Source organism: Argopecten irradians, chromosome 1 (genome assembly GCF_041381155.1).
Source record: "Argopecten irradians isolate NY chromosome 1, Ai_NY, whole genome shotgun sequence".
Taxonomy (NCBI): Eukaryota; Metazoa; Mollusca; class Bivalvia; order Pectinida; family Pectinidae; genus Argopecten; species Argopecten irradians.
Genome location: NC_091134.1, coordinates 48,421,552 through 48,654,010, shown reverse-complemented (window position 1 = coordinate 48,654,010; position 232,459 = coordinate 48,421,552). Strand labels below are relative to the sequence as shown.

Genomic DNA, 232,459 nt, shown 5'->3' with positions numbered 1-232,459 from the left:
AACAGTCTCCAGTCTTAAGAAACTGTTTAGTTCATTTGGTAATCCGGTCAGTGTCACATCAGATAACGGACCCCAGTTCCGTAGTGAGGTATTTCAGTCATTCCTATAAAAGAATGGAATCGAACATCGACGTGTCACACCTCTATGGCCTCAAGCTAACGGGGAAGTGGAAAGACAGAACAGGTCAATTTTGAAACGGATAAGAATCGCACATGCTCAAAAGCAAGACTGGAAGGAGGATCTACAAACTTATCTAATGATGTATCGTGCTACACCACATTCGACTACAGGAATAAGCCCAGCAGAGCTTATGTACGGGAGGAGACTTCGTACGAAACTATCTGACCTCGATTACAGATCAATGGATATCGACATTGCCATTCGGGATCGAGACAGCGAAAGGAAGGAAAAAGGAAAGATGTACGGAGACGAGAAACGCAAGGCAAAGGAAAGTGAAATCTGTGTTGGTGATAAAGTGTTATTAAAGAAAGATCGTGAAAATAAGTTAGATTCAGTGTTTGATCCAAATCCTGTGAAAGTTGTGGCCAAATATGGCAATTGTGTGAAAATCCAGACCCAGAAGGGTCAGGAATATAAGAGAAATATCACTAGTGTCAAAAAGTTCTTTGAGAAGGGAAAAAAGTGTGCTGAATTCGAAAACGGATAAGCAACATGTGGAAGAGCCACGTGAAAAGGAGTTTGACCTTCCTCAAGGTCATGATTCGGAACAAGAAGTTCATCGCTACAACTCGGGCAACTTACCAAAGGAAATTTCAATTCAGGAACAGGAAGAAACGACGTTAGATACCGACGCCGACCGAGGTATTGGTGACGACAACTCCAGGGGCGTCGTACAACTTCGACGATCAGCGCGCACCACACAAGGAGAGTTGCCAACGAGATTTAAAGACTATGTAAAATAATCCTGTGAATATGATCTACATATGATAACTGATTTAATTTCTGGTATTCATATCAAGCAGATATGTGGAAAATAGTGTTATATAGAACTGTGATAAATGACGGACAGTAAAATGGAAAAAGTCGTGGAATAGGTGAAAAGTTATATTAGGATATGTTTATTTGAAGCAGATAGTTCAAATATTAAAAATTATGTTATTGACTTTTAAATGGTTTATGTGATTAATCAAAACAGTTTAATCAATAATGTTATGACATTAATTTCAAAGTTTACATGGTAATATTTTGAGTGCTAAAATGTGATATGAAGGTTCTTTCATTTAAAAGAAAAAAGAAAGGGATTGTGATGTCTTACTAAGTTTATGATAATGGTAAACATACACATTCGTGTGACTATCCTGTATTTAGTATATACCTATCCGAACTAACCGGATACGGAAGTATGTTTGTATTATGTACACATGCGCAGTTGAATAAACGTGGGAGCCATGATGCTGTGAACCTTCGATGGTGTTGATTTCTATGTTTTGGTTCAATCCGTCCTTAAATGGGTATTTAACTCACGTAACAAACACTACAAACAGAATACACACACTGACATGTAAGTTAAGCAATGTTTTATACATCCTCTCTTGCAAGAAATTGCTAAATGCAGTACGTCGAGGACACCAGTAACCCACTGGCCTTCTGTTGAAAGCTCGCCTCTGGGAGGATCTGTCCCCTTACCGAGACGCACCAAAATCTATAGCAGCGATAATTTCTGTTCCTGATTAGCGCTCTTCATACAGGAAGTATGACGACTAAGTTCGCCCGTTGTCAGTATAATATGACCGGATTAGGTGTGTTGCTTGGTGTCTTTGGCTGCATACTTCAGTGATATGGCACCATAAAAATGGCAGGAATTCCACGATACAAAAAGAATATACTGCAGTCTCTGTGCACTACATACACGCACCTCGCACAACATACACGCAACACATCGCATACATGGGAGGCCATCCTTACATGACCATATCTGTTAATAGGACGTTAATTTATCAAACAAACAAACACGGGAGGCCGTCCTTACATGACCATATCTGTTAATAGGGCGTTAATTAATCAAACAAACAAACAAACACGGGAGGCCGTCCTTGCATGACCCTGGCTGTTACTATGACGTTTATTGATCAAACAAACAAGCAATCATCAGGATCTACAGTCAACGTTGGTCTATCAAACGGAACAAATACTGCCCAGTGACCAAGCATTTCAATTTACCTAGTCATACGGTGAAAACATGCTAGTGACTGCGATTGAAAAGGGGACAGAATCGAAGCATCGCTCGAGGGAATGATTAAAAATAACGTGTCTAGAGGCTAGTAATCTCTTTACTTATCCAACCATCTGAATTTGTTGTAATTCACGTACTCTAATGTATGGTTTTTGGCATAGTCAACTATACATGTATATATATGCTGCGCTGGCCCTCGGCTCCAAATTTAGTGGTGTAAATTCTTCACCAGATGGTATACCTTTTCGCCCCCACCACGTTTTCTGCTATGACATTTCGGTCACTGTTTATAAATATTCTCTGTTCTAAACTAATGTTCAGAGTGGTTTTGATGATCAGTGTTATCGTGTTTAATCACTTTACATATTGCGACAGTCCTTCAGCCATCATAAATTAATGAATACATTGCGGACGAATCCGCAACACGACAACCATCTTGTCACTAATCGATCTTAGCATTTTCACAATATTCACTTCAATACCAACATCAATGTTGTAGTATTGTATCAGAATCTTGACCACAATTGTTCTCTTCCATTGCTGATCCCATCCTCATGGATTGATCTTGTGTTTATGAATTACTTATTACACTGAAACTGGACCACTTTGGGGCAAATCGACTTTCTATTACTTCATGTGCGGACTATTTTTCCAATGTTGTACCATTCAACCGAATATCATGGCTAAACGTCACTATATTTTGCTATCAGTCTCCTCTCGCCTAAAGGTTTATTATTTTCAACAAATATAAAATATATTTCCTTTTTTTATTTCCATATCAAGTAACCATGTTTGTTTTATGTGTGTACGTTTTGATTAATTCATCGCCCCATATGATCAATATTCAAATAATGAACACTTGTATAAGATAAACACAACAATTGATAAAAATATCAAAATCACTATTTTAACAAGAGCTACAAAAATAGAAATGAAAATAGAATTTTTCCCCAAAAGGCATAACAATGCCCTTCTCATTCGAAAACATGCTTAATGTTTTTGCTAAGAATACATGAAATAGTAGGCTAATTATTACATGGAAACAGTTACATCTATCTTCAAATTAATTTCATCGGATAATAAGTTTTGTAACTTTATTATATGTGTATACTCTTAACAGCCTGAATATCAATAAATTAATTGTTTATTACATGTTAATAACATGCTTATCCTGAAACTGTCGGAATCCCTAACTGATAACTTCTCCGAGAAACTATACCCGTCAAAGCGCGTACGATTCACGTGTATACACTTCAATGTGTTGAGGAACTCTTAATTAAACCCTTAACTGAATTACAAAAATGTGAAAAACAATACATTTTTATAAAAGATGTATCTGATTTGTTTTCTTATGAAAAATCCATGGCGTAAGTAAATAATGAAAGCCTAAATATTTCGTATCTTCCTAGGTATGATTAGCCATTATGTGATGAGAATATTTATGGTCGTAAACTGATCAATACGACGATTTACAGAATGATGTTTTATCTGTTATTTTGGATCTTTTTTATCTTGATATCAATACGAAATTCCGGTAATTATTGCGTCAACAACAAAAAAACGTGACGTCTCATCTACAGAAACTACGTCATTTTTACTATCTCGAAACCCCTGTATTGCGGTATCGTCATTTGTTTACGCTTGGCAAAGGTATGTATTGTAAATGAATCGCTGTCGGATATTAATTATGTTTTGACAATATTGTTATGTATGTCTTGGCAATATGGCGCTCTGAAATTAAGTAGAAATAGGAACTTTTTGTAGTGACGCCTTTTAATTTTCCACGGTTGTAATTAGGCTCTCATTGAAGGTCAGTGAAAGTTGAATGGATTTTTTTCTGCGCAACAAAACGGTATCTCATGATCACTGCCAGTGAAACAATGAAACCAACAGGCAATATCTGCTTTTATTTCGATTGTTGTCCATAAAAGCAAAATGGCTGCAGGATAAACAGAATGTTCATCTATTGAATGTAACAATATGAATGTACAATGTGTGCCGAGAAAGCCAAGCTGGCTCTGTATACCCTCCTCATCTCGGTTTTTCTAAGTCTCACACCGAAATAAGCCTTGTATTTTAACCACGTATTATCTATTTACTATGGCACATGCGTCCAATATCATGGGTCCTAACCAACGTCAGGAACACGTACAAAAAATCCTGTACCGACTCATTCCATATAATAACCACAGCTTGTTGTTAACTTGATTGATACCAATTATATATGTTAAGTTTGCTCTCATATTTAGATATAAAACTGAAGTTTTGATTCTTTGCTTTGTCATAATGCAAAAGGTTTAACATATTTAAATATTTAAATATTGTATTTCATAGATAAATTAAGGAATGTATGTGTGTTTATATCTCCTTTGAGATTCGAACTATATTTTAATGACAGCTGTAAATGGAGATGTTTAAATTCTTTGTGTACATCTATTTTCATTTTCAACGTGTACATGCATTGATGAATCACCAAGCATTCAGACTGTCTTAACTGTCACTTCTCGTGAGTAAGAAGGGGATGAGAAATCCTTAATACGAATCTGCTCGTTTAATCTCTAAGCGATAGAGATGTCAGCATTGTTATACAGAGCTCAAGGCACATGCGCAATCGATCTGATCAATATTCCTGGAATGCTGCAGATAACGGGTGAAAACACAATGGTTCTATGGAGAGTTTTGCTTGCCTTAACTGTGTAAATCTATCGACACCTATAATACATAGCAACAGACAAATATAAGGTAAGACTTTACCTCTTTCTCGAGAATGAAAATCTTCAGTTAATGCGTTGCACAATGACATCTAAATGCACTACCTCGGTACCTTCGCTGCTTGAAATAAGTCACATAGGATATTAAAAGTGAGGAGGATGAGTTTTCATGAACACAACCAGATAATCCAATGCAATTTTCTTTTTCCGATTAAGAGACAGTATTAAAGCACATTAGATTGCATAGCTAAAATGTTGTATCAGCTATATATTACACAGACACACTATGTCAACAAACAAACGCGGCTATCATGTGATACCGATTCTATTAACCAAATAAAAGTTGTCCTGCAGGTAGAGCGTTAGAATTGTGCTCGCTATCCCTAGTGTATGACCATGAAAGGCGACAAAATTTTGGATTTAATGTTTCATCTTCATCCTCACTGACTATCCTCTTTATAAAGTCCCCCTTGACATCGCCTCGCATTTTTCTTGGAGGTGCGCGCTTGTCCCTGTGAGGAAGGTTCTGGGTTCTGCCCCTTGTCCGAGACACACCATAGTCTATCTAAGTTCTATTTCCTACTCTTTGTTGACCGGGATGGGGTGTGCTGTCTGGTGTCTCTGACGATATGTTTCAGTGGATAATAGTATGGTTAAAAGTATCCACTATTGCAAAGATACACAACAGCCTCCCAAACTATAATGATATTCACACAAACATACAAATACATGTGAGGCCGTCCTTAAATGACCCTAGCTGGTGATATGACGTAAATAAAATAACCAACCAACCAATAAATTAAGAACAAAAAATTTGATTGGAGGATTAGGATAGCATATGAATTTCCGCAGTATCTGCATATTTCATTGTGTTCTACCATAATGAGATATTAAAAATCAGATAATTGCGAAAAGGATACTTTTTATACTTTCTTTGTATAAATCACAATTTATAAAATACGTTGCAAAAACAAACTAAATATGAAACGTGTTAACATTTTTAATGTGCAAAATAAAATTAAAATAAAATTTTATTCTGATAAAATCACTTATATGATTTATCAAAAACTCAATTTTAGTATTTAAAAAGACTGACCTGACGTTGAATAACCAGAGGGGGTGATATTTTCGCTACTTCGTGGTACAATGACATTGCAAAAAATGATCCACAAAACATTGAGACATGGTTACATCATATAATTTTACCCTGAACGGCTGGTCGATAACATTACATAGACGTAAATTTCAATTTCTAAAGTTTTAGCTAAATTGCGTTTTTTCTGCGTAAATAGCCGGCTATACCCAAGACCTTATGAATTAGTAGCATAAGAAATAATATTACGCGCTTCATAACTGGTTCAAAATCTAGAACAGGACATAGGACATATAATTTCGTTTAGACAGAATGACAATCACGTTTAGGTGTCCATTAGTCCATGTAGGTGGGAGTCAATCAGACACACAATTAATTATGTGTAAACATCGGTTTAACAGAGAAAATGTTGGTGACCTACACGGACAATGAACATCACGACAAGGATGTGGCCTATTGTACATACATTCTGACCCTCGATAAAGCCGATGTGTATTACTGTGCTATTTTACTGCCATACTGACAAGGTCATTTATATATTCTTTCGCTTGAGGTTTCACACAGGTTGATTTTTATGAAATAAATGAATGCAATTTAGTGATAGAAAAAAGAAATCATTGTTTTATGACGCCATACCCAGATTTACAAAAAAAAAAGATTATGTATCTATTCACTACTAATATACCGAAACGTTTGTAATACAATTGTAACCTGGACTGAGAACGTACCTTTGCTCAAGACGATTTATAATGACCAGTAATTTGAAATTTATTAAATGTTATTACCGATTTGCAAAGCCAATTCTAAACGCAAATGCTGAAATAATCAATGAAAATAAAAATAATATTGGACTTATCGTTAAAATTGAAAATAGTTAAGCTATGACAAATATATTAAGGTTACCCTTATATTCAAGTTATACTAGTCACGGTATTCGTACGATTTCATTTGCTAAACAAGAATTTTAAGGGACACCGAATACCATGGTTTTAGTTTGGAAGGGGTGTGGTAATCCAAAATGGCTGTTATCACATAAAAAGGGTTTTTTTTATACAAAAAAGAGAATAGTCCGATTTCACTAACAAACAAATGGTACACATTGGTTATGGGGAACACTTGATATCATGGTCATAGTTTTGAAGAGGTTAGAAATCTACAAAGACATCCTAAAGAGACCAATATTTATATATTGTCTTGACTCAATGCGAATTGTTCTTAGAGGTGCTTTGGGTCTCTGGTCATTCTGACTGATGTCGGTTTTCTCGCTTATTTAATTATTCTAAAAGTTATTCTGATTCAACTATAGCATAAATAAGCCGCACAATATCAATCACTATTTATCAACAGTTAAATGTAAAATACCGAAGTATTGATTTATTTCCCATGGACAGTTTAATGCGGAAAATATTCCGTCAACTTTGTATGGTTGCATCGAACACACCTTTGCATTCTCGACACGCATATCATCCAGATATGTACGTTACGTTTTAATGTGAGTCATATCCGAATCAATCTCACCTGCACAAGGATCAATAACACTGAACAATACACCGAAATGTGGACATGGACCATCAAAAGACCTTGACTGTGTTATAGTGCATTTTCAATGATCTGTATTACGTTAAATGTGAATTATTAACTATCGCGATTTTCTGTTTTATCACTTTACATTGTCACCATTTCTGACCCGTGTCATGTTTCTGTACTATTAAATCACTATTTATTTTGTCAAATGATCAATTTTGTTACGTCAGATATGGTATTATCTGTAAAATGTTCCAAAATTACATCTAGGTATTTAACAAACATTTTATTAGTAAAAGTTAACAAACTGTAATTAAAGCAATATGTTTATACGAAATTACTACTACCATTAATAACATACCATTAACAGAAATTGCATAACTTGTTCAAAACTATTTCGACATGTGACTTATATTAGATGTATGTCAGCATAGCCTTAACGGTATTTACATATCTACTAAATATATAAAATGTTATTTAAGTTAAATATGAATAAATACCAAAACTCTTATTCAATCTAACGGATATAATCTACAAAATATGATATAGTGTAATAAATTGATTATCCAATTGTTTCTTTATATTTACACGGCAAACATAAGTTAACAAATGATGGCTGGGATAATATTGCAGTAGATTGAATAAATGATTTATAGGAATGACACGTACAAATTATTTAGATAGCACCAGACATAGTGATATTTGTTGTAACAATGCATTATACACCATTAAGGTACAATTGCAATTTCAAATAACTCTCTTTTCATTGTATAGTCGGTGTCCCAAAAAAGACAATGGTTATGAAACATTTTAATATATTCAACGGCTAATAATATCTTTATAATGAATATAAGTCGTCCAATCACTTTTTAAATTTTGCATTTTGAATATTGATTTTTTTTCTAAGATGCGTTTGTGATATGTAGTCATGCGACGAAATAAAGGGTGATTACGTTCTAGAGAGAATCCTAATCTGACGTCATTTACAACCAAGCGAGGGGGATCTAAGTGTAGTTTCCGGAATTTCCCAGGCTCTCACTAATGTTATTCCCAGGCAGTAGCTATACCATAAATAAGTAATGTAAACATTGACTCACCGCTCTTACATTGTGATTTCAGTGTAGAGTATGGAAACTCGTCAGGGATCAAACATAGCAGGGGACACTTGATGTGTAGATTTTGTTATGGTGCTTGTTTCATTATTTTCTAAATTGCACTAAAATAACTGGGTTAAGCGTATGTAGCTTATGCTTATAATGGCTAAATTCATTGAATAGCGGTAGATGTCTGCTGTACCTTTATGGTAAACATTATATCTTATATTTATTTTCAGATAATTCCTCTTGATTTAGAAATAATGTATCAGCAATTGATCTGATAACATCTTTGGTACTCTTTTGCACGAACACATAATTATAATCCGAAGATCAATAGCTGCTGTACCCCTGACAAATGAACTCTCTCCTGTAACGTTATATCTATATCCTACATAGTATGCTTAATATGATAAGGTAATATTTCTACTTATTAATGATCAATCTAATACCGAGTAATGTCACAATTGATCGACGCTCAATACCTTGCTAAATTATTGTGACAGCACTAGTAGAAATAACTCTTAATATCTGAAATAAAGATTATACTTTATTAACATTGTTTGGAAATGGCGTGTGCTATGATAAGAGTTTCGATCAACTGAAACAAAAATCTCAAACATTCTCTTCCACAACCGTTCTCAAAACACTTTAACATATAGACGGTGTATCTATCAAGTAATTATTGTTGAAAAAATCGTTCCAATACATTTTGACAATAGTGATGTACCAGCTGGAGTTAAGGAAACTAATAGTTATTTGTTAACAATAATAGTGATATGGAAACTTGTGTTAAAATAGTTTTACTAAATTGGTCATTATTGTTTGTTAATACGATACGTGTACTGTCGCCATAGTCAGAGTACAACTGTAAATGATAACCGTACTATAGTCTGTAGGGGCTCCCATACATTTTTACGAGTAAACCTTACTTTTTGCTCTTTGTTGTTTGTTGCTCAACTTTACAATCAGTGCCATAAAATTAAGTTTGTTTCCTGTTCAACTTGACATATAGGCCGATCTTAATCTCATGACAAACACCCACGGTGATACTACATATATAAGCACCTGTAATTCTTAGCCATCAGTATCTTTATGTCCATTAGCAAGACTGGATCTGCAGGTATGGGGTGTTTATTTGTTTATGCATGTTTGACTTAGAAGGTGTCAGTGTTAGATGTACAGATGCTGCAAACCATTCACAAGTATATTAACACTTTCAGATAGGACTTCTTTAATTTGGCACAAAATAAGTTCGTTTATACTTTGAATACTGATACCGTAACCTCTTGCGTATTACTCGCACCGGAGTATAGCCCGCAGGAAGCAAAATCGGGCATTTTCTATGATTTTATAAATTAGAAAACAGATAACCCGCACTGGCAGATTGCACGCGGTTTATACTTTGATGTGATCCTTGAAAGTACAGTATATACGTAATATGTTATAATAGTATTACGTGAATCTACATGACATAGAGATTTCATTTCGAAGGGGTTATAGATTTATTAAGACATGTCAAGTTATCAGTAGCATATCTTTTTGTAAATATGTTTTTAATGAATTAAATGTGATTCATGTGAAAATGCTTTAGCATAGGAAGAGGATTACTAGCTATTTGATATGCTTACAGCGCAGATTTTTCAAATTTGATAATATTTTCCACATATAGCCTGCATCGGTAGATAGCCCGCTATAGGCACTGTCTGGTGTAAAAAAAATCGTATATCCCGCGGGCAATTATGGTTTGTACTTACTTCATAGTCAATGACTAAGCGAAGATAAGTTTTGGCAATCCGATATCATTATATCAATATCTACAGAGACATATTGTGTGATATGACATTTGCGAATCCTTTTAGATTGTTGAATTTAAGAAACAGCATATGGATTTTCTGAATTAGTAAACATTTCTTATTGTTAAATTATCTATGTCGAAATATTGTTATCGGGGTTGGAGGACATTTGCTTTCGACCTCCAGCAAAACCAAAGAGATAAGTGTATGCTTGGCACAATTTAATGTTCTTTCTTTAACCTTATTTAACCTTGTTAGTTATGTATAAGTTCACAGAAATGCTGAGATTTTTTTAACGTCTCCTTCTTGTTTTGTCAATAAAACCTGGGTTTAGAAGTTCTAATTAATATCATGTTAAGTATAAAAAACGAAACGCATCATCACTATTGCTATTTCAATATCTAGATATTTTGGAGATGAATTTGGAGCATACAGGGAGTGGGACGACTGGTTCGCCCGTTGTCAGTATAATGTGACCGGGTGGGGTGTGTTGCTTGGTGTCTTCGGCGGCATGCTTCAGTGATATAGCACTATAAAAAGGGCAACAGTTCCACTATACAAGAAGACACAACACTAACATACCGCAGTCTCCCAAAACACGCACCTCGCACAACATACACGCAACACACCGCATACATGGGAGGCCGTCCTTAAATGACCATAGCTGTTAATAGGACGTTAATAAATCAAACAAACAAACAAAACAAACTGGAGATGAAACAAAGATAATGGTGGACGAATTTCTAAGATGAGTAATTATTATACAAATGAATGTTAAACGCTATTCCATTAGCTTTCGGTCTTGTCTATAACATTAAACTAAAACCGACCTGGTCACGACGTCGCGAAGACACATACTTAGTCAAAAACGGACTTACGTCAATTGTTTTGACATATGATTACATATGAATATAACTTAAGCTGGTGCTTTTGTTTCGGGAAGACAGGACCTGGTTCCTATCATGGGTTTTTCACGAAAATACATCTCTGAAACCCCTAGGTCTCCGTGACGTCACTTAAAATACCATGAGCTATAATAGCGTAGATTCGTGAGTCGATGACGCTGGTACGAAGTACGTCCGTCAAAATGATTGGTCGGTTCAAAGTCACACCTTATCAAAACAAGACTCGTGTCGTTATTGACATTTTCCAAAATATGTAATGAGTTAATCATCGATTAGTCGATGTTTTAAACACCACACGTCGTATGGGGGTTATCACCTTACACAGCTGTTACGCATTATATCATTCATAACACGTTTATAGATTTAATTGTGTAGGCTGATATATTTAAAAATAAAATTGTATTTTCAGTATTCGATATTGATTTAGGCAATGCCTCATTGTTTATTCGAAAATCATATGACCTGGACAAGTTCTTTAGATTCTCAATTATTCCTTCAACTAAAGTATCTGCCCCTTATGTAAGTGATATTGAGATCAATTAATCTCGGATAACACTTGTTTATTATTCTATAAGCAGCTAATAGACGTGAAGAGAGTCCGTTATCTTGGTGATAATTAATGACGTTTCGGCATGTTTATGTATGACTCATGCCAAATTGACTATGCGTACATGCAGGAGTGAGCAGTCACGTGGCCTTTGATAAGCCAATAGCATATGGCTTTACCTATTTGTATTCCGGAATATAGTTATGGTATAAACATCAACACGTTACCTTTTTTCTCAGACATTTCTGGATAACTGAGGATAAAGTACAAAATGAAGAGTTTGCTGCTGTTACGAATGTTAATGTTGGTAGCTACATGCTGTCTTGTACAGAGAGCGGATGCCAGACGTAAGTATTTTATACGTATTGTCCTATTAAAGTCTTCACACGAGACGGAAACACGTGAATGTGGTGAGTAGCAAAGCATTGTATGTATCAGAATCCTTTCTACTTTAGTTCTACAACTTTCCATACGTTATGATACTCTCGTTATAGTTTACTCCTAAGTTAAATTAATAGACCGTACGAACATTTAATAACTTATGTTGAATTATGATTTAACTTAGTGTATCTATTTATGTATAATTATACCTATTTATGGAAACAAAAAAGAAGACAAAATACATATGAACGTAACCTTGGTTTCAATCGACAGTGGTATGAAAGAAAATATAGGGGGATGAGTGGTCTGATATAGAAGTTATTTTCATACATCACACACGAATGCCTCAGGTATCCTGAAATACGAATACCATGAGAGACACATTAGAAGGATATAGGTGTATACATGTAGCTATGTACACTTGACCATAAATCATGCATCCTTGACAGTTATAGTGATGGTCTAGTATATACTTGTTCTATTTTAAGATTTACATCAAAATACCAATATTGTTACATTACAATATATTATATAATATTACAGCGTACATCTGTTCCAGTGTAAATCAATAGAAAATAGCAGTTGTTCTTTAAGAACGAGAAAAAACACCATTTGGTTAGTTTTACATAAAAGAATTCTTATAACTAAATACACCAATATAATCTAACTATGTCAGTGATAACAAAATATCAGAAAAACAAATACCTATCAGCTCCTTATTTAATATTTTGTCATACAAAAATATAAAAAAAAATACTCTTACAACACTTATATTATTATTTTTACTTTTCTATTATCTTATTTAAGTTATTGCAGGTAAACGTCTTAATTCTTTTCGCAAATTTGATTTACATCAAAGCAAATTTAGTGCAACCCATAATTACAATCGCATTAATAAGCTTTTGTTATCTGTTTTAACTCATATCATCTGAAAGGAACATAAGAAAACGTTTAATTATTTTGAGTATACGATGTATTGAATTTTGTTTTACGAGTTAGGTTTAATATAGAACTCGATATTCAGCTGAAGTTAATACCAATCGATAAGGTATATCAATGTATGTATTGCCCTTTACAGATAGGAGGATAAGGTGTAGTTTACGGAGAGATGCCGTGTGTGGGGTGAACGGCCGGACATACCGCAGTGCATGTGTCGCTAAACGCAGGTAGGATTATCCAATCACATTCAAAATAGCTTTGTTGTCGGAGAACGACATGGCGAAACAAATTAATTAGTTTACTTTAGCATTTATTCCAGTTTAGGTGACAAGCACATAAAACTGCTTACGATTCAACCTTATGCTGCTATGGCAACAATATACTGGTTTAATACCAATAAGCGCCACATTTTGTTTGGCAATGGTAGCGCACTTAGATAACTTACAGGCTAGATATGACTAAAATCATAAAGGTCTGTTTCTTACAAAGATGTTGGTAAGAAAAGTATAGTGGTTCAGTTCTGATACTGGCGTCTGTTCAATATTCAGAACAAGACAGCAAATAAAGATGTAGTAATAATCTTCCAAATTGTTATTAAGATTAAGAGTAAGTGACCTTATTTGTGTAACCTTACATTATTTGTCCTTATTTTTTAGTATAGATTATTGCCGAAAAGACTACCAATTGTTTGTATTCATATTATTTTAGGAAAGTTGAAGTTGAATGCAAGGGCAGATGTCCCTGTGGCCTAGACAGGAAGTGTTTATGTACAAAGGAATACAACCCAGTCTGTGGACTGGACGGTAAAACCTATGGAAACCCATGTACAGCTAAATGCGCGTGAGTATACCTAGATTCAGAATAACGTTAACTGATTGTTTATTTCGAAGTCTGCATATTATTAGACCTTAGGTGCACGTAATGAACCTTATAGTTGATAGGACATAAATCTAATAAACCAACCCAAACCAACGTTACGTCACTCACTCTATCAAAATAGATTTTTGGCAACAACACACTAAAATCGTAACACGAAATAGGAGGACAGCTAGAAACATGATATATTCATAATACAAGGTTTTCAAAATACTTCTTTCATTATCAGAAGATCCAAACTCATTGCGTGTTGTAATTGTTGTTATACTAGATTTTAATATTGTGTCCATGGATTGGGGCGAAATGGGGTTGTGGCGAGGAAATACTTCGGAAATATATTCCATGACAATTTTTAGAGAAGCTTAATTCTGTTAAAATGCTTCTAAATGATTGGTCTTTTAGAACTATTACATACATTCGAAAGTCACTGTTATAAAGTTAAGCTTTGCCCATTTTTTTCCATTTCTTTTTTATTTATTTGGGATAACAAGATAGATAATGTTAAACGTAAAGTCATGTATGGAGATTTCAATGATGGGAGCATACGTGTACATCATATGTCAACCTTTTGTTATGCTTTGAAAATGTTCTGGATTAAAAAATCGTAGACCCATTGAACTGTTCTGCGTGGAAGACATTAAGTGTAGACAGTATTAAACCATTTTGGGGAGCCAAGGTTTTGAGACTAAGAAAACAAGAGATTTAAGAAGTAAGTTAATATGTAAATCAGTTTTGGAAAGAAATATTTATGATGGGCAGAGTTAATGATGATCTCCCACTACTCCAGCCATGGTTTCATCAGAACCATTTTGGTTAAACAAACGTGTGAAAAAGGAATTGTTCATTAAGGATTTAGCAGAAATGATGTTTTCTTAACTTTTAAAAAATTATGTGAAAAACTTAATTTGACAACTAATCTTATCGAGTTATATTGAGTAATCAATTCAATACCACTTCAATGGAAGAATATAATGCTTAAACAGAATCCTAAAAATGAGTCGAAACAAAACATATTTATTAAATATTTACTACCTTTCCGGAGCAAAATTTAAAGGTTTCTTAAAAACATTAATAACAAAAGAAAATATATATCGATGGCTTAAGATGAGGTTACAACACCAAACATATGCAAGATTTCCTGTCTTATGTACGATAACAGTGGAGATTCATTTCGCTGTTTTGCCGTCTGGCGCAGTGATAGTCAACTACCGCGCGGCATTTAGGACGACGGCGGGAAACATAAAACGACCCGCGTTATGAAAATTAACATTTTATTTATTCTAATTAAACAGTTCTGAAGGTGATGATAAGAGTGCTAGTAAACGCATAGTTCATAACTTCTGCGACTCTACAAAATTATTGATCTCGTTTTACATTCATATTTTAAAAATTAAAAGCCGTTTCGGAAAGGTAGTGGCCCTTTAAATATCTGAAATGTATGATAAAGTCAAAAAGTATTTCTTATTATCATGTTAAAATTTATACTCGAACCTCCGTATAAAATTAAAAAATTCACGGCAAGGAACTTTGAATCTCAACATTCCAAAAGAAATTTGGCAGAAATTTTTTTCTCATACCTCAGAATGTCACAAATGATGCAAAACTCCAGAACTTTCATTTCAAATTTCTCCACAAAATAATATATACCAACACTAAAGTAATTTAAACTGAGAAACTCTCATGCACTTATTTTGGGAATGTTGACATTCACAGTCAATATAGTCATCTTTTATGTTTTTATTTAAGAAAAAGTATGATATAGAGACCCGACTATAATTAATGGTCTTTGGCATCGTAGGCATGTGTTTTGAGGACCAATTGATTTTTTTATGTTTACCATTGAAATATTATTTATACCATTGTAAATTGAAATAAAAAAAAATCCCTTCAGTTGAAGATTGGAAGTCTTCCCCTTTTTCTACAAAGAAATTGAAGATTTTGACTTGAATTCATATCTAATAAAGAAAAGAGAAAAAACAAGCTTTAAAGGGAAATTTGTAACCATATTTTTTATTTTATTTGATTATATTGCCATATGTAAAAGACCTCTTTAAAAGTTGTTATTAAGAAAAGATATATTTACAAACTTTGTAAATAGAAATTAAATTTAGGATGTATAATCATATGACCATATGCTGATGAATGTGACAACAAAAAGCTGAATAAAAATATTTGTTATATATTCGTTTCGGTTCGAATATGGCTTAAATCAAACTTTGTTTACTCTATATTGTTTCAGGAGAATAGACGTTGCATGTGAAGGGAAATGTCCTTGTAACCGCGACAGAAGATGCTTCTGTACGAAAGAGTACAACCCCGTATGTGGTGTCGATGGTAAAACTTACGGAAACCCGTGCACTGCCAGATGTGCGTAAGTACGCATAGACATAAAGCTAATTACTTTCACACTTAACTTAACAATCTATGGAGTGAAGTCAGGTGGAATAACCATACTACTTCATCGTACACTACTACGTATATTAGGTGGCGCATTGTAGGATAGCAAGAAACTACGTATATTAGGTGGCGCATTGTAGGATAGCAAGAAACTGTATTGAAAGACAAAACATTTACTGTTAATTGTGCTTGAAAGCTCGCAATAGATGTCTTCTGGCGAGACGCTTGGTTTTTACTATCTACAAACTTGCGATAGCCATTCATATACAATATCTTGTTCCATGAAGTAGTTTCTACCATTAAGGACATCAATTCACAGAAATCAACCTTGAAATAAACAGATATATGCTACGTAAGTTGGTAAATGCATTGCGAAGGCAGAACTCGAGTTCTTTTACTCAGCGTTCAGCATTAAGGAAGTGTGACGACTGGTTCGTTGTCAGTATAATTTGACCGGATGGGGTGTGTATAGCGCTATTAAAACGTCAATGGTTCCACTATACAAGAAGAGGGAACACCGTAGTCTACCAAAACACACAATACACACTTTACACACGCAACACACCGCATACGTAGGAGGCCGTCCTCAGGCAAACTTCTTTATTACCTATTTTAGGAAAGCAGACATTGGATGTAAAGGTAGATGTCCTTGTGGACTCGACAGAAAATGTCTCTGTACCAAAGAATACAACCCCATATGTGGAATAGATGGCAAAACTTATGGAAACCCATGTACTGCTAAATGCGCGTAAGTATCATCTAAATTTAAGTTATCCTTGTTTCACTCCAGCCTGCAACGATTGTTCTAATACAGTAGTATTAACGTTATTAATTATATTTATGTTTATATTGACTTGAACAATCAGAGTTACTTCCCTTTAGGGACATGGCTGAGGCGTGTAAGGGGGAGTGTCCATGCAACCAAACCACGCCCTGTATATGCACAATGGACTACACCCCCGTATGTGGCGTTGACGGGAAAACGTACGGAAACAAATGTGGAGCTAATTGCGCGTAAGTTTCTTTCTTTCGGATTGATATTTTCGAACAAAATTCTTTAAAGAAATCATTTTCATAATTAAGCTTCCATGGTAAAGACATCGTTACAGTTTCAAAGCCAAACTATATAAATAGTGTAATCTTTTTACAGACAAGTGAAAGTAGCATGTAATGGTGAATGCCCTTGTTCTCCACCTAAGCCTTGCATTTGTCCTTTGAACTTTGAACCTGTTTGTGGAGTTAACGCTCAAACCTACGGAAACGCATGTGGGGCGAAATGCGCGTAAGTGTGTGTGTGGTCAAGGTAAATAACGCATAATCGATGCAAAGGCTTATCCTTTCAAATCCATAAATATAATCATAATTATTCAATTTTAGAAAATAATGACAATTCATTTTTATATAACTCGAAAATACGTTAATAATCAGTTATAAATAACATAATGTTTGTAAAGTAACGATATCTTTTATTTGACATTTTTTTTATTGATGTCTCTATTGTATTTTGATACCTTTAGGGGCGTGACTGAGGCGTGTAAAGGGGAGTGCCCATGCAACCAAACCACGCCCTGTATATGTACCATGGACTACACCCCCGTATGTGGCGTTGACGGGAAAACGTACGGAAACAAATGCGGAGCTAATTGCGCGTAAGTGTAGATTTTAATTTACAGAGGACATACATAACCAAAGAGTAAAAAGACGTACCGTGCTTTCCATTTGCGGATTCGTTCCAGTTGTACTAAATAGATACAGCACCACCAAAGGGAATGCGTTTGAATTTTTCAATGATGGCGGCATCCATATGAAAGATACGCTTCGATCAGTGTTCGAAAATGAATATATAAGTAATACCTAAATAGTTTAGGCATACGTTGAAATAAATACTTCGTGTATTTCCATCGGATATTAATACTCTCTGTCTTGTTTTCAATACAGAAAAAAAAACGATGAAAAATGAAAAATCTCGAGTTCGCCATTTTGGATCCAAGTGGTACGCTTCTGAAATCGAACTACTTGTACTGGCTCAGATTTTCTTTGCTGGTCCAGCGCGTTCCATTACAACCGGTGTGAATATATAGATATAACACAAGGTTCATCAGTGATTTTGAGTGTTATGTACGCCCCTGGCACTTTATTCAACATCAACAGTGTCCATCGTTTTCGGCAATAATACCCGAATGTGACCTTACCAGTAAACAGTGTATTTATTGTTATAAGGGGCGTGGCTGAGGCGTGTAAGGGGGAGTGTCCATGTAAACAAGCCAATCGCTGTATATGTACCTCGGACTACACTCCAGTATGTGGTGTAGACGGGAAAACATATGGAAACAAGTGTGGAGCAGATTGCGCGTAAGTGTAGATTTTAATTTAGATCAGATGTTAAAAATTGCACAGGGATCAGAATTCATCCGTGAATTTCAGTACTAAAGTGTACTAACCCAAAAAGGCATTGAAAATAAGATTATGTAATTAATGTAATGTTGCAGTGTTATACAACCTGTGAAAGGTTTCATCATTTTATAATGCATACACCATATTTTTCCAACCTGAAATGAGATGTTTAGAAACATTAATTTAAATAATTAGTTAATCATTTTAGGGGCGTAGCGGAAGCGTGTAAAGGGAAGTGTCCATGTCCACAACCCAAGGCTTGTGTCTGTACATTTGACTACACTCCTGTATGTGGTGTTGATGGGAAAACCTATGGAAACAAGTGCGGAGCAGATTGTGCGTAAGTACATTTTTGGTTTCTTGAACAGACCTGGGTTTGAAGGATCTTATTTTCATTTGATTTTACAATTCGTAACTACTATATCATATGTGTATTCAAACTATAATGAATTTACTATACGGCTTCCTTACAGTTCCAAAGTTTTGTCGGGGTAGAAAATCACTTTTTATCCGTAGTTTAATTTCACATTTCCAGAAATATTAAAATTGCATGTAAAGGCGAATGTCCATGCGCTCCTGCAAAGATTTGCGCATGTCCAAGGGATTCTAAGCCAGTTTGTGGCGCCGATGAGAAGACCTACGGAAATGCATGTGCAGCGAAGTGCGCGTGAGTACCCTAATCATGTAATCCGCATGAAGTATTTTGAAACCTAGTAACTGCATAATTTCTATTTTGTTTCAATACTTGGAATTATTGAAATGCACATTTCATGTGGGTTTTTTTTTTACATCATGTTACTTCTAACATTCCGATTTTTTAATTGCTTATTACTACTTTTTTAAATAATAGCGGTAGTGTATTTTTAAACAAAAATATTTAAAGGATGTACAAGTATTTTACAATTTTAGTTTTATACTTTCTACCAATATTTTAGAAAGCAACCATATTTACATGTTGATATGAATGTATATGTATTTTAAATTAAGGTATTTTCTGTATTAAACTGTTGTCTTTGATAACTGTAAATATTGATGCAGGACCATATTGTAAATTAGACTTGTCTAAATATGTAACCCTGGTTAAATAAAAGATTTTATTATTTATTTATTATTATTTATTAGTGTACTACAGTAATTGTTTAGATATTCTTTGGTATTTTATTTTGTGTTTATTGATCAACCATATACTGTACATGTATATATTCAAGTATATCTGTCGTTTGTCCAAAAACAGGAATACTCAAGTGGCCTGTAAAGGAGAATGTCCTTGCAGCGAACCAACTAGGTGCGCATGTCCAAGAATATTGAGACCCGTATGTGGAAAGGATGGACAAACATACGCTAATAAATGTTTAGCGTCATGCAGGTTGGTGATAAATTATTTATATTTACTGATTCGGTAAAATGAATATGTGACTTTGAAGATTAGCTTTCTACTCCATTAAGTGTAAGCGTTTTAATATATTAATATATGGAAATATGCCTGTATAGAGAATGAAAATGAAGAGGAAGATATGCTCTTGAAACTATTGACTGTTCTCAATCAATGTGGGTAATGACATTAGCACTCACAGAGGTATAGAAACGAAAAAATATTCAATTTCACAAATCCGTTGATTTACAGTATATATGCAAATCTAAAATCATAAAAAATAGCTTGTATTCGTATAAAAAAAATCGCTGTTGAGAGTCTATTGTAAAGTGTTTGTAATGTGACATACAAAAACTACTTTTTCTACAAAGGAACGTAAAAACAGCTTGTCAAGGCAGATGTCCCTGTAACGAGACCGATAGATGCGTATGTTCAAAGAAACTAAAACCAGTATGTGGCCGCGACGGACAAACATATACAAATAGATGTGAGGCTTTGTGCAGGTGAGTTAAAAAAAAAGTTTTTTCGTCTTGGTGTTTAGTTGAATTTACAAAATATGGAATGTAGAGTACTAGAAATAACAATCCACGGTCAATAGATGACAATTGTCGGGTTTTGAGCTTTTGTAAGTCTAAGGATGTCTTCCCTTTTAACTACTCACCTACTACGTTTGATAATTTAAGAATTAAAAATTGTTGGAACGATTTAAAATATGTATAATTTGTATTAGAATAATCATTGTTTTTACGCAAGCGAAGCCAACCAGCGCCATAGGAAAAGAATCGCTATAATTTTCGCACTGATCCTCTCTGAGCAACTGTGGGATTTTCCATTTGATGTGCCCTTTTTAATAATAAGCTTTTCTTTGATCTTTTATGACAGCCAAACGAAAGTCAAATGTAAGGGGAAATGTCCTTGTGAACAACAAACGAAGCCTAAATGTGCTTGCCCAAGAATATATCGCCCAGTTTGCGGAGACAATGGAAACACGTATTCAAACTCATGTTTGGCGACATGCAGGTGAGTACTTTAATAGTCAGACTCCTAAAGCACGATGTTTTTTCACCAGCATTTTACAGCAGTAAATTGACATGATATTGGTCATGACAGGAAACTTGTCGACTTATCCGTGGTCTAGCGCTTAGACCAGTATTGATGATATATTATTACTTTGGCTTTATTATGTTAAAAAAATAAATATGTACAGATAAACTCTGATTTCTGACATTAGGACTACATGTATTTTGTTTAAATCATAATACCAATGCTGTATAATTACTATAAAACTATATCTTGAAGTTTTAATCAAACATTGCAGCCATGATTCTGGAAGTAGTTTTGCAAGTGGTAAATGTTTTTTGTTTAATTTCTTTCAAATATTTCAGAAATACAAGTGTCAAATGCAACGGACGTTGCCCCTGCAAAGAAAGAATGATATAAAGGAATAAGCAGAAACCTAAGTGGATCATAGATTTCCTGCTACATCTTGTATTGTACGCGACACAAATCATTTTCAAACATTTACCTGAAATGATAAAGCATTACCTACCCAGGACGTTTGGGTTAGACCCAGGGTCACTACCAACAACCACCAGTCTACACCACCCTTATCACGTGCTAAAACATTTTTTATTTGTTGAAATGTTTAAACAGCGTGCATTTAGCTTTCCAGGAATATATTCAAGAGATTACATTGGATAAAAATAACAAAATTACACGGATTTTGATCAAATATTGTATTTACACATAAAACATAACAAGAATCAGTACACGTGCATCAAACATTATATATATATATGTACACATAAACAGTATATGTGGGTAAATGTCTCTGTAGTGAATCAAGTTTATTTCTAAGAACGTGCATTATGAATCTTCCAGCCATTATTTCTATTTTTTTTTAATCTCATATAAAAACTCGTTGTTATCTATTAAATATTGTAAACATTTTAATTGTGCTATGATTTTTTCCCGAACAGCACTTTTAATTTGTTATTAATTTCTTATTTATATGTTGTGTTCTTTGGTGTTTAAAAAGAAAACATGTGTGTAGTCGAAATGATAAAACCCATATTGCTTTTGATTGATATTCATGATGTAATAAAAAATCGTAACAAAAAATGAAAACAAATGATTGACCGAATCATCTTATTACATTTAGATTACATTTTCTATATCATCGCTTTCTTTTCTTACTACATGAATGTAATACAAATAAGAAATAAAATATCAATAATGTAAAAGCATTTCATTTAGCAGCAATGGTTTTATTTACAACTAAAAAATTACACCGCATCCTCAGAAAGGACACTTATGCTCGTGTGAGAGGAAAGGTCGTACAAATGCACTTTGGAGTCATGAATATCTATACAAATTATTTGTTTTTGTTATCATCAATACTAGCATGACTTCCCTCTCTAAGCGTGACTGATTTAACCATGAAGGAAAAGCTTATGAATTATTATTTCTGCGTGTATTATTACGTATTGAAATACGAAAATGATATAAACAAGTATTAGTACATTGTGTATAACATATACGTGTCTATGCCTAGTTTTAATGATGTATTGTTTCAAATAATTTATAATTTAAGCTATTTCCTATTATATGTTTAATACTACTGTGTATTCTAAATCAGATTACACGAACATCGTTTTGGAGTTTAGAATATTCTTATTCGCTGTGTATCACATCATTCTCTATTTCGTGAACATTCATTTTCTTGTATCCATTCTATTACGAAGATAGTGCATGTTTATTAAATTACGAAGATAGTGCATGTTTATTAAATTACGATATCGTATTTGTTATTCATTGTATTTATATGTATAATTTGCAAACATACAAGACACAACTTTTTCATTTTGCGTCCTTAATATCAATTTATGTCGTACATAACATTTAAAGAACAAATACAATAAATTTCGTTTGTATTCTTATTTGTATTTTCATTTTGAAGGATTTAAGTTTAATTTTTGCCGACAAAAATAAGCTAACAGCTATATCTACAATGTACGTGTGAGTAAAAGCTTTCTTTAAATCCGTATTTTCACATTCGTGAATTCAAACAGTAATGCTACATAGTTTAACAAGATTAGACATAAGAGGAATTATACCCTTTCTCCCTTTAGTATATGATCTGTGTTTAGTGTCAGGATATGCAGACATAATCCTTGAATGATGCTTAAAATAAACCCTTTAAGATCCAATTTTTTATCACATAATTTTCTGATCATCATCCGAAAAATACTGAATGCAAATTGATGTAATCACTGATTCGATTCTCTCATTGCCATTATTTTCACTTCACTTCTGTCATATTTATTACCATTCGTTTGCAAATATTAGAATATAAGAAAACATAATAAACGTTTACATCTTCGTACATTTACGAGATACATACATTTAAATGTTAATGTCAAATAATTAGCAACTTCTGTATATATTTTGTGCAGCAACAACAACACAATAAATGCTACATTATATTATAACTCTCGAATGCAAATAAACAATTGGGGTTTGTTTTTATAGTTTGTAGATAAACGTCAAATACCATTGGACATTTATTGATAAAATCATAGATAAAATTTAGCAGAATCAATATGTATTACTTTCAAAAGTGCAGCAACAAATCTATATATCATCAGGTACTAAGAATATAATAATAATTATCAACTGGTATCAGTAATGTTACCATATAAAGTACACATTTATAAATAGATCAATTAAAATATGTGGTTAATACAAGTCCCCATATCAAAATACTCACTCTTCCCAACTCATAACCGAAACCAAACAATAAATGAGAACAAAACATTTGTGAATTTAAACTAGAAATATACATTACAAAAATATATTTTAAAGATGACGGTACCTATATTATTCTAAGCAAACAACCATGTTTGAGGGTACTTATCGTTATATAAGAAGTAATATGTTGACACATAAGTGGGGAGTGACTGTTAATAATATCAGAGACTTAAATACACATAAAAACAACAACAAACCCCTTTATAATTATGCAATTGAAACTTTAAGCACATCGTCGTTTAATGATGAAATTGATTATTAATCCAGAAAACGTAAGCAGGCTCTTTACTTTCCTTTTTTTACACATACAAAAAATATCCATATTTCCAAATTTGTATCCTGAAGGAAAGAATATGTATCCATGACCATGTCATCCCGACAATGTAATGTTAACTTGTGATGACGCCAAAATCTTGTTGGATATAGAGGAAATGTTGAACCTTCAGCTTTCAGAATTCAAAGTGTAAAATAATTTCTGGTCATATTTATATTAAAAATCCTTAACTTTCAAAAATCAATAATATCTGCCATGCTTTGAAAGAAATTAACTAACAACTAAGGTTTCTATGAATACGAGATCATATGTGGGGCAATGCAGTAGTTCTAACAATTTGGAGCAAAGGTACTATCGCATTCTCGATGCGATCTGCCACTCTTTCCAGACACAAAAGTACAATACTAGAAATTACATAATAAGGGTGGTCACATAGACATTACCAAAACGCACGTAGAATATAGATATACTAGGGACAATATCAAAATATCACTGGGTATTGCCTGGATGATATCTACGGTCGGTCGTTATTAAACGCGATCCCGACTGCTTGCGTAGTTAATGTAATAAAACATACTCGGATGATGTGTAATAGATTAGTGTTACATTACTTACATACGTAGACGCTCCGTGTAACAAATGTGTATTACACTGCGTTCCAAGCGAAAATGAATTTTCAGTCTTAGTTTTTACACAAAACTGGTCTCCATATTTACTATTTCAAGTAACTCGTATCACACAGTCCTACTTTTGTTACGATCCAGTGTCATCTGGAATGCAACCGTAAGACCCATATGAGATCATATAGATGTTATTCAATGACCAGTCAATATATAGTTCAGAAACACGCACTTGGTCCTTCCCTGGACTATAAAACAACATATAGATCTAAAGAAATATTTGGACAAACATTGTGTTTTAAAAATGTCATGAAAACATATAATATATACCTATATATATCATCACTATAGGTCATGCAACACTGTCATTCCGGGGTAATTATGTCCTTCAAATAACTCCTTAAAATCAATTTTATGTTTGATTTATCTTACTAGTTATACACGCCCTTTGTGTTATCAGAAACATCTGAATATATATCATGCATGCAATAAAAGAGTGGTCGTTGAATGTGTGCACTAGTCACTGTACCTCAGGGAGACAATAAAATGATATGGTTTACACGTATATACATTGACCCTTATGTCCTTGTCCTGAATAGAGAATAGGTCTCTATGTCGTTACAATTCTGTTGTCATGTTTGGATTATCGTATCCATTGAGGTTGCTATCTTTTTCGCCATTGTAGTTGTCTTCTTCTATCATCAGCTTGTCTTCCGGATCTAAAAATAGGATTGAAGACATCTTAATACTCTTTCAAACACATTCATGTCTTGTTTAAAATCAGAGTAGTTGTCTATCCTAGTGTGAGGAAGAACAAAGAGGATTACTTGAAAGTTTTGACACATTATTGCAAGCACTATAAATTCCGTTTTCTGGTAATATAAAGTCCTTATTTACTCTTGCATGAAAATTATATTCATAATAATACTCTATATAGTAGAGTCGACAATAAAATCCTCATAATTATAAAGCAAGTCATTTAAAGAATAAGATGTTAACACGGCTTATTAAACATCAACGCTCCTATAAACACAATTAAGTACCAATATACAATCCAACAGTAATAAAAAAGATAATTATAACAAAGAAAACTCTTTCAAACACACAAATATTTATCAAGCATTTAGTAAAATCTTTATATAATATATCAGGCTCTCTAAGCATGCAACATTTAAATACTCAACAATCAAGGTATGGTCAAAGCCAATTCGTCATCAAAAGTGAAGAGAAAATATCCAGTGACTTCGGCCATGTAGTATGTTTGCATATGTCAGTAGTGTATCTCGGTAATATTCACACATGCTATTTTATCACTTATTACTTTGAAGCCAATAGCTCGTCACACATTCTAGTTTATCAATTATTACTTTAGAAGCCCTTTTGCTAGTTAGACATGCTAGTTTATCACTTATTACTTTGAAGCCAATAGCTCGTCACACATTCTAGTTTATCAATTATTACTTTAGAAGCCCTTTTGCTAGTTAGACATGCTAGTTTATCACTTATTACTTTGAAGCCTATAGCTCGTCACACATGCTAGCTATCACTTATTACTTTTGAAGCCATATAGCTAGTCACAAATGCTAGCATATCACGGATAAAAGACTTACGACACGAATCTATCGAGCCGTTAGACGCACCAAAGAGATGTTCACTATACTCTTCCTCACTTGGCATTGCCAGCCCATTATAACTGCCGTGGTCGTCCGTCTTCTTCCGTTTGACCAACTCATTCAAACACTCGTGAATGAACAAATATTGCTCCTGAAACAGAACATTTTTGGCAATGGTACACGGTTATAGCATTGAAGTGCTTGGCAGGACAAAGAAATAGCAAAACCACATTAACAAATGCGTCGTGTAAGTTAAAACAAAGAATCAGGGTTGTTGTTTTTTTGGAGTTTTTTTATTTCTTTTTTTGGGGGGTTTACCTTATTTTAGGTTTTCAATTCTTGTAAGATACTGCTGTTTTGTTTGTCGAACTAATTCTGAAAATATGTTTATTCAGTTATCGATATTGAACCGTCTGGTGTTTGTATTATTTGAAATGCATGCAGGACATTTGACTGCGGGGAGTATACAATGTAAATGCAATCTAGGATGCGAAACATGTAACTAAAGGTCCCATTCATTCTCTATGAATTATCATAACACCTTGTGCTGTATTACAAATAAAGGCCCTGCTACCTCATTTTCTCGTGTTGTTTGCGTTGTCAGATATTTGGGACATAAAGCTCTGACAATAGTTTATCGCTATCTCCTAAAGTTCTGACTGGGAATCTAAAATGTCCTCAAATTGTGATTAGGAAATACTTTAGAAAAAATTGTAATGGTTTTAAGTGAAGAATGAAAAACTTGAAGAGAAAAGTCTACATACCCTTGCTTGCACTAGAGTAGTTCGATGTTGTCTAATTTTGAGTACATGTTGGAAAATATCGAACTCTTCTGACAGGTTGTGCGTCCTAATATATTCTGATAGGAAATCTACTGTAAGGTACGTCCCTGTCCTGCCAACTCCAGCACTGTAATAGAAAATGGGTTGATTCATTGAATGTTTACTTCATTGATTGCTTACTAGCAATATTGGATGTCCGAACGATAAATTAGTAATTTATTGCAAAAACTGATTACATATTGATTGCTTTCTGGATGGATGGATAGATGGATTGATTGATCGATCGATTGAATGATTGATTGATTTATTGATTGATTTCATTATTCTTCTATTTACTAATTCATTCATTATTATATCCATCTATTTTAACCATTCACTCATTATATATTGTTTGTTTGATTGATTTCAAAGGTAACACTATCACACTATCAACTTGAAAATTATGTCTTCTTTTTAAATAAGAAATCAGAAAAGCGGAAGTTGTTCTGCTTCATATCAGATCTTTATCAACAAAATATGCGTATCAGTAAATTAATGTTTACCTGCAGTGTACGATGATTGGTCCGACCAGGTCGTCGTGAATTTCATTTTTCACTTTGAACAAAAAACTAAGAAATGCGTTGCATTCCAGCTCAGCACTAAAGTCAGGCCATTCTAAAAAGTGGAAATGTTTTACAGATTTCTCCTGATCTCCCTGCAAGAAAATCGATTTCATGCTTACATAAACCAATCAAACGGTTATCATTTCATATTCATCAAAACAAAACTAAGGTAACTAAACCAATTTCAAAATGCTATAACTTGTATGTCTTCATACATTTTTGTTTATGGACAATCTACCTCACATCTTTTTTAACAACATCGTGACAAGATAGTGTTAATATGTCATCCTATTTGAAGTTTATATAAAAATGAAAACCAATAAACCTATTAAAGTTACACAATAGTAATAAAATAAATACTTTCTAACACATTATAGACATATCAAATGGTTTTGGTTGGCACACTCACTGATGATATGCTAAATTCTGAGTAGATATAGTCATCATTATTTTCGGAGGCTGTCCGTGTAACCTCAATCATTCCATAAACTTCGGGTTCGTCGATATTCTCCGGCCAGTATTGTTCACATTTCTGTAATTTATGAAGTTACAAGTTGATTAGTAACATGGTTTTGAAAACCTGACATTCGTACGCTTGTTTCAAATTATTTTATTAATAATGAAATAAAATCATGTGATTATCTTGTAGCCAAATATTAAAGCTAGTATGTCTTTCATCATGCAAACCCATCGCACATGTTATTTTACTTTATAATATCCTTTGACTATTTATAATTTACAGCAAGTCTGATACATTTTTAAAAAAAACCTGCATTGTATATATTTGTCATTACAATCCTCTTTGAGAACCCGTTTATTTGCTAGTCTGTTTATATGTCTATGTTTGATTTCTATGATATAAATAATTTCACAACGTAATCAAGTAACCCAGGAATATCCCTCATTCGTAATGCACATACCACAGTCTCGCCCTCTTTGCATCTGGTAAGCATGACGATTATCGGTACATCCTGCTCCCAGACCATCTGCCAAAAGTCTACGATGGTACCCGGAAGAGGTCCCTGACAAGCTATATATTCTCTTTCAAACTTGTAACCCTGTAAGGAATATATAGGCAGGTCTAAGTACACACATGAAACTTCTACACATCACTATCAGCGAATTGAACCCCAATGGAATGATAAAAAATTGAATCATAAATCAATATTAACGTAAGAGTAGAATTAGCTTACCTATTGCATACTTAACGGGCAGTCTATTATCACGTGACAATGGCATCATAATGCACCAGACATGTAAAATCTGTATCAGCACATTTAATACTAACTGACCAATAAGGGATAGTTTTTCCTTCTTAATCTGATAACTAATTATATAAGTTTGTTAATTATCTGCATTTCTTCTTCCGTCCACCTTGGCAACATCAAGCACCAACACACATACATACTTACCGGGATATAGTTTGCATTGATATAATCATTTCCACCACCATATAGCTTCACCCTGGACCGATCAACTGTAACATATTAAACATTTACCACATGCTGTTGTCAGGACGTAGGACTATTTAAAGTTGGTATGTTTTCCGTTCCAAACCGTATTTTAAGTATATTGAAATGTAAAACGTAAAACGACCGTGATGATTTTATAGAATCCCAAAAGTTATTAGCTTACCGTTAATTATACAATTGCATGACATCCAGGACAATTATAAACAGATGAATTAAATGTTAATTTCAATAACGTGGGTCGTCTTATGTTTCCCGGCGTCGTCCTAATTACCGCGCAATAGTTGACTATCACTACGCGGAAGGCAATTAAACATCGAACTTAACCTCCACTGATAATGTAGATTTACACTGGAAATCATACATTTGACAATTGTTATAACCTCATCTAATACCATCTAAATTCTAGCTATAATTATTATTAATTTACTGTATTTGTTTTCTTTCGGAAATGTTTGTGGCCCTTTAATAGATTAAAAATAAAATGTTTGTATTCTTATGCACAAACTTCTCAACGTCTTTAATTTACCCACAATATTACGATGCCACAGATAACTTTTGATTAGTGCGAAACAGACATAGCCAACGAAGATAAGTGGTATCATCGGTATGATAGTGAAGCCACAAAGTAAAATTTATTTCAGAAAACTTTTCCAACAGCTTAACAAGATTGTCTACAGTATAACCAATAGTTACTTACAAGGAAGAATATTGTTATACCGATTCTTGGGGACGTTGACTGCCAGTTTGGCTACTTCTTTCGGAAACTCAGGGCTCAGTGCATTCAAGTCCTATTTTAACAAAACAATTGGAATGTATTGGAATTTAACGATGTTTCTGGTGTAACTAGGGACAAAACGATGAAAGAATCTACAGCATATTGTGTCTACATGTTTTAAGTTTTGAAATATCATAAATATTTGGCAGGATAATGAACAAAACCATCCATGCATCAAAACAGCGATCACCTTCATTGGGGTGTACCAGAAATACGTATTTGAAGAACGTAGATAACAATAAACTTTTTGCATATTTCATTGAAATGTATCCATTTTCATGCAGAAAGAAATAAACCTACTTTCCACTCCAAAAGAGACAGCCGCCCACTGTCCTTTTTCAATCTATCAAGCACTTGTTTTATGTTTCCCAGCACAAATGGCCTATGAAAAAAATATATGTTTACATATGCACTGAATAAAATGCATTAAAACTTTCTTTCAAAATGTATTGCAATATTCCGATGGATAGCAATGTAAATAAAATAATGGATTGGTCAGCTATTACTCTATGAAGGGTTTAAACCGCTCTGATTGTTGTTGGTTTTTTATTTGAAATAAGCTGCTGTCATTTAGTAGTAATTGTTTGATGAATGTAATCTGAACCAGCCAATTTGTTATTTATCAGCTCAATACTACCAACAACTTGAATTCAATGATGACGCAAACCGCGTAAATATATAAGCAATAAACTGTTACCAGATTTGACATACAGTTGATATGAAACCCATTTTTGCGCCATGAATATACATTTTTCTGACGAATGGACTTAATATCAACTGATCATCAAAATTCAAAACTATACGCGTATATCTTTTAAATTTCCCGCTTGCGCTTGTTCAATAAACGGAACAGCTATTACAACAGCTTCTGAATACAGTACCCCCCCCCCCCCCAAAAAAAAAAAAAATAAACGTTTTTAAACACGCGAACAAATGAAATCTATGCGATGATATTTTACATGATATTTCGTCAACACGATAACACTATTGGAATTTAAAGATCTCATAATTTTAAAACCACTCTCTAAATTATTTCACCGGTATGTATAGGCGTAGCATTGTATACATTATCAGTGACACGACGGAAACGTTAATATTCATACGCTTTACTAAATGGGAGTTCATAGTCTGATATATTCCCATCTGGTTTATCATAGATTAAACGGGAAATTCAAAGTAGAATGGAAATATAGTAAAATGAATCCAAAGAAAGTCAATATCAAATCTAACAGCTGTCTAACTTTGTATATTAATGAAGCTACTAACCGTTCCCGGGTAATGTGGCGACTTGGTGTTGAGGATATCCCCCTGAGCATAACAGGACGATCATTTTTCAGACACGGACTGCAAGAGAAATGTTTTAAAACTTATGAATGTAGTGTTTTCGTATTCGAATGGTATAATCATAGCACCAGAAGTGCCAAAACGAAGACAATTCACTCATCTTCTTTCATAGATTTAAAACTAAGATACAAATCAATGCGATAATAGAAAGGAAACATATCCTTGTTTGAGAATAGCTTCAATGTAAAAGATTATATGTCTTTATGGAAATGATCGCATTTAGTGGTTACCTAGGTAATAAGGATTTCAGGGCAGGGACGAGGGATATATGTTAGAGCAATATAATTTTTCATCCCCTTGTGGGCGAGACAGAAAGGAGAATCTCAACCCGAGGGGTTAGATTTTTAAGGGGTAAGGGAAAATAATTTCTGCATCTACAAAACCAAGCATGTCTCAATGACATGCACTGAGGCTGACCAGGGTCCACTTACATCATATCCGACCTGTAGAGTACCACAAAGAGAGCTGTTACCGCTACTAGGCAAACAATCACTAAAATAACCACAAGGGCAATCATACCGCCGGACGGGCCAGCTGTAATATTAAAAAAACAGTTTTAACTCACCACAACATAAGCATTTCTAAACTGACTAGAATCCCTCATTTATAAACAAATATTTAAAAAAAACTTAATAAAACATTGTTTAAATAAAATATCGTTTAGAATTAAAGAATGTGTTCTATTTCCTGCTCCGTTTGCTACCTTGGGTTTAATCGGCCTCATAACATAATGGACCAACAATCGCTCACCTAAAAAAAATAAGAAATATCACAAAATTCCGCCGTTCCATTTAATATCAGGGGTGTTTTATTAGTTAGTTTAACGTCCTGTTAACAGCCAGGGTCATAACATAACATAATAACATACGGATGCTACCATTCAAATATGAGTGATATTCATTGCTTACCACAATTTAAACAAACGGACCACTTTGATCTCTGCTCTTCAAACACCAGCTGGTTTGAAAAAACGATCTAAATAATTTTGAATTTCAGCTTGCTTCCAGCCATATATGATTATCATGAATGTTTATTTTCACATAGGGCATCTATATGAATATTGTCAAATTGATCCCTTTTGGTCCTGCCCTTGAGGCCCGAACCATTTGACGATTTTAAATCAACGCCCATAGATATTGACACCTCGACCCTCAGGCCCCATAGATCCAGCCCAGTTATTTGTACGGTCTACATCATTACCACATACAGATACTTCTTATGCAATTTGAGTGATATATCTTGCTCAGTTTATAAGGAAACAGCCAAATTGACCCCTTTTGGCACTGATCCTAAGGTCATCGACGGGTCAGTCGGATCATTTGTGCAATTCTTGAGTCCCTACCCATGAGTTAACGTCCGACTAGCGTAAAGTCGATTGTTGACGGGACGGACAACAGACGCTGGACGCCACAGTATGGCATAAATCCTTTGGACCAGATGAGAAAATAAAACCATATTATCCATGGAACTGAATTATAGCATTCTTTAACGAATAACGATAGATAAAAGTTACAGTTAAATTTTCGCATTCATAACAAGTTCAATAAAAAAATTCTCTAAGTTATCCAATCAGGTGACTATATGTGTCAATTATTGATTTGACATCATTTCCTTTTTTTGGTAAGGGAATGTGTCAACCTGTTTATCTTTTTGAAGAGTAACCTTTTAAATAATGTCACCGTCTTGATAAAAATATTAATCTGTTTCAACTTATTGTTTTATCTTTGTACATTTCAATGATCCATATACTTACGGGAACATGCCGGTATATACATCGTAATAATAGATGTAGTCGATGTTTTATATCCGCTATTGATAGTTGTTACCTATAATTAAAACAAAATAGAAACACTCGTAGGATACAGAGAGGATTTTAGATGGATGTGATATGAAAATCATTAAACGAAATTTAAGTATTTATAAAAAGATTTACTTCATCTTTTGTTTCTATAGAAGAGTAGCCAACTCAGTGTCAGATTTTATATTTCCATCTACCAAAATAATCGCGCGACGTCATATTTTGATTACGAAGTCTATTATCTGTGGTGTCACAAAAGTCTTATGACGAGTGTGTCTTACATACGATATGTATGAAATGGCCATGTGATATGGCCATCATGCATGTGATATTCATTGTATTTACATACAGTAAGTTTGCAATAGAAAGTCCTTTTATGCTGCCTTGTCTACCGTTTGAGGACACATTGATTACCAACACAATTCCATTACCATTCCTAAAATAATGATAGCCTTGTTATCCCTTTTCTCGTAGAGACGATTATCATATCGTAGAGAAAACTGAATAACAATTGACTGAGTAGTGTCAGAGATATCATTTAATTATTGGTTTGTTATAAATACATTATCTTTCTTCGTGATACAAAAGATCCATCACGGTATAAATATATCCCTATAATCTCTTCGTTTTTATGTACGATGTCAGCCATTACTGAAGCCTACTAATAAATTTGTATAAATATCAAATTTGTAATTAATGTTTGTTGCAAAATAAGTAACCAACCATTAATTGGAAATAATTCGAAGACAGATATAAGAAGTTTTAATGACATATTACATGGTTCTTGATAGGTATCAACGTATAGGAAAAATAGCTTATACGAACCACACACAAATCATAAACAAATGTTGAAAAGTAATTCTCTCAAAAGAAATTTGAGTCAAATACGTTGAAACCCATTGATAAGAGAAGACAAAGCATGTACATGTATATTACATTTAGTTGCCATATAGGATCACCCAATAGGTTGTGGACGGTAAACAAAGCATTAAAGATAATTAACCATGACTGGCGGATATGATACTTACCCGTACGTCGAAACGTTTTTGTATGCTTGATGCTTTCTCAAACAAAACCTTGTATTCGTTACTAGTATCTTTATATCCTGTGTATATGTTCGGTGTGGTCCTCTGTAAACAGAAATATGTTTATATAATTTAATCTGGCATGTAACGATTAGATTGATTATAATAAGGGTAAACTTAAATAGATTGTTTACCATTTATGAAACTAAATTTATGTAAATCCTTAGACAATTCAATAAATTACTTAAAATGATAATTTGCCAATAAGCAAAAACGTATCTTTACTCGGCATTTTCAAATTACTGTATAAGATTACTGACAAAGCCATCTTGGCAAAATCTTTTCTTTCTGTCTATTTTGGCTCTAAAGCTATCGCTTATTAAATGTAAGTCATACATTGTAAATAAAGACATATAATAAATTTTATGAAAACGTACAAGGCATACAAGGCAAGGTATTGATTAGAACTTCAAAGAATTACCCCTGGAAACTTACTGCAGAAGACGACCATGTTGAATAGATTCTATATTTGGTTATATTTCCGTTCCTATTGTCTAGAGCTGGCTCTGTCCACTTAACACCATAGATATCCTCTGTGCAATCATCTCCAATAGTTTTATATACAGCCAGATTCCGAACTGGGCCAGGAACTGGTTGGAATATAACGAAACGGGGATAATTTCAGCAAGAACGTGCATAGTTTGGTTATGGATATCTCCCCAGCTTGAACGGGAGATAGATATTTATCCTATCTCATACAAGAATGTTGTATTCCTATTGCTTAAAATGACGTCACATGATACCCAATATATGGTCGTATTAGGTTAGAAGATATCTTATTGGGGTTGGATGGATAATGGAGTTATCTTTCTTTCTTGTTTTGGGGACCCTGGGGTCGAATCACCGAACCATATTGTCTTCACACAGGAGGGCTTTCGCTAAGCATACATAACTATGCAATGGATATATTGTGATTTGATGTCTAACCGGGAACACGACAGATTGGTTTCTACTTGTAATCGATTACAATAAACTTAGTCTGCTATTAGTTTAACGTCCTAATAGAGATCTCCCATTTTTGCCCGACACGGAGTACGGACACCGCTACCGACACGGAAATTCGAGGGTTGTCGCAAAAAAACAAATTCAACAAATTAAACTCACCTTACTGTTTTATGTTCATCCGATGTTTATCCGAACATATATGTATATAGAATAGAATAATGATTACAATTTAATTCAGATAACTCAATCAGGTACTACTCAGGCAAAAATTTCCGTGATTTTACTTATTTTTACAATTAAAAAATCGAGTTGCGGCGCATTGATATCTTATCCTATAATTCAGTTTGGCCAAGAACTGTGCCGCTTTGAAAATTCTTCGCGAAAATGTTCTACGACCCACATTATGAAAATTAATATTTTGTTTATTTTGATTAGATTTTTCAATAGACGATGATGTGGGGGGCTATTTTTTTATTGATATGAAATGAAGGCGGAAGCGAAGAACGCGACGTTGTGGAACAACTTTGTCATCCAGCTGTTCCATTAATCTCGTTTCAGTTTCAATCTAGCTCGTGTATGTATATCTTCCGTGGAGCGCGTTAGCCTAACGCGCTCCACAGGATATGTAAATAGCTTCTGCTATTCATAGCCGCTATGAAAATTAGAAAAATGCATTCAATCTCTATATAAATATCATATGTGAATACATACGTCCTTGTTTCGTCGTAATTATCGAAGACGACATTGACCTGGCAGATTCAGTATTTATTTTAGCAATGACAACAAAGCTGTATCTCCAAAATGCCTTCAGGCCATTAACCCGACAGCCTGAAAATAACATTTGAAACTAATTATTTTTTTTATAAAAAACACTAATATAACTTTCAATGGACTCTCACACTTGAAACGTCCTGATCATCAAATTAAATTGAAAGATGCAAAGGTGTAATATAGAGTGAAAGTATATGTAACCTTATAAGCACATGAAAATTCGTTAAAAGAATGGAAAATGACTAAAAACAGATAAAACATAATTATAAATAAATTATGAAATGTAAATCGTGATTTTATTTCATCAAAAGCAGATAAGCTTCAAACACAACTATAAGCCAATCGCTAACTAATACCCCCACTACATTTGTGACCATATTTTTGAAAGCAGGGTAACCAATTGTCTAGGCATGGCAGCCATTATTAAAGCATGTAATGTGTAAAATTATAGAATTCAATATCTGACCAAGATTGAATGAAATTAATGGAAAAGCCCATGAGATATTAATCATTTTACAAAACCCTTGTAGAGTGACCTGGTTATCACAACAACTAGAATTGTTGTAATATATAGGCTTCTTGCACATTTTCTCATGGTCCCCATGAATGAATCGATGAACAAATACGTACTCCTTTTATCTTTATCAGTCGTCATGACATTGTTACAGAACACATTAGTTTTTTGTGACCCTTGCCGCACGTGGTCCGTTATCTCCACTTTGAAGTATGTAGGGCCTGTTAACACCTTGTATATCCAACTAACAGTCACTCTGTCATTCTGAATATCTCCAACGGATACGTTGAGAGGAACATGGGGTGCTGCAATGAATGTATCTCTTAACGCAAACATCTTGGATTTACCTTTAGGGTGGTTTGTTATGACAGTGGTTATAGTCTTTTTCCTAAAAGGAGTCCCAATGCCAGCAGGTAAATTTACTTGTGAAAGTTACCTGTGTTGATACTTATCTAAATGTATATTGATTAATCATTATTTCAATAAGTGTTCAGTTTTAACTTCAGATACATAATATATGTTTCTTAGTTAAAATCTATGAAAATATAACAATAGAATCTATGAATGAAATTAAATTAAATTCACTTTCCCATTCAGTAATATCAAAGAAAAAAAATCCAAAAATAAATTATCTTATTTCAACTTAGTGTTACACCAATTCGATTAAATTTTTAAATAATATAAGACTTTTGCCTGTTAATGTAAATGTCTGTCATTATAGTAAAGGAACACCCAATAGTTAATCTGTTGTCCGTTACACCGCAGTAAAATGATATATTTTTGTGCATGTTAGAAATAACATATAAATTTCTCTCCTATGGTTGATTTTCGGTCAAACATTGTTGCTAGATACAAATTGGTATATGTACTATAATCTTTAAACAGAAAAAATTAGAAAACTGTTAATTTGGTATTCTTAGCACTAAAAGTTTGCAACATTTTGAGAATTACAAAACCACCAACAAATGGACTTGAAATAATTTTGCCAGTATTGCAACATTATATTAACATCTATAATGTGTATTAAAATGAATATGCATGGTTAAGACCCAAAGTAACAGTCCTCAATCTCATTTCATTTAGTATTTTTACATTATTAAGTGACTTCTACAAATATTTTGTATCTAAAATATATATAGAGCATTAAAAAACAATGATATATTATTACCAATGTTTATAAAACATCATATATGTGTGTTTGTGTCGGCTTCAATAGATTACCAACTTAAACTATAATCAACAGGTCAAAATTTCCGACAAAATTAATTTAAACTTTTATGATATAGTTTTTTACCACTCATTTTCTAACCAAATACTGAACGGTGTACGTCTATGCGTTAACAGAAATCAAATATGCACGGTCACAAGAAATGAAAGTTGGCTAAGAATGTAGCCCTGGAAAACTCCTGTCTATACATTGATCGAGAAACCTGTTTTTCTGATAAAATTGAGATATGATTTGTAAAAAAAAATATTAAAAATGAACACTTATTGAAATAAAAATCAATCAATATACATTTAGATAAGTATCAACACAGGTAACTTTTACAGGTAAATTTACCTGTTGGCATTGGGTCTGCTTTTAGGAAAAAGACTATAACCACTGTCACAACAAACTACAAATATAAAGACAGCTTATATGAAACAGTATATAATTGCCTTCCTATTGTTTCCTAAACAACACCAACCTATTGTTGATAAATATGTTGGCGTTCAGAGAACACCCCGCTGCAATTGAGTGAAATACATTTAAAGTTTAAATAAAAAACAAACATAGTATACGATCGACGAATTGTCATGTGTATCTATGAAATACGAGATCAGACGAATTAGTATTTTTCTTCAGTAATAAAAGTTACTTACTTTACACTATTACAATTATTGAAAAGTTTGAGCTTCTAATTTTACTTCTGATTAAAAGTATTTAAACTAGTTAATTGTATCAAAAAAAACCACGGCATGATGTCCGATATGAAATGAGGAGTTCATTGGGAAGACAACAAAAGCAAATCGAATTATCTATCCGTATTTTGTTGTTATGACATATATATATAAATAAAAGAATAGATATAATTTTTGTCCAAATGATGTATATAATATATATTGCGTTTGCTCTGTCAGCCATGGGGCATCTCAAATGATCGATTCAAAAGATCTTGGTGGCAGTTTTCTATAATTCCTAATACATATCTTCACATCATTAAAGAGCGAAATAAAAATGAGAATGCTCTGATGTAGTTTATGAGTTAAATATTTTGACATCCTTCTTGGGGCGTTACATTATTTCAAAAGAACATCGCCATTTTATTACCTTAAAAAATTGAATTTGAAAAAAATTGACATTGAATTGAATATTGTATTGTGAAAGGCATGATTATTTAGTTAAATTTTATGTTATCGTTATAATAACAATATACCTCCTGATTGTGTCATTAAGTCTTTGTTAACAGGTTCGCCAGACCCAACGGAGTTATATGCCTTCAGCACCAGTCTGTAGTCAGTATATGGTTGTAAATCAGCAATGTTGAAAGCAAGAGAACCATTACCGATCCTAGTGGTGCAAGTACAGTTCATAAGCGTCCCTTGTGGGTTCTATCAGTAAGTAAAACAGAAAACTCAAAAACACCATCATTATGTTTGTCGCCTTATATTTTATAGGCATAGCTTTTATATGTAAAAACAACAAAATCTGTTAGATATTACTTTGTGATAAAAACTACAGATCAATAATACTTCTTCCGTAGTATTTTTATTAGCGTAAAAAGCTTATACAATAACATCAAACAGTGAAATATGAAATCGCTGTCAATCGGTATGGGTAGTTTTATTTTTTTAACCGAAGACATTTATAAAAATGGAGTTCTCGTAAAATCTATTTTTCAAATCAAACTCCCTGTTTTCATTTTACCATTATAAGCATAAGACCGGAATCAAAAGATTTTCGCAAAAATATTCGCTTTCATTAAAGATAACTTCAGCATAGCTCCATGTCGTTTCAATGCTTAAAATCAATTTTAAACTTTTATTGACAAAAGAGAAGTTAATGGAATCAGATACCTAACATTGCCTATATGGATATTCGCCCTACAGAACAATACAATTTTATTCGTGAACAGTAACACGCAAAACCAAAACAGTTATCGACATCTAATTTCAGGAGATAACTCCGATATGATTATTATTTTAATAAAACATGTATCATTATATTATAACAACTAAATTTGTTTAATAGTAAATCTTCTTTGTTAGTATGTAGTGTATTTAGGACTCCTTACACGCACAGAGTGTGTTTAATTCCTTATATCGATAATGTATTATTACTATTGATCGTCCTGATATATATTTAATATAACACTACTTTATTTACACTACATATAAAGTTACTTGGTTAAATTTATTAGCTCCCTACTTTTTTCCAAAAGCCTCGCTTAGCTGTATGTAAGTCTTTCGAAATAACACACCCCTGGAAGCTAGCACACAACCGCACTCGGGTATTTCATCGAACCAATCAGATTTGAGGTAGGCGGGACTTGTTTTCAATCATGCTATCAGTTGCCAGGAGGCGTACAAATTGGTTTGAGCTAGATTCCGATCACGCCATCTCCGTTGACGTAATCAAACGACGTTAGTATCGGTGGGAAACTGTTACCGAACACGGCGTCAGGATCATCTTGTAAGTTAGAGGTTTGTGAAAAATGTAATGGGGTCGGAGAACAGTACATTTCATATGTACATGTACGTACAGTTGTAATGAAGGCTTCCTGTAACTGGTTAACGTCTCGGAATTTCAACAATACATGTTTACAATTTCAGTATTATGCTTATTGGTAGTAAACGTTGAAATAATGATAAATCATAGCGGAATCAAATTTAACCTGCGGGTTTAATAGAAGCAAAACAAAACGGACTTGAAATCACAATGGTCATCTCGGAATAATTTGAAATGTTTGAAGCTAAAAGTATGCATATGTAGATCTATTAGAATGTAAAATGCTGCCTTTTCAATTCCTATTGAATTAGGAGGGCGTACGCGACCTTGACATAGCGTATGAGACAAATACATCTTTTAGTCTAATCATAGCTTTTGTAGGTATCGGTATAATAAAACATTTAAAGTAGGTGATTGAAGGAAATAAAAAATGCTGCCTTGGGAAATAGACAAGTCTCGGGAAACCAAAAACTTGCTATATCCCTCAACTCAATACTTTAAACTGTATAAGATCTATACATGTATACCTCATTTTTTCCTTTAGTGATTCTAAGATTAAATATGTAAACATATTCTATTTACAATACCTAAGCCATTGCAGTGAACTCCTGCATATTTTAGGAAACACAGACAAAAATCTAGGTGATTCCGAAAACTATCTCGATCTTTCTTGAATCAATTATCAATATGATTTCTCTGCGCTTCGTGAGTCTTACCTGAGGAAAGAATGGCGTTACACTAGCGCATGTGAAATTGGTTGTCAAGCTCAGAACCTGAACGTGACATGATGCGGTGCGATTGGATGATATGCTGATGACGTAGCCAGTGAGTTCGCCATTTGGTTTCAGCGGACGATCAAACTGTACAGAGACGGATGTGTTTCTGGCATTCATTACAACGTTCTGTACCTTCCCGGGAGCTTGAAAAATTAATACAAATTACAAATTGAACAAAACATGACCAGTGTTTGATAATAGAAAGCATTGTTAATATTTCAAGACAAAAATAAACTTACTGGTGGGAAAATGAAATAAAACATAAATACGAAATAAAAATAAAATAAGAGTAACATTTATGTCCTAATTTTCCTACAACAAACTAAAAGGTAAATCATATATGTTACCTAATACTTTTGTTATACCAGTTATCTTAGCCGTTCTTAAAAAAATTAGGAAATGAAGATTATTATTTTTATTATTATTATTACAAGCTTACCGATACTTACATTATATATATAATTGGCTTCTTAGGTAAAATATGTGTTTTCGTTTAAATATCACATACAGTGTATATAACAATAATGACAATAAAAAAGCTAATCGAATTTTATAACATATATATAATATATATAATTCATTTTTCACAAAAAATAATACGGGCATCCACTTGAAACATCATGATATACACGTGCATATCAAAAGGTCTCCAATACTTTCAAATGACATACGTATCAAATTACTTGTAAACGTTTCTGTCATAATTTGCGTGCCCCTGTGTTTTGGCTGAGGTGATCAAGATTGAATTTTACGGTCTCGGAATAGCAGTTGAGACTGCTTGTTTTACACATGTTCAAAGAAATTTATAGTAACAAGGCCCTGTGGGTAGGCCTAACGTTATACAATGCACAGTCGATGTCGGGAACAGATCCGATTTGATGCATTCAACTCAAATACATATATAAAAAATGAATGCTATTGCCGAGACCTTTTGGACTAGAGATAGTCTGAAGTCAAGTCTTCAAAGATCCCTTTTTTAATGAATAGCAAAAAAAAACCAAAAAATCACGATAGCTGCTTGCAACCAAGTGGTACCGCGGTTTCATCGGTTTTCGACGGCGAAAGACCAAAATAGATTTTTTACACACAATGTCAAACATATTCAATTCAAATCATTAATTATATGTTTCAGAAGCATGTTAATGATGTTTTTGTGCAATATTTCTTGAATTTCATCTACTAAACGAAACATTGTATCCACAAACGCTGTAAGATTTACATTGTAGCCTACGTAGGCCTACTGTTTCTTTTTGTCAAAGTGACGTTTAAATAATGAAATGTTTCAAGATAAAGTAACACTATTATTTTAAACTATGTTAAGCTGTATATGAGTGCACATTGTCACCATAATACCACAAATGAATGCTTATTCAATCCTTCAAAACCTCAGCTTGCAAGGTCGAATCACCCGGGCTCATAAAGGGCTAAAAAGTGACGTCATTGGAATGTTCGGGATCAAATCGTCAAATTTAGAAATGGCAATCAGAATAAAGAAATTAATAATTTATTTACTCACATCGCAATATTTTCATATCGCTACTGTTACAGGAAATTTTAATTACCTGGTATCGAGTTCTATGCCTGATTAATCTCGATATTAGTACTGAAAATATCTGGTTTATTGATATTGTTCCGCTACTTTTGTTGAGTTTGAATTCGCAAATTCGAAGGGCGTCAGAACGCTTGTTTTCAACCGGAATCAACACCGTAGAGATAAAGACCTTCCAAGTGAATTTTTGCATCGGGGGAACAGGGTCATAAAAAGTTGATTTTCTCAAAAAGTGAGAAAAATAAAATACATTAATTTTGCTGTAACACTATAAAAATCATTCTGATTTCGGAACAGTTGGAATCATGAAGATACCTCTAACAGTATTTTTATTATTATTAGTATATATTATGTAAGTTAATTATTTTTGTAGAACTGAACTTCTAAGGACTTCCCTTCATTATTATTTATATTGTTAATCTATAAGGTCATTTGAATATTGTGTTATATCGATGAACTTACCAGATTCCGCTGTTGTAAACATCAGAGCGAAGTGGGTTTCGCTAACAAAGTTATGATTTCTGGAAAATATCCACACTTTGTACATGGTACCTGCAAAGAAGACCATTCGGGCAATTAGGTATCGCGATAATTAACAGCCGCGACAATGATTAGGCTTAGATAAATCAGAGTCATTTAACTCTTAATTAACTTTAAGTGCCGTGAACAATCCTTACACATTAAAACGCGAAATTAGTCACCGCGACAATAAGTTGGTAGTATAATGTATCTACTTCAAACCCAAAAGCAGTATCATACACATCCTTGTCTTTGTTTTTATACTAGGTGTCCTGTAATATAATTTTTGTCATGTTGCCAGGCTGCTTGATAGTAACGCACATGTCTCTTACCAAGACAACCGATTAGGTATTTCTCTAATAGACATAAATCTATATTTGACACACTTCCGAATCACTTGGGCTTTCCTGGATACTCAAGTTTTCTCTCAGACATCCAGCAAACACGATTTACGGATTTAATTAGTTTATATAATTTGTATAATTTGTAAGTGTCGGTTAAATTACAATTTGATGTAAAACAAAGGAAGTTTATTCGCATAATATTATATTATACCATCACTATATTAAAACAACAAAGTCAAGCAAGTATTTCTATGTTATGTATTGTCTGACCTACCCGGAATGAGGTTATCGATCAGGTTTCCATTTATAGTGTCTGTGGCATATGGTTTGAACTCATCATCAGGATACGTTCTGAACGATGAGTTATATCTATATTCCAAGGTCTGGCATTCAATAACTGGGGCAATGGAAAGACGAACACTTGTGGTTTGAATTGGCTGTATGATAGTAACATTTTCAGGAGCGTCTGGTACTGTAAATAGAACCATATTCAGTCATGATTTGTGAGGGGAATATATTGTATTAAAGGAGTAAAAAATGTTAAACATATATTGCTGAATCTAAAAGCATACACATCTCACCAAACACAATGATAAAAAATAGAAAGTCAAAATAGCATGAGAATATGAACGAAAAAGTGGCTTAGCAATAATATCTTTAATTTTTTTTTAAACATTACTGCATGTGCATAATTTATTTTTGCACTATTGCAACAACAAGTGTGAAAAGCCAGTAAAGGCATCGACCTCCTGGACTGAATAATCACATGCAGTTTGTGCGATTAAACTATTTTTCATCAATTCTGTTAATGTTTTATCTAAAAACAAGTTAATCGTTAAACATATTGAATTATCTACGGAAATGAAAAAATCCTTGGCCAGTATTTCACCTGTGTCTACAGTAGTAAAATTTCCAAATGTTCGAGGATAGCTGCTAATGTTTCCGCTAATTGCTGTTATTTCCACACGATATTTGCGTCCATGCAGCAGACCGGTCACAAAAACGCTGGTTGTGTTGGACACGTATTCCACACCCAACGCTCCGACTGGACAAAGCGGTGTCATGGATATCCGGTACTTATCCACAAATCCTCGAGATCTAATCCACTGGATTGTTGTATTCGGAGCATTGTATCCTCTCACGGGAATATATAGGGCACCTGGCATCGCTGGTTCTAATGGGGGGAAAAACATCATTCCTATCTCAATAGAAGGGCTGTAGTTCGAGATATATATTTTTTTTATTTTATAAAATTGCAAATATTATTAGTTTACCGTTAATACTACACTTATCATACCCTTCTGAACAATTTCATTGTAATCAATTAAACATTAATTTTCATAACGCCTCGTCTTATGTTTCCCGCCGCTTTAATTGGCTATCATTTCGCCATACGACAAAACAACGAAATGCACAGTATCTTCATTGCTACCATACATTAAACATTGATTTTTTTATTTGGTTTTATAACATTATCTAAGGCCATCAATATAGATTTCTTATATTATTGTGTGTGTTTTTTTTGTTTTGTTTTTTTAACAAGTTTAATTTTGGTAAAAAGCCAATACAATATCCGCAAATAATGCACAGATTACCTAGTTAATTTGAAAAACATTGACAGATGTCAGTTTTGATTTCTCCTCAAAAAAATCATCACAAAAAGGAAATTATCCCCTTATTTGAGCCCCTAACAACTTTATAGCCCGTTATTTTTCCGTTGGTTACCTGCTTAAACAGAATTGATCAATCAGCTCAAATAGCTCAAAAAGTAGTTCGAGAACTATTATTTTTTCTTTGTATCTTTGAAATCTACATGAAAAATGCAAGAAAATAAGACCTATTAGCAAAATATGAAATGTCTTTTTCCAAAAGGATGGAGCTATCAGTATTTTAGGAGAAGTTATCCAGACATATTTTTTCCTACCAATAGACAGATAGACACGGCATACACTGCATTATACAACATTGTAAATCAACGCATAAAAAGAAATACGGTGCCGAAAACCGATAACTGACCGGTATATGGCAATGTGGGCTTCGATATGATGGATTGGTGGCTATGTTTAAACTATTAAAGATACTTACGAACTATTAAAGTTACTTACGAACTATTAAAGTTACTTACGAACTATTAAAGGTACTTACGAAACGATGTAAGTATGTCCGCAGTAGACATATCAATTAATTCACCATTCACAACAGGAGTTATTTGAATCCTTATCATTTGTCCCGGAAGTGATGACCAGACAATGTGATTTGTCCGGGTGGTGTTCCGCATGGACATGTTTCCCGACTTATCAATTGTTATCTTGGAGGAAATATTCCATGAAGATAACATCCTGTATGTCCAGGACACTTTAATAGCGGATTCATTCCTTTCCAGCTTCAAATTCATCGGTACTAAATCGGTCTCTGAAAGCCAAAATATTCACTGTTTGTATTCATAATATCACGTGTTGTTTTTAATATACGATTTAAGTTAACAATTCATTGTGTTTTGAATGATCTCACGACGACTAAGAACAGCATATTTAAACAAATAGCAACTTTTAGATGGAATAAGATTAATACGTAATTAATTTCTATAAATCAAATTCGAAGTGTTACTTCACTATTAAAACTTTCTTTAGTATTCTACCCTGAATGAAGACTAAAAAGCGATATATTACGTGCATATCAAACGGCTGGTGATAACTAGTCTATCAAAATTAGAACCCACATGACATCAATTCTTACTCTGTGCACATGTTTGATTTGCTATTGGAATAAATTCGTCAGGACAGACACAGACAGCTGGGAAGGTCTGATTATCTGCTGTAGACTGGTTCCCATAGTTACACTGAACTACAGTGACTGGTGGCGCGGTAGGCGGACGAACTGTCGTAGATACCGTGGTTGGTACTACTGTTGCAGGTATCGTGGTTGGTACTATCGTGATTGTGGGTAGTGTGGTTGGTTGCAATAATGTTGTCAGTTCAACCGTTGGCAGCTGGGATGGTGCTGTAGCGGGTGCCATTGTTGGTGGCGGTGTTATTAATGATGGTGAAAATGATGTTTGTGATGGCGGTGGTGGTGGTGATGGTGGTGTTGTTTGTTGTTCTGTTGTTTGTGGTGCTGCTGTAGGTGTGGATGATGGAAGTGTTACTGGTGGTGTTGTAGACTGCACAGGCATTGCTGTTGTGGATAGAAGGGTAGACTCAAACGGAATCGTCACATCATCGGACGTTGTTTCCTGACAGGACGTGAAGATTGTCTGGAAAATAATATGGTATATCAAAAACTGTCTTCTAATATTAAAAGTTTGCATTGTGTACATGGTTCAATTTAATCATTTAGGATTCCTTTCGTACAAGTACTTGACAAATATAGGAACGGGAAAACACGTGTATAAGTTTAGGAGAAAATCGGAAAGGATAATGATGATGATGATGTCATTTTTATCCTTTCACACTACCTAACTATACTGTACAAGCTTATACCACCGTCAAACGAGCAGTTGGGTTATTCAAAACACAATAAAAGTCAAGTTAATATATCCTTCGTTGTTTTTCCCGTAAAACATCACAGCGTTGATTAATCAATTTCTCTATCTCCTATGATAATCACGTTTACTTCATAGAAGGATGAAATAGCTGTTCAAATGTCCTTTTTGACCTGCGGCTGAAAGTGGTCCTAAATCAGCTATCTTACAATATACATTTGTATTTTAAATAAAAGTGTGATATACAGTGAATGTTGTATCAGACATTGACACAATATTTCCGAGAATAGAATGAAAATAAAAATGATCATTTCAAATGATCAAGTGACGTCATTGATTGATTGTTATGGATAGCATTATTATATATAGAACATAACCCTGTACACATCAGTAGTATGACAGTATGTTACAAGGAAGCAAGGAATTATATTAGAGTTATCTCAGTGCCATCATAGGTCAATTTATAGGTCAGTGTTAGAAATATAATTTATTAGACAATGAGGAAGCGAATGAGAGGGATAGGATCAATTCTGAATTAAACAGGAAGCTGAGAGTCTAATTTTGGTGAATTATATTCTACTTTTACCTAGATATCGCTTGGATCTCGCCGAAGCTTGGTGCATCAGTGTTACAATTTAATTGACATACATTGTATCTGTTGGGAATATCATATAAAACAGAATGCTTATAACGTTATTACTAAAAGATCATATAAGTATACCAATATCTAATCAAAAGCATGGCTTCGTTTATCAAGTACTACCCTGAACATCTGAAGGTACCCAAATCTGGGTCGCGTTCGGGCAATGAAGGTAACAAACAAGCAGTCATAGACAGTTTAATGATATTGGCCAGTACCTATTCACGCTCTGCACATGCAATCAACGATTCCAAATACAAATGTACGTATGTAAATCACTATCGTTGAACACGTATCTTACATATACTGTAGTAGATGTGATTATGACACTCTAATAAATATTGTTGTTGCTGTTGTTGCTTTATGATGATGATGATGGTGGAGGTGGTGATGATGATAGCGTTGTTGTTGTTTTTATTCCATCGTTGCATATTACAGAGTTGTTTTCCTTGTGGACAGGTATCCATTGTGATGTCATTATTTTGTGAGTTAATTCACGCCGTTTTCTCTGAAAAGTATGATGTAACGCTCGCAAACACATGACGTCACAATTAATATCTGCACTTGTAAATACAAAAAGATGGACCAACTATAGAAATAAGGAAAATACTGAGAATGACAGGTAAAATCCAATTGTTTAACGGTTCAGTCTTATCAAATGATCAGGAAATTGATGTAACCTCGATCAACATTTTCTCACCAGTAATAACGAGTTAAGAGACACAGGTAAAAACTGTACATAAATAATAGACTAAGACATAAAGACTATATTTTTCTAGCAAAATTCTAGGCCTACATGTATGTGTTTGTATTCTCAAACTTACAAACTGGGAGAGAAAGTCCACTCAAAACATTTTTGTTTAATTTCTGCACAAATGATAGCACATACACTTTTGTGATGATGGAAGTTCTATATAATGTTCATGTATGTAGCATAAGGCTATGTATGCCCATAGTATACGTGATAAATACAAAATGAAAAATAAGGTGATTATAACATTTCATCGTGTGCAAATTTACTTCTTATATGTATATATAGATCCATAGTCAAGCATAAATAACGAAAAGTGGAAATGTCTCTTTGTATCAATTAAAACCAGATGCCATGAAGAAAAAAGTAAGTCCATCAATATTTTCTTTTATGTTTTTTTCTTTTTCATTATTAAGTGTGATATCAAATATTTGAAATTTAACCTATCGCTAGTCAAAATTTATTCATGGAATTCCATTTATAGGAAATTCAGGCTTTTTGCATTCAATACACTACAATAGGTATTTCTGGTGGTAAAGAACGTTTAAAGAAATCTTATTTGATTGGTAATGTTCTATCTGTAGTGACAGAGTTATCAATAAAAATATTATTTCAAAATATGTCATATCATATTTATGCTATACTTTATATACATTACTAATTTTCTAATGGTTCACAAGTACAGTTAAACATTCTTGGTAGTATACTACAGTATAGATAATAAATATCTATATTTTAAGGATCACTATATTCGTAGGATCACTATATACGAAATTGAAAAGCCATAGACATTTGACACTTACGTAGAGATTTTAAATGTACATTATAAACAGCATTTTATTAAAGTGAGTTTGCTATATAACCAGGAAATAAGTATATGATTAATAAAAGTGGATATAAAATGCGATTCTGGTAAAAAAATTAAATGTCGGAATTCAAGGTCATCTAACAATAAAATTAAGCAACGCCCGTGAATATTTAGTACTACAGGGATAAGGGGTAATACTTACTTGTGAATACCGGAAGTAAAATAGAAATAAAAGGTTGCATATAAGTAACAGTGTATTCACAACTATACATATGTGTATATTTGATTATTTGGGATAAATAACGATTAAATGCATTATGAGATAAATGTACGGAAAATGAGATTCGTGTAGATCATATCTACCAGGTACGAGGAGAGGAGCAGACACGGAAATGTGATACACTAAAGTAAAGATCGTCCACTGTAGTAGAGAATAGACAGGATAAAGTTTAACTACTAATAACAATGGCATTGAATTAAACTCTACATGTATATTTTGAGCCTATGTAAGATAACACGCTATTTCAGACAGAGGTATAGCTTATTTACCTTCAGACAGAGGTATAGCTTATTTACCTTCAAGCTGAAGCATATCAGCACGATGACCCTCGTCTCCGGCGTCATTCTCGAATTCGAGTAGATTTTCTGTTTTGATGTAAGTGTGTATATAATACTAAATTTGTGTGTGCAGACACAGCCTCGTGCCTCCGGGAGGATATCCGTTTGTAACTTTTGTTGATTCATATTTTCGTATAGCGGAGTTTAATCCCCATTACGCGGAAACAGATCATACGTCAAATCAGCAGAAAGTATTGTCATCTTACAAGTACAGCTCAATTCGCAGAGAAAAAAAAATCGCATGATCATTGGTTAGAAGCATTTGGTAAAATAACTCTCCGTGAAGCACAATTGTTAGTTTTGGAATAAGAATTTAATTTTAAACGCGCAACTGGAATTCAGTTGTTTGAAGTAACATGGATCTAAATCATTATAGCTATATATATTTTTTCGAACACGCTGACACACTTGTAGACCATGTAGGCTTATGACAGGGAAGTTATCTTTGTCGTCGCTGATTCACTGTAAATGTTCAAGTGCATGCTTAAACGTGAAGCTCTTCCATACCCAATTTACAAACAAAATATATATACAGTGCAATTATACATAGATACTAAAATATTTCCATGCGCTAGTTTTTTTCATCTTTTGTTTGATATATATATATATATATAAATAAAGGTACTGTATTTCTCAATACATCCATATATCACCCTACATTTGCAGAATAACGAGCATTTTACCCGATCTAAAACTGAAGTTAATATGTTTGACATAGTCTGTTGCTTCTGCTGCCGCTGCTGCAGTAGCTCCCCTATCCTCCTCATTCTCATCCTCTCTTACTCCTTCTACCCTATACTCTCTCCTCCTAATGTTTTCCCTATACACCCTTCTCATATTCACATGTTTCTGCTCATTCGCCTTTTCCTATTCATCTCCACCTCTGCCTCCTCCTCCTTCTTCTCCTCCTCCTCGTCATCATCATCATCATCATCATCATCATCATCATATCATCATCATCATCATCATCATCATCCTCACCATTAATCAGCTTCGCCTGTCGTCATTATCCTTTCCCATCGCCTCCTCTCATCTATTCACATGTTTCTGCTCATTCGCCTTTTCCTATTCTTTTGTCCTATAATCAAAAGTAAGATTTACAAATAAAGTACAAATGAATATATCCGACATCCAATAATGCTCCAATGTATCCTACCAATTTGCAACATAAGACATTGATGGTTGCTCCAAACATACATGTATAAATTTCCTGGTACTTGCTCCTGATTGATAAGTTAACGTATTTCATTAGAACAAAATCTATTAGGCACTTTTAGTAGATTATAAAACAATTACCCATTATAATTTAAAAGCAATTCAAAATAGTTTGTCATCTATTTGACGACAAATTGACCGTACAAGTAAAAACTTGTTTCGTGTTTTTATTGACAAATGTAGGATATGTGCCTACTTGAAACAGCTCTCCTTTTGATTGCGTCTTGTTTCCAATTCTTATTACCCTCAGATTTAGCGCCAAAACTCATCTATATATATTTATCTGTTTGACCTGAGGTCAGCGTAATTTTCTATCATTGATGATATGGCAGCATCAAAAAGGTACAAATGTAGTCATGGTACAGAAAATTGTTTCCCGCATAAACATCCATGATCCCCATGGGTTACGATCACCGAACATTGCGCAGGCGTCACCATTGCATGATAGCGTGAAACGCAACTGATTTTAAAGAAATTATCTTTTACAATATCTCAGTATCCATAACCTCTCCCGTGACACTACCCCATCTGATTGGAGTGGAGCGTATATAGATCCATAGGCAAAGCCGATCATGACATAGTCCACACGGAAGCTGATGTCAGACTTAAGACATCAAGAAAAGAACCCAGAAACATATACATTTGCAACAAAGACAACTGGGAACAAATAAGACAATACTTAAAGGCCCACTACCTTTCCGAAACGGCATTTAATTTTTAAAATGGAATGTAAAACGATATTGATAATTTTGTAGAGTCGCAAAAGTTATTAACTTACCGTTAATACTACACATATCATCACCTTCTGAACAAATTGATTAAAATTATATAAAATGTTAATTTTCATAACGCGAGTCGTCTTATGTTTCCCGCCGTCATCCTAAATACCGCGCGGTAGTTGATTAGCACTGCGCCAGACGGCAAAACAGCGAGATGACTCTCTACTGTTATCATATATTACGGAGGAAATTTTGCATAAGTTTGGTGTTGTTAAGCTTATCTTAGGCCATCGGTATATATTTTCTAATGTTATTAAGAAACCATGATGTTTTGCTCCGGAAAGGTAGTGGACCTTTCAATGAACTGCATGAATCACTAGAGCAACAAATAAATGAAACTGCGGACTCATTATGGAACAAATTCAAATCTACACTACACAATTCAGTGGAAAAGAACATACCCCAAAAACACTTGACATACAAACATAAACTTCCCTGGATAACAAACTCACTACGTAGACTCATCAACAAATCTAAACGACTTCACGCCAAATGTCGCTCAAATCATCAACTAACACAAACATACAAAACACTAAAAGCAGAGATACAAAAACAGATACGCAATACATACCGTTCTTACTTAAAAATGATTAAAGATCTTCCTATAGACGAGCAAACAACACCAACAACACAGAAACGATATAACATTAGGAAATTATTTAGCTAAATCAAAACAACTGGAAAAGAAAACATTGATATCACAGCCCTACGTAAAGATGGTCAACTCGTAACAGACACCACTGCAAAAGCAAATGTTCTCAAACAACAATTTCAAAAAGCGTTCACAACAGAACAAAACCATAACATACCAATCAAAAGCCAATCACCACACCCCATTATGCCTCAAATACACATAACATGCTTGGAAGTTACAAAACTTTTAGAAAACATAAACCCACATAAAGCTTCAGGGCCAGACCAAACACATGAGAAAAAAACTCAAAGAACTAAAAGACGTAACAGCACCCATTATCACAAAAATACTCACAATATCTCTCACCACAGAAAAACTACCACATGACTTGAAGCATGTTCATGTTCACCCTATATATAAAAAAGGAGACAAACACAACCCTACAAATTATAGGCCAGTCTCACTCACCTCAATTTCATGCAAACCTATGGAACATATGATAGCAAGCTCTACAATGAAACACCTCGAAAACAGTAATATTCTCTATTATTTACAACATGGATTTAGAGCGTCCCGATCATGCGAAACACAACTACATTTTTTAGTCACTTTTATACATGAATTAACACAAAACAATAACAACAACAAGCAAACAGACATCATCATCATGGACTTTGCCAAAGCATTTGACAAAGTCCCACACCAACGCCGTCAATACAAACTCAAATATTACAGTATTACAGGACAAACATTTACATGGATTACAGACTTCTTATCACACCGCACCCAAACAGTTGTACTTGAAGGGAAACAATCAGAAAAAAATACCAGTTACGTCAAGAGTACCCCCAAGAACCTGTTTGGGCCCATTACTCTTCCTTATATACATAAACGACTTCCCAGAATACACTCAACACAGCACCCTCAGACTCTTTGCAAAAGATGACAGCATAATATACAAAACCATTCATAACAAACAAGATGCACTTAAATTACAAGAAGATCTAGACGCAGCAGGTAGGCGGGATGAAGATTGGTTAATGTCCTTCCACCCGGACAAGTGTAACGTCCTCAGCAAATTACTACAAGTAACATATTGCAAATATCTAGGAATCACAATACAAAATAACTTACGGTTTGGCACACGCATCAACAAATAGCTGCAAATGCTAACAAGACACTAGGATTCCTGAAACGAAATCTCCAGATAAACTCACAACATATAAAAGAACATGCTTACAAATCCATAGTCAAACCAAACTGGAGTACTGCTTTTCCGTATGGGACCCTAACCAGACAAACCAAATCATGCAAATCTGGAAAAAAACACGCAGAGCAGCACGCTACACAACAAACAGATACCACAACACAAGTTCTATACAAGTCATGGTGGAAAACCTCAACTGGACCTCACTACAAACACACAGAACAAGAACACGTTTAATTTTATTTTATAAAATCATACACCATGATGTGGCAATAGACTATAGTCAAATTCTCCATCTGACAGACTACAGGACCAGACAATCACACCCATTCACACATAGACATATAGCTGCCACCAAGGACATATTCAAACATTCATTTTTCCCACACACAATTAAACAATAGAACATTCTTTCGGTGGCTACAGTACAAAGCACTACACTAATGGTCTTCAAGTCTCATATCCTAAAAACAGAACTTGAAGACCTAAACCCCACTCCCTAAAACTCTATCATATTTTCATCTTATAACTATACATTAAAAACCCCTGCACCTTCACAATCACTGTAAATATTTTTTTTCACAATCACACCCTGCCAATCCACACAATATAATCATCATCATCGATGGATTTGTGGTACCAATAAGAAAAGGAAGAAGATCTGTTAGCTGCGGTTCCCAGCGTGTGTCATCATCATATTGTTTAGCTCTCATTGTGATCACTGTTTAGTCCTAGAGGTGTAAAATAGATGAATGTTGTCGCTTGTATTGGACGATTCCTAAAAAGACCCCATCGTTACGTTATACATGTAACATTGTATGATGTCTCTAGTATAGGGAGAAACATATCGCTGACGAGGTATATATGGATGAAAGAGCAACATTGTGTTCCCAGTATCATTGACAAGTCCTACTCTATAGAAGTACGAAGCAACTGTATTGTCTATTACTATTGGCGAATCATAAAAAGAGACCATGTCAACAAAATATCAAAATCCTTAACTCCAATGCAAAAAAGAATTGGAATGTCCCATACAACTAATGCTGATATGAACTACATGTAGGGCAGCTAAACGTGAAATCGATTATAATTCTTATATTCAGGTAAGCAATTATGAAAAGTTTATATTTGGCACCGTTTTGTTTTCCTTCAGAAAAACTTCTTTTCGAAATTCTTTGGCATAAATGTACTGTACATTTAGTTTTGGGTTGACCTAAAACTTTTGTCACAAAGACAAATACAGGTACACGTAAGTGCGATATGTATTGGTTTAGAAAAATATGTATTTCACTCCCGCTTGGGAAAGGGGGTGACATCGATCTTTGACATTCATTCGGCTACACTAATATAAATATAGTCACTGTTCTAAAGAAAACGTGGTCTGTGGCAGGGCCGAAACTGCGTAAAATTACAAACCAATCAAAAAGCGAGAAATATGCGATTCGATTTATTGAGAACGTGATATACATTAAATTTGTATAAGACACATGTCAGTATGTTAAAATTTAGTATAATACCGTTCTGTGTGGATTTTTGACTGGTTAATGAGACTACGTGCACTCACTCTAACGTGACGCTACCCAAATTGGATCACTTCATGAAAACAATTGCACAAAAATTTAAGATGTGCTTGAATCCAGATTTTTCTCTTAACAATCCACAAATAGCTCCACCGTATAGATGTACATATATATATATATGTAGATGCGTTCAGTCCCGTGTTTCAGCAGATTCGACTGCCCAAAATGGAACACCTCCTAAATATGGCTTGATTAATGAATGTCTATACACGTATAAAATGTTTGAATTTATTTAAGGATTTAAAAAAAAATGGTTTATTTATACATGGTTTATTTATACATGCAAGTCATATATTTGTCAAAAATATGCCTACTGTATCCCTGTTCATGCAGCGATTGTTTTTCTTGTTTTTAATAAATGTTGTTTATTATATGTAGCTATAGGGTTGTAGCACGACGCCGTTTCCCGGATTTCTTTTCGAAATTCCATTATTTTCATCTATATTAATTTTGTGTCACAAATGAGTTCCATTTTGGGTAGCGTCACGTTAATGTTTTAGTAGCGTGACACCTTAAAAGATGTTTTCAGGTTATCGTTCTTGAAATGCTTGTAGTACTTGTTCTTGAAATGCTTGTAGTACTTCCGGGTGATGTCGCTGTAAACAGGAAGTGGGCATGTAAGAAGTTTCATATCTTTCAACAAGTCCAAAATTTACCTAACTTCGAGCGACAATGGACAAATTAAAGAAAGTTCTTAGTGGAAATGATGAAGATGAAGAAGAGGGTATTGTAACACAGGTATGATGCAAGCCTTGTCAATTTTGATTCTGAAAATTAATAGGAAATCATAGTGCGGATGACAGCACCTGTTGATTATAGTTTCATTTCACTACCATATTGCATTACAAAGCCTGTCATTGACATTATTTTGAAAACTGTACAGTACGTTTCCGTGGACGTTAGTTTGTGTAAATAACATGCGTATGGCAAATAACTCTAAAAAGCATCACTAGATAAAGCACATATTTGTAATTAATGGGTTTCATTTACAATTCATGGATTGGTAGATAGGTCTAATACACTTATGTAGTTAGTGACTCATTTCCATGTGTCTATGCGGTACTGTGTACGGAAGATCAATATCGAATATAAAAAAGCAATTCCAGAAATTTGAGTGATTCAAAATCAACAATAACAATTAATGCATTTTTTCTAGGGCTTGGTATTGGAAGGTCTAAAACGATACGATACGTATTGATAATACACCGAAACAATACACAATATGTATTGACGATACAGTGGACTTCTTTTTCAAATTCAGTTGACCATTGTGTTTTGAATATTATGACAATAAAAGACAATTTTGATAAAACATTCTATAATCTTGAAAAAATCTACCGAACATTTGATTCGCTTTATATCATCAGTGTTAATTAATTTCTGTCAATTTGTATTCTTACTTATGAAAAGACATTTCTAATCCATCTAGGTGACACAGATGCATTAAACACTTCCTTTTGATTGACATGCTCTTACTTGAATGATGTTTTAGAATGAAGTTTTACAGCGATATACAGCAAGTTTGCGTATCGATATTCGATATGCTGCTGAAAACCGATACGCATCGGTATATCGATATATTGATCCAGCCCTAATTATTTTTTATTCTGAAAGATGCTCCACTGCTGACAAATAGTATATTTTCTCAATAAAAACAGGAGCAGACGAATAAGTGTTTTTCTTCAGTTGCAAAAGTCACTTACTTTGCACCATTACCACCATTAATTGAAAAGATTAAATTTTAGCTTCTTGTCTTACTTCAAATCAAAAATATAAAAAGATTCTGTGGCACTATGTTTTATGGTATATGGAAAGAGGTACAAAATAAATTATTTTATATTACCGTATTTTTGTGTTAATTAGACATATAGGCCTGTATATATACATGATTAAACACCAATTATTGTTAAGATGATGAGTATATCGTTTATTCTCTGTCGGCGGTGGAGCATCTTTTACAAAATTACATGAAAGCACTAATATGAATTTAAGGCAATGCCTCAGAAGGGCGCAGCTACTTATAAAAATGTAACGTAAATATAGTTAGGATTATAACCTCAGAATGAGATTAAAACTGTTTTAACTTGTAGTCCAATCATTGATTTTTAGTAAATGCTATTCTTCAATATTTGTGTCTAGCAGTCGTCATATACAGGTCAGAAAGAAATATTCAACTGGACTATTTCAAATTTTTTTTTATCTTGTTTCTCTCCAATGCGGAAAACTTGGCAACATGCCATGTATCAAAAATGTGCGGGAATATGCGGCGTCATCTTTAGCACCAAACTTCCTGACGTCACGGCTGACGGTGCTGTGCACTTTACAACACACAGACAGTATATCATTTTGACCAGTACATTTATTGTGTCGTTCTTATCCTTGTGTAGTTATCTAAAACTACTTACAGTAATTTCAAAGTGTATCCTGGTGATACGTTTTGCCTACAGAGAAAATTTAAAATCTCGTCGTGCTGATAACGAGAATTAAAACATGGCTGCCTGCATGGAGGCGCGAGACTTTTCCTGCGGGACACGATTTCAAAGTCCAAGGGGTACTGGAATGTATTGGATTCTGTATGCTTACACACGTGTTATGGTTAGTAGAGCTTGGCTCTACGCGGTCTTTGGCCGCGTAGAGAGCTGCGCTCTTATAATAGATATAGATTAACCCAATGTCATGTATGAATTTATGTTTCAGATCAGCAACAGTACAACTCTGAGCTGGTCTACGAGGATCAAAGGCTTTATTGTTTGTTTTGTTCTTGGAGTATGTTTATCAGTTCTGGTGAGTTTTGAAATAGTTTCATTTTGTGACTGACAGTTATCTGGTCAAAAGGCCCAAATATCTACATTAAATTAGATCGGTATCTGTCAAAAATAGCTAAGTCTCTGTTTGAAATAAATGACTTGTATATTATGGATATCTAGTGAAGAATGCTCTCTACTGTTGAGCATGATTTATTATAATAATATTGGAAAAAATTTCCGTTAACTAGCATATTAAATGGTTTTATAATAGTGTGTGTCTATTTATATACAAATTGTATATTACAGTACAGTGTACATGTATTTATAATAAAATATTTCTGATGCTATTTTGGTGTGGTACCTAATAAAAAAGACTGTCATGATTGTACTACATGTAGCCGTCAAATGTGTATAGGCAGTCAGATTTGTTGGCTGTCTACTTCTGTAGAAAACAATGCAATATCAGGGATTGTGTGTTTATTTCATTATTTTGCCCAATTATCAGCATTGATCATGTAAGGACATGTCAGGTTTATATAAAGATGGAGGAATAATGAAGTTCATAGGGGAAAAAAGTCATGGACCTATATATTATATATTGATTGATTGGTACCTTCCAATTAACTGGGCATGTCCCACTTGAGTATATCCAATTATCTATTTGGTATGGGTATAGAAGAGTATTGATGCTGTAAGATTTAGTGAAAGTCCATTGTTTTATCATTTCAAAACATGTTATTTGGATGTTTCAGGGAAGCTGTCTATTATTCCTTAAAGATGGTCTGGTAATATTTGCAGTATTATACACCTTTGGAAATGTATTGTCATTAGCAAGGTAAATATATGTGAAAACTTTTTAAATTTTGTCGAGAAAAAAATTGGTGAAGTTGTAGATTTGAAAAAATATACCTATCAGCAAATTAATGTAGGATTTTTTAAGGCCAGTCCAGAAGACTAATTTTCAAATTTTGATGAGTCCTAATACAAAGAAATATAGAGGGTTCACAAAATTTTGGTGAGTCCCACAGGAAAATCATGAGTCAAGTACTCCTCTAGGCATGTCCCATAAATCACTGACCAATGATCAGTGCCAATTGACTTAAGTGGAAATGAAATGTGTAAGGATGTAAATATATATATATATATATATATATAATGCACTGTTCATCACCCTATTGAAGAATTATTAATATAAAATGGTTTGCTGATAAAATTTGTGGAGACAATTTACCTTCAATTTTTACAAGATATTCAAAATTACAAAATGTTGTCTTTTGTAGTACATGTTTCCTTATGGGACCAGTAAATCAACTTAAAAAGATGTTTGCTAAGACCAGAATAATAGCAACACTTCTTGTAATTGTAAGTATGACCAAAATATATGACGTTGGTGCTTGTTTGGAGATGTTTTGTCAACACTTTCTGTACTTTGTATACTTTCTGTATTCCATCCTGAAAGTAGTTATTTGTCATGCCCCTAAAGTTTTCAAGACAATGTTGAACTAAATGTGTAGTTATTGTTTGTTATTTTATTTAATCTTACCATGTTAAAGTTAGTGCAATCATTTAAATTCATTAAAATTACTACTTTTATCTGAAGTTTTTAATTATGATATAGCAAAGCATAAGTGCCACAACCCACATGCTGTTTTATGAGGATGACATTTAGTTTTAAAGCTCCCATAAACAATTAATTCATTTTGATAAAAGCCTGTCATGACACTCTTATACAAAGCTTTGTTATAGACTTCACCTGTGATCATCACTGCTTGATACATACAAAAATACATAGTGGTAGTAATCACTTTATAGTTGTATGTGGGTTCATTATAACATGTGACAGCTTGTGTGCATACAGTGTAAAAAATTCAGGTCATCGTTACTAGTGTTATTGGTTGAGGTCAAACAACTTTAATTGTACCTATAATCATAAAAAGGGAGAAGATCGTTATTCAAATGATAACAAATGTTATAAGGAAAAATGAAAAAAAAAATCACATACATATCACTCCAAGCGATAGTATACGTGTCTATCCTCATAGATACAAATACATAGTACGAGGAACAATCCCGTCCTTCTGTACTCACAACGTTGTCCTCCTAAACTACTCGACAGATTTTGATAAAATTTGGTACTCAGAACCCAAACATAAAGGAGAGTTGAATTGAGTAAACTATATTGGCCTGGTTCTGTAATGTCCCCAATTAATGGATTTGTTAGTATATATGTGGAGCAGGGGTATTAGTTGTCCATTCTGGCGACAGTTCTAGTCTGATGGCCTCTTCAATGTTTAGGATTACAGAACCACTGTCAAAATTAACTTGTCATGTTCGATTCTCTTTCAAGAAAATAATGCTAAAACTAAAATTTTCATTCTCCTTGGTTCTCTCAATTATAACTGTAAAATATCGTTCATTGTATTTTCAGGTTATGTTTATCTTGACACTGGTGTGTGCATTTGCTGTAAGTAATGTTTTGATTTTTGAATTCCCTGTTAACAATATTACATTGATGCTATTACATTAATGCTATTAAGTGTACATGTGTAAAGTCACTCTATTTACCCTTATAAATGTATTAATATCTCAAGTACCATAGTTGTAGTAGTTAGCTAGTAAAAAGGCATTGTGAAATGGTTTTCTAGCTGGGAGAGATTGTTAGAGCTACCAGGAAATGGATATTATTTAATGTGATAGAGAATGTATTTTAATGATAACGATGCAGTGGTGGTAATAATTTGGACATCACAATAGAAGATATGTGGCATTTGCTGGGCATTTGTGATTGTCAAGACAATAGAAGATATGTGGCATTTGCTGGGCATTTGTGATTGTCAAGACACAGTAACCTAAGTCAATTACATCATAAAAAATGATATATATTTCTTAAGCATTCATATCACAATCAAACATAAGATATGGAAATATTTTCATTGTTTTATAATTTCATTGTTATTCTTTTCCAGTTGAAAAATACAGCTTTAGCCATTGTGTGCTGTGTGTTACAGTTCCTTGCGTTAACCTGGTACTCGCTATCATATATCCCCTTTGCTAGGTAAGTTTTTGTAAACTTGGAAAACTATCATTTTATTAGAGCTGATATATTTTCCCATACTTGACAGGTTTATCCAGCGGTTGCTAGGGAAAAGATAACTCTGTCTTTTGCCTGGGTAGGGAAAAGACAGCTCACACGCGCTAGACAATGATGTCATCAATACATGCGGTGACCATTTTTACGCACATTGACGTTTATATCAACTGAATTTTCACAATTTCTCGTTAAAGTATGGGAGAGAAAGAATCTTAAATGGGCCTGTCAGGTGGACATGGATATCTCAACCCTCGTGAAAGATTTTGACCGTCAACCCTCGACAAGCCTCAGGTTGACCAGCCAAAATCTTTTACTCTGGTTGAGATATCCCTGTCCACTTGACAGGCCAATGTAAAATTCTATTAGTCTCGCATTACCCAGACTTTCACTGCTGAACAAGAGTTTGTGTTTGAACTTTGGGACCGGTAGTGGGCTTACTAAAACGGTAAACAAACATGGACTTCTGCACACAAAAAGTACAATACATCTTCTTTGTACATAACTGTATCCTGAAGAAAGATGATTTGTAATTTTCTTCAACTGAAAATCAATTTTTGGTTGTTTAAGTGTGGCTGACTTTTTTTTTTTCAAAATTTGTATCTGTCATATTTGTTGTTGTTTATCGATCAGCCAATGAAAAGCTTTACCAATTTTTCAGTCAGCTTTGATTTGAAATCACAAAACGGGAACACGAACCAGACCAAAATCTTGTTCAGGGGCAGGAGTCTGGGGAATACACTACTAATAATAGTCATAGAGGTTCAAAGGGAAGTAATCATTCATTAGGCTCTAAATTCATCCAATAATTACTCATTCACTATTTAAAAATCTCTCTGACTGCTTTAAAGCACGCATTGATTGATACTGTTGTAATGACTGGAAACAACTGTGAAACAGCTGCTGGATCCTGGAGGATGAATTGAGAGAATTGCGGTATTGGGGGAGTGAGTGTCCAGACTCTCTTGAGTCTCCCACAATTTGTGTATCTGGTAGGTCACACTGACCTTGACTTTACCTTTGACCTTCCTTAGAGTGCTATAGTTTGTGTTGACATTTATGCTTTTATTCAATTTAATTTTTACCACTGTTTAAGTGACAATTTAATTATTCAATTTAATTTGATGACTGTTAATTGTGTAATTTTTTTTCTATTTGTTAATTAATTGTTCTCTTGTTTCCGTTGTTTAGAGATGCAGTAAAGAAGTGTTTTGGTGCATGCCTGGAATAGGGATTAAATGTCGGCTAACAAAGACATGGAGAGAGTTACATATACCGCTAATTTCCCATCAAGTCATCAACCATCCGCATCTTATATATCTATATTTATTCAGTATGTGTCTGTGAGAACTGGGAAAGTGTCAAACTATATATATTCTTGTGTCTTGAGATTGACTGTTTTGGTATAATGAACAACTTTTATGTGTTTTTGTAATGTTTGTTATTGTATTTCACAAGTGGGCCAATAAGAAAGATAAATAACTGCATGTATACTTGTGAGTTATTGAGAAGACATTAGTTTATATTTTCATGGTAGTTTAACTATTACAATTCATGATTGAATGTTAACATTTCATGGAAACGTTTAAAATATGTAAATCCAAGTGTAAACTCGTGTCAACATCTGTTTCACATGTAACTTTGATGTGGTAATGTTATTTTAATGTTAAATGCTATTAAAGACATTTAATTTGTTGGTAATTAGAAAAAAAAATGATATATATTAGATATATATTATGTTGTTGCTGTTTTAATATCTTTTAGTAAATCCGATCTGTACACATATGCGCAGTTGATAAACATGAACTATTTTATGATATTACCTTTGATTTGCCTTAAAAAACAGTTAATATATTTTGTTACAAAAAAGAATTCAGACTATATTTTGATGATTTTCCATAGTGATTATGTGTATATGATAGTAATTTCCTAGCATGCCACTTGTTAAGTGTTGTTGGTGCTGGCTGGTTAATGGTGGTATGTTTATTACATATGTATAGATTTATTTCTAAGAAGCCTTCTATATATTGTATCGAAGCTATAAACCTTTGTGACTTAGCCATCTGACTGTGTATAATAATTATATGTGAACTATATGGTGCAGATTTTTAGGTAATGACTGTTCTAATACTGGGTACCAGTTCTTTTTGTTTCTTTCTCACACTTTTATTAAATACGGTAATCTACTTTATATATAATGGCTAACTATAAACAAACTTCAGTTGGAGTAAACACACTTTTAATTACCACCCTGATAAATTCACACGGCACTTTTAATTACCACCCTGATAAATTCACACGGCACTTTTAATTACCACCCTGATAAATTCACAAGTTTGCAACAATTACTATATTAACAATGTACATAAAGTGCCATTACAAGATGTATAGGCAGTCAATTTTTCTGTCTCGTAAAAGTGCTAAAATAATAGTGTTTGTTTCACTGGCAGAAAGATAAGATACAATTACTAATGTATAATCAGATTTGGATAAAAAATGCTCGGAAATGGAACGTTGGTTCCGTGTTGTTTATCGTACAATGTAGCAACCCTTAAAGTTGATATGTAAAACAATTTATCTCGCCTAGGAACACCAAAGCATGAAAAAAGTCATTAATGTTTGTTCTCTACTATATTTACAACTTACTTTAAAATGTCTTTTGCCAAGGTTGGAGTGCCTTAATCAAAGAAATATTTTCTGATTGTATTTATTTTGCATGTGCTTCAGGGTTGCAAAAAACTTGCCATCAGTAGTTTGAATCTATTTTTCTAAATTAATAATTTGACAAATATTTGTAAGGAAAGTAATTAGTGGACAGCACAACAGTTGTTCTGATCTTAATACTTCATGTTTTACCTCATCAAAAGGGTTCTTCTGTCCATCTGAAACCCCCCAGTATTTGGGGTTGTCTGTCCATCTCAAATCCCCAAATATTTAATGCCGATGACAAATATTGAAATAGTAAATATTGAAAATATCTTTCATCATTATTGTCAATTCTAAACAATAAGGAAATACTAAATATAAACATCTGATTATGCTTTAGAAATACTTTAAAAGTTAATACATGTACGAGTACATATATTGTTATATTAAACGCCATTGTTGATTCAACTTTGTGGTACATAAGCATCTTGCTGCTAGAGAAAGCATACAAAACATCATACAAAAGTGGAAATTGTATATGATGGGCAAAACTAAACGTTTTTGGAATGCTAATGAATTTAAATACATGTAATCAAATTAGAAAAAGTAAGAAAAAACAGTTAAACACATTTTGTACAAATCATCATTTATCATCAGCATTAAATGTTCAAATTTTATTTATGAAAATGACAGTTTGCTACTGTTATATATATATATTTGGATGTTTGATGCTAATTATCTTTATTAAGCAAAACGCTTAAAAGGGCTTATTTTTAACATTATATGTAAATGTTCTTCGAGGTTGCTACACATTGGTGATTAGTGCTGACTATTTTGAAATGGGTGCTGTGATTTGAAACCAAGAAACAGTTTGATATATATTTCTAAGCATGCACTTTGTGTAGTTACAGTAAAATACATCTATAACAAACACAACAAATTCATAGTTAAAACGTAGTCATTTTCATTCCCTGACAATGTTCATATACATGTAAGAGTGCTTGTAATATTGTAGAACAAACTAGTTATACTAAATACAGTATTTTTTGCCCCAGAGGTTCGTTATAAATGGGTTTTACTGTAAATGATATTACAAGTATACCCTGTACATGTGTACTTATATGTGTACTTGTTTTCATTCTTTAATGAAAAGAGTCTCAGTAAATGCAATGAGTTTTCTGTTCCGAAAAAGGTATTATGATAACATCACATTTTTGTGATAATGTCTAAATTTTAACAAGTTATCCTCCAGAAATCTTATCTTAATAAGCACAATTACATTCCTGTTTCACTCTACGATTAATTACCTGAAATTATATTAAATGGACTTTTTGTGAACAAAATGTATACCATTGCTTCCTTTTTGTAACTATACCTTTGGGGGTTTAAAGCCTGTTGTATACTGGTTGCGTGTTTAGGGGATTCACATTTAAATACTTAAAATAATGTTTACCATTTAACTGAGACTTATTTTCTTTCCGGAAATACACATCATATTCACTAAGTATGGATGTTGCTTCATGATCAGTTGTATGTAAAATCAAAACTTGAAAAGTTGATCCATAATTTTGTTATGTTCACATCGTCAGTTATATAAGAACTTTTCATTATCATAATAAAAAAATAGGTCTCTTTCAAAACCAAGTTACTGTCTTTTTGGTGGGATGGGTGTTGTTTATGTTTTCTGTTTGCAACACTTAATGTCTGAAATCATGTTAAAAGGCTTTCAGACACTAGTGTATAAAAAATGACCCAAAACAACAACAAAATTATAAACAACTCCAGTTGAATACTATAACAAAAATGAGGTACAATGTACCTGATATAGTCGATGATCGGTTTTGAGAAATGCAAGAAGGGGTAGATAGAAAAAAAATCCTTAGAACCCCTGCTGTGACCAAAGAACTACAACTTTGATAATAAAACGCCATCATTTGATCGTTTCCAGGATTCATCATTGACCAAAGACGTTGTGTATCATTACAATAACACTGAACATATTTTATCTTTTACATTTTTTCAATAAATTAAATGGTTTTTCTTGTAATTTGACATCCTGATTCCATTCTAGCAAAAAGTTGCAAGTTAATAAGTTGGTGTTCCTGGATGTAGTCACAAATCTCTCATCTAACACTGAAATCCCTTCAGGAATAAATTTCAAATGTTTTCTTAGATTGTCTTTATCCTGTGACACCTGTAGGATATTTCATTTCGTGATTTCCAATATCAACGAATATCAAAGTTGTCTTCCATACCAATATTGATTCTCGTCCGATGCTAAAGTAAAACGTTTCCCATCCGTGAGAACGTCTATCTGTCCCACAAGTAATGTATCGCCGTCACTTTGTCTTGGTTAGGGTCATTGAGACTTAAGAAAGCATGTCCAATATTTTAATACTGATATACGATATACAAACATTACGATTTAATTGAGTTCGGTTTGGAAGCTTTGCTACAATATCCTATTATAAAAGCATAGTTGCGCTTATAAACAAGGATTTGTGCAGAAATGTGTAATGCGATGGCAATCTGCGGAAATGTATGAGTCTAAACCTTTGATGAGACAGGTGTCTAAACCTTTGATGAGACAGGTGAAAGAATCATTTTGCAACTAGCTTGAATATTTTCACAAAGTTCTGTTGGTCACTTAGTTCAAATGTTATCACAACTTTGTCATTTAATATGGAAATTGCCCTCGAATTTCCTATTCCGTCTGACGATGTTAAAAGCTCCCTTGCATTGTATCCTCTGCCGGACATCTGAATGATTTTTCTTGATGCACATCCACAAATTTAAACGTTGCCATCCCTGTCAACGTCGATTCCTGAGGAGCCTTTTACAGTTCCAACCGTCAGTACATCTGTGGGAGTGCCATCAGACAGTCGTGTCACAGCCACTTTGTCTGGGGTAGTTACATTGAGGCTAGCGAAGACTTGTCCACTCTCCTGATCACTAGCGAGATGCAGACATCTTGATTCAATTTTGTGAAGTTATACAGCTTTTTCCCCATCTTTTACACTAGGCCTATAAAGTGAAGTTTTTGTACCTACAACAAATGAGTTGTTTAAATAGGCAATACCATAACATTCTTCTGAAATGTTTGGAATTGCAACTTTCGACGAGATGGCTACAATTTTTTCTCCAACTTTGATAATGCAGATTGTTTTCACGTTAGCCAACATCACAGCTACAGTGTTTCTATCGATACGACATGTGTCGCAAGAGATATCGACATGTGTCGCAAGAGATATCCGTCAGCGTCGTCTCGCATTGAAGGTCGCCGTTTTAGAGGGTAAATCCTTTAAATCGCTACTAGTCATAGAGTTCTACATGAATTGTAACCAAATTTTGGCCACAAACATCCTTGGGGGAAGGGGAACAGAACTTGTATAAATTTTGACTCTGGTCCCCCTGGGGCAGGAGGGGCGGGGCCCAATAGGGGAAATAGAGGTAAATCCTTTAAATCGCTACTAGTCATAGAGTTCTGAATGGAATGTAACCAAATTTGGCCACAAACATCCTTGGGGAAGGGGAACAGAACTTGTATAAATTTTGGCTCTGGTCCCCCGGGGGCAGGAGGGCGGGGCCCAATAGGGGAAATAGAGGTAAATCCTTTAAATCGCTACTTGTCATAGAGTTCTGCATGAATTGTAACCAAATTCTGGCCACAAACATCCTTGGGGGAAGGGGAGCAGAACTTGTGTCTAAATTTTTCTTGACTTCACGCGCGTCCCCAGGGGGAAGAGAGGGGTGGACCGACGACCGAAAATAGGGGCGAAATAGCGAGGTAAAAAACCTTTAAATCCTCTACTAGTCATAAGTAGTTTCTCCATGGAATTAAACCAAAATTTGAACCATAAAGCCCAACAACCAGGAGGGGGACAAGGGGAACATCGAACTTGTATAGAAATGTTTGGTGCTTCTGGTCCCCTGGGGAGGCAGGTTGGGCGGGGTCCAAATGCAGATGGAGAATAGAGAGTAAATCTTTTTAAATTCGCTGCTTGTCCGTCAGAGCTCTCTGAATGGAAATGTAACCAAAATTTAGGTCCTACTAACCAATCCTTTGTGGGACGGGGAAACACAGTAACTTGTATATAGAATTTTATTGGACTTCTGGGTCCCACTGTGCGGAGGACGGGCGGGGCGGGTGCCCAATAGGGTGAAATAGAGGTAAATCTTTAAATCGCTACTAGTCATAGAGCTCTACATGGAATGTAACCAAATTTGGCCACAAACATCCTTTGGGGAAGGGGAACAGAACTTGTATAAATTTTGACTCTGGTCCCCTGGGGGGCAGGAGGGGCGGGGCCCCAATAGGGGAAATAGAGGTAAATCCTTTAAATCGCTACTAGTCATAGAGTTCTGACATGAATTGTAACCAAATTTGGCCACAACATCCTTGGGGGAAGGGAGAACAGAACTTGTATAATTTTTTTGACTCTGGTCCCCCGGGGGCAGGAGGGGCGGGGCCCAATAGGGGAAATAGAGGTAAATCCTTTAAATCGCTACTTGTCATAGAGTTCTGCATGAATTGTAACCAAATTCTGCCACAAACATCCTTGGGGGAAGGGGAGCAGAACTTGTGTAAATTTTGACTCTGGTCCCCAGGGGGAAGGAGGGGTGGGGCCGAATAGGGGAAATAGAGGTAAATCCTTTAAATCGCTACTAGTCATAGAGTTTCTACATGGAATGTAACCAAATTTGGCCACAAACATCCTTGGGGGAAGGGGAACAGAACTTGTATAAATTTTGGCTCTGGTCCCCTGGGGGCAGGAGGGGCGGGGCCCAATAGGGGAAATAGAGGTAAATCTTTTAAATCGCTGCTTGTCGTAGAGCTCTGAATGGAATGTAACCAAATTTGGCCACAAACATCCTTTGGGGAAGGGGAACAGAACTTGTATAAATTTTGGCTCTGGTCCCCCGGGGCAGGAGGGGCGGGGCCCAATAGGGGAAATAGAGGTAAATCCTTTAAATCGCTACTTGTCATAGAGTTCTGCATGAATTGTAACCAAATTCTGCCACAAACATCCTTGGGGGAAGGGGAGCAGAACTTGTGTAAATTTTGACTCTGGTCCCCAGGGGGCAGGAGGGGTGGGGCCGAATAGGGGAAATAGAGGTAAATCCTTTAAATCGCTACTAGTCGTAAAGTTCTGAATGGAATGTAACTAAATTTGGCCACAAACATCCTTGAGGGAAGGGGAACAGAACTTGTATAAATAATGGCTCTGGTCCCCCGGGGGCAGGAGGGGCGGGGCCCAATAGGGGTAATAGAGGTAAATCCTTTAAATCACTACTTGTCATAGAGTTCTGAAATTTTTGGCTCTGATCCCCCGGGGGCAGGAGGGGCGGGGCCCAATAGGGGAAATAGATTTAAATCCTTTAAATCGCTACTAGTCATAGAGTTCTGCATGGATTGTAACCAAATTTGGCCACAAACATCCTTGAGGGAAGGGGAACAGAACTTGTATAAATTTTGACTCTGGCCACCCGAGGGCAGGACGGGTGGGGCCCAATAGGGGAAATAGAGGTAAATCCTATAAATCACTTCTTGTCCTAGAGTTTTGTTTGGATTGTGACCAAATTTGGCCATAAACATCCTTGGAAGAAGGGGAACAGAACTTGTATAAATTTTGGCTCTGACCCCCTGGGGGCGGGAGGTTTGGGGCCCAATAGGGGATTTAGAGGTTAATATTAAAATTCCTTCAGAAAAGAAACAATGAACCTGTATTCAGAACATTACTTGGCATTACAAACCAGGTGAGCGATACAGGCCCTCTGGGCCTCTTGTCTGTAAATAACTTTTTTATTTGCACTGTCTGCTACAACAACTCGTCCACCAGATAAAAGAGCAACACCGTATGCGGAACAGTCGTTCTTGTCTGAAGGAACTTTGATATTGAATTTCCCGTCACCTTCAAATGGCATTCGGACAAAGGAGTAGTATATGTAGTAGGTGGCAGTCTCCTTTTTTCTTGAACTGTTATCTTACCCATTGTAAGACCATTCTCTCTGTCGTCTGAGGCGAAAATTGTTTGATCATACTCGTGCCTTAGAATTGTAGATACTGAAGATTTCTGTAATTCCTGTACTAGGCCTCCACATGACTCGACTTCCGCCTGACCTCTCTGGAATATACGGATTGTTCCCACTGCGTCTTTCTTCAAGGCGGCATCTTTTGATGACGTCAGCGTAGTTTGCATAGCAAACATCAAGCGTTCACATTTCTGTTTCGTCATATCCAGGTTTTCTTTTTCTTTCTTGAATGTAAAGATCAGATTGTCAGTAAGCTCCTTTTGGAGTAAACCAAACCTCTAGTTATTTTTTCTACGTAAGTCGGTTAAACTTTCCAGTGCGGTTTCTTGATCTTGAGTCATGGATTGTAGTTTTTCATCTGCATCTCTGATAAGAATGTCCATGTCTTTTATGTAATTACGAAGTTCCTCCATAAGGCCATCAAATTTTGAGCTTTTGCTCAGATTTTCTCGGAAATCTTCTGTCGATGTCACTACTTCACATTTTCGGTGATAGACAATGATACATTTGCTGCATCCAAGAAGTTGATGATCTTCACAGTAATATTCCAGTTTCTCGCTATGCTTTTCACATCCAATGCCTGGCGCTTGCCGTCGGATCAAAACTGACTTGTTCATCTCGGTAATGTTCTCAGCTTCACAGTTTCCATGAAACAAATCGTGGACATTGCTTTTACAAGTTTCTCAAAAATAAGTATTGCCCTTCTTACACCAGAACTCCGCAGGAATATTCATGGTACATTTTCTCTCGCAAGGTTCACATGAAATTGGCTCATTCGACCTATGTAATTGTTTAATGATTTCGACCGCCATATTATTAGTAGGGAGTTGTTTAGCCCAACACTCCTTGCCTTCTGATGGATTCATAGGTTCTGTTACATTACGACTTACATGACAAGAGAAGGAAGTCACCGACGTCATCATTCCAGACAACTCCTTTGAAATGTAGCTATCCAGACATTCTTCACAAAAGGAATGTAGACAAGGAAGAGATTTTGGATGTCGAAACTGCTCTAGACAGATAGGACAATCCAGTGCCAAAGAAGAAACAGGGAGATTTGTGTCTCTTTCCAGCGACTTCTGGCGGACCACCCCGCCTTCTGCCATCTTGATCTTTGGAGTTTTTGTTACCTAAAACAAATTAAATTGCAAATTGGATAAAACAGAAGTTCAAAGTCCGATAAGCATCACTATAAATTTACTGGTGCATGAAAAATTACATACATTTGTTAAATGTTCGTCAATTTTTTGCATGATTTCATCCCTATTTTGATATAACTGATCTGCGTAAAATCCAGGTTTGCCTCGTAACATTTTATTGCTGAATTATCGAATGTCAGGCCGTGTATTGTGATGACGATATCAAATGAAACAAAAAATTATTTCTTTCAATGTAGAAAAACAGTGCAAAAACTACATGCGGTTACGATGACTAACGTTATAGGCCTACTATTTGGTTAAACTACTATTTCATTGCGAAGAAAAATAAAGTCAAAAACGTAAACGGTATGTTGTTTCATCAACTTATAAGGAATGCAGTACTTGCATCCGGACACCTTATATCGAGTGTGCGAGCATCTGGGCGTGATTCTGGGCAAATACATTTTGTTATTTCCTGGGATAATTTACTGGAGACGAGAATTGAACGAGAGTTGAATGGCTAAACGAGAAAAAACAATCAGCGACTACACATTTACCGATTGTTTTATGTAGATAATACAGCAATATAATGGCACAGTTACGGACTTGTGAGTGTATTTGTTTTTGATCAACTAATGAATGTCTTAAAAGTCATCATTCTTCCACGGTAGCAATCTGATTACCATTGTGTCATGAAAATCGATGTACTAAATAAATAAACAAAATTATTTACATCTCATTCACCAAACTTATAGGAGGAGCTCGTGTATTGCTATGATTTATCAAAGGAACAGCCCACTAGTACTACTGTAAAATGGTGGACATCCCATGTCCAGGGTAGGTGCAAACAGCATCCGTCCGTGAAGGCTTTATAGAAAGAACCGTCACTGAACAACTACTTCTAAACCATTGATGCCATTGAATAATTGTTTCAAAAGACCACCAAAGCAGCAAATTCGAAAATGTCGCCCGACCCCGACGAATTACATAAACATCCATGATTCCTTGCAGAAACTTGTGATATATTAGCACATAGTCAACTTTGGAGTAGTCTTCGACTTGATGTCTTCGTTCTTTGTAAAACATCTTATTTGAGCTTACTTCTCAGCTGTGTAGTCAAAGGCAAAACCGCCATCGAGAGTGATCAACTTAAAGCCTACAGAGCCTATCAGAACGACTGGAAATCGCATAGAGTGATAATATGCTGTAAGCCATGGATAAAAAATTTCTACCAGTGTCTTCATGGAAGTAGGTGTAACATACTGTTACAATGTGTCAATTACAGAACGCATGTAACGTAAATCTATTAGAATAGAGAGAAGTTACCACCTCCAATAAATGCACACTGAATTAATACTGCTATTATATTTTAAGAACATGCAGGACGATCACGAATCTCGACGTGTAAATATAACATTTAATTTTATAACTTACTAATAGTCATGTGCAACCAGACTAAGGTTCTAATCCAAATGAATAAGGGAGAAACAATATCAGTCTGAACTGCTTTTTGAACCTTGTACAGAATGTTATCATGATCAGACGATGACTCTATTGTCATTACATATGTATACTATTATAAAAGTACACGAATCTGATTAAAACCAGCTCTTCAATACGCTTACGTACGCGTATTGAAGAGCTGGTTTTAATCAGATTGAAAAGTACATTATATAAAACGAAAAATAAATGTGACAAATTAGCCTCATGTATGCCCGTTTTGCTTTCCCTCGTGGTTAAAATGATATTTCTCTCACGAGTTCTGAAAAAATTGAGACCTGCATTTTGCTTTGCTAGTGTTCCTCTTTTCATGAAAACAATATTTTTCACAGTTACACAATATAACTAAATATTTACTATTCACAAAACAACGTAGTCACGGTATACAGTAGACTGGCTATCAAGTAAGGCAATACAAGTAGGTTAGTTAAAACTGTAAGTTTTTTGAACTACATGTATCTGATGACTTTTACCTTAAAAGTAGGTAAACGTCATTCACTTGAACAAAAGTGGTAGTCCTCCATCCCAGCATGCTACTGGTCTAATATCATGTCACTATGCCTCTAAATTATCACAAGGAGTCGTTTAAAGATTTAAACCTTTTTGATCCATGTGACCTTGAATGAAGTTCGATGTCATTTATATGAACAAAATTGGTAGCCGGGAGGCTCCATTCCAGCATGCTATATAGTCCCAATATCAGGTCTCCAAACCTCTTATATTAGTCATTCACGAGAAGTTGTTTAAATGTTTAAAGTGAACAGTCGGGCAAGGATGGCTCAAGTCGGTAAAAATGGTGTGTAATTTCTTATGAAATGGAAAAATAAAATCTCTCGTCAAAATCTGTCTGCGTACGAAGAAATTAATTTAAAGTATGGAAATTCTAAAACGTCCTCCCGGCTCACTATGTCCGTGGTTACATTTCCACGCAGCTTCGCTTTCAGTGCTTTCAACTTTTCTTTACTTTAATGGTCAGAACTGGGAAACTAAGCAGAACTTGACCGTCGTATTAATATGTGAGAACTTTTGGAAGGCCAATGAACGCATTTATACTGGTTTTCTTTGCCCGACTATTCACTTTAAGTCTAGTACTCTACTTGACTCGTGTGATTTTAAATGAAGGTCAATGTCATACATTTGAATAAACTTGGTAAGCTCTCCATCTCAGCATGCAGTATGTCCAATATAAAGTCTCTATGCCTCTTAGTTATTCACAAGAAGTCGTTTAAAGATTTTAACCTATTTGACACCTTGCTGTGACCTTGAATGGTGATCAAGGTCTTTCATTTGAACAAACTTAATCCCAGCATGCTACATTACCAATAGCAGGTCTTTAGGCCTCTTTGTTATTTACAAGAAGATGTTTAAATATTTTAGCCTTTTTGACCCCTGTGACAATGAAGGAAAATCAATGTCATTCATTTGAACAAACTTGGTAGAAATCTAGTCCTTCATTTCAGCATGCTATAGGCGCAATATTCAGTATCCTAGGCATTTCGGTTATTGAAAGTAGTTGTGTAAATAGGGGTATTATACATATGTATGTAGCATAAATATTTTTTTAAATAATTTTCAAATTACGTAGTTTCTAAAAAACATGACTGTTATGTATGTTGACGGTTTCATCCACTAAATGCGAAGTATGTATTATATGAGTTAGTGCCCATGCTTTCTCCTGCTACACATGTAGAGCTTTAGTCTGTTAAACCTGCCGGCGCGTATATATTATAAGGGATGTTTTCCCTATTATAGGCAGGTCTATAGCTAGCGGACTACACCTGTAGCACTACATGTAGACGGCGCTGCTAGTTCTGTATATGTAACTGCCATATCAGGTTTATCATAATTATAACTTATATAGCATTAAAACGAAAGTAAAACTATCAAGTAGCTGTCCCCTTTTTATTTGCATAAGTGCTAACGGTAACATGAAGGTAACAATGAACCTTTAAAATCTTCATGCTGTTGATGAATTTACGAAGATGAAACACATCATTTTTACATACAAAAAATGTCAACTTTCGTTTCACATATATGTATAACGTACACTGTAGATAAATCAATGAATTATCAAAAAGAAGCATTCCCATCATGTGAGTCAATAGGTTGTTATGAAAATATATTGATTTTTTAAAATATAAATAAATGATTTTTCGTAATTATTTACCTGATAAGATAGCTGTAAACTGCAGCAAACATCGATACCTCTCGATCATTTGTCATAGGCACAGGGACCTGGCACGAAAATTTTTAACTAACAGTATACATATATATATATTAATATATATATATGTATATTATTGGTTAATTTTTTTCGTGCCAGGTCCCTGTGGTCATAGGCCTACATATATACCTGTACGACATTATCACAAGAACAAGTCTAATTTCCGACTCGGACGGTATAGTAGTGTGTGTGCTGATTTATCCGGATATAAAAACTAAACGTGCTTCCTATCATTATATTATCATCCATCAGAGTTACTTCGCTTCCTTTCACTCGCTTGACAGCCGATGGGGGCACAGGGGCCAACTCAATGAATGGATGATGTCATACAGTTTTTGTATTTGGTGTACATGACAGTCATGTGATTTTTTTTTCATAAAATACGAGATTTAATTTTTTTTAATCGGGATATTTACTATAGAACAGAAAACAGAGACTGTTTTATAGTAAATATACCGGTTTTTTAAATAATTTTTCAAATCTCGTATGCTCTGAAAAATCACATGACTGTCATGTATACTCATCAGTCCTTCCACCAAATACAAAAAATGTATGACAACATCCATTTTCATTGAGTTGGCCCCCTGTGGATGGGGGCCGAGAATATGTATCGTACTTCATTGGGACCCAACCAGTAGTCGTGACCGGAACAATAGTCGTGATTGTGTGCATATTGTCTGGAGCTGTTTACGAATACCGTTACTTCATGAAGGTACTGTTCCTTGGTAGGGTCCCAGTAGTGATAATACAAATAAGTGTATACTTATTGTAGAGTATTGATTTTTAGAACAATTTACTTTTAATGCTGTATTTCTATTTTATAGCTGAAACGTATCGAAAACTCTTTCTTTGTCTTTATTGACGGCAGATGGACCTCCGATTTATAGGTATTTTCCCTTGGCTAACTACTTTCAAGTGTAATTGTCTGCAAATGATATTTTTGTATCAATATAAAGTTTATATAATTAAACATTATATTAAATCATGGTTTCAGTGGCGTAGGAAGATGAAACGTCATAGGGGGGCAAAGATCCTCAATATTTTGTTGATTTATATACATTTTTCATATATCACTAAATTTAATCCTTGTACACATTTATAGACAATGGAGTCGCTAAAAGGAATTAACGAATACGCAAATTGGCCAAATTAGCGTGTCAGCGTCGAAGGTGCGAGATTTTGGTGTTTTATTAGGGGTCTGAGGGTGACCCCCGGGATGAGTTTTATGTATTTTGATAATTTTGCGATCGCCCGAAAGCGCGAGATTTTGGTGTTTTTGGGGGTCCGGGGTCTCCCCTGGGGAAAAAATTACGATTTAGATGAGTTTTACGATGCATTTTGATGTATTTGCGAGCGCCCAAAGGCGCGAGAATTTGGTGTTAGAGGGGGTCCGGGGGTCTCCCCCGGGAAAAAAATTACGATTTAGAATGGCTGAGATGAGTTTTACGATAAATTTTAATGATTATAAAGCGTTCTTAACATGGTAATTTTTCGATTTAAAGCTACCTGCATTTAGAAATGATAATTGTGTCGTCATAACATTATGCAACCCTACTCGATCTGAATATACCGGCTTCACACCATCGGCACATTGTTGTGTAACATAAAAAATGAATTAATTGTCTCGCTAAGACATATAAACAAATTGATCTTTTAAGAGACATTTTTTTAAATAGTACACTGAATCCCTTGATGGACATTTTTAGTCTAGTTTGTGTGTATTGAATTTTTACTATTTAAGGTTTGACATTATGTGCTTGAACGTTTTAAGAAATGCGCCGCGCAGCGGAAAATTTTCTAGAATGAAGTTCGAAATATATGCAGGAGGACCGTTTTTTCTTTCAAATAAGCATTTTTTTAGAAAATTTTAGTCGGCGAAAATGGGGGGGGGGGGGGGGGGGGGACAAAAAAGACATGTTTGCCCCCCGTCCACGACTGTCTCAAAATTGAGTAATCGACCAAGACGATCCCACATACACATATACATGATATTTGGAATTTCATATCTGTTATCTTCTAAGCTAAATATGATAAGGACTACTTATGGACTTATGACACGTACAACAGACCAGGGTCATAGGGTGATATTGAAAACATACACAAATGTTATTCTTATTTTACCGCCTTTCGCAGCTTCGTTATCTACAATTTTCTATATTTGAACACTTTAATTTGTTTCTGATGTTAGCTATCGATATATATGTGTTAACATGCAAACAAATCAAATATGGTGAGATACATCAATTAAATGAACAATATGTTATCATTATTTGATAAAGAGTTCAACATTTGACCCATTTGTAGACCAATTCTCTCCGCTAATCAAGAATTGCATCGTATCGAAACCCTTGGCAAGTGAAGATGAACGCCAATATGCAATTGTTTGAACAACCTTTTCCATTTTTAAGAAACTAAATCTACATATAATTTATATGTCCATCCATGTAGATCGCAATTACACAGGATCGGGACCAAGCTTAGAGCTGCCTTGTATTTAATTTTTTTAACGCAGTTGTATGTTATTACCAGTTGATATACATTGACAATTATTTAATTTATACTATTGAATTTGTTATTAGGTCAAAATGATACGGATCATACTATTACTATGGCTAGTGGTGGCCATCCTTGCCGTGGCGCCTTCGAAGGAACACTTCGAACATCGCATAAAAGAAATGGAACAGAAATTTGCGTCAGAGCTAAAAGCCATGCGCGAAGAGTTTGAATTAAAATTAAATGCGTGTGGTCAAAGTGAAAATCTATCGCGTGATATCAGAGGTAAGTTTTACTTCAAGTTTCAAAAGACAATACACATTGTTTCGAAAATTGCTTTTCATTGAGTCCCTATCCTAGCTGTTTGTAGTGTTATCTCACTGGAATATACAGCCTGACGGAAACAGCTCACCAGAAGACCTCTATACATGTACATATACGGTGACTGATTTCGGTTATGGACATGAAGTATTGTTGTATTGGCGAAGCCGCCATGCGAAGGGCGACAAATGAAAATAATTGCAATGCCACAATCCAAGAGCGACAATATAATGCGCATGGCACTGTCGCTCGCGGGAGTTGCAAACGTTGCCAGCATGGCCAAAATCATGTGTAGAATATAAATTTGGCGCATCTTTTATCAAGTAATTAGTATCCTACAGAAAAGTTTGTTAGACCTGGAGCTGCATGTTATACAACCGTTAATATAACTAATCTTACTGAAAATAAATAAATTCAGTATAACATACGTTTGAACCTATCTATAACCTATTCACATTTATTTTATAACACATATATACTTCACTTCAGATCGACGGGTTGTAAACGATGCCGAACCGGTTATATCTTTCTCCTCACAACTAGGTCCCCCGAAAAATCATCTTGGAGTACACCAGACTCTGATATTTGAAAGAAATGTTATGAACGAAGGGTCTGGGTACAGTAACCTTACTGGAGTATTTACCTGTCCGAAAGCCGGGATGTATTATTTCTCGGTCACCATCATGGTAGACTCTGGTGATCAGTTCGAAACGGAACTGGTCCATAATGGCAGAAACATAATGGTGAACTACGCCGCGGGGGAGACGTATGACAACCAGGCTACCAACTCGGTGGTGATGCGTTTAGACGTCGGAGATAAAGTGTGGGTCCGTATTCTGGAAAATGCTGGAGTTAACCATGGAAACATACGTATTTACGGAGGCGGCTGGACGACATTTACAGGATTCAGAATTCAGTAATGTATGTCACATGTGGAAATATACTTGTACTTAATTATGGAACCGTGAGAGCAGTAGTACTTGTACTTAATTAAAGAGGAAATATATTATGATGTTTTAGTACCCTTCATAATCATATATTCTGACACTGCATGTGCTTGTATATAAAATTACTTTAGTACAACTAAATGGTTTAGTTCGGTTGTTGTGTGCTTGTATGTTTCGCCAAATTTCTTGTCCTAAGAGAAATGTCTAATAATCACAACATGAACATTTTGGCCAAGTCACTGAGTGACAATCTTTATGTTCTATATAAGGCTTTTACCTTTGACAAAAATGTGGAGATAATTAGGATTTTACAAAACCTTACTTTGTTATTCATTAGGGACAGTCCGTCAACCTGAAAACGGGTATCTGTATTTTGGCAGATCTGTTTTGGTGGAAACTCCATGTATCACAAAGGAATGAGGACATAAGACAAAATCTTTTGTATAGTGTTTATTCAACAGACAGTAACGTTTCCTGCAATCACAATTTGGGGAAAGCTGTAAACAAATAAAAACTTGTAACCAAAAACAATTAATATTAATCAATCAATAGGAAAGTCTCTTCTTTTGCACATTTCCGGTTTCTTGGTCATCTTCAAAACTTGTAACCAAAAACAATTAATATTAATCAATCAATAGGAAAGTCTCTTCTTTTGCACATTTCCGGTTTCTTGGTTATCTTCACATGGAATTGGCCATTTTCAGGCCATATGCCTGAGGACAACCAAGAGGAATTTACAAAGGAAGAGACATTCTTAATGATTTATTTATGTATTTTCTCCTGGATGACACTTGTTTGAAAATGAATATATAGAGTATTTTACATTTAATGTTAACATGGTTTGCGTAGATTGAATTATTTCTCAGAAAAAAAGTACTTTAAGGTTCAGCTGACCTGACGGGAGTTGACTTTACTCAGTATACTCAGTTAAGAAAACAGATTAAAACAATGAAAAAAGCAAATAAAGGTCTTCCAGCATTATTAGAATAGCTCATAGCTCATAAGCTCATTGTAAGAGTGAATGTAATGTAGAAAACAAAATGGACCATGCCCTTTGGAAACTCTGAACACATTTTGACTATGTTTTTGATAAACAATTAGATATTAATAAAGATGCGTTAAATCCCATTCCAAAGTATCAACTTGCGTTAAATCCCATTCCAAAGTATCAACTGTAATATTCAAACTATTCAAACAAATAAAACGATATATGCACAAAATGGAGAAATTTAAATCACAAGTCAAAATGGACTTGACAAGAATATAATACAAACTTTGCATGCTTACATCAAACAAAATGTAACATTGACTTAATGGTATTACTTAAAATGGAAACAAAAGTATTAAGAGAATAAAATAGTGTGCTTCTGATAATATAATCTCATCATTTAAAACTAAACAATGCATAAATATAAGTATGTTCAGTGGATATACAGAGACGTACACGGCATTTAACTAAAAATTCTGGTACCAGTATTCTGTTAGGGTAACTATAACAACAGGTAGCTATTTCGCTATATTTTTCTCAGGTGGTATATGTACAAAGTAACTCTCTCTGGTGGTATAGTATCATCAGAAACCCTCGGTGACCATTTATACCTGGTGCACTCACCACTGATGAATGGTGTAAGCCAGATCACATGTGGGGTTCTGATGATTATGGTATATGTATGAAATAGACGTGAATACTCAATACTACACTACATATTAATGTATATTTTATAATAGTTTAAAGGATACTACTACGTAATAATAACACTGTCCTCGGTAACCCAGGCGATACACCCAGTTTTATATCACTACATGATATACTACTAGCCAGTTAGCTTACCAACGATATACTACTACGTAATACTAACACCATCCTCGGTAACCCAGGCGATACACCCAGTTTTATATCACTACATGATATACTACTAGCCAATTAGCTTACCAACGATATACTGCTACTGTGTAACATATTCAATCTCGTATTTTATAGGATATAATGTAAATGTGATATAAACATGATAGTACAGTGAAACCTGCCTTAGCGACCACCTCTGTATAAAGACCACCTGTTTATTAAGACCATTTTCTTAGGGTCCCAAATGACCATTTATACCACAGTGACACTTGACCTATTAGTATAAAGACCACTTTACTATAGAGACGACATTTTCCATGTCCCTTGAGTGGTCTTTATAGACAGATTTGGTCTTCTTAGACCGATTTGAATGTAAGTATATTTATATTTTCTATATATCTATATACATGTACTGTAAATCAACATATTTCCGCTTGCGATAAATTTTCACGTATTTTGTGGGCTATTGGAAATCACAAAATAAATCGCTGCAAGTTTTTTTCCAACACATAAAGTAATGTAAAAATAACAAGTCTAGATTGGAAAATTGTCGTGAATAAGTCGTTCCGCAGAAAAACGTAAAAATAAGTCGCTGCGGAAATAAGTTGGTTAACAGTAAGCATAACCACTAGTGACACTGTCTGTTTATATAACATACCAGTACAACATGGCGCTAATTTTTGATCTAATTACACATTCTGTTTATCACATACCAGTATATAGTGAGACTAACATTTGATCGATATAGCCCCTGTGGCACAAAAATATAACAACCATATATTTATGTCTAGCACTTAAACATCAGTTCTACAAAATAAAATTAAAATCTCAATAACAGCAGTTTTGAGGTTAACATCACAGGCAGTCCAAACAACTACAGTTTTAATATGGACAAACACAGGACCTGCCCAAACCTTTGCACAAGTATATTAAAAGTTTGACTTAATATATATTTACAAATTTGATATTGTCTGATGTACTCAATTTGTGCTATAGTTTCTCTTCAATTTAAATTCTCCTTAACTCAGGTTATTTAAAAAATTATTAAAATATAAAATAAGATATATGACCAGTTCAAATCTCAAATATGGACAATTACAGAGATATTTCAAAGATTTTCTACTATCCTTTTATATTTTTTCATATATCTATTACCAATGTAAAAATGTATTGTTATATTTAAGTTTTTAACATCATAGTTTCTTTAATAGATCATCAAAGTTTTAAAAATTATTTCATTTCTAACAACAGTAAAGCATGTTATTACATGGAGGTACACATGTCTGCATAGTATGTGTATCACAACTGACAACAAAATCTATGGATCTGTCCACTGTTTACTGTTGTAGTTTATAATGTATAAGTAGCACAGTTACCTAAAACAATACCACCACCTTTTATGCCGATTTTGGCAGGCAAACAGGTCTAAAAGTGGGTAGCACAAGACTCTCAACGATCGATGATAACTAACAACACAAAAACAAAACTTCGGCATGAACAAAGTTTAAGATGAAAGACACAATGGAAGAAGCACTATATCCAGCAATGGTACCTGGGAGCAGAAGTCGCACAAGACACTGCTATATTAACAACACAACAAGTCAAAGCCAGTCTTTTATCACTCAGCATGGATAATATAGGAATCAAGATTTCTTTATACACATGAAAAGCACGTACTAATCTTCATCACACCAATCACAGGGGCTTGACAGGATGCAAGCATTCAGAAAAACTTCAAACCCCTGTGCACCAATCTTGATCCTTGTACATGTAATGCATCTGACATTACATTACTCCAAGATGCATATTATATATGGATCTTGTTTTTTGCTCTCCCTTTTTAAGCCTATTTTCTATAAGCCTCTAGGTATCATGATACAATGACAGTACCATAACAGCTTGGTTGAAATTTTCAAGAAGAATGTCATACACTGTACATTGTATAAGACCGTGATATGTAACGATTAAATGATTTACAATGTAGTCCACTACATGTATTCCCCCGTCAGTTCTCGGGTTGGAATACAATTCCGCCTGGTCCTGCCAGGGAGGTCTTGCCCATAAGGTCAAGGTCAACCTGTCTTGCAGCCTGTCTGCCCTCTGAGATGGCCCATACAACCAGAGACTGGCCACGTCGACAGTCTGTCAAGGAAAAACATCTTTGTTAATTAAAAGGAACAAAGTACACAGCTGTTAATGTTTATAGTCAAAATACATACTTAAATGTTGAATCCGTTAATATAATTGCAGTTCAATCTTGCCATCTGACACTTTACCTGTGAACTCTTTGATAAAGATTTATTCAAAATTGTACACTTTTATATCAAACAAACTTAAAGTTGAAACATCTCTATTGATCTTCAGATAACAATGGAGAAAGATAAAAACAATGTTTCTGAAAAATCTTAAAACATTAAATATGATCAAATTCCACATTTAACTGAACAACAAACAACGCAAAAAAATAATTTTGTACAAAATTCCAAATTTATTTACCCAATAAACTTTTACCAACTGGTGGTAGAATATATAATAACTATGAATGTAATGCAGACAGATAGACAGTATGATATCTCTGACCACTCTCTGTTGCAATAATACATACCCCCAGCAGCGTAGACCTTTGGTACACTTGTACTGTATTTATTTCTGGGAGTCTGGAAGTTCCCTCGAGGGTCAAGTTTGGTTGATATTTCCTCCACAATCTTCTTCTCTGGCCCCAAAAATCCCATAGCCAACATAACAAGGTCACACTTAATCAACTTCTCAGATCCTGAATGATACAAAAAATACAAGTTATGATCAAATACAATGTTCTTCCTGGCAGGATTGCATGAAAATATTATCAATATTTGTGAAAAAGACCAACCATGAAAGTCCTATGAGACCAATTCTGAAAGTATGTCATGCAATTCTGTTTTTTTCAGGGCTTTTTTAATGTTTTTCATGGCCATAGAGATTGGCAGTATTGAGTGCTGGCAATAGCAGTAGAACAATTATCAGAACCAAGTAGTCAGTGTTCAGTTTTATTATGCAATGTTCCTATGATAAGTGAATTGTTTATGTACAGAGTCTTGCGAAGAGATAAGATATGGAGCAGAAAAGGTATCAAGTATGTAAAAATGCCTTCTATCCAATGGATGCGTATTCGCTAGATCCGATTAAGTCCTAACCTAGCACCACCTAGTACATAGTAACAAATTAAGTTATGAAATTAACCCTATCACGGCCAGTGTTAATTATTCCACCTACTCTTCGTCGAAAAACTGGAGGGAATTTTTTTTTTTTAAATTAACATGACACAGATCATTCATACCTGGAACATCAGTCATGGTCCAGCGACCAGACTCATCCTTAGTCCATTCCACTAACATTGTGTTGATACCACACACATTACCGTTCCCGTCATCCACAAAGTTCTGTTAAAACAAAAAGTATAGTTCTCATCACACTCATCAACCTTCTTTATACCAAGGGGTATCCGTAATATAATATAGATAAGTTATCTTCAATAATTTGACATGCACCATTATAGATATATGTGATTTTCTAACTTGCTTAAGATAAATGATAGACAAATATTAAACATCTATTATTACTATGAAACATTTGCTGTGATATCCCTTTATGACATGGCTAAAAATAAGATAAGCCGGTTATCTTATGAAATATATTGTCAGACAAAATAGTCGACTGGACTGTGATAACACTTTCGAGGATCCAAGAACCAACAAAACCATTCAATCTAAACAAGGTACTCATGTTTTAACAAGTTTTGACTGTATTTCAAACCATAGTTTGTATATACCAACCGTGCTTTTGATATTGAATATCCTGGGGTCACGTCCAAACTTGAGTTCCACCTCTTCATGACCATAGTCCATCTTAAACACACGTGGCCAAGTAGGCCAGGGGTTGTCAGCTGCCCGGGATGGTGGAGGAGGGGGCAAGATCTCAAAAGAGGTGATGCTCTTGGCACCCTGTGGTAAATAAGACAATCTGTCATTAGTCACTGTATCATGATTTTATACTTTCTATATTGTGTTGTCAATAACCCTACTTTGTATACCACTTATGCTAACATAATAGGGTTTCTAACAGTATAATTTGCAAATTGTCTTACTGCCCACCCTATTCCCCATGAATTCATTCGACTTCATCCTGTTAAAGTCCATCCTCCTTTCCAGGAGTTCACAATATCTTTCTGTCCATTCTCCTTCCCATGAGTTTACCCTATCTTCCTGTCCATCCTCTTTCCCATGAGTTCACTCCTACCTTCCTGTCCATCCTCTTTCCCATGAGTTCCCCTCTATCTCCCTGTCCATCCTCCTTCCCATGAGTTCACCCCTATCTTATTGTCCATCCTCTTTCCCATGAGTTCCCTTCTATCTCCCTGTCCATCCTCCTTCCCATGAGTTCACCCCTATCTTATTGTCCATCCTCTTTCCCATGAGTTCCCCTCTATCTCCCTGCCTATCCTCCTGAGTCGGTATTACCGTTACCTATTATGACTTACTTGTCGTAGTGAAGTAGCTATACAATCACACCCAGTGTCTCCACCTCCTATGATGACCACATCTTTATCCTTAGCATGGACCTTCAGGTAGTCAAGGTCATTTCCTTCCTGTTTCTTCTGCCACGTTTCCAGGAAACTCATTGCAAAGTGAATACCATTCAGTTGACGACCTAAAACACATGCATTAAGTCATCATTTCATCATACAATGTATTAACAATATCTGCATTCCATTTTCAGACTACTGGTTAGCCCCTTACTTCTACCCCCTGAAGAACTGCATCCCCTAGCTGTGCCCTTTAAGTACAACAATGGCCAGCTCCTAGCTGCACACTCTGAACAGCCATAGACCTCTATTATACCTTCTGCATAGACCCAACTTCTATCTAACAAACAAGGATAGACCCAAACTAAATCTACATCTCCTTGACAGCCATTGCTCCTATTAGCATCTTCTGGATAGTTATAGCCCTGCATCTTCAAACCCAAAGTTACCTACCCTGGACAGCCCAAGACTCTGGGATCTCTACATCTCCTAGCTACACAAACCTGACAGCCCCAGCCTCTGGACAACCCTATCACCGACGTTCTCCATCTGGACTGGCACACCACAAAGTAGTTGCTTTGGTTCACCCTGGACAGCTCTAGCCCCTTTATTCTCCCTTTGGACAGCATCGGCCTGAGCCCAACTGAACGAACTAAAACCCCTTGATGAGCAGAGCCAGGCCCTAATTATGTCCACTGGACACATGACTTACCAGGTATGGGTAGTTTCCTTGGGTGTGTGGTTCCCAGACCCAGCCCCTAATTATGTCCCCTGGACACATGACCAGGTATGGGTAGATCCCTTGGGTGTGTGGTTCGCAGACCCAGTCCCTAATTATGTCCCCTGGACACATGACCAGGTATGGGTAGATCCCTTGGGTGTGTTGCTCCCAGACCCAGCCCCTAATTATGTCCCCTGATTATATGACTTACCAGGTATGGGTAGATCCCTTAGGTGTGTGGTTCCCAGACCCAGCCCCTAATTATGTCCTCTGGACACATGACCAGGTATGGGTAGATCCCTTGGGTGTGTTGCTCCCAGACCCAGCCCCTAATTATGTCCCCTGATTACATGACTTTGTCACTTACCAGGTATGGGTAGATCCCTTGGGTGTGATTCCCAGGCCCAGCCCCTAATTATGTCCCCTGATTACATGACTTACCAGGTATGGGTAGATCCCTTGGGTGTGTGGCTCCCAAGGCCAGGACCACTGCATCATAATCCTCTACTAGTTGTGTCGAAGGAAGGTCCTTTCCTACCTCAACTCCTGTTTTGAACTCAATCCCTTCTTCAGCCATGAGGTTGACACGTCGCTGGACAACCTGACATAAAATGAACATTAAACATTAACATTCAAATACCATAGACACAAATAGGAGTGGACAGCTTTCCAATATGTATAGATGGTCAAAGAAAGTCATACATACAAAGTCTCAAACTTTATGACCATGTTTAATTCAAAGTGATACTACTCCAATAGTCTCTCTAACTTTGCTAAAACATTTTCAAGAATATTTTAATCTTAACACAGAATTTATTGATTTCAGTGGAAAATTTTGTTTATGAACACGAGATCAATTATCATCATCAGTTTAGTACTTACCTCCTTGCTGAGTTTCATTGTGGGAATTCCGTACCTCATCAATCCTCCGATACGGTCATTTCTCTCGTACACGGTCACTAAGTGACCAGCCTGGTATGACAATCAACCAATAATCATTACAGGTTTGAATTATGACAACAGCATTATGTACATGTATGTAATACTATATGTAGCAAAATCTTACAAATTCTTGTGAAACAACTTAATTGTTCATTGTACATGCATTAAAATTCAATATTTTCTCTTTACATATAAAAGAGTACATCAACAATAATAGATTTTGCTGAAATCAATATTTCTGTGGATCTCACATAAACACTCTTGATTCAGGTGAGAGATTTTTAGGATGATAAAAACACCTGTATATTATAAACTTGGTGCTTACCTTATTGAGTTGGGCTGCGGCTGCCATCCCTGCTGGTCCACTACCAACAACAACCACTTTCTTCCCTGTGCGATGTAATGGTGGCTCCGGCTTTATCCAGCCCTGCTCAAAGCCATGGTCAATGATGCTACACTCTATGTTTTTGATAGTGACGGCTGGTGAGTGGATCCCCAGTACACAGGCTCCCTGAGGATTGGTACAAATATTTGTTAGGGCAGATTATACATCAAAAGTAGTACAGTGAACTTGGATGATACACACTTGATAATATGTGACCACAACATACCTTAATATGAAGTACTTTGTACAGTCAAAACTATTAATATGTGATCCTTCAAAGGACCTCAATATACTGGTTCTATATGTGACAGGTGGTCCCTTAAAACAAGTTAAATAGACTGAAGGAGTGGTTCAATGCAGAATGTTACATTTCACCAACTTTCCTAAACTTTGGAATACTTAACTTGTAAATAAGTTCTCCATAGAAAAGCATTTCAGAGTTAAGGAAAGTTCCTAAACTTCTGTGATGTTTCTATGGAGAATTTTAGTTAAGGAATTCCATAAGTTTAGGAATGTTCATGTAACTGCTTGCTTAAGGCTGTGATCACTAGCTGAGTTATATAAATTGTTCAGAATTATTATGAATCTTAAGACTTTCAATGAAGATACTTTGTATTCAAGAAGTTTGATAAGTAAAATGTGTGCCAGTGGGAAAAGGTGAATGAACGATGTTATAAATGTGTATTGTTGATAGAAGTGTCACATACAGTAGTGACTTAATTAGTAACACGACAGATAGGGCACATATACTGTACCTCACAGGGAGCAGGACAGACACGGCCAGTGAATTCTGGGAAGTTATTGGTCTGTAACAACTGATCCAAGGCCTCCTTCCATTGGTTCTGATGACAAGGAGATAGGTACAAGGATTAATACTTCTATAAATCAACAAAACTTGCCTACCATATGAAACCCAATCAGTGCCAAGGGCACATAAAAACTGTGAAAATAGTGGGAGATCAAATATAGAGCTTTCATTAAAAACAATTTGCAGAAGAAATTGAAATATGAAAGAAACTGTATGTTATTCATAGTTTTAGTCTATATTTGACAAATCTAAATTCAAAGCCCCTAAAAGAGGCCAAATACCATAATTTTTGTTAAGATAAACTCAAGTTTTACATGCCAATTTTACCAAGAAATTGAACATATTTTTGTTCATATTGTCCTATAAGAAGGTGCATAATTTATACAGGATCATTATATAGAGGCTGACCTTGAAGACAAGGTCGTTCCACTTGGGTATGATGTTACTGAGAGGACAGCCATTGTCAGACTGGCAGAAGGGAACACCACAGTCCATACACCGGGCCGCCTGCTGCTGTAGTCCGTCCTTCACCACACCATGATTGTAGATCTCCTTCCAGTCCTTCTGACGTGACTTCACGTCGCGGTACTGGTACGTGGCACGGTTATACTTAACAAACCCTCTGAAAAATACAAAGATTAGACATTGTACTAGGACGTAACACAATTATACTTAAAGAAAATTCTGTTAAATATATAGATTAGACAATCACTGTATAGATAATTAATGCTACTATTGATATGCTTAGAATATCATGTTTGATCAATAGACAGTAAAACAAGTTTAAAAGGAACATGATTACAACCAATTGATAGTTATAATGTAATGGTACTCAATTCATCTCAAGGTTCCTATCAATCTAATTAAAATTAGACTTGTAATTCCGCTCCATTACGAAGCTCTATGTTACGCTCAAATACAAGATCTAACAATGTCCCATTCAGGGTCACCTCAGCATGACCCCTGTGGTTAACCAACGGAATCTTCGTTGTGGATGATTCATTCGGAAATATAAACGGCTAACACTACATCCCGAGATGTTCCCATTCTAGGCCATGGATCATGCTGAGGTGACCCCGAACGGGGCATTGTTAGATCTTGTAATGGAGCCTAACGTAGAGCATTGTAGTGGAGCTGAATTACAAGTCTAATTTTAATTAGATTGGGTTCCTATAAGATATTTGTAATATGCGTATAATGACTAGTCCTAAAACCAAGCCATCTTATTAGTCCCCAGAGTTTGTTATAACCATATTTTATTGTATGAATGTGTAGAAGATAGATGAAATTATTACCTTAGTTTATCAAGCTTTTCCAGGTTTTTCTGGTTACGAACAGCATCTGGTATTGTCTCCTCTATATCTACCACTTTGCTGACCTTGGCTTTTGTCTGAAGGTTACGATAATATCACAAAGTAAAAATAAGGTTATATGATCACATGTCTATTAAAATATTCTTATTGTACTGTTTCTGAATATGATGATAACAAATGAATAGCCCTTGGTGAATGCTGATACTGTGAACTCCATATATATTGGATTGAGTGGACTATCGCCTTTTTCTTTATTATAGCCCATTTTCATTATAGACAAATAAATCAACATATCTAAGACAACGAAGGAAATTTGCCAGGGTTATCATCTTCTCGTGAAACTACATAGAACCTTAAACTTTAACTTGCACTCATTGACAGTGTATATTTATGCTATTAAAAATATAGACTTCAATACTACAACTTGCTTATTAACTTAATAAAGAAAGAATTCCCTCATCTAGCCACAGTACTTATATAACCTTGTGTTTATAAGCTCTAATAATAGACTATCAGAATAGCCTCCCCTTCCTCAGTTCAGATTTTATAAGAATGACCTCCCTTACCTTTTCATCTCCATTGATGATGAGATCCTCTCCGTAGTTGTTGCTATGACCATTCACTCCGTTCACAACGCCGTTGTTGACACTGGCATCGTTTAGCGCAGCAGTTTTCTCCTTCTCTGCCTCCAACAAGGCGCGTTTATACTCATGAGGGAATACCTATTACATAGATTACAAGTAAATTAGATTGAGCAACTTCTTGAAATCATTTGATCTTTTTTTTTATTTGGTGCTCAGACACAAAAAGAATTCATAAAGAGTTTAATTTATCTAGATAAACTGTCTAAACGAGTCAGTGTTATTGACAGTAAAAATCTTTAATTTGTTTTCTCTTCTTTCTTGTTATAGCTTTCTGAATGACAAACAAAAAAAATAAAATGGAAGAAAATCCTAATCATTGAATTTTATGCAAACAATCTAGAAAACCACTGTTATTGAAAGTCTAACAAAATAATGTTGCAGTATAAGTCAATCAAAAGCTTAATTCTCCATTACAGGTTAATAAACAATCAAAATACTACAGATTAACAGAATTATACAGGTATGTGTACCTTAACAAAGTGGAGTTTCTCTTCCTGCCAGTTGTCAAGGATACTGCGTGCCAGTCGGGACCCAGTCTTGTGTTGGAACTCCTCCAATAGCTCCTGGACAAAGGTCAGGTCCTCAGGGAGCTCCAAGGATTCCAGAGCAACCGACTCCTGGTTACAACGCTGGTGGAACATCTTCATCCTGATATAGGAAGAAAGTTATTTATATCTAGCTGCGTCTGTATGAAAGCTTTTAAAGTCTATGACCATTGTACTTAGATTAAAGGGACAATTCAGTCTAAGGGTACATTAAAATTTGCACATATTTCAGAAACAAACCAGTTCTAATAGAAATTAGATAAGTCGATTTTACTGTAATATGCCAGAAAAGTCCATGATGGTGAAATGTGTGTGAAATGTTCAAATTCACTCGCTGTCCCCCATTTCACAAAGCGTTCGGTTGTCTTGTATGTCAAATCCTGACCCATGCTAATGAAGTAAACAAATTTTTGTCTAGAACTCCTGGCTCGGGTATGGGTACAGCGTACATGTTGTACCTTCTTAATAGTATTGATCAATGATTTGTAATTTCAACGGTATCAATCAAAATTTTTAACATTGTCGTGAATTTTGTTCAATATTTCTTGTTATATGTTTTGTAAGGAATGTCGAACAATACATTTATGTTATATTTTGCTTCATCCTGGTTATGTTATAGAATTAGCCTCACTGAATTGTCCCTTTAACCACTGAGACACACAGACATCAGCTAACTCAATACCATATGATGTATATCAAACATGTACAGCATTAGAGCCAGAACATTTGATTCCCAAATCAAATGTAAAAAGATTGGAGATCCCACGCTCTAACTACTAATATGGATCTCCTCCTACTCAATTCATACATTGATTAGTGGGCTTCCATTTGAGCAACCTTCAGCATCCTTTGAAATTTTGAGTTAACTGTTTAGCTCCATCATTTAATTGGAAATGTATGTAGGACTTAAACAAGACAGACAAGGGTAACATGCCATATTAGATGCCCCATTCACCTTTTTCATGGAGAGGGCAACAAAAGTTATACGCATTAGAATAGCTTTAATGTGACAACTTACTTGTCATATACATAGGCTATTCCACCAGACATTCCAGCGGCAAAGTTCCGGCCTGTTAATCCAAGAACGACAACTCTTCCTCCAGTCATGTACTCACAACCATGGTCACCACAGCCCTGTAACACACAAGTACTAATAATAATATCACAATAGTTTAGAAAAAATCTACGTAATTTCTAGACGTTGACACAACTGGTATATCAAAATTTAAGGTACTGAATTTAGATCACCTCGTCAATGACAACAAGTCGTTGGTTTTGTTTCCTAATGCTTGTGTACAAGCAAAGTTCTTGTAATTTGGAATTTGACAAGATGAAACAGAATTGATATAGGCACCTTACATGTCCCCCCTCCAACCCATTTCATGGCTATAAGACCCTTCTATAATGACCAGAAGCATACCCTTATAAGTCACAGAACAAAAGATTATAAGAAAATACCTCGCACACAGCGGTCACTCCAGAGTTTCGGACACAGAATCTCTCAGCTGTTTGTCCACACAGGAAAGCTTTCCCAGACGTCGCTCCATACAGGACCACGTTCCCAACGATAATGTTATCCTCAGTCCTGAATTCTGGGGACATGTCCTTTGGAGGGTAGATCACAATTTCACCTCCAGACAACCCCTAGGGTTACAAAACAGAAATTACAACTTCATGTTACTAGTAACAGGAACTACCAGAATGAAAACTGCATGTGCCCTTGATTTCATATCAGAAACTTTACTTAAGTTTTATAACTAATTCTTACTTTTCAATCAAACATACTGTATCGATATCATAATAATTCCACATCAGTTTGATTAAACTTACATTGCATTTTAATAAATAACTTCCATAAGCTATGTACGTTAATGTCAAACTCAGCAGATGAATATCTACCTTGCCCACATAATCATTAGCATCCCCCTCTAGGGTCACGTGGATGCCCTTGGCGAGGAATGCACAGAAGCTCTGGCCCCCGGAGCCCTTAAGGTTGATGAGGATACTTTTTTCAGGGAGACCCTCCTCCACCGTTTTCCTGTAATACCATCAAAAGTAGTGTGGAACATAGACTACTATTTCATAATAATGCATTTGCTATGAATAAACCCGAATGAGTACCAGCATTCCCAAGTTGGATGTTCAGTTATATGTTTAGCCAGGTTTTTACGTTGTATGGTTCCAAATAATTGGCTCAACAGTAGATCTCCAGATCCCCTTTTAAGATGGATACTAGAAGTGATTGAAAGTTTAAAAAATCCTTTTTCTGATATCAGTATAGGTACATATTTTCCTCATCCTCCAGAGAATAACTCATCTACACTTACAACTTCATGATGAACAGGTCCTTTCATTGACATAGAAGAGTACAAATTTATATTCAGGTGTGAACGAGTTATCACAATTAGTTATTACAGGTAAGTGAAAGTAAATATAGGTTGTCTTACTTAGACACAAAGTAGCTGAGTGTAGCTCCAAATGTCCTGTCCTCATTGTTTATGTCCATATTGATAACCACCTGTTTCTGTTGACCATCAATAACCTTTCTAGCCTGCTCCAGTACCTTGTAGTCCTTCAGAACAAAGTAAAAATATTTATAAAGAAAAAAAATCCTCTACATGAAGACCATTTAAGATGTGCCAATATATATTTCATCTAATATAACACGAAGAATCATTCTAAACTTAGATCTGCATTGTCACATTCACCTTGAAATCAATATTTTGATTTATCTTCTTCAAATTCTTCATTTTTCTTAGTATACCATCTGAGGTCTTCTCGATTAGCTTTCCCTTTATGTGACATTCTCCCTTTATGTGACATTCTTGAATTTTGTGGCAATGTATATGGTGATACAATACATAAGGTATAATAGTTTTGGTCTGCCTGTGATCGTATCAAACTATATCTCGTACAAAAGGAAACAACTAAGGTCACATTCCAATGAGCAATGACGAAGCTACAATTGTTGTGATGTTTGCAAGACTTTGTATATTGAAAGTACAGTTGAAATCTAAGGAACGTTTAACGTACCAGTCTTTTCTCTAGGTTGAACTCCTGTGGCATACTTCCTCCGACAATGTTAGCATCTGGACGCATGTCCAGTGCACTCTTCAGCATGGCCTGATAGTCCAGGAGGCCAGCTTTGGGATTTTCCGGGTCAGGATTAAACGATAATCTGTCAGTACGTCCGACCAGTTCCTGGAACTTCCTCAGACCCATCTTAGCCATAATCAGTCGGATCTGTCCAACAAAGATGGCACTGTCTAATAACACTTAAAGTGGCTTTTAAGAATATTTCAGCATTACATGATCATTAGACATATTTTTGGTGTTTACTTTCATCTTATTTTAATGGACTTAAGGAGGCCAATTCTAAGAATTTTAAGAATAGCTGTGAAAAAATAATTTTCATCACAAAATCTATTCAAATTCAAGATGCTTATAGTCAAGTGAAGAATAAATGGCTTACCTCCTCAGCAATGAAGAATAGGTAATTGACAACATATTCAGGTTTGCCAGCAAATTTCTTTCTCAGTATAGGATCCTACAGGTACAAATAATTAAATATTTCAATGATACATTCAAATTTGGACATTCCATAATTTAATTATAAATGTAAAGATATCTATCCAAGAAACAACTTCCTTCAGTTACAAATTCACAACATTAGATTTTTCAAACTTAATTCTTAGCTATCTACACCCCAAAAAATGTTAAACAATTTCACATAAAATTAAATTCTACACCCTTATATTTTTAGTCTTTCGCCCTTTCCATGTTTGATCCAGCATTACAATCAGATTCCCATAATTTCCATAAGAAATTGTTTACCTGTGTTGCTATGCCAACAGGACAGGTGTTAAGGTGGCATTTCCTCATCATGGTGCAGCCCATGGCAATAAGGGGTGCTGTACTGAACCCAAACTCGTCAGCTCCCATCATGGCCGCAATCACAACATCACGACCTGCAGGACACACAACAAAATTACAATTCTTCTACAGCTACAGCTTTCACAGCTAATTTTCAGTTTATAGTAACATTGACTTTGGTATTGATCTTTGAACCTATAAACACTCTAACCAAGCAATTTGCATGAAATATATATTTACCGGGTAGCTTAAATGACCAAATGGAGCTTGAGTTATCCCAAAGAAGTTAGATAATGAATATGAAACTTATACCAGTCAATAAAATATTAAAAGAAAGCAATGTACTCAGGAATAATTGTAATAACTGACATACATACCTGTCCTAATTTGACCATCAGCTTGTAGCACAACTCTTGACCTAAGGTCATTCATGACAAGTACTTGGTGTGTCTCGGAGATACCCAGTTCCCATGGTAACCCAGCATTCTTTATTCCGGTCCAGCTGCTGGCTCCCGTTCCACCGTCGTGCCCAGATATGGTAATGTGTTCAGCATGGCCCTGTAAATCATACCAGATTGTACTTGATACTGTCTATACAACTGACATCTACGACAATATTGCTTCCTGTTTGCTATCTAAATCAAATCCAAATATACAATCACAATATGAATGGTTTTACAAGTATTTCTGGATGAAGCTTATTTCACCTAATAATATTACTATAAAAATGGATACAGGTATATTTATACTTTAGACATTTATGATTGTATTTGTACCATTTAAATGTAATGGTATGAAAGGTCAGGTTACCTTGGCAACACCCGCTGCGATGATTCCTACGCCGACCTCTGACACCAGTTTAACACTAATCCTTGCCTCTGGATTGGCACATTTCAAGTCATAGATTAACTGCAAAAGAAGAGGAAAGCAAAATTAGTGATTCTAGAAAATGAATAACCTAGCTAGTGCAAGTGGAATTAAGAGGACATGTTAATGGTGCACATATATAACATATACCAGGTAATATATCATGGTCTGACATAGCTACAGAGGAGAGCAGGGCCCTTGATGAACTTTCAAAGGCTGTAGTTAATTGAACTATTCGTATGAAGATATTGCTACAGTCAGTGGCCATGATTACAGTATGAAAGTGAAAATTTTGCTATATATTATTAGTAATTTTACATATTTTTAATTGTCATTTTGCCTTAAATCGTAACAAGATTTTATGTATTGACTAAGAACTATTCTAGCATTCTTTATAAATCATATCAAATATTTTCTGAGCCATATTTATCGAGAAATGACCCTTCTGACCAGCTAAGGTGAGCTAAAATCCAAAGAAATGAAATTGATAATTTTTCTAGAATGTACCTAATCATACATGAGCCTGACAGGGGCATTGTTATATCACAACCTCATGTAGGAGTTTAACTTATCACCACTCACAATAGGATATCATGTAAGATTCTATTTGTTGTTGTGTAGTGCTTCAGATCATTATCATACAAGTTTCACTGATATGAGTTCCAATAGCTCTTTATATATAGTTACAACATACCGGTACCTAAAATAGTATAGTCAATACCACTTCAGTGTATACTATGGTTTATTTACCTCAGCAAGATCCTCAATGGAGTAGATGTCATGATGAGGGGGAGGGCTGATGAGCCCCACCCCGGGGACAGAGTGACGTGTCTTAGCAATGTCCTTTGATACCTGGAGTGAATGAAGAGCAAGTTTGAATCATTATGCAATAGGTTCATATTGCATGTCACTCAAAGTTCCAATTCAATTAGTGGGTAACTATGCATAATTCTTCAGAATTAAGAATTAAAGTGATGAAAGGGTGGCCAAAGTCTAGCCTATATGCAGCCTTGTATGTTTTTGTATACTGTTCCACTCTCTTTTAAAATACAGTTATCATGTGTTCACATAAGTTATATAACTGATATCAATTTCTGAAGGTGAAAAAAAAAAAATCATAGCTCAGATGTACTAACGTACTGATTAGGCAAAAAAAAATTGTCTGTTAAGAGTTACCTGGTCGACCCTAATTTTTTACCCTTGACCCTATTTTTTTTTTCAACTTTTCTACGAAAAAAATTATTAAAAGTCAGGATTTCAATCTCAGACTCCGGTTCCGGCCATTACTTTAGAGTGAAAGACACTAAAAAAAAAATTAAAAAAAAAAAAATCTCACCAAAAACCAACAGACGCCATTTTTGTTGCTAATGTAACCCTAAACAGACTAATTTATTGGCCTTATACTATAATCAGTTGGAAGATTAAGTTGTGAAACTGGCATCCTGCCTTTATCAGTAAATGTGAGACACCTTTGAGATGTATACTGTTACATACCTTGTGGCCTGGTAACTCTCCTCCCTCTCCTGGTTTGGCTCCCTGAGCCATTTTAATCTGTAACTCATCAGCATGTGACAGATACGAGCTGGTCACTCCAAACCGACCAGACGCCACCTGTTTAATACTGGACCTCTTGTTAAACATGGGGTCCTCATTGTGTGTGTACCTATCAGAGTTCTCTCCCCCTTCCCCAGTGTTGGACTTGCCTCCTACACGGTTCATCGCTACAGCCAAGGTAGAGTGGGCTTCAATAGACAGGCTACCAAAACTCATAGCACCTAGAAGGGGGCAGACAATCACATTAATGAATATTTACTAATAATAAGCAGCTTTTAAATAAAATGAACATATACACAATTGAATACATTGATTGTGTGTTTTGCTTTTTATATATTAACATCTGATATTTCATGATTTGTAGATGTCCTTTGGTGATTACATGTGCAGAAGCATTTCACATTTGATGATAGCATTGTTCTGTATTTAAACTTTTACCTGTACAGAACCGTTTCACATTTGATGATGTGTTTTAGGGTTTTTTTGTGTTTGAACTTTTACCTGTAGAAGTGTTCAATGTTTGATATGTGTGTTTTGGATTTTTCTGAGTATAAACTTTTACCTGTACAGAAGCGTCTAACAATGTTGGCTGCTTCCTCCACCTCGGACACATCCAGGGGTTCCTTGGCGTAGACGAAGTCTAACTGACCACGAAGAGTACATTTTCTAACACTTCCCCGCGCGGACTCCGTGAACTTATCATAGGCATTCTTGTTGTTATTTTTGGCAGCAGCCTATTAAAGATATCACAATATTTCACGAAACCCAGAACTAAATATATATTTTAACCTTTTATTACATTGATTATTGATATTACACCTACAGTAGCAAAGCATGGCATTTTAACAAAGGGTCATGTTTTATCGTTTGAACAGAATTCTTTGCTTGTTTTGAGGATCCATCTTGATCCTCTCTTCATTAATAACAGTATAAATATCTGTTTATACACAATGACAGTCTGTTTTGAGGTATTGATTGATATACTGTACTACCTGAACATCATTTCTCTACTCTTTATAATACCACTGAGGTATCTGTACCTGAAGATTGGCTATAGACTGGGGATCATTGATATGTTTCTCTCCTCCGTCTCTCCAGTGGTAGAATCCTGGGTTCATCACTATCGAATCATCACATTCCCTCTCAGAGTAAGCCTGATTGTGTCTATGTATAGTCTGGAGAAAAATTACCTCAAGTCAGTTTCTACATTTATCCCCAATTCCTCATTTTTTTCTTCTTCCAATTTAGAGCAACACTTATAGTATTACTGGGTCTTGGACTCCATAATAAACAGGAAATTATATTACATCCATTGGAGTCAAGATTGTCTCCCTTTGCATATTAGGTATAACTGTACAAGGATGTAATATCTTGACAATTTTTACCCATGGAGTTCACAGTAAGTTTATTCATCACTAAGGAAACATACATATTAAGTTTCAACCATACTTTTGAAGAAATAGTACTATAATCATACAATTTATCAATGAACTGACCTCTGCAGCAAGCTCCTTGAAGGTCACACCTCCAATGCGTGAGGCTGTGCCTTTGAAGCAGAGATCCACGACTTCTTTATGCAGACCCACTGCTTCAAAGATTTGTGCCCCCTAAAACATCAACAAAACACTGTCAATCATATATAACATATCTAACACCGACAAAATAAAATTTTCATAAATATATGTGATTTCAATTGATTACGGTAAATAGTTTGCTTACACCTCTTGTTTCATATATCTGGCATTCTTGGCAAAAACACTTTCTAAGCTAGACATACCCCATTCTATATTTGACAGATCTATATTCTATTGTCTATCACCACTTATAAATGATAGAACCTCTGAGTCATACCTTGTAGCTGTGTAGGGTAGAAATACCCATCTTAGCCATGACCTTGGAGATACCCCTGGCCACAGCATCACGGTAGTTAGCGTACACCACGTCATCTGTCATGGGCGGCGTCAGCAACCCTTCATTTCTTAGGCGTGAGATCGTCTCAAACACAAGGTACGGACATATAGCGTCTACCCCATACCCCAGTAATGTACAGATGTGGTGCACCTCCCTGCAGTAGTAAAAAACTTCCAGAATTTAGTTGTTGATATGTTATAAGAAAGACAGCCTTACCTAAGAGGATTTTGACCCTAAATATTGATAAAACAAATACTGTACTAATGATAGACCACACTTTGGTGAAAGGGACCACACAACCTGATCTTACTGTCACTGGACTGAAGATATATATTCAGTATATGAGCAAGCATATTAAAAAAAAAACATTTTCTTTCTACAGAATAATGCCTTCCTAGTTTTGTATTTTTGTGACCAACAATTTCTTTTACAATTACGTTTAACAAATTATTATTATTACACTACTTCAATTGGTACAAGTTTTTTAAGCCTTTGTGCCCGAAATACCAAAATTGATATTTGCATAATTTGGCCAAATTATATCATGATCTGTATAAAATTGCTAGAATTCCCCCATCAGTTGGTTTATTATTTGAAAATCTACATACACATCCAAGATATTTTTTAGCAATTAAAGGAAAATTCAATGGTAATTTTTGGATATTCATTATATTCTGACCTGGCTTCTCCTGTCTCCAGTACCAGTCCAACCTTCAGGCGAAGCTTCTTGTCAATCAGATGGTGATGGACAGCCCCAACAGCCAACAGGGACCTGACAACAAAATACAAATTACAGCCAACAGGGACCTGACAACAAAATACAATTTACAGCCAACAGGGACCTGACAACAAAATACAAATTACAGCCAACAGGGACCTGACAACAAAATACAAATTACAGCCAACAGGGACCTGACAACAAAATACAAATTACAGCCAACAGGGACCTGACAACAAAATACAAATTACAGCCAACAGGGACCTGACAACAAAATACAAATTACAGCCAACAGGGACCTGACAACAAAATACAAATTACAGCCAACAGGGACCTGACAACAAAATACAAATTACAGCCAACAGGGACCTGCAACAAAATACAAATTACAGCCAACAGGGACCTGACAACAAAATACAATTTACAGCCAACAGGGACCTGACAACAAAATACAAATTACAGCCAACAAGGAACTGACAACAAAATACAAATTACAGCCAACAGGGACCTGACAACAAAATACAAATTACAGCCAACAGGGACCTGACAACAAAATACAAATTAGAGCCAACAGGGACCTAACAACAAAATACAAATTACAGCCAACAGGGATCTGACAACAAAATACAAATTACAGCCAACAGGGACCTGACAACAAAATACAAATTACAGCCAACAGGGACCTGACAACAAAATACAAATTACAGCCAACAGGGACCTGACAACAAAATACAAATTACAGCCAACAGGGACCTGACAACAAAATACAAATTACAGCCAACAGGGACCTGACAACAAAATACAAATTACAGCCAACAGGGACCTGACAACAAAATACAAATTACAGCCAACAGGGACCTGACAACAAAATACAAATTACAGCCAACAGGGACCTGACAACAAAATACAAATAACAGCCAACAGGGACCTGACAACAAAATACAAATTACAGCCAACAGGGACCTGACAACAAAATACAAATTACAGCCAACAGGGACCTGACAACAAAATACAAATTACAGCCAACAGGGACCTGACAACAAAATACAAATTACAGCCAACAGGGACCTGACAACAAAATACAAATTACAGCCAACAGGGACCTGACAACAAAATACAAATTACAGCCAACAGGGACCTGACAGCAAAATACAAATTACAGCCAACAGGGACCTGACAACAAAATACAAATTACAGCCAACAGGGACCTGACAACAAAATACAAATTACAGCCAACAGGGACCTGACAACAAAATACAAATTACAGCCAACAGGGACCTGACAACAAAATACAAATTACAGCCAACAGGGACCTGACAACAAAATACAAATTAATACTTTATTATACTGTAAATGTGGATATTTTAGTGAGTGCTTAATTTCGCAATTTGCACACAAAAAACTTTCACGGTATTGTTAATTTTCGCGATAGATACACTTTCATACTTTTAACAACAAAGTTTGTACATGTACAAAATATTATGTGCGGGGGAAATGTTCGCAAACAAGCGACTTTTCATGTAATTAGTGAAAACGTTTCCCTCGCGTAAATTCCCATGTTTACAGTAGTCAAGGGCATTAATCCAATGCTAGTAAACGACCTCAAAGTACCTCATACAGTTAAGTTGAACAACGAAATAAAATTAAGTACATTATTACACTTCAATAACAGAACCGTGATTTCATCAAATAAAAACTCAAGCAAGAGTTGATTTTAACCTTTAATAAGATACTACAACTAATACACCATAAAATGCTCATTCTGGTAAATTCATGGTAGATTTGACTGGGGCTGCTAAAGAATGAAAGGGTTAAAGTTCCAAAACCAATAAAGAGGGTTTTTTTTTTGTTAAAATAAAAAGCAACTTAAAGGAAATGTTCGGTGAAAGAAAACGCCATGGGAGCTTTGGGTGCTGAAAGTATAAAACGCCATGGGAGCTTTAGGTGTAGAGAGTATAAGACTTACGGTATAGGTATGTGGTCCTTACTAATCTGTCGATCAGTCAGACAGATTAACTGGTACCCCTCGGCAGCCTCAGCAGCCTCAACACATACTCTCTGTAGGGCTGGGCTCACCCCCTCTGGACCCTCACTCACAGGAAAGGTGATGTCAATCTGCTTTGTCTATGACAGAAGAACAAAACAACAACAAACAGTGAGTAGTCTTTGATTAGGATGAACATCTACACTGGTTCAGCCCATAATGACCTTTTATATATTTGAATTTATAATACTATTTGTATTTTGGCATATAAACTTATAACTTAACTCCTACGACCTTAAGTCCTTAATTGACTCTATAAGAAGGATGCACTAAGAATTAATGCTATATCAGTACTTTTAATATTTCACATGAGAAATGGACCAGTTTTTGCTGACAAGATTATGAACTAGAACAAGATTTAAAGGAAGCTTCTCTGAATGGCATGAACTAGGCCAGTGTTGCCAAGTGGGACATTACAATATTCATATCACTACAAGACCCTAACTAAGTAACACAAATTAGCCTATATCAAGGTTAAGCCTTTAACTACCTTCCAGCCTTTGTAGGTTGTTTGCTTGAGAACCTCCATGTCTTGTAGTGACAGAATTGGCTGTTCGAGCCACAGTCTCTTACACTGCTCAGAAGATGGGTCCAGGATGTTGGCTTCAGGGCCAATAGGGCAGGCCTGTAAAAACAATACAGGAATGGGTATGTTTTGAGTTAGTACATCAATCAGCTAGTAGATGGATATTGTACAGACGGTAATATTCTCTAGGATACTATTTTTGTGATTTTAAAGGATTGGCATTTAATGTGAAAAAAGAAATGGATAAATGATACATATAAAAATGTATACTTTATAAGAGAACAAAAAATCCTAAAGAATCCTGTATCGCTCACCTGGTTTGTAATGCCAAGTAATGTTCTGAATATAAGTTCATTGTTTCTTTTCTGAAGAAATTTGGATATTTACCTCTTATTCCCCTATTGGGCCCCACTCTTTCTCCTCCAGGGGGGTCAAAGCCAAAATTTATACGAATTCTGTTAACCCCAAGGATGTTTCTGGCCAAATTTGGTTACAATCCATGCAGAACTCTAAGACAAGTAGAATTTTTTAGGATTTACCTCTATTTCCCCTATTGGGCCCCGCCCTTCCTGCCCCCAGGGGGTCAGAGCCAAAATTTATACAAGTTCTGTTCCCCTTCCCCCAAGGATGTTTCTGGCCAAATTTGGTTACAATCCATGCAGAACTCTAGGACAAGTAGCGATTTATAGGATTTACCTCTATTACCCCTATTGGGCCCCGCTCCTCCTGCCCCAAAGGGGTCAGAGCCAAAATTTATACAAGTTCTGTTCCCCTTCCCCCAAGGATGTTTCTGGCCAAATTTGGTTACAATCCATGCAGAACTCTAGGACAAGTAGCGATTTATAGGATTTACCTCTATTACCCCTATTGGGCCCCGCTCCTCCTGCCCCAAAGGGGTCAGAGCCAAAATTTATACAAGTTCTGTTCCCCTTCCCCCAAGGATATTTCTGGCCAAATTTGGTTACAATCCATGCAGAACTCTAGGACAAGTAGCGATTTATAGGATTTACCTCTATTACCCCTATTGGGCCCCGCTCCTCCTGCCCCAAAGGGGTCAGAGCCAAAATTTATACAAGTTCTGTTCCCCTTCCCCCAAGGATATTTCTGGCCAAATTTGGTTACAATCCATCCAGAACTCTATGACTAGTAGCGATTTAAAGGAAATGTTGACGGACGGACGACGGACGGACGGACGGACGACGGACGGACGGACGGACGGACGGACGGACGGACGACGGACGCCGCGCCATGACATAAGCTCACCGGCCCTTCGGGCCAGGTGAGCTAAAAATCCTAAAGAATCCATGGAAACTACTCATAACCAGTTAAACTCTAACAAATGGTTTTAATCTATAGAATTTATAGTTCAAAAGGGTTTATTAAGTAAGTGTTTATTGATGTTCAAAAAGCAAAGCCAAAACTGATGTTCTAAAAACTATGGCTTTAGAACTAAGGATTCAGTTATTACAGTTTTAACTGTTCTGTCTATTAATGCATCAACAAACATTGTTCCAACTCACCAGAGACATGACGATTTTTTCCCTGAAGGGATCTATAGGTGGGTTGGTGACCTGGGCAAACAGCTGTTTAAAGTAGTCAAAGATGAGCGGACTGTACTGGGACAGGCAGGCCAAAGGAGCATCATTCCCCATGGAGCCGAGCGCCTCCTTCCTGTAACATCAAAAGGACTCATTGTCTTCATATGAATATATATCCCTCTATTTCAAAGCTTTCTGGTCTTACATAAACAATTTCTCTTTTCCGGGACAAGGATATCAGCAATTTTACTAGTGAATGATTTTTCTACCTCACCCTAGGGTAAAAACAGGCTACAAAAGATCTTTGTATGTGCTCACATAGAGTAGGAGAAAAAGAATCATTTACCCTCTTTGGGGTGAGACAGATGATCTCAACCATGTAAATTGTAAAGATGGCTTGTTGTTATCTATAACACTTCCCTTGGAAGATAGAATAAAGAATATTTTCCATGTATTTTTAAAACAAGTTTAAGGGTACAACAATCCTGCTTATTTATCTTTGACCATTGCAATTGATCAGCCTTACTTCTTTGTCCTCAGCTATTGAGCTGATAAGTTTTACTTGTCCTTGACTATTGGTCAGTCTTACTTGCCTTGACAATTGGTCAGTCTTACTTACTTGTCCTTGACCATTGGTAACACCAGTAGATTGATAGCTTCCACGGTATAGCCATACAAGGCCAAACGTCTGTCCTTCTCCAAGAATCCTCCATGACTGTACCCCTCCATCTGTAACTGAGACCCGTTCTCCACCCCGCTCGGGACATGTGCCTGGCGAAGGTCACTAAGAGACAATGTCTACAAAACAAAACATCTTTCAATATACAGTTTTAAATCATAACATTTAGAGAGGAGTGCTATGATACACAAATGTTGAAAAAATTATGGTCATTGAGGGAACTCACTCAATCATCTCTTACAACTTACAGAATTAGAGAATAAGGAGAAGTTATGGAAAAATTTGTTCTAGAATGTGGCAAGTCATAAAATATTACAAAGAGTTATACCTCTTCAGTGAGCCATTTCTGGTTGGGTCGGAGGGTTGAGATTTGTGCTTTGAGAATTTCGTCCTTCAAGAAGACTTTCTGTTGAGTGTCTACTAGCAACATTCGCCCTGGCTTCAGACGACCCTACAACACATGAGTGGTAAAAGTTTCATATTCTAGTATATTAGCAGCCGATTTTCAGAAGGATAGATCTATTTTTACCATACATGCATGACAGAATATATATCATGACCTACAGCCACCAATTATCAATGACAACGTGGTACTAAAGCAATGTTGTAACAACAATTCTATTGCATCTCGCCTGCACTATGTCATCAATACTAGTTATATACAAAGGAAAAAGTGAAGAAGGAAAATAACATGTGAATCTCATTCCTGTGAATCTCACTTCTGTTATCAAGCTGTCAAGACATGTGTTTGCCAACTTCAGAATCTTATCCCTTGGATTGAGGTTCCTATATAAAGAAAAGGGTGAAAACTTCAATAAATCCCTAATAACCAGAGGAACACCCTGTGAAGTATGTAAGGCCCATACCTTCTGTATGACTTCTCCGTGAGGGATGTCTACCACGCCCACCTCACTAGCCATGTACATGTGGTTAGATTTGGTCACATAGAATCGTGAAGGTCGTAACCCATTCCTATCCAAGATGGCTCCAATGAATCGTCCATCAGAGAATGTCAGCAGAGCTGAAGACAGAGAACAATTTAATAGGGACCTTTGTGAAGACTGAGATTATCTCCAATTATATAGTAATCTAATGATGGAATTGCATCCAACTAACAAAAGATGTATATCAGCTCTACCCATCATCTGATGTTTCTAATCAGGGTTCTATCCTTGAAACTGACTTTTCCTTTATTTATTACATACATAATGTCCTTAATTCCATATGAAATCAGAATAGAAAAGAATGGAACAGAACAAGATTAATTCTGTGTGTTTTCTGGAATCAACTTATCAATTAATTTCTTGCAGATTGTGCCATTTCTTCAATAGTTCAAGGACAAATATCGCTTTTTCAAACATTAAAGGACAAATATTGTACACTACCGTGGTTTTTGAAAACTCATATCATTACCTTCAGCTGAAGCTGTATTTGTGTATGAGATAAGGATCACCTACCTGGCCCGTCCCAGGGTTCCATGGCATACGCGCTCCACCTGTAGAATGCCTTTTTATCAGCTGTCATTGTTTTATCATTCTGCCAGGCCTCCGGGACCATGGTCATCACTGCCTGTAACAGACCATACAAAAACGCTGGTAATGTTAGATATAAATATGAGATACAGATGTATGTAGTACTGATGAAGTCCTAGTATTGTATGGTGTTTGACATTCTACCAACAGCCCTCCACCTTGATTACTGTCACAAGTTTAAGACTCGTGTTAGACAGTAGCCAGGTGCGAACATAAGTCCGTGGTTTACCTAAAAGTACTCTGGCTTTAATTGCTTGTACCATCAAAACATGGCTGATCCTTAAATGATCCTGACTCTTACAGAAATAAAAATTTAATCACACCAATATAAGGCCAAAAAAAAATGTTTGTTTAGGGTTACATTGGCAAAAAAAGTGGGGTCAGTCGGTCGGCGGGAGGATTTTTTTTTAGTGTGTTTCACTCTAAAATGATGGCAGGAACTGGAGTCTGAGGTCGAAATCCGGACTTTTTATTATTTTTTCGTAGTAAAGTGGAAAAAAAATTAGGATCGGGGGTAAAAAATTAGGGTCGGTCAGGTAACCCTAAACAGACATATTTTTATTTTTGGCCTAAGTAGGTTTACAGTAGATATGTTGATGCCTCCTCACCTCTGGAAGTTGGCGTCCGCCTGCCATACACAGGAACTCTAACACATTATCCACACAACCTGAGTCAGACATACCCTGCTCCACTACAGGGTAGAGGTCGCGTAGTTTTTCTCCGTAAACTGTGCTGCTCATCACTCCCTCTCGGGCACGCATCAGGTTATTGTTCCCTCGTAAGGTGTTAATCTCACCATTGTGGGCAAGATATCTGAAGTCAGAAAAAAAATCAAAATCATTAATTTTGAAGTCTTTGCTATAGTACAATATCTAAACTTACCTACTAGCATGCCTTATTATAGAAGAGATATCTTCATATTTATGTAACGGATAGAAATGTCTGTAAGACATTAAAAGTGTCTAACTCAAAATCAAATTTGAACTGGGTGCAGGGAAGGATGCCACACAGTACTTACAATAGGACATAAAGGGTTAACATTATATGCCCCAATTGGATGGTGGGAGACATACATGTATTTACTTCTCAGTGATTTTGAGTCAGCACTTCATTAAAATTCATCCTTTTTACAACATCACTTTTTAGTTTTAAAGCTTTATATGTTTTTCTTATATGATGCAACTGCTTCAAAAAAATTTCCAATCTCAGAAAGATATTATGGTCCTAACCATTGGAAAATGTATAAATGTATTTAATACTGAAACTAAAGATTTCTCTGCTATTTCCTGCTTTTCTTCTCCAATTTATCAAAAGATTTAGTGTAAAACTACATTTGAAATTGAAAAAATGATTAATTTAAATATCAATTTGAAACTATTTATAGTTTCAATTGTTTAAATTCGAAATGCATAACTGTTTATGGAAATTAAAGGCAACTAAAAAGATTGTCATCTCCAATAGAAAGCTTATGTCAAAAATAAGTATTCGGTCAGTAGGGATTGTCTCCCCTACCTCTGTGGATGAGCCCTCTCCCAGCTGGGAAATGTGTTGGTAGAGAATCGGCTGTGGATAAGAGCAATATGTGTTTCAAAGTCTGGGTCTCCTAAATCCTTGAAGTAGGTCCATAGCTGGGAAGTTGTGAACTGACCCTGAAAAACACAATTATTTCATCTGAATTAATATTCTAATTACGCAGTAATAATGCTGAATGGCACCAAGGTATGGTCTAGGAATAGCCTGGGTTTAACAGGTACAGAATTTAATTAGCATCGTCTGATATGCATACAATTAATTAAATGTAACAAATAAACTTAAATATTTATCATTATTTGATATATTTTCCATGTAGGTGTATACACTAAATTAATGGGTATCCTTGTTAGCTTATTAAAAATAAATATTTAAAAAAGAAAATGGGTCATATATAATGTAGATTAATCAAATACATGTAACTAAAAATTATTACTTAAAGATGCTCCGTCTCTGACAAATGGTATTTTTTCATTATCAAATACAGGGGCAGATAATTTAGTATTTTCCTTCAGTTACAAAAGTTACTTACTTTACACCATTACCATCATTGAAAAGTTTGAGCTTCTAATTTTTCTTTAGATTAAAAATATGAAAAATAATTAATTGCATCCCAAAAAAATTCCGTGGCACAATATCCTATTTGGAATTAAGCACTGATTGCCCATACACCAATGGCAAAATCAATGATTTTACACCATTTTTTGTGTTAATTAGACATAAATATACACGATTAAACACCAATTATTGTTCAAATGATGAATATCGTTTATGCTCTGTCGGCGGTGGAGCATCTTTAAGTTCTGAAGTACATGACCTAAATTCATACATAAATTAGTGTTCTGCAGACTGCAGTCCTGAACTTAATACATATATTCATGTAAATGGTTATGTAATTTCGCCCTACAATCCACATTATTCTTATGGAGAGTGGCACTACTTATTTTCTATGTTATTTATACTGTTTTTATATCCATTATTTTTACCACAAACATTGAAAACAAAAAGTATATACATCTAAATGATGCTACATTTTATCTCTGAATCTGTATGTGATTCATGATCAGCCTTATAAGATTTCTGCATATTACCGAGCTCGGGTTGTTTAAATAATATGACAAAAAGGGATTTTCTCTACTGGTTGGTAATGTTTAAAGGTCTCTCACGTTTGTGTTTATTTTATTACCGACTAAGCTTAGGCCAAGCATAAAATCATCTAGCTTAGACTTGAGTCAGTAAAATCCCAATATCTCTTGAGAAATGAACACATTTCATCAACGTTCAATTACACAATTATATAATTATCAGTAAAATAAATTTCAGTCCTGTAACTGCTTGCCTTTCAACGTTTGTTAAATTTTGTAGAATTTTTTTAACATTTTCTGCTTTTAGCTCTGACCTTATTAAGTAACGAACCTGTCGACACATCAATTTTAAAGTCATATTAGTTCAAAAGAATTTTAAGTAGTATGATGATAATATCTGTCTACCCACTATTATAACACATATGAATAGTTCTATTTATAAATCAAACTGGTAACATTTTCTGAGCTCCAAGATCACAGATAAAGATTATTGGGATAAATTGCTTTTATAAGCATATTGCTACATCACTAAAGTTAACCAGGTTTAAAAGTAATATGTGTGACCTATACAGACCTAGAAACATTGAATGCTTCACCTAGATGTTAGACTTTTTTAATAGCAAACCATAATTATAAGATTTCAATATATTGGTATGTAGTAAAATAAATTGATAAGAAATAATACTGAAGAGTTTTCTTGGAGTCTATAAGTATATACCAGTGGTAACGTACAATTTTCTGATATAAATGTATACTCTCTTAAATCAAAGAATGTTATAATGACCCTGAACTATCCTAACATATTGTTATCTACATCATGTTAATTGTGACCATTTATAACCAATAAGTCCAAAAGATCCGACCAACAAAATACACTGTATTGTATTTGGACACCTACCAAGATTTGTTATATTTTATTTAACAAAAGAAAAATAGTAGCAAGACAATTCATCAAATTAGTTTCTCCCTGGATGTTAATTAACACTAAATGTGAAAATAGATTGCTAGCCCTGTCACAGTGTTTATATAGCCTATATATAGATATCAGCTATAAAATATAGGTTACAATTACCTACTTTTTATGCACTAGCCTGCAAAGTTGACCATATGCATGTAATGACTCAAGTACAGTGACAAGTAATATGAAGGAAACAGAATATGGACAGATAATGTAAGGAGGAATAGCAGACTGCCAAACACAGACCCCAAGAAAAGGACATACATAACTATAGAAGTGGGCGTTGCTACCTGAACAGGAGCATTATTCTACAACTGTCTGCTTAATCTCCTGGCGTCAAAATATTGATCCTTGTACTGAACATATATGTGGTGCTGATTAATTAAACACTTCTACAGGTCCTCTATCAGCTTCATTAATGGACAGTGATTTAGATCAGAGGAAAGGATGATCAACTTTCCATCTAAATATAATTAGTTTTTGAGTTAATGTTTTATTGATATATTGGTCCTGATTTGATTTTCCCCAGATGCCACTGAATATTTAATGAAATTACTATCAGTAAATAGCATGTGTTTGTTGGCTGTAGTGGTGTGTACAGTACTATCAACCCAACCTGTGCAAGCATATACAACTTCAATTTTTATATGGAATTTACTAGATATGTTTATATATACATACACTGCTATGATACATGATTTTGTGTTAGCTGTGTAGAGTGAAGTGCCAAACCTGTCTATGTCATAAAAACAATGAGGCTTATATTACACACACATGTGTAATAAATATTTTAGCTTAAAGCTGACCTTTTACAAACTTTCTATGTAAGTGTACAGTCTTAGTCTATATGTACTAGTCCTGTTTTCCCCACACTACCTATTCACGTGAACACTGTTAAAAGTCTTCTTTCACTCAAGGTCGTGTCACAGGGTTACTAGCCATAAAACATTTTTACAGTTTTAGTGGTTTGCAACTTTTCCAAACTTGGTGCACTGAACAAATTACATAATGCTAAAATTCATTTTTAGGAAAACACGGATGTCTACCAAATATCAATACTTTTCTGACTCATCAAATATGTATGTTTACCTAGAAAACTTAAAAAAAAACAAGAGGCCCAGAGGGCCTGTATCGCTCACCTGGTTTGTAATGTCAAGTTATGTTTTGAATACAGGTTCATTGTTTCTTTTCAAAAGGAATTTAAATATTAACCTCTATTTCCGCTATCAGTCCCCGCCCCTCCTGCCCACGGGGGGTCAGAGTGAAAATTTATACAATCTCTATTCCCCTTCCCCGAAGGATATTTATTTCCCTATTGGGCCCACCCCTCCTGCCCCCGGGGGTCATAGCCAAAATTTATACAAGTTCTGTTTCCCTTCCCCCAAAGATGCTTGTGGTCAAATTTGATTACAATCGTTGCAGAACTCTAGGACAAGTAGCGATTTATAGAATTTACCTCTATTTCCCCTATTTGGCTCCGCCCCTCCTGCCCCAGGGGGTCAGAGCCAAAATTTATAAAAGTTCTGTTTCCCTACCCCTAACGATGTTTGTGTCCAAATTTGGTTACATTCCATGCAGAACTCTAAGACAAGTAGCGATTTATAGGATTTACCTCTATTTTCCCAATTTGGAACCGCCCCTGCTGCCCCAGGGGGGTCAGAGAAAAAAAATATACAAGTTTTGTTTCCCTTCCCCCAACGATGTTTGTGGCCAAATTTGGTTACAATCAATGCAGAACTCTAGCACAAGTAGCGATTTATAGGATTTACCTCTATTTCCCCTATTGGGCCCCGCCCCTGCTGCACCAGGGGGGTCAGAGCCAAAATTTATACAAATTCTGTTTCCCTAACCCCAACGATGTTTGTGGCCAAATTTGGTTACATTCCATGCAGAACTCTATGACAAGTAGCGATTTATAGGATTTACCTCTATTTCCCCTATTGGGCCCCGCCCCTCCTGCACCAGGGGGGTCAGAGCCAAAATTTATATAAGTTCTGTTCCCCTTCCCCCAACGATGTTTGTGGCCAAATTTGGTTACAATCCATGCAGAACTCTATGACAAGTAGCAATTTATAGGATTTACCTCTATTTCCCCTATTGGGCCCCGCCCCTCCTGCCCCAGGGGGGTCAGAGCCAAAATTTATACAAGTTCTGTTCCCCTTCACCCAAGGATATTTGTGGCCAAATTTGGTTACAATCCATGCAGAATTCAATTACTAGTAGCGATTTAAAGGAAATGTTGACGGACGGACGATGGACGGATGGACGACGGACGCCGCACCATGACATAAGCTCACCGGCCCTTTGGTCCAGGTGAGCTAAAAATGAAATTGGATGAATGATAAAGATCTGAGATTAAATAGTTTCAATCCTACATCCAGTAAACTATCATGATAGCCTGGAGCATTTTAGTTCATCTATAGAACTATCATGGGGAGTAGTTTGAGGTTCCATATATACGACATAATATTATAATTGTTTGAGACTCAAAATAGGAAAATAATTGTAGTTTGGGGCTCCAAAGAGGAAACTGTTGTTTGAGGTTCCAAAGAGGAAAATTCATAAATAAAAGATCTTACATGAGTGGCATTTAGGCTCGTGGCATATCAAATTATTTAACAAGTTTGATAAATTTCATTTCACATAGTCACAAGAGTAAGATTCTATTTATCACAACTTTAATTAATAGAAATATCAGAAAAACTTAAAAGTTTGTCTCCATATAAAAAGAAATACAACTCAGATGTGACATTTCTGTCGACTGAAACAACTATGGTGTCATACTAGTGTTTTGACACATATGCATGTGTCTTACAATATTTATGACATGGCCATATGCATGGCTGGACGGGCCAGTTATGTGATAAATAGACTTTAGGCCAAGAATGAGATGATAGCTATATCATAAGGATCCAAAAAGATCATTCTTAGAGTATGGGCATCTCAAAAATTGTTTTATTTGTGTTAATTACCATGCTCTTGGGTTTACTGACCTTGTAAACGATAGTATCAGTTGATAGAGTACAGATGAAATATCTCAAGTCCTGCTCAGGGATGTGGTGAGAGCTGTACTTCCTTAGTAAATACACCTGCATACAAATAAATAAACAGATTAATTATTGCTCCTGTAAATACCTAGATAATTAGCTCTTAATTTAGAATGTCTTTTCAATTACAATAACTATCAAATATCAATATACATATTGCTGTTTACCACAGGGATTTGACAAAAAAATACCCCATGACTCAAAACTTAGATATCATTACTCATGGTCAAGGGTGCATTTTTATTCTGGATCATGGAATATGTCAGGTCCCTGTGTATATAACGGACATGTATATAATATGTGTACCTGTCCTTATGGTATCATACAAGTTTTCTCCTTTACACTTTTTCCAAAATAAAATCCTATTTGATAAGCTCATTGATAGAAACTTCATGTACTGTGTTGCTTGCATCTCATTAAGTGTCATACAGGCCAAGACATTTGCCAAGAGTTTGGAGGAGTTCTAACAAACTTTTTACATTTAACATAAATGACCATGAGGTGAAAGTTATATGAGAATAGCCAGGCTTATTTGACCACTCTGAAATAAGTTATAGACTCTCAAAACATGGTCAGGCAGTAATAACTAGATTACTTGTTGAAGTACCTGAACTTGAAAACGTGTAAATTGTGTAAACAACTACTAATATGAAGCAGTTTTCCAGGTACTGGCCATAGGACAGTGATTTTTCTCCGGATACTTTGACTTAATTTCCTCATAACCAAATTGTTACATGTACATCACATGTACATCACATGTACACATCCTAAATATTTGACCCTGGCCAGACTGTAAAACAGGACACACATGTAAAACAGACTGAATGTTACTGAACATTATTTTTTCAGTAGTAAACATGGTAAACATGTACTGTGTATAGTATCTGTGTTTGAGTATCATTTTTGACCTATGACTCACCTGACGTTTAAACTCTCCAGCATCATCACTTCCTGTTACGAACACCTAAGGAAGAAGAAAGTTTACCGTAAATGCCATACCTAGAGCGGTCATAATATATATCTTAATTCATCTTATAAAACAACTCTTATTCTTAAATATTAAGTAACATTTTATGGTATCTTTTAAAGCTTTAGATTGTTTGTTTGAAATTTTTTTTTTTTATACAAATTACAATTTGATGATAAATGAATGACAGGCATATATATATATACATACATAAACAAATGATTTTTAAATAAACACGCACAGACTGGTTTCTGTTGTGAAGTTCAAAGCAAAACTCAGTATATTGGTAATAAATTCTTCATTTCATTTTACACATGTTTTAACTGTTCCTGATACACAAATTTACATAAATGTTTTTTATGTGGTGCATTTCATAACATCTCGATACAAAGATGTTCCCATCTTGGGGAAAAAAATTGATGTTTTTTATCATTCTGAACTTGTTGTACGTTTATGGGCATCACCCTCCATTTAGAAATTGTAAAGTAACAATACTTTTGTCCCAGCTTGTGATGCAGAAATGAATTTATTTATCATTATCTTTTTATGTTGAATTTTTAGTTAAGAGGTTTGCAAGCTTAAAGGCCCACTACCTTTCCATAACAAAATTATAAATTTTCTTAAAAACAACATTAACATAAGAAAATATGCATTGAAGGCCTAAGATGGGGTTACAAGAACAAATAAATGCAAGATTCCCCTTGTAAAATATGCTAAAAGTGAAGATATATTTCACTGACTTGCCGTCTGGCAAAGTAATATTCAACTACCTCTTGCACCCAGTATTTAGGATGACGACGCGAAACATAAGACGACCCGCGTTATGAAAATTAACAGCTTATTTATTTTGATTAAATTTTTCAGAAGATGGTGATGTGTGTAGTGTTAACGGACAAGTTTATAACTTTTGCGACTCTACAAAATTATCAATCTCGTTTTACATTCCCGTGTTAAAACTAAAAGCAAGGCCGTTTCCGAAAGATAGTGGGCCTTTAAAGCCAATGTATTGAATAACAACATTTGTGCAATTGTTAATGAGAGTGATGATGATGTACATGTATAACTGGCAGGTTACTGAGAGTGATGATGATGTACATGTATAACTGGCAGGTTACTGAGAGTGATGATGATGTACATGTATAACTGGCAGGTTTCTGTAGTTAATGAGAGAGATGATGATGTACATGTATAACTGGCAGGTTTCTGTAGTTAATGAGAGAGATGATGATGTACATGTATAACTGGCAGGTTTCTGTAGTTACTGGGAGTGATGATGATGTACATGTATAACTGGCAGGTTTCTGTAGTTACTGAGAGTGATGATGATGTACATGTATAACTGGCAGGTTTCTGTAGTTACTGAGAGTGATGATGATGTACATGTATAACTGGCAGGTTACTGAGAGTGATGATGATGTACATGTATAACTGGCAGGTTTCTGTAGTTACTGAGAGTGATGATGATGATGTGTACATGTATAACTGGCAGGTTTCTGTAGTTACTGGGAGTGATGATGATGTATATGTATAACTGGCAGGTTTCTGTAGTTATGAGAGTTTGATGTACATGTAGTTACTGAGCAGGCTATGAGAGTGATGATGATGTACATGTATAACTGGCAGGTTTCTGTAGTTACTGAGAGTGATGATGATGTACATGTATAACTGGCAGGTTTCTGTAGTTACTGAGAGTGATGATGATGTACATGTATAACTGGCAGGTTTCTGTAGTTACTGAGAGTGATGAGTACATGATGGCAGGTTTCTGTAGTTACTGAGAGTGATGATGATGTACATATATAACTGGCAGGTTTCTGTAGTTACTGAGAGTGATGATGATGTACATGTATAACTGGCAGGTTTCTGTAGTTACTGAGAGTGATGATGATGTACATGTATAACTGGCAGGTTTCTGTAGTTACTGAGAGTGATGATGATGTACATGTATAACTGGCAGGTTTCTGTAGTTACTGAGAGTGATGATGATGTACATGTATAACTGGCAGGTTTCTGTAGTTACTGAGAGTGATGATGATGTACATGTATAACTGGCAGGTTTCTGTAGTTACTGAGAGTGATGATGATGTACATGTATAACTGGCAGGTTTCTGAGAGTGATTGATGATGTACATGTATAACTGGCAGGTTCTGTATTACTGAGAGTGATGATGATGTACATGTATAACTGGCAGGTTTCTGTAGTTACTGAGAGTGATGATGATGTACATGTATAACTGGCAGGTTTCTGTAGTTACTGAGAGTGATGATGATGTACATGTATAACTGGCAGGTTTCTGTAGTTACTGAGAGTGATGATGATGTACATGTATAACTGGCAGGTTTCTGTAGTTACTGAGAGTGATGATGATGTACATGTATAACTGGCAGGTTTCTGTAGTTACTGAGAGTGATGATGATGTACATGTATAACTGGCAGGTTTCTGTAGTTACTGAGAGTGATGATGATGTACATGTATAACTGGCAGGTTTCTGTAGTTACTGAAGAGTGATGATGATGTACATGTATAACTGGCAGGTTCTGTAGTTACTGAGAGTGATGATGATGTACATGTATAACTGGCAGGTTTCTGTAGTTACTGAGAGTGATGATGATGTACATGTATAACTGGCAGGTTTCTGTGAGTTACATGTATAACAGAGAGTACTGAGAGTGATGATGATGTACATGTATAACTGGCAGGTTTCTGTAGTTACTGAGAGTGATGATGATGTACATGTATAACTGGCAGGTTTCTGTAGTTACTGAGAGTGATGATGATGTACATGTATAACTGGCAGGTTTCTGTAGTTAGAGAGTGATGATGATGTACATGTATAACTGGCAGGTTTCTGTAGTTACTGAGAGTGATGATGATGTGTGTACATGTATAACTGGCAGGTTTCTGTAGTTACTGAGAGTGATGATGATGTACATGTATAACTGGCAGGTTTCTGTAGTTACTGAGAGTGATGATGATGTACATGTATAACTGGCAGGTTTCTGTAGTTACTGAGAGAGATGATGATGTACATGTATAACTGGCAGGTTTCTGTAGTTACTGAGAGAGATGATGATGTACATGTATAACTGGCAGGTTTCTGTAGTTACTGAGAGTGATGATGATGTACATGTATAACTGGCAGGTTTCTGTAGTTACTGAGAGTGATGATGTACATGTACATGTATTATAAAGTGAGGTGTATCTGGCAGGTTTCTGTAGTTACTGAGAGAGATGATGATGTACATGTATAACTGGCAGGTTTCTGTAGTTACTGAGAGTGATGATGATGTACATGTATAACTGGCAGGTTTCTGTAGTTACTGAGAGAGATGATGATGTTGTACATGTATAACTGGCAGGTTTCTGTAGTTACTGAGAGAGATGATGATGTACATGTATAACTGGCAGGTTTCTGTAGTTACTGAGAGTGATGATGATGTACATGTATAACTGGCAGGTTTCTGTAGTTACTGAGAGTGATGATGATGTACATGTATATAACTGGCAGGTTTCTGTAGTTACTGAGAGTGATGATGATGTACATGTATAACTGGCAGGTTTCTGTAGTTACTGAGAGTGATGATGATGTACATGTATAACTGGCAGGTTTCTGTAGTTACTGAGAGTGATGATGATGTACATGTATAACTGGCAGGTTTCTGTAGTTACTGAGAGTGATGATGATGTACATGTATAACTGGCAGGTTTCTGTAGTTACTGAGAGAGATGATGATGTACATGTATAACTGGCAGGTTTCTGTAGTTACTGAGAGAGATGATGATGTACATGTATAACTGGCAGGTTTCTGTAGTTACTGAGAGAGATGATGATGTACATGTATAACTGCAGGTTTCACTGAATGATGATGATGTACATGTATAACTGGCAGGTTTCTGTAGTTACTGAGAGAGATGATGATGTACATGTATAACTGGCAGGTTTCTGTAGTTACTGAGAGTGATGATGATGTACATGTATAACTGGCAGGTTTCTGTAGTTACTGAGAGTGATGATGATGTACATGTATAACTGGCAGGTTTCTGTAGTTACTGAGAGTGATGATGATGTACATGTATAACTGGCAGGTTTCTGTAGTTACTGAGAGTGATGATGATGTACATGTATAACTGGCAGGTTTCTGTAGTTACTGAGAGTGATGATGATGTACATGTATAACTGGCAGGTTTCTGTAGTGATGATGATGTACATGTATAACTGGCAGGTTTTGAAGTGTATGATGTACTGTATAACTGAGAGATGATGATGATGTACATGTATAACTGGCAGGTTCTGTAGTTACTGAGAGTGATGATGATGTACATGTATAACTGGCAGGTTTCTGTAGTTACTGAGAGTGATGATGATGTACATGTATAACTGGCAGGTACTGGTGATGTACATGTATAACTGGCGTTTTAGTTCTGAGAGTGATGATGATGTACATGTATAACTGGCAGGTTTCTGTAGTTACTGAGAGTGATGATGATGTACATGTATAACTGGCAGGTTTCTGTAGTTACTGAGAGTGATGATGATGTACATGTATAACTGGCAGGTTTCTGTAGTTACTGAGAGTGATGATGATGTACATGTATAACTGGCAGGTTTCTGTAGTTACTGAGAGTGATGATGATGTACATGTATAACTGGCAGGTTTCTGTAGTTACTGAGAGTGATGATGATGTACATGTATAACTGGCAGGTTTCTGTAATTACTAAGAGTGATGATGATGTACATGTATAACTGGCAGGTTTCTGTAGTTACTGAGAGTGATGATGATGTACATGTATAACTGGCAGGTTTCTGTAGTTTACTGAGAGTGATGATGATGTACATGTATAACTGGCAGGTTTCTGTAGTTACTGAGAGTGATGATGATGTACATGTATAACTGGCAGGTTTCTGTAGTTACTGTGAGAGTGATGATGATGTACATGTATAACTGGCAGGTTTCTGTAGTTACTGAGAGTGATGATGATGTACATGTATAACTGGCAGGTTTCTGTAGTTACTGAGAGTGATGATGATGTACATGTATAACTGGCAGGTTTCTGTAGTTACTGAGAGTGATGATGATGTACATGTATAACTGGCAGGTTTCTGTAGTTACTGAGAGTGATGATGATGTACATGTATAACTGGCAGGTTTCTGTAGTTACTGAGAGTGATGATGATGTACATGTATAACTGGCAGGTTTCTGTAGTTACTGAGAGTGATGATGATGTACATGTATAACTGGCAGGTTTCTGTAGTTACTGAGAGTGATGATGATGTACATGCATGTATAACTGGCAGGTTTCTGTAGTTACTGAGAGTGATGATGATGTACATGTATAACTGGCAGGTTTCTGTAGTTACTGAGAGTGATGATGATGTACATGTATAACTGGCAGGTTTCTGTAGTTACTGAGAGTGATGATGATGTACATGTATAACTGGCAGGTTTCTGTAGTTACTGAGAGTGATGATGATGTACATGTATAACTGGCAGGTTTCTGTAGTTACTGAGAGTGATGATGATGTACATGTATAACTGGCAGGTTTCTGTAGTTACTGAGAGTGATGATGATGTACATGTATAACTGGCAGGTTTCTGTAGTTACTGAGAGTGATGATGATGTACATGTAAACTGGCAGGTTTCTGTAGTTACGAGAGTGATGATGATGTACATGTATAACTGGCAGGTTTCTGTAGTTACTGAGAGTGATGATGATGTACATGTATAACTGGCAGGTTTCTGTAGTTACTGAGAGTGATGATGATGATGTACATGTATAACTGGCAGGTTTCTGTAGTTACTGAGAGTGATGATGATGTACATGTATAACTGGCAGGTTTCTGTAGTTACTGAGAGTGATGATGATGTACATGTATAACTGGCAGGTTTCTGTAGTTACTGAGAGTGATGATGATGTACATGTATAACTGGCAGGTTTCTAGAGAGTGATGATGATGTACATGTATAACTGGCAGGTTTCTGTAGACTGATGATGATGATGTACATGTATAACTGGCAGGTTTCTGTAGTTACTGAGAGTGATGATGATGTACATGTATAACTGGCAGGTTTCTGTAGTTAGAGAGAGATGATGTGTACATGTATAACTGGCAGGTTTGTACATGTAAACTGAGAGTGATGATGATGTACATGTATAACTGGCAGGTTTCTGAGAGTGATGATGATGTACATGTATAACTGGCAGGTTTCTGTAGTTACTGAGAGTGATGATGATGTACATGTATAACTGGCAGGTTTCTGTAGTTACTGAGAGTGATGATGATGTACATGTATAACTGGCAGGTTTCTGTAGTTACTGAGAGTGATGATGATGTACATGTATAACTGGCAGGTTTCTGTAGTTACTGAGAGTGATGATGATGTACATGTATAACTGGCAGGTTTCTGTAGTTACTGAGAGTGATGATGATGTACATGTATAACTGGCAGGTTTCTGAGAGAGATGATGATGTACATGTATAACTGGCAGGTTTCTGTAGTTACTGAGAGTGATGATGATGTACATGTATAACTGGCAGGTTTCTGTAGTTACTGAGTGATGATGATGTACATGTATAAACTGGCAGGTTTCTGTAGTTATATGAGAGTGATGATGATGTACATGTATAACTGGCAGGTTTCTGTAGTTACTGTAGAGTGATGATGATTGTACATGTATAAGTGGATGATGTACATGTATAACTGGCAGGTTTCTGTAGTTACTGAGAGTGATGATGATGTACATGTATAACTGGCAGGTTTCTGTAGTTACTGAGAGTGATGATGATGTACATGTATAACTGGCAGGTTTCTGTAGTTACTGAGAGTGATGATGATGTACATGTATAACTGGCAGGTTTCTGTAGTTTACTGAAGAGTGATGATGATGTACATGTATAACTGGCAGGTTTTCTGTAGTTACTGAGAGTGATGATGATGTACATGTATAACTGGCAGGTTTCTGTAGTTACTGAGAGTGATGATGATGTACATGTATAACTGGCAGGTTTCTGTAGTTACTGAGAGTGATGATGATGTACATGTATAACTGGCAGGTTTCTGTAGTTACTGAGAGTGATGATGATGTACATGTATAACTGGCAGGTTTCTGTAGTTACTGAGAGTGATGATGATGTACATGTATAACTGGCAGGTTTCTGTAGTTACTGAGAGTGATGATGATGTACATGTATAACTGGCAGGTTTCTGTAGTTACTGAGAGAGATGATGATGTTTCTGTAGTTATGAGTGAGATGATGATGTTGCATGTATAATTGGCAGGTTTCTGTAGTTACTGAGAGTGATGATGATGTACATGTATAACTGGCAGGTTTCTGTAGTTACTGAGAGTGATGATGATGTACATGTATAACTGGCAGGTTTCTGTAGTTACTGAGAGTGATGATGATGTACATGTATAACTGGCAGGTTTCTGTAGTTACTGAGAGTGATGATGATGTACATGTATAAACTGGCAGGTTTCTGTAGTTACTGAGAGAGTGAGATGATGATGTACATGTATAACTGGCAGGTTTCTGTAGTTACTGAGAGTGATGATGATGTACATGTATATAACTGGCAGGTTTCTGTAGTTACTGAGAGTGATGATGATGTACATGTATAAACTGGCAGGTTTCTGTAGTTACTGAGAGTGATGATGATGTACATGTATAACTGGCAGGTTTCCCTGTAGTTACTGAGAGTGATGATGGTGATGTACATGTATAACTGGCAGGTTTCTGTAGTTAATGAGAGTGATGATGATGTACATGTATAACTGGCAGGTTTCTGTAGTTACTGAGAGTGATGATGATGTATATGTATAACTGGCAGGTTTCTGTAGTTACTGAGAGTGATGATGATGTACATGTATAACTGGCAGGAGAGAGTTTCTGTAGTTAACTGAGAGTGATGATGATGTACATGTGTATAACTGGCAGGTTTCTGTAGTTACTGAGAGTGATGATGATGTACATGTATAACTGGCAGGTTTAGTTACTGAGAGTGATGATGATGTACATGTATAACTGGCAGGTTTCTGTAGTTAGTGATGATGATGTACATGTATAACTGGCAGGTTTCTGTAGTTACTGAGAGTGATGATGATGTACATGTATAACTGGCAGGTTTCTGTAGTTACTAACTGGCTGGTGATGATGTACATGTTTATGTAACTGGGCAGGTACCTTTCTGTAGTTACTGAGAGTGTGATGATGATGTACATGTATAACTGGCAGGTTTTCTGTAGTTACTGAGAGTGATGATGATGTACATGTATAAACTGGCAGGTTTCTGTAGTTACTGAGAGTGATTAGTCAGCCAGAAAATATTGAGCATTAAAATATTAACTGCAGATGCTAAATTAAGGGCTAAAAAAAGAAACATGTTTTTGTTGTCAGTCTCATGAAATATTTTGTAGGAATTGTAAAGTATATTTCGATCCATAATAAAAGCTTATACTTGAAATACTTTTAATAAAATATACAAGAAAATAATGAAATAAATAAATTGCCTTGCTTAATTGAATCACAAAACACATTTGTAAACAATAATGAATTTTACGATGGATTCAGATTGAGGATAATAGCTGTTGTAGTTTCAGCATGTTTTAACCTGTTTTTTAATAAATGTTGATGCACAATACATTTTATATACAGAAATAATTTGAAAAGTCATTTAGAAAAGTTACTATACGCATGTCATGATCGACTTTCATTCATACACTTGTGATTTAATCAGTTACACACAGTAAGAATTTACTTAATTTTATGGTCACAACCAAATATATAGCCTGAATACTGAGATACCAATCAACACATAGATCTTGTGCATATAGATGATGTCATAAATTACGAAATCTGTTTTTATCACCTTTAATGTAAAATTGACATGCGATTCTTAATAAGAAATGGTGTCTATTGTCTTGTATTGCATTGTGTTGTATTCAATTAATACATATTCTTTAATTTTAAAGATGCACAATTTGAAAAATATGAAGATCGCTCCTGAAGTTTGAAATTTTCTTTTTTGAATTTATTTTTTCTGAATTTAATTATGTGATATGTTTTAATTAGCTCTTGCTGTGAACTTCACAGAAACAGAAAATTTGTCTGAAATATTCAACGAGTCTCTCCAACATAAGAGTGTGAAGTCAATACTTGCTGTATAGACAAACCTATTTATAGAACATTTCAGTCACGTGACTTTCAAGGGCAGGTAGAGGTGATCTAATCACATGATTGAGAATTATGGGCCGCCTCGGGGGTCGGAAATTTCATCTCTCCCCGACTGCAGACCTTTCAATCATAAAAGGTTCGAAGCATTTCTGGAAAATATGTGAAATCCTCCAGGAAAAGTGCTGGCGTAGTCGCCATAGCAACAAAAACACACACACAGGTACAAATACATTTGGAGAAAACAAATGCTATCATTCCGGATAGGTGATTAAAAAGCAGATTTGGGATATTTTCTCAAATTTATGGTGATACCTTGGCAGTGTTATCTTGATAGTTCAACATTAAGGTGATGAATTTACACACTATATCATACTAACATATTTCATCTAAATAAACACAAAACCTAAAATTAAAGTAAGTTTTACTTGTAAAAACAACTAAAGATTTCATTGGTCAAAATCCTTCTTGTCAAGAAACAGGCTTAAGGTGGAAATGATAAGTCTTCAATCAAATCAAAACAATTTTCTATCACTCATTAGATATGTAATGTCTAGGATCCTAACCTTTGACCTTCAAGTATAATATTCACCTTTGACTTTCAGGTGAGGTAAACTTTACTGATAACCTAAAAACTTTAAACTAAACTAAGGAATCTTAATCATACCAATAAGCCACTCTTAACCAACATTTGTATCAAGAAACACTTTGCTAACTTTTTAATTTTTCTGTAATCCAATGAATGTATATATATGTAAACCTGTTTTCTATCAATACCTTAAACCAATGACCTTGACCTTTGACCTTGGAATGTGAACATAAACACTATTTCTGATAATTAGTCATAAAGGCCTAAGGAAAGCTATTTTATAAATACGATAAAGCCTAAAAGCTTGACAAAATACATCAAGGAAAGGTCAAAACCATGCACCCAGAACACAAGGTATAAATAATCAGCACTTCAAAGAAATCATAAAATTAGCCCACAGTGTACTATCAAATTGAAACTTGAAGAATTTTACACCACGAAATAAACCTTTGCTGTCATTAAGGCCGTATATATATATATGGCTTTCTGTACTACATAATCAATTAATCAAAATAATTCAAAACTGAAAACATATATCTATAACTAAGAAATTTATACTATACGCATATAAATATGCACACAAATGCACACACACTCATACAAACATTCTTGGTTGCAAACTCTTAGCTGTTTCAGATCAGGATGAAAACAACATATCTCCCAGGTAAAACTATATCACATACTAATCGTAGTAGGTTTATTGAAAACTTAAATTCAATTTTACCCACTAAGATAACTACAATATTTAGAATACCGATTAATGTATCTATTAAAAGTATACTATACCCAATTATAGTTGGTAAATTATATTTCTGTTAATTTTCAGTGTGGTATAAGTATGTGTGTTACCTATCTTTATCCCCATCATAATATGTATCTGGGACAACTACTGAATATATACATGTATATATATAATATATATTAGCAGATTATTGCATAACATATCCTATTGCATTGCTTAGAAGATTATAGAAATGAGAACTTCATTTTGAAAAATCTACATTGCTAAAATGAACTATGATATCAGATGTTACATCTGAAATAACCAATGGTATCACATGATACATCTGAACCAACCAATGGGTTCACATGTTACAAATGTTTTAACAACATCCAATGGTATCACATGTTACATTTGAAAAAACCAACAGTATCACACGATACTACTAGAATATGTCATAGTATCCCATGGTGCTGTATATGTTAGATCTGATATATCTATCAATTATATAGGATACTGAGTTATCATATAAAAATAGGAAATTACAAAGTAGTGCATTGGCTACCATTTTTTTTTATTTAAATAGAATAAACATACTAATTCAAAAGATATTAATATATATGCAAATTGAAACTAGGTTATTTGGCAATTTAAACAGAGCAAGCAAAAACCCTTGATCTTACCTGCAGAATGAAGGGTTCTGTTGTCTTGGCAACTCGTCCGATCATCGAGTTATCGACTGGTACATCTCTCCAGGCCAGAATCTAACAAACATGAAATTTCCAAGTTCAATGACAAAAGTTGAATCTACTGAGCCTAATATATGTTATTTTGGATTTCTGTGTAACAATACTTAGCCCTTGCGATGACATATTAATACTTAAATAAACTTACTATATCTTGTCTGAAATTGAAATTATATAAGTATTGTTGTGTTATTGTGAAATGTTGCTATAAGGTCAAATTGTATGTTACCTGAAGGTTATAGATCGTTGCTATGGCTGAGAATGCATCTTTTGTCTGCTGTAATTGGTCTTTATCAGCAAAAATCATTCCAGTGGCATATTGACCTTCTTCTGGCAGCTCAATGTTCTGCTCCTCTCTGTTAATCAGAAATTAAAAAAGTTTGTCAATAATCCTATATTAGTTAAAATAAAATAATTTATCTTGTTATAGATTTTAGGATATATGACTACAGTTGTGACCTTGAATGGATCAAGGTCAAGGTCTCTCTTAAGTTGGAACTCTCAAGTTGGAACAAACTTGCCATCAGTATAGTTTTTCCACTTACTGTATATGCCTTCCATCTACTGGCCAAAACATGGATAACTTGTATTTTGGTGACTTATATATGTATATATGAAGATCAAGGTCATGTCTTTGAATAAACGGGATGCTTCTTATTAATTCACTTCGCAATTAAGGAATTGGTTATATGGTAGGTTGCCAGGTACCGACCAGCAGTGTCAGTACCTGGCAACTGTCTCTCATGGGATTCGAGCCCACGGCCCAGAGGTGGAGGACTTGTAATATGTCGGGACATCTTAACCACTGCGATGACAATGCAGCCCCATGAGATCAGTAGGGATTTTACCAACAGGACATTAATAAATGTACACAATGAGTGTTACTTGTACACATGCAGTAACAGAAACACAGCTCCATGTGTACAGCATTCCTTTTAGTCTGCTAACACAAAGCTACGAACACTAGGACTATTTAGTATGCACATACATACACACAAATTCTCCATCACTTAAGTACGAATCCTCCACGGCCCAGTTTAAAGAACATTCCTTAATCCAATTCCTAATTTAACATTTTCCATAGGAAAGCATTATAGAAGAGAAAGGGCCCAAACTTAAAGATTTTTTCCTTCTGTAATCTCAGTCATGATTTAATTCTTAAAGAAATTTTAGTCAAGTTCATAAAACTGGGTCTAGGACAGTCTAGTACTAAAATAACCCCTCTCTACATCTCCACATCCCCTACCCCAGCACTCTCCCTCTGTCATCACCACCCACCCTATGTGGCCACCACTGGGAGACTGTGTAGCACTCTCCCTCTGTCATCACCCCCCTCCCTGTGTGGCCACCACTAGGAGACTGTAGCACTCTCCCTCTGTCATCACCCCCTCCCTGTGTGGCCACCACTAGGAGACTGTGTAGCACTCTCCCTCTGTCATCACCCCCCTCCCTGTGTGGCCACCACTAGGAGACTGTGTAGCACTCTCCCTCTGTCATCACCCCCCTCCCTGTGTGGCCACCACTAGGAGACTGTGTAGCACTCTCCCTCTGTCATCACCCCCCTCCCTGTGTGGCCACCACTAGGAGACTGTGTAGCACTCTCCCTCTGTCATCACCCCCTCCCTGTGTGGCCACCACTAGGAGACTGTAGCACTCTCCCTCTGTCATCACACCCCTCCCACCTGGCCACCACTAGGAGACTGTGTAGCACTCTCCCTCTGTCATCACCCCCCTCCCCATCTGGCCATGGCCACCACTAGGAAACTTTGTAGCACTCTCCCTCTGTCATCACCACCCTCCCTGTGTGGCCACCACTAGGAGACTGTGTAGCACTCTCCCTCTGTCATCACCCCCCTCCCCATCTGGCCACCACTAGGAGACTGTGTAGCACTCTCCCTCTGTCATCACCCCCCCTCCCCCACATCTGGCCACCACTAGGAGACTGTATAGCACTCTCCTTCTGTCATCACCCCCTCCCTTAGTGGCCACCACTAGGAGACTGTGTAGCACTCTCCCTCTGTCATCACTCCCTACCCCATCTGGCCACCACTAGGAGACTGTGTAGCACTCTCCCTCTGTCATCACCCCCCACCCCATCTGGCCATGGCCACCACAAGGAAACTTTGTAGCACTCTCCCTCTGTCATCACACCCTTCCACCGTATACCACCACTAGGAGACTGTGTAGCACTCTCCCTCTGTCCATCAGCCCCTCCCCATCTGGCCACCACTAGGAGACTGTGTAGCACTCTCCCTCTGTCATCACCCCCTCCCTAGTGGCCACCACTAGGAGACTGTGTAGCACTCTCCCTCTGTCATCACCCCCCTCCCCTTGGCCACCACTAGGAGACTGTGTAGCACTCTCCCTCTGTCATCACCCCCCCCCATCTCACCTGGCCACCACTAGGAGACTGTGTAGCACTCTCCCTCTGTCATCACCCCCCTCCCCATCTGGCCACCACTAGGAGACTGTGTAGCACTCTCCCTCTGTCATCACCCCCCCTCCCTATTGGCCACCACTAGGAGACTGTGTAGCACTCTCCCTCTGTCATCACACCCCTCCCTGTGGCCACCACTAGGAGACTGTGTAGCACTCTCCCTCTGTCATCACCCCCCTCCCCATCTGGCCACCACTAGGAGACTGTGTAGCACTCTCCCTCTGTCATCACCCCTCCCTTTCACCAGTGCCTCACTGGGAGACGTGTAGCACTCTCCTCTGTCATCACCCCCTCCCGTGTGGCCACCACTAGGAGACTGTGTAGCACTCTCCCTCTGTCATCACCCCCTCCCTGTGTGGCCACCACTAGGAGACTGTGTAGCACTCTCCCTCTGTCATCACCCCCTCCTGTCACTGGCCACCACTAGGAGACTGTGTAGCACTCTCCCTCTGTCATCACCCCCTCCCTGTGTGGCCACCACTAGGAGACTGTAGTAGCACTCTCCCTCTGTCATCACACCCCTCCCTGTGTGGCCACCACTAGGAGACTGTGTAGCACTCTCCCTCTGTCATCACCCCCTCCCAGTGTGGCCACCACTAGGAGACTGTGTAGCACTCTCCCTCTGTCATCACCCCCCTTCCCTGTGTGGCCACCACTAGGAGACTGTGTAGCACTCTCCCTCTGTCATCACCACCCTCCCTGTGTGGCCACCACTAGGAGACTGTGTAGCACTCTCCCTCTGTCATCACCCCCTCCCTGTGTGGCCACCACTAGGAGACTGTAGCACTCTCCCTCTGTCATCACACCCCTCCCACCTGGCCACCACTAGGAGACTGTGTAGCACTCTCCCTCTGTCATCATCACCCCCTCCCTGTGTGGCCACCACTAGGAGACTGTGTAGCACTATCCCCTTTGTCATCACACCCCTCCCACCTGGGCCACCACTAGGAGACTGTGTAGCACTCTCCCTCTGTCATCACCCCCCCTCCCCATCTTGCCACCACTAGGAGACTGTGTAGCCTATCCCTCTGTCATCATCTAGGTGTGGCCACCACTAGGAGACTGTGTAGCACTCTCCCTCTGTCATCACCCCCTCCCTGTGTGGCCACCACTAGGAGACTGTGTAGCACTCTCCCTCTGTCATCACCCCCCTCCCTGTGTGGCCACCACTAGGAGACTGCGTAGCACTCTCCCTCTGTCATCACCCCCTCCCTGTGTGGCCACCACTAGGAGACTGTGTATCACTCTCCCTCTGTCATCACACCCCTCCCACCTGGCCAACACTAGGAGACTGTGTAGCACATTCCCTCTGTCATTACCCCCCCCCCCCCCTCCCCACTGGCCACCACTAGGAGACTTGTAGCACTCTCCCTCTGTCATCACCCCCCTCCCTGTGTGGCCACCACTAGGAGTCTTTGTAGCACTCCCTCTCTGTCATCACCTCCCCCCCTCCCTGTGTGGCCACCACTAGGAGACTGTGCAGCACTCTCCCTCTGTCATCACCCCCTCCCAATCTGGCCACCACTAGGAGACTTTGTAGCACTCTCCCTTTGTCATCACACCCCTCCCACCTGGCCACCACTAGGAGACTGTGTAGCACTCTCCCTCTGTCATCACCCCCCTCCCCATCTGGCCACCACTAGGAGACTTTATAGCACTCTCACTGTCATCACCCCCCTCCCCAGTCTGGCCACCACTAAGAGACTGTAGCACTCTCCCTCTGTCATCACCCCCCTTCCCATCTGGCCACCACTAAGAGACTGTGTGTAGCACTCTCTCTGTCATCACCCCCCTCCCTGTGTGGCCATGGCCACCACTAGGAGACTTTGTAGCACGTGCACTCTCTCTGTTATCACCCCCTCCCTGTCTGGCCACCACTGGGAGACTGTAGCACTCTCCCTCTGTCATCACCCCCCTCCCCATCTGGCCACCACTAGGAGACTGTGTATCACTCTCCCTCTTTCATCACCCCCTCCCTGTGTGGCCCACCCCTAGGAGACTGTGTATCACTCTCCCTCTGTCATCACCCCCTCCCTGTGTGGCCACCACTAGGAGACTGTGTATCACTCTCCCTCTGTCATCACCCCCTCCCTGTGTGGCCACCACTAGGAGACTGTGTATCACTCTCCCTCTGTCATCATCCCCCTTCCTGTGTGGCCACTACTAGGAGATATGTGTAGCACTCTCCCTCTGTCATCACCCCCTTCCCGTCTGGCCACCACTAGAAGACTATGTATCACTCTCCCTCTGTCATCACCCCCCTCCCCATCTGGCCACCACTAGGAGATATGTGTAGCACTCTCCCTCTGTCATCACCCCCTCCCCATCTGGCCACCACTAGGAGACTGTGTAGCACTCTCCCTCTGTCATCACCCCCTCCCCATCTGGCCACCACTAGGAGACTGTGTAGCACTCTCCCTCTGTCATCACCCCCCTCCCTGTGTGGCCACCACTAGGAGACTGTGTAGCACTCTCCCTCTGTCATCACCCCCCTCCCAGTCTGGCCACCACTAGGAGACTGTGTAGCACTATCCCTCTGTCATCACCCCTTCCCCACTCAAACTAATAGGCCTATCTATAATGAAAACTACTGTATATAAATACAATACAGATTATATAACTAACCTAGATTGTGGGATATAAACACTGGACAGGACATTCCCTCTTGTTAATGTCAATAACCAGTGATGAGTACAGCACAAGCTAAGTACAATCAGCTTAACCTGATTTTTCTATTGTTTATAAATAGATTTTTGTTGTTGTTTTTTTTTCCTATTTTAAATGAAAAAGTTATTAACTTATTTGAAGCTAGCTGATACTAATGCATGACTTCAAGAGAAACAATGGTTTTCAATTTTAACTACAGTACACTGTATACCAATCAAATTAAAATTAGATGTTCATTATCTACTCCGTACACTCCGTATGAACTCTGTATGAACTCCGTATGAACGGAGTGTACAGAGTAGATAATGAACATCTAATTTTAATTAGATTGACTGTATACATGTACTTGATTGAGATGATACCTCTAGTAAACTCAATATACATGTATTCCACAATTCAAAGTATACACATATAACCACAATAATCCTATAACTTGGAAACCATATTTAGCAATATTCACAGCAAACTGCTATAATTATCATAATGAATTCAAATAATTCAGGTAAAAATAGCGCTAGGGAGTAGTTGTAACAAGACACTGATCATGAGCTAGCATACAATAGGAAACATTCATGATTCTGTTGCTGACCAGGAACATGAAAGACAGACATGCAACTAAGCTGTCAGATGTAGTTCAAGGTCAGTCTGAAGGTCAGGGTCAAATAAAAATATATGGGATGTATTGTCTGACTGACCCAGATACAAAAGAGAGATTTATAAACAGGTGTTGATTTCATCTAATGAAAAATAACATGCATTTGTCCATCTGAACAAGGACATAGTCATTCAGATCCCCCGCAAATGGAGATATCAAAGCTGAAGTAAGTTTGATTGTGGAGACTTATGTGTATGAAAAAAAACAGGAAAAAGGAAGTTGAGGTAAAGAAAGATGGAGTATAATTCAAGTAGAGCGGGGCTGCAATTGTGGAATCAGGTATAAAGCCTTGACATTTATATTAGACTATATACACAAAGATGGGTGGAGTTTTGCAAAGTAACATTTACCATTTACCATGATATTTTCAGCAATGTTTCCATGGTAATGGAAAAAATGAAAACCTAAAAATAGCAAAAGGTACTACTAGACCATAAAAAGAATGTGTCTCACACAAAAATCTGCCATTTTCAGCAATGTTTCCATGGTTACAGAAAAAAGTACAAAAAGTGAAAATCTTAAAATAGCAAAAGGCACTACTAGACCATAAGACTAATGTGCCTATGGAGTTCCGTGCATATATCTCAACCGGTTTTCCAGTTATGCTGCGGAATCGAACCTTGTACAAAAATATGATATTTTCAGCAATGTTTCCATGGTTACGGAAAAAGTGCAAAAAATGAAAACCTAAAAATAGCAAACGGCACTACTAGACCATAAGAACAATGTGTCTATGAAGTTTCATGGAAATATACTCTTCTGGTTTTAGAGTTATGCTCCGGAAACGATTCTTACACAAAAATCTGCCATTTTCAGCAATGTTTCCATGGTTATAGAAAAAAGTACAAAAAGTGAAAACCTTAAAATAGCGAAAGGCACTACTAGACCATAAGACCAATGTGTCTATGAAGTTTCGTGGAAATATCTCTTCGGGTTATAGAGTTATGCTCCAGAAACGAACCTGGTACAAAAATATGATATTTTCAGCAATGTTTCCATGGTTACGGAACAAATGCAAAAATGAAAACCTAAAAATAGCAAAAGGCACTACTAGACCATAAGACCAATGTGTGTATGAAGTTTCGTGGTAATATCTCTACTGGTTTTAGAGTTATACTCCGGAAACCATTCGTACGGACGGACGGACAGACGGACGGAACCCATTTGTATATCCCCCGCCAACTTCGTTGGGCGGGGGATAATTATCCTGAAAGAGATGGGTGGTATATGGACTTGGCAGATTTACCAATTGGCAATATATATATAGACAACCTTAACCACCTGTATATAGTCAATTGCTAGGTACCAGCCATAGGTTGGTGGTTTTTCTCCAGTACTCCAGCTTTTCTCCACGCCTAAAAGTGGTACACCAATATGATAATATATGCCCAGTATATATACATGGACGTACAACAAAATTTCAAGGTATCAGATATAATATGAGGTGTGATATAGTAACAGGAAGGAATTTTGTACCCAAGGACATTTTAAGTGTGTTGTAGTATCTCTACAGGATATATAGATAAGCAGTACAGCTAGCAACATCCCTTTTTGCTGACATTGCACACCACCCATTCAAAATTTTGGACAGGGTCAGGCCAAATGTGTGATTAGGTAATTTGTTACAAGGAAAGTTACACAACACGTGTGTGTGTCAGTGAGACAGTAAAACACTTCCGCAGGATAATAAATTCTGAACACTTAACCTGTACATCGGGTATACAGATGACAAGTTTGTAACATATGTTTTTCCAAGAATTCTGTATAGGCTAATTTTAATATGTCTACACTAAACAAATGAAAAGAATGTCTAAAACAATTTTCAGTTTTTATAATATGAAGACATGAAATTTCCCAACCTCTTTATGACATAGACATGGAATGGATATGAAACATGACAATACAAAATTAAAATGATTTGTAATTAAATAAAGGACAACAACTCTGTATATACAAGGACAGATGTACTATTTAGTCCTAACCTAAGAGATGGACAAACAAGAATTTCAAGGTCAATGATGAGCAAGGTCAAGGTTGACAAAAACCAAAACGATGGGGAGGTCCTGTTTTTTTCCTAGTACACATAAGTTCACAACTGACACATTCCACCACCAGGGCATTTCTCAAACTTGACCTCTAGGACTTGTAATGGTTGGTATGTACAATTATATAAAGGTATCCCTGTTAGAGATGTTGCTGACTACACAGTCAGGTACAGCTGTTACACTATAGGTTACTCATTATAAGCCATTTACACCCAAGTCACATCTATAAAGTAGATTAAGTGTGAAGCCTGAACCTGCTGTTGCACTTTTCCAAGGATATTAACAATTGTGTACATTGTAATATCTTATTATCATTATGTTGCTTTGCAGAAACCATCTTTATTTCATAATTCATAGTTTTAATAAATGGTAATTTGATCAATTTGAGACAGCATATAAATATGGTTATAATGTACCAACGTTCAATAGTTCAACAACATATAGCTTGGTTATATCTATTTTCAAAAATTCCTAGACTGATCTTGACAATAGGGAGTAAATTAATGATTCGACAATACAATGTTTCCTAGGACTTGTGTCTGAATGGATTCTAGAATTTAAACCCAGAAGAGGTCATTATTCAAAGTGATAAACATTCCACAAAGATGATATATATATACCAGGTAGCAGCTAATAGTTGGGTTATTCAATCCCAATCAAATAGATCTAGAGGATTTAGTATTAACACAATTTAAAGGCAACATTTAAAATTAGCAATTTACAAACATATGCCATGAATAACTGGTCTCTCACATTTGGCTAATCTCTCATGTAAAATTGGACTTATTGATTAGTTAATGTTTAGTAACTGCTTTCACAAAAACTATCCTTCTATAAGAAACAAGAGGCCAAAAAGGCCTTGACGGTCACCTGAGTGCTGATACAGAAAAACCAATGCAAAGTTGGTTCAAATCTGTAAAAAGTATTTACGTATTAGAATAAACATTAAAGTTTGAACCTTCGTATCAGAATTGTTTTTTCTTCATTTTGATAGTTAGTGTTATGTTACCAAACCTTATGCTTAAAATTTCAATTTGCTTTGCCAACGTTAAAGATGCTCCACCGCTGACAAATGGTATTTTTTCACTATTAAAAACAGGAGCAGACGATTTAGTATTTTTCTTCAGTTACAAAAGTTACTTACTTTATACCATTACCACCATTGAAAAGTTTGAGCTTCTAATTTTACTTCAAGTTAAAAATATGAAAAATAATTAATTGCATCCCGAAAAAAATCCGTACCACTATATCCTATATGAAATGAACTACTGAATGAGCATGTACCAAAGGCAAAATAAATTATTTTATATTATTTTTTGTGTTAATTAGACTATTATATACACGATTAAACACCAATTATTGTTCAAATGATGAATATCATTTTTGGTCTGTCGGCGGTGGAGCTTTGCTCTGCCATCTTTAAACAAAAACAAACAAACTAGAAGTCAGTCAGTGTCAGTGATTTTATAAATTTCACTTTTAATCTATGAAGATTACTTGGTTCCATCAAACCTGTAAATTCAAAAGAAGATTTTTAAAATTTTAGCCTTTTTGATCCATTTTGGCCCTGCCCCTATGATCCCTGGGGGTCAGCCAGGATCAATATGGATATGGTTTGAAAATGCTATTTCAGGCTAATAATTCTAACCTAGTTTGACCCATTTCCTATTAAAACTAAGCAAATAACGTTCATAATGTGTTTTTCCTATATAAACTATAGTAAATTTGACTCCCTCCCAAGGGGAAAATCTGAGATCCCAGGGCTGTGGAATTCACACATTTTTTAAAGGGCCTTAAGACCTTCTAATCTATAATATAAAGAGTATTTGGTTCCATCGAATGTGAATTCAGAAGAAAGATTTTTGATAAGTTAGCCAATTTGACCCCTTTTGGCCCCGCCCTTCTGACCCCTGGGAGTTGGCCAGAAACAATATGGATATGATGTTAAAATGCTTTCTCAGCTAATATTTCTAACCCAGTTTGACTATTTCCTATGATAACAAAGCAAATAATGTTCATAAATTGGTTTTTCCTATATAAACTATAGTAAATTTGACCCCCTCCCCAGGGCCAAGAAATTCACAATTTTTGTAATGGGCCTTTTACCCCTTTTGGCCCCTCCCACATCCCCCTAGAGGGTGGGGGTCATATAATTCACAATTTTGATTGGCCTTATGCCTTAGAAGGTTTGTGCAAAATTTCATTGAAATTGCTTCAGCGGTTTTTGAGAAGAAGTTGAAAATGTAAATTGTTTACGAACACACTATGCACGACGCACAACGCAAGACGACGGACAAAAGGTGATTAGAATAGGTCACTTGAGACTTCGTCTCAGGTGACCAAATAATCATATTATTAAAAGTTTGAAGTCTTAAATAAATTGATATTGTGCAACTTTTGTATGGAGTCATAGATTTCAAACACAATAAGATAATTATATGTATGAAATAATTCACATCAATAAACCAATACATGTATGTCCATATTTAGGGTCATAAATGTGTGTATGAATATTAGGACAGTATAAGGACACGACCTATACCCCTATCTATACGATAAACATACTGCACATTGCACCTCCGATCAATTTATCCTGATTGGTATAGGTTATTCAATAAATAATCTTATCTTATCTCAATTTGTTCTAACTTTCAAGAGACAGCAATAGCATCAAACAAAAACATTTCTTTTGGTCACATGTGCAGTTATTATATACAGAATAAAAACTTGGAAAGCAATTTAGTAATTATAAGTTATCATGTACAGATACATTTTTGCATAATTCACATATTGCACGCAGCGTTAATATATTACTACTCTATTTTCAATGATTATGATGAAACTTAATTTATATAGGACGTTGATATTATGAAATCTAATTGATAACAATCGCTCTTAGCAGATTTGCAATATCTGAATTTAGTGCATTCCATAACCTTGATTTTGACCTCAGTCTGACCCTAAAAATATCGGTCACCTCATTATTGTATACCTATATAATTCAATTTTGCTTGTTACGAGCATTTTCATTGGCTTAAAAATTTACTTTATCAGCCCATAAAGGAAAAAATGACGTCGTCGTTTGTGACGTTGCTTCTGATTGGCTGAGATGACGGCGTAATGATTTCATAGACAAAGGAGTCCCAAAATGAATTTTGAGTAATGAAGAGATTATCTTTAGTAAATTGAATTATAAGTATTAATTTGAATAGATTTTTTATGTTATGGAGAGATAACACAAAAATCTGAGTGTACTCTCATCATAAACCGCTTCGCGGTTTATTTAGAGTACACTCAGATTTTTGTGTTATATCTCCATAACATAAAAAATCTATTCAAGTTAATCCTTAAATAGCCAGACACAACATATAACCTACAAAACACTTATCAACAGTCAGGACTTTGATAACACACTTGATATCGATCAGTATCATCAGATCTACTTCCCTTATGGGACACGTAAATTAAGACAGTTCCTCATGATCAATAAATCAAACTCCCTGAATAAAATTTTTTTTTAATCATGTAATGAAGATGATTAAAGTTATATGATATGTCTTAATTCGATCTCTTGCTGCAAGACAGGATACTTGAACTGTATATATATACATGCAGTGGAAATTGAGATAATCCAGGCTTCACTAATAGTACGGAAAATTAAGAATCGGAACGGAAATAACAGGGAACAAATGTGGTTATTAACTTAAAATATATGGACTTTGGCATTATTGAAATTCGCGATCCGGATAGCTAGGGCTAGGGATGCAAATGCCAAATTAGCAAGGGTCAATTTCAGAGCACATAGGCCTTATTACCTTGTGATCAGGTATATAAATTCCAAACACTAGGATTTGATGCCTATGTTTCACTACCTACAACAAACTTCTGTCAAGGAAGATAAAAAACAGCTCTTTACTGTGACTATTGTATACATCTTTACACAAGACACTTAGCAATTTGGTTTTGATTGCATATAATGTGATATCCTGCCTCCTATTGGTTGTTAGTGGACCAGCCACCAACTAATCAGTCATAGAATATCTAAATGACAGTAGCTTTACCTGAGCACCCTGTGGTAGAGTTTATGTGGGATCCCCGTAAGGACTCCGGCGCCATCACCCGAGTCGTTGTCGCAGCCGCACGCCCCACGGTGCTCCATCCTCTGTAACATTGTCTGAGCATCTCGCAACACCTGAAAAATATTAGGAACCGGTGACATTAGACAGAAATATTACCTTTAGCTATATCAACTTATTCAATATTACATATCCTATCAAAACTTTTAATTTCTGTATTGTAAAATGATAACAAATTCCTCTCTTTTGTCATTCAAACAACTTAATTCTTAGTAATTATACAGTAGATATATTATAAATCAATCAATCTGGCCTGGAGGGTTGGGGTGGGTGGAAGGGTAGAAAGAATTTAGCAAAATTTACAACAGTATAATAAGAACTCTATACATGTAATTCATTAAAGATATCTTTTATGGCTGAATTTCATCTTATTTAGTTCAACCAAAAGTCACGTTCAAAGTAAAAGGATAGCAAATATATCATATATCATCAGCCTTTGTAAAAGCTATTGATCATGACATAAGGATTACCGGTAATCAAAAATGTATGGTGACCAAAACAACATTTTGTGAAGGTCAAAGGTCAAGATCAGTATAGGGAAGGGTTGAATCTGTAGATTCTTGAAACAAAGACTAAACATCTGACATAATTTAAACATGAGAATAGTTTTAACAGTAACATGTTTTAATATTACAAACGGATTTTTTTTTCAATTTCAAACTACAATTATTAATGGCTTCATGAAAGCTCCACAGATTTTTCTGATATCAAGTTAATTAAAACATTAAAAATTTATCAAACGTATATATCACGCACATTTTGTGAGTGAATGTGTGTTGGTGTGGGGATATCCATTTCATAAATGAGTTGGTGATAATTAATTTGAAACTTTTCAAATCATGTTATATATCATGCATACATGACAAGCCTTATAAGACTGCATTATAATCTCACATTCTACATTCTAATCATGATCACAGCTAGTATACTGCAGCTGGTATCTGTATTTAGCTAATAAATTCTGAAATTCCTGAAACTGTAAACTGTACATGTCATAAATAACTTAAACACTATCCAGGAGCACTAAAGGCTGTACACATGTATATAACTTTTACTCAAATACATATATAAATATTTAAACCAAATATGTCATATCATGCATTCTTTTCTTAATGAAAAAGGTTAAATAGTATGCAATGCACAAGTTTTGTCCCTGTTTAATAGTGTATGTATCATCATTCCACAGATATTAATGAATATCAAATATATATGTTTTTAGTTATACAATTGCTATTGCTTTTGGTTTAATAGTTTAACGTCCTATTAACAGCCAGAGTCATGTAATTAAGGACGTGTCAGCTGGTCTGTTGCAATTGTAAATGGAAAGCTGGAGTACTGGAGAAAAACCACCAACCAGTGGTCAGTACCTTGCAACTGCCCCACATGGGATAAAAACCTCCATCCCAGTTGTGAAGGGTTTGTGGTGATATGTTGGGACATCTTGACCACTCGGCCACAGAGGCTATTGATCTTTCACCCTAATTGTTTTGTTTGAAAGCTTAAGTTTACTTTTCTCCTATTTCAAATGAACCAGTAAGCAGTTAAGTTCACCATTAACCAGTTAAAGATTGTCAGTAGATCTTTCTCTTTCCTTTAATAGTATAGCAGTTTAAGGTCAAACAGAGGACAAATCATTCAGCTATTGTATTAGTCAAGCGACACCAGTACAAATTGGCTTCTCAGTTGGTTCTCTATCATGGACATTGGCAAAGCTAGATTTCTGTTGATATATATAACTATATCATGTCTAAACAGTTATTGATTTTTACCATCAATACCTAATAAATAAACATACCCAGTGTAGAAGAATTCAAAATACCCTCAAGGGAAAAACACAGAAGCAACTTATTGAGTATAATATTGATAAACTCCCACACTGAGACAGCCACAGACACACTGTGGACCATCATCACTTCTGAGAGCTTCCTCTAGTATATACATCCCATAGCACACCCATTCCACTGACGTCAAATGTTACAAAAATCAATTGTGACGAAAGCAATTTGTCAGACAAATAAAATTCCAAAAGCAGCTGAACAGGCCAGAACCAACGGTTTTCCCCCTTTTTTCATAGCAATTTCTTGGGGAAGCTTATTGATTTCATATCAACATGGCATTACAGACTTTTCCTGTCCCTAATCCGACTTGCTGAGTAAATATACTCATCTATGATGAAGAAACACACCCCATGTATAGCAGATCTATTCACTCTGAAAGAGATGCTTTATAAAGAGGAATGGGAATAAAGTTTTGAATTTATGATTTAAGTTATGATTTGTCATGGAGGACATAAATGTTTCCAGATCTGGGGTCTTATATTACAGTGTAATGGACTCATAATAAGGCTGCAACAAGTTTGAAAGAACCACAAATGCACGCATTATCATAGATCCATACCAGTCTGTTGATTCCGGAATATGGTTATAATTTCAATTGAAGTACCAGGGAACAATAATTTTCAGATTACTGGTAGATAACGATCATTAAGCAATACAATCAAATCTGCATTAACTGCTGCTTCCAAAAAATTAAGTCACAGTTTACATTTACAACATACCAGGTACTCTTGATGAAAATCACTATACAGAACTTAAGTGCCAATAAATGGTCACCTGTTTTACAAAGTCAGATGAAAATCACTATATACAGAACTTCAGTGCCAATAAATGGTCACCTGTCTTATAAAGTCAGATTTAACATTGCAGTCTTAATATTAACTAGGAGGCAATGTAAAGGCAAGTTGAAATATTTAAAAAAAAAACTTATATAAAATCACAACAAATTTGAACATAAAATCAATGTTATATAATATATACCTTATGTGAACGGGCTCCATCGATGCTCACTACAAATCCTACACCACAGGCGTCACTTTCAAGACTTGGATCGTAAAGTCCACATTTCTCCGGAATCCCTGGAACACGTCCCTCCGCACAAGGCATCCCTAGCCCTGTGTAAAACTAGGTCACTGCAGCCTTGTCCGACTTGTTCTATATAAGTGTGATTCTACAGGCCAATCAAACCTCTTCAGATCTGTCTCATCCTTATCTTCAGTGCTTGTGAAGGTGTTATCTAAAACCCTTTACAGCCCCTTGCGATGAATGTGTTATTTGTAGTCACTGAGCTGGTATCGGGCATACAGGTATTAACTTTTGTAATGCGATATTGATCTGAAATAGAATAGATGTACTGGTGTCAGGCTGGATATACCAGCTAAAGAATATGTATTAGATGTCTGGAGCGGGTGTTGCCAACTTGCCAATAACAATTGTGCTGTTGCTTGCATGCACTGATCGTAATTCAGAATATGGGCTTTATTTCTTTCTGTTTTTTTATTTAAGCGATGAGAACATTGATAAAACAATATATATAGGACTAATAACCTAAGTATGAATATACTTTAATGATTTAACATGTGAAATCAACAAATATTAGTTAAGCTATATATCTTACTAGTAACATATCTAAAATATACTGGCCATGGTATCAAACACAAAACCCTGTTGATCATGGACTAAAAATATTTTGTAGGTGACAAAAAAATACCTCATTGACTCGGCAAGGGGACATAACCCAGATCTATTCTCACAGGAGATAAAATAAACACAGTGGTGACTTGACCCCTGCAGGTGTAAACCTGAATCATTCTCACAGGGGGTAAACTCTGGGTGTTACATCCAGAACCATAAATTCATGCAGGATCAACACACTAATAAGTTTAACTAATTTACTTATCGAACCATCACTAATTATTGTAATATGCAGATCTAGGATGACATGTTCAAGATGGAGTCAAACATAGAGATAAATATTAATAGATACCCCCTACCAAAAACAATGTAGAGGTTCTCTACACCTATAATAATCAAGTATGACAGTGGGAAAGTACTAGCTTGCAATTTTGGTCAACGGATTTTTAGGAGGAAAAACAGGTTGACCCTTGTGACTTTGAATGAAAGTTATAAGGTCATTCATTTGAACAAACTTTGTAGCCCTTGATCCCAGCATGTACATTATATATTGATTTTTTTTGCAATGTCTGACAGGTCATTTTAATTTTTTTTACGACTTTGCTAAAAATTTAAATTCCTTTGATATCCACTTCCCTTGCAACTGTGAAAGAAGATGCCACTTAAAATAACCTGAATGTGAAGAGATGCTCAAGTACAGTATTGAATCAAATAATAAATTCCAGTATCAGTGACCTGGGCTGCTCTGACGCAGTGAGAAATGCATTACTACATCATTGCTATTCATAGACCTACATCAACAAATACCGGGACATCAATGATAGCATTATGTATACAAGTCTGTAGTCGGTTGTTTACATATATACATAACAAGGTGACACTAATGTACCAGTTCAGTGAGTTTGCCACATCCGTTTGTGAGATATATATATGTAGCCAGGTAATTTTGTACCAGTGTATGTGTAAACCATTTTATGTAAATCTTGGTATCAAAGTCTATAACTATCAATTCATGATTTATTAAGGTTTCAAGCTGTCACAGTTGTTGGGTGTTATTTTCCCCACCAACGTATCAACTCTCATCTACACTGTGTGATTAATAGCTAATCAGCTATAAAAAAACACTATAATAATTATAACAAGGGCCCAATGGGCCCGAATCGCTCACCTGCAATCTGGTAATCATACATGGTTCATACTTAACAAATAGAGTAAATAATTGATTCGAGCATGCCACTTAAACAAACTTGAGTAAATAATTGATTCGAGCATGCCACAGGCCCAATATCAGGTCCCTATGCCATTTGGTTTATAAGAAGAAGTCTTTTAAAGATTTTAGCCTATTTGACCCCTGTAACTTTGAATGAAAGTTATAAGGTCATTCATTTGAACAAACTTTGTAGCCCTTGATCCCAGCATGTCACAGGCCTAATATCAGGTCCCTAAACCTCTTGGTTATTAAGAAGAAATTGTTTAAAGATTTTAGCCTTTTTGACCCCTGTGACCTTGAACGAAGGTCAAAGTCATTCATTTGAACAAACTTGGTAGCCCTTGATCCCAGCATGCCACAGGCCCAATATCAGGTCCCTAGGCTGTTTGGTTATTAAAAAGAAGTCCTTTAAAAATTTCAGCAAATTTGACCCCTGTGACCTGAATAAAGGTCAAGGTCATTCATTTGTAAAGACTTGGTAGCCCTTTATCCCAGCATGCTATAATTCAAATTTCAGGACTATAGGTCTCCAAGTTTTGGAGAAGAAGTTGTTTAAATGGAAAAGTTGACGCCAGACGGCCAGACAGACTGACTATATCAATTAGGACTAAATTCTTGGTCAGTAATAAATTGTTATAGTATTGTATTGGAATGAGTGATGAAACGATCTAGTTGTGGGCAAAGGGGAAATAACTCTAAATCACATTTGGAACTCTTTTGTTGTAAAAGATAGAAAAATTGAGAAGAATAAAAAGGAAGCCAATGAACGGACGTGTTGCTGTCACTCACTCATTCCCCAAACCCACGAAGCAACAAACAACATGGTGGAGAATCCGAATCTAATAGATGTTACTTGCAGTACTCCTAACAGTATGTATACTTCAGGCTGTGACCCCATTTCGCACCTCGACACACCAATTCGATGGAGTGACCATGCTGACGGGATCATGGAGAACAACGTTAACCGCTATCACGCCATGGCGGGAAACGGAATGAACTGTGCTGTGACAAATACTGAAATGTCATGCCCTGATGACCATCCAAATATGAATATGCTACCTCGTCCATATTTCTCACAGACTCCCGACGGGAACCCGAGGTACCGTTTACCACAGACAGATTTCCCTCAACCAGATGGTAATTATAATGTTCACGTTCCCGCCCATAATTCATCACGTTGCCATGGAGTCGGACAGACATTTATCATTCGAGAAATCGTCAAAGGGGAAATAACTCTAAATCACATTTGGAACTCTTTTGTTGTAAAAGATAGAAAAATTGAGAAGAATAAAAAGGAAGCCAATTAACGGACGTGTTGCTGTCACTCACTCATTCCCCAAACCCACGAAGCAACACACAACAAAATGTATATGATATTATAATTATTATGTTTTCATTAGATGCTGGTGTGATTTGAACCTATGACCCAAGCAGGTCATATATTCATCTGATAATTAACACCCGGTATATGGTGGGTTTTTTTAATACAGGCAAACTAATAACTATCAAAAATGATAAAAAAAAATATTACATAACTTATACATGTACATTATACAATGATGTTGGCCTTCATAATATTATGTACTTCTCAGGATGCTTCTGTAATGACATTTGGTATATGTCATCATAATTACTATGCCTACTAAATAAAAGTTTACAATTTAAAGCATGCCTTATACAGTAGTTTCTGTTAATATGCCAGAAACACCAATTAACTAATTGACATAAAAAGTGACTAACTACAAATTAATAACATACGAACAGGAGTTGTCCCCCCTGAACTGCTCTTTCGAATCAGCATCTGAAGCACGTGTGTTATAAAACAGGCGGTCATGTAGGCCAAATGCATTGTATGTAATAAACAAATGGGATTTAACTGCACCTTTTCTATCATTAACACCACAGGTTAGCATCTGTGATTGATAACCAGAGGTATACGACCGGCATACATAAACACATTTGCAATGTTTACATTTCTGCATCCGACGACATGCATGTTTCGCTTCATTTCTTATTATTAAACAAGTGTATAAAGACAGCAAGGACACATTTTCAAATATAAGTGAAGTACTCACGCGTTTGGATCCAATGAGTCAGAGAGGTTGTTCAAGACGTTGTTTCTCAGCTCAACACTAATTCGGGCAGATATTTTATAATTATACGGTTTCCCGGCCTTACTGAACTACAACTGTTAGCGGTGAAGGTTACACACTACCGTATACAGTCGTGACCACGTGAACCTAGCGTGTACGACGCGGGCTGCCATTTCATTGGTTCATTGAACGGATTCATTTATTAATGGTACATGTGTGCATTTCATTTACCTGTGGAAAAATTGGCCAACATATTCAGGCAAAACCCCTTGTGCGTTTGACGAAATCTGCTATTGGTTAAATTGGATTTTTGTGGTTTAAAGGTTGAAATAAATTCTTACTTAAAACATTTGTCCGTATTCAATATTCGTGTCGACAAAGCACGTGTGTACACACTTATGTACGTTATTATTAGTAGCATAAGTAGATATATCGAATCTACACTAACTGGAAGACATGGACGTTTCAATTTAGATATTTTATTCTGAAAATTAATGTATATAGTTTACTATCTGATCTCAGTTTCACGACCATAAAAAATAATCAACTTTAAATTCTCAATAGGAAAACATAAGCCTTAATCACATTACATAAGGGAAAACATTATGAAGGTCACATGTGTAGCACGTACATTGAACGAATTTTCCACACGAAACATATATGTTTCTGATGTCATGGTGCAAAAAATTCTTTTAAAAAACTGTTGACACATGATACCATATATGATTACAACGCTATTTTGTTTCATCATTTTAATGAATCAAGTAAACAGGTTTACCAGATGATGTCTGTCACAATCTATAATCTGTCACAGAGCCTCTAAAGCCTTCTATTAATTCACGAGTTGCACGTTTCAAGCTCTAGACTGACAACCAGCTTCATATAGAATATTAAAAACATCGCTAAATTTGGCTTTATTATTTTTGTTGTTTCAAACTATAATAATAGTATTATAATTCTTATCAACAACTGTTATGGTCTCGTGGCTAGTCTAATACCAGTGTTGTGACTGTTTTCTCCGCGTACTCCAGACCAAGGATTTATAAGTGAGACTCATATACATGTACGTCCTTGTCCTGACACAGGCGTTGGGTACTATATATTTCTCTCTATATATCTAACACTTTGTATATTACTAGTATTACCAATGGTTTATAACTCTCATCTACGTCCTTGGTATTATATGCATGTATCTATAGTGAAAATATTTGATGCTTTCCTCCTGCTCTTCGATTGTCATGGCTTGTGACGTAAAGAAAAAAGACACGTGATAATAATTAAAGAGGACAGAGAGGAAAATATTAACTCTTGTGGAAGCTTGATTTAGTAAAGATCTAATAGCTTATGATAATGTTATCATTTATAAATGCATTGATTGATCATGTCACAATCGTTGACCATAAATTAAAAACCATATGTAACTATCTTCGTGCAATTTAATTACATAGGACATCTTCAATTTGTTTATTTATCCATACGATGTATTTTGTTTAATTTTTATATCGGATACTGAGCCATCGGATGTGCATGTTATAACAGGAAGAGAGATGGTCATAGGACGCCTCCCTGGTGAACTCCGCATTTGAACATCAGAGTTCACAAATGGCAACTTTGTCTGTGTTTTTAAAATTTAACAACATCGAGTACTCCACGTGATCTTATATGATACAATGTTTTGATAATACATGTACATTATTTTTGTATCTTTTACAAGACTCATTCCGTGATAGAGTATAATAGTCTACTTTAGTAGATCTCTTTTTAATACATTCACATAAAAATATCACATTATCAGAAATTTAGATAATCATTTATATCTCTGATGTAATTTTATACTTAACCTGATCAACATAATTACATGATGAAATGACAAAAAGAGTCGACTTTCGAAGGAGCAGTACGAAATGTTGACAATCCACAATTTGCCCCTATAACAATAATCATGACCATGCTAACAAAGAATGACCTAGATGAGACGACACACTAGAAACTTGAGAATTATGGAATCACGTGGCAATCACTCCCTTAATTAACATTTCCACCACTTACCGATATGAGACTGTTACTTAGTAACACGTTGTCCCCGGGGCGCATCACATAATTATATCTTACACTGCTGCTAACTGACGTTTTATTAGTTTAACGTCCTATTAACTGCCAGGGTAATGTAAGGACGAGCCATGGAGGAAAGCCGGAGTACTCGGAGATAAGCCACCGACCAGTGATCAGTACCTTGCAACTGCCACACATGGGATTCGAACTCACGACCCAGAGGTGGAGGGCTTGTGATAATATGTAAAGACATCATGGGGAAACTTATAGACCCTGTAATTTCCATCATTACTTTCTCGACTGATATAACATCTATTATCATGTCATTAGTATACCAATTTTCAGACCTTTCGATGGACGCTGAAAAGATACCATTTTGCTCTGTAAAGGGTATGTACTTGATGCATCACGTCCTGTTACCAGTTATCCAATGCCATACACATTCATCCTCGAGATTCCAGGGGTTACTTTCACTGTCGTTATATCCACCCATGTACGATGGCCGACAAGAGCCTGGCAAAAAGATATGAAAAAACTGTAACGCTTTTTATCATGGTACAGTTTTTTCACATGTTTGTGTACCATGAATGGTACAAAAACATATGAAAGCATGGTACACAAAGATGTGAAAGCAGTATTTATGTGAGCAGTCACTTTTATATCTTTCTGTACCAAAACAGCGGCCGAAAACAGCCATGGTACAGAAACATGTAAAAGGCGAGAGACTCAAAGGTTACCAAGTTTGACAAATGACTTCCCGATTTAGTTGTCAACAGTTAGATTGTATACAGCTTCACGGGAAAATACCATAAAACAAATACTTTAATGTTGGAAACCATGTTTCATTTATTTATCTATATAATAGGAATGCCCACATCTTACAGGTTTTATTTAACAATCGTAGGCCCTAAGTTACACCCGAAAAATAGCAATATAGTTTTGTTTCTGTTTGTCCTCAGATGTGCTTAACGACATTTTACGCTTGTTGTGACGCCCTAATCAAATCGCTGCTATTCGGGGTCAGCTTTGGTCATGGTGTTTGATAACAACATTACAATGCTCCTTTCACATCTTTGTGTACCACAGTTTCACGTGTTTTTGTACCACTGATGGGACAAAAAGATGTGAAAGCTCAGACCCTTTCATATGTTTTTGTACCATGCTTTCACATGTTTTTGTACCACCGATGGTACAGAAAGATGTGAAAGGTAAATCGTTTCACATGTTTATGTACCACGCTTTCACATCTTTTTGTACCATCAGTGGTACACAAACATGTGAAAAGAAATTAGCTTTCACACCTTTTTGCCGGCTCATTTCGGCTATTGGTACATAAACATGTGAATGTAATCTGAATTTTCTCGAGATGTTTATAATCTTTCTGTACCGCACTTTCACATGTTTTTGTACCATATTGTGGTACAAAAAGATGTGAAAAAACTGTACCATGATAAAAAGCGTTACAGTTTTTTCATATCTTTTTGTCAGGCTCTTGTCGGCCATCGTACCCATGGGCTATCTCATAGTAAAACTGAAAGCAGTTCTGGAGGAGAAAAAAATATCAACCACAGAGCTACAGAGATTTCCAAATTCAAAGCTGAAGTCAAAATCAATCGCAGTGCACACTTATTCAGCAGTTATTTTGATGTTCATCAAATGCTCAAACATACCTGTGCCATCGGCTGTCGCTTACAGAGCCTTCAGATTTACATATGACACATTGCAGGTTTGGATATAACAACAGTGATAGTAACCTCTTGAATATCGAGGGTTATCCACCTTACATTGTAGGCTTCAACTCTCTTTTTCAAACATCTTGTTTAGCTGATATGTTATTGACAGCTGTCGAAAGTAATCTGATAAATAGCCAAAGTTTGGGTGTTGTTTCAGGCGTCATTCTCACTGGATATATGTGCGGGTATATTTGTGCGTAACACAAGACGATCATCACAATCACATCCTGTCTGAAAGTTATATACATTGCGTAGGTATGTGATAATATCAACGTTCACATTGATGCATTGCGTCTCTGCACAAACGTATGAATAACAAGAGTCCCAGAGGGCCTGTATCGCTCACCTGGTCTTTTTTCAGTAATTTTCACAAAGACTCTTACAATTAGAAAAAATTACTCCAAAGTTTGCATTATGGGTGCTATCCCATGCTTAGTTTCAGAGAAGAAGTCGTTTATATGGAAATAGACAAATTGACCCTTTTTGGCCCCGCCCCTCAGGCCCCCTGGGGGTCAGCCCCATCATTTGTACAATTTTGAATCCCCACCCTATAAGAATGCTACCATTGCATTGTGGGTGCTATCCCATGCTAGGTTTCAGAGAAGAAGTCGTGTATATGGAGATAGCCAAATTGACCCCTTTTGACTCCGCCCCTCAGGCCCCCTGGGGGTCAGCCCACTCATTTGTACAATTTTGAATCCCCACCCTATAAGGATGCTACCATTGCATTATGTGTGCTAACCCATACTTGGTATCAGAGAATAAGTCGTTTATTTGGAAATAGCCAAATTGACCCCTTTTGGCCCCGCCCCTCACGTCCCCGGGGGTCAGCTCCATCATTTGTACAATTTTGAATCCCCACCCTATAAGGATGCTACCATTGCGTTAGGGTGCTATCCCATGCTTAGTTTCAGAGAAGAAGTCGTTTATTTGGAAATAGCCAAATTGACCCCTTTTGACCCCGCTCCTCAGGCCCCTGGGGGTCAGTCCCATTATTTGTACAATTTTCAGCTAGTAGCCCATAAGGATGCTACTAGTCAAATTTTGTTGAAATCCGACCAGCGGTTATGGAGAAGAAGTCGATTGTTGACGGACGCCGGACGCCGCGGTATCACCTCGGACCAGGTGAGCTAATTAAATGTAAAATATTACAGCGATTTATTTGTAGATGGTGAGAATATTCTTATTTCCAAGGAACAATCAGATTGAAATTCATATATACTTATTCCCACTTCGTTGTATACAGGATGTGGCAACATCCCATTACAGGTCACGCTTCAGTTAGCCGACATTTCGTCACGGGATAGATAAGTTACTCATTATGGACGAGTTGACTATATATAGAGGATTATACAAACCATTTCGTTCACCTTTAATTTACCTCAAAGATTCTGAAAGTTATCACTCTATTTGCCAATTCGAAAGGTCACCAGAACCAGATGTTGCCAGATCCTCTTTGACACGAAGTGTGACTAAGGATCTGAATTTTAAAACCAGATTGTTCAAAGAACAAAATGCCACAGGATAATTTAATGATATTGTACTGATTGGAAGATATCAATACCAAAATCGTCTAATCTATAGCTTTTCAAAATGTACAAAAGTTGAATCTGGCAGATTCTGATACACATGACATAAATCAAGGCAAACCAAACAGAAATGGTGCTTTGGCGTATTCATATCGCTGACTGAAGTTGACCTTATCTTGACCCAGTTTATGTTTCAAGCTCATTCAAGACGTATCCCAGTGTCCTTTAAATGACCTTGATAGTCAAGCCTAATAAACTAACTAACCAATCAATCATTGTTTTTCGCTGTAGTATTGACTTCAAGTCTAAAAGTTCAGTAAATGAAAAACAAAAGCGTCGAAGTAAAAGCAAAGCTTTATTTAATTTTCAACAATTGTGCAAAATTGCTTTCCAACATTAACAAATTGACAAATGAAATGGTAAATTAAAATACATGTATATTGTTTGATAAATTATCACAAGAGTTTTATAACAATCGATAGAGATTCCTCCTCCCTTTCATACATAGCACGAATGTGTATTCTCGGATTGTTCTGGGATACTGGATAACTCACGTGTAAACGTAACAATGCGCGTGTACATCTGACCAGATCACTATTTGTGTGTAACTCCACAGGGGAGTACTAATTCATTCAGCCACATGTGCGTGCACTGGTCTAACATCATGACCTCATCGACGATCAGCTAAGAATATCTCATCAGTCTCGCCATAGAGTACAATTGCCAGCTCGCATCAGATGGACATCTCGGATACATTGCACACGCGCCTCTCGTTCGCGACGGTCTTTGATGACGTCAGCAATTCCTTCTACGATCTCGATCTCCTGATTAGTCACATCAACCAAGCTCCCATGGAAACGTGTGTGATAGTTTATTACGCATGCAAATCGAACGCGAACTACCTTTTTGACACGTTTTGTTGTAGTTTCCATGAATTCTTCGATCTGTGGAAATTCTGTGGCCGATTCAATAAGAACGTCACCGATTGGCTGGGAATTGGAGTCGTAAAGAATGAACTTTTCACCTTTTTCCAGGACGTCATGACTAAATGCGTAACCGTCTTCGTCGTTGTCTGACCAGAAGAAACAGTCGTTGGCATTCAAGTTATCTCCCTTGAAGGTCAAACGTTTTCCGTATCCCATGCCGACTGATACCAAATAGCGTCCTCTACCGTCAAAGACGTCATCCTTTCTGCCAACGTAACGTACTTTGTACCGGAATCCAGGACACACCCGCCGGTCCACATAGAAACCTACAATGGAGAAAGCATAAATAAATACCATGTTTAACCACAACATGCATATATATAAATTACGAAAAAAATAGGTCATTAAATGTAATCATTTACATTGAGATAATGTTTATTATTTTCGTAAAAAGGTATAATGAGGTAAACAAGAAAATGGAATAGCAAATTTTCGATTCTTTAGCTAAATAAAAATAAAAAAAAACAGCGGACAAATTGCCTTTATGCTTTTAACAGCATCGCTTTTTATTTTTAAGCTAAAATATTTCAATATTCAATCCATAATTTCATTAATTTTACATAATGAATACAAATATTAAAACTTGTTTGTGTTGTTAATGTTTTTCTTCTTAATTTCCTATAATCTGGTGTAAAATGTGTTCTATTTAACAAAGAATTAAGGAATTCCAATGTATCGAACCCATATGAAATGTTCTTAGTCACAGCAATATGACATTTGATGATAACGAAACACATGAAATCGTGATATTTACAGAGGTCCAGTTGTGTGGTATAGGAAGTCCCTCCACAGGGGAGACAAACTTACTAAGCACACAGTGTGAGCAAGTTCAATGTTTTATAGACTTCGTCCATTCGCTTGCTTGCGCTGTTGAGAGGATTTAGAGCATCTCAAAAACTGAAAGTAAAAACATTGTCAAGAACACATGGCAATACACAATATTCTGAGCATTGTTCTTTTCACAACAAAACTGTCTGTCGGGTCTTTTTGGAGTAGCATCTCAGACTTGCTCAAGTCCTTGTCAGGTATATCTAGTGTCAATGATTACATAAAACGTGGATCTCTTTGGCTAGCATTTACTTCAGTTCCAGATCACTCCGGATACACTTTCATAATTGGTTTTATCAAATCGGTTAAGAAAGTGTGGGGGACTACATCACAATCGGATCCCCTCGGTGAAATTTTTGGTATTCTTCGAAAAATTACTGCGAGATGTCGCGATTGGCGGACATCAAAGACGAGATCGAGCCTCTGCTCTACCCCAAAGGTAGAGAAAGGTCATATTAGTCTTTTTTAGCTTCAGAGATCCACATCTTTCCAGTTGTCATTTATTATAAAACGTCACACACTGAAGAAATACACAAGCTAAAATATACGAAATTTAATCGAAAACAAATAAAATGGAGTAATTGAGTTCGCAAATTCCAATGCAAAGTTTAACTATATAATCTTATTTCTGTGAATTATTCCATTTTACTCATGGATATATTTCAACCTAATTTCAGGTATTGAAAAGCAATCTTCAAAATTTTGTTCAAGCAATAAAGTGTCACTTATTTCATCTTCCAATTGCATACAAATGAAATGCAATAAACGAAAAAAAATATCGCGATGCTCTATCAAAATGGCGTCGGCAAATCTGTCATGTTCGGTTTCTTATTATAATTGCAGACAACGTTTATAGTAAATCAAAAGCATTAAGTTTTCATTATGTAGATTTTTGTTAACTTCGGCATATTTACAAATTCGTTGAGACCTACTGTTCAAAAGACAAACTTTAAATTGTAAGATTATATAGTAAAATTACTTTTGCGAACTCCCAAATTATTCCACAAATATACATCACTGATCACCATGGTAACGATTATCTTTCCGGCGATATTGCATAAAAACTGGTACTATCAATAATGTGCTAGTAATATCCAGATAATTAAAATGAAAGTGGTAAATGGGGATATTTAATCGTCTACAAGACCTTACATTATCACTACAGTGAATTTCCATTGCTTACACGCGTGTGCAGTTCGTTAACTCAAATGTGAAGTTAAAGAACATATATATAATGTCCTCTATGTAATTCCATTTACCACTCTCACTAACAGCTGAGCATTACGTAATTAGTGCCGTATAGTACCTAGGACTGTGGCTCCGTATACTGGCGTTATACAATGTGCGCCAATTATAATGTTAGGGTTAGTGACAACAAATGTCTTAATTCAGCCGATCATAGTCCATATGTTTGTAATATTCAGTTTGAATTTAATGTTAAATAAGTCTTATAAAAAAATCCCTGACATTATTGATTCATGGCGTCTATACACTGCATTAATATTGGGCCAATGAGACAGTTGCTACTCCAAATGTCTGAGAGTCGTCACAAAGAATTGTATGCTGTCAAATGAGCAAGTTTATTTTCTATAAACAATATCTGATACCATATTAATGTGTATATGTCTCTAGAAAGTTCTGAATTAGCATTAACTAGAAACAAGAATCCTACCTTTGACAGGAAATTCGTGCGGGAGGATGCCATGTACAGTATATTGGACAGGAATATCCTCGGGTACCAGGGTCAAACACTGGTCAGAGGTCAAGCTGTCCGCGAACGATTCCTTAGCCTCTTTGGCAGCATTGGCTTTATGAAATGGCTTTATAGGGTTCCGGATATCCAGGGAATTCGTTCTGTTGATGGATGTATTAAAGTCGATCTCCCCGCTTTCGTGGAGTTCCTTGGCTTTTAACTCTTCTTGTTGTTGTGCAACGTGTATGGAGAGACGTTTCAGGAAACTTCCATCGCTGTCTTCATTCAGTACGAGTACCGATAGCGCTGGGGTTATGAAATCACCGATTTCCATACTGTATGTTACTGTATTCGAGCTTTTTCGCTAGCAGAAACTAAAAATTATTGACTGAGTATGAAGGATTGTTCTTTACTTAGCTGTGATGAGTTAAGTCGCAGTTAAATTCCGTTAAGTCGCAGTTAAATTCCGATCTCGAGCAAGAGACTCCTGTTATGAAATTGAGCTAGCCGACGATCAATACTAACACTATATCCCCAACACCAGTACTCCTCCTCACTTCCGCTAGATCAACCAATCAAAATGCCTCGTCTGGATCAATATCAGTTTACAGTTTACAGCGTAAAATTTCCCCACGTGAAACAGTCGTGTTCCACGTGTGTGTATGTTTATTTTTATTTTTGTGCGGCCCCAGTCTTTTCCCCACATTGAATGAAACTTAAACGATTTAATAGTCGATTGTTGTTGACCTGTTACACAATACACTTGTCACGGTCGAGTGACCACTCAAAATCTGGTAAAGACTCGCTTAGCGCTTTAAAAGTGTATCTAGTCGGTGTATGGTATTTATTATTTAACCATACTTATCATCCAGTTCAGGAAAGAAGAATCAAGTATAGCATTAAGATGCCTCCGAAAGCCGACAAAGTTGTTTTGATTCATTTTCTTATGGTGATCAAACAGAGTATATATTATATACAGTATTTAGCACAGGGACCTGGCACGAAAATTTTCAACAAATATTATATATATATATATATATTATAGTATCTATAATATATATATATATATGTACTGTTAGTTTAAAAAAGTCGTGCCAGGTCCCTGTGGTATTTAGCAGGCTGTTAAGTTAAAGACACGATATTAGTCTGTAGCGGAATACACAGAGAAAACTTTCATCATCAGCACCACACGCACGATATTTGACAACTTATTGCCCCGGTCGTGTATACTATATGTGAGGACACCTTTACCACTAATTTTCTATTCCATTTATGACTTAGATAACATTAAATTTACAAAGTCCCGATGGCGACAATTTTAACAGAAAATCTAGTATTGATCAAAGTATTCCAAATTATCACCCAAACATTCACACGATATTTATATAACACAACCTTGAAAATCAACTGGTCAATGGCGGCTACAATGCAGAGTTATGTAAAACATCATTTGCTTGACACGGCACATTTTGTGTGTATAAACAGGTATAATTTGACGCATTTATGCCCCTAGTCCGCTAAACCTGCCTATATTATTAGGCTTTTATAAAAAAAAAATTGCCTAATATCTATTAGGCAAAAAAAAAAGCCTAATAATATAGGCAGGTTTAGCGGACTATTATGCCCCCCGCCGTGTGTCTCTATACAATCGTAGTAATTGAGGTCAAACTATAGGACACAGCGACTTAGTTTTGATACGCGAAAATACAATAGCAAATTGTTAAGTTCCAAAGCTTCATAGTTTAAGGGATAGACACCAGGACAAGCTTGTTTTTGGACCGAGCACAAAGGTCAATATATAGGTCACAGTGACCTAGTCTTGATACGTACGCGACACGCCATTTCACCTAGCCGGACCCACATACCAAACAAAATGTTCCAAAGCCCGAACAAGATCGGACAGACGGACACGACGCAAACTCATACCATGGTTCCCGGCGGGAACTAGATATATAATTCAATGAAAAACGCATTATATTTAAGTTTGTCATTTATAGCTATTTTAAGTAGATCTTATATACATGTGTATAAGTTTCGTCCGCCGATGAATGAACATAAAGTGCTTTGCGCCGTCGTAATACAGGTATAACCCACCGCAAGATATCAGACCCGAGTCATAATACACTGACTGTATTTCATTACTTTCCGATGTGAGAAGGGCACTTATATGGACTCGGATACTCTTTTAATACCATAAATAACAGTGGAGCGGTTGGCCCCAATTCTAATAATTATTTAATTACGGGACTGTACACCATTAGGGCAGGCCATTCCACTGTACACCAACTTATTGAAATGTTCAATAAAATTTGTGAAAAATAAACAAACAACTTGTCTATTTTTGTGTGATATATCTAAGGCCTTTGTAATAGTATGACACGAGAGGTTGGTTTGAGGCAAGATATTAAAATGGTTACTTATTAACGTTAAATTACTGACGGACAACAGTTTTGTCGGAAACAATCTTTCTTCAGTAGGGACTACAAATAGATGTGTTCCGCAAAGCTCAGTCCTGGGGCATTTACTTTTCATATTGTAGATGACTTTACTGACAATCTTATTTGAATAATGATGTTCTGATTTTACAGGTAATGATACTCATAATATATTCTTTTACAGGTAATTATACTCATATCATATTCTCGATACGAAAAGATTTTAACCCCTTCCCAAACCGTTTCCCCACTCCTAGCCCTGCACTCTATGTATCACATTTGCATAAAATTATTTTGTGTTAAGGCTAATAAGGTATACAGAGTTACTTCCCTTTGTCCGATTCTCGCCTGAGACACTTTAATCCAATTTGCACAAAACATTTGCATTAAAAGGTAATCGACCGACAGTCTTATTAGAAAATATAGGTACACGTGTAGAGAATTACCAAGACCTGTTATATTTTTCATTTAAACAACTTGTTTAATGCACGCTCCACCGCCGACAGACCATAAATGACATTCATCATTTGAACAACAATTGGTGTTTAATCGTGTGTATATATGTCTAATTAACACAAAAAATAATATAAAAGAATTTATTTTGCTTTTGGTGCATGCGCAGTCAGAACTTCATTCTATATAGAACAGAGTGCCACGGAATTTTTTCGGGATGCAATTAATTATTTCTAATATTTTTATCTTGAAGTAAAATTAGAAGCTCAAGCTTTCCAATGGTGGTAATGGTGTAAAGTAAGTAACTTTTGCAACTGAAGAAAAATACCAAATCGGCTGATACTGTTTTTGAAAGTGAAAAAATACCATTTGTCATTTAAACAACTTGTTTAATGCACGCGTCTGTGATCTTTTGTTTTGTAAATGTATAACAACAGCACTGGTAAGTCAAAGACCCTCTATATAAATATTATAATAGAGAGGTCCATATATAACCAGTAGTCTATAAACGAGTATTTGAATCACCAGCGTGCTGAATACGTATGGTTTTTAAATACATACATAATAAACTTATGGGGCAAAAAGAAGTTGTTTCAACGTTATAGACAATGTTGGTACCATTTTATACTCATCACGAACGATAAGTATTACATGTACAAATGTAGTACCAAAAGGAACGATGCCGTCGAAAACGAAGCGCTACTTATAGCTTTTATACGGATACTTATGCTAAATAAATGCATAAATAAATAAAAATATATTTAAACATAAATTCATGTTTGAATTAAAATTTGAATTCAAATCTGCAGGTGTTCCGATAACCCGACTATAATATAAGTGATTTGGAAAAGATGTTGAAAATGTGACACGTTAAAATGTTTATTGCCATACGACGTACGATGCACGACGGACGACGACAATGAGAATGACAATGATTTTATTCTCATAAACGAAGGACAAAAGCTAATAATATAAGCAGGTTTAGCGGACAAACATACAGGTAGTCCGCTAAACCTGCCTATATTATTAGGCTTTTTTAATTTTTTTTTTTTTTTTTTTTTTTGCCTGATATATATTAGGCAAAAAAAAAAAAAAAAAAAAATTAAAAAAGCCTAATAATATAGGCAGGTTTAGCGGACTAACATACAGGTAGAGCGTTAAAATTATATATGCTGTTCCTATTGTATGAGAAAAGGCGACTAAATTGAGGATATTATATTTTCTCTTTTTCATAACTTCCCGTATTCTTCATGACACGTCTCCATTGACACCGCCTCATTTTTGGCCTCCGGTTGTTCTGGGTTCTGTCCCCTGACAGAGACACTACACAACACATGGGTTCTGTCCCCTGACAGAGACACTACACAACACATGACCCTGGATGATAACATCATATTTTATTTAATAAACCAAAAAATCCAAATAAACCTTTCAAGTAAGTTACAAAGTATATTTGTATGATTCTTCATTGTCCAGCGGAAGAAATATAAATGAGATGCAAGACGCCGACAAAACATTTAACACCTCACACGACCAGTGCGGTATGATATGAAGTTTGCACGGGGTTTATACAGCCATTGAGAGTCATTCAGAAGGAATGCCTGGTTAAAGAGGTAAAATGAAACGATAATAATGAGCGATCTACAATAGTACCTACATTATCATATGGGTTTCGAAAGGACCAGTGAAAGCATTAATCAACTAGAGATCCAGAAAGTAGGAATATGTCACGACCCCGACCCCTTGATATGAGAACGTAGCTTAATGTTTGCAAAGTTAAAACCTGTTTTATTCTTGCTTAATAACTTTTCTGTATTTGGAGTGCGAGAATTAGCCACCAATCTTCATAAAATATAACGGCGGATGTTACGCTATTGATTTATCGATTTATCGAGATTAAAAACAATATTTTGAACTTTCAGGCTATCTTGCTTTTGACACAAATTCCGTTCTCTCTAGCCCTAATTATGTTTCAAAATTGACGGATAAAATGCTAGCATTTTTAATGAGTATGAAAAGAACAAATACTACTTAAATAATGAAACATCCAGTTAGGAGAGTCCGAGGTGGTAGCACAGCAATGATCACTTCGCTTACCAGGGCAGTATAACGTTATCAAATTCATTGGCTAGCGGAGACGAGCAATGGAGAAAATACTATCGCCCCTAAAACCTAACATCATGAGGTGGTGTGCTATGACGAAATCCTGGACATTCTTATAGCGTATAAACTACTGCGACACATCATCAATGAAAAAGGTTGGACGTCTTGAGATTGAGAATACAGGTAAGGTCTAATGCACCACCTGCCTGCCTTCTCCAGTTCATAAGACATAAAGAGTTTTTGGCCAATAATTGGCAAACATTACTGGTAAAACTAGAACATCAAAACGCTTCTACTATTATTATAAAAGTCGTTTTACAACAACAATGTAGGTGCTATTGTTGTCACTGTATTCATATTGATATTTACAAATTGCATTGTCTTAATAGGCATATTTAAAGATGCTCCACCTCTGACAGAGCATAAGTGATACTCATTATTTGAACAATAATTGGTGTTTAATCGTGTATATGTATGTCTATTTAACACAAAAAATAACATAAAATAATTTATTTTGCTTTTGATGCATGCACAATCAGTACTTCATTCCAAATAGGATGTAGTGCCACGGATTTTTTTAGAAGCTCAAACTTTTCAATGGTGGTAATGGTGTAAAGTAATTAACTTTTGCAACTAAAGAAAAAATATTAAATCGTCTGCTCCTGTTTTTGATAGTGAAAAAAATTATATATATAAAAGCAACATTTAATTATGATTAGATCATATAGAGTTAATGATAAAATCATTCTATCTTGGTTTGCCCTGCTTTTGAGAACCGACTGTGTCAAGGGCAAGCGAACCTGAGGCCTTATTTGCTGGCAGAGTGTCAGGGATTTCAGATCTGGAACTGCTTTTGGTTGTTTGATGTTGTTCAGCACGTTGGGGCTCATAGGCCAAGAAATGAAACGAGCAATACAGAGGTTTGCTCAGGCTGCATAATGTGCCTCCCTCCACCTTGGTTTAGAGGGAAGGAGAAGACAGACAGCCAGCCTCATCCTTGGTGTAGAGGGAAGGAGAAGACAGACCCCAGCCTCCACCTTGGTGTAGAGGGAAGGAGAAGACAGACCCCAGCCTCATCCTTGGTGTAGAGGGAAGGAGAAGACAGCTTCCAGCCTCCACCTTGGTGTGGAGGGAAGGAGAAGACAGACCCCAGCCTCATCCTTGGTGTAGAGGGAAGGAGAAGACAGACCCCAGCCTCCACCTTGGTGTAGAGGGAAGGAGAAGACAGACCCCAGCCTCATCCTTGGTGTAGAGGGAAGGAGAAGACAGCTTCCAGCCTCCACCTTGGTGTGGAGGGAAGGAGAAGACAGACCCCAGCCTCATCCTTGGTGTAGAGGGAAGGAGAAGACAGACCCCAGCCTCCACCTTGGTGTAGAGGGAAGGAGAAGACAGCTTCCAGCCTCCACCTTGGTGTAGAGGGAAGGAGAAGACAGCTTCCAGCCTCCACCTTGGTGTAGAGGGAAGGAGAAGACAGCTTCCAGCCTCCACCTTGGTGTAGAGGGAAGGAGAAGACAGCTTCCAGCCTCCACCTTGGTGTGGAGGGAAGGAGAAGACAGACCCCAGCCTCATCCTTGGTGTAGAGGGAAGGAGAAGACAGACCCCAGCCTCCACCTTGGTGTAGAGGGAAGGAGAAGACAGACCCCAGCCTCATCCTTGGTGTAGAGGGAAGGAGAAGACAGCTTCCAGCCTCCACCTTGGTGTGGAGGGAAGGAGAAGACAGACCCCAGCCTCCACCTTGGTGTAGAGGGAAGGAGAAGACAGACCCCAGCCTCATCCTTGGTGTAGAGGGAAGGAGAAGACAGCTTCCAGCCTCCACCTTGGTGTGGAGGGAAGGAGAAGACAGCCTCCACCTTGGTGTGTAGGGAAGGAGAAGACAGCCTCCAGCCTCCGCCTTGGTTTGGAGGGAAAGAGAAGACAGCCTCCACCTTGGTGTGGAGGGAAGGAGAAGACAGCCTCCACCTTATTCCTCCACCTTATTGAGAGCTCAACAACTAAAATCGGCATACATTATACACATAAATACATATCATTAATTGGTCAATATCTACATTCTCGCCCATACCATTAGTGGCACGTTTTCATTCACACTTTTTAATTGATAATGTATTTTTTATTTTCAAAAATGATTTCGTTTAATGGCAAGGGAGGAGAGGAAAAAGAAAAAAATTAAACAAACATACAAATATGTTCATAAACATGGAGTTACTTGAAAATGCTTTCTCATTGATTCCATATTGTGAATTGAAACAGGTCTTGAATGTAAGTCTATCTGACGTTTACGAAATATTAAACACACACACGACAAAACTGTCACAGATCACATAATTTGTCAATGCTCTTCCGTGGCGTCAGTTTCATTCGAAGAATATTCCATGAACCAATCCAATAGCTACCAAGGAACTGTTTTTATAGGTTACGCATGCGTGGCTGTCAGTTGTAGCGTCCCAAAGACACCGACTGGCGAACTGAATACCGTGTTCGGTATGCTGACTGATACAAACATTACAGATGACCTTATGTCGTGGAGTGTTCATACTCTTTACCTTGTTCTTAATAGCCACTGAAATATCACAACATAACCGCGCGCACACCATTGGGTCGTAGGTGACGTTGTCGAGGTATTCATGAAGCACTGCCGATATCTCATTGCGAGTTTTGAACGGCAAAAAGTTTTCGTCGGGTTTCATTTTGTATGTATTTTCGAAACGGATTTTTGGTTTGGATTCCGGCTGTTCCTCAGGTGTCTCCAGGGTATGTCCTACAAACGCCTTTGTCATCCGCCTTATATGGATGCCCTGCTGAGAACTCTGCGCCAACTTAAAAAAGGAAGACTTCCTTCGACTGCCATTGGGAACAAGGAATTTGGAGGTTCGCCTCTTGCTGTCTGAGGACGCGCCATCATCTGTTATCTATAAAAAGAAATGGAGAATTTGACAATAAAACCATCATGTCATCATGAACTCATCCTCGATAATCCAGGGGTTCCGATCTTATACCATCTTTACACCCCTGGACTATCTCATAGTAAAACTGGAGGCAACAGAACAGTACAGGTAATTTAGTCCTTTGATGTATAACAAAACAGCTGTTAAAAGGTAAACTTTGGTTGACTGTGTGGCTTTGAAGTAGACGTCGCTATAAAAAAAATTTTGCAGGCCCGTGATCGGTTCAGATTTGTTCCTCTGAGCTGCCTTCAATTTTACTATGTGATAGTCCAGGGGTGTAGATATCGTAAGTAATTGGAACCTCTGGAGTATTGAGAATGTTATCGACTATACATGATATGATCTTTATTCTGGTTTTATCTTCAAATACAATTCCAATGTAATCAGATCACATCACAACATTTCAAATATCATCATGTGTCTTTTGTTTTGATTTTGGGGTGATGTGCGTTATTTCCAATATTTATATTTAGTCATAGGCGTTTTGGGTCACATCTCTTTGATAATGTGGTCTTCTTGAACTTTTGCTGTGTTTATAGTGAGATCTTTTTGATGGTTACTGATAAATAACTGAGATGGCAAAGGTGGTGGTAATGTACTTGAGGGTGAGATTATTACCGACCATCTACGAGAGTTGGCGATGGTTGCTGGTAATTGAGATGATGATCAATAGTGGTTGCAGATGACTTACGATGAGAGATTTACAGAGAGATAACGATGGTTGCTCATGGTTTAGTGGAGATGGCGATGGATGCTGATAATTTAGTGGAGATGGCGATGGATTCCGACAATTTACGAGAGATGGCTATGGTCATTGATAATTTACAGGAGATACCGACGGTTGCCGACAACTTACGGAAGGTGGCGATTAGGCTAAACTGTTTGTAAACGAATTCTTCTGAAGTTCTAGAAGACAATTTAGTCAAGATGGCGATGACTATTGTTTTTTATGGAAATTGGTGGTCGTTGCCGATAACGTACGGGAATGGTCGTGATGGTCTCTTATACATTCATTTCTGTAGCTACTTTACGAAGGACTGAGATGTTTCCTGATATTTCTGTAGCTACTTTACGAAGGACTGAGATGTTTCCTGATATTTCTGTAGCTACTTTACGAAGGACTGGATGTTTCCTGATATTTCTGTAGCTACTTTACGAAGGACTGGGATGTTTTCCTGATATTTCTGTAGCTACTTTACGAAGGACTGAGATGTTTCCTGATATTTCTGTAGCTACTTTACGAAGGGAACTAGAGACTGGGATGTTTCCTGATATTTCTGTAGCTACTTTACGAAGGACTGAAATGTTTCCTGATATTTCTGTAGCTACTTTCAAATATTTCGAAGGACTGAGGATGTTTTTCCTTATATTTCTGTAGCTACTTTACGAAGGACTGGGATGTTTCCTGATATTTCTGTAGCTTGATCACGTATACTCACCGTTACTTCTGACATAATGAATGTGTTGTCAAAGATTAAAATCACTTGGAAACAGTACAGATGAACCTGAAACACAAAGAAAACATTTTCTTTGTAAAAGATATTGATATGATATCGGATATTTCGGTTGGTATAACTATGTCCTGTTATTTTTCTCGGGGAGTTGGGTGTTAACAAAACATTCCTGTTGTATATTAACTATAAGTAAATGCTGGATTATCTGTTAATACCATTATCGGGTTTATAACGTACTTCTACAAGTGGCTGGATTATTATATCGACGCAGTAAATATCACAAAGGTCAATCGAGCGATTAAATTATTTGAGATATAATCAACAGAATAAACACCTATTGCAATACACATTCTGTTTTGATTGATTCGATAATATGAGATTAGTTATATTTTATAGTTAATTTTATGCTTTAGATTAAATTGTCATATAGTTGGCATGGTCAAATGCAATTACAGTATGCATAGTTGGTAATATAATTATATTGAAATGAGGTCATGCACGAGCATTTACCCGTTTATTTATCGACTACAGTGACCTGGTTTTCATGTGTATGTTTTTATTTTCTTATCAACTAGTTTGTGTTTTCTTATTATGTGGACTATTGTTATGTTTGACTAACTCAATAAAGACACAGAATACTACAAACTCGGTGTATTTCTGTATTATAGTGCAACTACTATTTTTTTTTAAATACTAGATTTCATAAAAATGTCTCCTAACATGTTATGGTAAGTCCGTATAGTCTGTATGTCCGTTTAATCTCTCTCTCCCTCTCTCTGAACATTTCATTTTTAAATCTAGATAAAAAGTTTGTAATCCTCTTTAGCACGATAGGCTGTTATAATGAGGGAGATTTTTATGCCATAAGAGGATAGGAACGGATTCTTCTGGAACAGAACAGTGACCATGTCATTCAGTACCCGGGCGAGAACCTGGGGCGGACTGAACCTATGTTCATCGCTATGGTTTATTTTCTCTTATCTAGTTAAGATGTTGAGGACATTAATGTAATCAAGCTAAGGATTGTTGCTCATGCGTATAATCCAAGACGTATTTTATGAATTTGTGCAAAATCCTTCACTTTTTTACATGGCTAATAAGCTACAAAACTCCCACTTTTTGAAATGGCTTATAAGCTAAAATACTAAGCGATTTTCAATCGATAATCAATGACAATTTTGTTTACCTTTTTTCTCATATTTCACCAAAATAATTATAAAAATACATTTTAATAACAATTTATTAATACTAATTAATAATTCAATATTTTTCATTTAATTGCTTATCTATATGAAAAGACAATTTAATCTAAAAGTCGTTTAGCAAATATGGAAAAAACTTAGAATCAATTAGACCTAAAATTAATTGCCTATACAAATGTAACTCGGTTCTTGTAATCTGTTTTAAATATAAGTTATTGGGTTTATTGGAACGGGTGTGACTTCTCTCCTGAGCAAGAAGCAACATCTTATTTAGCAATAATTATTATCCAATGGAACATTACTAATGACGCTACAGAAAGATACAGTGTAAAATATTATATCTACTCACCTGCATAGACAGATGGAATTATTTCTGATTCTCTCTTCTGATCACTCTCAAAGCAAAATAAACAATTGATTTTTACGTCTTACAGCCCTAAATTATATATTGTGTGATCTATTGGACAGATTCAGTAATTAATTTATCGGGTTAATTCATTATGATTTATGTACGTTTCAGACAGGTGCCCTTACCTACTAACAATGTCTATTTTGCATCAGCCAATATACTGATACTTTTAAATCAAGTCAATGCATTCATGTCTGTGAATCCCATTTTACAATCATATCAAGTTACGCAAATACGTAGTGACTCGTTTGTAAAATAACAACTCGGTCAATACAAAGTAAACAAAATCTAGACATTCAAGCTATATTTAAGAAGTGCATTTGGTTTCTTTGACATATCGATTAATAAAGCAAAATGCGCAGAAATCACATATGGTTATATACTGTTATAAGTAAACAATCAACAAATATACTTACCTGGACAATAAAAACAGCTAGGTCCTATTCATATAGACAAAGTGGTTTAACATCTTCTAGATAACACTTTCTCAAATACCTTTTTTTTCTTTGAAAATGGCGATGATAGTGAACTCCGTCTTCCTGAGAAACTTTTGTTCTAATGCGATCTAGGTTTAATCTGTAAGCGTTTTGGTTAAATGCCAGTGTGTATTGGTGAGGTTTTTACTATAAGCTTGTAACAACGGCGCCCTGTTTACCATATGACGGTGTAAAGCCTAGTGATTAAGCCACTTGATCGGGGTTTATTTTAATTATTAAACAAATATCCTGGTCCAATATTTGATTTCGGTCTCGTCATTTCAAACACGCAGATATACTAGCGAGTGCATATGATGATCATTGTTAAAGTAAAATCGAATTGTTCCTTTATTCACAAAATAGGCATTGTCATCTCTATTGTTAGTTGGGTATAGTTACATCATCTAATCAAATGCGTTTTATCAGAACACAAAAAAAATCCTTAAGTTTTATCTAAAAGAGTTGTTTGCCAGCTCATTTCTAACACATCGTCTCTGTTATTGATAACTTCTATTTAATACTTGTTTTTGCTGGGATGCCTATTTCAAATTTACTGCCTTTCATAAAAAATGTTGCTATCCAAATATTTATTAAATTTTCTTGAAAGATAATGGTATTAATGTGGTCGCCTACATTTCAGATAAAACATACAGGTACACAATGTGTTTTTAGTTAGATCCTTTTAAGTACAGATGTAACATCAGAGGGGGTGTTGCTCTTTTGTATAAAGAATCCTCTTTTGTTGTCCAAGCCATTGAGATGGAAAGTCCACGGATAGTAGGGGCTGAGATAACTATATCTGATGATCTTGTATTTTATTGTTTTGTTGCTTATATGACAGCTTCCTCGAGAAGTATTGAGTTGTTCATTGAACACGTTGAGCTTCTAGAATGTTTATATTCAGTATACTCTGAAAGGGCCAAGGTTATTTTATGGGAGATATGAATGTTAAAATCCAGGGTCCTAAGTGTAATTTTGTTGAAAATGAAAGGTCCAACATTTTTCAAGAATTTTTAAACAGATGTAATCTTATATCTGTGAATGTACAAGCTAAGTGTATAGGACCAAATAGTACTTTCTTCCCTCAGACTGGAAATTCAACACTTATTGACCATATTATGTTATTGTTGAATCGAGTATGGTAGACTTAGTAGAAACAGCAGTTATTTTATATGAAAATGATTTGAACCTGTCGGAGCATGTTCCAGTACTAAGTTCAGTAAAGTCAATTAAGCCAATTAATGTCACACGGGACTTTAGTACATACAATAACAATTATACTCGGTTCAATTGGAAGAAGGTCGACCATAGTGCTTACAAAGCAGTCTTACATAAGAATTTGTCTTGTGTTAGTAGTATAGAAATTGACGATATCGAACCAGGGTGTTGCACGAGTTACGAATGCATAGAGAAATATTATGATAACATAGTCTATGCAATATTTAAATCTTCTGAAGAAAGTATCCCAATTTAAAAGTATAAATCTTATTTAAAACCATACTGGAATGACCAGTTATCTGTTTTTCATCAGAATATGAAATGTAATAGGCAAATATGGATAAATGAGGGAAAACCGAGAGGTTTGAACTCAGAAAGTTTTAAAAGAGTACAAATTTATGAAGAAAGAATTCAGGAAAGCGCTGAGGAAAGCGTTTGAAACCTATATGTCTAATAAGTTATCAGAGATTGATAAATCAAATGAAATAGATCAAAATTTTTTGGTATCTTTTTAAGGAATGAATAAAAAAAACGACTGAATTGTCAAACAGAGTTTACATGTAATGGGGAAACATTTAGAGACCCTAAGATCATTGTAGATAAATGGCCATCACATTTTGAAAATATATTTAAGAATGAATACAGTAGTCCTTTTAATGACAGTTTTAAAGATAATATTTCAGGTAAAGTAAGGGAAATTGGAATTAAACCTTGCGAAGCTGAACCGTTTGTAGAGGAACCCATTTCTATATCTGAGGTGAAAAACATTTGTAATAAGTTACAAATCACTGTCATATGGGGTCAAGATAGTCTTTTTTATGAACATCTGAAATTTGGGAATGTGGTGTTGTATACTCATCTATCAAATTTATTTGATGCTGTAGTTAAGTGTCGTTACATACCAGCAAAATGGAAAATGGGCACAATAATAACATTGTATAAGGGAAGAGGTAAACCTAAAGATGATCCTAATAGTTATAGGGGATTAACTCTTTTACCGGTCATTTTTAAAGTATTTGAAATAATTTTAGCCAAGAGATTGGAACCAGTTCTTAATTCAAATAATTTTCCGAATAGACATCAATCAGCATATCAAAAAGGCCTATGTAGTCTATTAACTTCATTTAACTTACAGGAATGTATAAATTATAACCTGGAAAGAGAGGAAGATGTTTATGTAGCCTTCTTAGATAGTAATAAGGCATTTGATACGGTGTGGTACGATGGGTTACTATATAAACTAAATGAGATCGGTATAACGTCAAAATCATGGCATATTTTGAAATCAATATATACAGATATAACAAGTACTGTTATGTTTAATGGTTTGAATTCAAGATGGATACGGATGGAGAGAGGAATTTTACAAGGGAGTGCGTTGTCTGCCAAAATGTACTTAGTGTTTATAAATAATTTATTAGACATGATTGAAAATTGTAATTTTGGTTGCTTGCTGTGGAATCAATTATATTGTTAAATAGAAACCGCATATGTGATATGTATCAAAGTACTATCAAGTTCAGAACACCCAATAATAAACACTATTTGTCGTTAATTTGGTATGTAAGTCTACGTGTTTAGGGTCTAATATATATTAAGAGTCACTGGCATTTAAGGACGTGCACTATTTCGATGATGAAGGGAAGTTGGACTCTCCTAAGAAAAATTGAGCGTTCGCTCCTGTGACGACTGGTTCGCCCGTTATCAGTATGACGTGACCAGTTGAGGTGTGTTGCTTGGTGTCTTCGGCAGCATGCTTCAGTGATATAGCACTATAAAAAGGACAAGTGTTCCACTATATACAAGAAGACATAACACGAATATACCGCAGTATCCCGGAACACGCACCTCGCATTCACGCAAGCTACATACCACATACATGGGAGGTCGTCCTTAAAGATGCTCCACCGCCGACATAGCATAAATGATACTCATTACTTTAACAATAATTTGTGTTTAATCGTTTATATATGTGCCTAATTAACACAGAAAATAATATAAAATAATTTATTTTGCCTTTGATGCATGCGCAATCAGTACTTCATTTCATATAGGACGTAGTACCACAGATTGTTTTGGGATGCAATTAATTGTCCGCAATATTTTTTATCTTGAAGTAAAATTGAAAGCTCAAACTTTTCAACAGTGGTAATGGTGTAAAGTAAGTAACTTTTGCAACGGAAGAAAAATACTGAATCGTCTGCTCCTGTTTTGGATAGGGAAAAAAATTAAATGACCCAGGCTGTTAATAGGACGTAAACATAATAAAACAAACAAACCAAATAAAAAGAAAAGACTCATCCATCTTCATGTACCAGTTTATGCTTCCAACTGCTCCGACGAGGCATTGAACCAAGAATATAGGAGATCCATGATTCCGGGAGAAATAAAACAAAAATGAAAAATGAAATCAAATAAAAAATATCGATTTTTATACACTATTTCTATTTATTGTTTTGCAAATCTTTGAAGAGGAAGATTTATCGCAAGTCAAACGTGTACACCTGTGTGCGACTAAATACATTGCACAATTAAAACCACAGAGAGATTATTGTCTTTCTGAGTATACTCTTTCACTTGGTTGAAGGTTACCACTAATCCCCAGTGATCGGTTAGAAGTGGGAGATTGTTACAATAGCGTTTGCTATAAATATACATTGGTAAAACATATGTGATCTAAGAATTAAACAGTACATTTGACCTTTGGACTTTTTAAATCCAAGACATATCAAGTCTTAAACGAATAGGCTATTGTCAGAATACTGCGTTCTCGTTTGTGAATCGTTTCTACTTCAGTTTTAAGAATAACAATTTCACATTATTTATTTTGAATTTTCCATCTTTTCTCCAAACTAAAGATGTTTACATTTTTTTATACATTGTATTTTTCTATAGGCATTCTCAATTATGTTTGATGTATTGAACCGCGTTTTCAGAAGTGTTCACAGTTCAGGGCCTAAGTGAATACAGTGCTATATAGATTCACAGTTTTAGATGACATAATAAGCGCATTTCTTTCCTAGTTTTTAATTTTGATCAATACTGTGTTTGTATTACTAGAGATTGTCAGTTGATTCGATGGTTATTTTACTAAAGAGTTTTCAGTTTAGGGCGAGGAATAGTGGATATAGTGTTGGAATATTCTCTTTGTGGCTGACGTTATGGGTGTATGCTCCAAATGGTTTTCTAGCCAATGGAGGACAATGTGAGTATCATGCTTGCGGTTTTCGCGATCGTGACGCACTCTCTAGATAATTTACCGAAAACGTGTTGGTTCTTCTATTTTTGGTTACCATAGTCGATATATAGCACGAAGAAGTTCTTTGGCAGACATAATCGAAGTATTAAGGCAAAAGAGGGATATCAATTTAGGTCAATAAGTGGCTACTCACTGACAAGCAAAATATTTTATATGAAAATACAATGTACCTATAGGTCAGTTACACATTGTATGCTTTTCAAAACATCTATTTGTGGGATCGTAGATATTTCAGAGGAGGTCAAATGCTTATTTTGATATTTATTAACATTTATGTCCTTACAAATTAAATATTGTGTATAAATGGTATATTTGTTTTGCCTGCAAATTATGGGTTGTGAATTTCAATTATAGAAACAGCTGAAAAGTTCACGTGGGTCACAGTGACCCAGTTGTTATATTTTAGCGTTTAAAGCAGTAATGATTTTGCTGAAACTTTTCAACCATTTTAAACACGGGATTTAGGTTTAGCACTGCATGTAGATCATGACACGACTTCCATAGGGTAAATATCCCCTGGGGTCACAGGGTGACGGGGATGAATGAGGTAACATCCAATGACATCCAATCATCTTCCTGTTTTGGCATTTGAAGAGGGGTTTTAAGTTCTTTCTGTTCGTTTTATGAGAACATTTTAAGCAATACTTACACTGCGGTTAGCATGTTAGAATCGTACGTGATGCCTCAATGAAAGGCGACTAAATTTTGAATCTAATAGAAAACCTTACAATAGCTTATATACATGTACGTATAGGGCATTTTAATATTTGCCACCTGGTCCATATGACCTTATCATCTCAACCAAATCTTTAAAGATTCACGGAGATAATCGTAAGTTTCAAGCTATCAAATAGATGAAAAATGAAGTATTTTATCTAGGTACACTATTCTAGCCCACGATATTAAGATCTCAAATTTGGTCGCCTTTTCGATCGATCATACTCTGAGGCAACAGATAAAATTCGAACATTCTCCCTGCAGTGTAGGTGTTCATAATAATGCGTAAAACACAGGTAAACACTGAGTTGTAAGATGATATTATTCGTTGAACTTGACAAAACCCTACGTGAACCATCCCATGTGATACTAGGATGCTTAATATAACATCTTAATAAGCAGGTCTTGTCAAGATCCACATGTAATGCTTAACATTCAAGCTATCAAAATTATAGTTTTCAATCACATCATTAGTTTCCAATGCTAAAATAAAACAATTGTTTTAAAAGATCAGTAAAAACTAGCAGGCAAACACTGCAAAAATATCACTTCTTCCATATTATTTGATTTGTTAGTGCTTAAAAACAAAATCTAAAATTTTCACTTGGACCTTTGACCTTTGGCATCAACATTAGCTCAGAAAAAACTAACGTTCTGAATAACTTACAATATGCATCTGACCATAAGGTATGTTCATGGAAAATATTTGCTTACACTTGTATTACGGGGTCATGTTTGGCATAGTCGGCGGTATGATGAGAATTTCCTCGTTTGTATTAACATAGTCGGTGTTTAATAGAAGAATTTTCGGTTTTGGTTACCACATTCGGAGTTTTTAAGAGGATTGCTCAATTTGTTAGTCAAGGTTGGGAATTGAAGAGATTCACAGTTTTGGTTGCCTTATAGGTCAGGATTTTCAAGAGGATTTTCCTGTTTTTGGACGATATTTGGCCTCTCTGATAACTACCCTCTCTGATGTACTGCCCTGCAGTTAAAATTGTACCTGCAGTCCCTATTGCATGATCATAAAAGACGACTATATTTAGAATCTTGCTTTTTGTCTTCTTTCAAAGTGACTTTCGTCTCCATAGCACCGCCTCACCTTTCACCTTTGGCCTTCAGTTGCGCGCACTCACCCCTGTTGGTATTGTCCCATGGCCGAGACACACCAAAGTCTATAACAGTGATAGCTCCAGCTCCTGCTTAGCGCTCAGAGGAAAGGGGATGGTTTGTCCGTTGTCAGTATAATGTGACCATGCGGGTGTGCTGTCTGGTTTCTCTGGTGGTATGCTTCAATAAGACACAACACGGACCGCAGACTCCCATAACATACAGAAATTCACACATTGCATACAGGGGGCGTCTTTATATTCACTAGCTGTTAACAGGGCATAAATAAACCAACCAAGCTATCAACCTCTCATGTACGCAGGAAATATTTCGTCACATGAATTTCACGTGAACATTTTCACATGAACTTTTTTCACGTGAAATTCAGGTAAAAAATCCACGTGAAGAAATATTGCCTGTGTATGAGAAGTATTTCGTGTGTTAATATATATATATATATAAATATATATGTGTGTGTGTGTGTTTTTTGGGAAGCTGCGGTATATTCGCGCTGTGCCTCTTTGAAATAATGGATTTCTTGTCCATATTTTACAGTGCTATATCACTGGAACATGCCACCAAAGACACTGAACAACACACCCCGCCCGGTCATGTTATGACGTTGTCCTGAGACCATGGCAAACCAGATGTCTTATACTTATTTATAATGAACATTTGGGGTCTGTGGCATGTTTTGGAAGAGGACACAACTTAAAGCCTTCCTCATAGGGGCACCAACTCGGCTAAGACGATTAGCAGGCGTGTCGAGTGCATTGTTGGAATTTCCGTGAGTTGTGGATAATCCTATCATTAGTAAATACATGTATAATTTTGAGTTGATGTACTCCCGTCTATTTAACACCCCCCCCCCTCCCCCTCCCACACAAATTCACACACTGTCAATATTTAGCAAATTGGGTAAAAAATGTTGTATAAGAACTGAAATATAACATCAAAGAGGACTTAAAGGCCCACTACCTTTCCGGAGCAAAATTTAAAGGTTTCTAAAAATCATAAATAACATAAGAAAATATATACGGATGGCCTAAGATGAGGTTACAACGCCAAACATATGCAAGTTATCCTGCGTAATATATGATAACAGTTGGGTTTTTATCTCGCTATTTTGCCTTCTGCTGCAGTGATAATCAACTACCGCGCGGTATTTAGCACGACGGCGGGAAACATAAGACGACCCGCGTTATGAAAATTAACATTTTATTTATCTAAATTAAATTGTTCAGAAGACGATGATAAGTGTAGCATTACCGGTAAGTTGCTAACTTATGCGACTCTATAAAATAATCGATCTCGTTTTACATTTCCATTTTAAAAATTAAAAGCTGTTTCGGAAAGGTGGTGGGCCTTTAAAACATATGTAAAAAGCATATAAATACAATCATATGATACGATTTTTATACAATGACTAAATACTATATCTAATACACTGTTGTTATATATGAAATATCTATGTATCCTCTCTGTGAACTGAACTTTCGGGATAACCCTATTTACCTCGGGAATGACGATAAACAACATTTTGTTTGCGTTTTGGACAATGTATATATAAACTTGATGTTAGTTGTGTTTGTGTGACTTGATGACCTTTATGTACCTATATGTAAGTCGATTACTTATACCACATCATGGGGTCAGTGTATATAAACTTTTCTTTTAGTCGCAGAGGTTTATCGAAAACTGCTTGACATTGTAACGAAAATATTCCAGTCGTATTAAGCAATAAAAAGAAATCATTTCAACTCTTGTTGCCAGATGGCAAAAATATCCATTCGTCAATACCTTACCTAGTTTTTAGTGAAAATTGCGGAATTTCTGATGCTATCGGTATCATTTATTCAATATATAAACTATGAAATTGGTAGTGAATTACATCTCCATCTCCAATGACAACGCCTCGCTTTCACCCTTCTGTTGAGCGCTCGCCGCTGTGATGTAGACTCTGTTCCTCGTGTGTTCTAGCTCCGTCTTTAACCTTTCACTATTAGTCTATATTGCTCAGGAAGAAGGCAACACATCACACCAACGCTGGCGCATACCCGATATACTTGTGATACTTCAGAAGTACGATCTACGAACATACCTTGATTAGTACCAACGAGAGCTAATATTCCCAGGAAAAGCTGAGTGGAAACGGATTATAAAGAGAGCCATCAACCGCTTCGAAAACAAGGCATTAAAACTTCGACTGTCAAATGACAACGATTTCGGCCGTTTCAAGAGTGTTCACTCAACATTCAAAACCTCTTACTCTTTGTGCTGCTAGCACAGTCCAAAAAATGTAAGACGTGCTTACTTCGTGTGCAACGTTCTAACGTGTGCTCAACAGCACAAAATCCGTGTGCTCTATGTAAAGGAAATTACTGGGACTCAGTTCGCCACATTTGTACGTCATGTCCATTAACAACCGAGTTAAAGTATCGTCTCCTTAACGATATTTTTATTGACCACGGCCCTGATCACAGGGGGCCAACTCAATGAAAATGGATGTTGTCATACATTTTTTGTATTTGGAGGATGGACTGATGAGTATATATGACAGTCATATGATTTTTTTTCGAAAAATACGAGATTTGAAAAATTATTAAAAAATTGTTTTATAGTAAATATCCCGATTTTTTAATAATTTTTCAAATCTCGTATTTTTCGAAAAAAAATTATATGACTGTCATATATACTCATCAGTCCATCCTCCAAATACAAAAAAATGTATGAAGACAACATCCATTTTCATTGAGTTGGCCCCCTGTGGCCCTGATATCTTTCAGGACCTGTGAGGTTTGCAAGAGGAAGACTTTCTATGTGTCCTACTTGGAGCAGATCTCCCTGTTCTATACCGTTTAGACAACGACGAAAGATACTTTTTCATCCTGAAATGTGCCGGCTTCGTCAGAGAAGCAATTAACAAATACTTCGCAAATCCAATATGAGCATTGCCAACAGCACAGACATTCCAATGTGAGAATCCTACGCCTGCATCGAAAAAACACCTAAAACGCGCTTGCGCGAATGAATGATGAATTTTATAACAATAATTCTACTTGCACTTGTAAACATGTCTCATTGCCTCACTATAATGAAACTACTGCACAAATATCTTCACATTGGGGGAGATAAAGATTGATGATGATGATGAGTTTTCATATTCTTCGTTTATTCATATGAGTTTTACCCTTATATTATTCGAGTTTCAATTTTAGTATATTTCTGGCTTTCAAAAAATATCTTTGCTCGAATTTGAATAGTACTTCTGCAGTTTTTATCTTTGAAACACGTTTCTTATTACTATTTCTAACTCAGTGACCATCTTGTTCTATTAACCCTTTGCCCACGTTAATTGTATTTTTTGGGGTTTAAAAGCTACGGGACACAAATTCAATGCCAGGCGTCGCGGAAAAGGAAGCAAAGTTATTTAATCGACTAACAACTCGATCACAAATCTAATACTGAATCTTATTCTTTCTGTAAATTGAAACAGCTGTTTTGCTTTCAGGTTTTAACGACTTCGTAGTGTCGTTTGGGTCCTAAGGAGGTAATTTAAAATTCAATTCGTATATCTTTGTTGATGATTAAAGGGCAGTTATTTGATCCGAAGGATTGCCCCTTTGGGGATATTGTCAGATCATCTAGCTGTGTCAGGATGTAAAGGGTGTTTACATTAATCGGATTGATAGGGCAACTTAACATGTATACCTTTCACAGCGAATTTGTGATATAACTGTATTTTTATATTTCAATTCTTACATGACAGGATTTATGAGCTATTGAGTTCATGACCCTTTCATGTCAGCCAGCCTATGATCGGCCTATATGTAACTCTAGGAGGGACCCCCAGTGGGGAGTAAGGTGTTCAATATCCCTATTTAAACTTCTACCCATGGTCTTTATGTATATGTGATCAGCGATGTGGGTTAGAGGGTTCAATGACGAGACTTCAGGTAAACAAAATAGATATTAAAGCCGCCCATAAACCCATTATATAACGCCTTAACAACATCTTAACGCAAAGTTGCCTGATTGTTAAAACCTTAGATTGTTTAAGTATTCATTGCATTTTCTTTCGACTATTATTGATAGATTCATCTGACATATTTGGTTTCGTGTATAAAATGCTTAGAAATGGCGTTCAGTTGAGACCGGGTAGGTAAAACACAATCTGTCAATGTCAAGTCTCGGCCCGGGTGTGGTATGCTACTGCATGCTATATTGTGTGGCGGAATGAAACCAGGGAAAGTAAAATCTAATAGATCAGAATGGTTGTATTATGAGACTGGTATATGATTCATAATCAGGAATTTCTATTATTGTAGAGAATTCATTCAATATCCATATATTTATTTCTATTTGTTCAGTATTGTTTGTTTGGATGGTTATATTTAAGCCCTATAAACAGCCAGTTTAATTCACAGGGACCTGGCACGAATTTTGTGCCAGGTCCCTGTGGTTTAATTTAATGACGGTTTACCTTGTGTTAACAAATTGTGTTGTGAGTATAAAGTGCGTGTTTTGGGAGACTGTAGTATGTTCGTGTTGTCACTCTTTGTAATGGGTATGCTCTTACCCTTTTTATTGTGCTATATACACAGAACAAGCATATCCCACCCAGCACATTACATTGACAATTGGCAAACCAGTCGTCTCCCTTCCTACCCTCAAGCAGAAACTACCAATTTTATAGCCTGTGGTGTGTCTTCAACTTTCCTTCTCCAGTCTCTTAAATTACAGTGTGTAGAGAACAATCAACAGTCTTCCTCACATGGGCGAGCACTAAGTCATGGCAAAATATAGCCCGAGATACTCTGGAGCTGACATCAGACTTATTAGACATTATGACAGATAGATGTCTGGTGTAGGGCCAGAGCGCAGTGCTATATCAAAAGGTGGAACTCGCCGACACCGTTTGGTATCGGGCAAGGTCATCTCCAAATTCAGACTGACCTCCGAGAAGCCCCACTTACCAAGATCTTTTTAACAAATGAATCATTTTTCTACCCAAATATACATAAACCAACATCAGACATCTATCTGTCATAATGTCTGAGTCTGTTGTCAGGGCCAGAGTATTTTGGGCTAGGCCAAATAACGATAGAAATAATCGGTAATGATTAATCATTTAAATCCTGTATTATATTAGACATCACATTTTCAAATTTCTAAAGTGGTGTCATTCATTCGAGAAGGCGATATGACTTTGAAAAATATTTAAAGTGATATCACCTAATTGTGTGAGTGATATCACCTTCACCTATTCGTGTGACTGATATCATCTATTTGTATGAGTGATGTCATCTACCCGTATAGGAGATATCACCTAATGTGTGATTTCGCTTGAATCAGGAAAGGTGATATAACCTATTCCTATTAACTGCAGCTCCCCATGTCACTCACAGAGTAAATATAAAACGATCTTTGCGTTAATGGAGACCAAAGTGTGAAGACAAAATATTGAAGAATAATCAAAAGGATTCCTATATTAGCGCAGCGTTGTTTTAATGACCCGTGATGTTAATTGCTGTTAGAACATTTTCGACGTTCAATGTTTGCTAAGGTGGTTTTGTTTAGTACGGCTGCTGTCTGATGAGAGTTGATTACTGCCATTTCATTGATCCCATTGGTTTCTCAAAGACCACTAGAGAAAGAAATGTGAACGTGATGAATGTGCGTTAATTTTGACCAGGGAATTGAATTCCTAGATTTATTAATTTAAAAGTTGCAAAGCTATCCAGAATTGCACTGGAAAGCAATAATTGAATTCAGATAGATTTATCAGTGATAACAGCAATTCGAATGCAAAAATTTATGTGATATCTCTGAAAAACCCTTACGTGATATCAGTTATTCAAATGAGAGATATCGTCTTTAAAATTAAAGGTAATGTCGCTTTTGAAATTTTCAAAGTGAAGTCACCTATTCGAATAAGTTATATAGATTGATATAAAATAGAAAAAAAAAACATTAATAAGACTGCAGTGTACCCTTCATTCAACACAGAACCTACACATTGGTGACAGTACACATAACCAGGCCCATAGTGTCCATAGATTATTAAGATACGTTCAAAAATATTTCATTTCTCTCAACTGATAAATATACATCTGTATGTGCAGTGGGTAAATATATAATAAGAGGTCAGGCATACTTTTTTTTCTGTCTCGCCTTAGGATACAGACAAACTACACGAAATATTTGCATGCAATCACATAGGGTAAGATAAAAGGAATCATTCACCCTTTTTGACATGAGAATGGAGATCCCAAACCTCGGAGTAAGATTCTCCTGTCTCTCCTCAAAGGGGATGAAAGATTCCATTAATCCATCCTCGATACTCCAGGGGTAGCAATCAGTGTCGTAACATCCTCTGGACAACATATCATACTAAAACTGAAAGCATTTCAGAAGAATAAAACCCCGACCAATCACAGGCCAACAAAGCCCCCCCCCTCCTTTAAAACAATACAGACAAACAGTCAGCTATTCTAATTATATCAAAGGGTCAAACTAAATGTCCCATCTGTGGTCGCACAGAGCATTCAGTTTTGCTATTCATATGATTTAGTCCATGGGTGGATATAATGATAGTGATAGTAACCCCTGGAGTATCGAGGATGATATTCAATTTTAGGGCATGACAGCTAGTCGAAATTAAATAATTATTTGTACATGACTTTTATGTTACAGTATTTAATGGGAGTGACTCATGTAGTAGTATACGACTTTAAAGGTAGAAGGGAGGCAATCCAAACATAATGTTGTACATAAACTGAATGTGGCACGCACGGCCTTATACGGTCAAGTATTAAGAAGATAGTCTGGGACTTGATGATAATGTGCATTATAAAAAATGGAAAGAACCGTAACAGTGAAAATATGCGATTGATATGAACTAGTACGCCATATAAATTAAACGAGAAATCGACCTTGATTCGTTACACACAGGGACCTGGCACGATTTTTTTAAACCAACAGTATACATGTATTGTAGTTTCTATAATATCTATGGGTAATCTGTTGATAAAAAATCGTGTCAGGTCCCTGTGTGTATACATGATTTTGTTGAAAAAATCACTAAATCTCTGACTACGCGGTTTCCTTCATTTATAATTTAAAAGACGATAGGTGTTGAACGATGTCTATCAAAACCTTAATCGTATCAGAGATTCATATGCATATCTATTTGTTTTCATCAGCATCAAATGTTATGTTTTAATGGAAATATAATTTTGATTTGTTGACCATAAATTGATGTTTGTGTTTAATGTGAATTTGAATTTAGGTCATTTCATAATTTTGTGTGTAAATTTTATTCGTTTAACGGTTTATTAGGAAAGTGGGTGGAACCTTGAACTAACTTCTAACAAGAGTATTTATGTATGTATTATAGTATCTATAACATATATATATATACTGTTGGTTAGAAATTCGTGCCAGGTCCCTGTGGATCCCTGAAGTTGGTTGTACCGGTTCACAGGGATCTAAGATTTAGTTTAAACAGTATTTTATTCATATAATGATACATGTAATACAGTAAATAAATTATATTTATTATATAAATTCCTTTCCCTGAAATATCAAGCCAGAGGAAAGTTCGGCACTGTAAACACCTTTTACAAGATATGTATAACGAAAGGGTAACGCAGAAAAAAAAATATTAAATTTAGAAAAATACGTGTACATAGAAACATGTGGTAAATACAAGATAAATACATACAATGAACATAAATGTTAGTTACAGATTATATAATCATGGATTCAACAATGTGCCTTAAGACCATTTTTAGACGTTTTAGAGGTCTAGACCTCTATAAAGTAACAGAAACATATATACATAGAGATTGGAAACTCTCTCATTTTAACGATCGGCAGATGTACCTCTGTATGTGCTTAGGGGTCTTTAGATAAACTCTTAAATAGTTAAATACAGCAGAATAACTTTGATATGTTACAAAAGTTCAGTAATTTTCAGATGGTTTGAGTACGATTTTGGATAGAAATAATATTATTTTTTAACTTCAATTTGTGATTTTCGAAAAACCAGGTTAAATTATTCCTATTTTCATGTTTCAAAAACCATATAAATTGCCTATTTATGCTTTCAAAAACAATTTCGGGAAAACCGGTCACATCAAACCATGATATAATGTTTAAACTTTGTGTTGATGCAAAAATATCATGTTTTAAAGATACACTTAAAAGTAGTTAGCCAAGGGAAAATGCCTATAAACCAAAGGTCCCGCTGCCTGTCAACAAAGACAGAGAAGGAGTTTCCAATCTCTTATATATGTTTCTGCAAGCAATATGTAGAGTATGATTACAGGCGTTTGGCTCTATATACATGTTTCTCTCTATATATACTATATCTACTGTGTGAGAGTATTACATATAGAGAGAAAAATACCTATAGAGCAAAACGCCTGTGGTATGATTTTGATCTATACCACTAAAACGTCTAAAAATGTTCTTAGGACACTCTGGTGGGTCCATGATTATATAATCTGTAACTAGCCCTAATTCTCAGATCCCTGTGGAAACGGCTCCCGGCAGCCGCTTCTTCAGTAACACTGATCAATATATATTTCTGTTATCATAGCATGGTTTGTGAATATTGAAAATTCAAATTATGCTAAAATATCTTGTAACGGTTGATATATAGATCTAGGCCTATTTTGTCAAATTATAATGCGCGTAAGTGATGCATCTTACAAGTGCACGTGTTTGGTTTTAATTTCCCGCCAAATGCCAAACTCTTTTTACCGTCACAGGAAGTAGACATGTGCGAGCCTCTATCTGAAACGGGAAGCCGCCATCTTGTGTCGGGGTCTCGGGAAGTTAGGCACGGCTGCTCTTGTGTTGTGTAGCACAACTTTCCAAAATTCCACTTTTCAGCCCTAAAATGCCGCTGGCACAACTTGCTGACCCATGGAGGCGGATGGAGATGGTCCACGAGGCGGAGGTATGCGGAATATTTATAATGTCGGTCTCTTTACCATAGAAACGCACCGTGAATTTAATATATTTTTTGAAGCCAAGGTTATTTATAGAAAGTTGTTTGACAGCGTTTGTTCATTTTGTTATTATAAAGATTAAATACTAGTTAATATGAATATATTTTCTATGGTCAAAACAATGTTGTATTTTTCTGACGACTGGTTTTATTTTGACAGGCCTCAACGGAAGACATGCTTGTGGACGAGCAGGTATGAAAACACTAGAATGCGGAAATGCGTTCAAAACACTTAGCAAAAAAAACACGATGACAGCCAGTGAGGTGATCCATGTTATCCGGAAATGACTTTCTCTGATGTATACGGAGTTACTGCTTTATATCGAGTTATGAACTTTAAATACATAGCTAATTATCAAGACAATATTTCTTATAATAAAGACATAAGACATAACACACTAGCAAGATATCAAATGTATGAAAGAATTTTAGCCCAACATCATCAGATGGTGGTCTATTCAAATCGCCTTTTCGTCCACGATTGGTCATCCATCAGTAAACAATGTTATTACCGCTATTTCTTGAGAAATACTGCACCGATATTTCTCAAATTTCATATGTAGGTTCCCCTAGGGCCCTAGAAGTATCATGCTGATTTTCAGACTGATTTGGAAAACAATATGGCCGCTAGGCAGCCGTTTTGGATTTTGGCAGTTCATGTTTGTTACAGCTATTTCTTAAATTTCAAATGTAGGTTTCAGGGCATCCAGTAGACCCCAGAGAGTATGTATTTGATTTTTCAAGACCCCTGAGAGTATGTATTTTACTTGAAAATCAGATTTGACTCCTGGGTTTGAAGCTTATGTCTATTTGTCATATACATTTGACTCTTCATATTTCTCAGAATTGATGTTTTGACTTCTGAAACTGCTAGAAGTCGAGGGTTAACTGGATGCCCTAAGGTTTCCCAAGGGCCCTAGAAGTGTCATACTGATTTTCAGACTGATCGGAAAAACAATATGGCCGCCAGGCAGCCGTCTTGGATTTTGGCAATTGATGTTTGCTGCCGCTATTTCTCAGAAAGTATTGAAAGAATCTATCTTAAATTCAAATGTATATGTAACTTCCCCTAGGAATGCATATTGCGATTTAATTGGGACCGATCAGTCGACAAGATGGCCGCCAAGCAGCCATCTTGGATTTTGATAGTTTAGAAAGTTCGTTATTGCTATTTCTCATAAAGTACTGAAGGGATCGTTCTCAAATTTTATATGTAGTCTGTTGAAAAAGTTTTAAATGCAGAGAAAATATCCCTCTAACCATTATCAGAAATAGATCATTCTTTGGTTGGAGCCAAGATTTCTGTGGGATCTCTTGTTAAAAAATAAAAATAAAGTGAAATTTTAAAAACACAGCAAGCCAAAGGGCATACATTTGTCATACCATAGATGGTTATATACATAATTTTATTTTCACCGATTTTAAGTCTTGCTTCCTGTCAGTGTCACAGTCCGGTGTTATTTTATAAATTATTGTATTTTATAAATTATTGTAACTTTGTTGATACACTCAAATGAAGAATTATCTTTTAGTTATCTAAATACTCTCTGCAGAATTAGCAATAAAGTCTAACTGTTTTCGATCATTTTGGATCATCCTCTGATGATGATTGCATGCGCCATTTTCGATTGGTAATGAATATATTCTGATACAGACCCTATGTAAGCAAAATATTGAATTTGATTTATATCACAATGAATCAATACATCTGTTATAAAAAAAAAAAATTTGGAAGGCTCGACCATTTGGGAAGAAATCCATATGGTAGAAAAAGACAAATTGACAAGATAGTAGTGTACAGTACTCTTGAAAGTCGTTTGAAAGACATATACTAACAAACTCATCAAAACAGGCTTTTTTCCTTATAATGTTAATGATTAGATACATGGTTATCATAGATTTAAAGATATTTACTGATGTGAAATTTAACATGCAAATTGTATTAATTTCACTTGTATTGTAATTTGTTGGTCTAACAATATTGAACTTGTATAACATTTTTTTCTTAAATGTATCGATCAACACTCTTGAAAGTATATATGCACATATAACTATGAGGCACATACATGCACGTCATTATTCAATTCTTTTCAATGTTAATTGTGATTTTTAGAAATAAATCAAAATAAGTATTTGCCAAGCCTTCAGGTTTTGACTGCTGCAATTCTTATATTGATTATCATTGTCATGTGTTAACTTTTGATATTGCTTTAAGAATGATAATGAAATGGACCGAGAGATTGATGTCACCAGCCTCATGAGGGATGGAGAGAGAGTGTCAGCCTCAGACTTTGAACTATTAAAAGTACTGGGACAAGGCTCATTCGGAAAGGTAGGGTTTGCAGTAAAATTGATATTTTATTGTTTATTTACAGCTTATGATGTATACATACCATATGGAGAATTTGGTGGTAAATAAAGGTATTTTCTAATGAAATTACTGACTTATTGACCTTCATTATACCTGCCCTACTAAGCTGATTACATGATTTGACGGAATATTTTGATAATTCTTCAAAGAATGATTTTGGGGAAAATTTTAACACAGATATGTTTACACAGGTATTTAGTTATAAGTTTCACATGCAACATAAAAACTTAGTACATCAAAGAAATTATATCCAGAAATTCACTCCGCTGTCACTTGCCCAGGGCAAGGGAACCAACATTTTCTACTTGCCCAAACTCAACTGGTTGCCCAGGCGTCAGGCAAGTGGATTTTTACACTCTTGGACATACATGCCATACTTTTCTAGGGGTGGTGAGGGAGATTGATAACCATTTTAAAGGATTTTGGTCTCAAATTAGGGAAGTATACGTGCGACATATATGAATAAATTCAATATCTGCTTTTTAGCTCACCTGGCCCAAAGGGCCGGTGAGCTTATGTCATGGCGCGGCGTCCGTCGTCCGTCGTCCGTCGTCCGTCCGTCCGTCCGTCGTCCGTCTGTCCGTCAACAATTCCTTTAAATGGCTACTAGTCATAGAGTTCTGCATGGATTGTAACCAAATTTGGCCACAAACATCCTTGGGGGAGGGGGAACAGAACTTGTATAAATTTTGGCTCTGACCCCCCTGGGGCAGGAGGGGCGGGGCCCAATAGGGGAAATAGAGGTAAATCCTTTAAATCGCTACTAGTCATAGAGTTCTGCATGGATTGTAACCAAATTTGGCCACAAACATCCTTGGGGAAGGGGGAACAGAACTTGTATAAATTTTGGCTCTGACCCCCCGGGGGCAGGAGGGGCGAAGCCCAATAGGGGAAATAGAGGTAAATCCTTTAAATCGCTACTAGTCATAGAGTTCTGCATGGATTGTAACCAAATTTGGCCACAAACATCCTTGGGGGAGGGGGAACAGAACTTGTATAAATTTTGGCTTTGACCATCCGGGGAAAGGAGGGGCGGGGCCCATTAGGGGAAATAGAGGTAAATCCTATAAATCGCTACTTGTCCTAGAGTTCTGCATGGATTGTAACCAAATTTGGCCACAAACATCCTTGGGGGAAGGGGAACAGAACTTGTATAAATTTTGGCTCTGACCCCCCGGGGGCAGGAGGGGCGGGGCCCAATAGGGGAAATAGAGGTAAATCCTATAAATCGCTACTTGTCCTAGAGTTTTGCATGGATTGTAACCAAATTTGGCCACAAACATCCTTTTTGGAAGGGAAACAGAACTTGTATAAATTTTGGCTCTTACCCCCCAGGGGCAGGAGAGGTGTGGCCCAATATGGGAAATCGGAGGTAAATATTCAAATTCCTTCAGAAAAGAAACAATGAACCTGTATTCAGAACATGACTTGGCATTACAAACCAGGTGAGCGATACAGGCCCTCTGGGCCTCTTGTTTATGATATATTCTTTGCAAAATAAACACAAACACATAATTTAATGTTCTGTAACAATTTTGCTGGATTTTTTTTATATATCTTTCACAATAATGGATAATTAACTTAAATAAAATTCTTAAATTTACAAGCACTAAATCAAAAATATACAGAGAATTGTTACAGTAGTATTCAAAATGCATTTCAACCTGAGAGAGAAAAAAAGTAAATTTCTTTTTAATTTGATTTATTTAAATTCAGTTAATAATGATAATTTTTAGCTCACCTGGCCCGAAGGGCCGGTGAGCTTATGTCATGGCGCGGCGTCCGTCGTCCGTTGTCCGTCCGTCAGTCTCAGTCCGTCCGTCAACAACATTTCCTATAAATCGCTACTTGTCCTAGAGTTCTTCATGGATTTTAACCAAATTTGGCCACAAACATCCTTGGGGGAGGGGGAACAGAACTTGTATAAATTTTGGCTCTGACCCTCCGGGGGCATGAGGGGCGGGGCCCAATAGGGGAAATAGAGGTAAATCCTTTAAATCGCTACTTGTCCTAGAGTTTGGCATGGATTGTAACCAAAATCAGCCACAAACATCCTTGGGTGAAGGGAAACAGAACTTGTATAAATTTTGGCTCTGGCCCCCTGGGGGCAGGAGGGGCGGGGCCCAATAGGGGAAATAGAGGTAAATCCTTTAAATCGCTACTTGTCACAGAGTTCCGCATGGAATGTAACCAAATTTGGCCAGAAATATCCTTGGGAGAATAAGAACTGAGTTTGTATAAATTTTGGCTCTGGTCCCGGGGGGCAGGAGGGGCGGGGCCCAATAGGGGAAATAGAGGTAAATCCTATAAATTGCTACTAGTCATAGAGTTCTGTATGGATTGTAACCAAATTTGGCCACAAACATCCTTGGGGGAAGGGGAACAGAACTTGTATAAGTTTTGGCTCTGGCCCCCCAGGGGCAGGACGGGTGGGGCCCAATAGGGGAAATAGAGGTAAATCCTATAAATCGCTACTTGTCCTAGAGTTTTGCTTGGATTGTGACCAAATTTGGCCACAAACATCCATGGGGGAAGGGGAACAGAACTTGTATAAATTTTGACTCTGACCCCCTGGGGGCAGGAGGGGTGGGGCCTAATAGGGGATTTAGATGTTAATATTAAAATTCCTTCAGAAAAGAAACAATGAACCTGTATTCAGAACATTACTTGGCATTACAAACCATGTGAGCGATACAGGCCCTCTGGGCCTCTTGTTTATTATTAATCTATTTTTTCTAAAAATAAATTCACACCGAAATTCTAAAAAAATAATACCTTTTCCATTTTTTAAAAACATGATTATTAGGAAATCCAGAAATTCTATAAAATCCGGATCATCTATTACAATTACCCAAAATGGCGGCCATTACGATTGCAAAGCTTGTGACATCCATCAGATATAGATAGGCCTATTTAACATTAAAAACGTGAGTAAATCATTTACAGTTGTAAGCAGTATTTGTTTTGTAGTAATGCTCACTAACTGTAGTCATAAAATTTATTGAAAGGCCAGCTGATTGTTTTCCAGGCGGCTGATTGGCTGCTTGACTTCAGTTTACATAATACACAGACGTGAGTGAAAGTGACACCACAAGCCAAGGTGGAAACAGCCCAAGGCTGCTAATTAGGGCCACTGGGGTGTTGGTCAGGGGGTCAGGGAGTGGTTACTCTCGTGCTAAAATTAACTTAACATGTATACAAATATGGTGGCGAAAATAAAACTGAGGGGTTTACGGAATACGGGAATTTAGACTCTCCTGCCGGGGGACAATAAAAGGCTTTAAAATACGGGAGGTTTTGTCTCACACCGGGAGGTATGGCATGTATGCCTGGATCATATTCAATCCAAGCTTTAGGAAAAGCACTGGATCACAGTTGATAGATTTAGCAAGTGATAGAATGTTAGACACTTTACACATTTTGCTACTTACCTGGAACTGGTACCCCTATTCTATCAGTTATAAATGATGGCCATTGTCAGGCGTATTTGCTAGCAGTGAAAGCAGCAAGGATGTATATATACCTTAATGTGTAAATTAAGTAAAAGTTGTAAACACAAGGACATTATGTATGAATGATATTATTTAGAATAAGTCTAAAGAGAAGATGTGTATATTATTCTGAATCACTGTCATTGATAAGGCCTACAATTAATTTAATAACATGTTAATTGGAACATAATAATATATAATTTATATAAAATGTGCGTACATAATTACCAGTTTATAAAATGTTCTTGAATGAACTGATGTTGTTCACAGATCTTTTGAAAGTTTTGTTTATACTTTGGTATATGAAGCACTTAATTGTAAATGATATAAATCTGGTCTGCAGGTGTTTTTGGTGAGAAAGGTGACTGGCTCGGACACTGGTGGACTCTATGCAATGAAAGTGTTGAAGAAAGCAACACTGAAAGGTAACTTGCACTGATCACACCCTAGTTTTACACTTGTCTACAAGGTCCAGCAAGTCAGTGCTGATCATAAAGACATAGTATTTCATTCTTTCTTTTGAATTCAGTTAATCTATTTTTTAAAAGTTGGAGATCTTCTTAATATATGAATATTTTTGATCATATCTATCGCCCAAATTCATTTAGGATCAATTTTGTTTTGCAGTAAGAGATCGACAACGCACGAAGATGGAAAGGGACATTCTGGCTGATGTAAATCATCCCTTTATTGTCAAACTTGATTATGGTGAGTTTGTCCATTCAGCCTTGGCCTATTACAGAGTTGTCTGCCCTTGGGGGTACATCATTATTTCTTGAGCAAAACTCCCATTATTTTCCCTGGAAAATATTATGTTGTGCTTGTAAACAAATAATTTCACAATCAAATACCTACCTGCAAGGGCAGATAACTCTGTAATTTACAAATACAGATTATGTTTCAAGCAGTGTTTACATTGATGTTTAAAATATTGTTCCTCCTAAAAGACCACAAAATATTCATAATGAATATAAGGACTTATGGAATGTATATTTTGCTAACTAACATGAACGGCTATATATACCTTGAATTATACATAAATTTATATTATCAATTACAGCATTTATAACACATCTAATCTGAAACGGTTTCTTTTTAAACCACCTGAGATTGTTGAGATAAGCCATAATAAAATTAAACTAATTGCTGTTTAAAAAGTGAAAACAAAATAGTTAATGTTAAACACGCAGCACACCATTTCAAATATTTTTGATGCAAATGATGCGTTTCGTTATAATAATTTTTTGTTTAGGGTTGGTTAGAATAATTCTTTTTAACAATACTTTATTTGAATTAGATAAGTCACATAGCATAGAAAGCCAACATTACTTTTCAGCTTTCATAACTCTATATAAATGTATGCATTTCATGAGACAAACAATTTACTTTTACAAATTATCTTTATACATATATGAATGCCATTTGAAACCAATACAGACATGGCGAAATTTGCCGATGTCCAGCAAAATTTTACTTGGACCGCCTATTTTAAAATCCGGTCTGGACCGACTGTCTGGCAATTATTGAATACCAGAAGTCTGTAAAAAGTCATCATTTGATTCAACAAAATCGTTATTTTAACCCGATAGCAATGTAGAATTAAAGCTGCATAAGATAATCATGAAATTAGATGCCTGGATACTAAAAGCAGGAAGTTATGTTTATTTTAAAAATTCACATTAATGTTTGGTCCTGCAAAATATTGTTCGGTCTGGCATACTCACAGTCCTTGCCAGTCCTAATGTCCAGCCATTTTTTTTTTCAACTTCCACAATGTCTGCCAATAGAGATTTAAAAAAATATATTCAGGTTACAGCAAAACTTTCTATTGATTTGATATACAATACACACGTACACCTTTCACATAATATGGTTATTTGTAATAAAAACATTGTTTCTTCATTCTGATTGTAATTGTTAGAAGAAAAGATAATTCAAGCTATTAATCAAGTTTTGCCCCTGCCCCGTGGAAGATTCAGGTGTTCACTGATTGGTCAGCCAATCACAATCTCCCGTTGAGTGTGGCCGAGCTGTGTGGGACATCAAAGAGATAGAAACTATTTACCATTACAAGTTTTGCTAAATGATAAACCGTATCGCTGTATGTATTACTAGGATTTATTAGATCAATGCAAAAAAGAAAAAAGTATGAAACTTTTGACAATTCGAATTTGAAGCTAAATCTGCTATATTAGTAACATGTTATTAATATTACCATCTGAATTCGATTAAGCCTTAAATATTTATTGTTCTCTTTTAGCATTCCAAACAGAAGGGAAACTTTACTTAATATTGGAGTTCCTGCGAGGTGGTGACCTTTTCACACGTCTCTCCAAGGAGGTAGGAATGCTTGCCTTGGGAATCGGAAGTGTTGTTCCTCTTTTAGATAATATTACAAGGATATACATAGGTGTACTATATAACACAGATCTTATCTGTATTGTTCTATTCTCGTCTGATTCAATTAATCCACGGCTTCAACCCTAAATATGTTGTATAGAATTCATAGAAGTTCAAAAATAAAGCAGTATTTAGGTAGCATTTACATTCAGTGCCCAGTTCAGAAGATTATGATCGTATTTCTCCAATGCTTGAACAACAATTGAGTTTTCAGTCAAAGTGCCAAGCATTAGTTCATCGCATATTTAAATGAAATGTTATCAATTATCAGTACCATCTGACATCAGGGATAACGTTTTGGATCATAGAAGTATAAATGTATAGAATGTCCGAAAGTTGTTAACAAATCAAACAACAATTCTGCAAATGATTACTTATTATTGGTGGAATATTGTTGTTGATGCTTGAGGTATGCTCTGGACCACAATCAAATTATACATTGCTGTTGATTATTTAGGTGATGTTTACGGAGGAAGATGTGAAGTTTTACCTAGCTGAGTTGGCATTAGCTCTCGACCACCTCCATTCCCTCGGCATTGTATACAGAGACCTCAAACCAGAAAAGTATTTACTAGTATTGCTATTCTTGTTCAATCTTCTGTCATTTGATACCAAAAAAACTGTAAAAATAATGCTAATGTTTTTTTTATATTAAATGGTCATTAATACTTTTTTTCTAATGAAAGTTTCCTGCCTATGTTTAATTAAACTCCTTAGAAAATAATTATTTAGAAAATGTTAAACTTTATAATTATGTGCTTCTCTTGTGCTGTGTACATGAACCTTTATGAAAAATCTTAAAATAGGCAATAAATTTGAACTTTTTCCCACTATAAATTGCAGCATATTACTAGATACTGATGGCCATATCAAGCTGACAGATTTTGGACTTAGTAAGGAGTCTATATTTGATGAGAAGAAAACTTACTCATTCTGTGGAACGGTTGAATACATGGCTCCAGAGGTTGTTAATCGTAAAGGTCATGGCACAGCTGCCGACTGGTGGTCCTACGGTGTTCTCATGGTAAGATTTTAGATAGCGGAATCGAACATCTCAGTCATACATTCTTAAATTCCAATTCTTAATGCAAAATTTTCTTAATGCAAAATTAAACTTGTGATTCCACTCCACTTTGATGCTCTACAATACGTTCAGGTACAAAATCTAACAACTCTCTGTATGGGCCTATAATCGGAATATTTTGAAATATTCTAGTATCATTTTATACATTCTGAGATTATAAGACCACACTGAAAATTTCATAGACGACACATGCTGATTGGCTAACCATAGGGATCATGCTGAGGTGACCCTGAAAGGAGAGTAGGTGGATTTTATATTGGAGCCTATCATAGAGTATCGTAGTGGAGCAGAAATACAAGTCTTAATTTTAATTGAATTGATTGGAAAGGTAAAAGTAAACATTATTTAGTGTTTGAATGATTGAAAATTTATGACATTATATTACTGTCCGTTATCTTCCTTCAACCTGTTAAATAAAATCAGTATTCTATTTTAAATTTCATACACTATGGAGATGATTGTATATGATTATCGGTATACTTGATGCAGTGATTAATATATAATCAGTACAATACCGATGTTGCTGCTCACTTAGAACAAGATTGACATTATTGGTTGTATTATAAATGGTATTTTTCCTTTTCAGTCTGCTGACATCAATTTATGCTTTTTCTTTGTAGTTTGAAATGCTGACTGGTGCATTACCATTTCAAGGGTCAAATAGGAAAGAAACAATGACACAGATTTTGAAGTGAGTTGATTCCAAGATTTACAGAAATAAAAAGCGGACATCTTTTGTTGTGTGTAAATATTTGGATTTGTTTTGATTATATTTTATTCTGTAAAGATCTATGACTATTTCCTTTAGTTTTAAATACATGTAGTTCTTTTTTTGAAGATTTTGAACTTGCGTTTATCAAGATAATCATAAGACAACTTTTTATCTTTTCATTCTATATGTTTGGTTATACATGTAAGAAATGACTGGAAAATAGTCTGAAAACAATGTACTTTTTCAGAAATATTTGTATTTCTTTTAAATTTCATAGGGAAATTAACATGTACGTCATTAATGTTGTGTTTGATTTTCAGAGCAAAATTAGGAATGCCGCCGTTCTTATCCCCTGAGGCACAGTCACTACTTAGAGCACTGTTCAAAAGGAATCCACAGAACAGACTAGGTAAAAGATATAAATACCAAAAGAAGTACTTAATGGCCCACTAACTTTGGGAAGCAAAATATAAGGTCCTTAACAAAACATTAATAACATCAGAAAATATATACTGATGGCCTAAGTTGAGGTTACAACACCAAACATATGCAAGATTTCCTGTGTAATATATGAAATCGGTGGAGAGTCATTTCGCTGTTTTGCCATCTGGCGCAGTGATAGTCAACTACCACAAGTTAGACGACCAGCGTTATGAAAATTAACATTTAATTTATTCTAATTAAATTGCTCAGAAGGTGATGGCAAATATAATATTAACGGTAAGTTAATAACTATTGCAACTCTTCATAATTATGGATCTCGCTTTACATTCCCATTTTTAAAAGTAAAAGCTGTTTTGGAAAGGTAGTGAGCCTTTAATAATGTAATAGACATCAGGTTATATGATTTTATGTGATATCAACTCTTTAGAGGAGCAAGTACATATCTCAAAATGGATTCCTAGTGAGGGCCCATCATTTGAGAAAGGGCCTCTCATTAATACAGAAGCCTTATAGTTTCACTATGTTTGTCTTTCTGTCTGTTCAAAATCTGTCGCTTGAATCAATAATTTTCGGCCAATAAGAATGAGTTCAGTGGTGTAGGGCCATTTAATGACGGATGCTAGCTTTTTAGGTCACCTGAGACTAAGTCTCAAGTGACTATTCTAATCGCCTTTTGTCCGTCATCGTCCATCGTACATCGTATGTCCGTAAACAATTTACATTTTCGACTTCTTCTCCAAAACTGCTGAAGCAATTTCAATGAAATTTTGCACAAACCTTCTGAGGCATAAGGCCAATCAAAATTGTGAATTATATGGTCCCCACCCTCAAGGGGGCTGTGGGAGGGGCCAAAAGGGGTAAAATTGAGTAAAATTTCAAAAATCTTCTTCTCTACTCACAGATAAGGTAGAATCAAATACTCTTCATAGATAGAAAGGTCTTAAGGGACTTTACAAAAATTGTGAATTATATGACCCTGGGGTCTCTAGTTTCCCCTTGGGGAGGGGGTTAAGTTTACTATAGTTTTTATAGGGAAAACACCTTTTTGAACATTATTTGGTCATTTGTAATAGGAAATGAGTCAAATGTTGTCAGAATTATCAGTATGAGATGGCCATTAAATCCTATTAAAAAATTTTATATGACTGACCCCCAGGGGCCTTAGGGGCAGGGTCAAAAGGGGTTAAATAGGCTAAAACTTCAAAAATCTTCTTCTGAAATTCTGGAAATGGAAGAATCAAATGCCTTTCATAGATAGAAAGGTCTTAAGGGCCTTTACAAAAATTGTGAATTATATGACCCTGGGGTCTCGCGTTTCCCCCTAGGGAGGGGGTCAAGTTTACCATGTAGTTCATATAGAAAAAACACATAAATGAGCATTTTTAGGTCATCTGACCCAAAGGGTCAGGATGACCTATAGTCATCATGCACCGTCCGCCGTGCGTAAACTTTTAATTCAAACAACTTCTTCTCAATAACCGTAAGGCCCAAAGTACTCATATTTGGTCTGCAGCATGCTGGGATGAAGGGCTATCAAAGTTGTGAAAATAAATGACCTTGACCTACTTTGAAGGTCACAGGGGTCAAATAGGCTAAAATCTTTGAACGACTTCTTCTAACTAACCAAAAGGTCCAGGGTACTCATATTTGGCCTGTAGCATGCTGGGATGAAGGGCTACCAAAGGTGTAAAAATTAATGACCTGGACGTTCTTTCAAGGTCACAGGGGTCAAATAGGCTAAATTCTTTGAACGATTTTTGTTAACTAACCCAAAAGTCCAGCATACTCATATTTTGCTGGTGGCATGCTGGGATGAAGGTTTACCATAGTTATAAAAATGAATTACCTTGACCTTCTTTCAAGGTCACAGGGGTCAATTAAGCTAAAATCTTTTAACTACACCTTTTAATTAGCCGAAAGGTCAAGGGTACTCATATTTGGCCTGTAGCATGCTGGGATGAAGGGCTACCAAAGTTGTGAAAATAAATGACCTTGACGTACTTTCAATGTCACAGGGGTCAAATAGGCTAAATTCTTTCAGCGACTTCTTCTTAATAACCATAAGGCCCAGAGTACGCACATCTGGCCTGTTGCATGTGGGGATGAAGGGCTATCAAAGTAGTGAAAATTAATGACCTTGACCTACTTTCAAGGTCACAGGGGACAAATAGGCTAAAATCTTTCAACGACTTCTCCTCAATAACCATAAGGCCCAGAGTACTCATATTTGGCCTGTACCATGCGGGGAAAAAGTTATGAAAAAATTATGAAAATGAATGACCTTCACCTGCTGTCAAGGTCACAAGGGTCAAATAGGTTAAAATCTTTGAATGACTTCTTCTCAATAACCATTAGGCCCAGAGTACTCATATTTGACCTGTAGTATGCGGGGATGAATGGCTACCAAAGTTGTGAAAATTAATGACCTTGACCTACTTTCAAGGTCACAGGGGTCAAATAGGCTAAAATCTTTGAATGACTTCTTCTAACTAACCAAAAGGTCCAGGGTACTCATATTTGGCCTGTGCCATGCTGGGATGAAGGGTTACCAAAGTTATTGAAATGAATGACCTTGACCAACTATCAAGGTCAGAGGGGTCAAATATTCTAAAATCTTGAATTTTGATTTTCTTCTCAAATTCTGCCAGTGTGATTTAGCTGATACTTGCGTGAAATGATTCTTGTCATGGACGTGACCAACTGTTGTTATATTTTATGTTGATCTAAAATCCAAGATGGACACCACTCCCGCCATCTTGAAAATATAGTTTGAACTTATTCTCAAGTTCTACCAGTGGGATTTTGGTGGAACTTGTCTAAATAATTTTAAGGATACTGACATTGTCCCAATAAAGTGTTGTTATTTGTTGGGTTGATCCGAAAACCAAGATGACCACCAAAGCCGCCATCTTGAAAACGCATTTTGAACTTCTTGAAGTTCTACCCATGCAGTTTGACTGAAACTTGCATTAAATGATCCTTACATGGTCATGACCAAGTGTTTTTATTTTTTAACCATGACACCATATCTAATTAATTTCCTATACAGCTATTGCCAAGGTAGTCAGATGACCGTTAAGGCCCTTGGGCCTCTTGTTTGCTCAATTTTCATTGGAAACGAGTCAAACTTTGTTAGATTTATTAGCCTGAGATAGCATTTTAACATCATATCCATATTGGTCAAGGCCGACCCCCTGGGGGCAGAGGGGCGGGGCCAAAAAAGGTCAAATTGGCTAAAACATCAAAAATATTCTTCTAAAATTCTGGAAATGGTAGAATCAAATACACTTTATAGATGAAAAGGTCTTAAAGTGTGTTTTATAAAAAATGTGAATTATATGGCCCTGGGGTCTCATGTTTCCACTTGGGGAGGGGTCAAGTTTACTATAGTTTATATAGGAAAAACACGTAAATGAGCATTTTTTTGTTCAATTTTCATTGGAAATCAGTCAAACTTGGTTAGAATTATTAGCCTATGATATATCATTTTAACATCTATATCAGTCCTAGATGACCTCCTGGGGGACCAGAGGGACAGGACCAAATAGGGTCAAAATGATTGAAATTTTAAAAAATGCAGGTTTGATGGAAGCAAATACTCTTCACAGTCTAAAAAGTCAAATTTATTAATCACTGACCAACTTCAAGGCCCAGCATATAGTGTTTATATGTCTTTAATTTGTTTCATTATTTGTTTCATTATATATTCTAACTCAGGTGACCGTTAAGGCCCATGGGCCTCTTGTTATTAGTTTAATCTTGTCATTTAAACACCTTATTTAATTTATATGTTTGTTAGTCCATGCAAATCTAAATTTCCAGCTGTAAATTTATCTAAAATGTTGTGTAAGTTAAAACAAACCTAATTGATTGAGATAACATAATTTGTAGTCCTGAAACATGCAGATATTTTTTATTATATAATGGTACTGAAACATTGATCAGCCATATTTATTTTTAATAGTATATACTAACATAAAATGTCTTTCGAATTTATATGTTGGAATCAAATGATCTCTCCACAGGAATGGGTCCAAATGGCATTGAGGACATTAAAAAGCAGCCATTTTTCTCCACGATAGACTTTGATAGACTGATGTCACGGAAAATGAACCCACCATTTAAACCTGCTGTTGTACAAACAGATGATGCTTTCTACTTTGACACAGAATTTACTTCCAGAACACCTAAAGGTAACAATCTTTGACAAAAAACTGTCTATCAGATCAAACTCTTTTCGTATAGTTTTTGTGATTTAGTTGATACTTTAATGTGATGATTTTCAGAGGTGAGTGTTGATAATACTTAAAAGGAAAAATGACTTGATGCAGTCATTTAAGGATCTGTCGGTTTTGGTTATAGTCGGAGTACCAAGAGAAAAAGCACTGACTTGCAGTCAGTACCTGGCAACTGCATCAGATGGCATTTAAACTTGTGACTCAGAGGTGGAGGGCACATGATTGTATGTCAGAATATCTTAACTACTTGGCCCCTGCAAACTTGAATCATTTTAAGCAAATCCAATTCAATTATTGTGATACTTTTATTTAAAACAAATCAAGGAAAAATAAATTAATGATATTCCATCAGACCTACTCCTTTAAATAAAATTCTTTGATTTTATTGGTTGAACTGTTTTCTAGTAAGGGTTATTTCAATTTTATTTCTACCAGAAAAACTAATGGTTTGTTTTAATATTGGAATTTAAAAAAAAATTTTTTTTAAATTACTTAATGATAAATGGTTATCGATTTTACGTCAATAAGGTATCTTGACATTGACGTACTCGAGTTATTTGAAATAGTAAGAGTTAATGGGGTCCTTCCTAAGTAAGATAAGATTAATGAAATTGTAAATCATCAGGCAATGTTTAATTTTCTGTTTCAGATTCCCCAGGAATTCCTCCCAGTGCGACAGCCCATGAATTGTTCCGAGGTTTTAGTTTTGTAGCACCAGCCCTACTACACGACAACTCTGAAGTCCCTAACCCACTAGATAATGAAATTAGCCTTAAAAAGGTAACTATTTCTAACTTCTGTACAGCATACCTGTCATATAATGAAATCAGTCTTAAAAAGTAAATTTCCACCTACTATATGGCAACTCTAAATTTTAAACCAATAGATCTTGAAATAAGCCTTGAAAAGATATTGAACCACTTCCAAATTAATGAGTCCTTAACCCTTTACCACCTGTAAGCGCCTTTGGACGCCTTTACCCCTTGCCCCATGTAAGCGACTTTGGACGCCCCCGCACCATCTCAATGTAAACGCCTCTGGACGCCCGTACACGATCTCAATGCAAGCGACTCTGGACGCCATTTTGACTATCAATGTTTTGCTAGCTTCGTATCACGTGATAAAAGCGCCACCTGTGTTCAGACTTTACAATCTAATTATAGACGTGACCAAATTTCTAACCAATCGAAAAACGGCACAGTGTTACTATATAAAACTCTGAATAAATTAACCGAGAAAATCACACATGTGTTCACTGCTTCACTCAAACTCAAACTCAAAATGTTACCGGGGACGCCATCATGGCTACTGTTGTTGATATTACGGCAGATATTTATAATTATAAGTACAATGTCATGATATTTAAATATCACAGGCCTAAAAGCATATAATCTGACAATGATTTAGACGATGTTTTATTCAATTTGACCGATTGAAAATCTGACGGTCATGAAGAACGGCGAGGTCCCGTACTATCGCCATTACCTGACGCCGTGTTGGAATGGACTGGCGAGTTTACAGCCGTGAGTGTTGATAATTTTGTTAGAAAATTGTTGTCAAAACTTCAATAAACCTTTAATATACTTCATTTATAGTTGATAGATAATTTTCATGCATTTTTCAACGGCATGTAACATACAAACATCCCACAACAAACACACTACTCGGAACGATAGAAAGTGAAAGTAGCAGTGAACAGGTCGTGAACCGGCACGGACAAAGCAGAAATAACAGTGTTTTTCAGAGCAAATATATTGACTGAGCCATGATTCAGATTAATATTAGTTTGTTTACGATATTTCAAGTAATTTGTGCAATTTTTTTCTAAAAGTTATAAAAAATCGGCAATATTTTGAGTATTTCCGACAGAGAAAATCGACCATTTTCTGACCTGTAAACGTTTTCAATATTTTTTGAAGTCCCCATATCGAATAATATTTGGAAATGATAGCATCACTGTGTAGTTTGATTCATTTTGAAGCAACTTTATTACCAAAATTTTCTCAAAAATAAACATGAAAGTAAATAAATCCAACTTTAAAAACGTATTATCAATCCAGACTGAAAACTTCAAAAAGTGCCATTGAGATGGTGCAGACACTTGACAGATGTTGCAACAATGTTTGTGTTGAACATTGTATACTTTCCTCATGGAAGCCTGGTGATGCAGTCTACTAGTTTGCATGTGGTAAAGGGTTAAAGCATCCAATCGTTGAACATGCTACAATACATGTTTAATGAAAAACCTATTATCAGTGAATTTTTGTACACTTTTAAAGTAGTATTTTTCTAATGCTTACCAAAAAAGGAAGACTTGGTTTTATTTGTTTCTTGTAACTAGCCAATAACTCACTTCCTATTTCATTTACCTTCTGTATACAATCCTGTACTGTACTTATCTGTGTATAACCTATACTCATTGTGTCAAACATCCAGTTATGCCCCTTTGGTCAGTGTTTGAAATGAAGTTTAACCAGAACAACAACTCTTTCGGGTGTTTCCCTTTTATTCTTTTGAAATATTGTTACTAGGCGCTTTTTAATTTTCAATCCATTAATTTACTGCTGGAATTTTCATTCCCAATTTACTATTCTCCCATAACCGTACCAGTTTAAAAATAATTTATTGAATATTGAACATAGAAGAGAATCACAAAGTAGAAAAGTGTAAGCTTTTTGTCATGATCTGTACAAAATTATCATCAGTTAGGCCAAAATTGATGTGAATTAATCGATCTTTGTTGTTTGTTTTTTTCAGTTGCCAGGTGTAAAATCCATTCAGTTTTCCGATGAATATGAAATGAAAGAGGTACAGTATGACATTTGATTTAATTTCCCTGTAATATGTCTAAAACATATTTTTAAGTGAAGATCTATATTTAAGTACTTAATACATTTATAATGGATACTGATTCCTTGTATCTGAAATTGATAAGACTGGTTCAGCAATATCTTTACTCTTCAACATGTAGCATACATAGTGTGGAGAATCAACGTTCAGTATCATTTTGAGTTCATGTATTCAATGTCACATCGGATAATTTATATGCTAAATTTGTACATCTGATTTAAAACCCAATAATTGGCCTGTATGGATTGCTTAGATGACAAATGATAGGTGAGCAATGCAAGCCTCTTGTCAGAGGCAAAAGATCAAAAGACACCACATCACATACAAATATTTGATTGTATATGATTTAGAAGGGAGTTGAGGAAGTTAAACAAAACTAAATATCCTCTATCTGTAAAAATGACATTTTAGAGAAATTTTCCTTTCATAGAAAAATGGAAAAAGAGAGAAAAATTAGGTATTTCATTTTTATCTTCAGGATATTGGTATCGGCTCATATTCTGTATGCAAGCGCTGCATTCACAAGCTCACAGGAGGCAGTTATGCTGTCAAAGTAAGTACAAAATTTCTTTCCAAAGGTTGAATTAGTTACAGTAATGAGTCATGAGTGAATTAATGCATAAAAATTGCTTTTCCTCTCTATGCTTTGATAAATTTAAGATGAATTTATTTTATCTAAAAAAGAAATTAGAATCAACTGATGTGGAAGTTATCACACATGGAGTTAATTTTGACAAACCAAAAGTAAGTTTATCTCTTATAAATTATGCCATAAAGCTGATGTCGTCACTTTATATGATGCTGAGAGGGAGGGGATTATATTACTATCATAATTGACAAAAAAATGTATATAAAAAATTTAATGGTACTTAATTCTTAAGCAGTCACACCTGTCTATACCTTCCAGGGGAGCTAGAAAAAAGGGTTGTTATGGCCAAGGGAATCTTCATACACAAAGCAAATGTCTTTTTAAGTTAATCATTTGGGACCACTAGAATGTGGTCGCTAAGGCAGGTTTTACTGTGATAGGAGCTATATGAAGAAGTCCTTCATATTAACGATACATGTAAACAAAATAAGCTATATGAATAAGTCCTTCATATTAATGATACATGTAAACAGACTAAGAATTTTTTGTTATATTTTTCACATGTGAAGGACATTTTGTAATATTTTGTCAGATCAAAGTTTAAAAGTTTGATGTTTTGTTTGACAATAGATCATGGACAAGGAGAAGAGAGATCCTTCAGAGGAGGTGGAAATTCTGCTCAGATTCGGACATCATCCAAATATCATTTCTTTGCGGGATGTAAGTCTGTATTTCCGTATTTAACCCCAATAATATTATTTTCACCGTCAATAATTAAATGATTAAGGTGAGGTTAGAAGTGAAACCAGTTTATGTTGTGAAATTAAAATAGAAGAACCTGTGTAGGTAACTTAAGTGAGTGGGTTTTCTTGGAAATGAGACAGTTTTGTAGTTAAATTCTAGGCCAATTGGTTTTTTTGTGCTCATAACTGGAGATGTGATGATAAGAACATTTACAATAATAAGACTGAGATGTGTATGAAGTATTAAGTTTGTCAGCTAATTATTGTGCTGCTATTCCAGGTTTTTGACAATGGGAACAAAGTGTACATGGTGACTGAGTTAATGCAGGGTGGCGAACTGCTAGATAAAATATTAAGACAACGATTTTTTTCGGAACGAGAAGCAAGTGCTGTTTTGCAAGTTGTAGCAAAAACTGTGGAATATCTACATTCAAATGGCGTAAGTGATTTCCTTATTTATATATCTACAAGCTAAAAAATGAATATGTCTATTATTTCTTAGAAATATTTTCAGGTGGACAATGTATCGTGTATGTGTTGAAACACTTAATGTTGAAATGCAAGTTACTGATCGTGAGAGTATTTGATATATTGAGAAGTATTCAATGAAATTATCTTGTATTGTTTTCTTACCATCATATTTATAATACATTTTCAAGAAGTACTCATAAAAGTAGAAAGATTCATTTTGTGAACATGGCATTTTCCTTCCTTTCCAAGATATGAAATAATTACATGTATATGCTATTTCAATTTTGATTTCTGAATGAAAATCTTACACTAACAAAACTTTTTGTCTGACACAGGTTGTACATAGAGACTTAAAACCATCCAATATATTGTATGCTGATGAGAGTGGCTCACCGGACAGCCTTAGGATATGTGACTTTGGCTTTGCTAAACAGCTCCGAGCAGACAATGGCCTCCTCATGACACCCTGCTACACAGCTAACTTCGTAGCGCCAGAGGTAAAGAGTTTTTATGTAATTCATAACCTTGTAATTCATGTTGGTCTGTAATTTTACTCTTTAAGGACTAGATGATTGAAACCATTAATGGTTAAAGATGTTTTTCACATTTCATTTTAAAAAGACCTGAAATGTTTTAAGATTTAAATGTTTGAAAAGCCTAAAACAGACTGGTTTACTGTGTGGCAGTGATTTTGGTCAAATCTCTATTCAATTTAATGGTCTTTGTAACATATGGCAAACTTCAGTGTTGTAGCGTGATCATGAGGCAACCACCATCAAAATTATACTTCCACATAAATTTACAAGGCATTTGGAGAAATAACACCTGAGAAAGCTTCCATACCATTTCCAATTATGAAATTTGGTCTATTGCAGGTGTTGAAGCGACAAGGTTATGATGCAGCCTGTGATATTTGGAGTCTTGGTGTACTACTCTATACGATGCTGGCGGGGTAAGTCCTATTCTCTTATTGACACATTTTGGAAGTCTGCGGGACTGTGATAATGGGAGACTATATGAGACTAGAAGAGAACACCCACTGCCTTTCAGAAACAAAAATTAAAAATTCTTAACAACAATACAAACATACTGATGGCCTACAACACCAAACAAATGCAATAATTCCTGTATAATCTATGTTAATGGTGAATATTCATTTCAGGAAACTAAAGACGGCCAGCGTTATGAAAATTAACATTTGATTTATTTTGATTACTGGTAAATTGTTCAAAAGATGATAAGTATAGTATTAACAGTATGCTCATAACTTTTGAGACTCTACAAAATGATCAATCTCGTTTTACATTCCCATTTTAAAAATTAAAAGCCATCTTAGAAAGGTTGGGGCTTTCAGCTTTTCTTTTGTGAGTTGGCATTGCATAAAATACTGCAAGAAACCTTTTTGAGACACCCTGTTTCAATTTATAAAGGTATAATGATATTTTGTCTGACATTGTTTTGTCACTATAGGATATTGGGAGTTTGGCTCGTATTCAAAACATTTGTAGTGTTGCTCTATTAGACAGATGTATTGGCTAGTCACACAGGTAATACTTTTTCATATAAACTTGCCTGATGTAATTTTGACAATTATGAATTTTTCTGTTGACAGTCACACTCCATTTGCAAACGGCCCAAAGGACACTCCCAATGATATCCTGTCAAGGATCGGAACTGGAAAGTTTACATTATCCGGAGGAAACTGGGATTCAGTGTCTCCAGCAGCAAAGGTGTGTACTCAAAAATTCCTACTACATAAACTTTATCTACTGTATAACATGGAACTTTTGTTGTGTAGAAAGTTTTCTGAGGTTGCTATGGAACCGTGAATATAAAAACAATGAATCACGTTTTACATCAAATTGTTAAAATTGTTATATCAACAAGCTATGAATATTTCTGCCTACAAGATGATTGAATGGGTCCAAATCGTGAAAAAAAGTAGCCTGAATATTTTATGTTAAAGATGCTCCACCGCTGACAAATGACATTTTTTCACTATCAAAAACACGAGCAGACGATTTAGTATTTCTCTTCAGTTACAAAAGTTACTTACTTTACACCATTACCACCATTGAACAGTTTGAGCTTCTAATTTCACTTCAAGTTAAAGTTACAAAAAATAATTAATTGCATCCCGAAAAAATTCCGTGGCACTATATCCTATATGGAATTAAGTACTGATTGCGCATGCACCAAAGGCAAAATAAATTATTTTACAATATTTTTTGTGTTAATTAGACATATATATACACGATTAAACACCAATTATTGTTCAAGTGATTAATATCATTTATGCTCTGTCGGCGGTGGAGCATCTTTAAACAGTATAGTGATGTTAGCTAGCATTTTAATATCAACATAAGTTTAGCATGTGTGTATACCTGTGTATCTTCCAATTTACGTCTCCTATACATTTTTCGTTTGTTTTAATTTAATGGCCCATCAGCAGCCATGGTCATTTAGGACCCACTATATATACACATGTGGTATTATGTTGATATTAAAATTGCATAAAATGCATGAATTCTTTTGACATAACTGAATTTTTTATTTAAATTCCTTTTAGGATCTTGTACAGAAAATGCTGCATGTTGACCCGCAGAGTCGACTGACAGCCACGCAGGTGCTAAACAACCCATGGATTGCCCACCGAGAAACTCTTCCTCACCTGCGACTCACTCTTCAGGATGCTCAGCTTGTTAAGGTAGGATTTATGTCAGTTTCTCGAGAATTCTAAAGGGCTGTGGTGGCCATTATTAACTTTACACAAATATAGGATACATTTCATGCGTGATTTTATAAAAGGAGTCTTAAGTTTTCATTCTTGCCATTTTTGGCGAGCAAAAATTAAAATTTTAAGACAAGTGTCATAATATCTCATATGGCATTAACACAATTGTAAGATAGTTTTAATCACAAAACAATAACAACTACATTTGGAAGAATTTACACTTCATATTGTGTTGCAAAAATCCTTAGGAAGCTGCCATTTTGTCACGGTGTCCTCAATTCTGACGTCACATCATTGTTTACTGACATCAATTTATGTTGTCACAATTAACTTACTAGACTGATTTTGCGATCAGAATTGTCAAACAAAACACTTCTGAAAACTGGCCTTACCTGAACGTCGACCAAGGCATGAGGTCTGTTTAACGACCGTGAATTAAGGCCTTGTCCATGGCCACCACAATGCACATCATGTCCTGGTAAAGGCTACGTGTATGCTAATTACACATAGAAGGTAATGTAATTATGTCTATTGTCTAGATATTTAACATATTCCAGCTAAACTTACCCAGATCATTGCGTGTCACCAGAACGGTATACCTTCAATACGATTTGTTGATATTCATTACTGTATGAAAAAAGTAGAGCTAGAAAAGAGGAAGTTTTGTATTCAATATTCAGTTGCCGGATATTGTTCATTCTCTGAATGAAGAAGCATATAAGCCATCTATTGTTAAAAAAAAAAAAAATACCCATGTCGCATAAAGACTGGCATCGACTGAATCAGTCACTGATAATTGTGTAAATAGTAGCATTCAGTATGAGGCAAATTAACTGTAGAATGACTGAAACTTGCCTAAAATGATCCTGACAAAGTTGTTATTTTTCGGGTCGATCCGAAACCCAAGGTGGCTGTCACAACTGCCATCTCTAAAACACATTTTGAACTTCTTCTACAGTTCTTCCTGTGTTATTTGGCTGAAACTTGCCTGAAATGATCCTGACATGGTCCCGACCGAAATACAAGATGGTCGCCACAGCTAGCATTTTGAAAACATGTTTTACAGCCGTGCTACCCCAACTGAGAACGACGCGTGTATATAAACCCCTACCGCTGACTTGTATCAATGTATTGAAATGAGTGTAGCTAGTTATTTATAGACTCGAGTACTGTCGCCAATCCACAGGTAAATCACAGGCGCTCTGGCTACATTAGCTGTACCAAACACAATCGTAATTGTTACAAATACCGTAAAAACTTGTGTAACTTACACACCAGTGTACTTTGCACATGTATGTTTTTTATTAGAACTGAAAATGCTGAAAAAATTCGAAAATTTTTGGGAAAACGATGTCTGGGGAACCACAAATTCAGTGTTATAAAGGTGGTACATTCACAGTAAATGCTTGACAACTTGCACAAAAAGTGTTGTATTAAGAAGAAATAACATAATATAATTGCACTGTGTTTGTTTTCTTTTATTGGCCACTGTAACTGAAACAGTGAAATATATCTTGCAGAACATGTTAAAAACATTGGCAGTCCGCCGTACTCCGTACACATGTCAATGTCTGAAGATATTACACATGAAAAAGTTATCGGAACTATTTGAAAATTTTATAATATAGTTACTTAAATTGCCACAATAAGTTATAAGTGTGTTTGACATTATTAACAAACTTTAAAGAGCAATTGGATAGCAGATACGTTGGCTTGCAATAATCACATTGTGCGTAAACTCAACTACCTGTACGGCACGAGATCCAGTAGGACTCCTGATGGCTAATTATGTATAACAGTTCGTTTAAAAAAATGCCACTAGCCTTGTAGCTTGTCAGTTTTGCTGTAATAATATTACAGACACTTATTGAAAATCCTAAATATAGGCAGTTTAGGTCGACTCATCTTATAAATCCCAGGTGTGTTTTGACTTTTTGCACACGGCCTGCAGCCGGGACATGGTATGGCGGTTCCCTACGTAATGAGCATCGCTAGATCTATAATGAGTTACTAGAAATATGAAGATTTGTTAAAATATCAAAAAATAAAGAAATACTAGTCAAGTTAATGTTGATGCAATTTGAAGAATATTTGTTATGTTTTTAAGTAGATACAGACGCATTGTTGATGATATATAGATCGGTTAAGCTAACTAGCCATGCAGTTTCGTTAAGTTGGATGAGAGGCTGGAGTGTAATATCCAGTACCAATTTACCTGTGGATTTGGCGACAGTACTCGAGTCCTTAAACCTTAAATAACACGGCTACAGTACACTTATTCAATACATTGATACAAGTCAGCGGTAGAACGGTAGGGGTTTATATACATGCGTCGTTCTCAGTTGGGGTAGCACGGCTGTGACCTTCTTCTTAAGTTATACCAGTGTGATCCAAAATCCAAGATGGCCATCTTTAAAAACATTTTGAACTTCTACAGTTCTTCCTGTGTTGTCTTGAGAACATATTTTGAACTTCTTCTCAAGTTTCTCACGTTCTACCAGTGCGATTTGACTGAAACTTGCCTGAAATGATCCTAAGTGACATGGTCTTTACCGAGTGTTGTTATTTTTTGGGTCAATCGGAAATCCAAGATGGCTGCCATGTTGAAAACACATTTTGAACTTCTACAGTTGTACCTGTGAGATTTGGCTCAATCTTGCTTAAAATGATTCTGACATGGTCATGAAAAAGTGTTGTTTTACATTCGGGTCGATCCAAATTCCAAGATGACCGACTTGGCACATATTTTGAACTTCTTTTTACCAGTGCGATTTAGCTGAAACCTACCTGAAATGATCCTGATATGATCTTGCAATTGACAAAGTGTTGCTACATGTCTGGTTGATCCCAAATCGAAGATGGCTACAATGACACCATATCTAGATGACTGTTAAGGCCCTTAGGCCTCTTGGAGTTTTTTCATTCATTTCAAACAGTTTATTCACTCTTTTGTTAAATCATTCACATACACAATAATATAGATCAATTATATAATATGTTGTATGATATAAAGTAAAAAAATAAGTTACGGTCAACTGTATCTGGATTGTGTCATGGTAGAAAATAGGTTCACTTAGAATTCTCAAAACCAATCCCCCTCTAAACTAACGGAAATTCTTTGTGCCAACCATGATTGGTTTAGGAAAATTCCACTGTTCATCAGGCCACCAGGGATAGAGGCGCTGGGAACTTAGGTTGTCATGGTTTCAAATGAGGCTGCTATAACAGGGGTTATTGCCTTACAGCTCTAGTTGTCACATAAATTGACAAATGTTTTCACCTTTTAAAGAGGCATGTACAAGAATGCACTTTAAATATCTAAAGTGTTGCTGGAAATTTATTGCAGTGATAACTGAGCTATCCATGTGATTTATACAGGTCCTGTTAACCTATTGTTTCTATAAATTGAGTGTATGTGACAGTTTTGTATGACGTATGTATCCAATAGTGTTATGACACACCTAATCCCTGTATTAGACCAGTCGGATGATAATGTGTCCAGTCCAAGGCCACTGGAGGATTAGGATAGCGCAACACATGGCCTGTATAATGTACAGCTCTGACGGATGAAATGTAATTATATAACAAAATTAATTCGTAGGCGATTTGTATGTGATGATAGCACCTCAACCTGATGGATGAGAGGCTCAGTGATGTCCAATTCCCTTGAGAATGGGACAAAAATATGTTCTCTTTGTTAAAAGGAAGATTGCTAGAGTCCTATAACTCTTAGTGGCGTCTGATAGCGTTGGGAAGAAATATGTTGTATGGAGAAGCGTTGGGAAGAAATATGTTGTATGGAGATGATCATGTAGTTTTATTATGGTCGAGTTTTATACTGTTGCAGTGGAATTTTTAAGCTACAGTTTATTTCAATAATAAAACATGTTGTTAAAGTGGATAGTCGGGCAAAGAAAACCAGTCTAAATGCGTTCATTGGCCTTCCAAAAGTTCTCACATGTTAACACGACGGTCAAGTTCTGCTTACGTTTCCCAGTTCTGACCATTGAAATTAAGAGAAGTTGAAAGCATTGAAAGCGAGGCTGCGTGGAAATGTAACCACGGACATAGTCAGCCGGGAGGACATTTTAGGATTCTTATACTTTAAATTAATTTCTACTTACGCAGACAGATTTTGACGAGAAAGTTTATTTTTCTATTCCATGAGAAATTATACTGGATACATTCACACCATTTTTACCGACTTTAGCCATCCTTGCCCGACTGTTCACTTTAACTTCATCTAGATAAGGTGTTGAGTCATGAACCAAAAGTAGATCAGTGTGGCCTGTTAACCCACATATTGACCTTTTTGACTGTTAAGACTTATTGCAGCTTGATTCAACAATGTCGCTGCTGACTGTGAATAACCTATCATCCCCCATGTTGTTGGTTACAGGGAGCAATGCATGCCACATTTGAGGCACTTAAAGAGCAGCCAAAGCCAGTGTTAGAACCTGTGGGAGCCTCAATTCTGGCTCAGAGGAGGGGTAAAAACAGACCAAAGAGCTCAACAGCAGTGTGACGACTGTATCTATTCCAGACTGAAGGTCAACACTAGTGCTGTTACCAGGGGCTGGAATCTCGCTCATCTGACCCCTTTCTGCGCTGAAGTCAGAAATCTAGCAGGAGCTGCACCTCGCTGAAGGAGAGGATACTGAGACCTTCATTTTCATTCTCATTTGTACAATCGTCTTCTGTGTTGTAGTTGACAATATTTTAGCTTCTATTTACTTGTGCAGGACTCTTCACCAGTTAAACCAATGGCATATTATTGTTATATTATAATGTCTATTTGTACCATTTTTGTACTAGATTATTAACATGCTATCCCATTCGCCCTTATACCCACAGTCCCCCTCCATTCCCCCACCTCTAACCCCTTCAGTCTTCACTCGGACCTCTCCCACCACATCAAAAATGCTGACATACTTAAAAGCATTCATGATATTACAGTTGACTATAGTGCTATGTTTCATTTTTATATTTTCATAACATAAGGTTGAATTTTTTAATGTTCAAACGGTAGATACATGTGCATGTACTTCTTATTATTTAAGATCAAAAATTAATACATCTTTTACCTGTTTTTCCACTGATCTGTTTCCACTGATCTGTTACATAACCAAGAATATAGTGGATAACCATAATGTATGACAATTATTTGTAAATGGAAACAAATCCACAGAAATAAATCATATTTGAATAATTTGACCTATGAATAAGAACTATATCATTTTACATGCACAGTATATCATTTCTTGTAAAGTTTTAGGTCAAAATAATTTTCATACCAATAAATAGATATCTCATGAATATGTATGAATGAGTTCTATATCAATAACTATTATCATTAATATGCGCTAGTTGGCTCCATATCAATAAATACCTATCATGAATATGTATGAATGAATTCCATATCAAAAGAAGCATACACCATATATATATAATGCATATGTATGAGAGCATGCATGTTATATAGAAGCTAGATGTCATTACAGCATTTCTAAGTTGAAGGTCAAAATACACACATTTGATGGCTTCATATTCACTCTTATAACATCATATTATATGTGTATGATATAAAACTTGGTACTAAGTGTTCATGAAAGGACAAGAGGGGGAGCAGATTGGGAGCCCAAAATCTGATCAATATATGTATATGTTGTTTATAATATTTTCATTATTGTATCTGATGTGTAAGGGATGAAAAATCGAGAGTTGCTCAATGAAGGTTTTAGCCCCATCTGCAAACATCTGTATTGAATAAGAGTGTAGATCTGCTGTTATACCACATACATCATTTAGCTAAGACAAAATAGGTCATTCAAAATTTGATATATCTTGTATTTTACATATCTGGAATCATTTAATATACTGTTGACAAAAGTAATTCCACCTGAAATCCCATGTAATCTGGTTTTTCCATTAAATATCATTTGATTACAATATATGTACACACAAATCGGTGTAAAGAATCTATTCCATTATCCAATGGCAGTTGGTTTCAATTTTACATTACGTGGTTATTTAGACATTTGCTAAATAGGGAAAAATGCTTATAGCTATGACAAGCTATTCTTTATCTGTTTTGGGACAGATTATGCTCGAGTATATGCATAATTAATATTTATTTTAGATGCTTTTTGGCATATCAAATTATTTAATGATTATAATGTATTAATTCCATAGTCAGTCTTAATATCTTGATATGTATAAGTTTTGCTTTTAGTGGAAACAGAGTGCCAGAAAAAGGTTGACCTACTCCTTTTATGTGCAAACAGGGAATTAAGCCCCTTTTTGAAGGAAAATGTAGAAATACCCTGCATTTCAACTTCAAAATAAAATCGTTTACATTATAAGTTCAATTACTATTGAGCTGGATCTGTTAGGATATCAAAAACAGTTATTGTATATTAGGCTAAATAAGTTGTTGTCATTTGATATTATCCAGACATTGATCAATCAGATTTTGTTTGAGGAAAAAAATCCTCAGTTGTTTTCATAATAGTCATAGTTCTATCAGACTTTTGTTTCACAATCAGGATCAAGTTAATTATAAACATTACACCTGTTTTTACCTCATCTTGGACATTTTGTCTGGATCCAATATGATCTCTACCAGATAAAACAATCTTCAAATTAGGATTAATATATAATTGTCTTTTACATATACTATTAACAATTTTGACTTTTCAGTATATGTAGAATGACACCTGAAATTACTGAAATTATAAACTATTTTATAGTGAAAAATGAAAGGACGCAAAGCATTAAGATATAAGCAATTTTTAAAACTTTGTTGTTTTGGTGTTTCCCTGGAAACATTATGGCTGTAATAAGGTTATGAATGTTTCAATGCTTAAGTTTTAGGGGCCAGGGTGCCCACTGGTTATAGTGTTTTGACACACACTTCCACAAGCTCTTCACCTCTAAGTTGTAAGTTCAAAACTCATTTAGGGTTGACAGGAAATGAGCTTTATGACCCTAACTAGGGCTGAAAGGAAATGACCTTTATGACTCTAACTAGGGCTGACAGGAAATGACCTTTATGACCCTAACTATTAATAAAACCTAAAACAAAAACCCTTTCATTGTGTCTTCAAAAATATTAAATAAAAAGATTGCTATTTGTCCAGTGAGTGGTTCTACTATGGTGATGATATAAAGGTGAAGCAGCAGTCTGGATGGTAATGTGAAACCATCATTTCGGTTACGTGAAGTAGGTTTCATGTTTGGTGTGTGAAATGGTTATGATGGTCATGTGAAGCAGTAATCTGAAACATTTGACATGATTATGTGAAACATCAGCATGTCACATCTCAAATTATGTACGTAAATTTGAACCTATTTACGCATAATTTTTATTTTATTTTCAAGTAACCAATTAATAAATATGTTGTTGCCAGAAAAGTGTTGCCAAATACCCTTTATTTGATTGAAGTCCACAAATAATGACACATCATCTCAAAATTTTGTTGATGCAGAAGCAAGACTATGCACTGTACCAATAATATATTTGAATTTAGTCAAATAACACAGTATAATTTAAACTTGATGATCTTGAAACTGAGTTACTGGTGTACGCTAACATTATATTTGATACACCCTTAGTACTAAAGAGTAGGTTAGGACATAACACAGACATGTTCTTGTCAAATTAAAATTATACAAGGTGGTTTTGTTGGCAATGCCACAATCTATTTTGAATAATTTGTCAAAAATTTAATGGCTGATGTTTGGCATTATGGCTAATTCGTTGCATTTACTGTTCGTTAAAGAGAACATTGTTTCCAGACTGTATTAAAGAGATAAATATGTTGTTAAATTCTTTAATTAAACAAAGTGCTAATTATATACATACTCTTGTTATTTGAATAGTTACTATTTACATGTACATAAGTTTATTGTGTTTAATGTGTGTTAAGAGAGAGATTGGCTATGCTGGCAGTATATTTTGTGTGTGGGTGTAAATGTTTTTGTTTGCTGTATCGATGTTAAATTTTATGAATATATATTATATAAAATCAGGTGTATATCTTGATGCGATAGATTTATCTTATATGTTCATTATATGTAAACATTATATCGTTTTTTTTATCTCTCATCTTACCAAAGACATTCTTCTTTGGATAATTATGTGTTGGTCAAATTTGTGCTTACATTTGGTATCTATGATAAATCATTTTTACTCTTTAATTCATTGTTCCTGTATGTATTTACTGAAGATGTACTGTGTAGCATTATGAATGAGTCACTCTAAAGTAATGGGAAGATATATCTCCCAAATCTCAAATTCAAAAAAAATTAATTCCAAAGAATTTAAGATGGAATTATATATATTGTGCATATTTGTTCTTTTCTTATAAAAATAAAAATGTGTTTATAAGTATGAGACATTTGTATGGACAATAATGTAATGTCCCTAAACAATAATTTTAAGCCTCTTCCAACCATTACAAAGAATACAAATGATCTCGTAACCAATAATATGGCACATATTATGCTTTTTTGTGATATTAATAGTTTAGGATAGAAGTCTGAAAAGGGAATTGAACACAGTTCCAATATTTGGTTAAGTTACTGTCAAGTGATACCTGCTGTTTTGATATCATTTTAATATCATGACTGATTAAAGAAATTGTTCTTACTAGGAAAAATTTCTCGTAAAGTAGAATTATGTATCAAAATAACACTTTATTACTTTGTATTATTAAGTTTAAACCTCGTATTAGCCGTAAAGATATAGTAAAGTATATTCAAACCTATATCTTAAAATAATAATGGATATATAATGATGAATTTCATTGATATTAGATAAGTAAAAGCTGCAAAACAAAAACTTTTTGTGTATGGGATATTATCGTAAATCTCAAGTTGTGAGTTATTAAATATTTTGGATTCTAGTTTGTTTATATTGATAAATACATGTATATTTTGCTTTGAATTTATCCTGATAGTGGTTATCCTCTATTCAATCTAACAAACGTAAATGTATAAGATTAACAATCAAGAATAAGCTCCCATGATTGTGTACTTACTAGTAAAACTAGGTTGGATATTCTCTATGTAGGTGCCTAGCACACACATTAATACTTGATTTTGGATTAATATGTACTTTGTGAAATTCTGTAGGCTAATAAGGGAAGGGAAATAGGTCATGTACATGTATATTTTTTTCCTAAAATATAATAACAATATTTTTGCTGATAGCCCTTATTTCTTGTTTGTCATCGCCCAAGTTTCATCAATGCTTGTTTTTTTTGTACTCAAAGATTTCATTGGGTTAGTGCAAAAAAGTTACAAATGGTTTCTTAAGCAAGGATTTATATCCCATAAATTCAGAATTGTTTTCCTTAGAAGAGATTTAGAATATTGATGAAACAAGGATAGGACATTTAAACTTATATACTTGTCACCTGGTGTGATTTAATACACTGTTGTGCTGAAAACAGGGGTTGTACAGATTTATTATCAATATGATTAGATGGACTATATAAGTGACATGGTTTGTATTTGTAGGAATGTTGTACCTTTCTACTTGTGCCTTTCATAAACACCTAGCATTGAGTGTAGGCTTCCAGCACAGGGATCTTGTGTATAGCATTGTATCATTATCAGTTCTGTTATACATCAAACTAGGTGTAAACAAATGAAATTCGAACAAGAAAGCATTCATATTCTGTAGCGTAAGCAACAATGAACAAACCGTATGTGAAGAGAATACTTTTTGTTGGAGGAAGAAATTTAGTGAATCATGATCATTTTTCACGATCAAATGTACATTTAAGACAATCTAAATAAAATTTGATGTTCATTATCTACTCCGTACACTGAACATCAAATTTTAAGTAGATTGCATTTAAGAAAACCTAATTGATTTGTAACATACAAAATCCTACCAATTTAATTATGATATCTTTATTCTTATTTAACAGTAGTACTGATAAAACAGGATGTTTTAAAACTGTACATAAAATATGCAAGTGCTAAAAAAGTTATAGAGCTTTACATTTTGTTATTCAAAACTCGACAGGTTTTCCTTGTCAATGTTCTACCTGTAACGTTATATTTTCTTTTTCTTATATAATCAAAACTCACCCAAAATCATCTGTGGTACTCCAGTATTGTATGTGATCTATTATAACTGTCCCAGTAGACATAGCACTCACATATTATATAATTATACTTTATGAAAGATATCTTCGTAGTGCTCATATTTTTCTATAAAAATAAACAATTATTACATAAGAAAATTACACTTGTTTATTTACTGGTGTTTTAACTTTTATTGCTTAAACTGTCATACCCAAAAGGACCTTACTTTGCATGAAAAGTTGAAACAAAATAATAAAAAAAAGAGTATTTTTTAGAAGAATGAAATGTATTTATTATTCCAGTCATAAAATGAATTGAAAAAGTGTTTAAGTCATCCAAATTATTCAAACTCCAGCCAACATATCACTAATTGCCTTATAAAATTGATAACCAACATTTATTCATAATTCTTGGCATTTTAACATGTATTAAATTGGCTTTCTTTTGTATTGGTTTACATTTCACAGTTAAGAATGTGTAAAGAAAGTAATGTCCTTTGTAAATGTAATACAGTGCATTTTTTAGTTTTCGCTTGAGTTACAGTTTGGTGCAGTTCATAATTGATCAGTGGGGAAAGGGAATGCACTTTTCAGGAGAAACTGTGAACTGACCAATATAGGCATCAGAATGCGAGACCCTGACCACTGAACAAATGCATTGGGAAGTAAATGTTCAAGACTACATATTAAACAAAAACTATGGATTGCCAAATGTCATTTGGAGAATGCCAGTACATTTAACATTCTTGCCGAAAGAAAAACGTCCAGGACATCGGTCAATAGTACACAGAATGAGAGTATGTTGACATCTGTCCAGAAAGACAATTTAGTATCGCCTGTCAAATAGGCGTTGGATGTTACTATGACTAATGCGAGGTAAAAGGCCCAATGGGCTTTAGATTTACCAGTGTTAATGTAGGGGCGCTGTAGTCCCAATAATGGTCCAATCGGGTTTTAAGTATTATAAACATATGTGTATTAATGCAATTAACTAATCTAAATTCAAAAATCAAGAATTTATCGTGGGCGGATTTTCACCCTATATGCAACACCTCCTTTATAAAATCACTGACACTGACTGACTTCTAGTTTGGTTTTGTTGTTTAACGTTGGCAAAGCAAATTAGAATTTTTAGCATAAGGTTTGGTAACATAATACACTAACTATCAAAATGAAAAATAGAAATTAAAAATTCTAATACGAAGGTTCAACTTTAAAGTTTATTCTAATTTGTAAACACTTTTTACAGATTTGAACCAACTTTTGTGATGAACATTTTTAAAATGCCTCTTGAGGTGACCGTCAATGCCTCTTGGGCCTCTTGTTAGTATCACCTGTCAAATAGGCTTTGGAGCAAGAACGAGTAGAGGCGAACTGACGCTATCATGTCCTGTGATGAACATTTTTAAAAAAAAAGGATAAAAGAAACGGGTCAAAAAGTAGAACTAACATCAATTAACTAAAAATGGAGGATTTATGGACAGCTTTGCCACTATGACCTGAACCAAGGCTAATTTGGTACTAACTTGAAATAGTTAGGTTTATTTTACTCACGTCCTATTAACAGCCAGGGTCATTAGGGACGGCTTCCCGTGTATGTGGTGTCTTGCATGAGGTATGAGGTGCATAATTTGAGAGACTGTGGTATATTTGTGTTGTGTCGTCTTGTATAGTGGAAATCTGGCCCTTTTTATAGTGCTAAATCACTGAAACATGCCGCTGAAGACACCAGGCAACTCACCCCACCCGGTCACATTATACTGACAACGGGCAAAGTGCAGTCGTTCTGCTCCCATAATGATGAGCGCTAACAGGCTAAGCAGGAGCAGAAACAACCACTTTTATAGACTAAGGAGTGTCTCGGCCAGAGGGCAGAACCCAGAGTCTACCTCACAGGACGAGCGCTCAACTTAAGGCTGAAACTGAGGCGAGCAGTGTTAGGACAAACGTAAGTAAGTTTCTTAGAAAGAAAAGAAAAGATAATAGCCTAAATTAAGTCGCCTTTTACTATCATTCAATATGGACAACAGGTGCAATTGTAACTGCCTACCTGCAGGACAGTGGTACTAACTGCACCAGAGGAAACAGCAATGTGGGCGATCATATGATTCCAGCAGCTGGATTAATTGAAGTTGCCTAATCTCAAGGAACTCTCGCTGGCATACTCATAAAACTTGTCATGTCCCAAATTACTCTACTGATAGAATTTAAATAGAATAAACTCAATCCCATATTGCGTATTTCAATAAGTGGTTCTTTTGTGACAGTGGTATAAAGGTGAAACAATGGTCATGATGGTAATTTGAAACTGTCGTTAGAAGTATGTGAAGCAGTTTTTGTGTCGGATATGTGAAACAGTTGGACAGTTGAAGTAGTAACCTGGAGCATTTGCCATTGTTATACTTCTGTCATAGTTATGTGAAACATTAACATAATAGTGTCGCATCTGAAGTTATATAAAATGTGAACCTGTTTTCGGATAATGTTTTTTCAAGCGATCAAACAATTAATTAGTAGAGAAATAAAGTGTTTACAAATATCCTTCGGCTGAAGTCCACAAACGCGGAAACGAATTTATTGACGCAGAAGCAAAACTGTGCGATGTAGTCAAATGACTTCATTCAATTTAAAATCTTTAAACCGACTATTTACTAGGATGTAACAAGGACATGTTCTCGTCACAATTAGTAATATACAAGGTATTATTTGGTGACAATGTCACAATCCAATATCAATAATTTGTTAAAGGTTTAATGTCTGACGTTTGGCATAACCGTAATTATGGCCATTTTGTTGCACGAACTGTTCGTTAAAGTACATTGGGTATACAGTTTCCTACTCTTTTATTAATGTTATATGTAGCATTATGAATGGCTCCCTCAAAAGTAAGATATTCTGCAAGATTTCAATTTCAACAATTTAAAATTGTCTTTTAACTAGAATGGTAGTGGTGAATTGTTAAGTTTTACCACGTACCATGCATTCAGAAAATCAGAACCCTATATCAATGAAACCAAATATCTATAATGTAAATGGTCTTGGGTTACATATCAAAGCAGGACCACTATTTTTGAGAATGTCATTTGGGATGATAGGAGCATTGTAGTCAGACTTTACATGTAAGCTACGAAAAGTGGAGGTATATTGTGTCGTATAAAAGTATAGGAAAGTGACGTTCGAAAGTACATGCTGTTCCAATACTCGAACCGTTTCTTTGTGCAGTTGGTTATTTGAAGAGATTGATCTTTGTCATTACGAAGAGGAATCGCCGGGCATTTAAGGATACATGGAGTATAAATTATTAACATCATCATTCAACTATGAGGAGAATCGGGAGCAGAGGGACGAATTGTGGATATCCTGACCGTGGTTACGGAGGGGTGTTTGTTGTAGACACTATAAAGTCACGTAGAATAGAAAACATTTCTTTGAATGGATGGCAAAACAAAGCGTCGGGAACACAGGAAAAAAATATCAATCAAACCATAAAACAGGAGGAGTTATGTATAACTTTGGGCTCCAAGACAACCGGGAACCAAGTCTAGTTTGAAAGTGCTAGTCGACGCACCCAAAGGTAACCTGCATCGTGAGGACGGTGCTGTGTTGCTTGATAGCTGCTGAAGATTAAATTGCCTCAATCGTACTAGTAACCGCTTCGCTCATCACATAATACAGTGGCATGGGTCTGCTACTATAACACTAGTTGATATAGACCTATAATATGAGAATATACTCACACGCCCCATGATTGGCTATGTTTCATATTTTAATATGTGGGTTCTTTAATTTGTGGCAGTAGGGTATATACAGTTATGGAAAATTGTCGAATATGAGTAATGTGAAGACTGTTATCGTGTTTGACACATGTGAAGCAGTAACGTGAAACATTCGACAGAAATTCACTACATTCTGTCATAATTATCGATAACTAACCTTCTCATTGTCGAGGTCCGCATCTTAAGTTATATAAATTGTGAAACCTGATTTCGTACAATGCCTTTATTAAAGCGATCAGTTGTAATCGTGTTTTCCAGAATCAATGGGTCCCTTCGAATGACGTTTCACCCAAAATGACACATAGTAAAAGTAACGTTCAGGCAGGATGCAAAAACTGTATGCGATATACCGAGTATCTATTAAGATTTATAAGTGTATAATGGAAGTCAAGATGGACTCATGCAAATTTAAAAGATCTTTTGAACTTAATATTTTATTACATTTGACTTGTGGTATGTATTAAGATTGTAAATGAGGAGTAAGTAAACAGCTTACATGGATTTCAGACACCAATTAAAATAAACTGTATCAATTTATTTTTGTTGGACAATTGTGTACTAGCGATTGGGAGATAAAGTGTTTTCAAAGGTATGAATGTCTGGAAGTTTGTCAAAGTCTTTACCGTTTATCAAAATACAATAGGGTATGTTATATATATAGGTTTCGGTTTTATATTCGTTGTGCTTGTATGACGCCATTCAGTGAAATTAAATTGGATCTTGAATCTGATCAATATCAAACAACTGCAGAGGAGCCGTATATTCGTCGATCATTGTGCAGGGTCACTATATTGTTTGAAAGGTACGTATTAAGTCATCTTCAGGCAAACTCTCGTGGGGCCAGCGACAACTGTGTCCCAGAAGACAATGAATAAAATATATATAGTCCAAACACTAATTGCGTACGCAGGCAGTTATTTAATAGGCTAGCTATGTTACTAAACATTAGTGGAATGGTTTGTGGTTTCAGTTCATTGGACGTGCTATAGTAAAGCAGGCAGGGTAATTAAGACGGAAATGGCTGTCTCACGGTTCATGCTAGTGTCTTGTACGTAGTGGAAGTTTCATTGCCCCTCTTATATAGGTGCATATAGCCTATCCAACGGAAAAAGCATTTGCCGGCCGTCTGAAAGACCGACGCATGCAGACTACACCCCACCCCCGGGACACATTAATACAGACAATGGGCAAATATCAGTCTAGGGGTCGACCTGCTCCCATAATGCAGGATGAACGCTAAGGGAAGGACAATGCAACTAACCGGACTGTAAACAGACTAATTAGTGTTTTTTGGGACAGTAAAACAGAACCCAGATGCCTACCTCTACCGAAGGCAAAAGTGAGGTTGGTGTCAAGAGGTAGCGACGTAAGAGGAAGAAGAAAGTTTATTGTTTGGAAAAGAGAAAAGAATAACATCCTAGAGTTAAGTCGCCTTTTAAGATAACGCAATAAGGTCAGGCAGGTACAAGTATTAACGCCTTCCTGCAGGGCAGTGGTACTAACTGCATCGGGGGGAAATAGCAATGTGGAGCGATCAAACACGTGCTTCAAGGCTGCTAAAAAAATGAAGTTGTCTCTAGGAACTCACGCTCGCATCCACCTTGGAATACTTGTCAATGTCCCAAAATTACTTCTACTGATATAATTTTAAATAGAATACGAACTCAATCCCATTATTGCATATTTCAATAAGTGGTTTGCGACAGTGGTATCAGGCAAGGTGAAACCCAATGGTCATGATGGTAATTTTGAAACTGTCATTAGAATTATTAGTGAAGCAGTTTTCGTTGTCGGATATGTGAAACAAGTTGTTATATGAAAGTACAGTAACCTAGGATCATTTGCCGATTTGTTATACTTCTGTGCTATAGTTATGTTCAAACCTTAACATAACTAGTGTCGCTATTTGCAGTTTCTTCTGTGGCAGTGAGGGATTTAAAGCTGAAACACTGGTCATGGGGAATTGATTAATGTTGAAAACCCATGCGGTAATTAGAATTGTATCCAGTTATTCGTATGACCGAATATGGTTCGAAACAATTATGTACGGTAATGTGGAAGCCCCAAGGTGATGGCTTAAAAACAGATTTGACATGGTCACATCAACTCAATGTACAATGACAAGATTAACAGTCTACCTGACATAAAGTATGTGTGAAGACATCGTGACGCACACATGTACGCATTAGAGAATGTACTAAAATTAGTTAAATGGACGTCATAGCAATTAAACATCCGTGGAAAACTGAGTTTTGTATATATTTATTACACTAACAGGTTACTCGTAGACATGTTCTCGGTTAATAGGAAAGCTATTTCTGCGGATTTTTTGGCGAAAAAGCTACTATTTATTTTGAATAATTTGTCAAAGGTGTAATGTTGTTTGACATTTGACATTCCTGTAATAATGCCTATAATAAATAGAGAATTAGTTCCTTACTCTTTATGCATTGCTTTTGTATGGTTTTTAGTGATGTTATGTGTAGCATTATGAATGCTTCTCTCAAACGTAATGGGAAAATAATCTTCTAAATCTCAAAAAAAAAAAAAAAAAAAAAAAAAAAAAAAATTCAGGAGAGTTGCCAGAACGTGTACACTGACCCATATAGACAGCAGGATGTCGAACCCTCATCACTGACCCATATAGACAGCAGGATGTCGAACCCTCATCACTGACCCATATAGACAGCAGGATGTCGAACCCTCATCACTGAACAATGCTTAAATAAATGACCAAAGTTTCATATTAAACAAGGACGACTACTGCTGAAGGTCATTTAGATGTAGGCAGGAGGTTACACTTGATTATTGGAGAAGACGGACGGATTTTTGTACCAGAAGACTTCAATGACATCGGTCAAATCAGAACAGTTTCCCTTTCAGCGTAGATTTTTTTCGTAGTGCTTTCAACCAGTATGTTGACATTAGTTAAGAAAGGCTTAACCACTGGATTTTAGGATGAATTGATTATAATGTATCACCAGTCCACTTAATGATGGTGCCGGGACGAAGAGAAGTGTGGCGTCCATCCGTCCATCCGTCCGTCCTTTAACATTTCCGCTAAATATCTGCTACACCTGAATGGATTGACGGAGTGGGACCCTATTTTGTATAAGACAAGGTGAAACAAACAACATAATACTGACCCCCGGGGCCGGAAGGGGGCCAATAGTGTAATTCCTACTTTCCCTGTAGGAATTTTGTTCATATTTGGCGATGTTGAATACCAGAACCTTGAATGTTTGGGCGCAAAGGGAAGGAGGAAGTTGTGGGAAACAATTGGGAAAATGAAGAAATGAATACCACTTATAGCATTGTATAGATGTGACCTCTGTCCCGGGGTTTGGTAAAATATCTTCAGAACAGTTGGAATGTCTCTCCTATATCGACATGTATATCCGGCTATTGATTATAATGAGATCCCATACACAATACATTGGTGTGTTTGACATACCAATTAAATACTTATTTCGTTAGCGTTAGATGGAAAGTAACTCGATTCCTCATTTCAAAATGAGGGCCTTAATTTACTTACCATTGTATTATATATGTATTATTGATATTATTATACTTGGAGTACCCAACCCTTCTCATATTCGCTTGCAGCTTCTCATTGCTAGCACACTGAGAGCGTCCAGCTCCGTTCCAGTATGTGGCAATTTGATTGTGTTGTGCAAACGTGACATGAGCCTTAATCAAAGGACAAATCCAGTTTCACAAATGTATCAAGGTCGTTAGTAGCTCTACATTAAATGACTTTTATGTGAGATTTAGCAATGGATATAGAAATCTGCTCACGTGTGCTTTGCTTGGTCGTTCAGGATAACCATTAGACACAGAGGAGGTAGCGCTGCAAAACTACATGTAAAGTGTTGGGCTGACGCTGCAAATCCAACAACGTATGTAATGGAATGACTTGATACAGTTTAATAGCAGCGCGACATGAAATGTCAGGAAGAATAGATCTATACCAGTAAAGGCAGGCGAGCCGTAATAAACTTCACTCATAGAGCGACAATGTCTAAATAGACATTTATCAGAACGTAATCATGGTTATGATAAGGATTATACATAATATTCAAACCATCCCTCTAATTAAAGCTAACACTACTGTTTCATCTTTCTGGGTACAACGTTCATCCTGTCGCCATTTTACTGGATGAACCGGTTGAACTTGTAAAACTCTTCATCTGGCCCTTTATAAGGTTCATACCGTTTAACAAACATGGTTTTGATGTAGCGTCGATGATCTATTTTTATCAAATCAAAGAAAATTTTGAAATTATCTACGTGTATACTCTATGTTAAACCGAGATGTTTGCGGAATATGTGATAGTCTCACTTCGCTTTGATACACATGTATAGTTAATTATAATTATCACGTTTATTATGAAATTTTACAAAGGAATTTATAACAATAGAGAACTAAATTTGATGTAACAACATCGAAAATTGACCTCATTCAAAACTAGGAATGCAGATATTGGTGAAGGGAATCCCATCCTTAAACTAAATATTGAGAGGCCAAAAGTAATTATTGGACCATTACATGTAAGCAGAAAACAACACGAAATATAAATATGCCTGTTTTATAGTGCTGTCATAGTGAATCACATACTTCCTATAGATAATCAGCTGGACACCTCTCCCCGTAATTATGCACTAATTGTTATTATGGAGAAATTGTAAAAAGAGACAGGGACAGATGAATATAACTATTGGTTCGTACTCTATAACGTGAAACGAAAAAAATATTACTATGACAACAACTTACAGTTACCCATAATTATACACAAGCCGGGCCTGTTTAAAAAAAAACCAGTTGAATCGTATTCAATAAAATTTGTAATGATATAAAATGAAATGAAAATTATTATTCTGGAAAGTATAGTCGGACAATTTCAATGATAGATAGGTATTTCAATATGATTTCAGAACCAAATTAATTGCATCCATAACGAAATCAGTTCAATCAATAGAAGAGGTTGATTTTCATTATAATTGTTTAGATAGGTCGAGCAATGGATACAAATTAACAATAATCACAAATCCACAAGGAAAATTGAATGTCCACAGATGATTTGTAAAGTTCCAGGCAATATGAATAAATCCACACAAAGTGTTGTAATAATCCACAGATAAAGTCACAATAGCTCTCCCAATAGAATCTTATATGGCGCTGTACAATTCTTGATATGTCTTATTACAGGTCTCATTACAGTTCTGATTAGCCTTGGGCAGCTGGAGTATATATAGCTAAACCGTAATTCAAGAATATTGGAGAACCTCCTACTTCTAGAAATATCTAACTAAAAACAGTAAACAAGTAAACACACATAACTTTCTGGAAATAGATCATTCTAGATATCTACTTAAAATCAACATGTTTACAAACATATTTGTTTATACATGATTATATTCTAGAAAGTTCTATAACCTAAATCAATGATATGACCTTCATAGGATGTATTGATAAAAAAAACTATAGGAGTTATCTCCCTTATCTCATAACTACATGTATTTAGTGTCATACATAACACACCCCTCCTTAAAGAAAAGAAAGTTTTCTTGAAAAGGAAACTTTCTTCAAATATTAAGTCATATTTAAATCCTTGATAAAGCATCTGCTAGAATATTGTCTTTCCCTTTGATATGTTTGATGTCAAGATTGTATTCTTGCAAAGTCAAACTCCACCTGAGAATTCTTTGGTTTTTGTTTTTCATTTTCCCAATGAATGTCAAAGGGTTGTGGTCAGTAAAGACCAACACAGGCACAACTGTAGTGCAGAGATACACATCAAATTGGTTCAAGGCCAAAATCAACGCTAAACATTCTTTCTCAATGGTGGAATAATTTCTCTGGTGTTTGTCAAACTTTTTCGAGAAATAACAAATTGGATGGTCAATTTGTTCAGTACCTTCTTGCATCAAAACAGCACCAACACCTACATCACTGGCGTCAACAAACAGTTTAAACTGTTTATTAAAATCTGGAGCAGTCAGAACTGGTGAGTTTGATAGTATGGCTTTCAATTTCTCAAATGCAGACTTACATTCGTCTGACCAAACAAATTTGACATTTTTCTTTAACAAAGCAGTAAGTGGAGCTGCTATAACAGAGAAATTTTGACAAAATTTTCTGTAGTATCCAGCCATACCAAGAAATCTCATCAGCTCTCTCTTGCCTCCAGGAGTTGGAAAATCTATAATTGATTCTACTTTGGCCTGAACAGGTTTAACCTGCCCCTGTCCTACAACATGGCCTAAAAATTCAACAGTTGCATGACAAAATTCACATTTCAATAAGTTTACAGTCAATTTCATGGTAGTGAGTCTTTCGAAGAATTCACGAATCCCGCGTAGATGGTCTTCCCACGTGTCGTGGTAGTTGATGACGTCATCAATGTATCCATCACAGCCTTCCAGGTCTGATATCACGCTGTTAAGAAGACGTTGAAATGTTGCCGGGGCATTCTTCATACCAAACGGCATAACTTTGTACTGGTACAAACCTTGTGAGGTTACAAATGCCGACACTTCTTTAGCTCTTTCTGTTAATGGCACCTGCCAATATCCTTTCAACAGGTCAAACTTGCTTACGTACTTGGCTTTGCCAACTTTGTCAATACACGAGTCAATCCTTGGAATTGGATAAGAGTCTGTTTTACTGACAGAGTTTACTTTTCTGAAGTCAGTACAGAATCGGTATGTCTTGTCTGGTTTTGGCACCAGAACACATGGAGAGCTCCATTCACTTTTGCTTGGTTCAATAATATCATTGTCCAACATGTATTGAATTTCTTTCTTTAAGTGTTCTTCTTTCAAAGGATTGACACGGTAAGGATGTTGCTTGACAGGTGGCGCATCGCCTACATCCACGTCATGATAGATAGCATCTGTTTTGCCTGGTGTATCCGGAAACAAATGTTTATACTCAAGTATCAAATCTTTAAGTTCATTGCGTTCCTTTTCTGATAGATGACACAGTTTCTTGTCCAAGTTCGCGAGCACATCTGAATTCCGTAACTTAACACCACAGTCTAAACCTACATCTTGTACACCACCATCTAAGTCTAATTTACAAATATCAGCTGTACTTTCACTTTGTGATGGTACAGAGGCCAAAGTAGCAATAGGTTGAGAGGTCTTGCTCTCTTCTCTATCTACATATTTCTTAAGCATATTAACATGACATAATTGAGTTTTCTTGCGCCTCCCTGGAGTTTGTACAATGTAGTTAACATCATCGACCTTTTTCTCAACAACATAAGGTCCAAAATATCTAGCTTGCAAAGGCTGACTCGGTATTGGTAATAGAGCCAAAATTTTGTCACCTGGATCAAAACTTCTTGTACGGGCATCTTTATCATACCATGCTTTCATTTTGGTTTGAGCAACGGCCAAATTTTCTTTTGCCAGTTCACATGCCCTTGTCAACCTTTGCTTAAAATTACACACATACTCTAAGAGATTCACTTTAGAATCTTCGTCCAAAATTTTGTCTTTCAAAATTTTCAAAGGACCACGTACAGTGTGTCCAAACACAAGTTCAAAAGGACTGAAGCCAAGAGATTCTTGTACAGATTCTCTAACGCCAAACAACAACATGTGTATACCTTCGTCCCAATCTCTTTTGTTTTCAAAACAATAAGATCTCATCATATTCTTCAATGTCTGATGAAAACGTTCTAAAGCACCCTGAGACTCTGGATGATAAGCAAAAGACTTATACTGCTTGATCTGGAGCTGGTACATGACTTGTTGAAAAATACCAGACATGAAATTTGAACCTTGGTCCGACTGGACAGCTTTTGGGAGACCAACCAATGTAAAGAATTTAACCAAAGCCTTGACTATGTTAGGGGCCTTAATATTTCTGAGTGGAATGGCTTCAGGAAAGCGTGTGGAAGCACACATAATAGTTAAAAGATACTCATTCCCAGACTTAGTTTTGGGTAGAGGACCTACACAGTCTATAATGACTCTACTAAATGGTTCCTCAAATGCTGGAATGGGGTGCAGAGGTGCCACAGGGATTTTCTGATTAGGTTTCCCTACCACCTGACAAGTATGACAAGACCTACAAAAATCAGCCACATCCCGTTTCAACTTGGGCCAAAAGAAGTGATCTAAGATCCTGTTATAAGTCTTGGTCACACCTAAATGCCCTGCCATAGGTACATCATGAGACAAACTCAGAATATCTTGCCTATACCTCGGTGGGACAACTATTTGATTGACAACCTTCCAGTCTTCCTCGGGAGACACATCAGGGGGGCGCCACTTGCGCATCAACACACCTGACCTACGGAAGTAACAAACTAGGACTTTCTCAGCCTCTTCTTCACTCAAAGCCCAATTACACAGTAAGGAGATTTCAGGATCTTTTTCCTGTTCTACTATAAGCTCCTCTCTAGACAAAAATGATTTACTCATCATGTCAGCCAAAGAAATATCCTTGTTAGGAACAACTCTATCACTTTCAAAGTCTACAGGATTGCTCAAAAGATCACACTTACCCCCGACATCCTCTATATCATGAGCCAAGAAAGTGTCACCTAACCCTGGACTATTATGATCCTCAACTACTGCAACATCAGAAACCTTCTTACTCATTGAACGAGTTACAGCTCAAGAAGGGAAAATACCAGGAAATTCCTGTTGAATAGTCTCAGCATCACCTGTTTTATCTGGAATACTGGACACTAAGGGATCTACCCTAACTTTCTCTCCAGCCAAGTCATTGCCTAAAATGAGCGACACGCCCTCTATGGGAAGTTCCGGTCTAACACCAATGGTGACAGGCCCAGTAACCAAGTCTGACTTTAAATAAACACAATGGAGAGGCACATTAACAAAACCTAACTCTACACCTTGAAGCAAAACACTACTACCACATGAGGTCTCCTCAGACAAAGGCACTACGCCATCTAATATTAAAGAATGAGAAGCCCCAGTATCTCTCAAAATCTTCACAGGTTTCAAGTTGGTGATATCACTAGTAAGTGAAACAAAACCCTCAGAAATGAAGGGAGAGTACTTCTCCAAGACACCATCAGACTCTGAGCTCTTAATCTCAACAGACACTTTAGAATCTTCCACAATATTACAAAGTTTCTGACTAGGCTTTGACATAGCTAACACAGAAGGAACTGACTGTTTACGCCTTTGCTCCTTACGCTGGAGAGAATAACATTCAGACATAGTATGCCCTACTTTCTTGCAGTAATTACAAACAGGACCAGAAGGAGACCCCACACCTGCCCTATGATCTGTTTTAGAATCAGACTTAGTCTTATCACCTAATTTAGGTTTGTCGTTAGAAGGGCCACTAAAGGTTGGGTTCCTAGGCTGACCAAATTTACTAGTACCTGTGGGTACTGTTTTTGTCTTGAGAACTGTTTTTAACAAATGAGCCTTTGTGGGTGAGAGCGTAATCATCAGCCATTGTAGCTGCTTCACTAAGTGTTTCAACTTTTCTCTCATCTAAATGAGTTTTTATGTTTGGAGTGGACACAACGTTTAAACTTCCTCTATCAACAATAATTGCCTCAATTTACCGAAATCCCTCATCAATTTCTTAAGAATCACACCACCTATTAAATAATTGTTCCTTTTATCTCTGGCAAATTCTACATGAGTTTCGTTCATCTCTCTTTCTCGAGGTTCGAAATTTCTGGCGGTAAGCCTCAGGAACTAACTCATAAGCTTTCAAAATAGCTTTCTTGACTACTTGGTAATTTTGAAATATCATCAACAGATAAAGAAGAATAAATGTCTCTAGCTTTACCAATCAAGAGACACTCCTGAAGAAGCATTGTAAGCTTATCTTCAGGCCATTTCATACTATCAGCTATTTTCTCAAAATGTAGAAAATACTTGTCAACTTCTTTCTCTCTGAAAAGGAGGAACAAACCTAATATTTCTACTGACATCAAAAACCTCTGTTACTCCTTGTAACCCCTCTAAAAGTTGGATTACTTGAACCGTCTTGAGAAGCTAGCTCTAATTCTTTAATTCTAAGTTCTGTTTCAGCTTGAATTTTCTGCTTCTCTAGTTCTAACATCTGATCTCTCTCGATCTCTTTTTTCTTTTAATTTTCTTTCCATTTCTTTTTTCTCTTAACTCTCTTTCTTTGTCTATTTCTTTTTCTCTTAACTCCTTTCTATTTCTCTTTCTCTCATTTCTTTCTCTATTTGTTTCATTTTCATTTCATTCTCTATTTGTTTCATTTTCATTTCATGTTCAAGTTCCATTTGTCTAATTTGGATTTCTGAAGTGACTGTTTCCTCTATACTATCTAATGCACTAGAGTCAAATTTGCCATTGTCAACAAAATATTTCTATAATTAACATTCCTAATTTCAGCTTTCCTCAAATTAGTTTTGTGATAGTAAGGCCTAAATGTTTACCCAATAAATAGTAAATCCTTCTTACTAACTTGCAAAAGAACTTCCCCAGGGATGGCGCTTTAACAAACTGTTCTACCTGCATAGTAGTCATATTTATCTTGCTGTTGGTTTCAAATGTAAACTCAAAGTTATGTACACAAATTTTGAAAATTTCTAAATTTAATTTTTCAAAGTTAGATTTCACAAATTAAATATCGATCCCGGACGAGCCCCACCCAATTTCTTTTAACAATATTTAAACGAATTAACATAAATGGAGAGAATCACTGCTGCATAAATTCAAAAACAAACAAGTTTAATTTTATAATACTATATTTATAGCAGAGAAGGTTTTTCAATATCTAAAGTGTAAATTGGTGGTGGTACAAGACTGAGTACCGATATGATTTAAAAGATCGTTACTCTATCCTGTGAATGACCGACCAATTTCCTGGTAAAGAATAGATCCTTTGATCCAACAATGGTTCAAATTACACAAAAATTCACAAATCGCACAAGGAAAAATTGTTACATGGACCACCGTATAATATTTATTTAAAAGTGTACAAAGGCAATATGAATAAATTCCACAGACAAAGTTGTTGATAATAATCCACAAGAAAAATAGTCACAATTTGCTCTCCCAAATTAGAAATCTAAGTATTGCGCTGGGTACAAATTCTTTAATATGTCTTTTTACAGGTCTCATTACAGGTTCTGGATTAGCCTTTGGACTGCTGGAGTTGCTATTTTGCTTCTAAACCGTATTCGTACAAGATAAATTGGTGAGAAGAAGAAGACGATCCTTATACTTCGAGGATGTACTAACTAACTAAAATCTTAGTTAAATCAAGAATACAAACCTATAACAATTTTATGGAAAAATTGTTCAATACTACGATCTGTATCTATATAACATCATCCAATGTTTTCAAAAACACCCATATTTTGTTTATACATGACTTTAATCTTGACACAGTCGTAAGTACAATTAAACCTAAAATCAATGTTATGAACGCTGTCCTTTAGGATGTATTGTTAAAAAAAAAAGCCTATAGGATGTTATCCTCCCTTATCGTCATAACTACATGTATATTAGTGATCATACATAAAATTTGGAATTATACATATTGTGCCTGTAACTTTACAAATATTTATACAAGAAATATATACAGTCGTTTGCGAATTCGCAGCCCAACGCATCGTTGTCAAAGTCATGTTCGCCAAGTGTTGCTTTAAAAAGAGACACTAAAAGTTTCTCGTCACTCATCTGCGACAACGTCAGATATGGCTGTACACCATAGTAATTTATTATTTTGTCCATAAACGTGTCCCTGAGAATGAATGTGGTAGTACATTCAGTGACGAAATGCCGAATGACGTCATAGGAAGGTTTTCCACACTTCACACATATTTTGCTACTGTGTTCTATAGGAGGGCAAGTTAACATTTTACAGACGTATAATACTTCTTTCTTATTGGTGTTTTCTAATTTTAGTAGCTTATATGGTTCACTATATATGTCATGTGTACATGTTTAAAACGATTAAAATCAGAGTCATTGTTCATTCGTTCTTTAAGTTGTGCGTTTTCACGGATGTGTATTGCAGCTCTTACTATATATTTCCACTCGCGTCGATTTGGAAAGTTCCCATCTATTACGTATTGAGATATATATGTTATTAAATTATACTTGCGAAGAATGTTGACTATATCAGGCACGAATCCGCCTTGTATCTTTGATGTTCCGTCATAATTCAGAAATTTTAAAAGTCTACGAATGAAAATATCTTTTGTTGTGCTATTTGGAGGACTACTTATCAGGCAGTGTAGAAAGTTCAATTTCCTCTTTTCAATTTCACTATTGATTCTATAGATGCCGAGCATCGTTTCACACATATCCGACCTTGAAGATTTCCTAAGATTTAGAATTATTTTTGTAGCATAGTGTTGGAAGATTTCTAGCGTTTGTCTGTCTTTTGCCGTTAAGTTGCTCCACATTTCAGACCCATATAACACGGCTGGTAGTATTACCTTCTTATAAATGTTAACAGTGGTCAACGGCTTAGTATATGCACAGTCTGATCCCATACGAGTTATGGCATGTAACATGTTCCTTCCTTTTTTGCATGCTTTCTCCACCGCGTTTGAGGTCTTTAGATCCGATGATACTTCAATTCCTAGATGAACTTCTGATTTTACCGTCTTGAGTATATTCCCGTCCAATGTCCATGTGATATTTGTAATACAGTTTTTAAACGATATTATAGAACACTTAGAAGAATTAAAAGTAAAATTCCACGTCTTCGCATATTCTTCCGCGATGTTGAGTAGGCACTGAAGAGCTCTCGGACTCGTGCTAATGAGTGCTATATCGTCCGCTAGGCATGGGTTAGCACATTTAACTGACAGAATTCTCGCGCCTGCTGCCGATGCTTCTAATTGGTTAAGTAGATCGTTTATATGGAGGAGGTATAAAAAAGTTGACATTATTCCTCCTTGTCTTACTGATCTTTTCACACTGAACCAACGTGATTGGACATTATTGTGGAAGACCGCACTGACGATTCCTTTATATGAGTTGTAAAGCATTCTGAACAAGTTTCCGGTTATACCGAGTTCATATAACTTCTGAAACATGCCTTTATGTTGAACAGTATCGAAAGCTTTGTATGTATCTAAAAACGCAACGTACACATTACTCTTTTGTTCTAGATTTTCGTTGATATACATTCGTGGAGATTAAAAGATGCCATGGTGCAGCTCTTTCCTTCTTGAAATCCTTGTTGCTGTTTGTTAGGGAATTGGATATTTTCCGTTTCCATCCATCGAAGGACACGATTACGAATAACTTTTTCCATCAGTTTGTAAAGGGTCGGTAGTAACGATATTGGACGGTAATTATTCGGATCGTTCTTCTTTTTATGTCCACCTTTATATATTGGAATGACTATTCCCATTTTCCACGTTTTTGGTATTTTCCCTGAAATCCTTATACAGTTGAACAGTTCTACTATCTTCTCTATCAATAATTTCCCTCCATATCTGATATGTTCATTTGTTATATTATCAATACCTGGGGATTTATTCTGTTTTAGCTGTCGTATGCATATGTTGATCTCATCAAACGTAAACGGCGAGTCTAATTCCTCTACGTACCTATGGGGTGGGTCGAAGTCCGTCTCCTCATTTGAGTTATCCGAGTAGAGGCTTTCAAAAAAGTCTGCAAAAATGCCCGCTATTCCAATGGAGTCTCTACTATCAACACCTCCAAGTGACAATGATGTACATATTTCTGGCGTTGGGTTCTTTCGTTTCCGTATCGTTCGCCAGAATAGTCTTATATCGAGATCAGCTGTGCTATCAAGTTCGTTGTTAATTGTGTCCATATATGATTTGTATCCAATTTGATGCATATTACGGAATATATTTTTAGCCTCCTTGTATTCTTTATATGTTTTGAATTGCATCCCTCGCGGTCTGTTTTCGTTTATCCACAACTGTCTTTTATAAAGAGCCATATTATGCGCGTTTTCAATTTCCGGCGTCCAGTACGGTTTTAGAAATTGTTTGAATTGGCGTTTTGGAATGGTTTTATGTGAAGACAATAGCATACATAATGACAATTGTTCATATAACGCGTCTATACCAAGTTGTGTATCCATGTCAAATTCTCGGATGTTGCCAAGTTTTTCCGTTAGAGCTAACTGATATGCTATCAAATGGTCTGTACTTGCTTTATTCCAAGATGTGTGGTTCCTTGGACTATTTTCTGGTACTTTACAATATCCAATATTGAGATCTATTGAGCAGACTATAGGTAGGTGGTCAGACGCTATTTCAATATCACGATTATCTAGTATTCGGTTGCTTGTAACACTAGCAGCGGTTGATTGGTCTATAAATATATAGTCTAACGTCGATTGGCAAGATCTGAAGGTATATTCTTGTCCAGTCCTGGACGGTTGATTGTTAAGAATGCACAGGTTAAGGTCATTAACTAGATTTTTCACAGCATTTGCCTTTTGTCTTGCAATTGAATATGTCGGATTTTCTAGGATCCTTGCATTAAAATCTCCCGCTATAATCAGTTTACCGCGTTGGTCATAGAACGAAAGAAGATCGTGTAAAGTTTGTAAGGTTTCGCAGTAAGCATTTATATTGCAATCACTATACATATATACGCCAAATATATATATAGGATTGTTCCATGTTTTACCGGTTACTTCAATGGCAACAATGCGTCCATTCTTTACTTCGTCTAGTTTCCGGATGGTATATTGTAAGGACTTTTTAATAAGAAAAGCAGCGCCGGTTCCACCGTTGGAGTATTCATGACAATTAGCACATACTGCATAGTAGTTTTCGTCTAACGTGTCTAGATAGCCGTGCGACTTCTGGCACAATTTGTGTTCGGTGATCGCCATTACGTCACAGTCCGTATCACGTAGTAGTTTTACAACACTTTTACTAGAGGAGAAAATTCCCCTTACATTCCATGTCATTACGGTAAGTACCATGATACCAGCGAGAAGTCCTAATTTAGACATATGAAACGTCTGTCTTTCCCCGATTTTATTCGAGTGCTGTGTTCTAATAGAAGTTATCGCGTGCATCATTATAGTTCCAAGAACTGTCATTGCCTCTGTTGAATCTGTTGTAATAATCCTCGCTATCATCATGCCAATAATCTCTATTGCGTTCGTTATCATTGCGGTCTCGCGGTGCTGTCCATCGCGATCTATCTTCATTTGGTTGTTGGGATTCAAGTTTTTCTTGCCATTCCCTATTGGGGAGCCAAGGTCTACATACCACGCTTTCTGGCCAGAATCCTGGGCTTTCGAGAATTGCGGCAGCATTGGGTTCAACGTTTATCTTTGCCGTAAACGATCCAAACCGCTGTGGAAATATCCGTATGTCCGTTATTTTAACATGTTTCCTTTGTAGGTAATTGACGATGCCCGACTTGGTTGTTTGGTGGCCTATACCACTGAGATAAAACCGCGCCGCGCGTTTTCGCTTTTGAACTCCAACAAATATGTCTTGGCCTTCGTTTGTTTGGTCCATCTTAGGCTTACTATTTCTTTGTTTGTCTTCATGTCGTCCTTCCTGACTTTCTGTAGATTTCCCGGCTTTATTGCCATACGGCTTACAATGCCCGCTTTTTGGTTCGTAGTTTTGAGCATTGCCATTTACAGTATCTGTGGGTATATTGGTAGAATGTGTTACGCATTCTTGGGGTTCATTTGTAATAGTGCTAGCGTTGTTAGTCGGAACATTTCGGCACTGGTCAGGACTGGTTGGGTTTTGGTCAGTATGGGCGTCCATACTGCTCGCGCACCGTTTCTGTCGTCGCGCTTCGTTGATTGTCGAGCTGGTCGTCTCACCTTTACCTGTATTAGGCCCGGTACCGTTAGGAATGTTGTTTACATTTTCCTGGCTTCCTATAACCACATCGGAGAACGATTTAACGCTATTCATTCCTTTGGCGACTGTTGACAAGATATCTTGTAATTCTTGTACATTATTCCGAAGTTCCGTGTTTTCACCTCGCATGTTTTCTAATATTTTCAGCATCTGACATTCATTTTTGTGGCTTTGCTTCAGAGATAATTCAACACTTTTCAAACGTTCACATATTGAATGAAGAACACCTTGTTTGTCTATTTCATCGAGTTTATTCTCATATGATTTTGAGTTCTTTGTTTCATATCGATTTCGTTGTCCACTATTTAGCGGGGTACCGGCGGTCAGGCTGTCCGATATTATCCCTTCGGTTGCCCTACCCTTACTGCATACACTTTCAATTTCAGTTGAATCTCCGAGTATAAACGCCTGTATTATGTAGCAGTCTCTGGCGTATTTGACGTAATTTTGACTATTCGATGTAGTTTTTCTGGTCGCGAGTTTACCTTTAGGACAACCTGGGATTTCCTTTGCACGAGTCCACAAAATGTTTCTGTACCATATGATTATCCCTTCGGAACCCTCACATAACTCTGTTATTGTCTTTATATAATGTTCTCGAGGCAGATGTATCAAAGATTTATCTAGTTTTTCAGCGTGATCCTTGTTATAGGACGGACTTCCTTTTTGGGAGAGTATCTGGCTGTTGGTCGGGGGTGAATTATATAACAAATCGACACTATGGGTAGGGCTTCGGGATGGGCTTTGACAGAGCTGATTAGCGCTCACAATGTCTGACATATCAAAATCACTTACAAGTTCTTTTTCAGGGTCATTCCTCTTATTTTCTTCACATATCAGTTTCGAACAACCTTCAACATTAGGTGAACTCAGGTTTGTATATACCAATTCACTATCTTCAGCGTATTGTTCACTATAATTCCGGAGGCGGAGTGGCTCGCCGACCTCACTGGTCGCCACTCTGAATCTCTAAGGTCTAAGATTTATATCAGACGATACCTGAGATAAGAAAGTCTGTTGATGTCCATAGTGTCCCTGGAAAATTGCTGTGGCAACGACGCTACTGATGTGAAGTACATTGGTTCCAGTAGTCAGTATTGACAAATAAGCATCAATTACCTGCAATATATGGGGAAAATTGATTTGTCTGCAGACAGAAATCTTATGAAATAAGTATCCATTTTCAAAAGAATGACCATAAAATGAAAGAAAGAGTAACAGATGACAAAACTTATTACAATATATTAACCACATGCGATGACTTATAACACACTTCACACATGCACAAATCTTTTCATTCCAACAAAAGAATGAGGATGTCATAGATTTCACAGTCACTTCTCTTATTTGAACCTATATCTCGGGCGTTTGATTTTATATAAAAATCATTCATTAGAGTATCTAAGTCACAATAGACCACAGATGCCCAGACCCTTTTAAATATTCAAATCTTTATTTTGTAACGGTCATGGATGATGCACACTGAATATGAACCAAAATATCTCTTTTGTGAAGCATGGAGATTTAGCATAATATCCTCCATTTCTTACCTCATCAGATAATGTTGTTTTTAAGAAGTGGAAACTTCTCCGACTTATATTAAAGGGCCCTATTTGGACAACTGTTTCGTCATTTGCTTCACTTCTCCAGATGTCAAGGAGTTCTATAACAAAGACATTGGTTTTTCAGTTTTAATACTGTATATAGTTATTAGGCTATATCAGACACTTAAGCTTAACATACCTGTTACATCATTGCATTGATTTTTATATATGATTCTTTTGTTCTAACTCTATGTTTTCATCAAATAAGCACTAATATTTTATAAATATTTCCTTTTATAAAAAAGTTAAAATATGCAAATGTGCAAAATAGAACTTACACTTGTGACTATATAATATGAAATTTATCAAACTCGTAACTCAGATATCACTCGCCTAAAGGCTGGTGAAATCCTCTATTTATGGTACATAATGCATTTACATTTCAGCTATCCCATCATGTTATGGCGTATGCTAATTACAATTAATGATAACTGCTTAAATGATATGTACCTCTTTCAACTGCAGGCGTTCTTTGGTTTGTAGTGTCTGCAGTTACCAAC

General features: G+C 35.9%; 8 protein-coding genes and 2 pseudogenes across 15 annotated transcripts; 4 read left to right on the top strand and 6 right to left on the bottom strand.

Moving 5' to 3' along the window:
* Positions 1 to 4,810: 4,810 nt before the first annotated feature.
* On the top strand, positions 4,811 to 23,083 carry LOC138330937 (serine protease inhibitor Kazal-type 5-like). 2 transcript variants are annotated; one of them, XM_069278421.1, is made up of 16 exons: positions 4,811 to 4,936; positions 12,104 to 12,211; positions 13,324 to 13,411; positions 13,893 to 14,024; positions 16,300 to 16,431; positions 17,074 to 17,205; positions 17,340 to 17,471; positions 17,608 to 17,739; positions 17,975 to 18,106; positions 18,678 to 18,809; positions 19,060 to 19,191; positions 19,387 to 19,518; positions 20,086 to 20,217; positions 20,595 to 20,726; positions 21,106 to 21,243; positions 21,609 to 23,083. In XM_069278421.1, the coding sequence occupies exons 2-16, from the start codon at positions 12,136 to 12,138 to the stop codon at positions 21,661 to 21,663; spliced, it is 1,809 nt and encodes a 602-aa protein (XP_069134522.1). In that variant the 5' UTR covers positions 4,811 to 4,936; positions 12,104 to 12,135; the 3' UTR covers positions 21,664 to 23,083. The 2 variants fall into 2 exon arrangements, with proteins under 2 accessions (XP_069134522.1, XP_069134518.1); XM_069278417.1 differs by lacking the exon at positions 4,811 to 4,936 and adding an exon at positions 9,672 to 9,739.
* A 2,205-nt stretch (positions 23,084 to 25,288) lies between these two features.
* Positions 25,289 to 49,938, bottom strand: LOC138330908 (tyrosine-protein phosphatase 10D-like). Of its 4 annotated transcripts, none has more exons than XM_069278399.1 (24): positions 49,782 to 49,938; positions 46,262 to 46,778; positions 45,671 to 45,937; positions 44,415 to 44,699; positions 43,800 to 43,997; positions 43,125 to 43,214; positions 41,054 to 41,256; positions 39,046 to 39,220; positions 36,745 to 36,933; positions 36,055 to 36,171; positions 34,834 to 34,988; positions 34,342 to 34,443; positions 33,269 to 33,341; positions 31,947 to 32,049; positions 31,438 to 31,515; positions 30,472 to 30,553; positions 30,094 to 30,184; positions 29,337 to 29,401; positions 28,845 to 28,982; positions 28,334 to 28,456; positions 27,865 to 28,016; positions 27,305 to 27,449; positions 26,538 to 26,691; positions 25,289 to 25,646 (listed from the first exon to the last, which is right to left on the bottom strand). In XM_069278399.1, the coding sequence occupies exons 1-24, from the start codon at positions 49,827 to 49,829 to the stop codon at positions 25,546 to 25,548; spliced, it is 3,651 nt and encodes a 1,216-aa protein (XP_069134500.1). In that variant the 5' UTR covers positions 49,830 to 49,938; the 3' UTR covers positions 25,289 to 25,545. The 4 variants fall into 4 exon arrangements, with proteins under 4 accessions (XP_069134500.1, XP_069134494.1, XP_069134506.1 ...); XM_069278393.1 differs by having other exon boundaries at positions 49,755 to 49,844; XM_069278405.1 differs by having other exon boundaries at positions 26,568 to 26,691; positions 49,755 to 49,844.
* Positions 49,939 to 55,827: 5,889 nt separating this feature from the next.
* LOC138330896 (vesicle transport protein SFT2B-like) lies at positions 55,828 to 65,359 on the top strand. The gene is made up of 7 exons (XM_069278387.1): positions 55,828 to 55,976; positions 57,936 to 58,022; positions 58,738 to 58,820; positions 59,266 to 59,347; positions 60,414 to 60,449; positions 60,952 to 61,040; positions 62,265 to 65,359. Exons 1-7 carry the CDS (start codon positions 55,911 to 55,913, stop codon positions 62,302 to 62,304), a joined length of 483 nt encoding a protein of 160 aa, XP_069134488.1. The 5' UTR covers positions 55,828 to 55,910; the 3' UTR covers positions 62,305 to 65,359.
* A 935-nt stretch (positions 65,360 to 66,294) lies between these two features.
* On the bottom strand, positions 66,295 to 66,955 carry LOC138329732 (uncharacterized; annotated as a pseudogene).
* Positions 66,956 to 69,042: 2,087 nt separating this feature from the next.
* On the bottom strand, positions 69,043 to 74,636 carry LOC138330884 (transcription intermediary factor 1-alpha-like; annotated as a pseudogene).
* A 476-nt stretch (positions 74,637 to 75,112) lies between these two features.
* Positions 75,113 to 78,380, top strand: LOC138310661 (complement C1q-like protein 4). Its single transcript, XM_069251957.1, has 3 exons — positions 75,113 to 75,327; positions 77,195 to 77,393; positions 77,919 to 78,380. The coding sequence occupies exons 1-3, from the start codon at positions 75,322 to 75,324 to the stop codon at positions 78,347 to 78,349; spliced, it is 636 nt and encodes a 211-aa protein (XP_069108058.1). The 5' UTR covers positions 75,113 to 75,321; the 3' UTR covers positions 78,350 to 78,380.
* A 433-nt stretch (positions 78,381 to 78,813) lies between these two features.
* Positions 78,814 to 143,038, bottom strand: LOC138330850 (uncharacterized). 2 transcript variants are annotated; one of them, XM_069278355.1, is made up of 45 exons: positions 142,899 to 143,038; positions 138,960 to 139,313; positions 136,069 to 136,199; positions 124,433 to 124,559; positions 124,141 to 124,221; positions 112,923 to 112,967; positions 111,950 to 112,045; positions 106,896 to 107,032; positions 105,992 to 106,196; positions 105,309 to 105,420; positions 104,718 to 104,872; positions 104,180 to 104,302; positions 103,792 to 103,970; positions 103,155 to 103,305; positions 101,599 to 101,733; positions 101,031 to 101,188; positions 99,026 to 99,118; positions 98,287 to 98,500; positions 97,932 to 98,042; positions 97,476 to 97,610; positions 96,998 to 97,169; positions 96,376 to 96,656; positions 95,632 to 95,733; positions 94,825 to 94,923; positions 94,392 to 94,572; positions 93,976 to 94,109; positions 93,614 to 93,688; positions 93,175 to 93,384; positions 92,589 to 92,713; positions 92,041 to 92,179; positions 91,600 to 91,785; positions 91,160 to 91,275; positions 90,067 to 90,244; positions 89,519 to 89,674; positions 88,935 to 89,029; positions 88,048 to 88,261; positions 87,587 to 87,673; positions 86,772 to 86,957; positions 86,387 to 86,476; positions 85,946 to 86,105; positions 84,739 to 84,908; positions 84,035 to 84,202; positions 83,539 to 83,641; positions 82,828 to 82,995; positions 78,814 to 82,364 (listed from the first exon to the last, which is right to left on the bottom strand). In XM_069278355.1, exons 2-45 carry the CDS (start codon positions 139,083 to 139,085, stop codon positions 82,228 to 82,230), a joined length of 6,246 nt encoding a protein of 2,081 aa, XP_069134456.1. In that variant the 5' UTR covers positions 139,086 to 139,313; positions 142,899 to 143,038; the 3' UTR covers positions 78,814 to 82,227. The 2 variants fall into 2 exon arrangements, with proteins under 2 accessions (XP_069134456.1, XP_069134464.1); XM_069278363.1 differs by lacking the exons at positions 136,069 to 136,199; positions 138,960 to 139,313; positions 142,899 to 143,038 and adding an exon at positions 124,749 to 125,161.
* A 5,534-nt stretch (positions 143,039 to 148,572) lies between these two features.
* Positions 148,573 to 152,182, bottom strand: LOC138330869 (uncharacterized). 2 transcript variants are annotated; one of them, XM_069278369.1, is made up of 2 exons: positions 151,717 to 152,182; positions 148,573 to 149,482 (listed from the first exon to the last, which is right to left on the bottom strand). In XM_069278369.1, the coding sequence occupies exons 1-2, from the start codon at positions 152,069 to 152,071 to the stop codon at positions 148,929 to 148,931; spliced, it is 909 nt and encodes a 302-aa protein (XP_069134470.1). In that variant the 5' UTR covers positions 152,072 to 152,182; the 3' UTR covers positions 148,573 to 148,928. The 2 variants fall into 2 exon arrangements, 1 of the variants encoding a protein (XP_069134470.1); XR_011209614.1 differs by having other exon boundaries at positions 149,424 to 149,482; positions 150,024 to 151,859.
* A 3,820-nt stretch (positions 152,183 to 156,002) lies between these two features.
* Positions 156,003 to 163,373, bottom strand: LOC138330832 (dynein light chain Tctex-type 5-like). 2 transcript variants are annotated; one of them, XM_069278348.1, is made up of 4 exons: positions 163,155 to 163,373; positions 161,113 to 161,178; positions 158,701 to 159,637; positions 156,003 to 158,578 (listed from the first exon to the last, which is right to left on the bottom strand). In XM_069278348.1, exons 2-3 carry the CDS (start codon positions 161,125 to 161,127, stop codon positions 159,083 to 159,085), a joined length of 570 nt encoding a protein of 189 aa, XP_069134449.1. In that variant the 5' UTR covers positions 161,128 to 161,178; positions 163,155 to 163,373; the 3' UTR covers positions 156,003 to 158,578; positions 158,701 to 159,082. The 2 variants fall into 2 exon arrangements, with proteins under 2 accessions (XP_069134449.1, XP_069134442.1); XM_069278341.1 differs by lacking the exon at positions 163,155 to 163,373 and adding an exon at positions 162,679 to 162,853.
* A 14,960-nt stretch (positions 163,374 to 178,333) lies between these two features.
* Positions 178,334 to 207,392, top strand: LOC138330821 (ribosomal protein S6 kinase 2 alpha-like). The gene is made up of 21 exons (XM_069278333.1): positions 178,334 to 178,486; positions 178,698 to 178,730; positions 180,753 to 180,869; positions 184,743 to 184,824; positions 185,027 to 185,107; positions 186,660 to 186,739; positions 187,257 to 187,363; positions 187,643 to 187,823; positions 188,504 to 188,574; positions 188,916 to 189,004; positions 193,065 to 193,232; positions 193,927 to 194,057; positions 196,035 to 196,085; positions 196,606 to 196,680; positions 197,347 to 197,436; positions 197,740 to 197,898; positions 198,266 to 198,427; positions 198,806 to 198,882; positions 199,543 to 199,660; positions 200,500 to 200,637; positions 205,064 to 207,392. Exons 1-21 carry the CDS (start codon positions 178,427 to 178,429, stop codon positions 205,187 to 205,189), a joined length of 2,196 nt encoding a protein of 731 aa, XP_069134434.1. The 5' UTR covers positions 178,334 to 178,426; the 3' UTR covers positions 205,190 to 207,392.
* The last annotated feature ends 25,067 nt before the right edge of the window (positions 207,393 to 232,459 follow it).

What these genes read in the sequence shown, in the direction of transcription:
- LOC138330937 (XM_069278421.1), top strand. Translation starts at nt 12,136, where the DNA reads ATGAAGAGTTTGCTGCTGTTACGAATGTTAATGTTGGTAGCTACATGC. An exon ending in GCATGTGTCGCTAAACGCAG is followed by an intron (nt 13,412 to 13,892) that starts GTAGGATTATCC and finishes ATATTATTTTAG; the next exon opens with GAAAGTTGAAGTTGAATGCA. An exon ending in CCATGTACTGCTAAATGCGC is followed by an intron (nt 17,206 to 17,339) that starts GTAAGTATCATC and finishes ACTTCCCTTTAG; the next exon opens with GGACATGGCTGAGGCGTGTA.
- LOC138330908 (XM_069278393.1), bottom strand. Translation starts at nt 49,829, where the DNA reads ATGACGCCGGAGACGAGGGTCATCGTGCTGATATGCTTCAGCTTGAAG. An exon ending in CTCTACAGGTCGGATATGAT is followed by an intron (nt 31,516 to 31,946) that starts GTAAGTGGACCC and finishes TTTCTCTTGCAG; the next exon opens with TCCGTGTCTGAAAAATGATC. An exon ending in CTACTCTAGTGCAAGCAAGG is followed by an intron (nt 26,692 to 27,304) that starts GTATGTAGACTT and finishes GTTCTGTTTCAG; the next exon opens with GAGCAATATTTGTTCATTCA.
- LOC138330896 (XM_069278387.1), top strand. Translation starts at nt 55,911, where the DNA reads ATGGACAAATTAAAGAAAGTTCTTAGTGGAAATGATGAAGATGAAGAA. An exon ending in TAGCAACACTTCTTGTAATT is followed by an intron (nt 59,348 to 60,413) that starts GTAAGTATGACC and finishes TTGTATTTTCAG; the next exon opens with GTTATGTTTATCTTGACACT. An exon ending in CACTGGTGTGTGCATTTGCT is followed by an intron (nt 60,450 to 60,951) that starts GTAAGTAATGTT and finishes ATTCTTTTCCAG; the next exon opens with TTGAAAAATACAGCTTTAGC.
- LOC138310661 (XM_069251957.1), top strand. An exon ending in TCTATCGCGTGATATCAGAG is followed by an intron (nt 77,394 to 77,918) that starts GTAAGTTTTACT and finishes ACTTCACTTCAG; the next exon opens with ATCGACGGGTTGTAAACGAT.
- LOC138330850 (XM_069278355.1), bottom strand. Translation starts at nt 139,085, where the DNA reads ATGCCTTGTGCGGAGGGACGTGTTCCAGGGATTCCGGAGAAATGTGGA. An exon ending in TTACCAATGGTCAAGGACAA is followed by an intron (nt 103,306 to 103,791) that starts GTAAGTAAGACT and finishes TTGATGTTACAG; the next exon opens with GAAGGAGGCGCTCGGCTCCA. An exon ending in GAGTGACCGCTGTGTGCGAG is followed by an intron (nt 91,276 to 91,599) that starts GTATTTTCTTAT and finishes TGTGTGTTACAG; the next exon opens with GGCTGTGGTGACCATGGTTG.
- LOC138330869 (XM_069278369.1), bottom strand. Translation starts at nt 152,071, where the DNA reads ATGGAAATCGGTGATTTCATAACCCCAGCGCTATCGGTACTCGTACTG. An exon ending in GCACGAATTTCCTGTCAAAG is followed by an intron (nt 149,483 to 151,716) that starts GTAGGATTCTTG and finishes TCTCCATTGTAG; the next exon opens with GTTTCTATGTGGACCGGCGG.
- LOC138330832 (XM_069278341.1), bottom strand. An exon ending in TCATTATGTCAGAAGTAACG is followed by an intron (nt 159,638 to 161,112) that starts GTGAGTATACGT and finishes TTCTTTTTATAG; the next exon opens with ATAACAGATGATGGCGCGTC.
- LOC138330821 (XM_069278333.1), top strand. Translation starts at nt 178,427, where the DNA reads ATGCCGCTGGCACAACTTGCTGACCCATGGAGGCGGATGGAGATGGTC. An exon ending in ACATGCTTGTGGACGAGCAG is followed by an intron (nt 178,731 to 180,752) that starts GTATGAAAACAC and finishes TATTGCTTTAAG; the next exon opens with AATGATAATGAAATGGACCG. An exon ending in GGTCCTACGGTGTTCTCATG is followed by an intron (nt 187,824 to 188,503) that starts GTAAGATTTTAG and finishes TTTTCTTTGTAG; the next exon opens with TTTGAAATGCTGACTGGTGC.